General features: G+C 47.7%; 11 protein-coding genes and 1 long non-coding RNA gene across 40 annotated transcripts; 5 read left to right on the top strand and 7 right to left on the bottom strand.

The window, feature by feature from the left end:
• Nucleotides 1-1745: 1745 nt before the first annotated feature.
• On the bottom strand, nt 1746-23252 carry CCDC47 (coiled-coil domain containing 47). Its single transcript, XM_025436570.3, has 13 exons — nt 22596-23252; nt 15231-15499; nt 14682-14789; nt 14005-14179; nt 11744-11865; nt 11451-11516; nt 8749-8850; nt 8245-8355; nt 7449-7534; nt 6085-6143; nt 5644-5753; nt 5242-5409; nt 1746-3455 (listed from the first exon to the last, which is right to left on the bottom strand). The coding sequence occupies exons 2-13, from the start codon at nt 15492-15494 to the stop codon at nt 3375-3377; spliced, it is 1452 nt and encodes a 483-aa protein (XP_025292355.1). The 5' UTR covers nt 15495-15499; nt 22596-23252; the 3' UTR covers nt 1746-3374.
• LOC112652917 (uncharacterized) lies at nt 8850-9444 on the top strand. The gene is made up of 2 exons (XR_003131817.3): nt 8850-8971; nt 9190-9444. It is a non-coding gene; the product is annotated as an uncharacterized LOC112652917 (long non-coding RNA).
• Nucleotides 23253-23411: 159 nt separating the features above from the next.
• DDX42 (DEAD-box helicase 42) lies at nt 23412-60555 on the top strand. Of its 4 annotated transcripts, none has more exons than XM_049114598.1 (18): nt 23412-23553; nt 34886-35118; nt 36747-36897; nt 41231-41292; nt 42640-42676; nt 43521-43670; nt 46773-46877; nt 49104-49223; nt 50025-50201; nt 50928-51056; nt 51670-51769; nt 52394-52441; nt 52956-53053; nt 53918-54194; nt 55074-55300; nt 56946-57056; nt 58237-58338; nt 58973-60555. In XM_049114598.1, the coding sequence occupies exons 1-18, from the start codon at nt 23422-23424 to the stop codon at nt 59660-59662; spliced, it is 2949 nt and encodes a 982-aa protein (XP_048970555.1). In that variant the 5' UTR covers nt 23412-23421; the 3' UTR covers nt 59663-60555. The 4 variants fall into 4 exon arrangements, with proteins under 4 accessions (XP_048970555.1, XP_025292342.1, XP_025292343.1 ...); XM_025436557.3 differs by having other exon boundaries at nt 23418-23621; XM_025436558.3 differs by having other exon boundaries at nt 23433-23610.
• Nucleotides 60556-60664: 109 nt separating this feature from the next.
• On the bottom strand, nt 60665-69178 carry FTSJ3 (FtsJ RNA 2'-O-methyltransferase 3). The gene is made up of 20 exons (XM_025436560.3): nt 68974-69178; nt 68698-68803; nt 68395-68441; nt 68190-68269; nt 67651-67750; nt 67363-67557; nt 67176-67291; nt 66953-67057; nt 66765-66865; nt 66460-66540; nt 66227-66376; nt 65955-66090; nt 62892-63070; nt 62649-62766; nt 62303-62568; nt 61960-62045; nt 61775-61874; nt 61505-61688; nt 61330-61424; nt 60665-61247 (listed from the first exon to the last, which is right to left on the bottom strand). Exons 1-20 carry the CDS (start codon nt 69038-69040, stop codon nt 61055-61057), a joined length of 2505 nt encoding a protein of 834 aa, XP_025292345.1. The 5' UTR covers nt 69041-69178; the 3' UTR covers nt 60665-61054.
• A 290-nt stretch (nt 69179-69468) lies between these two features.
• On the top strand, nt 69469-73660 carry PSMC5 (proteasome 26S subunit, ATPase 5). The gene is made up of 12 exons (XM_025436571.3): nt 69469-69582; nt 70033-70104; nt 71145-71214; nt 71538-71635; nt 71806-71862; nt 71939-72169; nt 72482-72608; nt 72707-72897; nt 72985-73083; nt 73163-73273; nt 73366-73452; nt 73552-73660. The coding sequence occupies exons 1-12, from the start codon at nt 69559-69561 to the stop codon at nt 73603-73605; spliced, it is 1221 nt and encodes a 406-aa protein (XP_025292356.1). The 5' UTR covers nt 69469-69558; the 3' UTR covers nt 73606-73660.
• Nucleotides 73661-73705: 45 nt separating this feature from the next.
• Nucleotides 73706-110165, bottom strand: SMARCD2 (SWI/SNF related, matrix associated, actin dependent regulator of chromatin, subfamily d, member 2). Of its 4 annotated transcripts, none has more exons than XM_025436568.3 (13): nt 110018-110165; nt 78848-79032; nt 78608-78650; nt 78343-78465; nt 77023-77178; nt 76509-76604; nt 76289-76390; nt 76000-76161; nt 75760-75857; nt 75261-75396; nt 74959-75081; nt 74721-74822; nt 73706-74646 (listed from the first exon to the last, which is right to left on the bottom strand). In XM_025436568.3, the coding sequence occupies exons 2-13, from the start codon at nt 79021-79023 to the stop codon at nt 74593-74595; spliced, it is 1371 nt and encodes a 456-aa protein (XP_025292353.1). In that variant the 5' UTR covers nt 79024-79032; nt 110018-110165; the 3' UTR covers nt 73706-74592. The 4 variants fall into 4 exon arrangements, with proteins under 4 accessions (XP_025292353.1, XP_025292352.1, XP_025292350.1 ...); XM_025436567.3 differs by lacking the exon at nt 110018-110165 and adding an exon at nt 94195-94394; XM_025436565.3 differs by lacking the exon at nt 110018-110165 and adding an exon at nt 83553-84071.
• Nucleotides 94738-106829, top strand: LOC112652912 (intercellular adhesion molecule 5). Of its 5 annotated transcripts, none has more exons than XM_025436562.3 (8): nt 94738-94881; nt 99632-99707; nt 101666-101932; nt 102791-103111; nt 103364-103642; nt 104172-104441; nt 105135-105377; nt 105566-106829. In XM_025436562.3, exons 2-8 carry the CDS (start codon nt 99653-99655, stop codon nt 105772-105774), a joined length of 1644 nt encoding a protein of 547 aa, XP_025292347.1. In that variant the 5' UTR covers nt 94738-94881; nt 99632-99652; the 3' UTR covers nt 105775-106829. The 5 variants fall into 5 exon arrangements, with proteins under 5 accessions (XP_025292347.1, XP_048970557.1, XP_025292349.1 ...); XM_049114600.1 differs by having other exon boundaries at nt 94843-94881; nt 99608-99707; XM_025436563.3 differs by lacking the exon at nt 94738-94881 and adding an exon at nt 94889-95040.
• An 8337-nt stretch (nt 110166-118502) lies between the features above and the next one.
• LOC112652976 (somatotropin) lies at nt 118503-124318 on the bottom strand. Of its 3 annotated transcripts, XM_035720694.2 has the most exons (6): nt 124120-124318; nt 120304-123680; nt 119921-120081; nt 119590-119706; nt 119244-119419; nt 118622-118806 (listed from the first exon to the last, which is right to left on the bottom strand). In XM_035720694.2, the coding sequence occupies exons 2-6, from the start codon at nt 120311-120313 to the stop codon at nt 118767-118769; spliced, it is 504 nt and encodes a 167-aa protein (XP_035576587.1). In that variant the 5' UTR covers nt 120314-123680; nt 124120-124318; the 3' UTR covers nt 118622-118766. The 3 variants fall into 3 exon arrangements, with proteins under 3 accessions (XP_025292478.1, XP_035576586.1, XP_035576587.1); XM_025436693.3 differs by lacking the exon at nt 124120-124318 and having other exon boundaries at nt 118503-118806; nt 119258-119419; nt 120304-120450; XM_035720693.2 differs by lacking the exons at nt 119590-119706; nt 124120-124318 and having other exon boundaries at nt 118503-118806; nt 119258-119419; nt 120304-120450.
• Nucleotides 124319-127865: 3547 nt separating this feature from the next.
• On the bottom strand, nt 127866-131376 carry CD79B (CD79b molecule). Of its 2 annotated transcripts, none has more exons than XM_035720690.2 (6): nt 130997-131376; nt 130288-130332; nt 129258-129560; nt 128978-129096; nt 128644-128685; nt 127866-128532 (listed from the first exon to the last, which is right to left on the bottom strand). In XM_035720690.2, exons 1-6 carry the CDS (start codon nt 131061-131063, stop codon nt 128434-128436), a joined length of 675 nt encoding a protein of 224 aa, XP_035576583.1. In that variant the 5' UTR covers nt 131064-131376; the 3' UTR covers nt 127866-128433. The 2 variants fall into 2 exon arrangements, with proteins under 2 accessions (XP_035576583.1, XP_025292475.1); XM_025436690.3 differs by having other exon boundaries at nt 130288-130335; nt 130997-131186.
• Nucleotides 131377-135540: 4164 nt separating this feature from the next.
• SCN4A (sodium voltage-gated channel alpha subunit 4) lies at nt 135541-179744 on the bottom strand. Of its 8 annotated transcripts, none has more exons than XM_049113972.1 (27): nt 179649-179738; nt 175911-176092; nt 169125-169234; nt 163665-164332; nt 163458-163575; nt 163228-163318; nt 162829-162957; nt 162249-162340; nt 160318-160632; nt 159435-159498; nt 159059-159200; nt 158092-158301; nt 157354-157507; nt 155466-155704; nt 153516-153689; nt 152199-152555; nt 147689-148186; nt 145659-145791; nt 144869-145023; nt 144178-144351; nt 143932-144054; nt 142100-142378; nt 141787-141840; nt 141165-141302; nt 140578-140682; nt 139598-139868; nt 135541-138827 (listed from the first exon to the last, which is right to left on the bottom strand). In XM_049113972.1, the coding sequence occupies exons 4-27, from the start codon at nt 163935-163937 to the stop codon at nt 137602-137604; spliced, it is 5514 nt and encodes a 1837-aa protein (XP_048969929.1). In that variant the 5' UTR covers nt 163938-164332; nt 169125-169234; nt 175911-176092; nt 179649-179738; the 3' UTR covers nt 135541-137601. The 8 variants fall into 8 exon arrangements, with proteins under 8 accessions (XP_048969929.1, XP_048969933.1, XP_048969931.1 ...); XM_049113976.1 differs by lacking the exon at nt 175911-176092 and adding an exon at nt 173227-173284 and having other exon boundaries at nt 179649-179708; XM_049113974.1 differs by lacking the exon at nt 175911-176092 and having other exon boundaries at nt 179649-179743.
• Nucleotides 179745-186348: 6604 nt separating this feature from the next.
• Nucleotides 186349-191270, top strand: PRR29 (proline rich 29). 2 transcript variants are annotated; one of them, XM_025436607.3, is made up of 6 exons: nt 186349-186477; nt 186675-186750; nt 186935-187041; nt 187983-188197; nt 188355-188425; nt 188602-191270. In XM_025436607.3, exons 1-6 carry the CDS (start codon nt 186418-186420, stop codon nt 188628-188630), a joined length of 558 nt encoding a protein of 185 aa, XP_025292392.1. In that variant the 5' UTR covers nt 186349-186417; the 3' UTR covers nt 188631-191270. The 2 variants fall into 2 exon arrangements, with proteins under 2 accessions (XP_025292392.1, XP_048969928.1); XM_049113971.1 differs by lacking the exon at nt 188355-188425 and having other exon boundaries at nt 190465-191270.
• ICAM2 (intercellular adhesion molecule 2) lies at nt 189495-204270 on the bottom strand. Of its 8 annotated transcripts, none has more exons than XM_025436604.3 (6): nt 204100-204250; nt 202580-202625; nt 194447-194551; nt 192415-192714; nt 190518-190838; nt 189495-189829 (listed from the first exon to the last, which is right to left on the bottom strand). In XM_025436604.3, the coding sequence occupies exons 3-6, from the start codon at nt 194505-194507 to the stop codon at nt 189681-189683; spliced, it is 831 nt and encodes a 276-aa protein (XP_025292389.1). In that variant the 5' UTR covers nt 194508-194551; nt 202580-202625; nt 204100-204250; the 3' UTR covers nt 189495-189680. The 8 variants fall into 8 exon arrangements, with proteins under 8 accessions (XP_025292389.1, XP_035576578.1, XP_025292391.1 ...); XM_035720685.2 differs by having other exon boundaries at nt 192415-192678; nt 204100-204247; XM_025436606.3 differs by lacking the exon at nt 202580-202625 and having other exon boundaries at nt 192415-192678; nt 204100-204270.
• Between the last annotated feature and the right edge of the window lie 281 nt (nt 204271-204551).

Below are 204551 nucleotides of genomic sequence, written 5' to 3'. Positions count from 1 at the left end.
GTAAGGTAACACTAATTGCCTAAGATACTCAAGTGAGAGAAATGCTTATGACTTTTGGTTTAGTGAATTGAACAGGGTTATTTAATTTATAGAACATCTTTTATCTCAAAAGCACATTACACATGCTGTCTTATATCCTCTGAACAGCCATTTCAGAAGGGGGAAAAGTGGAGAATGCCCACTCATGGAGGAGGAAACAGACTTGTTCAAGCACTAGGACGGCACCAGCATCCCTGTTACAAACCCAGGGCTCTTTTCTGAAGCAGAAAGCTGGCTTCTAGCTTTGCTACAAATGTTCTGATAGTTACATAGAAGAAAAAGATGCAGAAGAAAGAAATTTAAGCATTTAAGCTCAAAATGTGATAAGAACTAATCATTTAAAAAGGCCTAGGTGTCTTAAATAAATAAAAGTCCCACTATTTGGATAAAACCAGATGGGTGAAATTTTAAAAGGCAGTTAATTTTATTTATTTGACAGTTAATTTTAAAAGATGAAAATAAAAACAAAATCCATTAAAAGTGGCATAGTAGATGCAAGTTTCTGCTTTTCAGGGGGAAAAAGTCCGTTTTCTTCTGAAATTGGTTATTTTCAGTTAATGGAGCCAAGATGGCATTCAACTTGTTGTCAACGGATTAAAACCCTATACTTTCTTCCAAATGGAAATAAATCTTTCGCTAATCACCAACCTCCAGAAACTAATACTTTCCACTAATTGTTTTAGCAGTCTGTAGTAGAAGCCACTCTTTTGGGTATAACTGCTTCCTCCCTTTTACATCCTTTCAAATCACTTAAAATGAGTAGGAACAGGAACATAGAAAAGAGAATCTGGGATGATAAAATACAGTATTTTACCCATCCCACCAAAACCAATAGATTCTTTGTATAACACTGCTCTAAATAACTTTCATGTGTCTATTCCTATTGGATGGGTGGAATGAGAATACCAATCAGTGATTCTTTGGTCTAAGTCTCATTTAAAGAGTTTCAACTTTTAATCCATGATAGGAAAAGGTTCTATTACTAAGGAAACAGAAAGGTATTATTCCCCAACCTCCATTCCAAAATACCCTGTCATATTTTATAGATAAAGTTAGAGAACTCTGAAAGGATCTGCTTGGTTTCCATTGGGAGGAAGGAAAACAAAAGGGAGTAAAGCAAAAATGCACCACTTAGAGAAAAGTCCTAGGTGATACCTCACATTTTTAAAGTGCTTTATGTGAGAACTTTACACATATTATCTTTTGGTGTTGACCTACTTGTGGGATAGGGAAGAAAACAGTTACTATCCTTACTTTGTACGAAGAAGAACAGAACAGAGACTCAAAGAAGTTAATGACTTGCCCAAAGTCAAGGGCTTAGTATTGATTTTGCTGGCACTACAGTCAGGTCTTTATCTTCCAGTCCAGTGCCTGTTTTGCAAGTGGCCAGGCAATGCAGAAAAGGAGGGCTCAGTGGTGTTCAAACGTGTGGCAGTCAACAATATTCTCCTCTCATTCATAGGAGAGATAATGGTGTCTTAACTGAAGAGGTGGACTTTGGGGAGGAGCCCATTAATAATATATAGAGCTCTAAAAATAGAAAACATTCTAAAAATAACTGGTAACAAACTAAAGGATTATTATCAAGGCCAACTCTTTGGAAGGTAAAGCATTTCAGTGCTGACATCTGTTGAACAGAAAGAGCATTCCTATGGGTTTATACTCTTGTAGGGCAACCCCAGAAAAGTAAAGGCGGCACTCTGAGATTTTTGTCAATTAGTTTAATATATGTCCATAGGTAGTTCATATGAATGCTTGAATTACAAAATTAGCTGCCATGGTCCAAATGTGTGGGACTTTAAGAAAGCTCTTATTAATCAAAAGATAGCTAAGCATATCAACTTTGATTTCTAAAATGTATTTTAAACTTTGTAAAACAAGGCTAATTCTAGAATTATATAGCATTAAAGTAATTAAATCTTATGTTATTTTGTTATTTTAATAACTTAATTTCATGAACTGTTAAAAAAAATATTACATTTGCATCTCCCAGTTTACACATTTCTGCATTAATTTAGAGAAAAATCCATGTGAAAAGTTTTCATGCAGTTACAAAGGCAGCAGCACATACTGCTTTCACAGCAACTTGTTATTGCCTCAGAACACACCTGCACATAAAGCATCAACAAAAAAATATCCACCCACCCCTCTCCCACCAAAAAAACCCAACCTTTTCCCATCCCCAGCAAAAATTACCTGGTACAAGCAGTGACTTAAAAAATGCTTTCTTAGTAGGAAGCATTTATAAAATGCAGAAATCTGAACAAGCTAAATGCTCGTGCAGATAGATGGGCCTCTCCCCCAAGAGTTCCTTCCCCAAGAGGCAGAAAGAACTCTCAATGGTTTAGGAAAGCTCATTTTTAAAAGTATATTTATGCATATTCATGGCTATTTCTTTAAAAGAATATACCCAGCCTCAATTGTGGAAGAAATAAAAGCAGAAGGAAAAGCAAAGGGACACAGCCATAACACAGAGAATAGAGCTTCTCCATGAACATCCAATAGTTTGCAACAACCAAGAAGGAAAAACATGTAACTTCACATAGACCACTGATCTGATCTAGGTGAAGCAGTGAATTTTTCATGCATTTGTTACTCAAGGAAAACGTACAACCACTTAAATACAGCATTCACATTGTCATTAGCTTGTGGTATCAGGTAAGGAAAAAACTGTGCTCCTGTGCTACCTATCCTTAGAATTTTCCATGTACATGTGAGTATCCTAAGTCTTAGAGATATAACACTGTCATCAGCACCTCCCACCTACAAAACATACACTGAACTACATTATGTTTTGAGTCCCTGAAATTTCAATACCACATATAGTGTTCTAAATTTAATTTTTTTACAAGGTTAATGTACACACAGAAGAAAACATCAAGCAATGTTTATTGTGCAATTCCAATAGTTATTTGTGGAATCTTGGCTTAGAGTCAGTCTTCATAGCCTTTGCAACTACCCAGTTTAAACAAAAAGCAACAATCTAATTATGTATCTATAAATTTCATGATATTTCTTCAAACATCAAAGCACTAAAAGCACTGATGATTCATGTTATAATTTTAAAAATATTTTAAAACTACACATATATATCATTCCTTTTATAAAGTAATCAAAATAATTTGGTTATCTGGAAGAGAAATACTGAAACAGAGTCCTTCCATTGCATCTATAACCTCTGTAAAATTCCATATCAAAAACAGAACAGATGATGAAATAAGGATTTCTTAGTCACTTGAGAGTGTTTGAATTTTAAGATGAGAAATTGGTATTTTTTGTTTCCTGTGAATTCAGAGCTTACAGGTGGCATCAGGACTCCGATCTCTGGGATGACTTTACATGGCTTTCACTTTGATTTGTTTCATTTTCATTTGCTTCTTCTCTAATTTCTTTTGCTCACGCCTCAAGGCAGCTTCCTAGAGAAAGGAAATCCAAACTAAGCTCTAAGTACACATAAAAAATCAAAACTAGAAAAAAAAAAATCAAAACTAGAATACTGCCTATATTATTATTCAAAAACCCAGGCTTGTACCATAAATAACTTTCTAAAAGACAGTTATAAAAATTGCTAATATCTATGTTGGTTAATGAAAATCAGCTTAAAATGAAGTAGCAGAAAAAAATGAAGTAGCAGTAACTAATCTCAAATTAGAAAGAAATTAAACGCTATATTTAAGCAGCTTTGTTATTCTGATTTTTACTATACTCAAGAAACACTAATCCAGCTTTCATCATAACATCTATGTGTATCTGCCAAGGATTTGTACTTCAATTCAGAAAAGCTTAAGATCTCCTTTTTCAGGCTGTTAATTGGGCATCTCTTCTTATAAGCATAGATATTAAACCTGAGCACAATACTTTAATGCATAATGTTAAACTGGGAGTTTTTATCATATTTTTATTTATGAATTAGGTTATATTGAAAGAGAAAAAGGAGCTCCAAACACATTATTTTAGTGGCAAAAGTCACTGGTTATTGTTATCTGTACTAAGGGAAGCCTTAGAGACCAAGTCAAAGTATGACTTCACTGGTTGGTTACTAGCCATCACATCTGATTAAAGATTATTTCAGTGGCAATCTCAAACTTAATTTTTTTTAGAAGTTTGAGGTAGAAATATCCTGAGAAACATACTCCTCCACTAGAGGACTGAGAAGATACAGAATAGGAAAAACAGAAGCATGTAGCACATACGGTTATTGATAGTATTACAAATTATGTCTCAAAGGGTCATTTGTAAATTGGTTTGAGAAGTATTGATTGTGTTAGGTTTCAACACTAGCTCAGAAAAAACTACCTCTACAGCATGGAAGCCTGAATGTTTATCCATCCATAGCTGTGCTCTTAAGTACCCCTGAAGAACTGAACCATTATTGTTAACACCACTTTTATGGGAAAACGAACAAAATCAAATGACAAATGGTGAGGAGGCCTGAGTATCCCGGGCAACTTTCCTCAACACATTAGTGACACTCCATGGGAGTGACACTCCCATGGCGCTACATAGCCGCCTCACTGTTTCTTGCCAGGAGGTCTCCTGATTTTCTTCCATTCTCAAAATTATTCTTGTTAGAACTCACATCTCCCAGAACTTTGTTCTCTTCTTTTTTTTGACTAGCATTTACAAGGTTTAAAACTGTAGAGCTAGACTATTGCATCTTACTTCACAAAAATGTGAGAACATGCTGATGTTTCAAACATAACATACTACAGCCTAAAAAGCTCTTGAGTTTGAGATCCCAGTTGTGTACAAAATAGAAAACAAAAATACAAACAAAAAATATTCAGATTCTCTAATTCTATAAGCAAATTAAACATTTTATAAAATGAGATACATTTGGACCATAGGGCATATGTTCTGTCTTCTATTAAAATTCCTAATTTCTTTCTACTTCAGTTAAGTACTTGGCTTGTACTTAACTTGGCTTGTACTGGTGGAACTTTCAAAATGGGATTGTGCTGGGGAAGGCTAATTTATATCATTCTCTAAGATCACAGACTCAATCTAACCTGGTTTGAAAGGGACAGATTATTTATTTTTCTTAATAGTGCTATCACAACTAATAATGTCCCAAGTGCAGAGAAATGCTCAACTTTTAGGCCTGTGTACACTCCTACACAGAATTTACCTTCACGGTCAAATGGCATAATAGGCATCCTTCTAAATCCTAGTTTTACCAAGCATAAGAAAAGTCTGTCTTACCTCCAGCCTGCGCTGTTTCTCAGGATCTTCCTCATTCATGATTCGCTCCTTCTCTGCTCTTTTCTTCTCCTCACGACGAGACTGCGCGGCTTCCTGTCTTTGCACGTGTGTCAGCTTCAAGAAGTTTTCTTCTACCCGAGCTCGGTTTTTATCTGCTTTCTGTTTGCCCTTCTCCCCAAGAAACAAAGCGTTCATAAGAAATCCATTTCAATCCAACAGAACCACGTCCCATTTAGTATTATTTTTTTATAGGAATACTTTTATAAGACTATTCCCATTTAGCACTTTAGGTCAACTAGCAAACTAGCAAAGATACAATCGCTAAAATCATTGCTCTCTGACTCCCCTGGGGGGGAAACAAAATAAAAGATGCCAACTTATAATAAAAGCTGTGGGTCTTACTTCTCTGTTGAGTCGGAACTTTTTGGCTTTATCAATAGAATAAATCACCATGTTCATCAGGGGTAGCAAAGCCTCCATATCCTTTGGGTAAGTGTTACCTGAGCCAGGCACTGGAAAACAAAGACATTTTCCTATTGAGTTAATGGCAACATTAATACTTCTGGGCCCACCCAACTTTTTTTTTTTTTTTTTCTTCCCACCCCACCCCCCACTTTTTTTGTATTAATAGACTTCTTTCTCCAAGTGTCATAGACAGCTAAAATGCAGCAGAAAATAGAAATTAAAATAAATAAAAGGATCTCTTATTGAAGAAATCCCAAAACCAATAAGCAGGCAAGCTTAATGCAGTTTTTTATGGCTATCCTTTAGGAGGGAACAATATTCTCCTTAAGATAATCATCTCACAGAAAATGAACCCAGGCAAGACCACAGAGCACTTACCATTAAATGTAAACAATAGTGTCCTCTTAGTGTCAGGCAGCTTTAAAGGCTGACCTTCCCTGTTATAAAAGAAAGGCTATTTAGAAAGAACACAAGAAAGATACTTTCCATTCACATAAATCACCCAACTCACTTAGATGAATAGATATGTGCAGATAATCAGTACAGTATTTGGCTTGGAATCCCCAAGTTAAATATAATCTCAGAAGCTGAAGGAGCTTTACAGGTCCCTTGGTCCACTTGTCTTATCTGATGGATGCATTCCCAAGTGATCTTTATCCTATACTTGAACACCTCCAGTGAAGCTTCCCAGGCATCAGGATATAGTCCTCTCACCTGGGGAGCCAGAAATGAGCCTATGTTTAAGTATGAGGCCCACATTTTAAATAATATTTTTGCTTATTTTGATGGATTTTTATGTTTTACTTCCAACTCCTCTTTCTATAATGAAGCATCTTATTTTTGAGTTAGGCTCAGAATATATTTAGAAATGATTTACTATAGCATATATAATTTAGTTCTGACTCACCAAAGATTTCCTTTTGTAATCTCTATCAACCCTCCTCTCCTCCCCTCATACAAAAAAGGCTCCATGAATGTCACGTGCCCACAGTGTTGTTACTGAGTTGAGCAAGGCAAGGATGATGCAACACTATCTATCCATAGGCATAAAGACCCGAATAATTCTGACACAGAACTAAAATCCAGATTGGCTTTTAACTGTTCTTAACTCCACAGCTTATGAAAGGAAAGCCCTTAACCAAAAATTTAGGTCAGAGCCAATTCTACATCAAGGGTAAACTTAAATAAGTATCCACTCCTGAGAAAGGATCTGATTACAAATAACAAATTTAAGCTCTGAATATGAACATTCAAACAATGTTACTCTAAAGCCAGGAACGCTATGCACATTGAGAGCATCTGATAATATACTAGGAAAAAAATATAACAAATGAAACCAGAAAAGGTCATGAAATAAAATGCAGATATCTCTAATCAGACATAAGTCAAAATCACAGATTCATATCATAAATTTAAAAAGGAAAAATAAACTACTACAACGGATAAAGAAATTAGCAGTTACATTTTCTTAGTATTTGCCATTCTGTAAGAGTTTCATCCATCCCACTGAGTGGCTGGTGCATAATGTGATGACATATTGCAATCTGGGAGGCTTATCTGTTTGTCTCCCATAGGTTTTCAATTACTTTCATGACACATGCAAAGCAAAGGAAAACTTAGAATGCCTGTCATCAACTTTCCTCACTCATTTGGTAAGAAAAATTGGAGAAGCACCTTGCAGGTGTTTCAACAAAGAAAGCTAGTAGGGACAATTAACTTCAATATTTTTATCTCATACGTACTCTTGCATAATTTTTGGACCAGAGAACTGGTCTGAAAAATGAACGGATTCAATCTTGTCAGCATAGTGTGTAAGAAAGTGAACCATCTGAAAAAAAGAAAAAAAAATTTTAAAGTAGGATTTGATGCATTTCCCTTTTTTCATAAAGATATTCACTCCTTAATCCTCCTTGCTTTTTCACAACAGCATTAAGGCTAAAGCTTTTTAAAAATAAAGTTTAAATAAGAGAAGGGATCTCTCTACAAAGAAACTAGTACCTTTCTTTAGTCACACCAATGATCAAATTTCTTCTATGAGCAGCTGAACATATGTCTCAAAATAATGTTCTAAAACAAGAACAAATGCATGAAGATAAAATCTAAAATAATTTCAGGGGATCGTCATAAACACATCACCTTGAATTTACATTAGAACCGTCTTTGAGCTACTCTATATTTTTATGATGCTAAGATGTACTCCTACCATTCCACAACCAATAGAAAAAAAAGATTCCCTATGCATCTACACTAATGGACTAAATGACATGGTGATGAGGATTAATCCTGTAGTCCTTCTACAAAAACTTGAAAACCATTAGCAATCCTAGGAATAATTTTCTCTTGATTCAGAGAGAAATTACTTGACTAGTCAAACTCGTTTTTTGTAAGTTAATCTACTGCTAAAGAAGGTATTTTAATGTTTGTGTGGGAAAGGAATACAGCATTGCCATAAAATGAAGAACTAGCACAGTGTGACTTTTAGGGGGAGTGCCTTGTAAACGCTAAGGTCTGCAAATGTATGTCTTCTATTGCATTTACCTTTGTATCCATCATTCCCTCTGTGACTTCTCCCATCTCTGACAGGATGGCCAAGGAGTCTGGCAGTCCATACTTTGCTCCAGACTTAGGTTTGTCACTACAAAACTCACTCTAGAAGAAAAAGCAATTGAAGGTAAGACAAATTTTATTATGCACAAACTTTTTTTTTCCCCTCAAGAGAGTATGTTCTGACCTATTTCAAAGTTGTGCTTAACAATTCAAGTGATAGGAACACCTGGGTGGCTCAGTGTTGACCGTCTGCCTTCGGCTTGGGGTGTGATCCTGGAGTCCCAGGATCAAGTCCCATATCGGGCTCCTTGCAAGGAGCCTGCTTCTCCTATCTCTGACTCTCTCTGTGTCTCTCATGAATAAGTAAAATCTTAAAAAAAAAACAAAAACAAAAACAATTCAAGTGATATAATTACCCTATGTTTTGAAGTTGACTGCCTATGTAATAAAGAGGAACAATTCTCCATGTATTTGAGTTGGAAAAATGAGACATACCAGATCTTGCATCTCTTTCTGGAGTCGCACCAAGGCTTTCCGAGTGCCAACAGCAAATACATAGGTATCCATGTCTTCATCATTCATGGTTACTTTTATTTGCTTAAAGACAACAACAACAGAATTCACCTGTTAGATTCTGTGATATGCAGAGTTCTATGATGGCCCCTGAGAGTCCCACCCCCTGAGGTCTACATTCTTCCCTTGAATGTGAGAGGAACCTGTGAGTATGATGGCTATCACTCCCATGATTATGTTGTGTCAGAAGCCTGCTGATCAGATGACACTGAGTTAGTCAAAAGGGACTTTATCTTGGAATGACCAATCAAGTGAGCCTTTAAAAGGAACTAGGCCCAATAAAGTCTTGAAGTAGGAAAGGGCTTGGGTGGGGGGCTATGGCAAAGACCTCAGAATGGCTTCTAGGAACTGAATGGTTTCCAGTTGGCAACAGTAAGAAAATGGAGACTTACAACCATGGGGACCGGACTTCTGCCAACAACGTAAATGACCTTGAAAAGAGGAACTCAAGCTCTAGAAATTCAAGTTGCTGAACAACTGGACTTATTGGGAGGATAGAGTACCCAGAAAGGGCCTGGGAGCCCTCTGTATACCATCCCCATGCCCATATCTTGCCTCTCTTCCATTGGACTATTCCTGAATTGTATCCTTTATAATAAACCAGTAAATATAACTAAAGCTTTCCTGAGTTCTATGAGCCATTCTAGCAAATTACTGAACCCGAAAGGAGGGCCATGGGAACTTTTGATTTATAGCCAGCTAGTCTCAGAAGTATGAGAGCCTGGGACTTGCAAGTGGCATCTGAAGTATGAGCAGTCTTGTGGGACTGAGACCTTTATTTTATTTTATTTTAAATATTTTATTTATTTATTCATGAGAGAATAAAGGAGACAGAGGCAGAGACATAGGCAGAGGGAGAAGCAGGCTCCATGCAGAAACCTGACGTGGGACTCAATCCCGGGACTCCAGGATCACGCTCTGGGCCGAAGGCAGGTGCTAAACTGATGAGCCAACCAGAGATCCCCCAGGACTGAGACCTTTAACTTGTAGAATCTGGCACTAACTCCAGTGTACAATGTCAGAAATGAACTGAATTGTTGGACCCACAGCTGGTATCTGGACAACCAGAGAATTGGCTGTTCATGTTCGTAAACACCACAGATAAACAATTTTTAATAACTGCATTGGACCAGGAAGATAAAGTTATAAACCTCAAGAGCCTGGTATGTTAAAACATGGCACTATTTGTCATATTAACTATATCTTAAGATGTCTGGGTCAAAAATTATCAGTACGTAGAGGGAAGTGTTAAAGTAGAGAAATACAGGAAAGACCTGGCAAGATGGCAGCTCTAAAAGGATAGGTTTTCTGTTCTTTCATCATTGAGCAGACATTACACAAAACAACACCTTAAATAAAACCCAGAAAAGGGGCTAAAAAATACAGAGACTTGTGTTTATTGAGGCTGTCTTTACAGAAAAAATAAGAGATAAAACAATGGCTGATTCAGAGAAAAAGACATTAAATCTACCTCAAGAAAGAATTGGAGAAAAAAAATTGAAAATGATTACAACATCTGAAGAATAATTTAGGATAGCTGAAGATGCAGCAAAATTTCCTCCTTTCTACCTAGTAAGATGGTATCTAGTAGGAGAAAGAATGATAGGACTCTTAACCATAAATGATAGAACTCTTAAGTAACGAGGCTTTAAAAATTAGTAGATTAAACCACCAGTGGCCATATAAGACAAAATGAAGTGAATAAAAGATACAGATTTGCAACTAAAAATGAAACCTTTAAAATAGTAACCTTGGGGACACCTGGGTAGCTCAGTGGTTGAGCATCTGCCTTCAGCTCAGGTTGTGATCTGGGGTCCTGTGCTCCCCATGGGGATCCTGCTTCTCCCTCTGCCTATGTCTCTGCCTCTCTTGTGTCTCTCATGGATAAATAAATAAAATCTTAAAAAAATAATAAAATAAAATAATAACAATGAGTTTCAATCCAATGACATTCCGAAGTACATAATCATATTACTAATACAGCACTTGTTTACCAAATACTCCTTTGTATTTTGACATATATGCACACATCTCTTGTTCTACTAGTTCATATAAAAGAGACTGTATATTTTGGTTTCCTGTAGCAGAAGGAGCCAGTACAATTACTTATTAAATGAATGAAGGGAAGGGCTGGAATGTTGTATTTCTGACAAAGGATACAATTTGCAGATTAGCATGTTGACTTAAACAAAGGGAAGAAGGTATACCAAACAATAAGGTCCCTAGATCATGATTTGAACTCATTCAGCCCAAAATGTTATTTGAAGTAAAATTATTTAAGAAATCCACCTTATTATCAAAGATAAAAGCATTAGCAAGGCACAGAGTAAGATGAGAGTGCAAACTAACTGTGACAACTGTTTCCTCTCCATTATCCAGATGGATTCAGCCAATCTACCTATTGATAGAGTAGTATCTCCTTCCCTACAGAAAGCACATGTTCCCCACTCCCCATAGTTGGTACACTAAGTAGAAAATAATCCATCGACATAGAAAAGGGTCCACTTTTGGCAAGGAACACAAGTTGCCTGAAATTCAGACAGAATCCAGGCAAGGAATGGTGTAAGTTCTAAGAAGTTAAGAATTTAATCTGTACAGAGAAAACCAGTAGGAAGAATACATACCACTTGATCACTCACTGGTCTCATCATTCGGGCCAGGACATTCAGTAAGTCTTGTCTCTTGAGGAACTGAAAAACCAAGAGAATAGTTGCAACTTTTATTACTATAAAGACCTTGAAGGGGGAAATCGAATGTTTCAAGAAATATACTCTACATTTGCCAATTAGTGGAAAGAGGATTTTTACATCTAATTTTTAGCTAAAAGAAAAAGAATAAGACAGTAAATTTGGATTTGGAACCACACTGGAAAACAATTAAAGGAAGATATACGTTATACCACTAATTCTGAACTTACCCTCAGCTGGATGAGCATCCCTTCACAGCACACTCGACCAGAACACCACAAATTGTAGATATGCTCATTCTCTTGGTTCAGCTTTCCTGTGCTTGTTGCTTCTTTGTTAGTTCCATCATCCCCTAGGGGTAAAACCATTTAATGTGATTCACCGAAAATGTTGGGGCCTAATCATCACACTTCCTCCACTCTGACCCCCAAATAATCATAGCTTTAGGGAAGCAATACTTTGCTATCTTACAGAACTCTCCTTCAGACATACATTACAACAGATGGTCATCATTCCTTTAAATACTCTTTGTCTCCATCGAAAAATTATGGAGGGGCACCTGGCTAGTTTAGTCAGTAGAGGATATGACTCTTGATCTCGGGGTTGTGAGTTCAAGCCCCACAGTGGGTGTAGAGATTACTTAAAAATATAATCATGGACTCTAGTGTTACCTGTTAATGATGATTAGCTCAAAATATAAATTTCTCAAAAGTAGATACAAAATGGATGGAGCAAAGTCAGTTAAAATGCCTGTCAAAGGTTAAAACAAACAAACAAAATTCCTAAGCAGTGAATAAAAAATACCATTAATACAAACTATTCAACACTCTTGCCTATGTCTCCTGTGGATTAACTTTAACCAAATTTGCTTTTCCAACAGCAACATGGTAACAGTTGGTATTAAGAGTTGTATTTTAGATCTAGAAAGGGCTCAAATTCCAATCATTTCCTTCTTTCATGTAATTCATGCAGTGTAGTATCTGTTCACTGAATGAATACAAAAGAAATTGTTCGACCTCACAAGGGAAAGCACAGTGACACACCAAATGAAAATACATGAGGGGAAGTGGAAGGCATTAAACGCTGTTTTTTGTTTTTTGTTTTTTTTTTCCTGATTTCCAAGTAAAAAAGTACTCTGAAATGCTATGGTACAGTGGAGAGAGTGAGAGAGAGCATGGACTTTTTTTTTTTTTTTTAAGATTTTATTTATTTATTCATAGAGACAGAGAGAGAGAGAGAGAGAGAGAGGCAGAGACACAGGCAGAGAGGGAGAAGCAGGCATCATAACAGAGAGCCTGACGTGGGACTCGATCCAGAGCCTCCAGAATCACGCCCTGGGCTGCAGGCGGCGCTAAACCGCTGCACCACGCGGGCTGCCTGAGAGCATGGACTTTGAAAGTAAGTAGACTAGCTTCTCATATCATGGTTGCAATTTAATAGCTTAACATTTCTAGACTTTAGTGCCTCCTTAAGAAAAGAAACTATATCCAACTGACAGTGTTATTACAAGGATTACATAAGAGGGTGCATGGGTGGCTCAATAGGTTAAACTCTGCTCGGGTCATGGTCCCAGGATTGAGCCCCATGTTGGGCTCCCTGCTCAGTGTGAAGCCTGCTCCTCCTTCCCCCCACTGCTGTGCTCTCTCACACACACATTCTCTCCCTCTCAAATAAATAAAATCTTTAAAAAACAAACAAACAAAAACAAAGACTACATAAGAAACAATGTATGCAAAGTACCTAGCGTAACATATAAACAGTAGGCTAAAGAGCTGAGCAGATGGATACTTGCTTACTAAAAAGAAACAAACTGAGATGAAGGTGGGGTGAGTCCACCTTACTCCCTCACTACACAAGCATGGGGCTTCCTCGAAGGTACTTCAGTGTATACCTTTTCAATGGATTTGAACTAAAGTTCCCAGAACCTGAGGAAATTCTGAGGGATTTCTAATTTCTAAAAGATGAAATGAAAGCATCAAGCTACCTAAAATGTCAAAATTCCTTGTTTTCAGCCAGACTTCTATCAACTTGTTTTGATAGCACTGTGAATCTTATTCTAATCAGAAGCTGTTTAGCAATTATTGATTAATGAAAAACTAGAAAATTACTTTTTAAATGCAATTAATTCAGTACATAAAACCTAATAAAAATGGGATCCGGGCAGCCCAGGTGGCTCAGCGGTTTAGCGCTGCCTTTAGCCCTGGGCCTGATCCTAGAGACCCGGAATCGAGTCCCACGTCAGGCTCCCTGCATGGAGCCTGCTTTTCTCCCTCTGCCTGTGTCTCTGCCTCTCTCTCTCTGTGTCTCTTATGAATAAATAAATAAAATCTTCAAAAAAAATAAAAAATGAGATCCTTCTTCAGAGGAAAAAAAAAAAAGCATCCTCTTCAGCAGTCCATGAAAGAAGTTAGATGCTTATACTGAAGGGAATAAACAGTTCTTACAAGGTGGTATTCAAGCATGCAGCTGGACTTGTATTAGCCTAACTTACCTACTAAGGTAAAGTTGCTCTCCAAAAGCTCTCTGTGAGTGTTAAACCAGGCTTGAGCAAGGCGGCTATTTTTATTCTTCCCAATGATATAATTCATGATGTAAGCGAGCAGACCAGTTACCATCAAAATTTCTAGGTAATAACTCTCCCAACTGTTCTGGAGGTGTGCAGGAACCTAAAGATGAACAATCATTCCATTTAATGTTGGCTGAGGCTGAAGGATGGAGTCTAACTCATGGGATAAAGGAGAATGAGAAAAGTGGATAATTTAGATAATTGACGCTGAATATGGTTATACTTTGAAAAATATGCTCATTTTAGTTTTCTAGGTTAGCTTTGAAAAGATTCTTTAAGGAAATGTGAGGACAATCAAATGGAATGAAAAGCTGGAAAGCCCTCTGTATTAAACTTGATTCTGAGTCTTACCCCCAAAGAAACCCAGTTTCCAGTCTCTTCATCATTCCTTGATAAATACAACTAGGAGGGCTAGAATAAAAACATAGGGGTTGCTTCTCTAAGTGTGGAGTTTTATCAGAAGAATTGATGTCAAGTTCTTTAACAGCTCCCCACTATTACGTCAACACCATCTATATTTAATGATATTTTTAATTATATTTCTGGAATTAGTAACAGCTATTTTGTTGGTTAGTTTGGAATTCAGAATCCTATATACCTACATCAACAATTGTTATTGGGTCTTTATTTTTGCTAGAAGAAGTATCTGGTTTGTCTTCATAACCTTCAAATTCTTCATCATCATATGGCTCACTCTCCGTATCTCCCTCCTACAAAAACGAGGAACAATCTGTTTTCCCCCACAAATGTGGCCAGTAATTGCATCTCATTTTTGTAGGCAATATTTGTAGAGGAAAACAGAATATGTAAGCAGCAGCACAGAACACAGAGATATTCCAAGTTTATAACAAATGATAACTCTCCATGCATTTGAACTTTGATATAATTCCCACCTATACACAGTTCTATTCTCCAACCATTCCAGGTAGGCTTTCCATAGAGAAGAAAAATATAATTCATTCTTCCATCAGTGTAAAAGGTGGAACATATCACAAAACATTTAGAAGAGCTCTGCCTACTGAACAAAAATGAAGATAGCTGAGAGTAAAGGTCTCCTTAGATCTGGGTATTACTTTTAATGTCTGGGAAAGGGCCAGTTACAAATCTTCTAATCTTTCCACTTTCCCAAGAATCAAGAAAAAGAACCTCACCTGGGTATCTGCATCTTCAAAATCTCCTTCTTGGTTTTCATCCTGCCCTTCCAACTCCACAGTGGTCTCGTCTTCATCATCTTCAGTAGTTATCACCCGTTGAGGAGATTCAGTAACAGAATCTTCTGTGACATCCTCAAATTCAGCAAAGTCATTATCATCATATTCTACTATGTCTTCCTCATCCTCAAAATCATCAAACTTGGCTTCAGAGACACTCCCGAACACCAAAAGGACAACACAGAAAGCAAGGGAGGCTTTCATTGCACCTTAAAAATGAGTTAAAAATAATAATAAATCAAAATTCTAAATGGACTACTATATATATAGATATATAGATATATATCTATATATATCAAATTTTATAGTTAAAAAAATCAATCTGTGACTCTCTCCTGCTTTTTAAAATTTTAATACTATTCACTTCATTTTTGTTTAAAGATTTTATTTATTTATTCATGAGAGACACAGGGAGGCAGAGACACAGGCAGAGGGAGAGGCAGGCTCCATGCAGGGAGCCTGACGTGGGACTCGATCCCAGGTCTCCAGGATCACACCCTGGGCTGAAGGCGGCGCTAAACCACTGAGCCACCCAGGCTGCCCACAACTATCTTTTTTTTAAAAAAAAGATTTATTTATTTATTCATTGGGGGGAGGGGGCAGAGACACAGGCAGAGGGAGACGCAGGCTCTTCGCAGGAGCCGCACGTGGGACTCGATCCCGGATCCCAGGATCATGACCTGAAGGCAGCCACCCAACCACTGAGCCACCCAGGTGTCCCAAAATGCAACTACCTGTTAGCAGTAATATGTAAATAGTAAAACCATTTGTCCTCAGATCAACTTTGTGTGTGTATATGTGAACATCATCATCATGAAAGCTAATGTTTAAGATATAAAAGTTCTAGGGATGCCTGGGTGGCTCAGTGGTTGAATGTCTGCATTCAGCTCAGGGCATGATCCTGGAGTCCTGGGATCCAGTCCCACGTCAGGCTCCCTGCATGGAGCCTGCTTCTCCCTCTGCCTATGTCTCTGCCTCTCTCTCTCTGTGTGTGTCTCTCATGAATAAATAAATAAAATCTTTGTTAAAAAAGAGAGAGAGAGAGAGAGAGATAAAAGTTCTAGGCCCTGTCCTAAAGGCTTTACAGTAAAAAAGCAACAAATTTAATCCTCATAAAAACCCTTTGAGAAAAGTAGCATTAACATCTCCATTTCACAGATAAATAGAAATGAGGTGCAGGGACACTAAGTAATACAAATACCAAGTGGCACAGAGCTATGATTTTGATCCCAGTTATGCTTCCAAAATCCCTACTATGAACTGCTTCTCAAGATGATTTTCAAATGTAAGCCAGTGGCTGTGATTTTAATCATTTACTTAAAAGTAGTAATTTTTTTTTTTTTGGGTGGGCAGCAAAGCAAGGTTTATTGAGTGAAAGTAAAATTTATTGAATGATAGAGTACAAAGATCCCAAAGAGGACACGAGAGAGTTGCCCAAAATAGTAATTTTTTGTCAACAAAATTGTTCCTAGTATACATAATGGGATTAAATACATCAGCATTTCATAGCTTTCTGAAGAGAATACTAGGTATTCCACCATCTAAACAAGTTCTGAACCAATAAATACAATGAAATCAGATCTATGACAAAAATGTGCCAAATGATATGAAAACATCTTACCAAACAGGTAAGGCTTTACCAAAAAGGGAGAACATTTGATCCACAGTTTGAAGCATAGTTAGATTTAAAACATCAAGTCTATTTAGGTTGTATTTCTAGTTCTTCTTTCTCATCTGAACACAAGCCCTATAGCACCAATTGTGTAACAGACATGTCCATTTTTATGCCCTACTCACTTTTTCTATATAGGGTCAAATAATAAATATATAGGCTTTGTGGATAGCATACTGTCTCCATTACATATTCTTCTTTTTAAAAACAATCCTTTAAAAATGTAAAAACCAGGGGATCCCTGGGTGGCTCAGCAGTTTAGCGCCGCCTTCGGCTCGGGGCATGATCCTGGAGACCCAGGATCAAGTCCCGCATCAGGCTCTCTGCATGGAGCCTGCTTCTCCCTCTGCCTGTGTCTCTGCCTCTCTCTCTCTCTTTCTCTCTCTCTCTGTGTCTATCATGAATAAATAAATAAAATCTTTAAAAAAATAAGAATGTAAAAACCATTCTTAGTTCATAAGCTATACAAAGACAGTCTAGTCTGTCTCTCAGGCTGTAGCCTGCTGAGCACTGCCCTACAATCACCTTAAAACCAGCAGGTACCTGAATTTCTCTATCTCTATAATATCAATCCCATTTTCCAGTCTTGTTGAAAAGAAAGATATCTAATTTTTCACTTTCTTTTTCCTTTGATACCTAAACAGACATCAAATCCTGATGTTTCCTTCGTTGGTTCCCAAAGCCACCATGATAATCCAAGTTATCACCTGCTAAAGAATCACAGTGATATTCTAAATGATCTCCCCATCTAAACTCTCTCCCTACCCCCTTCTTCTCTTCCTAAAAGACATCATCTTCCTAAAACACAACTTTTATTCCATAAGAATTTAATAACCATCAAAAGCTAACCAATTCCTATAGAATATTATAAACCCTTCTGGCTTTCACTGCCTTTCATAAGATAATCCTACCATATCTAATCAAATGTACCCTCACTGAACACATCACCACATCAAATACTATGCCAAGAGAAGTAAAACATCATAAATTTGCATGATACTTTAGCTGCAAGGGATTGTATTATAGTATTAGTTATGATAGTAAAAAATTTGAAAAGTTGGGTTAAACTGTGGGTACATACAAAAAACAAATTCAAGTTTTTTGTCCATTAAAAATTGTTACAGGGCAGCCCAGGGCCTGATCCTGGAGACCTGGAATCAAGTCCCACATCAGGCACCCTGCATGGAGCCTGCTTCCCCGTCTGCCTGTGTCTGCCTCTCTCTCTCTCTCTGTCTCTCATGAATAAATAAAATCTTTTAAAAAAAATTGTTACAAATGAAGTAAGAAGCTCTGTTTTTGTTTTTGTTAAAGATTGTATTTATTCATGAGAGACACAAAGAGAGAGGCAGAGACAGAGGCAGAGGGAGAAGTAGGCTCCCTGCAGGGAGCCCAATGCGGGACTCAATCCCAGGACCCCGGGATCAAGACCAGAGCCGGGATCAAGACCAGAGCCAAAGGCAGATGCTCAACCACTGAGCTACCTAGGCATCCTGAAGCTCTGTTGCTTTAAAAACAAATACACATAAACAAAAAGGTTTTGACATATATCTCTAAGTAGTTACTTTATATGGTAAGATAATGCACATTTTGCCTTTGTAATTTTCCTATGATGTGCTTTTGTATTAAAAAGTTCTTGGGACCCCTGGGTGGCTCAGTGGTTGAGTGTGTGCCTTCAGCCCAGGGCGTGATCCTGGAGTCCGGGGATGGAGTCCCCACATCAAGCTCCTCGCATGGAGCCTGCTTCTCCCTCTGCCTATGTCTCTGTCTCTGTCTCTCATGAATAAATAAATAAAATCTTTAAATAAATAAATAATAAAAAGTTCTTTAAAAAAATAAAACATGGTTCCTGTACTCAAGAAGTGCTACAGACTATAGGATAGCTATAGCAGGGGCCTGAAATGACATATTTTAGAAGTTTGGTACAATGAAACATTGGGTTTGTAGACCTAAGTTAGTTAGGGTAATTAGGCTAGAAAGACCAGCAGGAGCCAAATCATGATGATCCTCATTTAAATACCACACTAAGGGCAGCCCCAGTGGCACAGCGGTTTAGCACCGCCTGCAGCCCAGGGCGTGATCCTGGAGACCCGGGATCCAGTCCCACATTGGGCTCCCTGCATGGAGCCCGCTTCTCCCTCTGCCTGTGTCTCTGCCTGTCTCTCTCTCTCTCTGAATGAATAAATAAATAAATCTTAATAAATAAATAAATAAATAAATAAATAAATAAATAAATAATAAATACCACACTAAGGAGTTTGGATAATTAGAATCAACTAAAGGACTTAGGTAGGAGAGTGGCACCATCAGATTTGCAATTTAATCCTGATAGCTTATACCTAGGGTGAACTGGAATAGGGCACATGAGGCAGGAAAAATAGAAGTGGCTGAGACAGATAAGAGATAAAACAGGATTGAACTGGCAGTGCTGTTGGGAACAAACAGGAAAAGAGATCTGACAGATACTAAGAATTATACTTGTCAGCATGAAGTGACTGGATATAGGGAATGTGAGAAAGTTAGATTTGGGTGATTCCAAGTTTTGTCTTGAACAAAGTCATCCTTGAGATAAAGAATAAAGGAGAAAAATTGGGGGAGGAGGCAATAAATTTAGTACCTGTTGAAAAGTTTGGAGTATAAAAAAAGTTTGGAGTATTTTCAGGTAGTATGTTGGATGATTAACATTTATCTCTTAATGTTCACAAAATCCCTATAAAAAGGAATTATAACCTATTTTACAGATGGAGAAAAAGACGTAGTTTGAAATATAAGTCTGGAGTTCAGGATAGAAGCCTAAGATGGAAACAGAGATGGTGCCAGAATGGATGAGATCCCCAGGGAGTATTAAGAGTTAGGAGAATAAAAAAAACAACACTACCCAAAACTCTAGAAACGAATCATAACAGCTTAAGAGTTAGGCATAATAGGAAGAACTGTAATGGGAAACTAAGAAGGAATGGTTAGAAAAGAAAAAGAGACTCTGGTCAAAGTGGTATCATAGAAGTCAAAGGAGAAGCATATTTCTAAGGAAACAGACCTCAGTTTCAATTGCTGCAGAAAGTTCAAGTAAGAAACAGAGCAGAAATTTCCAAATACTAACAAAATCATTATTGGCAACTGCAAGGAGGTGATCAAGACAGAAGCCAGAATGGAGGGAGTTGAGTACTAACGGAAGTGAATGGGTGGCAAAAAGGAGTATACAGTACTCTTTCCGGGTACTCTAGGATAGTGAATATTCTATATCTCATATTTACAGTGCTGTAAATTCGTAAAGGAATTAGTTGAATATCAAAGGTTATTGCCCAATACCTTGTAATCCATGGCTACTCAAGAAACATACTTAAGGGACGCCCAAGTGGCTGAGTGGTTGAGCATCTGCCTTTGGCTCAGGGCATGATCCTGCTCCAGGGATCTAGTCCTGAGTCAGGCTTCCTGTGAGGAGCCTGCTTCTCTCTCTCTGCCTATATCTCTGCCTCTTTCTCTGTATCTCTCATGACTAAATAAATAAAATCTTAAAAAAGAAAAATACTTAAGATTCAACAAAATTCATAAAATCTGAAAGGCACAAATGATTTGATAAATGCCATAAAGGACAGGCCAATAGCATATCCTTTCCAATATCTGATCTTTGAAGTCAGCACCAGGGGACATTTTATGGAAAAAACATAGCTGCTTTCTCTCTCTTTTTTAATTTATTTGACAGAGACAGAGAGAACACGTAGGGGGAGCTGGGAGAAGGAGGAGAGGGAGGGAGAGGGAGAAGCAAGGCTTCCCACCCAGCAGGGAGTCCAATGCAGGGCTGGATCCCAGGATCCTGGCTGGGACCATGACCTGAGCCACCCAGGCGCCTCCACAGCTGCCTTCTCAACACCAATTTTTTTTTTTTAAGATTTTATTTATTTATTCATGAGAGACACAGAGAGAGAGAAGCAGAGACACAGGCAGAGGGAGAAGCAGGCTCCATCCAGGGAGCCTGACTCAGGGCTGGATCTCGGGACTCCAGGATCACAATCTGGGCCGAAGGCAGGCGCCAAACCGCTGAGCCACCCAGGGATCCCCCTCAACACCAATCTTAAAGAGGTTTGTGATATGTCTTCAAACATCTGTAGCTTACTTTAATAATTTTTTATTATAGTCAAAAGTGGAAGAAATACGAAAAAGAGCACATACTTTGGTGGAGTTACATTGTTAGAAAAACATCAGCTCTACCATTTACAAGCCATATGATCTTAGACTAATTACCTAAAATTCACCGTTCCCCACATACAAAAAAAGGGATACCCATTCACTATTGGCCTCACTTATAAGGCTATAGTTGGTATTACAGGAGATATGTGCCTGGCACATACAAGGCATTCAATAAATACTAGTTCTCATTCCTTCCTTCTCCTGTGCCTTATGAACACACTTTAATATTTAAAATATTAAATATTTTAGTGCTTCCCTTTCCAGATTTGTTTTATACTTTTTCAAAGAGAAGCAAATAAAGATTAATATTGGCACAGGCCACTTGATTAACCGCCAGAAAGTCTCATTATTTCAAATTGAACTTCCACCTAGAATGTTCACACCACAGAAAACATTTCTAAGATAACTTAGCACTGTAACAGGCTTCTTCAAGGTTATTTAGGTTAAAATTATCCAAGTCACTTATATCTTGGCCTTCCCTCTGAGAAGTTTCTCTGCTGCACCTGTCATCTCATTTCTCAAAGGCACAACTCCTTGCCAGGACACCCGTTCCTGAGAGTCCTGGGCAGGAAACACAAGCACTAACAAGTCTGGGGTCTGATTATCTCCTGCTAGCTCACTCCGTAGTCTCCCGGTAACTGGGTCTGGACTTAAAAAACCTGAAGAGCAATAAATGAGGAAATCATTCCTTGTCATTTTATTTTAATTTATTTTTTTAAATTTTTATTTATTTATGATAATCACAGAGAGAGAGAGAGAGAGAGAGAGAGAGAGAGAGAGAGGCAGAGGGAGAAGCAGGCTCCATGCACCGGGAGCCTGACGTGGGATTCGATCCCGGGTCTCCAGGATCGCGCCCTGGGCTAAAGGCAGGCGCCAAACCGCTGCGCCACCCAGGGATCCCATTCCTTGTCATTTTAGATTAGGCCTTTCTGACAAGTGCCAGACTACCAGACTTCTGCAAATCATGTAGACATTTCCTTGTCTCCTTACACCCGTTGGATAAAAACCGCCTTATGTCAGAAACCTTCAGAGAAGACTGACCACAGAGACTGTTGCTTCTGTTAAGCCACCAGGGTCTAGTTTTTTTCAACCATGGAGAATCATTTCATCCTAACAGTTATACTCCACTCTTCCTGCTGCACACTGTAAGCTTCCTGTAACTTTGCCCTTCTAGTTGGCATCTGCCCATACCTCTGCGGGGAAGTTCTCAAAAACCGTTAAAATCACCCCAACCCCGAAGACCAAGAGAAAATGGGCCTTGGGGTGGACGACGTTTGTTTTCTGTTTTTAAGAAGGTCAGGAGAGGTGAGAAGGCGTGATCCATGTCACCCGGGGCCTGACTTGGAGGGGCTGGGTGGTAAAGGGACTCGGCTAGGCCACGCAACTTAAAGTCACCGCTCGGCCTGGCCCGGCTGCACCGACTAAACACGTCATGGCCCGTTTCCTACCTGTACCGGCGGCAAGAACTCGGCCCGACACTCCTGCGGCCGCGGCTTCTCGGCCTGGCCGCCACTTGCGCGGTCGCCGCGGTTTTACTGTCCCTCGATCCCTCTAGGACACAGCCGGACCAGGTAGCTCAGTCACGCTGAGCCACTCTTTACGTAGTCTCCGCCATCCGTTACGTAGAATGCGTGCGGACTGTCCGCGCCTGCGCGCGGCGAGGGGCGGGGGGCGAGGGAGCGGCCTGCGGCCTCAGGAACCGCGCGAGACCTCCTCCTCCCCGCCCAGCAGAGGCAAGGTGGGGCCGCTGGGAAGATTACATAATCTCGGCTCGCGGGCCGGAACTGCCTGCGCCGATCCCAGCCCTCTCCGCTAGGGCTCAGTCGAATTGTCATCACTCTGAACTGGTGCTCCGGAAGCTAAAGGTGGCCATGGTCTATGGGACCACGTGGCCAGAGATATGCGGAAAATGTTGCCTAGGTCGTATTTGCAAAGGACCAGAGTTTAGGGAGTCCACAATTTTATGTATATGTGGTTTCCGCCCAATTCCTTTTCTTGGGATTTCTAGACAGCTGTCATTGCTACGCTTTCTTCACCCCTAGGCCGCCTCCCGGGCTACGAGCGCTCCTCCAGCAGTAGCAGCAGCAGCAGCAGCAGCAGCAGCAGCAGCAGCAGCAGCAGCAGCAGCAGCAGCAGCAGCAGCAGCAGCAGCAGCGTCGGGCGGAGTGAGAAGTCTGGAAGGTGTTCTGGAGCTTTAAGGTCCCGAGCCCGCGGCGCCTTCCGGGAGCCGTAGCCCCAGGCCCCGCCCTTCGGCCCGCGCTCTCTGCACTGCGCATGTCAGCTTTGCGTTCCCCTCCCCCCGGTCAGCAACGGGCCGAGAAGCGGCGGCGGTGGCGGCGGCGGCGAAGAAGGGGGCGGAGAGGAAGGAGCGCGGCGGACGCGGCCTGGACCGCGCGTACTCTGGCGGTAGGGTTCTCTCCGCGTCGGCGGTAGTGTCAGCTGCCGCTGCAGCCACAGCAGCAGGTCTGTGCGAGGTGGGTCTGAGTCGGGGTCGCTACCCCTTGGGGCGACTTGAGGCAACTGCGGGGCCTAGTGAAGGCCAGGGAACCGCGGCCTCGTTTAACAAAGAGTCTGTGAAGCTTCGGGGCAGCAGAGGCCCAGGGGGCCTGGAGGGGTGGGAGTGCGAGGCGGAGGCCTCCAGAGGTCCTTCCCGACCTCGTCGCTTCCACAGCTCCCGCTTCTCCCGTAACTCTCATTGTGGCCCAGTTGGCGGCTTTCCGGAGGCGGCGCCCGCCCGCCCTACTGAAAAAGGGATTTGCTGGGTGCGGGGCTCCTGGTAGGGATAGCCACAAAGAGGGTTCTGACCAAAGTCGGCAGCAGTTGGCGGATGCCAGCCTCCGAATCGGGGGGACGCGATGGGTAAAAGTTGCCCAATCGGAAGCCAGTAAAAATATAGTCAGTGATCTTCGTGCAGCCTTGAGTACATCCCTCTTGTCGCACAAAGTTTTTTGTGGCCTATTTAAGAGCCTATCTGATGCAAGTAAATAATTTATGTGGAGTTGCAAGCACACGCACCAATAGCATAAGAAGGAACTATCGTGCTAGTTGAGAGTTTTGGGGAATCAGCTTTCCTTATCACCCTAGTGAAGCATTCCCCTTTGCTCCTCACTCCTTGAGGCGGTCGTTCAATTTCCTTAGGTTGTGTATTGTGTTTTGTAAATGATGTTTTTATGTCTATTCTCCATATGCATGCCCTCGAGCTCCCAGAGGGCAGAAGTTATGTCTTAATTCACTCTATTTCCAGAGCCAAGCCCAATTCTGGCACATAGGAGGTGAGCAATATGTAGTTCATACAGAAATTAGATTTTTAGCGGCGGGAAAAAAAAAAAGCATGTTGCATTTTCCTTTACCTAGAAGGGACATTATATGGTTTGATCTGCAGTGCATTCAAAGAATATTTTTATTGATGTCTGCTGTGTGCCTTTTAGGTAGCACTGTTCTGTCTGTGACCCCTGCCCTCCTGAGACTTACTTTCTAGTGGGGGAAGGAGAGATAAAACATAAATACAGAGGTTATACTGTATGTTAGAAGATGATTACTGACTTAGGTTTAAAAAAAAAAAAAAAGCTTAGAGGGATGGGGAGGTGTACTGCATTTTGAAGTAGGGTGGGCAGGGAGTATTTACAGACCAGCTGATATTTAAGCAGAGTAGAAGGAGATGAAGGAGTGAGCCTAGCAAGTATTAGGGTGAAGGAACTTTCCAGGCAGAGGGAAAAGCAAGTGTAAAGACCTTGAAGAGGACAATGCTGTTTTTTTTTTTTTTAAAAGAGGAATAATTAGAAGACCAGTGTGCTTTGGAGCTTTGTGAGCAAAGGAGGAGTAGTAGGAGATAAGGTCAGGAAGACCTGGGGGAGGCAGCACCAAAACAACCAAGGAACTTTTAGTTAGGCCATTATGAGGATTTCACATTATCTCTGGAATCATCTGAGGCTTTTGAGCAGAGGAATGGTAAGATCTGACTTAACGTAATTTAGTGTAATTCATGAAGGAATGCATTTCTTTTTATTTTAGTTTTACCAAATTCATATTTATGTAGTCCTCTTTCTCTAAGCTAAGAGAGGAAAGAGACACTTCCAAAATAGGCGTAACCAAAACTTACTTGAATTTGGCCTTAGAAGAAAATGAAGACATTCCTGGGTTTTGTACAGATTCTCATTAAAGAACTACCCAGTTTATAGTGTGTGAGCTGTTCTAAAGGCAGATTATTAGATAGAGTAGATGCTAATCAACTTTCACTAGAACTTTCTCCTTTTCCAGAAACGTAAGTTTTAAAGTAACATGGTTTTATAATCTGTTGTTTGGTAGTGCACTATTTTTAAAGGCATTAAGATCATATCTTATTTTCCACCTTTGCCCAAAACATAAACTCTAGACCAATTTTCATCCTGATATTCTACGCTTATTCTACCTTTGCTATTCTTCCTAGCTTTCTTCCTTAGAATGTCTTCTTCCTTCGTACTCCTCTAGTCAGCTTGCATCTTCTCTGCCTAGCCGGGTACCAGCTCTCTTATGAAGCCATCCCCACTTGTCAGCTCTTTGTGGTCTGAAGTGTCATGGGGCACTTATGTATGGGATTCCTGAGTTGAAAGAGATCAGAGTAAAGCTTGACATTCTCCATTTATCAGTGGAGAAATTGATTTCTGGAGAGATAATGATAAATATGGCAGCTGGTACATATTGTGCACTTACTATATACCAGCCTTTGCTCTAAGTGTAATTTTGTGTATGAACTCAATATTTTACACCAGCCCTGTTAAGTAGGTGATATTCTCACTATCTTACAGGCCCAGAAAAGCCAAATAACTTCCTTGAGGTTCACATCAAGTTAGTGCCAAAGCTAGAGTTTGAACATAGCCTGGCTCTATAGTCTGTGCTACTTTACTATGCTGTTACGATTTTCTACTAAACCATAGATAGCGTTTTAGAACCATAACATTTAGAACCATTCCAAGTGGGACTTTATGTTATTTGTGATTTTTCTCCTTGGCCATGTTATAAATTTTGGGATTCTTGCATATTGAATAAACATGCATAAAGAGTACATACTGTGGAAAACAAGAGAGAAAAAATGAGTGCTTCTTCACCTGTGAAACCTATAACTTAGAGTTGGAGAGAGAAAATTAGAATACAAATAGTTATGATTAAATGTTGGGTGTTTTAAGACTGGAAAGGGAGTTTGAGGAGTGAGCTGCCACTTCTCTTGGGAAGTCTTTTTTTTTTTTTTTTTTTTTTAAGATTTTATTTATTTATTCATGAGAGATGCACAGAGAGAGGCAGAGACATAGACAGAGGGAGAAGCAGGCTCCACGTGGGGAGCCCAACGTGAGACTCAATCCTGGGACTCCAGGATCACGTCCTGGGCCAAAGGCAGGCGCTAAACCGCTCTGCCACCCTAGGATCCCCAGGAAGTCATATTCATATCATAGTTCTAGGAGTTGGACTTCGAAGGATAGGACTTTGGTAGATAGGATTAGAGAGATTTGGTGGGGAATGAATCCAGGTTAAGGGAAGAGCAAGAACCAAAGTGCTTGTTTTTCTTGGAACACCAGTGCATGTGGGGAAACCATGCGAGTTATGAATGTGAATTGTGTAGTTTGTTGCCACCATGGAGAGTGTCATTCCATCTTGACTAACCGGAGAACTATTTAATTAAAGGGAATGACAGAATGAGAAATATGGGGCAGCAAAGTCTGTGGCCAGGATCTGAAAGAACCTGGAAGAAGGTTTTTCTGAGTACCTGAATGCTCATCGCCCTTGGGTGTGGCTTTCCCTAGTTCCACAATATTAAACCAAAGGAGGTAGAAATTCATTTCCTCTTTTGCTACTTGTTTCTGGCTCACCATTATTTTATACTTTACCACATACTCACTTTTCATAGATGATGGAATATTTATTGGTTGTAGATGCAGCCTGAAGTTGTACATCATCATGAGTTTTCCCATAAAACACATTTTCAGGGGTGCCTGGGTGGCTCAGTCATTTAAGCATCTGCCTTCTGCTCACATCATGATCTCAGGGGTCTTGGAATCAGGGAATCTGCTCCTTCCCACTGTGAGCCCAACACGTGCTCTCCTCTATCTCTCTGAAATGAATCAATAACATCTTAAAAGGGAGGGGGAGCATTCTTAGAACAGCAGAGTTGAAGGGATACAGGGTTACTTGTCTAATGTCAAACAAATATTAGTCACTTCAGAGAGGCCTTACCTGATTTCTTTCTGTTAATAGCTTACTTTTTCTTACTTGCCTTTATCTGTTTTGTTTTGTTTTTTTTTAATTTTTATTTATTTATGATAGTCACAGAGAGAGAGAGAGAGAGAGAGAGAGAGGCAGAGACACAGGCAGAGGGAGAAGCAGGCTCCATGCACCGGGAGCCCGATGTGGGACTCGATCCCGGGTCTCCAGGATCGCGCCCTGGGCCAAAGGCAGGCGCCAAACCGCTGCGCCACCCAGGGATCCCTGTTTTGTTTTGTTTTGATAGCACTTTTACTACCTGAAATTATGATTTGTTTTATCTTTCTACTGGACCAGAGTGAACTCCGTGAGAGCTGCGGTGTGTCAGATTGCATAACTATATCCAAAGCACCTAGAACAGTGCTTGGCAAAATAGGCAGGCACTCAATACATTTTTGAATTATTGGTTACTCTGGTAATGGTCTAGTGGCTGGATAACAGGAACTTTACAGGAAACTATTGCTATCAGAGAGATGGAAGTGGGAAGGAGAGGTGTCCTTCATAGTATTGACACATAACAAAGTAGTTAGTGGTCAATATAGAACAATGTTAGTTATTACTAAGACCAGACTTAGGTTATTCTCTTTAAAGGAGATGCTCATGAAATTTTGTTTATGCTTCTATTACACAGCTAATTCTTTTCAAATTAAAAATTTTTTAATTCAGTGTTTTGTAAAGAAAAAATGTCGGATTTTCACAAATATATTTGCATCTCAGAGATTGAAGTCTAAACTGCATCATTCCTTCTTCATAAACTGGATAAAATAGCAACCTAAACACGTGCAAATGGAATTCTAATTCTTTTATTTTGTTGTTTTTAAAATACACATTAAAAATCTTAGCCCTTTTAAGTACATAGTTAAGTGGCATTGATTATGTCTACATTGTTGTCCTCCCATCATCCCTATAGTATTTGCAGAACTCTTTATCTTGTAAAACTGAAGCTCTGTATTGTTATTAAACAGTAACTCTCCATTCCTCCACACCCCCAGGCCTTGGCCACCCATTCTACTTTCAGCTCTTCACTGTTCTACTTCGTGTAAGTGGAATCATACTCTATTTGTCCTTTTTATTTTTATTTTTTATTTTTTTTTTAAGATTTATATGTTTGTGAGAGAATGCATACACACACAAACAGGGAGAAGCAGACTCCCCACTAAGCAGGAACACACCAATGTGGGGCTCCATCCCAGGGTCCTGGGATCGTGTGACCTGAGCCAAAGGTAGATGCTTAACTGGCTGAGTCACCCGGACACCTCTCTTGTTTGTCCTTTTTGATTGACATATTTCCTTAATGTGATGCCTTCAAGTTTCATTCGTGTAGCACATACCAGAATTTCATTCCTTTTTAAGGCTGAATGAATGATGTTGATACATGTATGAATGTGTGTGTGTGTTTGTATATCATATTTAGTTTATTTGCTCATCCATCAATGGACTCTTAGGTGGCTTCCATCTTTTGGCAATTGTGAATAGTACTGCTGAGATCGTGGGTTGTATATCCCCGGTTTCAATTTTTCGGGGTATATACCCAGATGTGGAATTGCTGGATCATATGGTAGTTCTGTAATTTATTTTTTGAAGAACCACCATACTGTTTTCCACAGTAGCTGAACCATTGTATGTTCCCATGAGCATTATACAGGGTTCCAGATTCTCCACATCCTTGCAACACTTACTTTCTGTTGTGTTTTTTGTTTTGTTTTGGGTTTTTTTTTTAGGAGTCATCCTAGTGAGTGAGGAGATGTGGTTTTCAATTGTATTTCCCTAATGATTAGTGCTATTGAGCATCTTTTCATATGCTTATTGGCCATTTATATATCTTTGGAGAATGTCTATTAAGGTAGTTTGCTTGGGGCACCTGGGTTGCTCAGTGGTTGAGCATCTGCCTTGGGCCCAGGGCGTGATCCCGGGGTCCTGGAATCCTGGGGTCCTGGAATCGAGTCCCACTTCGGGCTCCCTGCATGAAGCCTGCTTCTCCCTCTGCCTGTGTCTCTGCCTCCTCTCTGTGTGTCTCTCATGAATGAATAAATAAATTAAAAAAAAAATAAGGTAGTTTGCCTGTTTTTAAATTGGATTGTTTGAGGTTGTTTTTAAGGTCAGTGAACTTTACCTGAATGTGGAAGGCCTGCAGTGATATGACGTACACTGAAACTAGTGAGTGTTTTCACCTTTTCTTGTCAGTGTGAGAGGTGTTTATGGAGGCAGAGGTGAAGTTTCAGAGCTGTCTGATAAGGAGTTTGTCAGCTTGGTAGGAGAGTGTTCCAGGCATATTATTATTATCTAAGAGAAGGCTTAGAAGCGTGTGTGCATGTGTGTGTGTGTGTGTGTGTGTGTGTGTGTGTGTTAAGACTGAATAAAGGGAGCTTAGAGAAGACCCACAAATAGCAGGAATGTAGTTAATTCTTTCATATTCTAAGTTTATTTCTTGATTAACTGTTTACTAGGTGTCTCCAAACAATATTTGCTTAAAGAATGCAAATAAATTTTAAGAGCCTAAATGGGGGGGGGGGGGAGGGAGTCGTCCTTTTTTTTTTTTAACATATAACCATAGAGATTAATTAGGTTGATGTTATATCAGCTGTAATCCCTCAAACCTTATGATGGTTAAGGATCTGTAGCCATACACCTATGTCATATAGCCTACATAGTCTAATAGAAAGGATTATTGTCAAGAGTAAGGAATTAATTGGTACATTGGAAGGCTGGATCATAAGGTTTGTAATAGTGGAAAATAATGGGTTTCACAAATACTGGGGTGAATTTTGGAGAGCCTGAATGCATGATATTTACTCATCCAACAAAAAATTTTTGAGTACTACACACCCGTTAGGCTCTAAGGATACAGTGCTGGACAGAACAAGCAAAGTCCCTGCCTTCATGGAGGTAACATTCTAGTCAGTGCAGTATTGGCCTTACTTAAGAAGCAGTAAATTAGGGAAAATGGGCATTGTGTTCTAGATTAATTAGTGAAAGGCTTGGACTGAGGTGTTCAATCTTTTGGTTGACCCACATCTCAGAATTTAAAAACAAAACAAAACAAACAAAGAGATGATACTGCACAGTTTGCATCCTGTGTCTTAAAGCCGTTAAGTGACTCTTACCCGCTTAAAATCACACTACCTGCCTATTTGTAGCAGAAGTCAGATTTCTTTTTTTTTTTTAAAGAGTTTATTTTTTTATTCATGAGAGACACTGAGAAAGAGAGAGGCACAGACACAGACAGAGGGAGAAGCAGGCTCCATGCAGGGAGCCTGACGTGGGACTCGATTCGGGTCTCCAGGATCATACCCTGGGCTGAAGGCGGCGCTAAACCACTGAGCCACCTGGGCTGCCCAGAAGTCAGATTTTTAACACTAAATATATGATGTGTTGCTTTTGTAATTTAACCCTTTGATTTCAATAGGACTGATGTGTGTCTGTGCCCATCTTTTTCTCCTATCCGATATCTTGTGTCTTCAGGTCTCCTCCTCAGGAGCGCATTCTTAGGATTTTCCTGTCTTCTTACATCTTTAGTTTTTTTTTTGTTTTGTTTTTGTTTTTTAATTTTTATTTATTTATGATAGTCACACAGAGAGAGAGAGAGAGAGAGGCAGAGACATAGGCAGAGGGAGAAGCAGGCTCCGTGCACCGGGAGCCCGACATGGGATTCGATCCCGGGTCTCCAGGATCGCGCCCTGGGCCAAAGGCAGGGGCTAAACCGCTGCGCCACCCAGGGTTCCCGCATCTTTAGTTTTTATATCTCTGTTGGCTTTTCCCCTTTAGCATACAAACATGCTTATGTTTCTTTCTTAACAAACAAAAACCCTTCTAGTTAGCACTTCACTCTTTCCTTCTTATATAAAGCTTAGGAAGTAATCTGTACCCCTCTTGACCTAGTCTTAACTGTCTACCACTTACCAGTCACTCCTCAACCCTGCCCTTGCTGTTCCATTGAAACCCTTGCCCTGTTGACTCCTGGTTGTATATCCAACAGAGGCCTTTTATGTTCTGTTCTTCTGGCTTCTCTTTAGTTTTTAACATTGGACTTTACTTTCCACGTGTAAAACATCTCTCACCTGTGCCACTATTCTCCATGTCCTCTCTCCTTCCTCTCCTCAGGTTGCCATGTGAACTTCTCTTCCCCTGCGGGTTCCTAACTATTGACCCAACATTTGTCTGCCCCTTTTCTCACTCTCTGCTAGCTTATCTAGCCCAGTAACTTCAAATGCAAATGTGTTACATCAAATCATAACTCCATCACAGACTGTTCCTGCACTTACAGACCCAACTTGGCACTTTACTTAGCTCTTCATTCCATGTTCTAACCTGTTCATCTGCACCCTGCCTGTCTTTCTGAACATGTGTCCTACAACTTTCCTAGATGTCCTACTGAACTCTAGCTCCACTCTAGCTGCACTATTTGCAGTTCTCTGTGGTGGTACTTATAGTTTCCTCAGTCTTAAATGACCTCCCCTCACACTTCTACCTTGTTTCAGATTTTTAAATCAAACACCAGTGTTGTCTCCAGAAAAACTGTCTTCTCCCTCACTCATCCTGGGTTGGGTACCCCTTTCCTGAGCCACCAATGAATGCATTTCGTGCAGGACCTCTGCTACAGCATATCACGTTGGTTTTTTTCAGTTGGTTAAAACCATACCATGAACCCCATTAGAATGAGACTGTGTTTTTCATATATAAATGCCCAGCACCTAATACACTTTCTGACATTAAACAAGCTTTCAGCAAATGATTGAAAGTTTTCCTGCTAGGAGATTGTTCATGTGATTCTTAAGATCTACCCAAACCTAAAGGGTGTTTTTCCCTTTTCCCTCGCTCCTTTGACTACCTTCTGATTTCTATGGCGCATTTATTTTATATACACTAGGAAAAAAATGAGGTTAAAATTCAGATCCACCATTTTTGTTGTTTAGGAATAGCGCTTGTAAAGCCAGGTTCACATGTTGGTTAAATAATATTATCAAATGCTAAAATTTTTGTGCTTGTAAACATTCTTCCTAAATCTCATCTCATTAGAATCATGTGGATTCTCCTTAAGGGATTTTTGAAGAGATGGTCTAAATTAAATTCAAGCAAAGTAGTACTTATTAAGTACTTACTTCAGTCACATGTAACTTGTATGGAAGGTCCATAATAACAGTTCAAACAAAATTTATAAGGTATGTATGGGGAGAGGCATAGAACCAGAAAAGTAGAGCATGTTGTTCGTGGTCTTTTCAACAATGTCATAGTAGAAGCAGCTTTAGAAACTCTTTCCCATATTGGCTTCAGAGTCCATTATAAAGATCTTAATTTTTCTTATTAATGATAAACCTTAATACAAGGAAGAAAGTAAAAATGAAATAGCTGCTATTAACATTTTGGTAAACAGCCCTCCAGCTTTCTCTATATATGTAACCATGCTTTTATATTGAATTATGATAAATAAGTTAATCATACTACCCACCTTATTTTACTCTGTGTGTATTGGACACTTTTCCTAATTTTAAATAGTAGTTAAAAATTTATATTGCTTTTGGTTAAGCAATCGGATTTTGAAAATTAATCCTAAAGAAATAATTACAGGTATGCATGATGATACAGCTATGTGGTATGTTTCACAACATTATAAAACAGTAGCGGAGAGGGGTGGCTGAGTGGCTTAGTCAATTGAGCGCCTGACTCTTGATTTCTGCTCAGGTCATGATCTCAGGGTCCCCCATGTTAGGCTCTGGGTTCAGTGTGGAGTTCTGCTTGAGATTTTCTCTCCCTCTGCCCCTTCCCCCACTCTCTCTAGTGCTCTAGAATTAAAAAGAAAAAAAAAAAAAACAGTAAGGACACCTGGGTGGCTCAGTGGTTGAGTGTCTGCCTTCCGCTCAGGGAGTGATCCTGGAGTCCCGGGATCAAGTCCCACATCAGGCTCCCTGCATGGGGCCTGTTTCTCTCTCTGCCTATGTCTCTGCCTCTCTCTGTGTCTCTCATGAATAAATAAAATCTTAAAAAAAAAAAAAAACAGTAGTGGAGAAATGTATTCATTGACATTGAAAGATATTCATAGTGTGTATCATTAAATGAAGAAATAGATAACTAGGGGATCCCTGGGTGGCTCAGCAGTTTAGCGCCTGCCTTTGGCTCAGGGCGTGATCCTGGAGACCTGGGATCGAGTCCTGCGTTGGGCTCCCTGCGTGGAGCCTGCTTCTCCCTCTGCTTCTCTCTCCCTCTGTGTATCTCATGAATGAATAAATAAAATCTTTAAAAAGAAATAGATAACTAAAACAAAAAATATTGTGTGTGTATGTATATACATAGTGTAGGAAAATAGCGAAAGATATCAAAATTATATATAGGAGAGGAATTTCAAATAGTTTTAAATCTTTTTCCTTTTTGCTCTCTTATCTTTCTCCTTTCCTATAAAACTTAGGTAGCTTGTATCATCATTAAAAAAAGGTTTTTTGGAGCCAAGACTACTAAGATAATATAGTATTGTTTTTAAACTGATTTGATCAATGTTCAGGAAATTTCTTTGTAATTCTTAACCATAAGCTGAGTACTTCAGGCAACGGTGAATCCTTTTTTCTTCCTGGCTTGTGTTCTAGTGGGCATTGCCCAGTAAATGCATGGTTCCTGGGTACCCTTCAGAGATAATTACATAGATACTTTCTACAAATAACTGATTTTTCAAGTTTTGATTCTTTCATTCTTCCAAATATCATTACCAAAGGATAATCTTTCATTTTGGCTGTTTCGCTGGTAGCACCTCGGTCTCTGACAGCAAACACCACATTATATTGTTATTGTGAGTTGTTTCTGTTTTTTTGTTTTTTGAGGATTTTTTTTTTTGTCATCTATTTTCTTGGTAAACTATAATATAAACTTCTTGAGGATAAATATTAAGAGATTAAGTCTTTTCATCTTGGTATTTTTTAGTTGTCTAATAACAAGCCAGCACATATCAGATCCTGAAAATATTTGTTGTCTTGTGAGTATTTTTGGCAGCTTGAAGATGTTAAATTGGTGGTCAAATCCTTTTGAAGGAGGCAATATTAAAATACTACGCTCCTGTTTAGATTATGATCCAAAAAATAAATAACACTTTCTTTAGTGTTTTTAGAAAATGTGATTTTTTTGGGGAGGATTGGCATATCACAAAGCTGAAGTACAAAGTTAAGTAGCTTTTGGTTTTTCGTTTTTAAGGGTTTTATTTTTAAGATTTATTTATTTATTTTAGAGAGCGAGTACATGTGAGCATGGGGAGGGCAGAGGAAGAAGGAGAGAAAAATCCTCAAGCATACTACACTGAGTGCAGAAGCCCAAAGCAGGCTCAATCCCAGGACCTTGAGATTTTGCATGACCTGAAGTGAAACCAAGAATCAGGTGCTCGACCTACTAAGGTGCCCCCAAAGTTAAATAGTTTTAATTGACAGGAAAATATTTAAAATGAAGTGTAGGTAGAAGTTGGAAGAGACATAAAAATCAGTAGGCTATTTATAAAGTTAAATTTATTATTAGTGTATTTTGTTCCTAACAGATCATTGACATCATGAACTGGAATAAAGGTGGCCCTGGCACCAAGAGGGGATTTGGCTTTGGAGGTTTTGCCATTAGTGCTGGAAAGAAGGAGGAACCCAAGCTCCCACAACAGTCCCACAGTGCCTTTGGGGCAACCAGCTCTTCGTCCGGTTTTGGAAAGTCAGCTCCACCACAGCTCCCTTCTTTCTACAAAATTGGATCTAAACGGGCCAACTTTGATGAAGAAAATGCGTAAGTCGTAATCTTGGTAGTTTAGCAAAGGTTGGGCTTTGAGATAGTCATGGTCTCAACAATAATTGAGGTAAAGAAACCATTTGTTTCCCAAATAATAATGACTTCTTTAATGGCTTATCTCACTGAATTGCATTGTTCCTAATAAGTTAAATTGTTGAGTTTACTTATTTGTAAGGAGCATAATGCTTGTGTGCTTACTTACATCTTTCTTGTTCCATAAAGACTTGAGGCTGTTGAAACCTAAACATGGCTGAAGAGTTTTAAATAATTCATGTGGGTTTTGATGGCCTTTCTGGAAGTCTTTTATTAACCCCATGTAGCTGTTTTGTGACTCAGGCAGTTGTCAAACTGGTAGAGACACTATTTGTCTCAACACCCAAGTTTTAAAACTATTATGTTGTCAAATCTTACGTGTGAGAAAAATCTACTCAGATTTTTGCCCAGAGTTCTCAGGAAGCCTGTTTACCAATTACCTTTTTAAACTTGATTTTCTGATAAGAGTTGTTATAGAAAGCTAGGGTTTGAGGTTTGAGCTCTTAATTCCAATAGATGGTAATGTCTTTCTTTGCTGAGTATGAAGAAATCTCTTCTATTTCCAACTTGGTTGTGACAAATTGAGTTGGGTTGTTGTAAAGAACTCAAGATGGGGCACACAGTGGCATTTTTAAAGGCTTGTGTGTTGCAGGGATTAAATACAGAGGTAGATGTTTAAGGTTTGGCAAGGTCAAGGATCATTACCAATTCAGGGATACTTTTTCATTAGTTAAATGAAACCTATATAAATGAGTATGTATGTGTATGTAGCATCTAAAAGTTGTTAGAGCTTTTAAAATAATTCCTGTGAAGACCTAAAATGTTTTAAAATTTTAAGCTGTGGTTGTTACTTATTTAATATTTAGTTGTATTACTATTTTATTTAATTTTGATGTAAGGTCTAAACAGTTTTTTGTTTTGTTTTAGTTTATAAAGAGCTATACAGAATGATACTTTTTCCAGACTTTGAGGTTGTCTTTTCTGAATACTTGAGTACGGAGAATGATTTTAGATAGAGCATTTATTGTAATTCTTTTCTGTCAGTTCTCAGCAAGTAGCCCAGAACTTCTGAAGAAAGCTTCTAGCCTTCTGAATATATTGCTTAAATTTGTTTAAGGATTATAAAGAAAAAACTAGATTTTTACTATTTGTACATATATACAAAAGTAATTTTTCCATAGCATATACTCTTTAATGTTTATTATATCTGTTCAACAGTGATATACTAAATTTTTACTGAAAACTCATCCCTTTTAATAGAACTGGAAATATGATTTGAATAAACAGTATTGAAATGAGAGAATCTACTGTGCCTGTTTTTTTTTTTTCAATATTAGAATATTACATGTATTAAACAATAATAGGTCATTTGTCAAAGCCTGGAGATCTCTAATTTAACATGTTTAGTTCAGATCCCTTAATAGTAATGTATATATACCATAATAAAAATTTCTGTTAAATGAAGGATTCACTGACCCCAATTAAACATTCACTTTACCAGTCACACGTCTTAATTTTCAAAGACGTGTGTGTGTGTGTATGTGAATATATATATTGTGTATATATATATATATACATGTTTTAATTTCTAGCTATTTTGAAGATGAGGAAGAAGACTCTAGCAATGTTGATTTGCCTTATATTCCTGCTGAAAACTCACCTACCCGCCAACAGTTCCATTCCAAGCCAGCAGATTCTGATAGCGATGACGATCCCTTGGAGGCATTCATGGCTGAAGTGGAGGCAAGTATTAAGGCTGTTTTGTTAAATTTCAGCAATTAGAAATAGATCAAATTAACCTAGCTTCGGTCATTCAGAATTTGTTTCTTGGCCCTCTTTTGGAGAGTTTTGCTCTCATACTCTACAGTTTCTTAGATCTACATCCACACACCGTATGGCATTTTCAGAGCTGATCAATGCCTAGAAGTTTGAACTCTGTCCCTTGAACAAGGGTGGCTCCAGATTTGTGTGTGTGTGTTGTTTTAGTATTTCTTTGTCTAAAATAGAATAAGTATTATCTCTTTCATTCTAGCTTTAAAGGCAAGTAAACTTCTAAGAAACCTGCTAAAATGATGCATTCTGTACTTTTAGTGTTTATTATTATCAACATTATCAGCATCCACGACCTGCCTGTAGAAATGGAAACTTGCAACCATTTTGTTCTTAAAACTCTTCTTGCTAGGTTTTTGCGATTTTGCGTTTTGTCCTTTCCCCCCATCTCTCTGACTTTTGTATTTATTTACCTTTTACTATGAAAAATTTCAGTCAAACACACATGGAGAATAATAAAATGGCTCCCACGTACTCTTCACCTTGCTTTATCAATTAACAATTTTTGCCTAATCTTGTGTTTTCTGGCCTTTCTTCCTTCTCTTAAATTATTTTTAAGTAAATCTCAGGCATATCATTTCATCCATTAGTATGTCTGTATCTCTATAAGGTAATATTTAGAAAACATAACTACCGTATCATTGTACCAAAAAAATTCATTACATATCTCTCTGGACTGTTTCTCTTACTCCTATGATCCTCTTCCAATTTCTCAGGTTGATTCTTACAGTTCTCTATATTGATTTGCTATTTTCACTCTATACATTCTTAACCACCGCATCCATTTCTGAAACTTCTATGTGAATAAACTCATGCATTTAGTCCAACAACCTCTCTTTGGTTTCAGCTCTTCTTTTTTTTTTTTTTTTTTTTCAGCTCTTCTTTTCTAATTCACATTGGCCATTTTTACATGGACAGTGTATCACTGGCATCTTTTCTTCTTCAACTAGGTCTGTTTTTGTCTGACATAGTCCTCTTAATGCCAGATGATCAAACATGTTCATGACTTACTTCATTTAGTCTTAGGATAACAATGGGGGATTGGGAGGAAAAAAATACATGGAAATACAATTTTTTAACTAATAAGAAAACTGAACCCTATGGGAATTCAAATCTCTTGCATCAAATCCCATTGGTACCATGTGTCACAGCTGGGACCCTGATTCTTCTGTCATGGTAGTCCTGAGAACCTAGCTCTTTGTAGTACATCAGGCTACATTTCCTCTTATTTTGCAAGCTCTGCCAGTCTTTTTTTTTTTTTTAAGATTTTAATTATTTGAGAGAGAGAGAGCACAGAGGGTAAGTGAGAGAAGCATACTTCCTGCTGAGCAGAGAGCCCAACACGGGACTCCATCCCAGGACACCGAGATCATGACCTGAGCTAAAGGCAGATGCTTAACTGACTGACCCACCCAGGCACCCTAGTCAATCTTTATAGCATTTTTTTGCATCTGTTTCTTCGTTTCTGTTTCCGCTATAGTCAGCCTGCTTTACACTTAAATTAACTCTTGCCTAGTATAAATTTTCTCCCTGCCTTAGACTCTGTACTCTCCTATTTATGTGGTATACAGAAACAGTAATTAGGCTAAAGCATGTTGTTTATGTCATTCCTCTTGCTCAAAAACTGTCATTTTATTGCTTATGAAGTAAAGGCCTTCCAGATTTCTCAGTAACTTGTAACCTAAAGTCTTCAGCCACATCTCATCTCAAAGGAGGAAAAGAAAGAATCCAATATAGATGTTTTTGTTTGGCCCAAATACTGGTTTTTAAACATGTGAGCCAGAATTTTTAAGATGAGGTTTTGTCTAAAAGTTCAGAGTCTTGAAAAGTGGACACTTAGGCAAGACTAAGCATGTATTCTTAAAAGACGAAAACAGGTTTGTGCTTAGCAAATGGCTGGCTGCTTTAGGAGATAGGGCTTGGTTTTTCTAGTTCACCTTGGTTCATGAAGTCTGTTCCTCTCATTGAGGCTACCTGTTAGAACCATTTATCATCACTCATGTTTAGTTTTCTTACAGTGGAGAAATATTTTTCTGAGCTTAGGTGTCTTATAAAATACCAGAAAATAAAAGACTCAGGGCCACGTGATATAGGAAAAATTAAGCATTCCTTCTTATTAAAGTGCAAGCAAAGCACGTGTCTATATATCAAAAGAAAACAATTTTCTTCTCCTGGTTTACTTCCTTAATTGTCAGGTTGGCACCCATTACTCTGTTTCCCATCTATGATTTAGAATAACTCAGACTGTTTGCCTCTTAAAGCATATGCACTTTATAGGTAGCAAAGCGAGAATTCAGCTCCAAATCCCATATTCTTTCTGCTGTGTCATTCCATATCTGAGTTCTTGTAGCACTGTATTTTTGGGATAACACCAGGACTATTCAGAACTTTCATGTGCTTTGTGACGTGGTAGTGATTTAAGGATGTTAAGTGATTCTGCAAGTAAATGCAATAAATGTTTTGTCATGTTTGAAGTGTCTTATATATATCTTTTTTCCCTTCTTCTTGAGATATAGACATTTCCCAAAGGGCTGTTTCTCTTTATATCATGCAGTCCCTAGGGATGAATACGAAAAAAATCATTTCTTGATGTTCTCGGTTTAAATTCAGATTTAATTTTTAGTAATGCAACTTGGTGTCACCCTTTTTGAGTGGGAGTAGCTAAGAATGGCCCAGATTCTCCTGCTTGGCATTTCAAGTACTTGAAACTGTAGGAGGGTAAATCTTTTTGATACAGTGTTATTCTTCAGGGTGTTTTTTTTGATATAGTATCCAAAGGAGTTTTGCGGATTTTAGGACAGAGAGAATGGATATTGTCTGATCTTGGAGAGAGTGTTATTGCCACAATACTGTATTAATCCTGGATCTCAGGTATATTCTTTACTAAAAAAAAGTGTTTTTCTCTAGTGTTTGAACTCAAGATGAAGACCTATTTTTAGCTAGTGTTTCAAAAGAAGATTTATTTATGTAGGCTTAAAAAATAGGTGCTATGTTTCTGACCCATTCCTTGTTACACTGCTTATGTCATCTTTACTTTAGTTGTAGTCTTGAGTATATCATATATCTGGCTCAATTTCTTGAAAAGTAAGTTTGCTTATAATACTTGATTTTAAAATAACTCAGGAACATTGGATTAGGTAGAAGACCGGACCATGCCAGATTATAGTTAGTGACATTTTTTTTAAATAAAAGAAATTAGAAAGCTCATGTTGCTTTATAACAAGACCATGCAGGATATGTTTAACCTTGGAAAAATTACTTAATTCTTCTAACCGTGATTTTCACATGGATAAAACAAAGAGATTAATGATTTTTAACTTGCTATGTATAGCAATTACCTTTGGAAAATACATCCATTTAACTCCACCCCCAAGAATCTTGACTTAGTAGATTTTTTTTTTTTAATTTTTTATTTATGATAGTCACAGAGAGAGAGAGAGGGAGGCAGAGACATAGGCAGAGGGAGAAGCAGTCTCCATGCACCGGGAGCCCGATGTGGGATTCGATCCTGGGTCTCCAGGATCGCATCCTGGGCCAAAGGCAGGTGCTAAACCGCTGCACCACCCAGGGTTCCCTTGACTTAGTAGATTTAAAACAATGTTTTTCAACCTCAGGAGTTTTGACATTTGGGGTTTCATAAATGTGGGAGCTGTCCTGTGCATTGTAGGATGTTTAGCAGCATCTGTGGCTTTTACACACTAGATACTGGTATCAAGCCCCTCCTGCCCCTCCGAAGCAATCAGAAACATCTCCAGACATTGCCAAATGTCCACTGGGGACAATTTCACCCCTGGTTGAGAGCAGTCTCCAAAGTCAGATCCAGAAATTTGCAGGTGTTTTTTTTTTTTTTTTAACTAGCCCCGTTGATAGTTTGATGTTAATGGTCTTAAGCTATGCTTTGAGAAAGGCTAGTTTGCCAGAGTGTAAGACAGCCCTTTACAGCCATAATTAATTTTTTAAAAGTGACCAGTTAAAGCTTTTTTTTTTTTTTAATTTTCCATGTATGGCAAATATTGTAGCTAAAAATCATGCAATCCCCATATAGACAAGTTTTTAGAACATTTAGGCATTTCTCTTTGAAAAAATAAGTGTCAAAATACAATTTGATTACGTCAAGATACAATTGTCAAAATGCATACCTAAAGCTGTGATGGTAATTGTTCGAATCTAAGAATTCTTTATAAAGAAATTACCCTTTTAATGTGTTTAGTGGATATGATTCCATATGGCCTTTTGTTTTCATTAGGATCAGGCAGCTAGAGACATGAAGAGGCTTGAAGAAAAGGACAAGGAAAGAAAAAACGTAAAGTAAGTTGTTTTCTTCTCCCTCACAAAGGTTACACGAAAAATGCTAAAATATTACAAAGCTTATTCCCCCCAAGTTTATAGAGAAAAAATACACAAATGTCTTGACTTGAAGTTACCCTGTATCTTATAAGAGAGATGGCAAAAGTTGTTGCATTTGTAATACTTATAAAACCTTCTTTTTAGTAGAGTAGTATTTAGTATTTCATTATAAATAGTTTTTTAGTAGACAGAGGAATGAGTTACAGTGGGAGTTAAGAGAGCATAATTATTTAAATTTGGGCTCCTTGTTCTGAGTTTGTCCCATAATTAATGCAAAATAAGTTAATGACTATAGATTATGAGGAATAATGATGATTTATCATTAAAAAAGTATGCTATTAAAAAATATGTTATTGATAAATAATGTAACCTGGTTTATTTAAGGAGTGATACGCTTTAGCAGCTAATCAGAACTTGAAATACTTTATTTTCTGAGAAAGAGAAGAATTCTATTTCCCTTGCTGAATACACTCCTCTTAAGTCTTCGGTACCAGGCACAGTAGGCATGGTTGGACTTCTACTCTGCTTGTCAATCAGTGCCTCAGGCCCTCTCTAGGTTCCTGTGCCATAAGAAGGTTCAGCCCTCTCTTTGGCGTTTACTGTTGTATCCTCTTCCAGCTTTCCTGCACTGGGGATGTTGCTTGCCTTGAGAACAGCAAGTGCTCTAGATTAGGCAGAAAGTCTGTTTAGAAACAGATGGTTGTGGGAAGTAAACAACCATACTTTCTGTAGCTCCTGAGAGATGCTGCAAGTGGCGATGGCCCCCTTCTCCACATGAACTGCTTAGGAGTTTTAGTCCCAAATTTACAAGAGTTGAGGTAGTTTTCCTTTGTCCCCAAGGATTTTGGCTGAATCCAGTTACTCCAGGGCTAGAAACTCTGGGGGATGTCAAGAAAATTGTGACATTCTTTTTAGTATATACCAAAAGAGGGCTTTTTTTTTTTTTTTTCTTAATATAAAATGCCGTTTTCTTTTTAAAACATGTTTCACAGCCACATGGCATTTATCTTATGGGGTTGACAAGGTTAGGATCCTTGGGTATCTTCAAAGGTTTTACTCCTTATATCCTCGTTAGTAATTGATGTTTCTAGGGGAAACATCATCCCATTCAAAAGAGCAAAGTGCAGCTTAGAGTGAAGCCACACCTGTATGATGGATGGATAGTTTACAGTGTGCTTATTGCTGCTTTGTATTGTTAGTGTTGAGAGTTCCTGTGCTGTACGGAATTCAACACTAATCTGCTATAAGTATGGAGCTGGGTATGTGGAACATTTGCAGGGAAGTTTGTTTCTCCGCTTGTTTTTCCAGGGGTATTCGAGATGACATTGAAGAGGAAGATGACCAAGTGAGTTCCTATGCAGTATTTCTATCTTTTATTTTTACCCCACAAAGTCTATACTGGGGACAAGCTAGAGCTTGCCTTCACTGAAATGGCCATTCCTGACATTCAGCTGGGAATGTCATTTGACTTGCTCCTTTTCTACGTATATGACCAATTGGTAATAGAAAAATTCACATAGCTTTCCCCCATGTTGAAGATGGAACTTTTGATCAACTATGACATCAAAAACAAATATGAGCTCTATTCAGTTGATTTTTTTTTTTTTCAAATTAATGTTTATGCTGCTAAATCAAGAAGTAGTGTGGGATCTCCTGGTGGCCTCTAGCAACATCTAACCTCTACCTCTTTCTAAGGGTTCTGTTTGTGATTCTTGTATTTCAAGATGGAACCTTAATTTAATGATTGTCCTTTTAGTATTTTTTTCCCCATTGTTCAGTTGTGGGATGGTGAGAAGGGAACCAGAATGAGCAGTAGCCCTTTCCAGTTTGTGACCCATCTAATCAGTGTCAACTTCCAAACTTGGATTGGTAAATCCACAGCACGTGTTCACAGCTCTGGGCAGGGTAGGTAGACACCCCACCCCAGGAAGGCTGTGGGACAGACAGATATGTAAGTCTTCTTGTTAAAGAAGTTAAATCATTGTGTAGTACTAACTGCCTCATTCATCTCTTTGATTGTCCCTCTGAATACTGCTATTGTTAAAGGTATCATTGCTAGTAAAAATCTTGCCTTACTTGGTAGGTACTTAAACTCTGCAATCATCTGGTACACTGTGTACACTAATTACAGGAGCAGAAATGTTCTTAGTTGTATTTGGGTATGATTATGTTCTTGTGCTTTCCTGCAGGAAGCTTATTTTCGATACATGGCAGAGAACCCAACTGCTGGTGTGGTTCAGGAGGAAGAAGAAGATAATTTGGAATATGATAGTGATGGAAATCCAATTGCACCTTCCAAAAAAATCATTGATCCTCTTCCTCCAATTGATCATTCAGAGGTATGGTGTTTCTTGCTGAATTTGATTCTTATTTGAAAAGCTGATGATTCTCTTCAGCTTTAATATTTGGGTTTTCTCAATATCTGAGTTATCCTGATTCATACTCCTAATGTCATGAAAATATTTGTTCTTTGATATCTTCTCATCTCTGCTAAGTGGTTGAGTCAGGAAGTGAGGCTTTATAGCTTATGTTGTTGTTAAAGGCACAGTTAAATCGCTTGCTCCCATTTGATTTTAGGCTAAGAATTTTTTCCAAGCATTTGTACTTGTTTTTCAGACTGTCCTTTACCTTTCAAAATGGGCCCTTGGGCCTGCATTTGTTTTTTAATTGCTGTAAATCTTTATTGTTTCTCTCAGATCTGGGACAGATGAGAGGCTGTTCCTTCAATGTGGAGCCAGGAATTACAGTTTCCTTAAGTCAGGAAAAGAGAATGAGGATATCAGTATTCCCACTTGGAAAAAAAAATTGGTGTTTCATCCAGGTTAAATGTCAGACTAGATCTTGCAGGCCTTCGTAAATATAGATCTAGGACAGTGGTTCTCTCAAAGTGTGATCCCATGGACTCCTACAAGGATCTTTTCAGGGAGAATGCAAAGTCAAAAGAATTTTCATTATGATGCCAGCATCATTTGTCTTTCCCAACACATCAGCATTTGCATCGATGACTGAAAAAGTACTGGTAGGTAGCACTTCTGAGACCTTAGCACGAAGAATCAAGGTAGTGTTACCAGCTCTTCTAGTAGTTGTTATATTCTTCTCTGCCACACACCATCATAGTTAGAAAGAAAAAAAAAAAAAAAAGCCAGCTTCATTTAAGAATATCCTTGATGGAACAGTAAAAATTGTGATTTATTAAATCTTGTGTTAAATTTTTTTTATTCCATATGACAAAATGAGAACAAGTGAAGCATTTTTGTTGCATGCCAAAATAGGATAGGTGTCTCTAGGAAAAATATGTAAACATTTGAGTTATAAGCTGAACTAGCTGCTTTGCGTGTGTGTGTGTAACCATTTTCATTTGAGAAAATGAATGACTTGTCAAGGGACACAATTGTGAAAGTGTTTATTGCCAATGATAGAAATTCAAGCTTTCAAACAAAAATTAGAATTTGGGAAACTTCTATTTGCCACATGGAATTTAACAGCTTTCCAGTACCTGAAGTCTGTTATAATGAAATTGATGGCAGTAAACAAGTATTATTTCTCTTTGATTGTATGATCAAATGTTATGCCTGGTGAACGATCTGCATACTACCTCAGTGAACCAATATTTTCAAGTAGCCAATGCATGATTTTACAAAATCGTGCATGAGTAAAGGCTTCATGCAAAGTACATGTTAGACCCATGGATTATAATATAACTGTGTGAAAAGATCATTGATATGGTGTCAGATGATACAAGGAAAATACCTTTTAAGAAGTGACCACTTGTCAAGTCTCAGTGTACTATCAAAGGAGTAAAAATCCACAGGAATTTGAAAAGGCTACTAAAAATAAATACTCTCTTCCCTAGTCTAATGACATACCTTTGTGAGGCCAGATGTTCTTCTTAGGCTTCAGTCAAAGCAATATATCAAAACAATTTGAATATAATAGGGACCAATTTCTTGAGATTTGTAAAAATGTAAAACAAAGCTATGACTTTTTTTTTTTTTTTACTTCTTTTTAAATTAAAGCTTTTATGTTAAAGTATAATGGTGTGTTATTTTTAAGTGAATAAATTTTAAAGAATTTTCTCAATTTTAGTTTGGTAAATATCAATGGATAAAACCCACACAAGTAAAAACCTTGTGTTTTTATTAAGTGCAAAAGGCACCTGAGACTGAAAGTTTGAGATCTACTGGTCTAGACTAGAGTATGGATTATGTTCAATTTTTTAAATGTTTCCTTTTGCACAGATGCTACCAAATAATGCCTTGGTATTTTACATGTGGCAAATGAAACTAAATATGTGAAACTGATGTGGGAGGAAGCATCCATGATAAAGGATGAAAATCTAATAAGGAAAAACACATAAGTACTTGAAATAATCATATAATAAGATGTTCGAGATAACTTGACGAAGCTCTCAAACATCATCATGCTGGGGTATCCCACAGTTGTCCTCATGTTAGTGTGGGCAATCTGCCAGGAGAGACCCGAAGTAAGGAAAGGATAACCCTTCTGCCTCTGAGTAGCTTTCTTCACATTCATTTCATGTATTCATATATTCATTATTTTATTCATTTCATACATATATACAAAAATTATATATTTGTACAATTTGTGAACAAAGACAATTCTGCCCTCATGGAGCTTCCATTCTGAAAAAGAAGAAAACTGAGGAAAATTCTGTTACACTTTAAAAAAAAAAATTCTGTTACACTTTAGTGCAGTGTGGTGGGGAACATCAAAAAGTTTCTGCCTATTAGTAGTGCTAAACTTCTAAAACTTTCTTACTTTTTTGTTTATAATACCATAGATAATTTTAGGCTGTAGACCTGTTATGTGGTTAAAGAGAATCATATAACCAAATTCATAAGTAGTGATATGCTTATTATAGTCTCAGTATAGTAAATTATAAAAAGAGTAGCAGGAATGACTTCTTCCTTCTTTGGAATTGGAAGTGCTTAGCCACACATTTTTTAAAAGTTATGTAGAGAGTTTGATGTTTTTAAAAAGAATAGAAATCCCTCTAAAGGCAGAGCTCCCCTCAAAGGAATTATTAGACATGTTTTTAAATGCTAGAGCTAGGTGTGAGCAGCTTATTCCTAATAAGCATATTTCAGTGTCTATAGGTGGAAAGTCTTTTAAAATACTTGTCCTCTGAGGCCTTTAGCTTTGTAAGAGATTCCTTAGTCTGCATCAAGGTGATTCAAATCTGAGATATCCTTCAGGAGTCTCTTTAGGAAGTAGATTGGTGTTTATATTGAAAATGGAAATAAGAAAGATGTTATCTGTACAAATGGGAGGTGTGTCATGAATAAGTGAATTCCTTTGTCCTTTCTAGCCGGTTAAGGCTTTACTTATATAATATGTATAAAAGGTTATTTTGCATTAAAATCAAACTTACAGGATTGACTCTTGAATTCTAGACTAACTTTGAATAATTGGACCTGCAGATTGACTATCCACCATTTGAAAAAAATTTTTACAATGAGCATGAAGAGATAACCAACCTCACCCCTCAGCAGCTAATAGATCTCCGTCATAAGCTTAATCTTCGGGTAAGTCAACCATTAAGCCAAATGTTCTTTTTTTTTTTTTTTTTTAAGCCAAATGTTCTTATATTAATGTTAATCAGTCCTGGGTTAGTATTGCTTATCCAAACTAAAATAACCTTCTTTTCTAATGGTCCTTGGACTGCCTTTTATTGAATAATAACGATATCCTTTTGAGCTTCTATGTCTTGATTTTATTGTTTTAGTCTTCAGCTATTTCAGGATAGGATTGTTTTTTTTCTTTAATGCAACACACATGAATGCTATATGTTTTCAGTTGATTTTGTATCTTGTGTTGGAATAAGAAGTTACTGTGACCTTAAAATAAATCAAGTATTTCTGCAGCGAGTACAGTGTGCTAGGAACTGTGTTGGGTGTGCTAGGGATGAAGGATGAGAGTCCCCATCACCAGGAAGAGACAGAATTAATAGATGAAAACAATGTGTGTAGTCTTAGAATATTTTAAAACTAAGACCTACTTCTCAAATTATATGTAGCATAATTTTTTTTAATTAGAAAAAGTTAATACCTTCTTAAAATATGCACTGATTTCAGAATAATAGTTTTTAACTGTCTGCCAAAAAAATCTGGGTTTCCCATTGGCCACATTGTTTAAGTGTACTACTAGGTATTAGTTAAGTGAAACACAGAGATAATATGATAATATCTACTCTAGTGGGAACAGCTTTCTGACCTATGTCTGTCTTGCCAATTTCTGCGTGATGTTTGAACTTATTTTCTGAGAGAGGATATGTGCATGTGCATGCGTTGTCTATTTTCCAAGGATAATTCCCCCGTCCCCCCAAGAAAACCCCTTTTAAGTGAAATCTTTTGATTAGATATAATCAGTGTTAGAAGCATTGCCGAGTTATTACTGTTGGAGTCAACATGGAGGTTATAAGCCCCATTCTTCACCTGGGTACAGTTTGAACAATGTTCAACAGTGGCTGGACCATCATTAAGTGAGACACTAACTCTTCAGGCAGACAGTAGATTGTAACCAGTGTATAGACACATCTTGTTTGGAGTTCCTTTGTACATCTCATTTTATTTCAAGAGTACATTGTATTTTTTTCTATCATCTGGTTAATAGGCAAATGGCAAAACAAAGTTTTCATGACTTTTTCCAATTCATTGAGCAATATTTGAATTTCTTAAAAGAAAATTAATTCTGGGGGCACCTGGATGGCTCAGTGGTTGAGCATCTTCCCAATTTGGCTCAAGTCATGATCCCAGGGTCCTAGGATCAAGTCTCGCATCAGGCTCCCCATAGGGAGCCTGCTTCTTCCTCTTCCTGTATGTCTCTGCCTCTCTGTGTCTCTCATGAATAAATAAATAAAATCTTAAAAAAAAATAGAAAATTCTAATTTAAGAGATTTCTAGACTGTTAATCATTTTAAGTCATATGACAGTTATCTCTGGAATATTTCTCATGGGAGGTTTTTTGGTAAAGCTTTATTTTTTATTATTATTTTTTAAAGATTTTATTTATTTATTCATGAGAGACATACAGAAAGAGAGAGAGAGGCAGAGATACAGGCAGAGGGAGAAGCAGGCTCCATGCAGAGAGTCCGACGTAGGACTCGATCCGAGGTCTCCAGGATCAGGCCCTGGGCTGAAGATGGTGCTAAACCACTGAGCCCCCTGTGCTGCCCTTGGTAAAGCTTTAGATCCATTTTTGAGTTCTACCTGTTTTTTGTTTTTTATAATTTTTTTCCAAGATTTTATTTATTCATAAGAGACACAGAGAGGCAGAGACATACAGGCAGAGGGAGAAGTAGGCTCCCTACTGGGAACCCAATGTGGGACTCTGTCCCAGGACCCCAGGATTATGACCTGAGCCAAAGGCAGACACTCAACCACTGAGCCACCCAGGTGCCCCAAGTTCTACCTTTTCAAATAGTGTATACTTTTGACCACAGACTTTTATTTTCCCTTCTGTATACTCAAGCTAAGTACAAGATATAGGTAAATACTGTTGAACTTCTACACTGCTTTTTTTTTTTTTTTTTTTTTTTTTTTAAGATTTTATTTATTCATGAGAGACAGAAAGAGAGGCAGGCAGAGGGAGAAGCAGGTTCCATGCAGGGAGCCTGATGTGGGACTCAGTCCGGGGACCATGGGATCATGCCCTGACCCGAAGGCAGATGCCCAACCGCTGAGCCACCCAGGTGTCCCTACACTGCTCATTTTGAAGCGCAAGTCACTCCTGGGAGTTGTCTTTATTTCTAGGTCTCTGGTGCCGCACCTCCTAGACCAGGAAGTAGTTTTGCTCATTTTGGGTTTGATGAACAACTTATGCACCAGATTCGGAAATCTGAGTACACACAGCCCACTCCAATACAGTGCCAGGTAAGTAAAACATAAGGAAAAGATGATATTCAGTGACTGTACTTATTTTCACATAGGTAGAGGGTGTCTAAATAGTTCCTCTGTGGCTTAATCTTCAACTTTTGCTTTAACTCAGGGGAAAAGAGACTATAGGTGAAATCCAAGAATATTTTTGAAACCTTTAAAGATTAAAATTAGACCCCATAAAAAGCAAGTGAATTACTGACCATTTTAAGATGTTGCTAAAAGGGCTGGGAAGTATTCTTTTGTATCTGCTAAATATCTTGAAAATATGGCCTAAATTAAACAGTTCATTAGGCCTAAACTTAAAAAAGATTTGCGTGTGGACAAAAAAAGCACTATTAGTGACTAGGATTCCTTTGTCTGTAACCTGAAAATTCTCACTTATAATTGAAAGTAGTAACTTCTGTTTTCTGTGTATACATGGGATTTATTCATTCCTATACAGAATATGAGAATTTTCTGTATGTGGATGAGTAAGCTGGTCTATACCTTCTCGAGGAGAAAAGTTTTTGGTTTTTAGCAGCTTCCTTATAAATTGCAATTTTTCCTTTCTGTATCTCAAGCAAAATGAGTCATTCATATTTTGTAAATGGCCCACATGAAAAGAATGATAGTGTTTCCTATAAATCAAGATTTATTTTATATCAAGTATGCATAACCCATTAGGATATTGTTGCTTCATTGGAAATGAATGTCATTAATTTCCCCGGGATTTCCTTAAGTACATCTTTAAAATTGAAAGTACATCTTTCAATTGAAATTGAAAATTGAGTAAAATTTTTTTATTTTTTTCTCTAGGGTGTGCCTGTGGCATTAAGTGGTAGAGACATGATTGGTATTGCCAAAACAGGCAGTGGAAAAACTGCAGCCTTTATCTGGCCCATGTTGATTCATATAATGGACCAGAAGGAATTGGAACCAGGTGATGGACCAATTGCAGTGATTGTATGTCCTACTAGGGAACTTTGCCAGCAGGTATGTAGTTTGTGTAGAATGCCTCCTTTTGTGTGAACTAGCAAGTCACTAGCCAGTCAAGTGGGTAGAATTAACTGGGAAACTGTACATAAAATTTATTATTTTAATCATTTTTTAAGTATAAGCATTAAGTACATTCATGTTGTGCTACCAGGAAACTTATGGGAAAATATTATATGTTTTCTATGTAACCAAATACATACTTTTCCCTAAAAACCAGTTTTGTTTTGTGTGTGTATGTGTGTTTTTAATATTTTATTTATTTACTCATGAGAGACAGAGACATAGACGTAGGCAGAGGGAGATGCAGGCTCCCTGCAGGAAGCCCAATGTGGGACTTGATTCCAGGACTCCGGGATCACGCTCTGAGCCAAAGGCAGAAGCCACCCAGGCGTCCCGAAATCACTGTTTTAAGAGAAAAATTATACGGGAATAATTTGTATTTTAAGTTCTCGGTGTTTTCCTGGGTTAATTTATTTGGGTTGGAAAGAAAAGCAATGACAAGGTCAGGAAGAAAAGTTAAAAGAATAATGAAGACAAGGTTGTAGATTGCCTGTTGGATGTGACATTGGTACTCTATTCATATATGAATAAGAATGTGGCTTTAAAGCATTTTCTAGCTTTTTATTTTCTCTGACATCACATTCTCTGGGTTTTTCAGAACTCCCTTTTGGGTATTGGTCAGTGTCCTGGTTTATTCATGTCATTTTGTCAACAACTTTGCAGATCCATGCAGAATGTAAGCGGTTTGGGAAAGCATATAATCTTCGATCAGTTGCTGTGTATGGAGGAGGGAGCATGTGGGAACAGGCCAAGGCCCTTCAGGAGGGAGCAGAAATTGTTGTGTGTACCCCAGTAAGTATGTCTTGGGTTCAAATGGCTTCTCAGCCATTCCTGGTATGGAAAAAGGGTAGTTATTGAATGGAATGCCCCCTAAAATGTGGTAAAGCAGGGTCCAGAATACCGTGATAAATCACAGCCTGTGGCTTTGGTTTAATTTTGATTGCTTGTTTAGAATAGCAGTTCATTAAGATTCTCTGACATGTATGTTACTAGTTACAAATTCCCCTCTCTTTCAATCTGTTTTTAATGCTCTCTTAGAAAATGGATCTGTGGTTACTGAGAGCATCAAGAATCAGAAGGAGGACAGTCTTTGGACCATACAATTTGGAATATGGTCACAATTGCCCAGAAGAGTATAGCCTAAACATTAAGACCCATCAATAAGGTTTTAAATTAGGTCATTTTAGAATGCCCTACAAAATAGTTCTGGCCATTTTCCCACAATAAAGTTTTCAAATTTTCTGTTCTTTTATGCTCTATAATGCATAAAGTCCAAGTCTGTCAGACCCAGTGTCTGTTTCAGTCTACAACTGGAGAGTTAGCACTTTTACCAGGAGCACAAGTCTAGAAAGTTCCTTATAAATACCTTTAATTATACTTACTATTTATTTTCTGGATCTCACAGGGTCGACTAATTGATCATGTGAAGAAGAAAGCTACCAATCTTCAAAGAGTCTCTTACCTTGTGTTTGATGAAGCAGATCGCATGTTTGACATGGGATTTGGTATGCCTTTAATTAATACCAGTTTCTTCTGCCCCCATCCTCATGATACTTGCTTTAGCTTTGTCTTTCTAGACTTAGCTTTTTTTTCTTTTTCTTTTTTTTCTGTATGCGAGATGCTAATAATATTCCTGTATAGGATTAAACCGTAGAGATCTAGCTAAGCCATTAACTATTTTTAGGCGTTCTCTCAGTAAGTATGTTAGGCTTGACTGGGTTATAGACATTTGAAAGTGCCTTTGTATATACGGGGAATGCTTTCTCTGTGCTTTATTTTTATTCATCTGCCTTTGGTTGTGGAGGTCAAGGTCTGTGTTCATATTAGGTTGTGCAGGTCCTATCATTCAAGGCCCTTTGCTTTCCTGTCCTCCCCAACTTAGCCAGCTGTGTGAAAATTCTGAATAATTCATTTTTATTGATTGGAACACCACTGGGCCCAGCCTAGTTGAGGGGAGGAAGAGGATTTCTGGGTTCTATACTGAAATAAAAACTCCCAGGCCTGGGAGTTTCAAATTTTCCTTAATAGTTATAACTTTCATGTGAAGATTTCTACTAAAACGACTTTTTCCCAGGCATCCCAAACCACAGTATGGAGTTACAATGTTAATTTTACTTTTCTTCTTTCAGAATACCAGGTGCGATCCATAGCAAGTCATGTCCGTCCTGACAGACAGAGTATGTATAAAGCAGTTTTATTAAGTCACGTTTTTACTTAGAATAAAACACCTCTGTATTTTTTAAGTACTCAGAGTATGGCAGCAAAAATGACCCATGTGTGTGCTGGTGAGAACCAGTAGAGGAGGGCATAAAATGTTTGTCTGAGCTGGACAGAACCTTAGAGAATAATATATGACTCTCGTTTTTGTAGATGATAAACCAAGCCTGAGAATTAAGTGACTTGTCCCAAGTTTCACAGTTTTATCAGTACAGGAGTTAAAGCACAGGGCAGATCTGCTGATTGGAAGTCAAGAGCCTTTTTGAACCATGCTGACAGTCCTTGTCTTAACTGAAAGTATATTAGAATAGGAAAAGGAAAATGCTTTTTTCCTTAGTGAATCAATTTTGAAACTAAAGTTCAGATGGGTTTATTTTATAAAACTGAATAATTCTGAACATCAGTAGGAAGTATAGTGGGTATTCAAAAATGAAGTCACACTGTTTCTTTAACAGGATTTACTTTACCTTTTAGCTCTTTTATTCAGTGCAACTTTTCGGAAAAAGATTGAAAAACTAGCCAGAGACATCTTGATCGACCCTATTCGTGTGGTGCAGGGAGACATTGGAGAGGTAACCATTAAGCAGGGCTCAATGGGACTCCACTAGATTATTTTTCGTATTATGGAGATGTGGAATTGCTCACTAATGAGAGAAAAAACATGTTACTATGTTACATATTTAGAGATGAGGCAACATAATTCAGATTTGTTTTAAAAAACAAGGCAGGAGGATAGTTGAATGAGACAATAGATTCTCAAAATATGGATTATTGTTGAAGCTGGGTGATGGGTACATAGGTGATTATGTTCATTTCATTTTTTTATTTAAAATTTTATGTAATAAAAATAAACAAAACCCCCAATCTTTTAGGGGAAAAACAAGGCTCTCAGGATGGAACGCATATGTTAAATGATTGTAGAAGGAGTGGGGTGACTTGAAAGACCTGGTGAAATTTAGTTCATGGTATTTTTCTTACCTTTGCATATGTCCAATGTGGAAAATTTGGCTGCCTTGAGAATTCCTGAAGTTGCTTGCCATGTTTGTTACTAAAGTTCTGTGGTGTTAGTATTTTGACATTGTCTACTATCCATTTTTGAGTGCCTTCTGTGTGCATGTATGACTTGTACTAGGAGCAGTGAATGGGAAGGACAGAAAAGGAGCTTAATTTATTAGGAGTAATCTGAATAGGCCTATAACAACAGATTGCAAAATATTGGGGCTTACAAATAGGTATATGTACAAATTGGGGAAGATGGTGAGTGCAGTAATTTGAGAAGGGATGTAGGTTTTGAGCTGCACTTGACTTACTGAAGGAAAGCCCAAGGAGGAGGACTGTTGAAGGTCCTTCTTATGTTGATGGAAAGTGTGATGTCTGGTCCTTGTTCAGGTGCCTTTTGGCACAAACATCATAGTCATCTGTTTCTTACTTTTCAGGCAAATGAAGATGTAACACAGATTGTGGAAATTCTCCATTCTGGGCCTAGTAAATGGAACTGGCTCACTCGGCGTCTGGTGGAATTTACCTCTTCAGGAAGTGTCCTCCTGTTTGTTACTAAAAAAGCCAATGCTGAGGAGCTAGCCAATAACCTTAAGCAGGAGGGTCATAATCTTGGGCTGCTTCATGGGGATATGGATCAGAGCGAAAGAAACAAGGTCATTTCAGATTTTAAGAAAAAGGACATCCCAGTCCTGGTGGCCACAGATGTTGCAGGTAGAGTACGACCTTCCCTGGTGATCTTCTATTCCTGTTGCTGTAAGGGTGCTCTGTCTTGAGTACATGAGCAGGCTGATTGAAGGCCCTCTAACTGGCCTGTTTGGGCACACTAAATGGAGCAAGCAGTTTAGACCATAAGTGATCACAACCTGGAGCTCTGGGTACCATCTTCACTGTATGTTTCTCTTTGAAAAAAGAATCCCTGCAGTTGAAAGATACTCAGGGAAAAATATTGTTGAGCCAGTTACATCATAGGCTATGCCTTTATGATGTGTCTAAACATAGTACCTACCTGACATTGATTGCGCGTACTTCACTCAAAGTTGAAAAGTTTTTTGAAGTATGATTTTTGGTTTTGTTTTGATAGCTACCCTTAAAAATTGGTATTTTCTCTCAATAAGGGAGATAATTTCTCGACTTCAAAGCAGTTTGATGCTTTATTTTACATATTCCTGGTGTAAGAGAGAGGCCATGGTATATTATTAATGGCAGAAGCCATGTGTCCCCTATGCTAAACAGCCTAGCATCGTAGAATTGATGATAGTGGCATTTGCTTTAGGGTAACTTTAAAGTTTGTTTGTTTGTTTTAAGATTTTATTTATTCATGAGAGAGAGGGAGGGAGGAAGAAGCAGGCTCCCCAGAGGGAGCCTAGTGCGGGATTGGATCCCAGGACCCTGGGATCACGACCCAAGCTGAAGGCAGATGCTCAGCCACTGAGTCACCAGGAGCCTAAATGCTTGTATCTTACTAGATCACCAAACCATGTACTTTGTCTATATAAGAGGAATGTGGGCTCTTGGCTAGCATTTTGGGTTAGTCCGGGTTTTTTTTACTCCTACTAAAGAATAAAAAAAAGTTGGTGGTTTTTATTTCAGCCCGTGGTCTGGACATTCCTTCAATTAAGACTGTCATTAACTATGATGTGGCACGAGATATTGATACTCATACTCATAGGATTGGCCGCACGGGACGAGCGGGTGAGAAAGGTGTGGCCTATACCTTACTGACCCCCAAGGACAGCAATTTTGCTGGTGACCTTGTCCGGAACTTGGAAGGAGCCAATCAGCATGTTTCCAAGGAACTCCTAGATCTGGCAATGCAGGTGAGGGGCTGAGTACACTTGAGATTGCTCCAGGTTATAAAACTAAGTGAAAAAAATTCAGCAAGCCTGGGGGAATAACATAGACACAGGACTGGAAAGTTGCAGCCATGGGTGGGGGGCACTGCTTATGAGGTACAGATTAGTATTTTAGAACATTAAAATTCATCTGGTCTTTCATTCTATCCTCTTCTTTCAGCAACATCTATTTGAAAAGCTTATTCCTAAAATCTGTCCCTCTGAAATTTCTGCCTGCTTGCCCCATAGCAATCTCAAAGATGGCTACTTTTCCCCTTACTGTCCTTTCTCCATTCTTCTCATTTGGAGGCTAAAAACATGTAATGTCTTAAGAAAACGATGTATTTAATAGACTATTTCTCATAGACCTAGGTCCCAGATCTTTGACCACATTCATTACTAACCTAAAACTAAGCTAGACATTCTACCGAATTAAATCCTGGGTCATTGTAATAGATGTCATCTCCAGATTACAAATGGGTTCAATATACACCTTCTGATAGTAGAGACTTAGGTGTTTTTAAGACTTATAAGTCAGTGTACAGGACAGTTAACCTGTACTGCACTTACAGTATGGTACTGTTGCCTGTGCTCTGGGTTCTGAGAGTAAAGGACCTGAATTGCAGGAAGGAGTAGAATGAGGTATCCTTCCCTCTCCTGGGTTCAGTGAGCCAATTGTAAACTACATTTTTTTTTTTAATTTTTATTTATTTATGATAGGCACACAGTGAGAGAGAGAGAGGCAGAGACACAGGCAGAGGGAGGAGCAGGCTCCATGCACCAGGAGCCTGACGTGGGATTCGATCCCGGATCTCCAGGATCGCGCCCTGGGCCAAAGGCAGGCGCTAAACCGCTGCGCCACCCAGGGATCCCGTAAACTACATTTTTTAACAGAATTATCTTGTCTTTGGATTTTTTCCTACATCTCTTTTTGTGCTTTAGGCTTTCTGTGCCCTCAGACTGTGATCAGCTTCCCTGGTCAATGCTTTTCTGAAGACAGCCCTACCTCTCCAGTACTTCGCTTAGGTTGTAACATGTGATTATCAGATAAAGGGCTACCTCTCCCGTTGATATTTGTATTCTGAAAAGAACTAAATAAATCTTACAGTATGCTGGCAGTGGTCAGATTCAAGGAACACTATAGGCCATGGGTAAATAAAACTTTCAGTTATTGGCTAGCAGTCCTAAACGTCTGCTCCTAGAGCCAGTTCTGATGAACCTCGCTTCACATAGCCTTTCTTTCACTTCCAAGCCCTCTTATAAGCTCAATGTGTGTATGTCCAGTGGTATGTCTACATTGAGAAACAGAAAATCAGTTCCTTTTCCTCAAGAAAGTTAGAAATGGTCAGAGTAAGTGCTCTGTATCTGAGGCTTACCTACTCATTTCTCTTCCTGGAGGCCCTGAGAAACAGTAATAACGGAAGCCTCAGATAAGGAGCTAGGCCTCCTGACAAATTTGGTAGACTAAACTCCCAAAAGAAGCTCATCTGTGGTTCCTGTGAACGGTTGCCGTAAATATACTGGCTAAAGATGAAGCAGTTTATTTCTTCCACTTTCTGATAATGTCCTCCTCCTCTGGCTGCCTCTTCCTCCTGTGATCTAACCTTGAATTATGTTGAATTGTGTGCAGAATGCCTGGTTTCGGAAATCCCGCTTTAAAGGAGGAAAAGGCAAAAAGCTGAACATTGGTGGAGGTGGCCTAGGCTATAGGGAGCGCCCTGGCCTAGGCTCGGAGAACACGGTGAGTCCAGACTGTTGTAGTGCCCTTCAGGCTGCTCCCGAGTCCTGGAGGATGCTATGATTGTCCTCCTCTGCTTGACAAAGCCTTCATGAATTCAGAACCCTGTCTAGAAGGGAATGTTTTAACTTCCTCTTGAAACACCTCTGCGTACTTGGTGACTAGACATACTCAGGAAATCAGTCTAGATTAGCAGCAGTTTACATATTGAGGTCCCTGGGCCATCAGTAAATGCAATTTCGTGTTCCACCCTAGACCTGGTGAATAAGAAACTTAAGCCCCCCAGCACTGGCTAAGAGCCTGCTGCTAGGAAAACCTTGCCATAGGGTTACTTTGTGAACTCTGTTTTCTTACTAAACTCAGGAATGCTTTCTACACTCTATGGGAAATTGCATCAGGGAGATGAGAGCTAAGCTTTTCTCACAAAACAGGTAACAAAAGCACCTCCTCACTGGCTTCTTTAACTGCCTATTTCCTGTCACTTTGATTCCTAAACCGAAGAAAGCTGCCAGTTTATGTATTTCTGGAGCAATATCATTAGCTTGGTGTTTTTGATAACGAATCGCTCCCATGTCTCAGTAACAATGATGCACATGACACATGATAACTATAGCTAATGTTGAGCACTTAATGTGTGCCAGGGCCAGCCACTGCAAGCAGTCATGCCTGTTAACTCAATCTTCACAACCACCCAGTGAGCACAGTGTACAAGTCATGAAACTGAGGCACCCCAGGTTGCACTCTGATAAATGTTGAAACTGAGACTTGGACTTTTTTAAAAGAGTGGATTCAGAGCCTGAGCCCTGTATAGGCTATATGCATATGCTATATATTGCCTCATGGCCTCTTCATTCTGAGCATAAAACTACACAGAATTACATAAACACTATGTTTGGGTTTGAATAATATCGTATGATCAGCTTTGGGGATTTTTTTATTTGACTTTAGGGTTAATTCCTAAAAACAATTACTGGGTTGAAAGACATAAGCAAAAAAAAAAAAAAAAAAAAGAAAGAAAGACATAAGCATTTTAAAATAATTATTACTGTACCTATTCCCACAAAATAAAGTGTCCTGTTCCCATTGTAGTGCCCACTTATTTCTAGTATATGAGACCTATTCTGGCATTGTGCTCATTCTGTCCTCACAGGTGTGTTTTGTTTTTGTTTTTGTTTTTTTAAAGGACCGAGGAAATAACAACAATGTGATGAGTAATTATGAGGCCTATAAGCCTTCCACAGGAGCCATGGGAGATCGGCTGACGGCAATGAAAGCAGCTTTCCAGGTCTGAAATTTTAGAAAGTTTTCACCAGCAACTCTCGGGACTGTGATGAGGGGCCTAGTATTTCAGAGATGGTAGCTGGAATTGAAGGCTTGAGGCTAGATTTAGGACCCTCTCACAGCTTTTGGCTTTGAGTATCAACTTTGTGGTCACTTACCTAGAGCTGTAGGTGTAGAAGGTAGAAAATCTACTGATTACAGCCTTCCATCCTCCCAGAACCTGGGACTGTTATACTGCTACAGGACTGATGTTCCTTCCCTGCCTCAATAGCCAACAGTGTTGTCTACCCAAGGCTCTTGTAATCTGGTTGAGATTGCCATTTCTTAACTAAAACAAGTTTGATTCTATAGCTCTTGTGAACTCTGAACCCATCTGTACTTACCCCTCCAGTTAGCTAGCTAACCAGCTTGAGCCTTAATTTATATATTTTATCTGCCTTCAGACTGATGTTTCAGTTAGGTCCCTAGATTTATTATTAGTAGAGAAACATAGAAACCACAGGGTGGTGGGGCCATCAAGGATGCTAAAGTCCTAGTGCCAGGATAGCGTAGAATGTCTCTGTATCTTTTCAGTGCCAAGCCTAACACATCCAGGCTTCTGGAACCTACTATCTTATTTCTTGTTGTCTTTGTTTTAGTCACAGTACAAGAGTCACTTTGTTGCAGCCAGCTTAAGCAACCAGAAGGCTGGAAGCTCTGCTGCTGGGGCAAGTGGATGGACGAGTGCAGGGAGCTTGAATTCCGTTCCAACTAATTCAGCCCAACAGGGCCATAGCAGTCCAGACAGCCCTATTGCTAGTGCCGCCAAAGGCATCCCAGGCTTTGGCAATACTGCGAGCCTCAGCAGTGCTCCAGTGACCTACCCTTCTGCTGGAGCCCAGGGAGTCAACAATACAGCTTCAGGGAATAACAACCGCGAAGGCCCTGGGGGAGGCAATGGGAAGAGAGAGCGATATACTGAGAACCGGGGTGGCAGCCGTCATGGTCATGGAGAGAGTGGCAATCGGCATGGCGACAGTCCACGCCACGGAGATGGTGGTCGCCATGGAGATGGATACCGCTACCCGGAAAGTAGCAGCCGTCATGCTGATGGTCACCGTCATGGAGAGAATAGGCATGGAGGAGGTGGAAGCCGACATGCAGAGAGCCGAGGTGCAAACGATGGTCGGAATGGTGAAAGCAGGAAAGAGAGTTGTAATCGTGAGAGCAAGGTGGACCCCAAGGTGGACAGCAAGATGGACAAGATGGACAGCAAGACAGATAAGACAGCTGATGGTTTTGCTGTCCCTGAGCCACCCAAGCGCAAGAAAAGTCGATGGGACAGTTAGAGGGTATGTGCTAAAGTGTGAAATAAATGGTCTTTAATTTTATTTTTAGAAAGATTTTTGGTAACTAGGTGTCTCAGGGCTGGGTTGGGGCCCAAGGTGTAAGGACCCCCTGCCCTTAGTGGATAGCTGGAGCTGGAGACATTACCCCTTCATCTGGATCAATTTTCAGATGTCTTGTTGGGAAGCCACTTTGGTCCTTGGAAGCAGTCAAGAGCTGGGAACCTTCTTTTGGGCTCTGGGTGAGTTGTCATGAAGGTCAGTTTGAGGATACCTTGGGAGAATGGGCCTTCTAGGGCACAAAACTCACTCTAGTTTATATTATATGTAGCGTATATTTTTTACTAAATTGTCACCTTACAAACATCTACAAGTAAAATTTCTTTTCTTAGCTGTGTGGCCAGGCAGTCTGCTTTTTACGAGTTGGCTTTTTGCAAATCCAACCCACTGAAGTGTTTGTTAGCGATTTGGGGAAGCATTTTGGTGCTTCTAGACTTTGCAGGGAAGGGAAGTGTCTTAAGTGGGAGTCCATGCTCAGGTTCCCAGCCAGGTTTGTATCCAGTCCTGAGACAGGAAGCAGCAGCCTGCAGACCCAGAGAGCCTCTCTCCTGAAGAGGAAGATGATCCTGGAAACAAGACTGTTCCAGGTCTGAAGTGTTGCTGAATTTAAAAACAAAAACTCGACAGCTTTTAAAGTGTCTTCTATTTCACTGTATTTTTTTTTAACTTGCCACAATGGTAGAAAAATCTTTTGCTGAAATGATTTTGATGATTTTTGTTCTCTATCTTGTTTATAAAAGGAAAATATACATACTTCGAATTTTGTGACTTTGTGAAGGTTTCTTTAAGATGTGCATTCCTTTCTGCTTGCTCTAGTAAATGTTTTACTACTGGGACCTGTGGATTGTTTGTCATTTCTGCTTCACAGTAAGTACATACTAAATATACAGTGCAGCACATGGTGTGAACGCCCAAATGTCTCAGCACTCAGTGGGAACTAAAATGTCAGAAAAGACATTACCCTGGTTTTATTCAGATAACAGAAGAGGCTGCAGGGAAGACTCAAGAGGCCCACTTGCCCAGTAGTAGAGTGAATGCCACTCCAACACTGACCTTCCCCTTAGGACTTACAAAAAGGTTGGACTGTTTTAGTACTCCACAATCCTAATGGAAGAGCTTGGGGGGTCCGTTACAGCACCAACAGGAGATGTCCGAGGCCTTGCTTCAGGTGGGAGAACATCTTCCCTTACCACTCAGGACCTCTGGGAGCGTTCTAAGCGTTGCACCTGTCTTTCCAGCGGACTGATGCCAGCGAGTCTATAGCTGGTAGTGGGAAGCCAGAATCGCACCTCCGTGTCCTCACATGGTCTCCTCAGAGGCCCTTGGTGGCTCTGCTCACTTCCGTCTGTGTTTTTTCTTCTGTTCTTTCCTTTGCTGTGCTCTTTGGTCCTTCTTCATCCTTGAGTCTACCACCTTGAAATGACCTCTGACCCCAGCTGGCCTGCGCACTTTGCGACCCACGCCTTTTTTGGCTACTACATAGGTGACCTGGCGTTTCTCCTTGCCAAGCCCAGCCTTCTTATAGAGACTGTAAAAGGAAGGAACAGATTAGAGGCTTTGGCCACCCTCTTTAAGTCCACATACCTTTGTGGGTGAGCCCTCTACATTACCTCCGAAGCTGAGCCACCTTCTCACGTTCAGAGATGTCCACGGTATTCACCACAGCCTCTGCCTTCTTCTTGGTTTGCTCCAGCTTCTTCAGCATCTGCCAGGGGACCTCAGTCAAGCAGGCCTCTTCCCCACTCCCACCCCTGCACCCAGACATCAGGCAGCCCCACTCTTTACCCTCCGTTTCTTTCTGGCCTTTGCCTCCGCTACTTTCTTGATGGGACGCGCATTTATCTCCCTCCACCGTCGGCGGTAGTGTTCGATGTCCTTCTTGTCAATAGGCAGTTGCCGAATCCTGTGCTGCTTTTCCTCCTGCACAAACCACTCAGGAAGCTCCCCTTCCTCCTCGTTAAATGTATACCTAGCCAGAGAAGAAAACAACCCTGAAAGGACTCCCTTACCCACTCTCCTCCAGGGCCACTCGTCATGATTTCCCAGCTCCCTTACCTGCTGAAGGAGTCATCTATGAGGTCTCTCTTAGCCTTTTTGGAAGAGGCAATGATAGCACCTAGGGCAAGGCCTTCAGGGTCTAGTATCTGATGTTTCACTAGAGAAAAAAGGGCAAGTCAAAGCTCCATTCCCAACACCGAAACTTCCCATCGCCTCCCCTTTTACAAAGGTGCAGGGCTCACCTGGGTCTCCAATAGGCACAATCTCAAACCCGTCATCATCGGACTTAAGCCCATGGCTTCGCTTCTTCCCGTGCTTTGGTTCCCAACTGCAGGTGGGACAGTTGACCATGTCACTGTTCCACTATTCCCTAGACCCACTCCTGCCTCACCTCAACCCCACTTCTTACTGAAAACCTAAACTTCCCAAAAGGCCCCCCCCCCAAGCTGTACTGTAGACCCCTTACGTCAAAATAATCCATATTTTTTTAAACTCGCTCTCTACAAAGTGGAAACCCGCAAAAGTGGAGAAATGGTCAGAATGGCAGCTTCTTCATTCCTTCTCCCATCAGCTGCAGCCACTCACCGCTCTCCATCACTGCTGCTGCTATCATCACTGTCTGAGCTGTCATCTCTTTCCCTGCCAGTCCTAGGGACAGTCTTGGCCTCTACTGGAGCCTCTGCCCCCTTAGGGTCCTCATCCTGGCACTGGGAGGTTTTCTTCTCACTCTTCAAACTGGAAGATGGTGGTGGCAGCTGCTGTTGCCCCTTCCGACGGCTCTCATACAAAAGCTGGGCCTGACTGATCTCCAGGGCCTCATCAGCATCATCCTCAATCCCACTAAAGCCATCCTGTCAGAGGAGGAACATTCAGCTACCCTTCTCCCAGGGCATACTAAGTCCCTGTGTCTGGGCCCCCAACCTTCTCTTACCTTAGAGAACCACAGACTGGCTTGTTCTTCTTGCAGTACTGTCTTTTCCTCCAGTGGCACCAGCAGTGGATTCTCTTCCTCTTCCTCCTCTTTATCATCATCTTCACCAAATCGTACACTGCAAATCCAAGGAAAATGGGTGGAAGCTTGAGGTACTTGTTCTCTGACTCCCTCTGGTGACCCCTGGGTACCCACATTGAGTGTCAACACTCCCTCCTGCACAAACCGCCCCTCCCCCCTTACCGCTTTTGATCCTTTAGATGCCGTGATCCTCCAACTCCTGCCAGCTCCTCTGGATCCAGGTCGCTATCCAAAGATGTGTCATCATCTTCAACGTCGGATACATAGATGTCATCTCTTGGCAGATCCGACAAAAATGTGTCGGCAGCACTCATATCCCCTTGCGTTACCTCCTCTAATAACTAGAGTTTGACAAAGAAAGAGATCAAGGGTATTTATGAGGAACATGCTGCTTTTCTCCTGTTATCTTAGCAACACTTGAGAATACACTGGCAAATACAGGAAGTGAAGGGGCTAAGTGGTTTTTTTTGTTTGTTTGTTTGTTTTTAATTTATTCATGATAGAGAGAGGCAGAGACACAGGAGGGAGAAGCAGGCTCCATGCCGGGAGCCTGACGCAGGACTTGATCCCGGGACTCCAGGATCGTGCCCTGGGCCAAAGGCAGGCGCTAAACCGCTGAGCCACCCAGGGATCCCCAGCTAAGTGTTTAAAACATCCCATTCTAGGGGCACTGGGGTGGCTCAGTTGGCTGGCCAACCGACTCTTGGTTTTGACTCAAGTCATGATCCCAGGGGGTAAGATTGGGCTCCATGTTCAGAAGGGAGTCGGCTTTAAGATTTTCTCCCTCCACCCAAGGGCATAAGTGCTCTGGCTTTCTAAAATAATAATTATATCTTTTAAAAGATTTTTATTTGAGAGAGAAAGAAAATGAGGGGGTGGGGAGGAGACTCCCCTGCCAAACAGGAAGCCTGATGTGAGGCTAAATCCCAGAACTCTGGGATCATGACCTGAGCTGAAGACAGACATTTAACAGAGTCAGATGCCCCAAAATAAAAAATCTTTGGGGGAGGGGAAAAAAAGGCAACACATCTCATTCTTAGCCCAGGTCACTGATCTATCCCACTTGGCTGTCTCTTCTTCAATGGTAGCAGAAATAGGTTTACAGAAAAGCACCCAAGGCCTATATACCATCACTTTTTAAATACTCTAATAGACACATTTTTCTTAAAAAAAAAAAAAAAAAAAAAAAAAAAATTAGGACAGCCTGGGTAGCTCAGCAGTTTAGTACCACCTTCGGTTCCAAGTTGGGCTCCCTTCATGGAGCCTGCCTATGTGTGTGTCTCTCGTGAATAAATAAATAAGATCTTAAAAATTTATTTAACAAGCACATCACCAAAAAAAACAAAAAAGTCACCTTCTGAGAATAATCTACAAACTTTGTTTCCACTGAATAAAGGAACCCAGGCAACACACATCTAACAATAATTACTTCACTTACAAACTGTCAACCTTTAAGTTTATTTTTTTTTAAAGATTTTTTTTTAATTTATTTATTCATGATAGTCACACACAGAGAGAGAAGAGAGAGAGAGGCAGAGACACAGGCAGAGGGAGAAGCAGGCTCCATGCAGGGAGCCCGACGTGGGATTCGATCCGGGGTCTCCAGGATCGCGCCCTGGGCCAAAGGCAAGCGCCAAACCGCTGCGCCACCCAGGGATCCCAACCTTTAAGTTTATTAAGACTATTTATTTGGGGCACCTGGATAGCTCAGTGGCTGAGCATCTGCTTTTGGCTCAGGTTGTGGTCCTGTGGTCCTGCGGTCCTGGGATCAAATCCCACATCAGGCTCTCCAAAGGGAGCCTGCTTCTCCCTCTGCCTGTTTGTCTCATGAATAAATAAAATCTTTAAAAAATTTTATTTGAAAGAGAAAACACAAGCAGACAAGGGAGCAGAGGGAGTGACAGACTCCCTGCTGAGCAGGGATCCAGATGTGGGGCTCAATCCCAGGACCCCGAGGATCATGACCTGAGCCAAAGGCACTTAACTGATTGTGCCACCCAAGCACTCCCCCCAATTTTTTTTTTAAAGATTATTTATTTATTTATTCATGAGAGACAGGGAGAGAGAGAGGCAGGCTCCATGTAGGGAGCCCGACGTGGGACTCAATCCTGGGTCTCCAGGATCAGGAGCTGAAGGTGGTGCTAAACAACTGAGCCACCCGGGCTGCCCTAATATTTATTTTTCTAATGGCAAAGCTAGCAATTAGTTCTTGAGAATTCACTACATTACCAAGGATTACACCTATACCCTCTTTTCTTTTTTCATTCCTACAAAAGCCCTAGTAGATTGGTAGGGTTTTTTGTTTTTGTTTTGTTTAAGATTTTATTTATTCATGAGAGAGAGAGGCAGAGACATAGGCAGAAGGAGAAGCAGGCTCCATGCAGGGAGCCCGATGTGGGACTTGATCCTGGGACTCCAGGATCACGCCCTGGGCCGAAGGCAGATGCTCAACCACTGAGCCACCCAGGGATCCCTAGTAGGTAGGTTCTATTTTTTTTTTTTTTTTTTTTTTTTACAGAGAAGAAAACTAAGTCAAGGGGCACGTGGGTGGCTCAGTGTTTTGAGCATCTGCCTTTGGCGAAAGTCATGATGCGGGGGGGTGGTCCTGGGATCAAGTCCTGTATCAGGCTCCCTGTGAGGAGCCTGCTTCTCCCTATGTCCTATGTCTCTGCCTGTGTGTCTCTGATGAATAAATAAATAAGATCTAAAAAAAGAAAAAATTAAGGCAAAACATAAGTGGTAGTCTTCTGTAGAACCACTGTGCTCTCTCTCCTATACTTCTAACAAAAAGGACCTGGTTTTCCATTCCCACAGAAGCCACAAAAATTCATTTTCCTTGTTAATGCTGCTTTAATCAAGAAAAGCAGCCTATGGCAGCCTGGTGCTAACTTGGTCTCTGTAACCTGAAGATCTCTCTAAAGGAAACCCTGCATCACACATCCCGGCCCCTCTGGCTGCATCTACTAGAATATCAGCTTCTTGCAGAGTGCTCCTTGGTTCTACTATTCTAGGTTCTGCAACAAAACTTCAAAGCACGCTAGTCGTCCTGGCCTCTCAGGCACAAAGTCCACTCTCCTCTCAAGGAGTCACCTCTCCTCTTATGCGCGAACACAGCAACTGTGAGCCAGATCCATTCAGTGCACTTCAGCGCCATCCAACGCAATGCCTGCCATGTCCAAATCTCCAAGCAGGTGGTCCCGTCTCCATCTGCCCTAATCCCCTCACCTGGTGACCCCGGATGGTACGCAGAGAGAACATGCCGGTCTCCCCCTCATCTGCTATAGACACCCCAGGAAGATCCATCTTCAGCTCCACACGTTCCCGCTGTTTCCTCTGCTCACGCAGCAGCTTCTTTTTCTTCCTGCGTGGACAATGTGAGGGATTCAACCGGGCCCAGCTCTAAAGATTCCCCATCCATGCCTTCCCCCTCTTCCCCATATTCATACAGCAAGGGCCTCTGCGGTGAGGTTCCCCAAGCTCCTCCCCACTCCTCTCACCTCTTTAATTCTGCTACCTCCTGGGCCTTCATCTCTGCCAGGGTCCGGTTTAATTGTTCTTCCTCCTCCTCCTCTTTAGAGGGCTGCCTCCCAGTCCCGGCCTCAGACTCTTCACCCTCCTCCTCCTCCTCTTCCTCTCCTGAACTGAGGCTGACAAAACAGTACAAGCACCTTGGTTATTTCCTCACACAATCCCCCAGCCCCCACCTACCCTAGTTCCATTCCTTCCTTACCTGATGTCCAGTGCCTTTGCTTGCTCTTTCAGCTTCTTGGCCACATATCGCCGGAGCTTTGTTCTCCAGTTCAGTAGGGACCTGTCCCAGAAATATAATGACTAATCTTACCATTTCCTTCTTTGTCCTTGTCCCCTTTTTAGGCCCCCACCTCAAATCTCTAGCACAGTAGCATGTGTGTCCCAAGATCCAACACTATATGAATTCCTCAAATTGTCCCCTCAAGAAAAAAAAAGCTGCTGCATCTTCAAAGGCCTTTCCCTGCCCTCGGGGCTCCTAGCTCTGTGCCCATCCCAACTGCATACCTAAGCTCCTTGCGCCCTAGCACTTTGATATCCTGACAGCATGCCCAGATATCCTCAGTGGTAGCTGGATGCTGTGCCAACTCTTCATCATCCAGGGAGATCTGTTTGGGAGGAAGGAAACAAGTCAGGGAAATTTTTATGGACATGTTTCTGGCGCTTCCCTATACCCCTCAGATCTGACGACTCACTTCGCTGGCTTTGGAGAGGAAATCAACGGGGTTGGCAGCTCGGAGGAAGTCAGTGACTGAAGCACGGTGATAGAGCGTGAGATCACCCTCAGCATAGCCTTCAGCCTTACAGAGAAAAAGAATGAAGGTTGAAAATTCCCTTCTAAAATGTCTATAGGACCCACCAGACCCAACTTCCCCCCAGACTCCAGGACTGGAGAGTGGCCCCATTCCCCAAACCCACCTTTGGCTTTTTCTTAGTCACCAATTCAGTAACAGTCTTGGCCTGAACTTCAATCTCCTTGAAGGCAAATTTGGGATCAAAGAACTTACTGTCAACCTTGTCAGGAGCCAGGAATCCTAAAGCGATAGGATATGTAAGAAAGCGTACTTTGGTAAAAGCTGCTAAGAAACAAAAAAATGATGCCCACCCTGGCAAACTACAAAGATCTCCGCAGATTCATGGCGAGAGGCTTGGGGCTTAGTGGCCTGGACACGGTGAAAGAGCTGCTGGAAGATCCACAGTAGGGGCTGATAGTCACGGGAACGAAAAACCTTTGTGATGAAGCAGCCACCACGGGCCAGAAAATCACAAGCCAAACGTAGAGCCATCAGTGTCAAATGGGCTGTGGGAGAGAAACAATTAGCTGAGGACCTCTGCAGCCTGAGAGAGCATGCCTACCTCCACCCTCATCTCCATGTCCCCCTACTCCCAGCACCTTGTGAGTAAGCATCATGGACCCAGCTAGCCCCAACATTGGGGGCCCCATCGTTGAGCACAACATCAACTTTCCAGGTCTTCAGTTCCTTTCTCAGGGCCTTCAGACAAAACAAAACAAAACAATTATACCAACAGAAATACAAAAATGGCTATGAATGCAATTCCTCATTCAGCCATTTGTCCACCCAATCATTTACTGAATAGCCTGCATTTGGCCAAATCCTGTGCCAGGTACATAATGATTAAGCAACAACAACAAAATTGCATTTATCTTCACAGAGCTTACAGTCTACTTGCAAGCCCAAAGAAAAGATTTCAACAACATCACTGCTCTTCTTCCAAACACCTCACCCCTGACTTAAAAAAGCCTGGACTGAAGACTAAGCTGTATCATAAGCCTTGTCATATAGATCCTACAGGCACTGCTTAAGATGTGTTAAACAGAAAAGGCTTGCCTTTAGAGAACTTGGGATGGCGAGACAGACAAACTTGGGTGTCTCCAAAGAAAGGACGCAGAAAAAGAGCGATTCCTGTTACCTGCCTACAGCGTTCTGTTGTGATGTCCTCCTGGAGTGTCACCACATTGGGAAGAGGCTTGATTGGAACCAGGTCCACTCCTGCAATAAATCAGGTCAGAAAGTTACAAAGGGATGCCCTAAGCAAGGAGAAAGGAAATGCAGAACACAATTAGTATCTCATTCTCCCACCCCTTTACCACTCAGGGGGCCCATCCGTTACTCACCCACAATAAGGCTGGATACAGGCATAAACTTAGCAGCCACCTGCAGCCTAGAAAAGAGTAATGCCGACTACAATAACTCAAGACTACAATAACTCAAGACCGTTCCTCCCCCTCCCTTGGCAATAGGCTCTCTCACCGCGTGCCTTAAGAGGCGCTACCAAGTGCAGTGCCCCGACCTACGTCTAGGAAAAGCATGAGACTGGTATTGCCGTATCCCTCCCGCCCCCCAGTGCCACTCCAAGTCCTCCACGGCCGGGACCCTCAACGCAGCCACAAAGAGCCGCAGGTGCCGGGTGTACCCACCATCCCCCGGGCGCAGCACACAGGTCCAGCAAGGCTCGTGCTTTCTGCAGGAACTGAAAACGGCGATTCAACTGGATCAGCTTGAAAGCAGAGCGGGAGCGGTAACCTGGGGGCACCGACAAAATGTTAAACTCGGCGGGGGGCTTTCCCAGGGAGATTTCTGCGACTTCACAACCCACCACCCCGTCTACAGAACGGAAACTCAGTATTCGGAAAGGTGGGAGAGAATCGAAAACGTCTCTCCTTAGCTCGCAGACAGCGCGGACCCTGACTCACCGGTCTCCTTCGCCAAGTGATAGAACTTGTCCCGCCGGCTCTTCCCGACTTTGCCCTTCTTGCCCATAGTGGAACGGGAGGACTGTCACTTAACCTGGGGACAGAAAAATTGAAACGCCGCTTTCCGTCCCCCACTTGTCTCTGCAAGCACGGGGAATCTCTGCCTTTTTCACCACTCTAAGAGAGGCACGTGGGGGGCAGCACACGTACTTCCGTTTCCGCTTGCGTCGCTTGCGTCTCCGGCTCCAAGTTTCCGCCATTTTGAGCGTGGCCGAAAAGTTTTCTTTATGTCCTTAAGTATTGCAAGTTGGAAGTTGGGACCAGGTGAGCGGATTACCTGATCTAAAACTGAGTTCCTAGAGAGCAACATTTAGGAGTTCCGTGGCCTCCTCATCCCTTTCCAAGCTCCTGACCTCGCGTAGCCACCTTCTCATCATGGCCTCTGTTTTTGTAGTCGTCGCGACGCACACCCCGCCCATTGACCCGGAATTCTTCTCTGTCAGGGTCGCCGGGCCCCAAGCCCCTATTTTTGCGCCTGCGCGCCAAGGTGGCTCGGATGCCGGCGGCCGCCGTGGGTGAGAGAAGATGGCGCTTGACGGGCCGGAGCAGGTACGGCGGCTGCGGTGGCCGGGTGGGGACGGGGCCTCGATGCGAAGCAGGCGCGATCCGAGGTGGGCAGACGGCCGAGGCAAGGGGGTCGGGTGGGTTGGGTGGGTGGACCAATCCAGACTGGGCCCTGCGCGGGACCGGATCTGCTGTGTCAGCGCCGCCCGCGGCGGGTCAGAGCAGGGCCGGGAGAGAAAGACCCGGGGGAAGCGGAGCGAATGAGGGGAAGATGGCTCGGTACAAAGCGCTCTCGTGCATGTTGTCCCTTGATCCTCCTGAAAGTCTTACGAGGTAGGCGGCATTCTCCTTCTGCTTCGAGTTTAGTCGCGGGGAAGTGGAGGGTTCTAAAGAGATGACTGAGGAATTCAACCCAAATCCCATTCCTCCAAAGTCCAGGCTTTTTTCCCTTGCATTTTGGGGGTTGGGGGGCTAATAATTACCCTGTGTCTTCAGATGGAGCTGGAAGAGGGGAAGGCAGGCAGTGGACTCCGCCAATATTATCTGTCCAAGATCGAAGAACTCCAGGTGAGGATGGACTACAGAGGCAGCTAGGAGGGGATGAGGGACTGGAGTATGTTTATATAAACCCACGTAGTCCGCTGGGGGCGCAGTGGAAGAAGTAACTGGTCAAGGATAGGAGTATATGAAGTTAAGTTTCTTGTTTCTCTCACTTCCCACCCTTTGAAGGTAATCAGTATACACGGTTTATTACACATCGTTGGCTGTCAGATTTTGACGTAAGAGGTACTCTTTGCCAAGTACTATTCCTTTTAGAAGTTTGAATTGAGGGTTTCTTATAAAAGGTAACGCGGAGGCTGGGATGAGACGTAGCACACGGGCTGGGACAGGGTGAGAGCGAGAAGGGAGACCGAACCTCCCAGTTGGGATAATGCGGACCCCATGGGACTGAATAAAAGGAGTTGGGCCACCCAGTGCCCTAGCCTGAAGAGGGGGCAGGGACCGTAGCAATAAGGGAAATATACACACTGGATGAAAGAAAGTCACAAGGACGGTTTCTGAACTCCTGGCGTATTTGCAGCTTTCATATTCGGTCTATGATTTTTGAAGTGCCTTTACATGGGATTTCCTTTGTTCTTCACAATAGTCCTGAGAAGAGGCAGGGTAGGGGACGCTAGATCTACTTCCAGTTTGGTAACATCATGACTTTTTTTTTTTTTAACATCGTGACCTTTTAAATGGTTTCCCTTAGCTTTAGCTACCTGTTAGTTGGCAGCGGTGGGCTTAGAACTTAGGCTTTGGACTCAGTGATGTTCCCACTCTACCATGTTATTTTCTTGCAAGGAGTTGACTATGTGAGGCAGCTGTGACTTTTATCAGGGCTTGCTATTCCTGGTCCAGTATTAGGGCAACTAGTCTTTTTTCATGGCTGCTCTAGGCCCCAGAGGGACTCCTGGAGGAAAGGATAGTCTTTAAGATCATATCGGACAGTCTGGAACGTGCAGGTGGCCCCGTGCTCTTCTGTCACTTAGCTCGTACCAGCCTGTGAGGATCTTGGCCAAGACCATAACCTCTTGTTGTTTTCTGCTGTTTCTTGTCCTCCGTAGTTGATTGTAAACGATAAGAGCCAAAATCTCCGGAGGCTGCAGGCACAGAGGAATGAGCTTAATGCAAAAGGTGAGAAGGGAAAGATGGGAAGGCTGCATTTGGCCAGTCTGTCCAAGGTCTGTCTGAATCTGCCTAAATTGAGACTTGAGACTTCATGTTTGGTGCTTATTGTTTCTCGTATAGTCCAAGGTTACACTTTACACCGTTACGTAGTTACGGGCAGGGACCGCATGCCTCTCCCCATTGTAACCCCTTTAGAAATTAAATTCTGACTTTATTTTTGTGGTCTTCTAAAACTTCAAATTGGTGCTTAATTCATGCCTGTCAAATGGAGTCGTGAGAGAAAGGACACTGAAGAAGGTGGGTGACCCCTATGTCTGTTTCCCATCCAGTTCGCCTATTGCGGGAAGAACTACAGCTGCTGCAGGAACAGGGCTCTTATGTGGGGGAAGTAGTCCGGGCCATGGATAAGAAAAAAGTGTTGGTTAAGGTAAAAGCACGATTGACCCCCAGGGAGCAGCCCAAAGCCCAACGCATTCCCACACCTGTGTGTGTAGCATTGCCAAGACACTCTTCTATTATTTTAGGACTCCTGGGTCTTCCTGGGCGAGGTGGGTAGTTTGGTTGTTGTCAGGAAAGGTCACGAACCCGTTTCTGTAGGTGCATCCTGAAGGCAAGTTTGTCGTAGATGTGGACAAGAACATCGACATCAATGATGTGAGTGCTGCAGGTGAGGTGGGAGGTTGGGCTCAGCTCTTAGCACACTACCTCCTAAAACTCTTCTCTTACCCAGGTGACACCCAATTGCCGGGTGGCTCTAAGAAATGACAGCTACACTCTGCACAAGATCTTACCCAACAAGGTAGACCCACTGGTATCACTGATGATGGTGGAGAAGGTGCCAGATTCAACCTATGAGATGATCGGTGGATTAGACAAGCAGATAAAGGAGATCAAAGAAGTAATTGAGCTGCCTGTCAAGCATCCTGAGCTCTTTGAAGCACTGGGCATTGCACAGCCCAAGGTGAGAAGCAAGATTTCTATGGAAGGGTCATGCTGTTACTGGCACGTCCTGCCCTTGCCAAAGTGAGTACAGGGCTCAGGGGAGGTGTCTGGACCCCCACTTAATGCTGGCCCTCCCCATGGAAGAGGGGCTGGAGAATGCAGCCAGGGCACTGAGGTAGTTCAGAAAGCAGCACTAGAAAGGACCTTGACGTTCATGATTTATACCCCTGGTATCTAGCACGGGATCTAGCCCAGGGTCAACACCCAGTAAATGTTCACGGAGTGTAATGTGGGGATGGCTTCTGCCCTGAGTTCTGCTGTTTCTCTCTAGGGGGTGCTGCTGTATGGACCCCCCGGCACTGGGAAGACACTGTTGGCCCGGGCGGTGGCTCATCATACAGACTGTACCTTTATTCGGGTTTCTGGTTCCGAGTTGGTACAGAAATTCATTGGGGAAGGTAACTATGGCTAGAAACAATAAAACCAAGAAGTGACTGGGTGGAGGTGAGGGTAGGGAGCTCATTGCCTTCTTAACGCCAGCTTGGCCTCTGCACAGGGGCAAGAATGGTGAGGGAACTATTTGTCATGGCACGAGAACACGCTCCATCGATCATCTTCATGGATGAAATTGATTCCATTGGCTCCTCACGGCTGGAAGGGGGTTCTGGAGGGGATAGTGAGGTACAGCGGACAATGCTGGAGTTGCTCAACCAGTTGGATGGCTTTGAGGCCACCAAGAATATCAAGGTAATGTGGCATCTAAGGGAAGATCCTGGGTGAGGTACAGCCCGAGGCAGGGTTTGGCCGGAGCCACCACCCGCCTTTTCCATTCAGGTTATCATGGCTACTAATAGGATTGACATCCTGGACTCAGCGCTGCTTCGCCCTGGGCGCATCGACAGAAAAATTGAATTCCCACCCCCCAATGAGGAGGTTGGTGAGGGGCAGAGCAGGGAATGGCTCTGGCTGTGGGAGTAGACCACAGGGCTCAGGCTTCTCCTCTCCTTTCTAGGCCCGGCTGGACATTTTAAAGATTCATTCTCGGAAAATGAACCTGACCCGGGGGATCAACCTGCGGAAAATTGCTGAGCTCATGCCTGGAGCCTCAGGGGCTGAAGTGAAGGTAATCAGGGAGCCCAAGGAAAAGGGGGCAGAGGTGGAAAGCTGTGGGGTCAAGGGCACAGCCACAGTGCCTGACTTCCTTTCTCTGCTCAGGGTGTGTGCACCGAAGCCGGCATGTATGCCCTGCGGGAGCGGCGAGTCCATGTCACCCAGGAGGACTTTGAGATGGCCGTAGCCAAGGTAGAGGCCTCCACCTTTCTGCTTTGCTGACGGCATCTCGAGCAGGGGGGACAGAGGGTGTGTTCATTCTGTTGGTAACTTCATGCTTTCTCTCTCCAGGTCATGCAGAAGGATAGTGAGAAAAATATGTCTATCAAGAAGCTATGGAAGTAAGGTGCTTGTCTTTTGTGTGGATCCCTCAAATAAAGCTCTGCAGGACAAGCCTTAAGGACTTCAGTCTGTTAATGAGTGGCCATACTATTCAATGACCAGGTCCAGGTACCACCAATAAACAAGGATTTATTTGGAAATTTCCAACCTGCCAGAAGTGGCACTTGCCAAGCCCTGGGGTCCACCCTCCTACCAAGCTCCAAAGGGCAACAATAGTCCTCCCCACCTCCCCCCTCACACCCCCTGCCCTCCACCGTGTGGAGCACACACCCGTGTACCTCAGGCCGTGCCAGAGAACTGGAGTCCCCTCCGAGGAGGCTCCACCACCTTGGGCTCAAGAGCTAGGGTGACAGCCCTCTGGCATCCGAGGAGATGATGGCGGCCAGAGCCGCTTGCATAGATTGAGGAAAAAAAATACGGAAGGAGGCACCAAACAGGATTCCCTGAAAACCCCAACTTACCCCTGTACAAAAAAGTGGCTCCCGCATAGAAAAACCTGCTTCCCACATAGTGCAAATACCCAAAGGAAAGGAAAAAACCAGCAGCAAGGCTGGGCTGGTAGGAATGGCGAAGAACTTTGGTTTAGAAAGGCCAGGAAGAGTGTGAGCTGTGCTCCTCTTCCTCACCCAGCTCCCCAGAGCCAGCTCGCACACTGGCCCCAAGGGGGTCTGTAAACAAGCAAAGCCAGCAGGCCTGGTTCTGAAATGTCTCCATGACAATGTCAAAGTACAGCCTCCAGCAGACCTACTTGGGCCTGCCTGCCTGCAGGGAGCAGAGGAGGCATCTCTTGTGAACCCATTTAAAGCCAAAGTATGAAGTAAGTATAAGGCTTTGGGGACCAAGCAACAAAGAATCCTATCACTACATTTATGAAACTATAGCTGGGGAGCACAGGGTAACAGGACACAGCCCTCACCCCATCCTTAGCCTATGTGTCTGTGGCCCCAGAGAGTGGTCCCCTTCCAGGCAGAGGAGGGGTTCCCTGAGCGGTTAGGTCAAGCGGATTCCCAGCACCTGTTCCAGTTCTTGCCTTCGCTGCTGCACCTGGAGAGGAGAGACAAGTGGTTCAGGCCGCTGCTGCTCACAAGCTCAAGAGGGTGCACAGGGCAGAGCCTCACCTTGGCAAAGATGTGCCTCCCAACTGCTTCCTGGGCCCAGGGCTGGTGGTAGAAAGCAGCTCGTCTCTCCTCCTCAGGATTCCCAATCACATCAGTGATGATCTGCAGAGAGCCAGAAAGAGAGTTGTCTATATGCAGTTTCCACCCCTGTGCAAGTCTGCCCCTGGAAGCGGTAGTAGTGAGGCGGGTAAACCTCCCCTAGGGCTGCATGGAATCCACCTCAGGAAGAGGAGCGCACCTTGAGGTCTCGGCGCTGAGAACGGAGCCATTCCTGGATGAAGTCCTGAGGGTCCGTGCTAAAGCTGAGCATGAAATCCCTCTGGGTCTTCAGCTGGTTGATGGACTCAATGGTCTCATGGATCTGGAGAAAGGAGTACACATGTCAGACTGGCCCCCACTCTCAAGGAGTCCTGTTTCCAGGCCTCACCCCTAAGGACTCAGAGATCCTATCCCAAGGTGCTATGTGTACAGAAATGCCCAGCAGAGCCTGTCCACTCCCATCTTGGGTCCCATAGAAGGCTGGAGAGGCAGAGGGCCCACCTTGACATCGAGGGAGGCAATCTCCTGCTGATTGGTGGTAGAGGCCAGAAAATTGCTCATCTGGGCCTTGAGTGGGTCGTCTACCTCCACATCAATGTCGTAACATGCTGTCTTCTTCTGGTCGTTAGGGTCTACGCTGCAGGCAGGACACCAGCGGGAAGGGTAAGCACACGGCTATATCCATCCCACCCGCCTGGGCCAAACCTGCATACGCTTAAGGAGCAAGAAGCCAAACTTGCTGCTTCTCTTTGGCTTTTAGATCAAGCCAAAAGTAAATGGCTCTTAAAAGAGTCTTCCCATCCCCATTTCTTTTTTTTTTTTTTAATTTTTTTTTATTTATTTATGATAGTCACAGAGAGAAAGAGAGAGAGGCAGGCTCCATGCATCGGGAGCCCGATGTGAGATTCGATCCCGGGTCTCCAGGATCACGCCCTGGGTCAAAGGCAGGCGCCAAACCGCTGCGCCACCCAGGGATCCCCCCATCCCCATTTCTATTTACCTAATGACATGGTTGATGACAATGGGGTCTGGATGCTGCAGCAACCCAGCCAGCTTCATGGGAATCTCAGAGAAACGAAGTCGGCCACAACTGAAGATCTAGAGAGTACAGAGGTTTGGTGATGCCTCTGAGGGCACAGGAAGTGTGGAGAATGTGGCCAAAAACCAGCCTCGTGGGGCTTTGGTGCAGTGGGCAAAGCAGGGGCCTTGAGAATCGCAAGGAGGATGGCGGCCAGCTCACCTGGCGGAAGTAACGGTTGCAATTGATGTACTCGCGCTCGTGCCCATCCTGCAGTTGGTTGTGTTTGATATAAAGCCAAAGAGCCTGCATGATGGCCGCCCTTGTCTGTGTGTGCACCCCCAGCAGCCTTGCCAGTCGGGGGTCCAACTTGTACTGGGGAGGCTGGAAATGAACAGAGGAGAGTCAGGGGTGGGGCTGAGTTCTTATGAGAAACCAAAGTGGAAGGATTCACAATAGGAACCTGCCGCCCTCCCCCAGAGGACTCCCTGTGGCCCCAGACATTTGTCACCTGATGATCTAGCATGAGCAGGAGGGTGCACTTGACGTTGAGGTCTCCAGGCCGTTTGACCTGGAAGCCATCAGTCTCCTGGGTGGTGGGCATCCGGTGCCACTGGCAGGGAGGAGGGGAGCAGACCTCATCACTAAGGGAGTGGGCATGAGCATCCACGCTTGGCCCTCCAAGAGACCAAGGCCCACCCATGCTCCCCATGCCCCAGGGCCACTCTCACCTCCACCAGGTGGTTGTCAGGCCCATATAACTCTTTGTCCAGCTCAATGACGAGACTCTTAAAGAATGAAGAAAACTTCCTCTTCTGTTTGCTAGGCTGGGGAACGGTAACGGGCATGAGCTGGGGCTGCTAGGCTCTCAAACCTAAGCTAAGCTAAGCCCCCCGCAAAGAGTACCACTTCACCCCTGACACTCAGGGGTACTGAAGACTTGGACCCTGGAGAAAGTGATGAGACGAGGCAGAGTGAGGGCCTGGAGGCCTGGAAGGGCTCTGCGCACAGCAGCCCACAGGGACTGAGAGACGGGTACCCCTCCCTCCAGACACCTCACTGCCGGCAGGGTAACTACTGTCACAGCCGTGCACGTCAGCCTCCAACCTCTGACGGCCCAGAGCTGACCCCTGCAGCAGAGCCCTCTCCCTCAGGCAGGACCTCTCCAAAGTGCCCAAGTGTCTGGCCCCAGTCTTAAGCCCCCACAGGCCACCTCTCCTCCAGACGCCACATTTCCCAACTCACATCATCCAGCAGTTTTCCCTCCACTCGGAGTTCCCAGGAAGCCACCTTGTCCCCTGCAGGGGTTCCCCCAGGGGGCCCCGCGGTGCCCGCAGTATCGCCTTCTGCCTTGCTGGGGCTGAACGTATTGGAAATATAGATGCGCAGCTTTCGTTTTTGCTAGAGCGAGAAAGACAGCCAGCTAGCAGTGGGCCAACATGCTGGGACACAGTGCTACCCGATGTTTCTGTCTGGACTCATTCAGCATGGATACTGCCTGTGGATGAGGGGCCAGGCATCTTGCTAGGCACTGGAAACCAGGAGTCAGAAATCCCAGGCCCAGACTTTAAGGAACTCACAGTCCTGGGGGAGGCAGATGGGACTTCCGAATTCCAGCACAGTGGGATCGGTGGGGTGACAGGGACATACAGGGTTTTATCGGGCAAATCAGAAGCTTCCAGCTCACACTTTAAACACAACTCAGTCATCAGGCCCCAAAGTAACCTTGTCTCTGGAAAGCTTTCATTACTCAGGGGACTGTTTTAGAGTATTATTTTTTAAAAGGAGTGGGGAGGTGTGGGAGGAGACTGGAATTACCCTTATCTACCCTCTAGTCTTGCCCTGCAAACTTCTGACCACAATCCATAAGAATCACGCTTTCAATCATGATCAAGGATCCACATACATACACAAATATCTGAAACAAAATGTTATGAAATGATATTTTCTGAGACGCTTGGGTGGCTCAGCGGTTGAGCATCTGCCTTTGGCTCAGAGCATGATCCCCGAGTTCTGGGATTGAGTCCCACGTCAGACTTCCTGCATGGAGCCTGCTTATCCCTCTGCCTATGTCTCTGCCTCTCTTTCTGTCTCTCGTGAATAAATAAATAAAATCTTAAAAAAAAAAATGACATTTTCACCACTATGGTAAGTACTATACTACTGTGAAGTATTAGAACTTCTACTTTTTTAAGATTTTATTTATTTGTTCACGGGAGAGAGAGAGAGAAAGAGAGAGAGAGCGAGGCAGAGACACAGGCAGAGGAAGAAGCAGGCTCCATGCAGGGAGCCGGATGCAGGACTCGATCCCGGGTCTCCATGATCACGCCCTGGGGCTAAAGGCGGTGCTAAACTGCTGAGCCACCCAAGCTGCCCTAGAACTTCTATTTTGTATTTTGTTAAAAACATGCTGGTCCCACCACATGAAATTGAGTTCATGCTTCACTAATGGGCTGCATCCGGCAGTGCAAGAAATCACAGCCCCATGCTTGGCCTCTGGCAATCAAGGCCAAGGAGAGGCAGAGAAGTCTGAGGGCCAAGGACTGGCCAGGGCTGCACACGCACCGTCAGAGGCTTTTTGATGGCCTCTTGGATCTCCATCCGCTTTCGGGCAATGGTCTGGTCCAGCTTCCGCTCAAAAGCCAAGAGATCCATGTACGCCTGAGACTCTGGGACAAGCTCCCGAATCTGGAGGAAGGAAGGAATTTGGCTTGTTTAAGCAGCAGCTCTGGCTCCCTGCTCGCCCATCCCAGGATTGGGGGAGCTTGATAGCACCCACAGTCTGCCAGCCACTGGGCAGGCCTCGTCGGCCCCCGCCCAACATACTCACTCGCTGAGGTAGAACCTTATCTGCCATCTTCCTCCTCTTTAGCCTAGGGAGGACAAAAACTCGTTTAAGACCTCATTGGTCCAAACACACCTCCCCCCACCCACCCTTCCAGCCCCTGGGTTCCTCCCCAGGAAGAGCCAGGAGTCTTCCTCAGTTATCAGAGCTCTTAGGGCAGAAGGAACTGCTCTGCTACCACTAGAGCTGAGCTGGGTAGAGAGAGGAGAAACAGGATGGTCTTACCCCCGGCGCTGGGCGGGCATTGGGGGCTGGGCCTGGGGCACCAGCAGGCGTTTTCGGAATGGGTCCATCATGGTGGGTGGCATGCCAGGTCGAAGTGGAGCAGCTGTGCCAAATGGGGAGCCGGCGGGGGGTCCCACCTGCAAGCCAGCCATGGGCATCCGGCTCCCCGGTGACATACCAGGCCGCTGGGGGAAGCAAACCAAAGGGGGCGCATAGGTCAGCGGCAGGGCACCCCGGGGCCCACAGCCCATTCTCTCCATCCTTCTCTTGGGCCCGGGGCTGGCCCACAGCAGCACACTGTGGAGCTCAAGTGGGAGGGCTGGGAACAAAGGAGAGCAGGTGCTGGAGGGCAGAAATGTAAACCACACCTGCCCTGCCCCCGCCCCCCCACCCGGGCATCGCTGGCAGCCAATGAGGCCTGCCCGCACCCAGGGGTGGGAGGAGAGTCCTGCCGAGAGGGAAGGGCCTGTCACCACCCTCCAGCCCCCTGGGGCCGTACCCTGCTCCCGGGACCAGCCGGCAGTGGCAGTGAGGCTCTACAGCCAGTCCCCACGCCCTCAGACGGCACCGCAGGCCTTTTCCTTCCCAGTTTGAGAGAAAAGCATGGCGTGGGGCAGTGTCCCAGCCAGGTGGAGGCTGTGGTGTGACATGAACAGGCACAACCCCAGCCTCCATCCCCTGGCACCAGCGCAGTGGTGTGACCACGGGGAGGACAGCCGTCCACAGGGCTGGCAAGCCTACCCCAGGTGAGCAAGCTCCAGCAGGAAGGCTTGGAGCACGTCCCAGCTGGAGGGGGTGGCCTCAGGCGGAGCACAGAGACCATCTGGTCACCATATGGCCCCTACTTAGAGCCCAGAACCGGACCCTTCTCTCTAGCTCTGGGCTGCCCTGCTCCCTACCCCAACACGGAAGACCCCAAGAGGAGAGCTGGGGCTCCGGGGTGGCCTGTGGGAGAGCAGCTGGCCCCTGGACCCTGTGGTCTACGCACCACCTGGCAGCTGAGGCTGCTGGGCTTTAACCCAGCCCCACAACCTCAAACTGGAGAATGGAGAGATTATCCTGGGATAAGAGATCACTCATTGGGCCACCAGGAATCTGGGTGACAAAAACGGCTTCTGTAGAAGCCCGCAGAAGGATTTCCCATCCAAACCCAGCTCCCCAACATTTCTGGGAGTAACCCCGGCCCTCAGCCCCCCTCTCCACAGCTGCTGCCGGCAAGGCCTGTTTGGCAGCTCTGCCTTGCACACACTGTCCCTGGCAGTTTCACAGGGCTGGCCCCAGGGCCCAGATTATGCAACCGGCACAACTACCCAACCAAGCCAGGCTGGGTGTGGAATTGCACCAAATCAGAGGACCCCCCCTGTATCACACACCCTCCCACCCAGTATCATGGAGATGAGATTCTTCCCCCACTTTCTCATCTAGCACTGAACTCATGTTCTCGGCACAGAGGGTCAGACTCTTGACCAGAGGCAGAGATGGAGAAAAATAACCAGAGATGGAGGGAAGGGCAAAGAAGAGCAGGTGGGAGGAGGAGTTAAACATGGGGGGGGGGGGGGCTCGGGAGTCCTGCCACAACTTCTCCTCATCACGAAAAGATTCATCTGAGCTGTTCAAAGGTGAAAGCCTGTTTCTCAGCCTTAATGAGCCATGGCCAGAGATTACAGAAAAAACCTCTAGTGTGGCCACAGTTGTAAGCCCAGGCTCCAGACATCCTAGACACATTTTCCCCACCCCAAGCCAGAGGAGGAGCAACAGAAGCAGTGGGGTCTGCAGAGAGGAAGCCAGGGCCCTGTGGTCCCTGGGAAGCCATGCACTGGGGTGTACACAAAACCTCCCGGCACTACCCGTCCCTCCCAGGCAGGTGCTCCGGCAGCAGGAAGCCCCAAGTCAAGGCGGCAGGGGGTGGAAAAGGCTCCTCCCAGACATCTGCTCTAGACTTCCCAGGCACACAGCCCCCCCTAGGCTTGCCAGGGCCCCAGGCTTCTCCCAAGAGAGAAAAGGGGCCCGGGGGTGGGGGGGTACTTACAGCTCATGAAGTCGTAGCTTGGTCTTGCCAAGCTCCACACCTGCTCTTTGGAGCACCAGTTAACTCCTCTTCAAGATTAAAAAAAGGAAAAAACAAAACACCCCAAAACAAATCCCAGTCAGGCCACTCAAGGCTCTGTAAGTCCCTGCCTGCAGTAAAGCTCAAGCTAGGAAGTGTGTGACAATGTCCTCTCCCTTGCCCGGCAGCAGCCCATGTCCTAAGTGTGACTCTACCTCCACTGCCCAGGACAGCAGGGCACGTGGCTGGGCCTAATGCTGCACCTCCAGAGAGCACGCAGCACCCTGCCTCAAAGCCTGTGGCCCTGGCGCCCCTGGTGGCCCAGGCCTAAGAGAAGGGAACATACCCCTCCATAAGCAGAAAATATTTTGAACTCTGGAGTGAACCCAACAATCTGGGTTTCTTTGGGTTTTGTTTTGTCTTTCTTTTTTTTTTTTTTTTTTTTTAAGATTTTATTTATTTATTCATGAGAGGCAGAGACACAGGCAGAGGGAGAAGCAGGCTCCTTGCCGGGAGCCCGACATGGGACTTGATCTTGGGTCCCCAGGATCAGGCACTGGGCTGAAGGCGGCACTAAACCACTGAGCCACCCAAACTGCCCCATTTCTTGTTTTCCTTAAGCTCTTCTGTCGAGTATGATCCACAGCTAGATCCACTGTGTGGAGGGAGGTGGGTCATCACTTCCCCTCTTTCCATAGGTTCCCTAACTTACCCCACTTGGCCTGGAAAGCCTTGCTCTTCTAGCTCACTTCATGTACCCTAACAGACAGGACTCCCTTTGCTCCTCTGAAGTCCCATCTCCTGGAAGTCACACAACTGGACTTGGAAAGAGGCCAAGCAGAATCTTACTCGAACTTAGCCAGGGTGAACTGGGTCTTCCCTCTCCCCTTGGATCCTCTACTGTCCCTTCCTGGAGGAGGAGGAAGAGGTTATGAAAAGCTGGTGGGACAGGAAGCTTGCAGAAGCAGAAGCTCAGTGCCTACCCTTTGGTCCCCAACCCTAGCAGCCTGGGGCTCCCCAGCCAGTCAGCTGGACCTTGCCACTGGCCCAAGGCCACTCCCTACATAGGGCTGTGGAACCCATTCTCCAGGGGCTTTCCCCAGGCCACACTGCTCACAGCTTTTGAACAAAGGCAACTGGAGAGGCTCCTATCTCTTCTCAGACCAAAGGCCCAGAGAGACTCCAAGGCCTGTGCTCAGCTAGCCGGCCCAGGGGCTGTAATGACTCATGTCGAGACCCCTCAGCATCAGCTTGGACCCATGAATCCCCAAGTGGGAAAGCAAGATGGGAAAGATGGGAGTCACTGGCATTATCTCTGTCAGTACCCAGATATTTTGTTTTCTTTACAGAGAGGAGGGGGGATGAAGAGTAAGTGGGAAAAATCAGGGTCCCCAGTTAGGCGTCTCTTTAGAAAGTAAGGGCCCAGGGCTCTGAGGGGGGCGGCGAGGGAGATAAGCATATCCTATCCTATGAGGATCCATTTGTGGAGCCTCTACCTGGAGACCAGAGAGTCAACCCCAGCTTCCTTGGGAGATTAGCAAAGAAGCCAGTGCCAAACGCTGGGGCACACGGGTTGGTTGGGATATGACATTGCTAGAACCTAAAGGCTAAATAAGAGTGCAGAGAGAGTGCAAAAAAGGATGGGCACAATTCCCAAGCATTCTGGGGCAACCAGAAACAATGGACTGGAGAGGGGGGTACTGATGAGCCCCACCAGCAGGGTCAGGCCCTAAGGATGGAGTCTCTACCTCTCCTCGGCCTTTGAAGCTGCAACCTGAGACGCGCTCTCTTGGAAGCCAAACTCCAAAGGGGTCAGGACAGAACTCTTTGAAGCAACTCTCACAGACAGGCTCCTCCAGCCCCAGACCAGCAGGGCTCAGTGGAGCCTCTCTGCTCCTGCACACTAACCAACTCCTGGACACTAGGACACCAGGCAGAAAGCCAAAAGGAGAGTCGGCCCAGAACGGGCTGGGCTTTCCGCCTGCCTCAGGCCTGGCCACCACCAGCTCTGGTCGAACCCGGAGCCACCCCACGGGAGGGCTCCTGGGCCTGACCTGGAGCAGACCCTGCCCGGCACAGGCTGGGGTCCCCTTGCTCCGTTCTCCACCTCCCGGGCCGCGGGGAGCCAGGCCCTTCTTCCTCCCCATCAGCAGCTGGGAGCCATCTCAGACACGCTAGAACTCTGCCAGTTCCCAACTAGAAGAAAAAAAAAAAAAAAAAGCCCAGCGCAGACTTGGAGTGGGACCAAGGCCAAGGCAGGGTAACCCTGGTTTCTCCGTGAGGGCCCTTTTGCAAAACTTTCCCAGCACTTCCCCGAGCCCCCTTCCCTAGGACCTACACTAGACTTCTCGGTCCGCTCGCCCACAGCTCCCGGGCTCCGGTTCCTCCACCTCTCACTCAGAATCCCCGTTCCAAGAAAACCTCCAGACCCTCCCAACCGCCCCCAACCCTCCAGCCCAGGCTCGCTCTGACCCTCTCCCCGAGCTGCCCCGCCGCCCGGCCTTGCCCTGCACCCCGTCCCGCGCACTCCGCACGCCGGGCCCCCGTGCCCCGCCCGGAGGCTGCCCCGCGGCCCCCACTCCAGCCCCCATCGCCCCATCGCCCCATCGCCCCGGGCGACCTCGCGGCGCCACCCGCCCGCCCGGCCGCGCTGCTCACCTGGTACTGCGCCGCGGGGCCCGCGGGGCCCATGGGGCGGAAGGCGGCGGCCCCGGGGCCCCCCACGCCGCCAGCCGGCCCTGGCCCCCTGAGCGCCGGTCCCGGCAGCATGCCGGGTCCCGCGGGCGGAGGCGGCGCTCCCAGGGCCGCGGCAACGGCGCCGCCACCAGGACTCAGCGGAGGCAGCGGGAACCCGCCCGCGCCACGGCCCGACATCGCTCCGTCCCGTCCGGCGGTGTCGCGATCCGGGCTCCGGGCTCCGTGTCGAGTCCGCTCCGCGATCCGTGCTCCGGGACTTCCCGATCTAAATTCCGGGTTCTGGGGCTTGTTGATCCGGGTTCCGGGATTTCCCAATCCAAGTTCTCAAGTTCCTCCTCGCAGACCCGGTTTGGGGCAGGGCCGATCCTGATTCCGGTCCTGCCCGGGCAATTCCGGATCCGGGATCTGCTGCACGCCCGCCTGACGCTCGCGGCCTCCGGAGGTTTGGCCGCCGGAGTCCAGTTACCCGGAGGCGGCAACTAACTCCCAGCCCCGCCCAAACAAGCCCGGCGCTAGGCCCCGCCTAGAACCTGCAGTCCAATGCCACGGTGCCGCTCAAATCCCGCCCCTCGCGAGACCCGCCCCCAGCAAGCACCGCCCCTAACCGCCAGCCGCCCCCCCCAGCCACGCCCCCACGCCTCAGGCCCGCCCTTGACCGGAGGGGCGGAGGCGGAAAGCTGCGCAGGAAGCGCTGTGCAAGGCGCGGGGTCAGAGGTTGAAGGTCACCTAAGGGCTTCAACAGAGAATGCGTGGGGAGTTGCTGATCTCTGCCCCGTGGAGCCCGCCCCCCGAGGTTCCCAGTTACACTCCCTGAAAATAGTTGACTTAAGTCGCTTTTCTATGTTTTAGGCAGTAAAAATTCAGCTTAGAGCTGTTTCCTGAGGCAGAAGAGCCACCAGCTTCACTTTAATAGCCCATCCTGCTGGCTCAGAGCTGCCAAGGGACGTCAGCTGCCCCAGACCCAGTCCAGCTGTGTGACGGGCTGACTTGGCCCTGCGCCGAGCTCTTATCGCATATTTTTAACGTGGCTCTGCCTCACTTTAAAGAAGCCTAGTACTTTACTCCACAGGAAATGTTTCTAGGGGGAGGAATTTTGCCTTGTGAGAAAACTCCCTGCAGTTAAATAAGGTCTTTCTCCAGGATTTATAGTACTTAATTGGAAAAAAAATTCAATACCTTTTCAGAAACCACTATCCTGTGTCATAAGGTATTCAAAATAAAGCCCTTCAGCTGTGTTAGCCTACATGCTGGTCATCTGGGGTTTCCTCCCCCTGATACAGGCCAGTGCTTCTTAAACTTTAATAAGCACAAGAAACATCTGGGGCTTTTGGGCAGCCCGGGTGGCTCAGTGGTTTAGCGCTGCCTTCAGCCCAGGGCATGATCCTGGAGTTCTGGGATCGAGTCCCATTCGGGCTCCCTGCATGGAGCCTGCTTCTCCCTCTGCCTGTGTCTCTGTCTCTTTCTCTCTCTCATGAATAAATAAAATCTTAAAAAAAAAAAAAAAAGAAAGAAACATCTGGGGCTTTGGTTTAAAATGCAGATTATGATTCAGTATGCCTGGGGTTTGGGGTAAGGCTCAAGCTTCTGCATTTCTTTTATTTATTTATTTAAATTAAAGTTAGTTAACATATAGTGTATTATTAGGTTCAAGGTAGAGTTTAGTGATTCATCAATTGCACATAACATCCAGTGCTCATTACATCAAGTGCCCTCCTTAATGCCCATCACCCAGTCACCCCGTCCAAGCACCTCCCCTCCAGCAACTCTGTTCTCTAGAGCCAAGAATCTCTTATGGTTTGCCTATTTTCATCTTATTTTTCCTTCTCTCCTCCTGTGTTCATCTGTTTTGTTCCTTAAATTCCACATGAATGAAATACGATTTTTGTCTTTCTCTTACTTCGCTCAGCATAATACACTCTAGTTCCATCCACATCATTGCAAATGGCAAGAGTTCATTCTTGATGGTTGAGTAATATTCTATTTGAGATACACAGATATACAGATAAAATCTTCTTTATCCATTCATCCCTCGATGGACATCTGGCTCTTTCCATATTTTGGTAATTGTGGACTCTGTTGCTATAAACATTGGGGTGCATGTGCCCCTTCAAATCACATTTTTGTGTGTACTTTGGATAAATATCTAGTAGTGCAACTGCTTCTGCATTTCTAACAAGCTCCAAAGCAATGCTGTTGCTTCTCAAGACAACAATTTTGAGTAGCCAAGATAGATTTTCACTATGTAATTTCTCGTTGCTTTCATCTCTAACCAAGTCTTGCACTGCAGCACCCCAGATCCTGTTTATAGTACAGTCCTCCAATCCTTTTAGAAATCAGGTCTGCTCACCTGTACTTCCCGGTATCTTTCCTCCAGAGATGAACTCTGCTCTGCTGCTGCTTTGCTGCTCCTTGATCTTGTCTTCTCAGAGATCACTCTCTCTTTCTGCCTAAAAGTGGGTTGCCTGCCAGTCTGAGAACAGGCCACTGGAATTATTACAGTCACTAAGCCAGGGCCCCTTCCCACCCCTGTAAAGTAGGTAAAGAATTAATGATAATGCAATTAATGACCATTTCAAGACGTTCAGAGAGCAAGTCTTTTTTTTTTTTTAATTTATGATAGTCACAGAGAGAGAGAGAGAGAGGGCAGAGACACAGGCAGAGGGAGAAGCAGGCTCCATGCACCGGGACCCCGACGTGGGATTCGATCCCGGGTCTCCAGGATCGCGCCCTGGTCCAAAGGCAGGCGCCAAACCGCTGCGCCACCCAGGGATCCCATTTCAAGACGTTCAAGTTCCTAGAGCAACTCTAGTTCTAGAGGAAGCAGTCGGGGCAAATCCCCTGGGGAGCTATTCCAAAATATCCCTGCCAGCCACCCCTATACAACGCGCGCGCGCACACACACACACTAAAATGGGTTCCAATGTTATATTTTAAGAATAAGCCTCCTAGTATTGTACACCTGAAACTAATATAACACCATATGTTAATTATACTACAATTAAAATGTTTTAAAAATAACAGAATAAGCCTCCCAGGTAATTCTGATACAACCTACCTTATAGAAAACCTTTACTCTAGAAAATAGACACGCTAATACGTACATTTTAAGGAAAGATAAAACAGTTAAATGTAACTCAGGTCCTCTTTATCCCTTGCTTAAATCCCTCTCCAGCTTCCCATTGTTCTTAGATTGAATGTCATACTCCCTTTTCATGACATGTAAGTTTTTGCAGGAACTGGCTCCTGCTTCTCTCCTTGGGCTCATTTTAAAATCACTGCGTTTGGTTCTCTAAGAGTCAGTCCAGAGGTCCTCCTGGCAATTTCTCAAACTGCTAAGCCCCTTCCAACCTCAGAGCTTCTCTACTTCCAGCTCTTTCTTAGCTTTTCCACCCCCTACTCTTACTTTATTTCCCACCAAGTGATTATTACAATTATGTAATTGCTTGTTTATATGTGAATTGTTTACTGTCTGATCTGGCTCCTTCACTAAAATACAAGTTCTATGAAGGCAAGAACTCTTTCTCTTTTTATTTTTTTCTATTTAGGTGAGATATATATAATGTAAAACCATCTTAAAGCAATCAATTCATTGGCATTTAGTACATTCACAGTGTTGTACAGCCACCACCTCTACCTGGTTCTAAAACATTTTCATCATCCCAAAAGAAAATTCCATACCTGTTAGGCAGTTGCTTCTCATTCACCCCTTCTCCTATTCCCTGGTACCCACCAATCTGCATTCTGTCTCTACAAGTTTACCTATTCTGAGTATTTCATATAAATGGAATCATATAACATGTGACTTTTGTGTCTGGATTTGTTCATTTAGCATAATGTTTTCAAGGTTTATGCATGTTGTAGTGTGGAACAGTATTTCATTTCTTTTTATGGCTGAATAATATATCATTGTATGGATATGCTACAATTTGCTTACCTATTTATCTGTTGATAAACATTTAGGTTGTTTTCATCTCTTATTGTGAGTAGTGCTGCCATGAATGTGTGTGTACATATGTTTGTTTAAATACCTGTGTTCAATTATTTGGGGTATATTGTGTTGTTCTTAATCACTGTCATAACCTACTTGATAAATGTGTTTGAATAAGTGAACGATCTTTAAGTGTAGAGAGAATGATAAATAATATAAGCAATGAGTTAATTGCTATGATAAAATATCCTCAAGGTATTAGGGGGGAATAGAGATATCTAGGGATAAAGATTTCCTATATAGTAGGCAAGTGAACAGGTAACACTTTAAGCATTTACACATGTGTAACCTCTTGATCCCTCACAATGCATATGAGGTAAATACTAATTTTTACCTCTATTTTAGAAATCAAGGCAGAGAGATTCACTTACTCTCACTGTGATAGTGCTAGGATTCAAACCTGGTTCTGATCTGGCTCTGGAATCCACAATCCAGGCACTTAACCACTATATAAGCCTTCTTGTTTATTGCTATTATTTCTCTATTACCTCTGGTCTGTTATTACTTACAAAAAAAGTTTTCAAACTAAAAATCAAGTTCTGTGGGGACTCAGAGAAAAGGAGGTTAACTGGTAGAACCCGATTAATTAGAAAGGTTTCCTAGAGGGGTGCATGGGTGGCTCAGTTAGTTGAGTGTCGGACTCTTGATTTCAGCTCAGGTCATGATCTCGGTATGGAGATGGAGCCCCAGGTCAGGCTCCAAGCTCAGCAGGGAGTCTGCTTGAGATTTTCTCTCTCACTCTGCCTCTGCCACTCCCCTCATGCTCTCTCCCTCTCTCTCAAAAATAAAATAAATAAAATCTTTTTAAAAAAAGGTTTCCTGCACCATTTCAATTTGAAGGAGATACCACTGGTGGTCACCCAATAGGCAAATGGGATTTGATATATCACTAGGGGCAATTCAAGACCTTGTAAAAGAGAACACTGAGTTAATGCTCAAAAATCAAAAGAGATGGGGGAGGGGAAGCCATTCTCACTGCCACCCTCACAGGACCCAACAGTGTAGCTAATTACAGGACCTGAAGTCACGGAGGGAACATTCCCACGCCTTTATTCCCTTGACTTGGAATGCATTTTTCTCTTCCTCTTTTTGTCCCTTGATATTTATTCTGCTTACTGACCATTTTTCACAATTTTATTCTGAAACATTCTATGGTCTCAAAAGAAGGAGTTTCCTATAACCTCTGACCCTGTTGCATCTACAGACACTCTGAGACTTAATGGTACTAAAGTATTTATCAAAGTATTTAAAAAGTACTTAATAAACCTGAGCCAAAGGGACAATCCCCAGTGTGAGCTCTATGCTTCCTCATCCAGCTGTTTGGTGGGCAAAGTAGCTCCTAAAGAATTCCTAGAAGAAAGGCCCTTGGAACAAGATGACCCAGTACTTCCCCTAGAGCAGGCCAGGAAAGGATCACTGCTCAGTATGATGGCCCTCAGTAGGCTGGAATTTCCGAAGAAGCAATGTGGACTGTCAGATTATGGTGGGAAACATTTACCACAATGGTGGCACTGCCGGGGCTGTACCAGGAGCCTGTCCTAGGTGGAACCCCAAGCAGCTGACACATCCATCTTCCACACAGATTTGGTGGTGAGACAGGCCTGGGGCACTGCCCAGTCAGAGCAGCAGAAGGCCCAGATGGCAAAGCAGCAGATGCTGTATTCACCATTTGAGAAGCACTTATTGAGCAGCTTCTATGTGCCTGTTCCTGACATCTTCTAGTAAAGATAAATGCAGAAATAGATCATTTCTCCATGTGACAATTGCTAAGATGAAGGTATTCATAAGGTACCATGGGGAAACAGAGGAGGGGTCTTTAACGTAGGAAAGTTATTAGTGAAGGCTTCTTTGGAGGATGTTATGCAAAAAAATGCTACAAATGGATGAGGCAAAGAAACAGAGTTAAGACTCAAAGGCATGAAACAGTACAGGGTGAACAGAATCAGAATCAATTTTGCTGGATCATCAAGAGTACAAAACTACTTCTCTATGTATACAACAAAGTCAGTTCTCAATACACATATTTTAATAGTCAACACAGTCTGGCAGGTAAAACTCAAGAAGAGTAGTGTCTTCCAGTAGTGGGAGTAAATACCAGGATTCAAGAAGTGAACTTCAGGTCTACAGCCCACGTGACACTCCTGAAGTCGCCAGAGTCAAGTTTTAGGGCATGATTCTATCAATTGTTCCCTCCTCATGCAAGGCAGAAGGTCACAGCATATTCAGAGACCTGGGTGAAACTGTGGTCTGAGTCTTCTTCCTAGCCACTTCCCAGACCCTTTCAGAGGCGACCTCCTGGCTCTTGAATTTGGCCTCAGAGTTACCACCATAACTGAAAACAGACCACTAAGACAGAGGAAAGATAAGGCAAGAGTCTCCACTGGGTCCCTAAATGTGCCTATCCCTGGGGTTCTATCTATAGCTCTTTTCTGTATACATGACCTACCCAGACATACTCATCTACCCCCGTCCCATCAATTACTGTCTACTTTTCTGATGAGCCTAAATCTCTAACTCCAATCACCACCTCTCTCCAAGGTTCAGATCCATATTTCCAATTTACTGCTAGATGCCCCATAGGTCATTTAAAATCATCTGTCCAAAATCAACGTCTCATTGTCCTCCCTCCCAGTCTCCTCTCCTATCTGTATCTATCCTGACTTAGGGCATGAGGACATGGTGAAGGGCCAACCCTGCCTTGCTGATATTTCAAACTGGTCTTGTAGGCAGATGAAAGCCAAAGATGGAGTGACCCAACCAGATGCCCAGGACACCTGCAGTCAAATGCAAAGAGGTAAATAGAAAAGAGAAAGCCAGGATCCCTGGGTGGTGCAGTGGTTTAGCGCCTGTCTTTGGCCCAGGGCGCAATCCTGGAGACCCGGGATCGAATTCCACGTCGAGCTCCCGGTGCATGGAGCCTGCTTCTCCCTCTGCCTATGTCTTTGCGCCTCTCTCTCTCTCTGTGTGTGACTATCATAAATAAATAAAAATTAAAAAAAAAAAAAAAGAAAAGAGAAAGCCTTAAAGACTTCCATTCCATGGTCTTGATACCATCTTTTACTCCTCTGGCTCTTGCTCTCTTTCAGTCTTAGTCTTCAAGTTCTGGTGGTTTTACCTCCTAAATCTGTTTTGGATCTATCCTATGTACAATAGGTCATAGTTGTCAGCATCTCTGACCTGTAAGTCAGGTTGTCAGCATCTCTACCATAACCTACCCAACTAGTTTCTCTGCTAATAAGCCATCCTACCCCATCCCTCCTGACAATTTTATCCCAAGACAGCAAATCTGATCACATCTCTCAATTTTCCTATATTTGTGTGCCCACCATTAATTACATTCAGCAGTGGGCCTTAAACCCACCGTGGTACTTCACGTTTCTCAGAACTGTTGTTGACGACCCAAGAGAAGAGAGGGCAGCACTGGGAGATCCTCTCCTCCACCCTCACCTTTCATCCCTGCTTCAACAAGGAGTTCTGCTTTTATTGTTTTATATATTGAGTTACCTTGCAAGATTCTTTGGTGGGAAGGTTTCCACAGCTCTAAAGCATTGAAAAAGCAAGGGCTTGCAGTCTGTATCTAAATTTTTCAACATGGCATAATTGGCTCTTACTTTGTCCTACCTCTCTAGCTTTATTTTCCACTAATGTCCCAATGGAACTTGTCCTTCCCGAAACACACCATGCTGTGATTTCATGCTGTGATTCTTCTGCCAATGACATCACTAGAAAGTAAGCTCCTCCAAGGCTGGGACTTGCTGCTGTATCCCCACTACCTAGGACAATATCTAGCACAAAGTTAAGTACTCAGTTCATTTTGATTAAAAGAATAAGTGTTCCTCCCCAGTTCTCTCCCATGCAAGTGTCTGTTTATTCTTCAAGGCCAACTCAAATGTCACCACCTCTGGAATCTTACAGGACTTTCTATCTCCACCTTCCAACTGCCATCAACAATTTGTTGTTTTCTGTTTTCCATAATACTCAGTCTAAATTTCTGTAAGAGTAATCATCATATTGTGCTGTAGCTTTTGTTTAGGGCTCTCTCTATCCACACACCCCTCTAGTGTGAACTCTAGGAGGACAAGGACAGCGCACAAACAATGCCTGCTCAGGAAATAGCTCTAATAAAAGTTACCTCCGCTTCCCCACCCGGGAACTCCCAAGTCAGTCCTGATTAGGAGCTAAGACATCAGGGCAGAAGGTTAAAATCAGCTTAGCTGTAACAGCTAACTTTGGCACCCAAATGTTTCTCAAGCTTTATGCTCTTGCTTTCTTAAACTTTATCAATTTGTGACTTTCCACCTAGATTCTTGGATTTTTCTTTGTTTGCTCCTTAGCCCAGATCTTATCCTCACCTTGACTCTGATGGGCCAGCCAAGGTTGATTCACTTAATACTAACTCCTGATTTTAACCATTAATTTATCTGTTCTTCTAATTCTGATGAAGACTGTACTGACTCTATATAGCTTCTATAAGTGATGTGCCTATGAGCTGGGCACTGATGGCCCCCAGGAATAAAAAACAGGTAAGGAGAAAAAGAGTCTTGGGGGATCAGGGAAGTAGCAGATTTGGGGAGCCCAGAAACCAAGTAAAGCAGTCAAAAGGGAGATGCTACTTCAGAAGAGGACATCCCTCTAGCTGTGGTTTCTCCTGCTTTTGTTAGGTTCAAATCTATGGTTTATTATTTTTTTTAAAGATTTAATTTATTTACTCATGAGAGACACACACAGAGAGAGAGAGAGAGGCAGAGACACAGGCAGAGGAAGAAGCAGGCTCCATGCAGGGAGCCCGACGTGGGACTCGATCCCTGTACTCCAGGATCATGCCCTGGGCTGAAGGCGGGCGCTAAACCACTGAGCCACCCGGGCTGCCCCAAATCTACGGTTTCTATAACCCACTCTCACAACCATGACTACTCAGGCCAAAGCAATTATCCATTTGAAGGAATGATTTCTCTACTTCCCTAGGAAAGCACCATTCACATAAAGAAATGGGTCAACTGAAGCAAGCCCCCTTGCCAAAATTCAATTTACCAGGGACCAATTTCTAAAAGTACTGTAATTAAAAAAAAAAAAAAAAAAAAAAAACATTTTTAGGGCAGCCTGGGTGGTTCAGTGGTTTAGCGCTGCCTTCAGCCTAGGGCCTGATCTTGGAGACCTGGGATCGAGTCCCACATGGGGCTCCCTGCATGGAGCCTGCTTCTCCCTCTGCCTGTGTCTCTGCCTCTCTCTCTCTCTCTCTCTCTCTGTGTGTGTGTGTGTGTGTGTGTGTGTGTCTCATGAATAAATAAATAAAGCTTAAAAAAACATTTTTATATAATATAGCTACTTTTAGTAGATGGGATCACACAACAGCCTTAAAACGTTAACATTTAAGATTTTAATTGAAGAAACTAAAGTTAAGGTTGATATGCCATTGAGGAATTGGGAAAAGGACAAGAGTATACGTGTGTGACAAAATAGAAAATGACATTTAAAAAAATGACATTCAAAAGTACCTCATAAAAATAAGCAGCTGGAAAATAAAAATCCTGTGGTTTCCAGCAAGGGGTGATTATGATGTTGATTGGGTAACATTTTGCAGAAATATATTTTTTAAGATTTTATTTATTCATGAGAGACACAGAAAGAGAGGCAGAGACATAGGCAGAGGGAGAAGCAGGCTTCCAATGGGGAACCTGATGTGGGACTCAATCCCAGGACCTGAGGATCATCACCTGAGCCTAAGGCAGACACTCAACCACTGAGCCACCCAGGCGCCCCTGCAGAAATATTCAACATGAATGAGCAAAACCCATTCAAAACCATAAAAGAGAAATGAGAGTAGCTTGAAGGGGTGGCTATGATAGGTGTCACCAACTAGGCTCGAATAAACCCTGGCAGTTTTAGGGGGAGTAGTCAGGAAAGGCCTTTCTGTGATTGCAAAAGGAAAACAGACGACCCTTTATTGAACACCTATTTAGTGTCAAAAACAATTGAAAGCACTTTCATATACATAAATGTCGTTCCTTTTGACGGAAGAGGAACTAGAAATTATGTAACTTGCCCACAGTCCCAAAGCTAGTAAGAATGGAAGAGGAATTTACAGACACGTCCGTCTGGCCCCAAACCTTCTATTCCACGTGACATTCTCCCTCAAACTGTCAGAACGAAAGGATGCAAAGCATCAGTGCAATGAGGGTACAAGAGACGCTTCTCAAACAAGAGGCCGCTCACTCATTACCTCGAAGAAATAAGCCTTTATCCATAAAATGGAGTTAACAGTCGTGCCTTCCTCAAAAGAGTCACAGTGAACGAGATGGGGAATGCACGTAATAACTGGTGCCCGGAAAACAAACTCCCAAATCCCCAAAGTTCACTGCGCCAAAAACTCAGCCCAGGGCCCACGGTCAGACGAGGACCGAGGGAGAGCCAAGCACACAGCACGACGCCCCTGAGAACGGCCCAGTCTGGGCACAGGAGCGTGTTCCTGAGAAACGAGCCTCGGAAGACGTTCAGCATGACCGGAGGACAGGGGTCTCGGGTGGGGGGCGCAACAGAGGATTTTACTCACCCCCATTCTTACGGCTTATGGGTAGCCCGTGGGCGGGGGAGCAAGAGCGCAGGCACGTTCCTTACCAAGTGAGGAAGGGAATCCTCCTTCACTCTAGCGTGTTACTTGTATGCGGAGAAACGGGGGCGGAGGGCACAAAAGGGTCTTTTCGGATATTGGCAAACGGTTCCGAGGTACTCATTTCCCTGGACACCCAGGAAAAGTCCTCCGTGACCCCAACGGGATTTCTGAGCGAGGCAGGTAACAAGCCCCAACGTCAAAGAAGCTGCGTGCGCAGCGGCTTCCCGCGCGCGGGCCCGCACCTGTTCAGGTCGTACCACCTGACCAATAGGCACAGGGGCGCACGACGCTTTGCTTTTCTTATAGTGCCATTATTTGCCATAAAGACCCTTTCTCTTTTGTTTTCACTTTGTTTCATTTAGTGGCTATTATCCTTGGTCAAATATGCGCTCTCTGCCAAGCAAGATACGGGCTTCTCTACCCGTATCTTCCCCGCAAACCCCTCCTGTGGTTTTAGCTTCCTGGGCCGCCCCACTTGTCTCCGGCCAACCCTTGCTAAGCTTCTGCGTCGACGTCACGAGTTTCTAGGCAGATCAGGAAATCCTCGGGCCAGGAGCTCTCGCGCGCGCCCCCTTTTGGCGGTGCGTTCCAAACGGTCGGAGCGCGTGGCGGGTTTGCCGGCAAGTCAGCGGACCCCGGCGAGGCGGTCGAGGCAGCGGAGGAGCCACGGGAGCAGCGAGGAGCGGCCCTGAGTGAGGATTTAGGTCTAGGATTTAGGACTTGTGTGCCGCCGCTCGTGCCTGGGCCTCCTCCCGGCTTTCCCGTCAAGTCTGCGGAGGTCTGACCCGGTGTGGCGGGCTTCGCCTTCTCACGCGGCAGCGGGCCGGAAACCCTGAGGAGCCTTCACCGATGTATTATTTTCCCCCTCACGTCTTTAATGTTTTAAATACTTTCAGCCCTTAAAGGCTTCCGCGCCCATCCGGCCGAGAGCGTGGGAGCCACGGTGTGTGCGCAGGTGCGCGCGAGATCCGAGGCGCCTTCCGAGCGGGACCGGGCCTCGAGCGCCACGTCCCTCAGTGTCTATAACTACTGTAGCAGCCAGAACAGTCGGGGGTGGGGGGGGCAGTAGCCGAGCAGGCCCGAGGAGGAGTGAGAGCGGCGGCAGCTGGGGCGCGGGCTGCGGCCTGGGCATGGCGGAAGGCAGGCTGGTGGTGCTGGGCGCCTGGAGGAAGGTATCCTGAACCCGGGGGCGGGGCAGGTGGAGGGCACTGTCCCCAGAGCAGGAAACGAATTCAAGGGAATTCGAGGGAAAAGACAGTGTAGAGGGTGGGGTGTGACTACCGCCTGGCTAGGAAACTGCGAGAAACCCGGGGGGGGGGGGGGGGGGCGGGGCGGGCAGACCTGAACCGGAAATCCAGGCGGGCTAACCCTGCCAGAGCAATCGCGGCGGCAGATCCGTGTTTGTGGCTCCCCTCAACTGCCTGCGCTCTTCCTGCAGCCCCCACCCCTTTTTAAGATTATTTATTTATTTATTAGAGATACAGAGAGAGAGAGAGAGAGAAGCAGGCTCCACGCTGGGAGCCTGACGTGGGACTCGATCCCAGGTCCCCAGGATCACACCCTGGGCTGAAGGCGGCGCTAAACCTCTAAGCCACCGGGGCTGCCCCTCTGCAGCCCTTTTTGGGGCTGGATTGTAGGTCTAAGATTTCAGACCCTTTAACTCTTGAGTTTGGGATCTCAGCTACAGAGCAAGTAAGCCAAAGGAATTTTAAAAAGATTTAAAAATCATTTCCCCTCAGAGATGCTGCTTGGTTTCTTCTTAGGAAAATGAATGAACGTCAAATTGTACGTTCCCAGTACCTGATCATAACCTGCCACGTGAAAACAAGGGTGAAATGTTAGAGCTGTGGGGATAGTTGAGGGGGAAGGAGCACGTGAAACAACACAGAACAAAGTATGGTCAGTGCAGGAGTCTGAGAACAAAAGAATCCCACCCCCCGCCCCTCCCCATTCCCCACCCTCCTCACCACCACCACCCCCCCGCCCCGCCCGCCGCATTTTCTTGTATCTATGTGGCATATAGTAGTGGCAACCAAAGGGAAAACCCAACTAACATGACTTGTAGGGATCAAAGACGAGAAATGGTGGTTTTTTTTTTTGTTTTTTGTTTGTTTGTTTTTTTTTTTTTAGCTAAGGCTCTAGGAGCAGAATATAATCCATAAGATTCACTCATAGCAAGATGAGGTTTGCAGAGAGAGGTAACAATCAAGTTGAGGAGAGATACATGAAATAGAAGGAGCTCTTGGGTTAACCTCGATGCAGAATGGTTTGTGGCACTGTGGTCCCATCAAAGCACAGATCATCTAGATTCACTGACTATTTTAAAAAGTAGAGCAATGGTAAGCACTGCACTGTAGTCAGCATGCCTGCATTTGAATCCTGACTTCACCTGTTAATTAGGTGTGTGATTTGGGGTAAGTTACTTTACCTCTCTAAGGCAAACTCCTAACCCCATCTCTTCATCTATAAAAGTGGCAATAATCATAGACTTGCTATGAGATAACTAAAGGAAGTCACTCAGCATGGTGCCTGAAACACAGTATATGGTTACTAAATGTTAAAAGCTATTAGACAAGGTGTGATTAAGAAGGAGTCATTGAAGTGAGATATAGATCAATAGTGAGTGCCTACCTTGGAGTCGATGTTAGGAGGAGAGCACTTTACCTCAAGAAATTAAAAAGTAAATGGGAATTTACGTCCCAAAAGCGTCCAAGTTAATGTGACTGGTATTTTTTTTTAATTATATAGCTAAATGAATGTTATACGTGCCTGTCAAACAGTGGGAATGCCATTTTCCTCTGCCCTTTCTATGCTACTTTCAAAATATTAGATATGAATAATTGATATTTCTAAGTATGTAAATGTGAAAAAAATTTAGAACGCTGCTATTTTTATTGATCTGTAACAAACTTTAAGTAAGACCAGTATGTTTATGATGCAAACACAACCTTTAGCTTCTATTTCCAACTGGAACTGAGCTCCCCTGAACATCTTCTGTATAGAAATTTTGCAACTGCTACTGCCTTCAGGCCCTTGGATTACTGCAGTAGCCTTCTAACAGATCTCATGGCCATTAATCTTCTCTTCATCTTTCTTTTTTCCACACACTGCTAGTGTTGTCATCTTGAAAAATAAAGCTGATCATCTCTCCCCCATGCTTTAAAAGCTCTGTAAATTCCTAGTTGCCTACTCAATTATATCTGTACTTCTCTAACTTTATCCCACAATTCTTTTCCCTGTAAGCTACCCTCTACCCATATTGAACTTCTTGAATTTTCTCAAGTAAGTCTGGCCTGACCTTTTCTCCATATCACTTTATCCCCTAATAAACTTCCAATCATAATAGAAAACCCAGTTCAAAGGAGTTCTCTCTGATAAACCTTCTCAACTCCTCAGAGAGAAGTAATGATTTCCTCCTCAATGCTCCTTGATCAATTATCATTATTGGCAGCATCAGCAACAGTGACACAATCAGCATCATCACCAACTTCTTGAATCTTAGCCAGGAATTGGGCTAAACAATTGGTTTGACTTAAGTCATTTAATTCTCATTTTACTCACCGCCCCCCAAATTTTTAGAACACTTGACATAATATTGTTATTTTGATTTGTATTTGTCTTTCCCAGTAACTTCTAGGAATTCCTATTGTAATTGGACAAATCTTGGTAACTTCAGTACCTCACTAAGAGCATGGAATACTGTAAATGCTCGATAATTATTTGCTGAAATAATGTTTGACTATAAGCAATTCTACTAAGAGCTCTTATACTTTTTCAGAGTTGTTATCACTTAAAACTCATTTTGAAATTTCCTTCAGAGTCTAGGGTAACTTTAGAATGTCTTCAATGATAGGAGATCTTCCTTGGGAAGAGACTCAGAGCTAAGTCTAGTGAATAAAGTGTCAGAGTCATATCATTTTTGCTCAAAAAATAATAGTTTAATAGCGACTGATTTTTTTTGTGTAGCCAGTTCTAAATCACTTCCAAAAAAGATGAATAATTGTGTCACTACTGGAATAAATGTATGGCTTTCCCAGAGTATTTTTTTTTAATTTTATTTATTCATGACAGAGAGAGAGAGAGAGAGAGAGAGAGGCAGAGACACAGGCAGAGGGAGAAGCAGGCTCCACACAAAGAGCCCGATGTGGGACTCGATCCTGGGACTCCGGGATCACCCCCAAGCCGAAGGCAGATACTCAACCGCTGAACCACCCAGGCGTCCCTTTCCCAGAGTATTTGAAGAGTAACATTTACTAGGGAGTATAAATTTTGATATGCCTATTATCTAATGCATGTATATAAAAGAACCCCCCCCCCCCCCGGAAAACAACATCTTTCAGACCAGCATATAAGTAAAGATACCTGTGTAAAACCCAGTACCCTCAAAAAATTAGAGGGTAATTGTTCATTTAATGGAATACCCATAGTATGCTAGGTACTACACCAAGTGCTGGAAATGTAAGATAAGTAAATTATATAGCCTCTTGTCCTCAGAGAATTCCTAGCATAGTAATAATTTCATTAAAAATAATTCACTAACATGAATTGCATTTTAACATACATAGCTTCAGAAATCATGGTTGGCATAGAGTGAGGTATAGCCATGTATAGAAAGTGACGGATTGTGAAGTGGTACAGGGTTGGTCAAGAAACTTAGAAGAGGGGAGCCCTGGGTGCCTCAGCAGTTAAGCATCTGCCTTCAGCCCAGGGCGTGATCCTGGAGTCCCGGGATCGAGTCCCACATCGGGCTCCCTGCATGGAGCCTGCTTCTCCCTCTGCCGGTGTCTCTGCCTCTATCTCTCATGAATATATAAATAAAACCTTAAAAAAAAAAGAAATTAGCTTGAGTGGGATTTTGAAAGAATAAAAATTGATGTAGATTGGTGGAGAAAAGAGAATTAGACATTTTAGTCTTAGCCAGAGTAATAATCTAAAGGTTGATTGGTGAACATGGAAACAGATCAGGAAGAGATGGATTATTTTGAGGGATATTTCATAGAGGTCATGAGGAGACAGCCCTGATGAAACATTTCTCCCTTACATCAGAGAATGGGACTCTAAGTGACCATGTTTCTAGATTCAGGGTCACTTTCTATTGGACAGTGCTAGATAAACAGTGTCATTTCTCTAAACTTCATTTTTTTATGTTTTCATGCTAACAGCCTATTGACTCAAATAGATGGAGGCATATATGTAAACAGATAAGTGCAATACAGGCTTATACAGGACTCTCACTTAATCTGATAGCTAATAATTATTTTCCTATGTCCTTTTGGTACACCCACACCACATCACTGTTACTCTTGTTGCTACAATTTCTCCAGATTATGCACGGTTTCGGGAAAGGGGATGACCTTTGATAATATCAAAGAAATAATTTTCTATATCCTTTTTCTTTTCTTTGGTCACTTTCTCCAGCATTATTTTCTCCTTTCTCTCCAGCTTTTGGGCCTTCTCACAAGGATGGAATTGCTAGTCTTTTGTGTCTGGGCCCTGCTGGCCTTGATCCCTTTCCCAGGTGAGGCTCTTTGGACAGTTTCTTTCTTTTTTTTTTTTTTTTTAAGATTTTATTTATTTACTCATGAGAGATACAGAGAAAGAGAGGCAGAGACACAGGCAGAGAGAGAAGCAGAGAGAAGCAGGCTCCATGTGGAGAGCCCGACACGGGACTCGATCCCGGGTCTCCAGGATCACACCCTGGGCCGAAGGCAGGCGCCAAACCGCTGAGCCACCCAGGCGTCCCCGGGATAGTTTCTTTAGCCAATATGTGCCAGGGTGCAGGTGGCTGGCTAATGAGAAAGAGAATAAGAAGTAGTGAGGTGAAGGGGATCCCTGGGTGGCGCAGCGGTTTGGCGCCTGCCTTTGGCCCAAGGCGCGATCCTGGAGACCTGGGATCGAATCCCACATCGGGCTCCCGGTGCATGGAGCCTGCTTCTCCTTCTGCCTGTGTCTCTGCCTCTCTCTCTCTCTCTCTCTCTGTGACTATCATAAATAAATAAAAATTAAAAAAAAAAAGAAGTAGTGAGGTGAAAATTCAGTATTTACTTGTCTGGACCCTTGGGGGAGATTCCTATTTTGGGATCAATTAGGACACAGAATCTGTAGGTATCTCTGGCTTGTAATTGAGGAAACCAAATACAGAGACAGGATAATAGACCATCAGAGAGAACTCTGCCTTAAGAAATATGCCTTCTTTCCCTGACTTCCTGCTGCCTGAGGATTGTCCTATTTTTCCTATTTTGAGAATATTTTTACTTTTTTTGCCACCTTTTTAAGATTTTTATTTATTTATTCATGAGAGACACAGCGACAGAGAGAGAGAGAGAGAGAGAGAGAGGCAGAAACACAGCCAGAGGGAGAAGGAGACTCCCTGCGGAGAGCCCGATGTGGGACTCGATCCCAGATCCTGGGATCATGCCGTGGGCCAAAGGCAGATGCCCAGCGGCTGAGCCACCCAGGCGTGCCTCTTTTTGCCACCTTTGGTGTCATGAAAAGCTACAATAGGGTCTTGATAGGAGAGGGCCCATAGCTCAGTTGTGAGGAGCGAGTTCTTTGGAAGGGAACTGGAGCCTTAGCGAGTAACACTGCTACATGAGCTGTATATTCCTAGAAGGGTCTGGTATTTGGGAGATGAAACAGATGGTGGACATGGAGTAGCTAATGGGACCTGTAGGAAAGCCTTCAGGAGACTGCCTTTCTCACCTATGTCAGGCATTTAAAATTTGCCTGATGTCTCTCTCCTTGTACCTGAGATTTCCCTAACAAACTAAGCTCTTAAGCACCCAAAAACATCTGTTGCCTTGGTAGCAAAGCAAAAAGGAATAGTCTCATTTTGAGGAGAGGTGAAAAGTTCCATGAGAAGGTAATGACCCTAGGAGTCACCTTTAGCCCAGTGATTCTCCTAATTTGGTGTGCATAAGGGTCATCAGGAACGCTTGTTCTGTTAACGTGCATTATTTCCAGGTCCCCTTTTCACAAATTCTTAATCATTCAGTCTGAGGTGGAACTAGAATCTGCAGTTTTACAAGCACCCCAGGTGATTCTGGTGAAGGCAACCTTTAGACCATAATTTCAAATAAACATTTCTTTGAGGTATAAGTAACAAAGCTCTTTTCTCCAGGCCTAATAACCCCTTGAGAGCCCTCAGCAGCCAATTCTGGGAGCTTCCAAGACACTGGAAGCTCAGAAAGAGAATGGTTTCCTAGGCATGAGTTTTAAGAACTCCATAGTTTCCAAGGTGACACTAATAGAGAACTCCAGATCCTAGAAAGATGATGAGTGGAGAGAATGGTGGTGGAATCAGGGTGCTAACTTGTTCATTAAGGGTTTTTTTTTTTTTTTTTTGTCTGGTTCCTTGTAATTTTTTCTTCAGGGTAGCTTTCTTATTTCTAACCATCAAATAGAATAGGCTTTGTATTTTATTTGGGTCTTGTGGTCATCACCAAAGTCTTTGGCATATGTGCTTGATCATTTCAGGGGCGACAGAAGAGATATTTGAGGTTTCTGTTTGGCCAGATCAGGCCCTGGTAAAGTTTGGACAGTCCCTAATGGTCAACTGCAGCACTACCTGTCCAGACCCTGGACCCAGTGGGATTGAGACTTTCTTAAAGAAAACCCAGGTGGACAAAGGACCACAGTGGAAGGAGTTTCTCCTGGAGGATGTCACAGAGAATTCTATTCTGCAGTGCTTCTTCTCTTGTGCAGGGATCCAAAAGGACACAAGCCTTGGCATCACTGTGTATCGTGAGTAAGGCTGAGGAAGAAGGGAAGAATGGGGGAATAAGACTATGTCTTATCTAGGGAAAAATTAGAGATTTCTTTTAGGGGAGAGAATTAGGGACCTTAATAGAGATTTCTGTTATACTGTAGGAATTTTAGAGCCAATTACTTGTATTTCCCTTTGGTGTAGGATTTTAAATTAGGAGCAGACCATAGAGGATATCCAGACATTGTGTTTGAGCATATGTTCAAGTATAGGAGGCATATACTAATAGTGCTAGTTTATAGTATATGATTAGTGCTAAATTATTTGACACAAATTCTTAAATAGGGATTGGAGAAAGGAGGGTCTTTTGGGGCTAGGGTAGTTGGAGAAAGTCTTCATCGAAAAGGGACTCTTGAGCTTCACTCCTGCATAATAGTAAGGATTTGAAGTGATGAGAATGGGTGAGGAAGGTCTTTCAGGTGGGCAAATAGCACTGGCAAAGATATGGCTGTAAAAATAAGTGATTTCTGTGGGATAAAAGCTTGGTAAACTAGTTTGTATGATGCTAAGGAGCTCCTCAGAAGCTGCTCATACCTGTGAAGCACCTCTGGTAAGAGATAAAAGTTCTCCAGAAAGGCAGCAACAATCAATGCAAGGGACTTCCCCTTCAACGGTCATATTTTCTTGACTATGATTTTAGCCACCTTTCATGGGCAGAAGAAGAGCCAGAAGACTGACTTGTTCCATGTAGGGCAGGGTTGGCAGAAAGCTGACACTGTTGACCAGGTGGTTTAAGGGTCACAGTCACCTTGTTTCACAGGCCTTCTGTCCTATATCATTTCTTTCTGAAGAGGTGAATATCCTTCTCTCATCAAGCCCCCCCTTTTGTCTTAAAGAGCCGCCAGAGCAGGTGATCCTGGACCTGCAGCCTGCATGGGTAGCCGTGAATGAAGCGTGTACAGTGAAGTGCCAAGTACCCAGTGTAGCACCTCTGGAGAACCTCACCCTTACCCTTCTCCAGGGTAACCAAGAACTACATAGAAAGAACTTTATGAACTTGGATGTGGCCTCCCAAAGAGCTGAGGTCACCATTAATGTCAAAGCCCAAAGGGAGGATGACAGGTGTAATTTCTCATGCCGTGCAGAACTGGACTTGAGTTCACATGGTGGAGGGCTCTTTCACAGTAGTTCAGCCATCAAGGTACTCCGGATCTTTGGTGAGTCAGAGCCTAGGTTGTGGAAGGAGCCTGAGGCTCGTTTCCTTGTCTTACTTTGGCCTTTAGGACTAAGTTCCCACAGAGTTTAAGATGAGGATATGAGGGTAATTGAGTTCTATCTCTACTTGGGCCTTAAACTTACCCTGGGGGACAGAGAGCCTTTAGCCACACTCCCTTCCTATATTGTGGAGATCCTATATAGCACATGATTTATCATGGCTTTTCTCCTTTCTTTCCTTCATTTCTTGGCAGAATTCTCTCAGAGCCCCCAAATCTGGGTCTCCCCACTTCTGGAGATTGGTATGGCCGAGGCTGTGAGCTGTGAGTTGACTAGGGTGTTCCCAGCCGGAGAGGTCATGTTCTACATGTTCCTGGGAGACCAGGAGCTGAGCCCTTTTGTCTCCTGGAAAGGAGACATGGCATGGGCCAATGCCACCATTCGGGCCATGGAGACTGGTGATCAGGAGCTGTCTTGCCTTGTATCTCTGGGTCCAATGGAACAGAAAACAAGAGAGCCAGTGCATGTCTATAGTAAGTGACCTGCCTCTTTTCCTTCCTCAGAGGGTAAAGGTGGGGGGTTTCTCTGCCCCTGAAAACTTCCATAGTAAAGTCTTGGTGATTCAACAGCAAATATCCCTACTAACCTTTCCTAGGTACACTCTCAAGTGAGCTTTGTCCGATGAGTGCAGGCAGGTTGGAGACATGCATTGAGACAATAGTTCAGCCTTCACTTGGTTTCTCTAGGCCATCCTATTTACAGAGTGATTTTGGGTCCTTCAGCTTGTTTCTAGAACACCTTTTTGAGGTAAAGAGGAAATCTCTAAGATGAAAAGCCATCTTGCTGTCCTTGCCACAGAGGCATAGCCAAATGTAGCACACTGCATTTGTTGTAAGAAGAGCTATGAAATTCCCAAATCTCACTGCTCCTGCCGTTCAGCACAGAAGCAGTAGGGTATCCAAAATCTTTCCCATCTTGTCTGCCTAGATACCACACCATCCGCAGCAAGAATAGCTGTGAGTTTTGAGAAATATGTTTGGTTCTCTTTTCCTTTTCTTACAGGCTTCCCTCCACCAGTCTTAGAGATAGAAGAATTATACCCATCGGCAGGGACGGACATTAATGTGACCTGTTCAGGGCATGTATTAACATCACCCAGTCCTACTCTTCGGCTGAAGGGAGCCCCAGACCTCCCTGCGCCTGGGGAGCCTGCCTGGCTTTTACTTACCGCCAGGGAGGAAGATAATGGCCGAAATTTCTCCTGTGAGGCCTCTTTGGAGGTTCAGGGTCAACGGTTAATCAAAACTACTACAATGCAGCTCCATGTCTTATGTGAGTAGAGGCCTGAGCTTTCTTGTCAAAAAGGGGTATAATAGTCTCTCATTTCCAGAAGTCCTGGCCAGCAACTTCATTATTAGAGTTGCTACAATTTTCTCATTAAAATAAAATAATCAAAGGAGGAAATAAAATTAAAGTTCCCCAAGCTTATCTTAGCCCCAGGAAAGTAAGCTGGGAGAAACATGAGGGGGAACTGGGAACAGAAAAGAGACTGCAAAAAAATAAGTAAATAAAAATAAAAAAAGAAAAGAGACTGCAAGGTGATCAGGTGGTATTAGTTGAGGGTTGATGGCCGAGAACACAGGAAGTGATAGTTGAGAGTTTATGCTGAGAAGGGAAATTTCCACATAAGAATTTGTATTTTGAAAAGTAGAAAATCCCTCGTCTGTGGGGTCACCCTTGCCCATCTCCTCCCTCACTGAGAAGCAAAGATGGGAAGCAGGGAAGCCACCATTGACAGGACAGTCCATATCATTTAGTCTGAATCCATTAAAATGCCTTTGCTGCATCTCAGACTCTTTTGCTGCTGGGAAAGGAAAGACAACAGTGGTCCTTCCCTTAGAAAGGAAAGCTGTTGGGTAGAAGGGACACAGCATTTGAATTAGGGGAGGAGAGAGAACATCACATCTTGGTGAGGAAGGAATGTGGCACACTGAGCTCAGCCCCTTGGGGGACTGTCATTTCCAGACCAGCCTCGGTTAGAGGAATCTGATTGCCCTGGCAACCAGACGTGGGTGAAAGGGACAGAGCAGATGCTTGCCTGCATCCCAAAGGGAAACCCAACTCCAACCTTGGTATGTACCTGGAATGGAGTGATCTTCAACCTTGACGAGCCACAGAAGGCAACCCAGAACCACACGGGGATCTACTGCTGCACAGCCACTAACCAGCTGGGCTCTGTCAGCAAAGACATTGCTGTCCTTGTTCAAGGTGACTGTGGCTCCCCGGGGGGTGGGGGTGGGGGCCTGGGGGTGTTGGGATTCTTATCCAAACCTGGGAAGAAGTAAAATTCCAGTGGGCGGGGGAGGGTGAGACTGAGAGGTGAATGTGGCAGGCTCAGGGAGGGGGGACTCTCTTGCCCTGTAACCTTCTGAGCTCTCTCTTCTGTGCTTGGGCAGGACTGGATGAAGGAATCAGCTCCACCATCTTTGTCATCATTATCGTTGCCCTTGGAGTGGGTATTATCACCATAGCACTGTATCTGAACTACAAGCCTTGCAAAATAGAGAGGCGGAAATTGCCCTATAGGCAGAAAGAGAAGAACAAAGAGGAGGAAAGCCAGTTTGCTGTTCAGCAAGCAGAAAAGTGCAATGCACATAATTGTTAAATGGAAACAGCTCTTTGGTTGAAGGCAACCTATACTACTGGGGTTTCCTAAGGGAGGAAAGGTGGGGAGGAGAAAGGAAGAGACATTACCTTTGTGTTCTACAGTCCCACAAAACAAGTGTTTCAGACCCCCATGTCCCTTGTATCCCATCCATCCACAAGCTCAGCTTCTCCAAGTTCACTCTAATCACTAGGAATTTCAGTCTCAGTGTCCAGCTAATGAGAGGGCCTCTTGCTCCTTGCTGTGCACTTAATCAGTTCACTCACTTAGTCCCCAAAAGAGGATCCTGTCCTTTGCTCCCAAACATCAGACTGTAGAGATAGTTGGAAATATCTCAGAAATGCAACTCATTTCTCATGACTGAGAACCAGTTTTTTAGTCCACAGACAGGACTTCAAAGGGACTGTGTACCAAAGAGATAGGAATCAGAAATTTATTCCTGCCTACACATTCCTCTGCTCCTCTAACCTGGGGTTCTGGAGTGCCGGCTCCCAGAGCTGAGTCTCATAACACCATTAAGGGTCAGTGGCTGGTTAGGCTTCAACTCATTAACCATCCATTATGTGCCTTGGAGGAGTATAAAAGTCATAAATTCCACATTGGGTCAGATAAGCCACTTACCTAACACCATGTTCTGTCCCTGAAGTGGAAACGAGAGTTCTTCCATTAAATTGGCCTCATAGGTTAAGGGCTCCGAACATTTTTGAATTCCTCTTCATAATCCACTATAAAGTAATCATCTGTGAATTTGACATACTGATTTTTTAATCTTACAGGCCCTTAGGATAGAGTTCCAATGTTTATCCTCCCTTTCCATAAAGAAGTACATATTTTCATTTGTCTGCAAACTATTCCCTTTAAGCTTCAGAACAACTCCTGAGACAATGTTTACCATATGATCTTATGATTCAGCTTTCTTCTCTGTTCTGTGATTCCTCTCTACAGAAGACCAGAGGAGTCCTAAAACCACATTTTTTTCTCCCAAGTCAGTCATATATGGGTCACTAAGATGTTGGGTACAGTAAAAAATAAAAGTGATTTTACAATATCTGAAAGTATTTCTCTTCTGTGTCATTTTTGAAATTTTTTATTAAGCCACATGGTTGCATTTTGAGTAAAGTTTCTAAGAAAAGAATGCTAAGTGGGTAGCAAAAACAACTGGCCCAGGGCAGGTGGTACATCAGCTCAGGGCAACAGCTTGTTTGACTTGCCCTTAATACTAAAGTTCTGTCCTCCAGATAGAGGTCTGCAGCCTTCCAAATTGTAGATACTAGCAAGAAAGAAGATAGCATCAGGCATCAAAGTGAAAAAAAAAATCATTCTTTTCAGAACTTCCCTGAGTCTGGGTTATGAATTAGGTATAAAAATAACCCTTTGATTTCAACACATACAAGGCAGTGTGGATACAATTGTGAACAAAATAGTGTTCCTGCCTTCTACAAGCTTATAGTCAATGAGGGAAGCCAGAGCAAGTCAACAAGAAATCACAATTGCACCTTAACTCCCATAACTGGGAAAGCACAGGTCTTTATGAAAACACCTGACTCAGGATCAAGGACGGCTTCCTTGGAGGAGATTGGAAATACCTTGTTTGATTTTGTAAAACAGCACTCCCTCCACCCCCCCATCAAATGACCTCATCCTCAATTTTTCCACTAAATGCAGTAGCCATGGCTCTCTCCTCAGGTGAGAAAATTACTCTTCTGAATTGAGCACTTAGGGAAATAAGGCAGTGGGTTTAAAAGAAAAGAGTATAGAGCAGCCTAATCAGGAATCTCCAGCCATTTCAGTGTCGGGATCTGCTGCATCAGGTCTGTAGTTAGCTCACAGAGAGAACCCGCTTCAAGGGCCCCATGCCCTGAGGCACTTTGGGGGCACCTGGAAGAGCCTAGTGGCTTCTGCCTTTGCTTCTCACTGCCACTTGGTGTCACTGTTGACAGGCAGTCCTACAGGGTCCATAAAACCTCGTACTTTCCAGGTCCACTGCCACAGATCTTTCAGGGAGGACAATTCACTTCCTCAGGGCTTGATCCAGCTAGGGATGATTCCTTGCATGAATTTCCAGGGTTACAAATCTCACTACTTTAGATTCTCCATCCAGTAAGGCTCTTCAGATTTCAGTAGGCCCTTCCCTATGTAGTCTTGGAAACTTTGGTCCCTCCCTTTCCTTCTCCAGGGATCCACACCACCAGGGGGCAGGCACCCCCTCCTAGTCAATTCTTAAAGTACAAAAGATTGCTTTAACTCTCTTTTCCAGAATAATAAAGCTGGTCTCTGCCCACTCTTCTAAGGGAGACTGCCTTTTCTTCAAGGGCCCCACCCCTAAAAGGTTTGCATATACTCTTTTTCTGAACAATGGGCTCACACTTAAGCGCAGTTACCCTGATTATCTTCAGAGGAAGAGAGCTAACTTTAATACTTCAAAAATTTATCCTCTTAAGAAAGTCAAGGTGACTTTCTGGTGTCTTTATAGATCCGAGAAAAACAAGTTAAATCTTCAGTGGGACCTTCTTACTATAGGGATAATAATACTATTTACCTATTATAGTATAGTTGAAAAGCAATGAAATAGTATTTATTTAAAAAAACACTAGCACGGTGTTGTACACGTATTCACAATATCAAATTTTATTACACTAATGATGCTGGTGGTTGTCGTATCCATAATCATAATAAACTCAAAGCAAGAATCAGAAGACCATAGTACCTATGGAGGGCCACCAAAAATCACATACACCACAGACATCTCTTTTCTCATTTCCATCATGCTCTCTCTTCCTATTCCTTTCCCTCTTTCTTTCTCTACTTTCCCCCTTTTTTGTTCCCTATGATGTAGGACTACTAGTAGGATGACTAGTTGTACCAATTTGCATTGAGCTAAGGGGTTCTGAGAAACTAAAATTAGTCTCATGCAGATCCGGACAATTAATGACCCTTACACTGATATCACAAAGTACTCCTCATGTTTGCTGGGGCCTCCTGAATTAAAGCTGCGAGGCAAAGTATCACGTTTGTTTGACCCAGAAGACTCAGGTCCTGTCATTCTGAGGAGGACTTGTGAAGAAAGGGAAGAGTGGCATTTATGCTCTCAAATGCATATAAAGGATCGAAACACAGTATGTGTGCTTCAGCAATGCTGATGTAAGTGCTAGCCTTAAAAATAAAACTGCCCGTTGTTTTGCCAGAAAAAAAAAAAAAAAAGGTTATTGGAGAATAGCAGAGAATTCCAATCCAGGACAAGTAAGCTGTAGCAAAACCCTAGGCAAGTCTGCAGAACAGAAAAGAGGACCCGCTCCTTTATACAGAGGAAAAGTGAAAGTTGGGAAGGCTATCATAAACAAAAAGTCCATTGGAGTAAAGTGGGAGTTGGAAGTATGGTGGCTTCTCATTGGCTGGGCTGTTGCTGGGGGAAGATGAAAGCCTTTCCTCCTCCTGAGCACTTGATAAAAGAAACATCCAGAGACAAGGTCTGTCTCCTGCTGGGTCTGCAATTGCCAAGTGATAGGGTGTGAGAGGCTGCCAGCCTCCAGGATTCCCTTTTTTTTTTTTAAGATTTTATTTATTTATTCATGAGAGACACACACACACAGAGAGGCAGAGACACAGGCAGAGGGAGAAGCAGGCTCCCTGCAGGGAGCTGGACGTGGGACTCGATCCCAAGTCTCCAGGATCACGCCCCTGGCCGAAGGCAGGTGCTAAACTGCTGAGCCACCCGGGCTGCTTTTGTAAAATTTAAATTCAATTAGCCAACATTTCGTACTCAATTCCTTTCTAAACAAGATTTCCTTTTATTAGTTTTCACATTTCTCCTTTTTGATCAAGATATTTCTTTGAAAGCATCACTGATCAAGAGTAGGGTCCTCCACATGTAGTGGTTTTGTCCCTCAGTACCAGGAAGGACCTTTCCCAGTCATCATGTCCTAAGTTGGGGGAAAGGACCTAGCAGTTGGAAACCACTTAAGCCACATTTGAGTAATAAGGAAGGTTAGGAAGGAGAGCTCTCAGGTACTGCCCATCTGTAGTCTGTATCAAGACTGTAAGTGCTGGAGATCATCTCAAAGCATTCAGTCAGCATCACCTTATTGAGTACATCATTTTTAAAAGTCTGATAGGCAACGAAATAACAAAACTCAAAATAATTACACAAAACAGAAAAAGTAACATAACAATTGGGCATTGTATGATGTTTTTAAACCAGGACTAGGTCTGAAAATAGCGAATTGAAAAATTTATATGCACTTACTCAGACTTAGGGGAGAAGGGTTCTCCTTGTGAAGGCAAACCGGGAGTCATGCATGCCTCCTGGAAGTCTCTGCTTTAAAGTGACCATGAAAGCAGAATAGTGGATACTGCAAGAGTACACTGAGAGAAAGAACCTGGTGCATTTGGGAAGATACAGTGTAGGAATAAACATGAAGCAATAGCTGATGAACTTTTTGCAAAACAGCCAACTTTCAAAGCAGTATTGTTTTCTCAAAAGAACTGTTTGAACCAAATGTGATATTGACAATACAGCCTCAAAGGTTGCAAAGACCATGAAGTTCAGAGACCATAAATTTGGATAAGAGTCTAATTCAGATAATAGTTCAGATGAAAGAAACCTTTTGTGAATTCCGAACCTTCTAATCCTTCAGAAAAAGCAAGTGTAAGATGAATTTGTCCTGGGATCATGATGAGGCTGTTCCCAAAAGCCCATAATCAAAAGAGATTTCTCCCTTTCGGATGGGCTTAGGATATGCAGACAGGGCATTATCTTTCCACAAAAAAGAAGCAATAGTGAGAAAAATGTATACAGGCCTGTCCAGACATCTCAGGAAAGTGGTCTCATCAGATGTCATCTGCTTCAATTCTAGGAAACCTTTACTGTCAGGTCACCAGAGTGCATATAGGTCCGGTCAGGGTTTGGTGCTTTCTTTAGATGTGTCATGTGAATCCAAGGGTCTATTCTCTGGAGTCTGGTGGCATAAGGGTTGGTTAGAAGTTCCTGATAAAGTTCTTTCCAGCAAAGTTGAAGAGAGCCTTTCCGGAGGTGTCTTTTTTCAACAGATGAAACTCTAGGTTGCAAGGTGTGAGGCTTAAGATTGTCATCTCCCTGGAGCATACTGTGAAAAGACTGTAGCGAAGTAGTTAGGCCTTTGCAAAATAAGTGTATCTCCTTTTGTCAACTGGGGGTCAGAGGGGGCAGAGGCCAAGTGTATCGGACATCCTGTGACTACCTCAAAGGGTGAGAGTCTGCGAGTTCCAGAGATGGTAGATCTGAGATTTAGGACTAATGGCAATGCTTTTGGCCAACACATTTGAAGGATTTCTCCAAATTTTGCCAACTGACTCCTAATAGTGCCATTAATCCATTCAACTAACTCCGAGGACTGAGGATGGTACACATAGTGAAAAGTGCTGTTCCAGCCAACAGCACAGACTTAATGAAGCACCTGACTAGCAAAATGGGTTCTCCAATCACTATGCAGTTTGAGAGGGGTTCCTCAGGTAGGGATAATTTTTTTTTCTTTTTTTTTTGGGGGGGGGTAATTTTTTCTAACAGAATTTTAGCCACAGAAGCAGCACTGGCCTGTCCCAGTGAGAAACGTACAAACCATGACTAAAACATTTATATCCATGAGAAAGGGAAGCCGAATGGAATCCATTGGAACAATCTGGTTTCCCTGGATTATACTTTACACAGGTGGGACAAGAGAGGTAGGTACTTTTTGTGACCTTGTTAATACTTCCCCATCAATATCAGTTCATGAATGCTATTATTTTGTCAGTAGACCAATGTTTTTGTTTTTTTTTTTTGTTTTTTTTTTTTAGTAGACCAATGTTTTAATGCATGTACAGTGCTACATAATGTAGTAGGAAATTTAGAATTTCTGATAGGGCCAGATTGTTATATGGTCCAAACCAGACGTCTCTCTTTATTGAGGCCACAACTACTAGATTTCCAATATTGTTTCTCCCTCTCTGGGGCCAATTATTGGGTATCTCTGGTCCATTTTTCCAAATTATCATTTGGGAGAACATCACTTTGGAACATGACAGAGGTGTAGCTTTTGGTCTCCTCGGGAGCACTGTTTTTGGCGGAAGTATAAGTGGGTGGTTTATTTTGGCCTCCAGGGAATTGAGGCTTGAATGCCCAGGACTCTTAATAATAGTCAGAGCAGCCAGCAAAGTATGGCATCTAATAAATTTTGGACATAGAAGCCATTTTTAATCTTATTCCCATTGGAGGTAAAGACTGTTTCCATAATATTCCAAAGTCATGAGCAACTCTCAAAGCATACCAACTTTCAGTTTAAATACTAATGGTTTTATCCTCAGCTAAGTTACAAGCTGGAGTAAGACTGTATCATTGAGCCTGTTGGGCTGAATTAGCCAAAGCTAAAGCTGCAGTCTCAATGATTTTAAAAGGAGTTGCTTTAGCATGCCCAGCACAATATTTACCATCCTTTAAATAAGAACCATCAGTAAGGGGCGCCTGGGTAGTGCAGTTGGTTAAGTGTCTGACTCATGATTTCAGCCTGGGTTGTGATCAGGGTCATGGGAAGGAGATTTGTGTCAGGCTCCATGCTCAGCATGAATGGAGTTGGCCTGGGACTTTCTCTCCCTCACTACTCCCTCCCCTACTTTCACTTGAGGGCTCTCTCTTTCTCTAAAATAAATAAATAAATATAATAATAATAATAATAATAATAATAATAATAATAATAATAAAGTAAGAACTATCAGTAAATCATGAAAAAAACCTTCATTAGTTAGAGGAGTTTCCTGTATATTTCCATGGGGGAGAAGTTGTCAAAAAGTAATCTGTCATGGGACACCTGGGTGGCTCAGCAGTTGGGTGCCTGCCTTTGGCTCAAGTCCTGATCCCAGGATCCGGGATTGAGTCCCACACCAGGCTCCTTGAAGGAAGCCTGCTTCTCTCTCTGCCTAAGTCTCTGCCTCTCTCTCAGTCTGTGTCTTTCATGAATAAATAAATAAATCTTAAAAAAAAAAAAAAAAAAGGAATCTGTCAGAATTAAGCTGTTGTGAGCAGTTTTGTCTGGGTCTAGATGTAGTTATTGTTTTGAGATTAGGTGCCCTAAGTATAAAAACTGAGTTTGAGCAAACAGCTTTTTTTTTTTTTTTTTTTGAGACCTCATGTCCCTTTAAGGCCAAAAGTTTTAACAGGTGGATGCTGTCTCCTGTGAAGAGGTTTGAGAAAGGGAGCAGAGAAGTAAATCATATACAAATTGCAACAAAGTAGAGCCTGCAGAAAACTTTCTATCACCCAAATCAGCTTTTAAGGTGGTGAAAAGTAAAAAGGACTCTGTGTATAACTCCATGACTTACTGCCCAGGTGCGCTTCCATTCTTCTCAAGTGAAAGCAAAAAGGTATTGGCTGTCCTTCTTCTTCTTCTTCTTCTTCTTTTTTTTTTTTTTAATTATTTATTCATGAGAGACACACAGAGAGAGGCCCCGAGATAGGCAGAGGGAGAAGCAGGCTTCCCATGGGGAGCCCAATGTGAGACTCGATCCCGGGACCATGACCTGAGCCAAAGGCAGCAGCTTAACCACTGAGGTACCCAGGTCCCCCAGTATTGGCCATCCTTATCAATGGAATGGTAGAAATGCAATGGTAGATCGATTACAGTGAAAAATCTGCCTTCGGGATCCCTGGGTGGCGCAGCGGTTTAGCGCCTGCCTTTGGCCCAGGGTGCGATCCTGGAGACCTGGAATCGAGTCCCACGTCGGGCTCCCGGTGCATGGAGCCTGCTTCTCCCTCTGCCTGTGTCTCTGCCTCTCTCTCTCTCTCTTTGTGTGTGACTATCATTAAAAAAAAAAAAAAAAAAAAAAATCTGCCTGCGGTGGGAATGGATGTCAGTAGCATAGGGGGCTTAGGAACAACAGGTGCCAAGCGATAACAAGGTTATTTATTGCTCAGAGGCCCATCTTCAGCTACTGGGCTTTCTCACAAGTAAAATAGTGGCATTATAGGGACTAGTGCAGGGGATAATGAGGCTCCGAGCCTCGTAATCTTCTATTATAGCCTTGATGCCTTGGAGGGCTTCTTTATGCAGTATTGATTCATTCTGAGAAGAGATTTTGGGGGATCTATTTGAATCCTGATGGGAGGTGCACTGTGGATTCTGTCAGTATCACCTGAAGATGTTGCTCATCAAGAGGATGATAGCTGGGCGCCTGGGCGGCTCAGGGTGTGATCCTGGAGTCCTGGGATCAAGTCCCACATCCGGGTCCCTGCATGGAGCCTGCTTCTCCCTCTGCCTGTGTCTCTGCCTCTCTCTATGTGTATCTAATAAATAAATAAATAGATAAATAATAAATAAATAAATAAATAAATAAATAAATAAATAAATAAATCTAAAGAGAGAGAGAGAATGGTACCTGATCCAAGAGGAACAAATGATATGGCCCCCCCAGACTTTGCTAAAACGAGATCTTAAAACAGATCCTGAATAAAGCCTGGAGAGCTCAAACACAAAGAGAACAGAGCTCAAAATCCAGCAGAAAACTTATGCTGGAACTCCAGGGTCCTAGAGAAAAAGCAGTGAGCCGGATTGGCTCCATGGCTACGAGCATCTGTTTGCTCTCCAGCCTCAAACTGTTTGAAGATCTTCTCTGGAGCCCACCCATGATCACTAATATTAACCTTAAAAATAAAACACCAGTTATTGTACCAGCAAAAATTGGTTTATATGGGAATTACAAAGAACCACAATCCAGCAAAAGGGCTCTAGAGCAGAATCATAGGAAGCTCTGCAGGACAAAGCAGAGGTCTGCCCTTTTATAGAGGGGGAAGTTGGGCAGGCTATTGTAAACAAAAAGTCCATTGGAGTAAAATGGGAGCTGGATGTATGGTGGCTTCTCATTGGCTGAGTTGTGAGTGTCTCTCATTGGCTGGGCTGTTGCTGGGGTAGGAGGAAAGCCTTCCCTCTGGCTGCGTGATAGTAAAGTGGTATGTATCTGCAAGGTTCGCCTCTTCCTATTGGGTCTGCAATTGCCTAGTGGAAGGGCATGAGAGCTCCTCCTACTGGCCTCCCAAGTCCATTCTAAACTAGGTTTCCTTTTATTAATTTTCACAGAAGAAATTCAAGTTAGAGTAAATTTAGATTATTTGAGGTTCTACTCAATTTAAAAGATCATATGGAGTCAGAAAAACATTATTCGCGGGGGGGGGGGTTTGTTTCAAGATTACTTGAGCTCTGTCTATTAAAATCTCTTTGACAAATCTCACTGACCTTACTTTTTAGGAAGATGTTTTTATTAGAAATTTTAAAAAATTTTTAACTCGTGGTAAAATATACATAAAATTTACCAACTTAACTATTTTTTTAAAGGCATTTTTATATAAACTCTACACCTAATGTGGGGCTCAGTGCTGTACCAACGGAGTTAGCCAGGCACCCCCCCCCCCACCATCTTAACCATTTTAAGTGTACAGTTCAGTAGGGTCAAGTACATTCACACTGTGCAGCCAGTCTCCAGAACTCTAATTGCAAAACTGATATTCCACCAATTAAACAACTCCTCATTCCCTCTTTCCTCAGCCCTGGTAACCACCATTCTACATTCTTGTCTTTTTTAATTTAACTATGCTAAGTACCTCATAGAGGGAATTCATACAGTACTTGTCTTTTTTGTTACTGGCTTATTAGAACATTTTTAGATGACTGTTTAGAATTAGAAACAGAGAGAGGGCAGCCCGGGTGGCTCAGTGATTTAGCGCCGCCTTCAGCTCAGGGTGTGATCCTGGAGACCCGGAATCGAGTCCCATATCAGCTCCCTTCATGGAGCCTGCTTCTCCCTCTGCCTGTGTCTCTGTCTCTCTTTCTCTGTATGTCTCTCATGAATAAATAAATAAAAAATCTTTAAAAAGAAAAAAAAAATAGAGCCACAACTGACCCAGGTCTTCATCCCTGGTGGACCCAGATATCTCATCTTTGTGGTCTCTAACTCAGTGGTTCTCAACTTTGTTTGCACATTTGACTCACCTGGGGAGTTTTTAAAACCACTCCTTCCTGGATCCCTTCCAGACCAATTAAATCAGAATTGCAGGGAGTGGCGGCTAAGGCAAGAATTGTTTAGAAAACATTTCGGGTGTTTCTAATTTGTGACGGAGGGTGGCATCCACTGCTTAATTGAAAAGCTGAAAAAAAAAAAAAAAGAAAGAAAAAAAAAAAAGAAAAGCTGAAAGGCAGAATAGCATTTGCCAAATCAAAAAATTTAGGGGAGGTGGTCTTTAAGGTCTTTTTAAATTCTGAAATTTTGCAAGATCAACTAGCTTCTTTGAATTTCTTTTTTTTTTTTTTTTTTGCTTCTTTGAATTTCTCAACAAGTGGTGGCCGGGTTGAGTCTGCTAAACCCAGGAGAGGAGCAGAGGCTCACTGGACTGTGGCTCCCCCTGCAGTCTACTGCTGTCATGACAACGCCACTCCAGAACCGTCCCACTGGCAGCTGTAACACGCCCCTGTAGGCACCGTTCTCCTGCCACATTCATTCAACAAACCTGATTTTTAAAGATGGCTCACATTTCCTTCTAAAACATTTATCCAAGCTAAGAGATTATTATATTTGTGCTCATTACATCAACTTCTGAAGAATATGAGATTTCCAAATAATTCTAAGATCAAATGAGGGATAGTACAGGAATCTTCAGCTTAATATAAGAAATACTTCTCTAAAACCAGGGCAGTTTACTAGAGCAAGTTGCCTTGCAAAATAGTGACTCCTGTGACACTTGTACACAGTGAGTACGGTAAGGGATGCTATGGAGTAAGATTCCTAAATGAGAAAGAATTAGGATGACCTGTGAGGCCCTTCTAACCCCTAAAGTCCACGATTTTAAGTCAGACAATAAAAGAATTATCTATGGCAGATTAATGGTTTCTGAGCCAAGAAATGGAGCTCTGGGTTCTGATTATTCCAGCTTTCAACCACTCCCCAAGGACTTACTAAATGTAAAATATCCAAAATAAATACAGGTGGGTTTTGTTTTAAAGAAAATTCAACACCATATATGAAAACCTGAACTTTTCAGGAAGATTAATTGGGACATCTTAACTGACTTAACATGACTTTTGTATTATACAAGAATTATTGGTTTTGTAAAATCATGTTTGGATAATAGAGTCACTCTGATTATCTAAGTATTGATTTATATAGGTCACTCCCTAGCTAAGGTGCTTGGGTGACCGAAGACTTAATTCTAAAGTGTTAACTTTAGATTAGTTAATTCAGTGCAAAACAGCTGCAATTTCTTGAGTGCTATAATGTGTCAAACACCTCAGAACCACCATTTTATCGAATACTGACATTAGCTTTGGGAGGCAATTTATTACCATCTCATTTTATAGGTGAGGAAACTGGGTCCCAGACAGGTTAAGTAATCTCATGAAGCTAAATTGAAGTCCAAATATTTCTGATTCTTTCCCTTACAAGTTATCTCAATCTGCTGCCCTTAGAACAAATTGCTCACTGACAGCTTGAAGAGCAAATGTGTTTGGGTTAATTTTTGCCCTTAAAAATGTTTTCTATATGGGGGTGCCTGGGTGGCTGATTCAATTAAGTGTCTGGCTCTTGGTTTCAGCTCAAATTGTGATTTCGGGGTCGTGAGATGGAGCCCCAAGTCAGGCAACATGCTCAGTGTCCAGTCCGCTTGAGATTCTTCCCCCTCCCTACCTCTCCCTCTACCCCCACCCTCTCTCTAAAATAAATAAATAAGTAAAATCTTAGGGGAAAAATGTTTTCTTTTTCTTTTTATTTATTTATGATAGTCACAGAGAGAGAGAGAGAGAGAGAGAGAGGCAGAGACACAGGCAGAGGGAGAAGCAGGCTCCATGCACCGGGAGCCTGACATGGGATTTGATCCCGGGTCTCCAGGATCGCGCCCTGGGCCAAAGGCAGGCGCTCAACCGCTGCGCCACCCAGGGATCCCGAAAAAATGTTTTCAATGTGAATTAGTCACTAATGTTTAGAAATTAGATTTCACGTGAAAGCCTGGATATCCTGTGTGTCTTGAAAAATCCAAAGGTCTGGCAGCCCAGCCCCAAGGTCCTGAATCAGGACAAGGCCAGATAGGCCCCACCTTAGCAGGGGACTGAGTTCTCCAGGTTGCTGGGGTCCCCGAGCTCTGGGTTGTATGCCCATGAGGAAGCTGAGCATCAGTTATGATTGATCCCTTTACATTCAGCCCTCCCTACATTTGTAATTATCTACCTGGCACCTGCTGGTGCTGTATTTGCAATACTAATTTGGTGTCTTTCTTCCGCTTCCCTTGCCACCATTCAGATCCCAAATATTCTGTGTCTGTTTGTCCCAAAGCCAATTTGTGTTGTTCCCATTTTCCAAGAGTAGGGGTGTCTAATGTGTATTCATCTTAAACTTTCTGCACAAAAGTAATTCTGATTTCTCTGTTTTCTCCCATGTTGGGGTGTTTTGCTTCTGTACTTAATAGCTTGTCTTGCTTTCTATTTCTTCCCACTCTTGGGTGCTCCATCTGGTGGTGTGGTGTGGTGGGGAGAGGAATGCCTCCAGGTACTTTATGGGGGTGGAAGTGCCCAGAGACCTGGGACCTAGGGCCTGGTCCGTGGACTTGACATGTGACAGGGAGGAGTGACTGTGACAGCTTCTTTCCAGCCTGGGAAGAATCGGGTCAGTCATGGTTCCCAGGAGGCCCCAGTTGTCTTCCCAGCCCTTTGCCCCATGTAATAGCATGACACCTCCTCAGGTGGTATGATGCAACTTAACTTTATTAGGAAAGCACAGTGGACCCTGGAGCGGCACTCCCCAGGGTTGGGGAGGCTCTGGGGAGGGGGTGACAGAGATGCCCAGCAACTAGAAGGCACAGCTGCTTTCCACGAAGCGGCGACACTTCATGACCCGCAGGTACGTCTCGGCCTTATGCAGGTCTTTCTTGAAGCAGGAGAGCAGCCCGTAGTTCTTAAGCAGCGCATCGTCACTGCGCAGGTTCGTGTCAAACTTGTCGTAGGTCTGCTTCAGGATCTGCCCGGCCCGGGGACTGCCATCTTCCAGCTCCTGCCGAAGAGAGGAGGGAAGGGACGCCAGGGTGGCTCAGTGGTTGAGCATCTGCCTTTGGACTCAGGGCGTGACCCTGGAGCCCCAGGATCGAGTCCCATATCGGGCTCCGTGCGGAGAGCCTGCTTCTCCCTCTGCCTCTGTCTCTGCCTCTCTGGGTCTCTCATGAATAAGTGGATATCCTTAGAGAGAGCGAGAGAGATGGGGCAGAGAGGCCCTGTCCTTGGCCGCTGCTCCTTCCCTGTCCCTCCCCACCAGGCTCAGAGAAGGGCAGGCAGGATCCACCCCTGGGGAACCAACGAGGAGGAAGCTCTCTCAGGGGTCCAGGCTGGAGGGCTCACTCCAAAGCACCCCCGGGGCGCTGATTCCCAGCCCACACCATCCCCCACCGGTCGTCTAAGCCAGCGAGGCCACCAGGCCCGGGGCAGGGGACCCACGTGGCCATCCCCACCCGCATCAGGGCTTGGATGCCTTCCTCCAGGTCCTTGAGCTTCTCGTAGACTCGGTCTGAGGTGCCGAACACCAGGCTGTTGGTGAAGACCCTGCTGAGAAACTGCACGGGCCCGAGCCACGACTGGATGAGCAGCAGGGAGAAGCGGAGCAGCTCCACGTCCTGCGGGAGGAGCGGGCGGTGGGCGCCCCAGCCTCGGCCGGGGGGGGGGGGGCTCCCGCTGCCACCCTGCCACCCTGCCACCTGCCCCCCGGGGCGAGGCTGCCCAGGGCCTGATGCCTGTGGCGAGGCGGAAGGGGGGAGGCCCCCGGGCGGCCGCCCGGCCTACTCACGGATCGCTGCTGGGCCTCGTCCTTGCCCGTGGGGGCCGGGATGGTCTCCGAGAAGCAGAAGGCGGCCTGCGCGTTCTGGATGGAGTACCTCTGTCCCTCGGGGATGTACGCCCGCTCCTGGGGACAGGCACCCACCCGGCCCTCATCGCTGCTTCATTCGGAAGCCCCCTCGGTTTGCGCTCCGCCCACAGCCTCTTCCCTCGGGGGGAACCACCCTGAACTCCTCAGTTACCCCCCATGTTCCCCCCACCCACCATTCGAGGGGCAGAAATTCACCCTTTCCTGCCACCCTCACCCCCACCCAGCAAGCACCCCTGCCTGGGGAGCTTACAAACTCTTTGTAGGTGTCGGCAGCCAGTTGGTGCAGGTGCTGGGCCCGGAGCACGGCGTTGGCAAACAGGCTGGACAAGGGCATGGCCGGGAAGGCGCCCACCTCCTGAGGCCAGGGCAGGCAGAGCAAGGCGAAGGCCAGGAGCACAGAGTTCCGAGGGCCTACACACGGAGGGGCACGGACGGCGGGCAAGAGGCCTGGTTCCTGCCAGCCCTGCCCCAACCCCGCAGGGACCCAGAACCTCTAGCACTGGGCCACACGTCCGGGCGTAGCTGTCTATGCTCACACTCAGCAGCCCCAGAGCCCGGGGGTGGCACCCCCAGCCATCTGCAGGCCCCCCTCCACCTCGCCCCTCGGTCCACACCGAGCCCAGGGGGACTTACTTGCAGCCATCGCAGCCGGGGTGAGCCGTCCACAGGACCCTGAGCGCTTTGGGGAGCTGGCTGCTGGGATCCTGGAATCGGTTCCTTGCGGGCCCTCTTTATACCCTGGTCCCTTCCCTCTCTCCCTCTCTCCCTCCGCCCCCACCTCTTCTCTCTATACATTTATTCATCGGGCCACTGGCCGCTCTGTGCTGATGGATTATGTAGAGCCTCCTCCCTCTTGTCCTGTTCCCGCTCTTCTTGGGGTCGTGTCCCCCAGGCCTTCCCTCCCTTCTTGCCCCCTCCCCACTGTCACTAGCCCTGAAGGCTGTGCACATGGGGATCTCAGCTTGAGACATCACCCAATGTATCCTCATTTCCAGGGGGAGCTGGCAGCAAGGAGGAGCCTGAGTCCAGGCTCTGGTGGGATATCACCATAGGGTTGTCTGCCCAGGTGAGAAGGACCCAACCCGGCCCCCAAAAGATGGGGGGGCATGTCAGGCTGGGTGTGCTGCAAGAGCTGTGCTACCTTTCCTCACCCTCCCATTTCTCTTCCCAGCACGGCTCCCCTCTGTCCACCAGAGAGAATGTGTGTTTGGGGAAAGGGAGCCCAGAACAGCCATGGATTCTGGGGTTTCTGGGCACAGTTCAGTCCCAGATTCCACCTTGGCCACTGTCACCATCCCCCTGACACTTTACCACCATCCGACCACTTTGGCCTGAGGCAGCTGGTGCTGGACACTCACCTCCAGAGGAACCCAGCCCCACTCTGCCCCCCCATTTCCTTGACATGGGGGCACACCCAGGTGGCTGGGGCAGAAGACCAAAGCTGGAGGTGTCCCCCTAGCCCTGCTCCTTGAACCCGCTGCAGACCCGGCCACAAGGGCTTCCCCAGCCCAGTCACCACCAGAGGATCTCAAGATTGGAAGATCCCTTGAGGGCTTGGGTCTCGTCCCCAGCAGTGCAACTCCAGGTACAGCACCCCCAAAAGATGCTCTCTCCAGCCACCCTAGTCTCCTCCCCAGCTTTCTTCTTTTAATATTCATATAGAGCTCATCATTTGAGACAGCATGCCTGTGCATTGTCACATTTGACCCTCACGACCATCTCGTGAAGGCGATATCATTACCACCCCATTTTACAGAGCAGCTGACCGAGGAGGCTCAGAGAGCCTTGCTTGTGAGAGCTTCAGCCTCAGCCGACCTCCAGAATCTTGCTCTTCCCATGTTGATCATCCCAAACCCTTTCTCCCGAGCAGACTTGGGCGGACCACTCAGTTATTTTATCTTCTAAATGCCTCTCTCAACACAGGGATCCTGCCCCTAATCACTAGGGTCCCTTCGTCTCGTTTCATCCTCCCCTAAGAGGCAGATTGTTGTTCTTCATTTCCTAGGTGAGACTGGCCCAGAGACACGGGGTGCGTGTCGGGGGCCAAGTAGCTGTGCAAGGTGAGGGCCGAGAAGGCTGGGTTAGGACTGCTGCCCTCCAGCCCCCCAGAGCCCAGGCTTGAGGACACTGCAGCACCTGCAGGTCACCAGCATCAGATCACCCCCAGGGCTAAGAACAGAAAAGAACACATTCTCTTCCATTTAAACCTCCCACCCCTTGAGTCTAGGAACATTTAGCACTTGCCCTGTGGGGAAATAAACAAATGAACAAGCAAACTCTTCTAGAGGTGGTTGGTTATGGTGTTGGCAACCAATGTTGAAAAGGCACATCCTCGGGGTCCAGGATGCAAGGGCTTATCTTGCCACCTCCCACTTTTAGGATACAGCTTCCTCTTCTCCCATCATTCTAGAGTCATTGCCCAACGGTGCCCTGATTCCTTCTCTGCTGGGGAAGGCCCTGGGACGCACAGAGCTCTTCTCCGGGCTGAGGGAGGGCCAGAGTGGGCTGTCATCAAAGATGTAGGTGTGAGGAAGAGGTTGGGTATCAGGAAGGCTTTCCTGTCTTCCTTGCAGCTCTACCACAGAGGAGGGGCCAGCGGGGAAATAGAGGAAACTCTCCGAGCCCCACATTGCCTTCTGCCTCCCCCACCCCTCTCTTTCCACCCTGTGGAGGACTGATGTGGAACCCGTCATGACCAGTTTCTAGCTAATGGTGGGGGGACTTGTATGTGTACTGTGGACCAGGTTGAAACCTCAGGCCTCCCCTGAGTGAGGGTACAGGAGCTCAAGTTGGGGACTGCTCAAGAACCACATTAGGTAGGCACAAGTGAGGTGTGGCTGAGGTTCCCCACAGGCGGGGTACTGCCAAGAGCAGATGGAACCAGCCAGATCAGGGGAGTCTCTCTTCTCACCAAACCCACTTCTGTTGGCCGCAGAACTCAACTGGCTCACAGGACTCTGGAGGTCTGAGGAGACACCTTTACAAAAGGTTACCATGGTGGCAGCAAGAACCGAAGGGTGCAGAGGTAGATGAGATTTGCCCTCCCATGCTGGGGAGTCACCCATCCTTTCTTGGGGCACCAAAGGGCCAAACCCCAGGTTTCTCCATGTTCAGAGACTGCCCAACCATGGCTTCCGTATGGTGCCCGATAGGAAGAGGCTGTGATTAACATCTCTCAGGTCAGCCTCAAAAGGCTCAAGATGAATTGCCCATTGTCTTGGAATCCATGCAATTCAATGTTTGAAAGCCTTTCATATTTCCAGATTTGAAATCTAGGGTTTTCTGTACCTCTTGTGAAAGCTCACAGATCTGCTCTTGATCTGAAAGTGGCCTCTGTCAGACTTTAGGATCCTCTCTGAGGTTCAATCTGTGGGGTGGGGCCAATTTATTTTGGAGTCACACTTACCATGGCCTTAGGGATAGCTTCAGAAGGATTGGTGGCGGTTCTTTCCACTCCTTCCACCGTGGTCACTTGAGGCCCACGTTTCCACCACTAGCTCTGTGCTGCCTTCCTTGAGGCCAGAAGCTGGGATTGCCCCTGGGATGTAACTCTGCCTCCTCTTTGCTTCCAGCAGGCGTCTGAGCACTGCGTCAATCATGCAGCATTGGGTCAAGGTTTCTAGAGACTATTATGTGGGGATTCCCAAAGGCTTTGTCGGGGAGGTGGAAAAGTGCCCATTTCTGAGTACCAGGCTCTGTCCTGGGTGAGAGGGTTGGGAGGCCCATTTCATACGAGAGCACTCAGAGTTAAAGAAATACAGTAGTTTGTACATAGTCTCTTGGCTTCCAAATGATAGCTGCCCAAGGCCCCCATCTTCCCACCACACGGAGCTCTTGAGAACCCTCATCTGGGAAAGACGGTGGCGCTGCTGGACACAGACAGAACTTTCCTCAGCACAAAGCCAGCAGAGAAGGGTCAAATCCCTGCTCAGAAGATATTCACTGAAGCTGGAGGACATTGAGCGGAAGGAGCTTCACCCTAGAATGAGGTCCACGGACACCAAGAAAAGCTGCAGAAAAAAACAGCCCAATGTAACCCAATTTAATGAACCAGATCTCATCATCCTTCACATGTGAACTGCACGTTTCAGCGTACATCATGTTTTCACTTCCTTTATCTCATTGGACCCTTGGGTTTGCCAGAGGGCTCAAGCATGGAGGAAGGGCTGTGGAGGGCTTGTGGGGGTGGGGACAGGATAGGGGTAGGCACTCTTGGGGGTTGACAAGGGTGTTTACCCTGGCTGGGGATCTCAGAACCATCAAGAAGTGCATCACAGCCTACATAACTGGACCTCTTCAGTAATTTCCACCTTGGGGATTATTCCCCAGGGAGACAGTCCCATTGAAAAAGAAGTAGTGAGTACCCAGGTGTGTCCAGCAGCTGTGGGAAGTCTGGGGTGCTTTCCTGATTGGTGCCCTTCACTGGAAATCACCTCTGACTTCTTTTACCTTATTCTGTGCTTGTTTGTGGACATCTCATGCCCCTTGTGGGAATGTAAACGCTTTGAGGCTGGGTTCATGCCGTTCATGTATTCATTCATTCACTCATTCTCTTCTTCACGCATTAACTGGTTCTAAGAAGTAGTCATTGCTCTTTCTAGATGCCGGATATTGTACCAGGCAGATGGCATGCCCAGATGAACAAAAGACAGGATCCTTTTTCTGTTGGAGCTTATAGTCTATGGGGAAGAGACACAATAGCAAACAAATAAATACATAATGGCAAAATACATCAGGAAATTTCACACTGTGAAAATTGCCATGAAAGAAACAGTGAAGATATAGAGGTGAGAGAAAAGCCTGGGAAGAGGTGGGAATGGCCAGAGGGCACAGTCCTAGAGCCAGGCACTCAACCAGCACGTGCTAGGTGGACGGAGCGGACGCAAGGACAATGCCAAGGAAAGAACTCGAATACCCACGCACCCAGAAATGGTAAGGTAGGCCACTTTGTGTCTCAATGTCCTTATCATAGAATGAATTTGAAATAAGAAGTACCAAAAAAAAATCATAAAAAGTACAAGATCTTGCAATGCACGGCACTACATGCATGAAAACACTTAAATGAAAAAAATAGATGAGGCGGTATGCAGATGCTGATCACAAGGACACACAAATATTCTACACAGACTCTCGACTTGCAGAACCTGAGCCCTAAGGGGACCTCGTGAGGTGTCTAGCACCGCCCCCCACCCCCCTGCTTTCCTCATGTGAGAAAGTGGTGTTCGGTCAGAGAGAAAGAGGTCTTTATTATTTTTTTTCATTGAGAAAAATGCACTGGATCCATCTAAACGTGTTTTAACAAACTGCACATCAGGATTTAATGCTAGTTGATTTTTGTTCTCTGCGAGTCATCAAAGTTTCCAGGTAAAGGCTTTGGAGTTGGAGGGGCAGCTGAGGTATCCCAGTAGATGGTTTGTTGTCGCTTTGTTTTGGTTTGCAACTGAGTCACCGGCAGATTCTGAGGGTGCCTAACCAGCAGCACCGTGGGAAGCCGGACTCACCTGGGAACTTTGCCGACGTGGGCCCTGAATCCAGCCACTGGGGTCGGCTAAAGAGCAGAATAATCGAGACAGAATCTGGAACTTCCAAACCCCGTGTTCCAAGATGGCCTTTGGGGCCCTTCACAGAAGACCCCACAACTGCTAAGGGACAAACGCTATCTACCAGTGACACCCACACAGTGGCAGCTTTTCACATTTTGTTTTGTTTTTCTCTCACCTCTGATTCTGCTGGAAAAACACCCAAACCCTCAGGTCAGACACCCCAGGCCTGCCAGCACCTGCATCGAAAGGGCCGGAAGTCAAGCTAGAACGAAGAAGGAACCAGCCTATGCTTACACCATGGCCCCGCGGGACTAGGTTGGATTCCCCCAGTGGGCAGTGGGGCATGTGCCCAGCAAGGCACCTCAGGGCTGTGTTCTGGGGAGGGGAAGGCCTGGGGGAGCTGGCCAGAGCCGGACGCCTCGAAGGATGGCCCCGTGGCAGGAGCCCCAGCCCAGCTGGGTCCTGTGTCCCTGTGTGTTGGGACTTGTAAACAATGGGAAATGTTTGAAGATGGCCAAAGTTGTCGCAGGATTCTCTCCTCCCTCGTTTTCCTCCTTTTTTCTCCCTTCTCAATATCTCAGGGCCACAAAGTCCTTCAAGAGAGACAGTTGTGATGTACTGGGAAGAATCCTGGGTTTGGCGTCAGAAGGCGTCCCATACCCCAGAATATATGGTTTTGGTCCATTGCTATCTCCCTGAGCCTTGATTTGCTCATTCATCAAATGGGGATGATGCCGCCCCCCTCCAGGATTATGCTGGGGCTTATGCAAGATGATGTATGTGAATCTGGAGCTGTTCCATACAATATTATAGGCATTTATGTAAATATGTAAATATTTTGGGGAGCCCAATAAAAGATTTCAGTTCATGTTTTATCCTAATTGTGGTGGTGGTGGGGTGATATAAATCTGCACATGTGCTAAAATTCATCAGCCTGTATACTGAAAGAAAACAAATTCAATTTTACTATATGACAATTGAAAAAAAACAACAACACAGCATCTGGTTCAGCTCCCTTCCCTCAGACAAGGTTTTATGATTCCCATTCTACAGATTAAGCAACCGAGGCCTAAGGCTTTCATCATCCCCACCAGCATCACACAGCTTCATCTGCCCTGCTTCAGTCAGTTCTGGGGGCCGGGGACCCTTAAGACAGACATGATGATACCCATAGCATAAGCCCCTAAAACAGAAAAACAGAAACAAAAGCAAAACCAAACCAAAAAAAAAAAAAAAAAGACAAACAGACCAGGGAGGACTTCTACATCATAACCATGAGGGCAAATACCTTTTAGGGGTGTCTGGGGACAGAGACAGGGGTTCAGTTCAAATAATTCTCTGCCAACAGCACTGTAAAGCGTTGGAAAAACTCAGTGATTCAAAAGTATTAATCTTTTGGTAAAGTCAGGGCCTTCCTAGACTCAGGGCAGCCCCAGGCCGGGGGAGACCCTACTGGGGGGTGGGGTGGGGGGGGAGTAGTGAAGACACCCTCCCGCCCCCAGCCCTGCTAGCTAGGGTCCCTGGTGGAGACAGGAGGACAGAATTAGCGTCACTATGCAAAGCAGGAGAGGAAAGGCTCCAGCTCAGTGGAGGCAGATGCCTAAACAAACCAGTTTCCTCAGGCAGCCCAGCCCGGAGGCCACGGAGGGAGCAGACCCTGCCTGGCCTGCCCAGCATGGCTCCGAGCGAGCACCCCTGAACGATGCACAAATTGACTGTTTGAAACTCCAGGCGCTGGGACCTTAGCCACCCACCCCACCCCACCTGGAGCTCTGGGGGAAAGCTGGTAAAAACTGGTGACCACTCTTACTGGTTCCCGCATGCCAGGCTTGGCTCTCCCTGGAGGCAGGGATTTCTCTGGCCTGAATCCAGAGCATGAGTGGCAAAGAGGTTTGCAGTGTCCTCCCCAAGGTCAACAGGAAGCGGAGCAAGGCCTGGTCTTGCACATAGAGGTTAGTTGCACTTAAGCTCCTAGCTGGGAACTGTTTCCAGTCACTTCTGCAGCTGGCAGGTCAGGGCTTGAATTTGTAGGACCCTAGGGATCATTTTGTGGGGACTTGGGACCCTAGGAGGACCTCTGATGTGATTCTGGAAAATGTTGAAGGAATCACCTCAGGACCCCCAAACTTCACCACTGCAAAGCCTCCCTCTTTGGGAATCTCTTGCATGGCTCTGGGTCGTCGGACTTAAAAACAAAATTTCCAGGCTTGGTGGGGAGTAGTTTAACTGGAGAATGAGGCCAGCATGGGCAACAAGGCAGTCATGGGGCTTGGGCAGGCCTGGGGATATTTGGAAGGGCTTCTCGCAGGTGGACTGCCATCAAGGACAGTAGGATTGGCTGAGACCCTCGCCCTACAGAGCAGGACCCAGGTGCTCATGTGGGCCAAAGGGGATGCAGGATGAAGGCATCCTTGCCAAGAAGGGCTATCAGCCTTTCTCCAGTCTGGGCCAAGCTAGGTGAGGTGCCCACCCAGGAGGGTGTAACTGCAGATCCCAGCCAGGCTTTCAGACAGAGCCCTAGTGAGCACAGGCGAGGTCTGTGAGACCCATAGCAGTCATCCTCTCCCACACACTACGGGCCCAGAGAACCAAACGGTTGTGCCCAGAGAGATAGTCTAACCCACCCCATGCCATAGATGTCACAAGCCTGTGTGTGGTTTCTCGACACACTGTTTATTCCATGAGAGGAAAGGATCAAGGCTAGGAGCCCCCCGGGGGTGGGAGAGTGTCGGACAGGATCGGAGATGGTGGGAGAGGGTCGGAGAAGGTAGGAGAGAGTAGGAGAGGGTGGGAGAGAGTGGGAGAGGCATGTGGCCCTCCGCAGCCCATCTATGGCCAAGTGGGACGGACCACGGCTTCCCATGGGCTCTGCAGGAAGCCAGTCTGCTCTGAGTCCATTTGCAGTTTCCAGAAAAGCCTCTGCCTTCCCCGTCCAGAACGTGGGCTGGATCCCCACATAGCACCCCCAGAAGACTGGGTCCAGTCTATCCCCAGAGAACTCCCCACTCCAAATCACTGCCCTGCCCTGCGGCCCTTCCACTTTAGTCTCTTTGGCAAGAGCTGGGACCAGGGGCCGGAGGGGCAGGCAGATCTGGTGGGCCAGCTTCAGAGGCTGACCGAGGTCCAGGGAAGAGGGGATGAGCTGGAAGGCGGAGGCGGCTCTCACACAGTCAATGAGGGCCCAGCTGGCTGGGTCAAGGGGCATGGGGAAGCCAGCCCCTCACTCTTGACCTGGGTGCTCCCCCACTGACCACTTCACTTCTCCTGTCCGCAGAGTCACTATGTCCTCGTAGGTGGCCGTTTGGTCAATGTTCAGGCCCTGGAGACACGGAATGGGGCTTAGGCCTTGGGCACTCTCTGACCACACCAGGGGAGGGTGCCGCCAGCCACCCCACGGCCCTCAGCGCTGTGGGGTCCTGCTCTTCCTTACCTCATAGGTGTGATCTTCATCCATCCCAGCCTTGCTGTCATCCTGGTGGGGCAGGGGATGGAGAGCAGAGTGTTAGCTTCCCCCACCCCATCCACTGCTGGGCCAGGCTGGGGAGGTCCACGCAGCCTGAGGGGTTGGGAGCGAGGGGTCAGGGGTCAGGGGTCAGGGGTCAAGGAGTGAGGTGTACTCTGGTGCGCTCTGCCAGAACAACTGGATGGATGAAGGAGAGATCATGGGTGAGTCAATGGGCAAGCTCTGGGGCTGGGGGGACAAAGGCCTTGCCCGTGTCTGGCCCGCCCCGTGGCCGCCTCCCTGGCCCCCCCCAGTCAGTCACCTTGTCCAACAGCAGGAAGATGGGCACGATGATGAAAAGGATGATGAGCAGGGTCTGGATCATGATGATGCCATCTTTTAGTGTGTTCCTCCGCTTCAGCTGGGCCAAGGTGCTGAACCCTGTGGGGAGGCAGGGGGGTGTGAGGCCCGGGGCCCCTGTTGGGGCCTGGCCCCCTCAGGACCTCCTCAGCGGCTCTCCTGGGTGTTCTATGGCCACGGCCACCCTCACGATGTGGTCCACCCTACTGGCGGCAGGCTGGGCTGCCAGGCCCCAAACACACCCATGACTCGCAGCTCGGTGCCACAGCCTTTGCTGAAGGACCCCTTGGAGCACTTCTGCTGGCAGAAGTAGATGCCGTTGTCCGAGAACTGGATGCCCTGGATGGTGAGGGTGGCGACCGACTCGTTCTGGCTCTGGAGGAGGCGGTCCTCTCTCGGCAGGGGCTTGGGCTCCAAGTCCATCTCCCGCTTCCACAACCAGCTCACGGCTCCCACGTCCTTCGTGTGGCACCTGATTTCCACCACGGCGCCCCTCTTCCGGGCTATGAAGCGCGGGCTCTGCCAGATTCCAGAACAAGTGCTTCCTGCGGGCGCCAAGGCCGGGATCAGCAGCCCGCGGCGCCTTCCCGCCCCACCCGCCGACCCTCGTGGCGCTGCCCCGGCTCAGCCCCTCGCCTCTGCCTGCTCTTGGGCGTGGGACAGTCGTGTGTGGGGCTGAGCCACAGGAGTGGCCACAGGCCGACCACTGCGCCCCGCCCCTTCCTGACGGCCCCACCCCAACATCTGATTTTCCTTCAGGAGGGCTCTGGAACCTTCCTATGCCTTTCCATGCCCATAAACAGCCTGATCTCGGCCACACCCACCGGGACCCAGAAGTCCCCCTCCTGCGCCATTCCCAGTGAGGGGCCCCTAGGAATCTTTGAGGCCCTGTGGCCTGTCAGAGCCCCTAAGGTTACAGGCCCCTTCCTGGGCTGAGCCCGACTCCCCAGCTGGACAGACCCAGCCTGAGTCCTCAACGGAATCCCATCGGGCTTCCCCCTCCCTCTCTGGGTTTAGCCACATGCCTTAATCGTGGGGCCTGGAGCACTTAGATCTCATGAGGGTGACAGCTGGCAGGAGGGGTGCCGGGGACCCCCCCCAGAGCCAGGCCTCTGAGATGGAAACCCTAAGATGACCTGGAAATGGGTGCCCTGGCTGGGGAGATCCAGGGGCACCAGGGCACAGGGACAGCCATGGGACAGCCCCTGGAACCGTGACTAGCCCTGGACACACGCACACTTGCCCCCAGAAGGGGCAGAGGAAGTCGCTGACCTTTGGGATCCTGGTGCCTGTCTTCTGTTTTGGCTGCTGGCACACCTGCTGGGTGGGAGGAAGTGGGCGGGCCTGGGTCAGGGCTCTCCGCTGGAAACTGGCTGCCCCACCCCTGCAGCCCCCTGCATTCCTAGACCTACTTCCTCCTCCCCGGACAGCAGCTTCAGGAGGCCTCAGCCCTCCCTGGCACCGCTCTGGAGAGACGGGAGAGGGCAAGGGTCGCCAGAAGTGCACCTCCCAGCCCCCCCTTCTGCCTTGGCCTGTTCGGATGGCCTTGAGCAGGCTCCTGGTTGAGACAGGGGGAAAGTCACAGCGGGAGGGCTGTCCTGTCTTCCAGACCAGGGGACCATTTCTGGAACGTGCCGCATCCCAGAGTCCGGTTGCGGGCAGCCTCTCTCCTGTGTCCCCTCCCCCCCAACAATGCCCTCAGGGGGCCCAGGGTAAATCCTACTCCTCTCCTCCTCCCGTGTCATAGGCACGACCCCTCACACCCAGCTCAGTCTGGCACGCTCCAGGCCACAGACCCCTGAGCCCATCAGCCTGGGTGATACCCACAGACCCAGGCCCCAGGGGTGTCAAGGGAGACAGGAGGCAGAAAGCATGAGACAGAAGGGGGAGGTGGAGAGAGCAGGACACAGAGTGGCGGAAACAGCCAAACAGCCCATGACAGAGAGTGAAACCAGGAGGCCTCATTTTGGGGGTGCTGTACCTGAAAGCAACAGAAGCAACACCACCAGCCAGTTGTGGGGCACGGGAGACAGCACCAGCCCGGCCATGGTCACCTCTCCGCTCCGTCTCGGACCCAGGCTGGTGATGAGGACCGAGGCTCCAGGGGGGAAACGTGTAACTGCCTGGGCTGCAGCCTGTCCCCTCCCTGCCTCTTCCCCACCAGGCCCCTTCCTGCCATGCAAATTGGGACCCAGGGGAGGCACCAGCTCTCCCGGGACCCTGGGGGAGGGCGGGCTCTCTTGTCAGCTGTGCTGCTAAAGCATCGCAGCTGGGGTCTCTAGTGGATGACCCCGGGAGGCAAGGGCCGCTGAGTCTTCTGAGGGCAGTTGTGTCCCTCCCTGTGGCCTCACCCCACCGGTGGTCGTGTCCCGGGGTCCCCCAGCCTTCCATTGCACAGTCTGCATTCCCCGGCACTTAGCTGGATACACACAGGTCCCATGGGTGACTGTGAGCACAGCTCCTGGGCGCTACAGAAGAGAGGCACCAAGGAAGGATGGTGCGAGGGGGCCGGGGTAGCAATGGGCCGAGGCCGGGACCCGGAGGGGACCAGCGTGCAGCCTCTGGGCTGGAGTGCAGGCAGCCATGTCGGGGCACAGGAAGACCTGACCCTGTGGAGGAAGGGAGCCACAGAGGTTCTTGAGCAAGAGCCTGGTATGGTAGCCGCTTGGGAGAAGACATGGTCCAGACCCAGGCAGGAGGCCTCCCTCCCTCACTTGGTGAGAGAATCTGCTAGAAGCTGTCAAAGGGGGTGGTCTTATGTAGAGATAGCTTAGAAAAAAAACCCACCACTCAGCAATCAGGGGACTCCCAGGGAGTTGTCCCTAGCTCCCAGTTCTTGGGGGGGCGGCAGGAGGCTAGTGTGGGGGAATCTCCAGGTTCCGACACTCAAAGGCTCTCTGGCTTTATCTTGCCCATCAGTAGAGTTGGATGGAACCGTAGTGTTCAGACGTTTGTCTGAGTTTCTGTCTTTGTGCCCTTGTCCCTGGGTCAGACCAAATTTTGCACCTCGGGGGCTGGGACTGCCCTTGTGCAGTGCACAACCTGCACGGCCACACATGGCAGGTTTGTATACCTCAGCCCTGCAGCTGAGCCCACTCTGAGTTTTATGTCTCTCCCTTTTTCTCACTTGTCCCCTTGATCCCTCTCTTCTTCCAACTCCCAGGAGGGGAAGAAAGATGCTGAATCCTATATACGTCTCCTGCCTACATCTCCTTCTCCTCACCACCTTCCACTTTTCAAACAGCCTGTGTTACCAGTGGGACTGTGGGTTTAGAGAGATGTGGACCTGCTCCATGCCAGGATTGGCAATGAGAAAGGGAGGGGTCTGGGTAGACCCCCTCAGTCCTGGTGGACATGTGCCTCATCTGGTTAGGTTGGGGCCACCGCCAAGGAGTGTGGGCCAGGACCAGAGCTATAAAAAACAGGAACGGAAGGGTTAAGGTTTCATCCAAGGAACAGCTCATTCCTGGCAGTCCCAGATGTTCTTGCTGTTTCCAGATGTTCCAAACGGAAAAAAAAAAAAAAACAACATTTCTCTGAAAAGGTGTCAGATGTTCAGTTCACAGAACAAACAGCCCAGGAATATAAACATCACCTGAGGTCAGCCTGGGGACCATAGGCCTCCCGTGCTGGTGAGGGTGGTCGGAGACTCCCCAGAGGAATGGGGGCGGGGGGGAATCCAGGGGTTTCTTCCTTTAGCAAAGTACCTCCTCACAATGGAGGCCTTGGTTAGCTTTGGAGTTAGTGACCCCCCAAAGTTGGGAAGATAAATGGGGAAGGCTTGGGGCACACACACGCATGTGTGTGTTTGTGTGCACGCGTGTGTATGCTCACATGGGTGTGTTGCCTGGGCTGTGGGGTGTAGGCCCTGCTCAGGAGCTTGTCCTGTGGCCCAGGGGGCGTGGGGGTTGGGGGGCAGATGGCATCTTCTGAACACATCCACGCATCCACATACCCTGGGGGCAGGGATGCAGATGTGTCCTTTGGACTTCATTCCCATTCATGCCTGGCAGGGATCCATTTTCAGGAGTGGGTGGAAGCAGTGGGGCCCTACCGCCTGCAGGGTTATTTGTCACAGTTGGGGCTGTGCTGTTCCCTCTCCAGTGACAACAGTACAGAGCTCTGTCTGAGGTTATGACGCCTTTACTTTCCTGGAACAGGAGGCCCCGTGAGCCCACTCCTGCCTCTGCCCCGGCTGCCCTGGGCAGTACACCCCGACATTTGGCAGCCCCCGCCTCACCTTTCCAGGAAGGCAGCATGGAGACAAGGGGTAGGGGTGTAGGGAGAGGGGCAAGGGGCTGAGGAGTTTGAGGAAGCAAGAGGTCAGGGACCCCCCCGCAACCCCGGGAGGGGTAGGAAAGGGCAGGGCCTCAGTCTGGAAGGAGGGGCTCGGACGTCCCCCCCGCCCCCATCAGCTCTTCTGGCTCCACGGGGCCTGCTGTCCTGGGGCAGAGGCCCACTGGCTAAGAAGGACGGAGGCTTGCTTCCGGGCCCTGCCGTGTGCCAGCCAGAAAGCCGCCCCAAGCTAGCGGGGCGGGGAGTGGTCCCACCCCGGGAGCATCTGAAAAGCCACCGGGGTCATTTCAATGGTCACAGTGGCCAACGGGCACCACTGACCTTCCTGGACCAGGGGTGCTGAATCCCCGGCAGCGAGAAGGACAGCATCTCACAGAGCAGGGTCCCCGCTCCATACGCCAACAGCACCCCAGTGAAGCAACACCCGTTTTTAACTTCTAGAGATCAAGTTCCTCATTTATGTAAAATAGAAATAATCATAATAATCCGTTCTTCACAGGGCAGTCCCAGGCATGGGAGGGGATCCGGTATCTCAGTGTTAGGTGAGGAGTCTGGGAGCATAGCTCACCCTCAGGAAGGTGGGGAGTAGTGCTGATAGTGAGCAGGGGGGATGATTTTGAAAGGTTGGCTTATGTTTTTCATCTAGTATTTTGCCTCTTTTCCTCTACTATTCAAGGCTCAGGGGAAGGGCGGGCCAGGGCATCTTGCAAGCCCTCCCGTCCTTGGAGCCTGAGAGAGCCCCAGGTGTGGTCTGTAAGAAATCTTTCTTACAGTAAGAAGGAGCCCCCCCACCCCAGGGAGGGAGGTCAGCATCCCATTGGGGGGCTCAGAACCCTGCAGGGATGCTGCTGGACCCCTCTCTGCACATATAGAGAACAGCAAGGAGCCAAGGGGCCTGTCAGGGTGGCCTCTGGTGCCCCACCCCCTGCACAGGTGTCATGTAACTTCATGACCCAGGAAAAAAGAGGGTATAGAAATCTTGTAAAGGACTGTTTACTAGTTTGGACAAACACAGCCCTTGAGAAGTCAAGTTGGGAAAACAAAATTATATACAAAAATTATATTTCAGGGGCACCTGGGTGGCTTAGTTGTTAAGCATCTGCCTTTGGCTCAGGTCATGATCCTGCTATCGAGTCCCACATCAAGCCTGCTGTGGAGATCCTGCTTCTCCCTCTGCCTATGTCTCTGCCTCTCTGAGTCTCTCGTGAATAAATAAAATCTTTTTTAAAAAATTGTATTTCACCCACCAGGATTGTGGACTTAGCTCACTACATCATGTTACTCATTGTCCCATGGACCCTGGACTTTCTGAGGTCAGAGGTCAGAGGTAGGGTCCTGGGGGGGAGGGGCGGACAATATCTGTGAGGAGACGGAGGGGCCACACCATGTGTCTCTCAGGCACCTCAGGGTCCCTGGGGGGTGCAGAGAAGTGAGGGGGGCTTCCAGAGATGAGAGGCTGGGGCCATTGGGTCACAAAACCATTTCCTGGGCAACAACACGGGTGAGGGGAGAGAGTGTAGTGCTGCCTCTTAGGGGACCGGGCCACGACCCCTGACCTGATCTGGCCTCTTGGATTCTAGCTAAGAGGCTGGAGTTGTAACCTTAAAAATAAAACTGCCAGTTATCTTACTGGCAAAAGATGGGATTATGCAGGAGGAGCAGAGAATTGCAGCGCCAAACAAGCAAGCTAGGCAAAACTACACCACAAAGGCAAGTCTCTGCTCCTTTATAGAGGAAAGGGGGATGTGGGAAGGCTGTTGTAAACAAAAAACCCATTGGAATAAAGTGGGAGCTGGATGTATGGTGGCTTCTCATCGGCTCAGTTGTGAGGGTCTCTCATTGGCTGGGCTGTTGCCAGGGCAGGAGAAAAGCCTTTCCCCTCCCAGCCAGATAGTAAAGCCACCCACACGGGCAAGGTCCATCTCCTCCCATTGGGTTGGGCAATTGCTGAGGAGTGGTGGTGCCTGAGAGCTCCCGTTGCTGAACCTCCTGACTCCAATTTAATGAAGTTTGCCTTTATTAATTTTCAAAGCCCAAGCCTCTGGAGGAGAGAGCCGGACTGGGCCAGAGAGGGAGCTGGGGCTCGCCTTGTCTTGCCCTCTATCCACCCTGAGGCTCCCCAAGTCTTCTCCATCTGGCTCCAATCCCCACCAGCCCTTCTTGCTTCTTGCAGCCTTCAGGCCCTGTCAGCATCCACACGCAGAGGTGTGGAAGGAAGAAGCCCGCCAGTGAGAGGGACCAGGGAGAGATTTATTATAAGAACTGTACAAAGGAGCCTGCCTGCCAGACTGGTTTGGGTCTGTTCCCACCCAGACAGAGTGGGAGTGGGAGTGGGTGTGGGTGTGCAGGGGAGGGGGCCACAGGCTGGGGAGGCTCTACAGGCTGTATGCAGTCCAGTGGTGAGTATCCAGTCCAACAGATGCTGAGGCTCTTGGGGCCACCCCAGTCTAGGGCCCCAGTTTGAGGGGAGGGCAGTGGACAGGGTGCTGGACAGGGAGGAGGCTGCCCTCTCTGGGACGCATCTTCTGATGGAAGACAGAACAGTTGCAGGAAGGTAGAAGGAGTGAGGCCTCCTTCCATAGAGGCCACAGGCAAGAGACAGGGGGCAGGGCTGGGGCAGTAGGTGTGATGAAGAGAATGGGAGCAAGGAGAATGGGTGGCCAGGAGGCCAGAGAGCAGGTCAGACAGAAAGGAAGGCTCTGGCCTGTGGGCACATGCACACATACACCCCCACACGCACCCACACCCACATTGTTTTGGAGGTTTTGCTGCTTCCTGAGTTTTAATCAAACTATTCACAAGAAACAAGAAGAAAGAGAAGAGGAACTAAAGTCCACAGCGACTCAACGTCAAACCTTACTACGCATGTTCACACTCATCCACACACAGCACAGACACACACATAGGAGGCACACACACACACACACACCAGTCAGACTCTACAGGGGCACACTGACACAACACACACACGCAGAGGCAGGACACAGTGCTTTGTGTACTGGAACACACACACAGCTGCACACAGAGGCATGAGGCAGACATAAGGCACACACACACATGAATAAATCCAGCGATGCCTGAGCAGTTGTCTCACTCCCTCCTCTGAGCTTGGCCTCCGTGTGTTCTCTGGGAACCAGAAGAGGCCTGGCACTGCCATGCCCGGACCGGTGATGCCAACAAAAATGCTTCCCAGCTTTCCAGTTGGGAAAGTTGGAAGTTGGAAGGTTGGGCCTGAACCAGGTAGCTGTGCATGTCCCAGTGTCGAAATCTCTAACATGGGCTCAATAACACTCTTAGGATCACTTTGAGGAGGGGGAGAAAAGGATGAAGAGGGAGGAAGAGAAGGGTGTGGTGGGGGGTAACAGGGGTCTCAAGGCTCAGTGAGGCTACAGAGAGCCCCCGATGGTGCTAATGGAGGAGTGAGGAAGGGAGGGAGGGAACAGAAATCTACTTCCTGAGCTCCAGGGTCCCTGCCCCCACCCCAGGTCTGGGTGCTCAGGCCAAGGAAGCCCCCAGTGCAGTGACACAGCTGGCGTGACCCCACCTATCCCAACCTGCCATGCTTCCTAGAGAAAGAGGATTCTCAAGTGGAATCCTTCCCCCTGCTCTTCCCCCAGGGGCCAGCCAGGGGAGTCAGGCGCTGCACAATGGACAAAGCAGGAAATGGGTTCGGGGTCACAACCCCAACTGGATGCATCAGGATCCAGTGACCAGTCACGCTTGGGGAGCCACTTCAGGACCAGTGATGTTTCTCTTCTCCAGGGAATTTGTGAGCTGGCAGGATGAAGCTGGATCCCAGTCAGGGGAGGGCTGGTAGGCCCTGAGGTCAGGTGTCCGCTCTCACTGAGGTTAAGACATCTTTATCTGGGAGGGGCCTGGGGGGGCCTGAGCCACTTCCTGGGGAGAGGCCTAGAGCCCTTAAGACTCTGGTGGCAGGAGGGCACTAATCCCTCCATTGTAGGCTGGCTCCTCACTCACAAGGGGGGCAGAGATTTCTGATGTTCTGACCTCCCCGAAGAGGAGAGGCAGCAGGGCCCACAAGGAGGTGAGAGCAGCTTGAAATGAGAAACCATGGAAGCGGTGGGTGATGGGGACCTCTGGCCCAATGTGGAGCCTCCGAGTGCAATTCCCATTTTCCATGGCCTGGCTGTCAGCCCCAGCATGGCCAGATCCTGTCCGCGACAGGGAGCCGATCAGTTGCAGACTCAAAGCCCTGCTCCCTCAGCAGGCAGGCACCATGAGGGAGATTGGGGACTGTGCCAGGCTCAGCTGGCCACCTCACTGCTGCTACTAGACAAGAGACTCTTTGACCCCCGGGCGCACTGTCTGCCCTGGGGGTGGGGAGGGAGGGAGGACAGCCTCTGAGGGGCTGATGGGCGTGAGCCCTATGGCAGGTCCCGAGTCTCCTGTTGAGCCCCTTTCCTCACCCGTGCTCTGCACACTGCTGTTCCCATTCTCGTGGCCATACATCTTGCTCATGGTGTTGGCTATCAGGCCCTCCTTCTCTGGGCCCCCATCCCCACTGCCGTCCTGGCTGTGGCGGTACATGTAGGATGCCTGCTTCACGGTCCTCTGGAGCAGGTGCCGGCGGTAGGCCCTCTGGATCTTGATGGCACACACCTCCTCGTGCTTCCTCTTGAGGGTGGTGGTGATGGGCTCATAGGAGACCTTGGATGGGTTGGCAGCCATGAACTTCTCCTCCATGGTCTCCTTGAGAGCATCCATTTCCCCAGAGTCACCCAGGACCTCTTTGGTGAGGGCAAAGAGGATGTCCAGGCAGTGGATTTTGTCTCCTGGGACCATGGGCAGGTCCAGCGTGATGAGCTTGATCTTGTTGGGCTTGGCAATCCTCAGCGGCTCCTGCAGAGTGTCCACAAAGTCTGAGAGGCGGCTGTAGGCAATGAACTGCGTGGCGTCAGGGTCAAACTTCTCCCACGTCTCATAGAACATCTCGAAGTCATCCTCACCAAGGGGCTCACTGCTCTCCTCGGTGGCCACGTTGAAGTTCTCGAGGATGATAGCAATGTACATGTTGACCACGATGAGGAAGGAGATGATGATGTAACTGCAGAAGAAGCAGATGCCGATGGAGGGGTTGCCACAGTCACCCTTGATACTGGTGCCTGGGTTCTCGAGTGTAGGGTCACAGTCAGGGGGCCCGCTGTTGAGGATTGGGTTGAGGAGCCCGTCCCAGCCAGCTGACGTGGTGATCTCGAAGAGGCAGATGATGCTATTGCCAAAGGTTTCAAAGTTGAACATGTCATCGATGCCCGATTCTTTCTTGACATAGGCAAAGTTGGACATGCCAAAGATGGAGTAGATAAACATGACCAAGAAGAGCAGGAGGCCAATGTTGAAGAGGGCAGGCAGGGACATCATGAGGGCAAAGAGCAGAGTCCGGATGCCCTTGGCCCCTCGGATCAGCCGCAGAACACGCCCGATCCGAGCCAGGCGGATCACTCGGAACAGTGTGGGTGACACGAAGTATTTCTGGATCAAATCGGAGAGCGCGAGGCCTGCAGGGAACAAGTGGTGAGGAGCACTGTCCTTGGGGTGGGAGGTTAGATCAGGGAGTGGGGGCAAGGGAGACTCAAGGGGACCTGGCTTGGTGTGCTCTTCCTTGGAAAGGAAGCAACAGAAGCACAGTCTAAATGACCTGGCCCGTGAGGCTGGGCTCTCCTAGGGTCCTGGGGCTAGGGTTACACTGTAGCTGGAAGGAGGTGAGATACACCCAAGTTGATAGAGAGAGGGTAAGGCTGACTCCTAAGGCTGTTTGCAGATGCCACAGATGAGACAGAGAGGGAAGACAGCTCTGTGTGTGACTCTGAGCATGACATTTAACTTGTTTATAATTCAGTTTCCTCCTCTGTAAGGCAGAGGTGGTAACAGTCCCTGCCTCCTGGGATGGCACAGTGTCAGGCAAATAGTAAATGATCAATAAGTGGTAGTTAGTTGCTATCATAATTACACATGTGTCTATGCACTTCTGTGTGTATGGATGATACTAGAACCATCTTATGTCTTCCACTAGGCACATGGACCTGAGTGTGCATCTACTGGTAGGTAAATGTTTCTAGAAGCATATTCACGTGTATGCAGGTGACAGATTGCCTATGAGCCCATCCTATGTATCTTTGTGCCTTAAGTGTGAATGCCAGGTGCATATTGCACATGCGTATGTGTAAATGTATGTGTGAGCTTTCCAGGTGTGAGAGCAGGTGTGTGTACATAAGGATGGGAGCAACGGGCCTTCCAGAATGACTCAGCCCAGCCTGGCCCTGCTCACCCACAATGGACAGGATGACAACCACAAAGTCGAAGATGTTCCAGCCGACGGTGAAGTAGTACTGGCGCAGGGCAAGCATCTTGAGCACACACTCCCCAGTGAAGATGATGATGAAGATCATGTTGATATTGTACAGGATGTCCACTTTGAGTTGGCTCTGGTCGTCTGTTTCCACCATCATGGTGACCATGTTGAGGCAGATAAGGATCATGATCGTGATGTCAAACACCTGCTTAGTCACGCAGTCGTACACCATGCCCTGGATCTTGTTCTGCAGCATGGTTAGGAGTGCAGGGGTGCAGGTGGGTAGATGTGGGGGGCAGTGGTCAGGACCCACACAGGATGTGGACAGGCAGGAGACACAAGATGACACAACAGCATGACACAGAGAGAGAGAGAGACAGACAGACAGAGACAGAGACAGAGAAAGAGAGAGTGGGGTGTGTGTGTCAGGGCTTGTGGCCATGAGAGAGGAGGGGATAGAGGGGGTAGAGTTGGCCATGGCAAGGAGGGGATACCCATCAGAACAGGCCATTCTTTGGGGTCCATGGGTATCTTCCTTACTCTAGGACCCTTCCTCTCATCAAGGCCCCCAGCAACCTCTCATTCTTCTTCCACAGTCATCACTCACTGGGGAAGGTGTCTGGACATCCTCTTCCTCCTACTTCTAGGGGCCCTTGCCCCAGAGGTCATCAGTTGAAGGAGTGGGTAGACACTGGGAGGCTGTGCAGGGCCGGGTGAGGGGCAAACCAGTGACTGGGGTCGATCAGGCAGCTGCTGCTCCCACACATGGTGCCTCTGAGCAGTTATAAAGAGGCACATTCCCCTGGCAGGGAACCCAGCTTCCTTGCAGGTGGACTCAGCCTCACGCCAGGGATATGGGCTGGTGGGCAGAACTTAGCTTGCATTTTACCCCCATGGGCCCCCTTGGGCAGGAGGTTCATACAGGTTGGAGGAGGAGGGGCTCAGAGGGCTGGTACCTGGGGCCGGGGAATTGGCTTCTGAGGCTTCTTGGAGCCAAGCTTCTTCATGGCATTATAGTATTTCTTCTGTTCCTCCGTCATGAAGATGTCTTTCCCTCCAAAGTATAGTGGGATGGTGCCTATAAGTTTGGAGGCCTCTCTTCTCTGCCTCTGGGACCCCCTACCTCAGGCACCACCCTTAAGGCAGCCCCCCTACCAGCAGGGGGACCTGGAGGGCCCAGAGATAGGGGCTGAGGGAGGGAGGGAGGGGAAGGGGGACTCTGTCCAGACAAGGAACAGAGGGGAGGTGGAGGGAAGGGGACAAGCACTGGCTCGTAGCCTGTTTGGGGCCGGATGCTTTTCAGCAATATCTTGCTGCCTCCTCTGAATGATGACCCAGCCAGGTAGGTAGCACCAACCTCATTTCTTAATAAGGTAACCAGAGTTCACAGAGGCCAAGTGACTGTTCAAAGTCACCAGGGAGAACCTGAACCCAGGCCGGCTGCCCCAGTCCCGCTGCCAGTGGCAGCACAGTGGGTGCTGAGGTGGCAGGTGGGAATATATGAAGGGACCAGTGAGTGCAGGGAGGGTGGGTGGATACTCATCTTCTTCTTCTGCTGGTTGAAGTTGTCGATGATGACGCCGATAAAGAGGTTGAGGGTGAAGAAGGACCCGAAGATGATGAAGATGACAAAATAGAGGTACATGTAGATGTTCACCTCATACTGTGGCTGTTCTTCCTTCTGCAGAGGACACAGGGCAGGATGGGATGGGGCTCCAAGATGGGATGGGGATGGGATGTGATGGGATGCGATGGGATGGGATGGGATGGGGATGGGGATGGGGATGGGACAGGATGGAACAAGATAGAATGAGGATGGGATGGGATGGGGCTGGGATGGGATGAGATAGGAGGGGAAGGGATGGGACAGGATGGGATGGGATGGGAGAGGATGGGATGGGATAGGATGGGGATGGAACAGGATGGGATGGGACAGGATAGGGAGGTTGGGGGGAGTATGTTGGCTGCTCCCGGCTCCCCATCTCACTGTGGGCAGGAGGAGTCTGGGACCCAGAGGTGGATCCTTCCACCCCCAGGTTGCTGATTTTGGGGGCTCCTGAGGAGGTGGAATGGGGGTGGGGTTGGGCAGAACTGTCATTGTGCCTCTGATCTGCGTCCTCTCCCCTGGCTCACTTGCCAGCCACATCTCAGTGAGCCCCACTCACCTCCCGGGAGTCCACGGCTGCATACATGATGTCCATCCAGCCCTTGAAGGTGGCCTGGGGAGTGTGGTTGGGTGTGAGGAGAGGGGCTGCTTCTCATTTCCACCATCCGTGAGTCTCCCTCCTCACCCCAGCCTGATCCTCCCCAGAGCACGACATAGAGACCACGGAGGTCTAGATACTACCTCTCGTGTCCCACAGCACTGGAAGCAGGGTGAGTGGCCTCCTAACAAGGAGTAGCAGTGGGCTCAGGTACATTGAGAATCTGGGAGCACCTCCATCCCAGTTTTGTGCAAGGGCAGCAGGCTACACTCACCACCTGCAGGAGGGAGAGGTAGCCTAGACCCACGTTGTCATAGTTGACCTTGACGTTGAGCCAGCGGACCTGGCCCGTGTGCATCAGGCTTTCACACTCGGACTTGTTGTTGACCTCAGAGATGTCGAACCTCTCAGAGGTGGTAGTGTTGATGCAGTAGTAGAACTTGCCAGCAAACAGGTTGACACCCATGATGCTGAAGATGAGCCAGAAGATGAGGCAGACAAGCAGCACATTCATGATGGAGGGGATGGCTCCCAAAAGGGCATTCACCACCACCTGCGGGGGCCGGGGGAGGGGTCACTGTCAGATCTTTACCAAGGCTCCTTTGGGACTGGGCTCCCTACCTACACTTACAAGGGGACCCATCGGGGCTGGGCACTGTTATTCAGGGAAGGCTTTCCGGAGGACGGTCAATCTGAGCTAGGCCTGGGGGAGAAGTCTGCTGGGCTCTAGTCTGGGGGGTGGGGTGGGGAAGTGAGGAGTAGGGTTAGGGGTGCTGCTGGCCTAGTGGTTGAAGAGGGCTCTCTGCTTGGCTGGAGCCATCAGCCCAGAGTCGGGGCACTAGGCTTCTCTGGAAGCAGCCTGGCCACGGGTCACTAGGCAGGAGACAAACACTCCTTCCTCGGCCCCCATAGGAAACTCAGCCCCCGTGACCCAGCCCCCTGCTCGTCTGCTCACAGCATTAGAGACGCGGACACAGAAATGAAGCCACGGGGGTCTTTAAAGCAGCAGGTCCCTGAGGCTGGAGCCCTGGGCCCTACTCCCCAGCCCTGGCCACATAAGCCAACTTCACTACGTCAGGCTGGACTAAATCTGAGAATTGTCTTTTTTCTTTTTTTTTTTTTTAAGATTTTATTTATTTATTCATGAGAGACACACACAGAGAGGCAGAGACATAGGCAGAGAAGCAGGCTCCCTGTGGGGAGCCCAATATGGGACTCAATCCCAGGACCCCGGGATCATGACCTGAGCCAAAGGCACTCAACCACTGAGCCACCCAGGTGCTCGAGATTTGTCTTTTTTCTTTTTTTTTTTTTTTTTTTTGAGATTTGTCTTTTTTCAAGGAGAAGCTGTTTCATGACCTCCAGACAGAGTGGGTGGCACAAACCTGGTGATGCCTCGGGTAGCTCTATTCTTGGCTGGGACACCAACCAGCTGCGTGGCCATGGGGGCAGGTCATTTCCCCTCAGTGAGGAGGGGTCCCTGGTTCTGATGGTGGGAGGGCCTAGCACGAACAGGAGGGAGCCACTTGGGCTGAGTGCACTGCTGGCCTGCAACCAGCTGCTCACAGAAGTTTATCCCTCTGTGTGGGTCTTGTTCCCAAAAGACTTCTCTTGCCTGGGGAAAATCCCATTTGTCTTGGCCAAACTCTATATTTACTGTCACTGTTCTTTAGGGCCTGAGGGAAGGGTGGGCAGGCTCAGAGCCTGGGAGCAGGCACCTGCCAGCTCATCCAGTTCTCAGAGTCCTGGTGGGCCCCAGTCTGAGCCTGGGAGGGACACCTATTCACCCACAGACCTGCTTTCCTTCTTCCTCCCTCCCTGCTACAGTACCCTCGTGGCCCCTCCTGGGAGCTGATGCAACCTCTGCTGCCCCCCAGCGGTGGCAGAGATGAGCTAAGGAGGGGCTGAGGCCAGGGTGGGCACTTGGGTGGGGTGGGAGGATATGGGGTGAGGGGCTCAAATCTGGACTTTAGCAGGACCCAGAGACCGAGGCCTCTCCTCCCCCAGTGGTGGCTGGAGTACAGACCTGTGCACCTTCCACCTTGCCCTGTTGTGGCTTCTCCCCCCAACTCCCTGGCCCTATTCAGAGCCTCTCTCGGCACCCACCCTCATGCCCTCAAATCGGGACAGAGCCCTCAGGGGACGCAGGGCCCGCAGCGTCCGCAGGGATTTGATGGGTCCTAGCTCCGAGTAGCCCAGCCAGTTGGCCACCAGACTGATGATGGAGACCTGCAGAGGGAGAGTGGGGTGGTCAGGGTGTGTGGGGCCTCAGGGCCAGGGCTTCCTAAGGTCCTGGGCCACAGGGACACCTCTGGGTCTGGCCTTGGGGCTGGGCGCTGGGGGAAGACTCACGTCCACAATGAGGAAGTCAAGCCAGCACCAGGCATTGGTGAAGTACACCTTGAAGCCATAGGCTACCCACTTGAGCAGCATCTCCACGATGAAGATGTAAGTGAAAACCTTGTCCGCGTACTCCAGGATGCTGCGGATGACTCGCCGCTGCTCAATATAGATATCCTCGAAGGCCTGGGGACACCAGCACGGCCAGGGGTGGCCAGGGCCCCAGATCCTGGGGCAGTGGCCACATCCCCCACCCCACCTAGGTGGCTGCTTCCTGGGGTCAGGCTATTGGCTTCTCCCAGAATCCCCGGGGCCCACCATGGGGGCGAGCCAGTGAGTTGGCCCACAGGGAGAACCCCCTCAGCAGCTCTTCCTCTAGGGGTGACAGTCATCTGCTTGGGGGCCTTCACAGTGACACATCTTCAACCCTGACTCAACATGCCCAGGGCCTTCCCACCTCTGTTCTCGCTGGCACCTATTGCTGGGGGTACCCACAGAGGTGGACCCCACCTGTCGCTTTAAGAAAATTAACACTTTCTACATCGCATCCTGCAACCACAAATGAGTCCCTTTAGGATTCTCTGGGATCAAGACTGTCCAGGCCTCGCCTGTCTAGTGGTGTGCAAAGGAGGGAGCCCCAGGAGGGCCTCCTTTGGGCCTGGCACCCGCCCCTCCCCAGCCTATCTCTCAGGGCAGTGCCTACCAAGGCTCCACTGCTAAGCAGGATCATGAAGACGATGAAGGTCTCGAACCAGTTGTGCTCGACAATCTTGAAGCAGGCCCTGCGGAGGGTCCACCACATCTTCCCACGGCCCTGGGAGATGTCCACGTAGAGGAAAGGGCAGCGTTGCACGCAGGCTGGGGGAGGCAAGGGGCAAGCACACCACATCACAGGACTGGGGGCTGCCTCCGGACATGGACACGCAGCCTGCCTGTTCCCACCACCTTCCCGGCTCAGCTGGTCCCATCCTCCCCACCTCCCCCAGGCACCCTTCCCGCGCCCTGGCCCTGTGGGCGGCAGTGTGTCTGAAGGGCTGGCTTGGTCTTTCTCTGCAGAGGGAGCCGAGGAGGGTCATTGTCTTAGAACAGCCCTTCCCAAGCACTTGCTATGTGCCAGGTCACACCCAGGGCCCCGTGGGATTCTGCACAACAGTCCTCCCAGGACGGTGCTATACCCACGGCCAAGCTCGAGGCTCAGCATGTCAGGGGCTGGGAGGCATCCCGAGCTCTGATGCCCCTTCCCGGGGCTGTGTTCCCCCCCAGGGTGTGTCAGCACCCAGGACCCAGGAGCATCTGGTGGGGGAGGGGGAGGGAGGCTCTGCATGCTTTTGGTGATGCACATCCTCAGATGTCCTTGAGGAGGCAGTTGTCTGGCGCTGGGCCAGGGCTGTTGCCCCCCACAGGGCTTGGCATGGTCTGTGCCTTCCAGGGGCTGCTGGGCTGGGGGAGGCACCAGGCAAGGTGGGGGTGCACGCACGCAGGCTTGCCCTCACCCTCCGTGAAGCACTCCTCAGGCTGCTCCCCTTCGGGGTTCTCTTCAGCCTGCTCCTCGGGGTCTTCCTCAGGGGGCTTATAGTCCGCGGTGCTGCAGACGGAGGAGTTCCCATCGAGGGGCTGCGGTGGCTTCTGCAGGGACCACAGGGTCACGTGACCCTTGGGTCCTCCCACCAGGTAAACGGAGGAGGTCAGGATGGGAGGCCAGCAGGGAGAGACCAGAAGGGAGAGACCAGAAGGGAGAGGAGAAAGAGGCGGTGGAGCTGACCTACTCAGTCATTCATTCACTGAATCCTGGCTCATGGAGCCAGCACTGTGGCCTTTGCAGAAGAGCCATAGTGCCCAAGGCAGCTGTGGTCCTGCCCCGCGGCACTTAGACTTGGAGCGGGGCAGGGCCGAGGCCTGGGAAGAGATCATGAGGACACAAGGAGGCAGGTGAGGGCATCAGGTAAGGGAGGAGGCTGGAGACAAGGGGGTGGTGGTGTGGAGTGGCTGATCTGGGCTGGGGGGTCCTGGGAAGAATGGGGTGGGGACAGCAGTGGAGCAGCGGAGTAAGAGGCCTGAGTGGACTTTTGAGGGAGCACAAGGGGTCAGAACGGAGCCGGGGCTGCCCTGACCCACAGGTGATGGCATGCAGTGTCCTTGAGCTCTGAGCCTTCCCATTCCCAGGGTCCACGGGGCTGAGGAATCCAGAAAGAATGGAAAACTTTCCCCAGCAGAAGCTCCAGCCTGGGGCCAAAGGAACCTGATGGGAGTGGGGCAGGGTGGGGGAGGCTGTTGTTCTGGCCCGGCCAGGCCTCCTGCACCTCTTGCTGGTGCTGTCTGGGGCCAGTGTTCCTGGACCTAGCTTCCCTCCTCCAGGGGACCCCTTCGTGGCTGGAGTGGAGGACCCTGAAGGGAAAGATGGAGAGGGCGGCTTGGGAGGGGGTAACTCTGGATCCAAAAGGGTAACCAGAAAGTCACACAGGTTTCCTTGTGCCCAGTTGAAAGAAAGGGAAACTGAGGCAAGCATTATTAGGTCAGCCAAGGCACCCACTATGCCACTTGCCCTGCCTGTGTGTCCCAACTCCCACAGTCACCCTTGGAGTCCTGTTTGCCCCCTTGAGAGCCCCAGAGTCCTGGCCCTGGGTGCTGTCCAGTCCTCCCCCACACCCGCTCATCATACCGAGGTTGGTGCCACATTTCCCTGGGTATTTATAGCTTGGCAGGCACTCAGCCCCCTGTAAGTCAGCGTGACACATATCTGGGGGGAATAAGGAGTCAAGAGCTTTCAGGGCAAAGTTCTTTCGGACTCCAGTGCCCAGCCAGGCCCAGGGCTGATGAGGTGCAGGGGGACGGGGTGGGGGGGCGGCTGTGCTGGTCCCTCCCTTGCCAGAGCTGGAGGATGGGCTTTGGGGCTTACAGTCAGTTCCCCTGGGGAGCTCCTGGGGTGACTACCAGCCCCTCTGTCACTCTTGCAGGGAAGGGGCAGGAGGAGGGGGGCATCTTCTGGGTGAGTAGGTCATGGCTACTACTGAGACTGCCCAGCTCTCTGCTCTCCTTGTACCCAATCCAATTGGCCCCCCAGCCCTCTCCACCCCTTGGGATCCTCAGCCCAGACCCAGCACTTTGGCCTGCACTGGGAGGTGTGGACCAGCCCAGTGGGATAATGGGAGGGACTTCAAGCCCAGAGGGGGATTGGAGAGGACTCTTGGGTCCCAACCCTGGAGCTAAGGTACCACAGGTAGGAACAACCTGTCCAAGAGCACCACCTGCTGGTGTCCACGTTGGAGGTGCAGAGCCAAAGTGAGGGGACACTAGGGAAGGACAGGCTGGGCCCATGGGAATAATGGACAGTCACATGCACAGCACTGCAGGTGCTTATGCACAGCCTCTCACATAATGTTCCTTGCTATGCCCTGAGGTAGGTGCCATTGCCCCATTTTACAGATGGAGACACTGAGGCTCAGGATTTGTGACTTGTCTAGGGTCATGCAAAGATTTGAAGCCAGGTCTATCTGACCCCCCTCCCCAGCCCCCTCAAGCTCACCTTGCCATCCTCGGGCTCTGAGAAAGTGTCAGTCTCCTCCTCTGTGGGTATCTCCAGGTCGGACTCCTCGGAGGCAATGGGCACGTGAATGGTCAGGTAGGGGTTGTTGATAAAGTTGAGGTGGTCCAGCTCGATGCTAGGGGGAGAGCCATCAACCAGGCCCACGTGGTTCAGGATGTCATTATCCTTCTTCAGGTCCTTGTCGTCCTCCTCGGGCGGTGGCTCCTTCTTCTCGTCCCCTGGGGTACTCTCCCCGGCCTCCCCGGCCTCCCGGGCCTCCTTGGCCTCCCCGGGCCCCCCGAGGGTGAGCATGATTTCCTTGGGGCTCAGGATCTTGCCATGCAGCAGTCCCAGGAGAAAGGCTTTGGCAAAGCCAATGCCCCACTTGATGCGCCCGATGGCGATCTGCAGGTTGTTCATCTCGCCGTCCTCGTCCGAGGCGGCCAGGCTGTCGGCGCTGAAGGAGCTCAACAGCAGTGCCAGGAAGAGGTTCAGGACCTGGGCAGCAGGGGTCGGGAGGAAACTCAGCCCAGCCTCGGGACACCCCCCCACCCCCACCCAGGGTGCCACCTTCTGCCAGCACAAGGGGCCTCAGGCCTCTAAGCAGACCTGCTGCATGTGCGGCACGGAAGAGGAAATCACTTAATGGGATCCTCACAACTGCCTGGGGAGGCGAGGAATGTTACCATCACCCCTGCTTTGCAGAAAAGGAAACTGAGGCTTAGGCGCACGATAGGACTCTGCAAGACCTTAGGGCTGCCCACTGGGAGACAGGGATTCCTTCCAGGACTCTGTCCCCCACCTCCACTGCTGGGGAAGGCAGAACAAAGAACAGGGCTCACGTCTCTGAGTTTCCAGAACTTACTGGGACCTTGAATCTGCTGAGCCTTCTTTTCCTGTCCATTAATGGAGCCTGTGCTCCCCGGTGCTCAGATGCATGTGCCCTATTGCTCTGGGAAGGGCATTTGGCCTCCTGCTGTTCACCACTTTTCTCTCCTTGGGATTCCCTGCTCCACTTCATTTTCTTCCCATTTTCCTACTGAAAGCCTCAAGAGGCTACTGGTCCACCCCTCTAGTCTCCAGCTTTATTTTCCAGGGACAGACATTTACTGAGCCTCTCCCGCTGTGGTGTAAGGGAGCTCCAACCTAGTAGAGACATTTGATCAAACAGATACAATGCAGTGGGTTTGCATGGCAATGGAGACTGGGGTGCACAGGCTTTGGAACCATGCTGCTCGGCCTTGAAGCCCAGTTTACTAGCAACGTGTCCTGAGGCAAATCCTATCACTGCTCTGTGCCTCAGTTTCCTTGTGTGTATAATGGGGAGGATTCCAGTACCCACCTCCTCGTATTGTTGTGAGGATTAAAAAATCAATATGAGCAGAGCACACGGTAGGCACTCAAAACATGTTGGCTGTTATGTGTGCAATGACAGAAGGTACAAGGTACAGGGAAAAGTATGATTAACTCTGAGGCCAGCTTGGCATTTTATTAATAAGGAAACTGAGTCTCAGAGAGGTGGAATGATGTCCTCTATGACATACAGAATGATCAGGACTAGAATCCAGGTTTCCAGTCATGGTACAACTTTAGAGGACATCATTCATTTAGACTACAGTGTGAATGGCAGCCCCAGAGGTTGTGCAATGTGATGGCTCTACCTTCCACAGTCTATCCCCCCCTCCCCCAGGGAATGAGGAGGAAGGTGAAGCAGAGCTAGAGCAGTGGGGGGCGCAGTCCTGGCTCCTGTCAGCCAGAGGCAGGGCCGGGTCTTACTCTAGGGGCCTTGGGACAGGGCTAGGTGTATGAGTGGACATGAAGGAGTAGGGGCGCCTGTGGAATGTCCACCCTGGACCAACTTCTCCATGTGCCTCTCACTGCCTGGCTTTCACCAGGGTCCTCCAAGGTCTTTTTATCATTGCCTTAACTATCATGTTAGCACAGTGTCTTCAAAGTGAGTGTATATATATATGTATATATATATATATATACACACACACACACACGGGGAGAAGGTGCTGGGCCAATTCCTCCCCATCTCTATACCCCCCAGCTACTTTTCCGCCTTTGCCCCCAACCAAAGCTATCGGTCTTTCTTTCCCTTTGTCGGGGGGAGGCATCCAGTTGCCAGAAACACATCTGAGATGGGAATTAGCTGCTCTCTGGGTCAGCCGGGTTTGCACACGGCTCCTGCCTGGGACAGAAATAGCTGCCCCAGGCAAGGCGTGGGGAGGAGGGCTGCAGGGAAGGGGGATGAACATCATGTTCCCCCAGGGGCTCTGAAGGGTGGGTTACCTAGGACCTCATCATTTCCTCTTCTTCACAGTAGGCCAGAGGAAGTCCTCCCGTGCCAGGATGCGAGGGACATGGGGCCCCCCACTCCCTGGCAGGTTGCCTCTGTGCCTTCTGGCAGAGGCCTGAGCTGGGGTGGGGACAGTGCCGAAGGAGCTGACAGTGTCACCTCCCCGGGCTGCTCCAGTCCCTCTGAGCAAAGTGAGAGAGGGCAGAGCTAGGCTGGGAAAGAGTATCGGTGGTGTGTGTGTATGTGTGCTCATTAGTGTGTGTGTGTGTGTGTGTGTGTGTGTGTGTGTGACATGCACTCAGAGGCAGTGTAAGTGCAGGGGGTTCCAGACCCTGGGGCCAGACTGCTTGGGTTCAAATCCTGTGCAGGTTACTAGCTTCTCTCCCTGAGCCTTTGCTTCCTCATCTACAAAACAGAGATGGAACAGCACGTCCCCACGGGGCGGCGGTGAGCATTAAGAGATAAATACACAGAAAGTGCTCTGAATGCTGGACAAATGCACATAGAGGTCAGCTGTCACCATCGTTACTGCCCATGTTGACACTGTCATTCTTACCACGGCTGCTATTACTGATGCCGTTACTGGCATGACACAGCGCCAGGTTCTAGTCTAGGCTCAGTCTCACGCTAGCTGTGTGGTTCCGGGCAGTGGCTCCCGGGAGCACGGTGCCAATGTTCCCTACCTCCCAGGGTTGTGGAGAGCATTGGGGATAATGCATGTAAAGCTCTTTGCACAGGGACCGGCATATGGCAGGATCCCAGTCCTGGGGTGTGGGGTGGGGGGTGACATCAATGGCAGGTACCTGAACCACCACTCCCCCAACCCTACGCCCCAGGCCTTGTAGACCAAGTGCTTTGCTGAGCGTTCAGACCACAAGGGGAAGTGGGTCACCACCATTATCATCCCCATTTCCCGTATGGGAAGAATTGAGGCCAGAAACAGGTTAAATAACTTCTCAAGTTTTCCCGGTCAGTAAGTAGCAAAGCGAGGGCTTGCAGTGTTTTGAGTCTACACACATACAGACAGATAAGCCACCACAGACCCTTTGAGTCATGCTGGGCCCTTAAACTTAGCTTTACAAACTTCTACTCAGAGCCAGCTACCCACCCTGATGCCACCCCAAAGTTCTGCTGGGGCATCTTCTCGTTCTCCCCCTACTCCCCAAGCCCTCTCCCAAGGACAGTTGGCCGGGGGTCTCCTGCCTAGCTGTCCCTGGGGACTCAGGACCTCATCCCACGGTCCCTTCCTCAGTGGAGGTGACACCCCTCCCCGCCGGTCGGCTCCTGCCCCCAGCCGGAGCTCAGCGATATCTGAGAAGCGCTGACCCAGCAGCCCAAGGATTCCACCGGCCTTTGCAGAACGTGGCGACGTGTGGCGTCTGTCCCCCCTCCTTGTGGCTCAGGGCTGCGTAGGCCACTACAAGGGGCATCTGGGCACAGCACTCCTGGCAGGGGTGCTGCCCACCCTAATCAGGGGAGGAGTTGTGGGCATCAGGATGTGGAGACACGCCACCCTGGGCCAACCACAGAAATGCTAGTCAGCGCGACCACGGCCTGAGTGCCTCTGCTCCTCATTGGTCCCCCTGCAGCTCCTGGACACTAATTCCAGGATCTGAGGAGGGGGGCAGGGGGACAGGAGGCCCAGGAGTTCTGGTGCCACCCTGCGTGGCACCTTTCAGCACAGTCCCAGGCAAGCCTCTCAGCAGCCCTGTGAGGTGCCCACCGTTTTTCTTCTGCGTGAAGTTAGAGAACCCGGCTGACCAGAGAACAGTAACTTGTTCAAGGGTACACAGATGACAACAGAGCTGGGCCTGGAGTGTGGGCCTGTCCGGCTCTAGTTAGCACATTACTTTGCCCCAAACACTAGGTTTCAACAGTACTATACTCAGTGTCAGCTCTGGGCCAGAGACAGCAGTGCCTATTAAAAATGCATATTCCCAGGCCCTGGCCCCAAGCTGCTGAATCAGACTCTGTGGGTGTGGGGCTGGGAATGTCAGAGTTGATTCTGAAGCTGGTTACAATTGGAGAGTCACTGGGTTAAACCATATAAAATTGCCTTATTAGTGATTTCATACAGTTCACCCACACGGTAAAGGCCCCTGAAGCCCAGTTGAAAGGAAATAATTGAGGGGGACATGTTGCATATGCTTGGGTTTCCTGGGTCGGGAGGGGGAGGGAGCGAGGAGCCAGCCATCCAACCCAACTCACCACTAGGTTGCCGATGACCATGACCATGAGGAAGACAGTGAGGCACATGGCCTGGCCGGCCACCTCCATGCAGTCCCACATGGTCTCGATCCACTCCCCGCACAGGATGCGGAAGACGATGAGGAAGGAGTGGAAGAAGTCGTTCATGTGCCAGCGGGGCAGGCTGCAGTCGGCCGCGATCTTGCACACACACTCCTTGTAGCTCTTGCCGAACAGCTGCATGCCCACGACGGCGAAGATGAACACAATGATGGCCAGCACCAGCGTCAGGTTGCCCAGAGCGCCCACTGAGTTGCCGATGATCTTGATGAGCATGTTCAGCGTCGGCCAAGACTTTGCTAACTTGAAGACCCGCAGCTGCCGGGCAGGGGGAGGGCAGGGGGGGATGAGGCCCAGGTTGCCACCTCCCCACACCTAGGCCCAACCTGGGGAAGACTCATCCTTAGGAGAAAGACTTCTCTAGAACAATTCAAATCCCTGCCTCACGAGTGATCTGAGCCAAAGTCTGCCTCTCTGTTAAATGGGAAAACTCCTATCCGACCACCTCATCCACTTTATGTGTTCAAAACAAAGAGTCTTCTCTTAAAGATTCGTACTGAAGTGTTTATAAGTGACATAATGTCAGGATTTACTTTGATGTATTCCCCACCCCCCATAAAAAGTGGGGGACAGGGACCGCCTGGGTGGCTCAGCAGTTGAGGACGTGATCCTGGAGTCCCAGGATTGAGTCCCACATCAGGCTCCCCACAGGGAGCCTGGTTCTCCCTCTGCCTGTGTCTCTGCCTCTCTGTTTGTCTCTCATGAATAAATACATAAAATCTTAAAAACTAAATAAATAAATAAATAAAAAGTGGGGGACAGATAGAATAAGGACTATAGAATGTTGATGGCCATCAGAGTGGGTGAAAGGTACACAAAAGTTCATTATACTTTATAGGTTTGTGGATGAATGACAGGTCCCATAATAAAGTTAAAAATATATAAAAGTGCTCCCATGGGATGGTGGAAAGGATACTAAATCAGATTCCCAATTCCACCTCTAATGAGTCCCAGCCTTCAGGTCTGCAATATGGTCTCTGTCACCCAAGGTCACCAAGGAGTCAAGCCCAAATGTCAGCTCCCCGGGTTTTCATTTTGGTCCCTGGCAACCCTATGTGATAAGGGGAGGGGTGGGCTCTCTTTCTCCCCATTTCCAGTAAGAAAGGTTCTGAGAGGCAGGGTGGCACACACAAGTGGCTTCTTGGGGCTCACTCTTCCCATCTTCCTGCGTCCCCCCCACTCCTCCCAGCCTCAGCGTGGTCCTGGGGTCTCACGCACCAGTCGGAAGGAGCGGAGCACGGACAGCCCTTGCACGTTGGCCAGGCCCAGTTCCACCAGGCTAAGGGTGACAATGATACTGTCGAAGATGTTCCAGCCCTGCTGGAAGTACTCGTAGGGGTCCATGGCGATGAGCTTCAGTACCATCTCTGCCGTGAAGATGCCAGTGAAGACCTGCGGGATGGGGTGCGGTCCACGTCACAGAGCCTCAGGGAGCACAGGGCCTTGGGAGTCTCCCCACTGACTCCCACCTTCTGGCAGAGCCAGCAGGGCCTGAGGGGAGGGGTCTGGAGGCCTGAGTGGGGACAGGCAGTGGTCCCCACAGCCCACACGTGTGCGTGTGTGAGTGAAGAGTGGAACGGCTAAGCCACAGGGCAGAGTGGGTACCACCCTGAGAGAGACCTGAACCCATCTGCTTCTGGGCTTGTGATCATGAGCCAGTCACTTCAGTTCTTGGGGCCTCACCCCAATCATAATATTTAGCACTCATGCACCACTTGGTAGTTCACATTCAGACCTCACTGGGACGCCAATTTTTATGGAGTTGCAAGTGATTGTCACTTGCCCCAGACATGAGGACACTGAGACTCAGGGAGCTAAGCGGCAAGTGCTGTCTCACGCCACCCATGTGGGAATGAGTCAGGCTTCAACTCCAGGTCTTGGGGTGCTTAATTCAGTCTTTCTGTCTCTATGCCCTACCTGCTCTACCCTGATTAGCAAGAGTCCCAGAACTCAGCAAATCTTGATGGACTCAGAAGTCTAGGGTAGGAGCCAAAAGGGGGCAAGGTCAGGGATCCATGAGAAGACCCGAGCTGCCCTCCATGAACCTGGTGCAGGGGTGTAAGGGCTGCCTAGCCTCTGAAAGCTCCCTGGGCACAGCCCCCCTCCTGCCGGGCACCAGCTGCCCTGGTCCACAGCCTGCCTGGGCACATGCTGAACCCCGCCCAGGAGCTGTCCCTGGCCATAGCAGGTGGCCAGACAGTAGTATAGTGCGGGCAAGGGGTGGGCAGGGGGTGGGCAGGTGGCAGGCTGGGCCCATCACGCACACCCCAGCAGCTGCACTGTGAGTCCAGAGCACACCCTTGCCCCCTCTAGCCTGGTCTGGCATGGCTGCTTCAGACATCTCCATGGGATAGAAGTGCCTGCCTCACAGGCTGGGAGTCCAGGCTCTGATGCCCATGTCACCCACAAAGTCCTCACACTGCTGCAGGCCCCCAAATCTTATTTTCCTTGGGCTCTCCTCATCCTCAGGGTGAGGGGAACACCTTGCCCATTGGCCATCTGGAAAAAGTTCTAAGGGACTTGGAAAGGGCGGTGTAGGGCTGGAGGTTAAGGCGGCTTTTTCCCTTTGTCAGCCTCCACGGGCGCTGGGAATGAGGTGATAATGCTCCTAATGGGCAGGGATAAGCAGGCGGATCAGTGTGTGTCAACAATAGCCAGGCAGGAAAGGCCCGAGGGGAGCTGGCCTGGCCATGCTGGAGAAATGGTAGTGGGCAGGGGGCTGGGTTGGGGGACCATGCCCCAGGGGGGCCTCTTGGGCCTGGGGGCCCAAAGCTGTATGCCCCCATTTTCAGGTCCTTCCATCCCTCTTAGGCCCATAACAACCTTTGAAAGGGGATACCTATCACCCGACTCCCCCACTTCTGCCTCCAGGGCATGGCCTGGACCCCAGACCATAGGGCCTGATCTTAAAATGTCCAGCACCTTATCCCTACTCTCTCTGCCTCCAAATACCCTAAAACTTCAATTCCACATCTCATGGATCACCCCATGTACCTCCCTTGTATCTTAACTCATGCCCCCCGTATGTGGGGAGAATAAGCCCAGCTTGTCCCCATATGCCCCCCAAGAATGCCCTATATAGCCACACAGTCCAGATGGCCCCATGGGGCCCTGTGGCCCCTCTCCTGTCCTGCCTGGGAATGACACCTTTCCATGTCCCCTCCCTACCAGGTTGCCCACGGTCAGCACGTTATCAAAGTGCTCTGTCATGGGGTAGTGCTCCATGGCCATGAAGAGGGTGTTGAGCACAATGCAGATGGTGATGCCCAGGTCCACAAAGGGGTCCATGACAATCAAGTGGATGATGTTCTTGAACTTCATCCAGGGGGTGCAGCAGTTCCATATGAGCACTTTGTGGGCGCATTTGTACCACCACGGTGGGCACTTCTGGTGGGCCTCTTCCAGCTCTGGGAGTAGGGTAGAAACACACCTGATGAGGACCCTCACCCCCAGGGTCCTCCTTCCCTTCCCCACCTTCCAGGCCTGGCCCTTGAACTCCACATCTCAAACCTATCCCCTCAGCCAGGCTGACTTCAAGGTCCCCTCTCCCTGGGACACCCTGAAGACCTGTCCCCGGAAGCCCCGCCCACATGGCCCAAACCCTGCCCACTCATGCTCCCTTCCTTAAACCCCCAGCCCTACCTGAAGCCCCTTCTAATGTTCCACCTCAGGCTGGGCCTTCTTGGCATACCTTACAGAACCCACCCCTCAGTGACTCCCACCCCCTGCCCATGGTCTAGGGCTGTGATCCTGGCTGGCTGGGGAGACATCTGATCTCTGAGGGTTCCCAGGGAGAGGTGGGAGGCCACTGCAGAAGGTTGAGTCCCATTCCACTTCTGCTGGCCAGTGCTACTCAGAGCAGACTGAGGATCCCCCTGAGGGCTCTCCCTTCCATTGGAAATTTATAAGAAATATTAATAATGCCCCCATGACATAGATGAGGAAAGAGTCGGGGAAGTCACATGGAGACCTGGGTTTGAGTGCATGATTGGGACACCCCAGCAAATGAGCTAATTGGATCTCTCAAAGGCTTCAGATTCTAGTCTGATACTAACAGCTCCATCCTCAAGCTGCTGACCCCCAAATCACTGCAGGTGTTGGAAACAGTGTCTGATACCCAAAACTCGCAATGGTCCTGGCTAGGGCAGTGTTGAGTGACCTCCTCAGCCAGTAACACTGAACACCCTCTGGGGCATTCTTTGGCAGGGCACAGACACCTGGATGCCTGTCCTACAAGTTTGGGTGAGAAGGTGCCCTCCAGAGATCTGCAAAGTCCTCTAGGTTCTCCAAGTCCTTCCTGGCACCAGGAAGGGGAGGGGGACCTGGGAAGGGGACCAGATCTCTTCCATGTCAGATTTCCTTTATTCCTCCTTCCCCTCCTTTCTCCCTCCTCCTTTTTCCCTCCCCTCTTTCCTCCCCTCCATCCATACACCATGTCTCTTCCATTCATTAATCTTTCAGCCCATCCATACATCTATTCATTCATCCACCCATCTACCCATCCATCCATCCATCTATCCATCCATCCATCCATCCATCCACCCACCCACTCATCCATCCATCCATCCATCCATCCATCCATCCATCCATCCATCCATCCTTGTTTGTGTCTATCCACCCTGTCCTTGTTACCTTATCCTGTTCTCCCTGACATGGTAGAGCAATATGCAGATTTGGGGGAATCTGTGACTACCTGGGCAGAGTTTGACCTTTGACCTTTAACTTCTGCCCAGAAGACATTTGAGGAGCAGGATTTCCAGTTTCCAAAACAATGAGCTTTCTTGGTTAATATTATCCTGTCCTTCCCCATTACCTTGGTAGCCTCTGAAGCCCTTCCAGAAGCCCCCAGTTCCCACAGCAGCCTGGCCTTGTATCCAGAACTGGGCCAGGCTACACCAGGACTATATTTATCATGGACATTTCTTCGATACCTATATTAAGTTACTGTCCTTCCAATGCTGGGCCCAGCCAGCCCCACCCCCACCCCCAGGAGCCCAAGTGGCCCGACTGTCAGGACACGTAGGATGGCATGCCTATAGGGCTGTCAAGCACTTACCTTCCATAGCATCTGAGATACCACTGTCTGCACTGCAGCTCTGTCTTGGAGGCCCCTTCTCACCCAGCGATGTGTCTAGGCTGCCATTGCAATCTTTGCCGTGGGCTGGGTCCCCATCTGCCTCCCCGCCTTCCAGAGCCTGGGCGGCCTTGGCCTGTGGGTCAGCATGGGTGGTAGGCACAGAGTCCATCTCAGAGCCCAGTGGATGGACTAACAGGGGTCTCTCTTTATGAGGGGGCCCCTCTTCTTGTCCTGTGCTGAGCTCGGTGCAGGTTGTGGGGGTGACTTTGGTGGTGATGAGATTGACCAGGGTAGGGACCAAAGTTGGAGACCATCCCTGAAGACCTCCCATTCTTGGAAGCCTTGACTGACCCTCTATTCAGGTGGTGAGGAAATGGGCAGCTGCACCCTGGGGGCCTCAACAGGATTCACTTCTCCCTAGGCCCATATCCTGCCCAGAAAGAATCCCAAGACCATAGATATTTGAGCTGGAAGGTTACTTCAGATTTAACTACCCCAGATTCTTTATTGTTTATAGGGAAATTGAGGCACAGAGCTGCAGAATGTTCTTTCTATTGCTTCCCATCCCACCAAAACCTCCAGCCTGGGGCCTTAAGCTCACCCTGCCTTGCAGCCCCTAGCCCATGCCTCTCCTTCACCCTCAGCCTGTGCAGGAGAGGCCAGGCTGAGGGCCAGGGAGATTCCTGGATCCTCAACCTCCTCTCCCTGAGTCCACACCTTCTCCAGCTCCTCCTGCTGCTTTTTGAATTTCTCCAGCATCTGCTGAAACTCTTCTTCTTTCTCCTGATCCTCAGCCAGTGTGGCCTCATTCTGCTCTGCATACGCCATGGCCACCACCGCCAGGATCAGGTTAATGAGGTAGAAGGAGCCCAGGAAAATGATGACCACAAAGAAGATCATGTAGGTCTTGCCAGCTGCTCGAAGGGTCTGAGAGTAGGGGGAGAAAGAGAGGGAGCATCACAGGGCACCCTGCCTGCTCTCACCCACCATCCCTCTCCACATACCCATTGCCCAGATAGGTAAACAGGGAGGGTCGCTCACAGAGCCTGGTGATTTGAGGACCTTGAGGCAGGGTATGGCCATCCTTGGCAGGCTAAGCCACATTCAGAATATGCACCTGGGGCCCAGACTTTCCTGGTCTCCTGGCTCAGAGAGCCCTGAGGACCTGAGACAGACATCTTAAGATCAGAGAGCCAGGATTTAAAAAAAAAAAAATTGGTGAACAGGGCTTTGGGGTCAACATGAATCCTACAGCTGCTACAGTGCCTGGAATCTAATAAGAGCTCAACAAATAATAGTGGCCATTATTATTATTCTCATGAGTATCTTCAGTGTTAGAAACATTACCAGGGACCAGAAGGCACTGCTGCTCCAGACTCAACCTGCCTACCATGCAAATAGTAGAAGCTAAATAATTGTGTAGGGGCAGAGTTGAATTTCTAAGCTACCCTACTGGTTACTGTGAGGCCTGGGGGTCTGTGCCAGGCCCAGATCTCAGTGCTTATGGCAAAGGGGGTGAAGGAAGAGAGGCTGTGGCTCAGATGTGGGCAGGTCCCCAGTGTCAGAGGGCTCCAAAAAGCCATCTACAGGGAAGAAGTGGCCTTGGTCCTGCCATGCCCTGAGGAGGCTGTGGGCTGGAGGGAGGTAGTTGTGGGGCTGTGAAGCAGAGTGGGGGCAGTAGTACCAGCTGAAAGAGGTTCTCCCAGTAGTCCTGGGTCATGAGGCGGAAGAGAGCCAGGAAGGCCCAGCTGAATGTATCATAGCTGGTATAGCCATAGTTGGGGTTCCGTCCAGCCTTGATACACTCATAACCCTCGGGGCAGTGCCTGGGGATAAAATGGGGTGCTGGTGTTAGTGAGGGAAGAGAACTCCAGCCGAGGGACAGATGGGGGATCCCGAGGAAAAATCCTATAGTCCTGTCTGTGTCCCCCAAACAGGGAAATGTTCCATTCACATGGGTGTTCCTTACATTCCCACTGGCCCCCACTTTCTTGTCCCTAATCCACTCCCATCTTCTGAAACCTCTGGGCCACCTTTTCCCACTCCCTTGTATCACTCACCCAGCATCGCTGCTGTTCCCACAAAGCAGGGCGTCATTGGCACCCTCCAGGAAATAGAAGTTCCCTTTGGGAGTCAGAGGCCACAAAGGAAACATATCACTCACGTGGAGACACTGTGGACACATGCACCCATCGCACGCCCATGGGCACGTCTGTGTGGACCACATGCACCAGATGGAGGCTCTCTGGCTGCCCTTGCCCCTCCATTAAGTCTCTGGGTAGATACACTACAGGGAGCTCAGCGGCAAGTCGTGTCAGCTCAGTGCCCCCCATGTGTGGATGGGCCATCAGGATGCAGCAGGGGCACAGATGGTCGGATAGTGCGTGTGTGCATGCATATGGCCACCACACACCTGCGCAGGGCCCCCTGACTTGGGGAGGGGGGACTGGAATCCAGGGGCCAGGCTGAAGGAGTACCTTTTTCTAATTTGCCAGAAGGCCTTGTGTGGACTAACCGTGGCTGTGTGAGCATGTGCGGCTTGTGCGTGTGACCCTGGGAAGGATGGCATGTGAATAGGTGAGTGTGTGGGTTCAGGGGTGGTGGCCCTGCCAGGGTGCCAGCATGCCGTGTTATGGAGGAAAATAGGGAGTGTGAAGGTTAGGGGAATGGGCACTATGGGCTGCTGCTTTTCATAGCAAAAGCTGGAGGGTTTTCAGAACCACGGGGCAGTCACTGTCACACTCACCCTTTGCGGAAGGCATTGTTGCCTCAGTTTTAGAGGTGAGGGTTCTGAGGGTTAGGGAGACCAAGTGACTTGTCAGAGGTTCCCCAAGCTGGCAAGGGATGGATTTAAGCTTAAGTGCCCCCCTGCTACTTATCTCACAAGGGGCTGTCCTTGGGGCTGGGACAGATCCCACCGGCCTCCCCAGCCTGTGTTCTTACCTTCGTCATTGATGTAGGCGTCCCAGTCAAAGGTGTAGTTGCTGGCCCAGCTCTCATGGCTGTTCCATGTGTCGTTGCCGTACCACGTGTCGTTGCTGTACCACGTGTCGTTGCCATACCATGTGTCATTGCCGTACCACGTGGTGTTGGTGTCATTGAAGGGTGGGGGCCAGCGCACGCATTTCTGCCGGAGGTTTCCCATGAAGAGCTGCAGGCCCACCAAGGCAAAGACACTCAGGCAGAAGACGGTGAGGATCATCACGTCTGACAGCTTTTTCACCGACTGGATCAGTGCCCCCACAATCGTCTTCAACCCTGACCGGCAGGAAGGTAAGAGTAGTCACTCTCCAATCCCCTCAAGCCTTTGCCTACTGCATCTCCTTCAAGGCTTGACTTGACCACTTCCCTGAAGGCTTCCCAAATGAGTTCCACCTTTCTCTGATCGCATCCTTGATGTGGAGCCTTTAAATGGCCACAGTCTCAGCCACTAGAAGAATGTACTATAAAGCCTTTCCTGGCTGTTGCCTCACTCATAGAGCAATGCAAAGACACATGGTGGAGTTGAAGAAATGTCACCAGGTCAACACTCCCAAACTATGTCCTATACAACACTGATCTCCCAAGCTGTGTCTTTAAGGGAGGGGTTCAATAAATGTTTGGGAAAGACTCAGTTCTAGATTCTGCTCTCAGAGCAAGACTGTGGATTATCCTACCAAAGTCCTGCAGAAACAAGCAAAATTTTCATACCATGTTGCCTTAACTTACTTGACGACAGACCCCTTTTTCTTATAATGCCTGTAACACCCAAGGAACAGCAGCTTTAGACTGAGGAGGAGATAGTATTGCAACCGCCCCTTTGGACAGACAAAGGCATAGACAATCTTACAGACTTCCAGGGATGGATTCCCATCATTTATGGAAGAGCCATAACTTCTTTGGGCCTAATCAGAGTGACACACACTTCCATATCAGTTCATTTCTTTTTCTTAACTTGATGTGGAAAACAGCCACCTTATTAAAACCCTCCGAGCTCTGAGGATGCTGGAAGCATAGTGTTACGGAATACTGTGGCCTTCACTCACTTGGCCAGTGTACAGTGTGGCCTTTGGGAAGCACTTCCCCTCTCAAGACCTTCCTTAGCCACAGTTTGAGGGCATTAGGGGAAAACTATGGGACTTTCTAGCATTCAGATCTAATCACTCCTTCCAGGGTCTGTTCTCCATCCCTTTTCAGACTATCTTTCTGTCCATTTGGGAACTGTGTCTGGTTTCTCCATGTGCTTTTTTGAGGGTCTGGGTGACCTGGCTTCTATGTATTTCATGCTTCTTGATGCACTACTTTGGAATTGCCCTGGCCTGGTTGCTCAGTGGGTTTGTGGCGTGTTCTGTATTTGGCACTTGGAGGCTGGGCCTTTCCATCACTCATTGCCTTTCTCTCTCTCGGTGGGAGGTCTCTGCTCTCCCCAGTCTGTTCATCTTATTTAACATGCTCTCCATGCACACTTCATCCTCATAACACCCCAATGAGCAGTACTATTATTACACACATTTTATTTTTTTTTTTTTTTTTTTTTTTTTTTACACACATTTTATAGATAAGAAAACTGCATCATAGACAAGTTGAACCACTTGCCTAAGGTCAAAGTTAGGAAGTGGTGGAGATGAGACTTGAACTCAGGTAGTCTGGCTCAGAGTCTGTGCTCTAACTACTTTGTTATGCGGCCTCTCGAATGCCTATCCTCCAGCCTCCAGCCCCTGCTCCTCCCTGGCCATGCCCTCCCCCCCACCGTGTCCAGGTTGTGGTGTGAGAGTGTTGTGACCCTGGGTCAGGCTCTTGGAGGACCTGAGTGTCAGGTTCCAGGCCTGGACGTGGGGTGGGGTGCGGGGGAGGCCTGCTGGCCTAGGCAGAGGGTCTCTGCTCCTTTCCAGTACCTGGGATGACTGTGATGGTTTTCAGGGCCCGCAGCACTCGGAAGGTTCTCAGGGCTGATATGTTGCCCAAGTCCACAAATTCCGTCAGGTACCTGGGCAGGGGGGTTGGAGTAAAGGCTGTATCAGAGTCGGAAATGGATGTTAGGGCAGAAATCACAGCTTCTCTAGGCCCAGAATGAGGATTCCTCTGGAATTCCTTGTGGTTGGGGTTACCACAGGGGTTGGGGGAAGGCCAAATCAGACCCCAAGGTTCCTATTGAGACCTGAGAGCTGGGGAAGACAGTGCAGGAGCTTTGCTGAGAGCAGGGAGTGGCAAGGGCAGCCCAGCTCTCCCGTATGTGAGGGCCTGTGGGATTGGGGCCCTGGGCTGCCACGTGTGGTTGCACATGCCATGTGGAGTTGCCTTCAAGCCAGACCCCAGGAATGGCAGCCCATAGAATTGGGCAGCTCATTGCACACCTGCCCATCACCCCCACTAGCAGTCCACCTCCCAGTGGGTCGGCCCACTCAGCTACCCTTCTTGAGACTGCTCCCCTCTTCACCCTCCTCAACCTCAGGATGCCCTCCAGGCCCTGCTCACGCCATTGTGATGACGCTGAAGTCTAGCCAGTTCCAGGGGTCCCGGAGGAATGTGAAGTCATCAATGCAGAAGCCTCGGGCCAGCATCTTGATGAGGGACTCAAAGGTATAGATCCCTGTGAATGTGTACCTGGTGGGGAGAGGGTGGCCAGGGCCAGGTGTGGCAATGATGGACCTCTCAGGAGGGAGGTCACAAAAATGAACTATGGTGTTGATATCGGTGAGAGTGATAGTGTGCACCACCCCGGGGGCTTACAGTGTTGATGGGGTTGACAGTTACAGTGGGTGTCTTCCTGGAAGGCAAGAGCAGTGCCACTCAAGGCATGCTTAGAATACAGACCCATGGAGTGGGCTGTGTCCCAGACCTGGGGAGGGGCGTTCCGAGGAGGGGGGTACTCACTCCACATGCTTGGACCAGGAAGGCGGGTTGCTCATGGTCATGAACACACAGTTGGTCAGGATGGTGATCATGATGAACATACTGAACAGCGTCAGGGGGAGAGTCAAGGAAAGTAAGGGAGCAGGTGGGGAGGAATGGGGGGATGGAGGGCCTCCTCGCCTACAGCACCTGGCTTTCCCCATCCCCAACCCCTTCCTTCACCTGCACTCGCCCCACTTGGGCAGGATATGAGTGGATGAGTACTTTGATGGCACCACGTCTGATGATGCTGAAGGGGCTCAGCATGTAGAGAGCGGGTGTGGCAGAGAAGCGGAAGATGGCCTTGCCCTTGTTAAGGACAATGAAGGTCTGCGGCAGAGAGAGCGCCGTGAGGTCTAGGGACAGGCAGACAGATGGATGATGGACAAGCAGGGAGAGGAAACTCTACCCGGCCAGACCTTCTTGTTGCTGTAGTAGGGGTCCAGGTCTTCCAGGGGGATACCGATGACCTCTGGTGGAGGGTCTCCGTAGATGAGAGGCAGGTTCTTGCCAGCCTCTAGGTCACTGCGTGGCTTTCTTTCAGGGTCCTCAATCTCCATCTGCTTGTTCCGCTGCTGTCGGGCCTCCTCCTCCACTATCCGCCGTTCTATGGCCGCCAGGGACTCCCGGGTGAAGGGGCGCAGGCTCTCAGGGCCCAGAGGCACCAGAGTGGGCATAGATGAGCTGGCCATCCTCGCATCCTGGGCTCAGTGGCCAGGAGGGTGGTGGGGAGTTGGGGCAGCTGCAGTGTGCAGCCCCCCAGGGGCTGGGCGGCTATCCTGCCCCGGGCCTGCTGTCCGCTACTCACCTCCTCCCTGCCTTGGTGCCAGGCTGGGGAAGTCAGTGTGCAAGCCCTATCGGGACTGGGAGATGTGCCTATAAGGCCTGGGTGCCGCTGCTGCACAGGTGCTGGACATAAGAGCATCACCCCCCAACCGGCACCATACTCTCCCCAGCAGGGGGTTGGCTGCCCTCAGGATGACAGCAAACCAACTGGATCCTCTTCGGTGTGGAGACTTGGGGGGGCAATGCCCCAGTGCCCTCAGTCACCTCCTGGGCCCAAGCTCTGGAACTGTGTGGCCTCGGCCTATGGGGACAGAGAGAACCACAGCTGGCTATGCTCAAGTGGCCTCTATCCTGCAGTGAGGTGGAAAGGAGTCAGATATGAATGTGCAGGTGGGTCTGAGGACCGCGTATGGGGCTAGATGAAGGGACTGGTGGGAGAAGCCTAAAGCAGGAATGGCAAATGGATTCCATCTTCAGAGGTGACTTGGACCTGCTGCTATGAGCTGCCTAGAGATGTAGGCAGCAACCATCGAGGCTGCAGCCAGACTTGGTGCAAAAGGATGGCTGTGATTGATTAGTGACGTCTGCCAAGACATGAGAAAGGAGAATATAGTGCATCTGCCTGTATTTGCCCCCACTGGCCTGGAGGGAAGGGGAAAGAAAGATGTGTGGTGTGGGCTACCCTGTCCCGAGCTGTGGGGAAGCATGATGTTGGGCTAGGAGAGGGAAGAAGGAAGGGACCCAGGCTCTGCAGAGTTCCACCCACGACCTCCCGTGGAATCTGTGGGATCCAACCTGTGGGCAAGTGAGCGGCTGGAGGACGAGGATGCAAGCTATGTCAGGAGAGCCTGCAGATGCTAATGTGGAAGAGGAGGACACAAGGGATAAAGACATGGACAGTTTCAATGGTGGGGGCAGGGCTAGAGCTCCCAGGGACTGTTTTTGGCTGGTGGTCCCTGTGTGGATGGGGCAGATAAAGAGGCACCCACCGGAGTTTTGGAGGCCTGTGGTAACTGTGTGGACTGTCCCTTGGCCTCTCCTGACAACCCCACTCTGGCCCAGCCCTCCTGAGCCCATTCCCTGTGGAAGGGTGGTGGTGGCTCACTTCTCCAAAAGGCCCTGGGGAGTGGCCCACATCAGCAGGCAGGCACAGGGGACCACTGTAGCCCAGTCACATGAACCATGGCAAGGCATGCCTGGTTAGACACCCCAGAGCCACCCCTCTACACAGGGGCTCAGACAGACCGCGCCAGAGGCACGTGGAGCTACACTGGAGGGTGATGTGGGAAACAAAGGCAAAAGAGAAATTATTAAATTTCCTTACTATCTAGAGCCCATTGGCAAGTCCTTGAAACAGGCAGAGTGACATTCCTCTAGCAACTCAACTGCCTCGATGTTAATACTTTGCTAAAGGCAAAAAGCAAGCTTAGCCCGACCCCCAGGATCCTGTAAGTCTACTTTAACACATAAAAATTCCTTTAGGGGCACCTGGGTAGCTCAGTGGTGGAGCATCTGCCCTCGGCTCAGGACTCAGAGCGTGATCCTGGGTCCCAGGTCCCAGGATTGAGCTCCACATGGGGCTCCCTGCATGGAGCCTGCTTCTCCCTCTGCCTATGTCTCTGCCTCTCTCTCTCTCTGTCTTTCATGAATAAATAAATAAAATCTCTAAAAAAAAATTCCGTCAGAAATTTCTTTTATCTCTACCCCCCAAGATACATGTTGGCAATCATCCCCCAAGTGTGTGACCCACTAATATACATCTGAAGAGTTTCATGACTCAGGTTTTATTAGACGGTAATAAATGACCCTTTCCCAACAATAGCTAGCCCCTCAAGGTCCTGGAAAACTTGCTTCCAAAATTCCTTAGAGACGCTCTCCCTAACTCCCTCTCAACTTGAAGTCTATAAAGGGCCACCCCTCATGACCCGGATACAGCTCTTTCTGCCCACAGGTCCTGTCCCCGTGCTTTAATAAAATCATCTTTTTGCATCAAAGGCGTCTCAAGAATTCTTTCGTGGCCGTCGGCTTGGAAACCTAACGTCTTTTCCTACATCAGAGGGCAGCCTGTCTCATCGGGCGCAGATGCCTGGTGGTGCCCCTGCCCCAGCCAGCACAGCACTTCCCTGCGGCTTGGTCAACAGGTGGGGAGGGCGGCCCAGGGAGAGGCCAGAGCCATTGGGCAGAGCCGGCCACGCCCCCGAGCCTGGCCGCCCAGCTGCTCCCTACCATCACCCAGGGAGTCGTGTTTCCACGGGGATGACTCTGCTCATCCCTGCTGACCCTCAGCTGCTCCTCGGCCCCATCGTGTGGGTGGGAGTGCAAGCGTGCGAGCACACACATGTACACACGCGCACACACCCATCGGTTGTACCCTGTCACTGGCCACACGCCTTCCCGCCTTCATCCCATCACCGGCCCCGCGGTCACACCCACACAGAAGACACTGACCTGCCACATGGCCTGGGAGAGACCCCATGGCAGCTGGGCACCCTCCCAGTTCACAGGCCTCGCCTGGCAACAATCCTCTGGCCTGACGCTGCCCACTCTGCCCTTCATGGGGGCCCAAGTGGGACGACAGAGAACCAGAGACTGTCTGGCTCCACCCAGTGCTCGTGGAAGCTACACTCACTGGAGTCCCTAGAGGCCCCCCAGCACCCACACCCAGCGGTTTCTTTCCAGCTGGCCCTCCTGCCCCCCCCTCAGGACCTCATACTGCCACTGCCTTGCTGCTGCTGCTGCTTTTTCTTTTAGAGAAAGAGAAAAAGAGAGAGCAGGGGGAGGAGAAGAGGGAGAGAGAGATAATCTTTTTTTAAGCATTGTTTTTTTGTTTTAAATAAAAGTCCCACTTCCTCAAAGGCCCCCCCGACCAGGGAAGTCACAGCTCCCTTTGTGCAGCAGAGCCTTCAAAGCTCTAAGGTCAACGGTAATTCATGCCCTGCCTGTGTGATTGTAGTATCCGTCTCCCCAACCAGCCTCCTCACAGCCTGGGGTTTGAGGTCACCAAATCTGGTGCCTGGCACACTGGCATAGGTCTGTTTAAAGACTGCTGCCTGATCCCTGTCTCTCTTCTCTCCCCTGGGCTCTCCCCTGGGCTTTGGACCCATAGACAGCACAGCCAGCCTGGTGATCCTCAGCCCCAGGCAGACTCCTCATCGATCCCTTCAAAATCCGCACTTGATGCACTTGATTGTCAATTCATCTGTTGCCCTCTTCAGAGGAATGTGTGAAGCCCTGAAGCCACTTCACATCTGGATGTCTTATTATATGAGGGGGAAATGCCCTCCCTGGCAAGGCAGGTTGAGGCATGGTTTTGGTTGGTGATTTACCTGGTCCATTCCCAGGTCTGGCACCCACAAGGCTCTCCATACTCCTTCATCACCCCTCTCGTACTTTGTCCAGATGCCCCCCATCTGCTTCCCTCCTTCCCACTGGGCTCCCCTGTAATCCACCATCCACATTTCTAAAATCACAAATCTCAGCAAACCTGCCTATACCTTCAGTGGCTTCTTACTGTTTCATGTCCACACCCCTCCTCCCTAGCTCTCCAGGTTCACCACCATCCAGTCGCTATCTTGCCACCCTCCCCTGCCCCACATGCACCCATCCTCTGGCTACTACCTCCATCCTCACAAATGGGCCAACCTGTTTTACAAACACCTCCAGGCCTTTGCTTATGGAGCCCCTCCTTTTTGTCACCCCAGAGAACTTTAATTTGTCTTTCTAGACTCAACCTACACAAGAACCAGTGCCTCTAGGAAGCCCTCCTTGGGCACCCTGGCTGAGTGGATTTCTCCTTTGTACCACCAAGTTGCCTGATGCTGAACAAAAGATTTTTTTTTTTTAAAGATTTTAAGTAATCTTGAACTCACAACTCTAAGATCAAAAGTTGCACGCTCTACTGACTGAGCCAGCCATGTGCTCCATAAAACGTTATTGAATGAATGAATGAATTAGAGAAATGCTCTACCTTTGCCCCTTTCTCCTGTTGCACACTCTGAATCTAAATCATGACCAGATATTGCCTCACCTCTGATATTTGCCCCCCACTTCCTACTTCTCAGGTCATAGTCAAGTGCTTGTTGCTGTGATCCTTGGGATTCTCCTGGCCTTAACCCCTTTCCCTGCATTTTTTCCTCTCCAACAGAACCTTCTGACTTGCCTAGCTCAACTATAACAACCATCATCAATCATAATCCCTCCTCGAAAATACTCTCAACTCTGGCCTTCTCTCTCCTTCCATCCCCTTCATCTGGGGAAACCCCTGCCCACCTGTCCCAGCTCTGCTGTTCCTGGGTCAGCCCATACATGGCCAGGTGTTACAGGGGCAAAAGCTGGGCCTGGCTGGGTTCACAGTTGATTTCTTGGTTACAAATGGTATGTTTGCCCTCACTTCTGCCCTGGGAGAGCAGGTTTCTCTGGAGGCCTCACTTTTCCACTTTGAGAAAACCATCCCACAACCTCCCCACATTCCTCCCCTTGATGCTCCCAGCTGGTGACTTTGCCTCGGCCTTCAATGAGAACATAGCATCGCACACCATTTAACTGACAGAAACATCTTTGCTGCCCTCTGCCTCCATCATCTTGCTAAAACAGAAGAGGAATCGCCAAAGGCCAGGCCGTCCACATGGGCTCAGCCCTGACCCCTCTTGCCTTCCCAAGGACCTCACTCTCTAGTTATCTTCTCTCTACCACCATCAACTTCCTGTCTATGACCAGGCTCTCCCATCTTAAAAATAATGGCAGTGATGACAGAAACCACCCTCCTGGCCTCATACCTCCCTTCATCTATTGCCTTATTTTTCTGTTTCCCTTCATGGAGAAACTTCTTAGAAAGTGTCTACACCAGCTGTCTTTACTTCCTTACCTTTTGTTCACTCCAGCCCATTCCAACCTGGCTTCCATTCCCCCCACTCAACCTAAATGGCTTTTGTCAAATCACTAGCACCCCTCTGCTGCCAAGTCTGCTGACCACGTTTCTGTCTTCACCTCCCTCAACCTCTGAGAAGCATTCAACCCAGTTGGCTGCAGCCCCCTTCTGGAAAGGCTCTTTTTGCTTAGCCTTCGTGAGAGTACATCCATGGTTTTCCTCCTACCTCTTTGGCTGCTTTCTTCTTCTCAATCTCTTTGCTTGTTCCTCTTTCTCTCCCCAGTCTCTAAAGTTTCTCAGGGCTCAATCTGGATCTGGATGGCATCATTCCTAGGACTGTAAAGAGTTTTGCAAGAATATTGTAACATCTCCTTTGAACTCCAGGCTGATCCATTCCATGTGGATGATTAAGAAGTATGCCAAGCTATAGTATTTTGGATGAAGCATTTGCTCTCTTCAATTGCCCTAATCCACAGTCTTCCTCAACCCAGAAAATATCCATCCATTCATCTGTGTGCTTTAGTCAGATATTGGGGTGCCCCTTTGAATGCTCATTTTCCCCTCATCTACATCCAGCCCATCCAAAGTTCCATTAATACCATATCCAAAATATATGCGACCTCTACCTTTTCCCCCTGGACCATATTACAATAATCTCTTGTAATAGCCTATTTCCTGCTAACTGCTTTTGCCCCTGCCTCCTGCAAATCAGTTCCATACAGCAGCCAGTGATCTTTTAAAAACAAGAAATTGATCATATTATTTCACCTGCTTAAATTTCTCTAGCAGTTTCCTGTTGTGCTTAGAACAAAACCTAAATACCTCATGGTGACCTACAAGGCCCAAGTGATCTACTCCCTCTCCACCCTTGTCTCCTGATTCCTCCCTGCTCCCTCTGCCCCAGTCCCACTGGCCTCTTTCCAGCTGCTGGACCACTGGGCTCATGCCTGCCTTTGGCCTTCACCTAGCTCTATGCTCCCCTCCCTCTTCACATGGCTTTACCATCTCACCCCCCTGTCTAGGCTCAAATGTCTCTTCTCTCTCTTTTTTTTTTTAAGATTTTATTTATTTATTTATGTATGTATGTATGTATTTATTTATTTATTTATTTGAGACACACACAGAGAGAGAGGCAGAGACACAGGCAGAGGGAGAAGCAGGCTCCATGCAAGGAACCCGATGTGGGACTTGATCCTGGGTCTCCAGGATCAGGCCCTGGGCTGAAGGCGGCGCTAAACCCCTGAGCCACCCGGGCTGCCCTCAAATGCCTCTTCTCCAAGTGACTTTCTCCTTCTCTACTCTTCACAGTCCCCTGTGTTTTCCTAGACATCATGTGTCATAGTTGGTGATTACTTAAGCGAGTAATTTGCCTAATTTGTTTGTCTGTCTCCTCCACTAGACTGAAATGCCAAAAGGGCAGAGCTGGTCACCATAGCCAGTCCCAGGACTGGGCACACAGTAGGCACTCAATACATGTTTGCTGAAAGAATGAAAGGATGAAAATTTGGGTACAGATCTTTCCAAAAATAAAATGGATTCTGATACATTTCATTCATCCAACCAACCATCCATCCATCCGTCCATCCATCCATCCACATCCATTCATCCATCCTGTTCATAAGCCAGAAGCTGAGCTAGCTCTGAATAGGACACAATGATGCACCAATTGGGCATCCTACTCTCTGAGAGCTGGTAATTGGGGGAAGGTGGCTATGGGCACACATAACTATGACATGAGGAGAAAGTGATGCTTGCCCTAAGGAGGGGAGCTCATTGTGCTATGGGAGTTCAGATGGATGATGGCTACTTCCAGGTCAGGGAAGGAAAGATGTGGCTTTTCCGTTGGGCCTCAAAGGATGCTTAAGTTATAAACACAGAGAAATGGGTGGGAAGAACACTCCAGGGAGGGGCAGTGGCCAGAGCAAAGACAGAGGCAGGACATAGGGAGCTACATTTGTGTCAGTCTTTGTGGAGACAGAGTCTATTCAGGGATTTGGGGAGGGTGGGGTGGGCAGCTGGCCATAGCCTGGACTGGCAGGCCTGGGAGTCTGGACTTCACCCTGCAGCCTTGGAGAGCCCCTCACAGGGGCAGGGGTTAGCTGGCATGTTTCTGTCTTCTGTCCATCCTCTCAATGTGTCTAGAATAGACAGGACAGCTATACTGTTTGCAGTGGACACCTATGGAGGAATGAAAAGTTATCTGGGATGTGTGCACCGTGGCTTCCTGGCAGGGAAAGCACAACAATGCTCTGTGTCATGGGTTAGGTGTCATGCTGGCACATCTCCATGTGGCTCTTCCAGCTACAGCCTGGAGTAAAGGGGGCCAGTGTGACAGTTTGAACCTTCCTTCCACCAGCCAGAGATCAGACTGGCCTCCACCCCAGTCTGTTCTAGAGATGTGGCAGCTGAGGGCCTGCAGGGGGCTCTAGGCAATCTCTTCCCACTGAATTTAAGAATGTTGGAGTTGCAAGAACTCAAGAGATCAAAGGAGTCCATCTCTGTCATTTCACAGATGCAAAACCTGAAGCCCAGAGAGGAGCAGCAACAGCTCCCAGATCATACATTTATTCATTCAACAAACATTTCTTGAGCACCTGCTCTATGCCGGACTCTGCTCTAGGAGCCACGATACAGCAGTGGCAACTCCCTGTCCTCACTGAGCTTGCATTCCAGAGGGAGGAGGCAGATAAAAAATAGGGAAGCAAATAAGATAATTTTAGAGAGTGATAAATGAGAGGGCACGCCAAGAATAAAACCCAGCTCCCTGAGCTCCAGGGCCAGAGCCCATTTAGTAAGTGAGAAGCCCCAGCGGAACCTGCATTGAAACGGAAGTTTTGGCGGAAGTGGTGAGTAAAGTCAGGCCATCTTGGGGGCCTGGAGGTAGTGAGTAGACAGGGATGAGTGTGGGGGAAGAAGGGCCAGGAGTTGGGGAGCCAAGCTGGGGCCAGCTGTCCATAGGCAGGGAGCCGAGAATAAGGACGCTGGAGGGCGAGGCGGCTTCTCTCTGGAGCAGGTCCAGCCCAGCATTGTCTTTCTCAGTGGAGCTGCCAGATTGGAACACCCAATTCCAGACGTAGTCTGACCACAGAGAGAGGCCTTTTCTCCCTCGCCTAGACACCCTTTGTAGTCATTCATCCCAAGATGGCACACACTTTTTCAGCAGCCTACTCATAATGTGAAATTTGCAATCACTCTTGGATCTTTCCCTCATGAGCTAAGGTCAAATTAGATCTTCCCCATCATATATATTGTGCAATTGATTTTACTCTTCTAAATCCAGGTGGATCCCAAACAAAATATTAGAAAATCAAATTTAACAGTGTATAAAAAGAAAGTGGGATTTATCCCAAGTGTGGAAGACAGGTTCAACATTAGAAAATCAGGTAATGTAATCCATCAGGGGCATTTGGGTGGCTCAGTGGTTGAGCATCTGCCTCTGGCTAAGGTCGTGATCCTGGGGTCCTGGAATTGAGTCCCGCATCAGGCTCCCCACAAGGAGTCTGTTTCTCCTTCTGCCTATGTCTCTGCCTCTTTCTCTGTGTCTCTCATGAATAAATAAGTAAAATCTTAAAAGAAAAAAAAAAGAAAATCAGTTAATGTAATCCATCACATCAATAGGTTAAAGAAGAAAAATCATATAATCATATCGAGAGTTGCAGGAAAGGAATTTGACAAAACCCAATACCCATTCACGGTAAAACAACAACAGCTCAGTAAACTAGGAATAGTAGAGCGTCTCTTCAGCCTGAAAAGAACATTTACAAAAAACCTACAGCTAACATAATACTTAATGATGAGAAACTAGAAGCTTTCCACTAAGATCAGAAACACGGCAAGGATGTTGCCACTTACCACTCCTTTCCAAAATCATATTGGAAGTCCTGGCTAATGCAATAAGACAAGAAAAGGAAATAAAAGGCATACTGACTTGAAAGGAAGAAATAAAACTGTCTTTGTTCACAGATGACATGATTGTCTATGTGCAAAATCCAAAAGAATTGACAAAACCCCCTGAAACTAATAATGGTTTCAGAATGCAAGGTTAGTATAAATCTAGGTATAGGACTTTATGTTTTACAAGTTCCTCTTGTTCGTTGGACCTCTTCACTTCTAGTCTTTGTGAAAGCCTAGATCTTGATTTTTTTCCTCTCAGTTCAGCACCCTCACAGCTGGGTGTCTGTGAGTCTGACTGTCCCAAATTATTGGCCAAACATGGCTCAGGATAGACATCACCACCACCATCCCTCTACCACCATATGCTTCTAGAATTTTCTCTCCTAAGAAACTTACACTTTCAAATACAATCCTTCAAACAACCAGAAACCCACCTAATGGTACTGCATTGGCCTGAAATCCTCCAAGAAGTATCAGCCATGCTGTAGCAGCCTGAGATATAAAAGCTACTGTGAGAAACTCTTCTGGAAGAGAATGGATGTGACTTGCCCCTCACAGCCTTCCCTGTTCACTCTAGGGCACATTCCTTTGGTCACAGGGATGGCAGGTAGCTTACTGGCCTTGCTCAGGCCCCAATCATCATGTCTCTTGCCAACCAAGCATGCCGTCTATCTACAGCAGAGCTGCATTCCAGGGTCAGGCTGCTTTGTTTCTCCGTGGATTGGAAGCAAGATTATTTCAGAGCCCCATGTGGCCAGGGGAGAAGCTTTAAGCAGAGGGGGCTCAGACTCAGAACTTTCTAGGACACTGAAAGAGATCAAACTTTTTCTATCCTGGCCAAAGACAGCACTGGGCATCCGGGTGGCCTACTTCCCAAATTCCTGCATTTCCATCGTGGCCCAGTTCCAAGAATGCAAAATGAATCCCCGTGCCCCCTGGTTATAAATCTTAAGTCATGGCTTTTTCTCAGGTGGAGAAGTTTGGGGATAGGGATGGGAAAGGGGGTAGCTGTGTTGTTTCTCTGCCAGCACTTAGGGCTGCAGTGTTGGCAGGCCAGAGCCTTGGAGGAAGTCACCCCAGATGCCCTCCCCTCCTGATCTAACACTCTGCAGAGGAAATCTGCTCCAAGAGGTCTTGGAGGGAGGCCTGGAGCTGGGAGTGAAAACCTCCGGACACTCAGGAGCCCCAAGAGTTCCGGAAACAATCAGGGTCACATGAGGGGTGCTCCTGGGCAAGGGGTGGGCTAATGGTGATGGCACTTTCCATGTGGGGCTCACTGGGCCAAAATATGCTTCCCCCTTTTTCAGGCACCTGATTCAACCAACCTAATAAGGTATCCTCTGCCCGGGGTAAGAATGATAGTGGTGACCACATTTATTTTGTACTTACTGTATGCCAAGTTTGTTTTCTTGTTCAGGATATGTCAGCAGCCCCTCCCCCCACAATCTGATCCATTCTCTGCCAATTCCCGGTGGCTCTCAAAAAACATCATTTAGTTTTCCCTAAGCTGCCTCCTCTTCTCAAACCTGACTCTTTTCCTTAATCCAGAGTGTTTCGGTTTGGCTTGGGGCCCAATGAAATAAAAAACCCACAAATGAGAAATAAATCCTCAAATGGGCTGTGTTTGGGTTTTGCGAATTGTGCCCCCTTCTTCCTAAGCCCGCCCAGCTCATCTGTTGGCGGCCCTGGAAGCCTTTTCTCCCTTGAAGCAAAGACCCAGGAGCAGCTTTCCCCTTCCAAGACTGAGCCTCAAATCAAAAGAATTCTTCTTAAGATGTAGAATTCCAACCCCCATCAGGATGGAGAAGAGTCTATTAGGAGTGGGGGAGGCTGGTTCCTCTGACCCCCAAATCTCAGCACCTTCACCCAGAGCGCTGATATGCACAGGCCCTCAAGGTGAAGGCTTAAGAATTATTTCTGGAAGAAAAGCAGTCGTGGATATGTTCATTTGGTGCTTACTGAGTGCCTGGCGCTGTCCCAGGCTCAGTTTCCCAGTTGACAAGTGGCAGAGGCAGTATTTGAACACAGTTCTCTAACACAAATCCTCGTGTCTGCTATTTCAAACACTGCCTCCCCCAGCCCTCTGGGGGACTGGGCAGCCTGACTCTCACTGCCCTCTTCAAAGGGCAGACCAGGTCCTTGGACAAAGCTCCTAAAATGCACCAGCTGAGGTGGGCGTCTGGCAGGCCTTGGTGGGACTAGACTCAGGCCTCCTGGGGCTGTGTGTTGAGAATCATGGGATTGAAGACTACAAATCAACAGCTTGGTAAAGAGACTTTCTAGTGATATGAGTTTCTTTTATACAAGGTCGACCCTCATGTACCCCCTAATGCCCTCTGCAGCCCACTTGTACACACACACACACACACACATTGCTTCTATGAGTCATTTCCCAGCTGCTCCAAAGGGTGGGGAGGCTAATTAGTTCCACCCAGGCCTGGGGCTTCCTGCCCTCTGCTAGCTCAGCTTTTTCTAAGGAGCCCCCAAGCAATACCACTGGGGTTCTACGGATGTCTTCACTCAAACTTGTGCATGCACACCCTCTCCCGTACACATCTGGGCCCACCTCACCCACCTTTGGGCAGATCCACCCCCTGCACACAGGGCTGCTTCCCCTGCCCTGCCTGTTCCTATCCACAGTATACTCCAGGAGATGCCTGCCTTTGTTCTCCTGTCTCTGCCCCACAGCCTCACCTTTCCCAGACCATGGCAGACAGGCTTTTTTCCTGCCATGAGTCCACCAAGAGGGCAACAGAAAGACTGTTCAAAACTGATCAGAGTCAACCTGGTTCGCCGTTCCCTCCATCAGACCCCAACCATCCAGGTAAGGTGAGCTTTGAGCCCTCCCCACTTGGGCCCCACACCCCTGCCAGGTCCGGGGAGTTGGGGATCATGGTTACCAGTGCCAGGGAGAGTGGCCCTCTTGCTGCTGGTGGAGCCCCAGCCTATTACGGGAAACCCACAAGGAAGGCTGGTGGACTGTTTCTGCCCCTTCAGCCAGCTTGGCCCTGCCACTACCTCTGAGAACTTCGCTCTACTCCAGAAACTGCTCCAGGCCACCAACTACCCTGGTAAAAGATCCTTCTCCCAAATTAAGGCCAATCAAGAACTTACAAACCTCAAAAAAGACCAGAGTTGGGACACCTGGGTGGCTCAGTGGTTAAGTGTCTGCCTTTGGCTCAGGTTGTGATCCCGAGGTCCTCGGATTGACCAGCGTCAGTCTCCCGGCAGGGAGCCTGCTTCTCCCTCTGCTTGTGTCTCTGCCTCTCTCTGTGTGTCTCATGAATAAATATATAACATCTTTAAAAAAAAAAGGGGGGGGGGGACCAGAGTCGGGAGCAGATCTTACTGAAATGGAAGCCAGAAGGATTCTAGGATTCTGCTTTGCTTTTGGTGTCACTGTCCTCACAGCAAAATTCATAAACTGCAGACCCTCACAGAAGGGAGTCTGTTATCCATCTTATAAAAGGATCCCCCTCACCTGAAGGAGACCAGATAGGAAAAAAATACATATACCCCCGCCCCCCCCGCCCAGCTATGCAGGGTGCCCAGAGCTGGATAAGGTCGTCCTGCTTCCTGCCAGGGGGACCCAATGTTTGTAGCTCCTTTCTTTCCTATTGCCTCCTCTTCCCCCACAAGAGGAGACACTGATTTCAGAGTCACAGCCTGGTGAAAGCCACGATAATTAACTACTAGTTAACACTTATGTAGAGCTGACTACTTGCCAAGCATTGTTCTGGGCACCTCAAATTCATGAGCTCTTTAAATCCTCACCATGATCCTACTATTATCACTTCATTTGACAGAGAAGGAAACTGAGGAACAGAGAGGGCAAGTCACTTGCCAGAGGTGGTTTATGTAGCAGACTGGGGCTGGGTACCGGGCCGTTGGGGCTCTCAAAAGAGCCCCTGGCACTTAAGCACTAAGCTTTATCACCACCCAAGTCTAAATGAACCACGTCCTTCTAGCACCTATCTGTTGGCGTGGTGGGGTCAGAGGGGGGCGCTTGCAGGGGCACCTGGCTTCACAAACCCCCCAAGCAGAGTGGGGTCTGGTGACCACTGTGGTTTTATATTTTCCATTTATGCTAGGGTTCCTGGCAGAGGGCAGCAGGGCCTGAGGGGTGGCTTGCCCTTCGAGGGGCACAACTCCCTGCCTCCACCCCCCACCCTGGTCTGTTCCTTGAACCTCGCTGGCTCCTCCTGCTGCCCCATCCCCCCAACGATGGCTGTTGACTGAAAACCTCAGGGAATAAAAATAGCTGTTGCTGATGAGGCAGAAAAGGGGCCAGAGCACATGAAAGGCCTGGGGTAGGGGTGGTGGGGGTAGAGGGAACCCTGGCTTCCCCCAGCTCCTGGAGCACCTCTTGAAGGAGCCCCTGGGAACCATGACCTGTCTCTGCCACTGCCGAGCTGGGGACCCCTGCAGGAGGCCTGGCACCTGCAGCCAGCCCTAGGGCTGCCTGCTGGAACCCCCACCCCCCCTCCAAGTCTCAGGGACGAGCTCTGCCCCCCATGCAGCCCCGTACCAGCATCAGTGCCCCTCACCAGCTGTGTGCCGCGGGCAAGTGGCAGGACCCTCAGAGCCTGAGCCCTCCCTTAAGGGGAGTCGAGGAACGGAAGGCTTGTAAAACCTGCACCCTGCTTGTTGACGTCCACCCTCCTTTGTCCCCTCCTCTCCCTACCTGCTCTTTGGGAACTCGGTCTCAGATTTTTCATCTCCCTTCAATGCATCTCTGTCCTATCACCTGGAGAGAGAGAGCGAGCCTTTCCACTTCTCTCTGCAAGGTCCACTCCCTTGTCTCCTCTCTGGCTACGCCTGGCCCTGGAGACTTCTCTCAACTCCATCCCCAGCTGGACTACCCCCGCCCCATCCTTGTCACTCTCTATACTTTTCTCTGTTCTGGTGGCCAGAGTTGCCTCTGGAGGCAGGGACCCTGTCAGGACCACTGCCCATCGTCTGGCAGGAGTTTTGTGCTTTCAGTATTGAACTCAGGGCTTCCCATGACCTGGCCTGGGGGTGGGACCCAGAAGGCCTGGTGAGGGAAAACAGTAGGCACGCCTTGGCACTCAGGCCAGCCTAGAGCTGGGAAGGTGATTCCAAGTCCTGAGCCCCACCTCAGGCAGGTTCCCAACCAGAAATGACAAGCAGAACCAGGCTAGGACAGGGTCACCTAGGAAGGACCCTTAATTATCTTCCCAAAACCTGACTAAAAAAATAAAAATCTCAGCCAGTCCCCTGAGAGTTGCCTGGGATGGAAACGGGAGAGGGCCTTTTGGGTTATGTCTGGGACCCTGCTTCGCCCACACAGGTCATGTGGCTCCAAATACTAGTGTGGTAACCACAACTGTCCACAACACTACCACATAGAAGGAGGCCACTAGCTGTGGGCAGGGGACTGGGGATGACCCTAGAAGAATCTGGAGGGTCCTGGGAGGACCAGTCTTCCACCTGTGTCCCCATCCCGCTGCCACCCCTGGGGGCTCCTTATCTCCGCTTAGGGCTCTGGGGGACAGTCACAGCCTTTGTCATAGACCAAGGACAACAATGCCCACCATTGGCTCTTCCCTGCCTCTCTGTCAACCCCTTCCCCTCTCCAGAATAGCCAGACCGGCGCCAAACTGTCTCCAGCTAGTCTCCTCAAGATGGCTCATCATAGAGGCTAACCTCAAAGGCCTTCAAGGCTTGTTTGGGCTCTGACCTTCCCAGGCTCCGGGGTGATTTGTTTCCACGCAGGGCCCCGCTGCAGGTGGTATGGGTGGGAGGGGGACATGTTTAGGATCCCCCTGGAGGGCCCCCTCCCCACCCTGGGGCATTGGGAGCCCTCATGGTGCCCAGGCCCTGTGCCCGAGCAGGGGGAGGGGCCGCCAGACATAGTCCTTAACCGTGTGGAGCGGGAAGGCGCTCAGGCCCGCTGTGCCATCCAGTGCCTCCTTGGAAAGCCTCAAAGCCCCCATCCCACCCTCAGGGCCCTCTACATGGGGATCCCCAATCTTTGAACAAATGCCCCCCTCTGGGAAGCAACACCACACTCCTCCCAAACCCCTCGTCCTACCTCTGCTCAGGCCTCTCGGCTTCTTCCACTAGCGGCTGCCCGCCCCCGCCGCCCGGTGGTGGTGGTGTTGGGGTGCCTGGCTCTCCCGGCGCTCTGCCCCGGGCCCCACTCCTGGCCCTGAGGCTCCTCCTGAATCCCCCCGAAGCCCCCTCAGTGCTGCGGCCCCATCTTCTTCCCCTCGGGCCAGGCTTTCTGCCTTCCCCACTTGCCCAGGAAAGGAGCCCAGCCTCGCCCCAGGCCTGCGGGAGCGGCAGGGGCGGTGGGCAGAGCCTGGGCGGTGCGGCCTGAGATGTGTCCTCCGCTGGCATCTGGAAGATTCCTGTTTCAGCAGAGCAAAGGAGCCGCCACCACCCCCCGCCCGGCCTCCCGCCGCTCTCCTCCCCCCACAGCCCTGCCTTCGGAGCCACCGTGAACAGCCTGAGCTGCCCGTGGGGACAGGCTGGGGACAGGCGTTTGGCTCCTGTGCTCTCCTCCCCTGAAGAAACTCAGCCCCGTCCGTCCCCGGGGTCACCGTGCCCGCCTGGAGCCGAGCGCAGCCGCCGCCGAGGGAGGGGGCCCGACCGGCCGAGGGCGGAGAGCGGCCCACCGAGGGCGGCCCAGGCCAGGCTCGGACCGCAGGGTCGGGGCGCGGGGAGCCGGGCGCGGGCCGTGGCAGAGCAGGGCCCGGGGCGGCCGGGAGGACGGCGGCACCCGGAGCCAAGCGGTGGCCTCCCTGAAGCCAGGCTGGGCCCGGGGCCAGGGCGCCCTGCTCCTCGGGGTGGCCTGCCCTCGGGGTGCGGCCGGGCGGGGTGCGGTACTCACTGCCGGCGGGAGCCGAGGGCTTGCGGCCGAGCCTGGAGCGCCGTGGCCCACCTCGGGCTGGGGCTGGGACTCCGGGGGACTTGGCCGGGGGGCGGGCGGCGGGGACAGCTGCTGCTGATGTCACAGGGTCATGAGTGAAACCTGAGGACCGGGCCAATCTTCAGGTGGGAGCCTGGGCCGCGCTGCCCGGCCGGGTGCGCCTGGGCTCAGCCGGGGACCGCCGGGGCTGGGGGCCCCTGGCACCCGCTGGCCCGCCTGCACGCGCACGCACACGCGCGCACACGCACACACGCGGGGGCACATGGACGAGCCCATCCCACCAGGTCCTCTCGCACCCTTGGGGAGCTCACACGGGCTCGTTCTACACGCCAGTCCCCTTTCACACTCATTCCCCAGAGCCCCCCGGGGCACACGCCAGCTCGCACACTCACACTCACACTCACACTTGCTCCGGTACACACTCATGGATGTGTCTCCCCACAAATGCCACACTCACACGTTCTCAGCTATACACATAAACCACCCTTCGTATGTTCACACAGACCTTCCAAGGTGCGTCACACCCGTTCCCACGCATGCTTATTGCTCACGCAAGCACGCTCCCACACTCACATCGGGCTCGTGCGGATACTTGTATTATTATACATGTATAGTCATATCTATTCTCCTGCCCAAGTGAACACAAATGCCACGTATCCCGGACGCTAGATTTCATCGCGTGTATGCCTGCGTGTACACACACCCATACCCACGGTCATGCTCACACATTCACGCATGTCCATTCATGTTACTTATGTCCATACCGTTGTCTGAGTCTCTGACCACGCCCCTGTTCACACGTACACAGGGCCACCTGTGTGTACCTGTGATCACTAGATTCTCATTAAGTGTGTGCCTATCTGTATACACACACACATAAACACACACCACCTACACACCCACACAACCATCAGCGGGACAGCACAGAAGTCTCAAACCTAATTTTTCTACCACCAGTCCCCTCGCCACCATCCCACTGGCTAGACATCTGTCTCTCTGAGCTCGGGGAAGGGAGGGTGGGTGGAGGGCCCGAAGAGGTTGGTTTAGCCCTCTGCGCCCCCCCACCCGCGGCCAGTCTGGGGCTGCGATGACCCCTGGTGGAGCTGTTGTGAAATGACCCACCTCCCAGCTGGCCCACTATGCTTTCCCCAGGCAGACAAGAGAACCCTCCCACTGAATCCGGAGTCTCTGCTCCCCAAAGCTCCCTACATTTCCCTCCCCAGTCTCCCATGTCCATCCCTGACACTGTCTTTTACTGGTAAGCCAGAGCTCCAGCTGAGCTGAGCCCAGGACAGAGTGGCCTTTGTTAAGGGACAGCGGGAGGCCTGGAGAGTGGTCACCCTCAGTCCTGCAGGTGGGATGGCATCTCTGCTCCCAGTGACTCTCTGTGGAGACAGCCTCAGTCTTGTCGAGCCCTTCCTTGGGGGCCAGGCCTGGCTGTGGTTTGAGAAGTTCCTGCTACCTGCACTGCCCACATCTCACTCCAGGTGACTCACATCACACCCTCAGAGGTGTGTCTTCCTAACCTACAGGTGTGAGCATTGGCATTCTCTGTGCCTGGTTCTTGTCCTGCTTTGCTCATTGACCTTTCTGACACACAATTTCCATGTAGTTTTATTGATGATGTGATCCAGGTGTCCGCGTGCCCCAGACTCTTCTTTGCAAGGATCCTCTTTATTTTTTTAAAGATTCTATTTATTTATTCACCAGAGACACACACAGAGAGGCAGACACATAGGCAGAGGGAGAAGCAGGCTCCCCATGGGGAGCCAGATGCGGAACTTGATCTCAGGACCCCAGGATCATGACCTGAGCCAAAGGCAGATGCTCAACCACTGAGCCCCCCAGGTACCCCAAGGATCCTCTTTTTTTAGTACTTAGAGGAAAAGCAAATGTTTTTTCTCTTCCTTCTTAATTTGTTTCCCCATAGCTGTTCCCTGGGCCCCCTGTCATCACTCATGGCCCTGCTGTGGCTCTAGTTTGCTTTGATGCTGGCTACTATCCCTTTGATACACACTACCCCCTGTCTGTGGGCACAGGAGGAGGGGTAGTAGGTAGGCAGCTGTCATTCCCATTTATGGCTCCAACCTTTTGGTCTCTACCTGCTGCCTAGACTTCTATGGGGTAAGAATTTCTTTAATGAGGGATTGAAGTAAGTGAAGGGAACTGTAACCTATGAGATGAGAGAGGGCCACTCAGTTGTCTAGGTTGTACACTGCGCAATTCTGGGCACTGTAATTTGTAATCACATTTGTAATCATTATAGATCCATGTGTTTAAGATGATAATTGTCTTTTTTTTTTAAGATGATAATTGTCTAACAGAAGGTAGCAAACTGTCTAGAGGACAGGGCTAATTTTTCTAATTTGCACAAGGTGTCATTTGGACTAGGAATAAGGCTGATTGGAAAACAGAAGCTGTATGTGAAATATGATTTTTTCCCACAGCCCAAGAGGAAGAGAATGCCTCCCTCTCTTGATGACAATATTTCTCCTTCCTTTGGGGAACTGCTCCAAATATGTCATTCTGGTGTGGCTGCTGATTACAACCCCCACCCCGGCCATAGAGATGGCCATGTCACCCGGGTCTGGCCAATCCTCCTGGCCACAGTGGTTGGTTCAGAAGCTGGCTATGTGGCACAAGTGGTGTCAATCATAGTCCTTCCTGGGCATATTTGTGTATCAATACAAAAGAAAGATAATCTCTCGGGATTCTCTAGGTTTGTCTAGAGTAACGGAAATAAGGCTGCAGGTGACTGAGGTGTGTTTCCCACGGAGTGGAAGAGCCTGTCTGTAGGATGAGGGAAGGAGAACACCACACACAGGTGGGGGAGATGAGAGAGGGACCTGAAGACACTGCTTGACCCCTGAGGCAGCAAACTGCATAGCGGCTCCATCACTGCACTTCCCTATCACATGAGCCCCAAAGCATCTGTTTTCCTTAGGCTAGTTTAGGGTGAGTTTCAGTTGCCCACAAAAGAATTCTGCAGAATAGAACCACCTTTCAGAAAATCCCACCTTGACTCACAGGAACTGGCCTGTTGTACTCTGTCCTGGCCTCTACCCCGCACCCCTCACCCCTACCTTGTACTATCAGTTTTTTTCTCTGAGCCATTCCATCAGGGAGACTTCCTGGGAGCTTCAGCAGGTGCTCCCCCATAGTTGGTGGTGCCCTGATTCCAGGGAGTCGAGGAGGGGAGGGGCTCTGGACTCTACCCCACAGCTCTACGGCAGCAGGCTGGGACCTTGAAACCGACTCCCACCACAGTGCACCCCACTGGTGCCATCTATGTTTTCTAGGTCCTCAAAGTATCACCAGGGAGCTGTCAGACCAAACCGCACACACATATACCAGCCTCACAAGGATAGCCATATTTGGAGAAAAAGCAGAGTCAGAGCCTCTGAACAGAAAAATGGAATTTCTCTACTATGGTATTGTCAAGGCCTTCCCCACATAACCAGTTAGTCATGCCACTAGAGCCTTCAGTTAGGGCCTCATTAGGGCCTGGGCCCAAGAAAAGGGCCTGTTGTAGGATCACCTGTGTCTACTCAGCACTTCCTCATCTGTACCAAAAAGAAACACTGAAATTCCCACCTGAGTTCTTAAAAAGACCCTCTTCTCCACGGTTCCATCTGAGACTGAGAGGAAGGAGCTCATTTTTCATGTTTTTTTAATGACTGCACAGTCTTCCTTTGAGTGAATTGCCTTCATTTACACAGCCATTCCTTTGTTAGAGGACACTGGGTGTGTTCAACTTTCAACCCTTAAAAACAGCACTGTGACGAACACATTTGAGTAGAAATCTCTTTCCATTTATTTATTCCCCGAACCAGATTTACCGAGGCAACAGGGAGGACTTTTGGTACATGTCGCTGTGGGATGCTAAGAAACAAACCAACCAACAAACAAAACCCATAAAACAACAACAACAACAAAAAAAACAAGATGCAAACAAGAGTCCTCATGGAGACAAAATGAAAGGAAATATGTGGAATGTCAACACCTCAAAGAAACTAATAGTGGGCCAGCCAAGTAGCCAGAAAGTCACCTCTTCCACCTCTTCCACTGCTGGACTGATGTTAGATCTTTTATAAGCAAAGGGGCTCTGGTAGATAAGCACATGCGGTTTTTCCATTCTCTTCAAATGGCAAAAGTTTCATTTCCTTTGACAAAGAACTCTACTTGCAGAAGCCAGATAGTTTCTACCTCAGCCCGGCCTTCCAAACTACATGTGGGGTTATCATGTGATCTTATATCTGAGGTGCTGAAGTAATCACAAATTCCTGTCTGTTTTCCACAGTGACCTCCAACGTGCTTCTTTTAGAGGGATGAGGGTGGTGGCCTCCCACTGGCCTCCCTGCCTCCAGCTTTGCCTCAGTTTAATCCATTGACCGTTATTTTCTCAGATGAATTTTCTTTTTCTTTTTAAAATTTATTTATTAATGAGAGACACACAGAGAGAGGCAGAGACATAGGCAGAGGAAGAAGCAGGCTCTCCGCAGGGAGCCTGATGCAGGACTTGATCCCAGAACCCCCAGATCATGACCTGAGCCAAAGGCAGAGACACTCAACCACTGAGCCACCAGGTGCCCTCCAGAGGAATTTACTTCAGTGTCTATTTTGGTATTTTACTTCACTGAATACAAATTTCTCATAGAGCTACTAGAATTGTTTTTTCCAGGAGTTTTCAGCAGTGTGGAGGCAGACACAGAAAAAATGGGAGGCCAGTCTTAGTTTGGATTCCCCCAAAAGCAGAGCCTGAGGCAAGGATCAGAGAGCAAATAGTTTATTTGGAAGGAGATCCCAGGAAGCCCTGTGAAGGAGTAGAGAAAAGACAGAGAAAGGAAAAACCCAGGAAATTGTGTATTCAATTGGTGAGTAGGTCATTACTGGGACAACTGGGACACACATGGGACTGTTGAGAGACTTTGGGGAGGGTTCTCCCAGAGTTGGCCCACTGAGGCCAGCAGGCTCTACCATCAACGGCTGTCCTGTAATGCGTCAGGGTTGCTTCTGGGATGACTTCTGGCCTGCCTTACCTGTGGCCAGAAGATGTCCCCAGATGGAGACACTGTGAGCGCAGGAACCAACTGTATACCATGGGGAGGATACATCCCCATCACACTAATTCTGGTTGACATGCACAAAGATGTGAGCAACAAGATGAATCTTCCTAAAAGATGGCTGTGCACCCATCACCCCTCTATTTCTCTCCTGCTCAGGACTTACCCAGAGCTCTCCATCACCCACATGGCACAACCTAAATTCCATGACCTGGGTCGGCCTGGGCTGCTGGAACTTCTCTCCGCCCAGATCCTCCACTACAATCAGACGGTGTGACCACTGGATCATTAGGGCACGATCCGTTCCTGCACCTGTGCCTTTGCTCAGGCTGGGGCACAGCCTGGGCTGCCCTCTCTCTCTCTCTCTCTCACACACTGCTTTGGCCCCATTCCCAAGGTCCTCCGCTTCAGAACTATCCCTCAGTGATCAATTCCTCTCTTTTTATGACCCCTTCTTCTAGGCCTCACCCACAGGGGACTTTGCACTGCCTTGTATTTTTGCTCTTTTCCCATGGTACTTTTTCACTTCCCAACAGTGCTGGGACCAGCAAGAATACACCTCTGTGTCTCCAGTGTTCAGGTTGCCTTGTGCACACAGGCACCTCCTTGGTCAAAGTTTTGCTGATGGGAAACACAAAGTTTGGCTTCTCCCTTCTCACTGCAATGAAGGTGCAGCTGGAAAAGGGGACCTCTGTGCCCTTTGGTCTTTGTAGTTCTAGACAGCAGGACTGCCAGGAAGAGGAGTTGAACAGAAGTAGAGGGTGGGGGAAGGGCAACTCCTGGGGTGCTAATCCCAGCTTCCTGTCTGGATTTTCCTTGACTGCTGCTCAGGGCCTATCTTAGGATGGTCACAGCTGCCGAAATAGATCTCTCCCCTCACCTGTTCTGAAGCAAAGAAGACCTTGATAACTTCCTGTCAAAAGAATGCTGGCTTTGGTAATTTTTCCAGGACGTGAGACAATACTAGGGGCACTGGTGGTGAACTCCCCAGGCTTCTCCACCTCTGCAAGGCTGCAGCCAGGAATGAGGGAACAAACAGCCAGGAGGGTGGGGGAGCGGGGCGTGGAGTTGAGGGGCCAGCTACCCCTTTCTATCCAGGGCGGAGCCTTTTCTGTGAACCTGGTTAGTGCTTCTGTCCTTGGTCTGCTCAGAAACCACTCCTGGCCCAAAGGACACCCCTCTGATTCAGAGTGACACAGAACATACCCTCCGCCCTCCTCATTTACCTGCCCTTCCCGGCCAGTCCTGCTCTCACAGAATTTTCTATTCCTGCTTATCTAATCATCCTAGCCAATTCTGGGACCTGGAAACCAAGTGTTTGCATTGGGGCGGGTCTCCCCAGCCCCTCACTCATTCACTCAACAAACATGAGCCCCCTCGCCCCAAGCTGGGTACTGGAGGTGCGCCAGGGTGGGAGGTAAGGGAGGGGCAGGGAGCCGGCGGCGCGGGGGGCCTGGAGGTGGGCTTCCCGCACAGGGACCGGCCCCTGGGGAGGGAGTCGCCTGGGACCCCCCCCCCCCCCCCGTGTCCGCGGGGGTGGGGAGAGCAGAGCAAGCCCGGAGCACCCGCGCCGGGAGGGACCTGCGCATGCGTGGGAGATTTTTTTTTCTTTTTTTTTTTTGGCGTCGCTCTCGTCGCCTAGGTAACCCGGACCGGCGGGAGCCCGCATGGCCTCGGACCCCGGAGGGTGCTGGGGTCAGCCCCCACCGCAGGGTGCAGCCGGGACGGTAGGGACCCCCCGGGTCCCCGGAGGAAGTGGGGTGGTTGCGGAGAGCGACCCCAAACGTAGGGGAGGGGAGGAGACTCAGGGGACCCGGGGGCGTGGGGGGCGGGAAGGAGAAGGCGGCCCCAGCGGGGGGCGGGAGCTGGGGAGGGTGGGTCCCGATCCTGGCCGCCCCCCGGCCGAGTCTCCCGCCCTCCCCAGCCCCGGGTGACCGTCCTGCAGCCCGTCGCCTGGGCCGCCCCACCCCCGCGCCCGCAGCCGGGCAGAGTGAAGGAAGGTGAGACTCCGGGCTCGGGCGCCTTGCACCCCAGTCTGCTTCGCACATTCTCTGGGCATCCTCGCGCCATCCCTGACTGGGGCTTGGGGGGGGGGGTGCGAGGGTCGGGAGGGCCCTGGGATCTGGGCGGTGGGCGGTGGGCAGTGGGAGGCCGGGCGTGGGCCTGCTGACTCCCCCGCCCTAGACCTGCTGGAACTGATGCTGCTGCAGAACGCACAGATGCACCAGCTGCTGCTGAGTAGCCTGGTGGCAGCAGCCTTCAACCCAGGGCCAGCCTCTTCCCACCAGCAGGTGCGTAGGCTTGGGTGCGGTGGAGCTGTGCCACCAGGGCCACCCACCTGCAGGTGCCAGGGTGGGGATCCATCTGAGGTGGATCCTGGAGAAAAAGAACCAGGCAACAGTGCCACAGGCCTGGCTGGGTCCCTTTGGCATCTCTTATGTGCCAGGCTTCCAAGCCAGCAGCCTCAGTGGGGGTGGGAGTCCCCAAATCCAGACCACTCAGGTCTTGTTTTCAAGGAGGTTTCCCTGCAGTGCATCCCATACTAGACTGCAGGCCCAGGACGACGGGCACCATGGTTCCCTGAGTCTGTAGGGTGCTGGATACTTACTAGGGGCTCAAGTCATATTTGTTGAACAAGTGAAAAAATAAATGAATGACTATGAATACAAGGCAACTTTGGCCTGACTGGCACAGGGACAGGTACATGGCATGAGTGCACATTCATTGGGGAATGAAGAGCAGGTCCTTGGAGGAGCAGGTGACCTTAGAACCAGCCCTCAAAAGCCAGGTGGGTTTTTGAGGCTTGGAGGAGGCCAGGTAGTGTCCACCATCCAGGCTGGCAGGAGCTGCTGCCACTCCTCATGCCCTGGCCCTTAGGGGACCCCTGGGGTGAGCACTACACCTCCCTGATGGGGCACAGATGGATCCAGGGGCCTGTCACTGGACTCCTGATCCAGCTCTGGAGTCATACCTGGATACTTTTAGTTCCTGCTCAGCCACTTATTAGCAGGGTGACCTTAGACAAGTTGCTCCATCTTTTTAAGCCTCAGTTTTTCCCTCCTGTAAAATAAGGAATAAATGTCTTCAAAGTACCTGGCTTGCAGGTAGTGATTGCTCAACAAAGGGAAGCCATTTCTCAATGCCGATCTGGAGAAATTAGGGGAGCAGAGAAGTGGGGGTAAGGATCCTGGGACCTGTATCATCTCTCCTCCCCCTTTCCCACAATCTTCAGGTCTACCTGGAGGGTCAACAGGAGGAGGAGGAGATGCAAGCCCAGGAGGAAGGGCCTTTGGTGTTCCACCACCACTACCTGCCCTGCCCGATGCCCACGCTGGGCCCCCTGCTGCCCTGGCCGGTCCCTTTCCTTTCCTTCCCCCCACAGCAGCCCCACTTGCAGGATGAGTCCAGGATTCAGCACTGCCCTCCTGCCTCTGGGACAAGGGGTCTGTAAGTGAGGCTGGGGAATCCGGGCATTGCCAGGGCCCTGCTCTGGGGCTGGGCTGGAAGAGCTCACCAGGAGCTGGGGGTGGGGTAGAGATACTTGTGGGTGAGACCCCAGAGACTTTCTGATGGGGAGATCTTTCTTCTCTTTTCTCCATGTCAGGAGAACCGTGCCCCCGCCCCCACCCCCCAGTGCCACAGGCACTGTGGGTGCGGATGTACCCCCGGCTTCAGGTAGGCACAGGGTAGGTGAGCAGTGGGGTCCAAGCCCAGGTCAGGGTTGGGTCAGGAGGCCAGATGGGCCATGTTGGAGACGAGGGAGCTCCTCTCATCACTGGTCCCTTCCCCTTTCCTCCTTGGGGGCCGGTGATGCAGGAGGGAGTCAAGATCAGGATGCTTTCTTTCCCCAGACTACTATGGTGCCGAGAGCCTACCATGAGGACAGACACCAGCCCTGGACCCTACCAGCATCACTGCAGAGCTAGAATGAGCCCTGGAGCCCCCCAAGTGCCTCCCTATTGCCTGCAACCCCACAGCCATGGCCGGCAGCCCTCCCCCCAACCCCCAACCACAGCCAGGCCCTCTCCTGGGTGAATCAAAACCCTCTTCACCACATTGAGACCTTGAACTGGCCTGATCTCTGCCCTGGAGTAAAAGCCCCTCTAAGCATCACCCAGGGCTGGGAAGCTACCACTGGTGTGTGTTGGGGGGTCAGTTTGGGGATCTGGGAATCAGAGCCCTTCCTGGACCTCCTCCACTCACCCCTGTCTGGGATGGCCAGGGCTGTGGGGTCTTGGTGACCTAATGATGGAGCAGGAGGTGAGGGGAGGACTGCTTTTGTTGTCCAAGGCTCTTTGAAGGCCTAGGATGATGAGGGAGAGGCCTGGCTCAGAGGGTCCCAGAACTGAGCCAGTTCCCTTGGGCCCCACTGTCATCCCAGGAAGTTGGCTCTTTTGGCAGAAAGAAGTCAGAGCCATTTCCTGCTCCGAACATGAGTGGCCTGAGGTCCCAGAGGCCAAGTAGGAACAGAAAGTCTCTCTGCCCTATTGTGCCAGAGCTTGTGTCCTCCACCATCCCTCAGGAGAAATTAGTCCCTCGGGGTCCCACAAGGATGGGTGTCTGGTGCCTGGGCTGGTCAGCATGGGCTCGCCCCAGGGCCTGGGCTGGCTGGGGCTCTGGACGGCTCTTGTGAAGGAGGGGGTAGAGGGAGTCTTTGCAGACATTGGGGAGAGAAGTCCAGGTCTGGTGAGGTGCCCTTCCTGGCCAGAGCTTAAGCCCAGGAGAAGACATTTGAGGCACAGGGTTAAGTCCAGGTGTTTATATTCAGACTAGAAAAGGAAATGACCCCAAAGTCCTCTGCTGCTCATTTCAGTCCTACAGCCAGGGCTGGGTCACAATCCTGAGGAGTCACACTGAGTTCCAGTGGCTGCTGTGGTGGTGGCCATGCCACTCATGTAGACTGTGCCCAGTAGGTCCGACTTAGGCCCCCTTAAGCACCTTGTACCCCGTAGGTGCCCATCCGCCTCTGGCGCCAGTGCTGGCCCAAGACAAAGCACAGGAGGATGGATGTCACAAACAAGAACAGCAGCACCGATACCACTGAGATGATGACGACCATCTGGTTGTCTGGCCTCGGCTCTGGGGAGGGAGGAGGGGGCAGTGGTCTTAGAAGTCCCCTGGTCCTAGATGCTAGGACCCAAGGGGGAGTAGAGGCCCACCTGTCCCCCACCCGCCCCCCGTCCATCTTGCAGCCGCCCATGTTGCAGAGTTCAATGGCTAATGGTGCGGTGTCTGAAGGAAAGGTAGGCTGGGGTCCAGGCCACCAGCCAGCCCTCTGTGAGACTGTGACGGTCTCAGTCCCCTGCCACCGGCCCCTGGCACCAGCATATGGTTGCCGGACACCATGGCCTAGGTGTGGCATGGTCTGAGCCCCACCCCGCCCTGGGCGATGCTGAGTGAGCTCCTACCAAACTCTCTGGACAGGGACCACATTGGCCATCAAGAGTCACAGAACAGCAGAGCTCCTGGGGGACCTGAGGGCCAAACCTCTTCATGTAGAGAGGGGCCATGGCCAGCGAGAGGAGGCTGACTTGGTCAAGGTCACGCAGTTCACTAATTGCAAAGCAACTAGTTAGGTTCCAAACCGGGCACTTGGAGAGAACTTCCGGGATGAAGGAGAGCAAGAGGGAACCCTCAGGATTAAGTGTGGGGTCCCTGGGCGCCTGCACCCTGAGATGGCAGAGGGTGTGCTGAAGGCTTTTTCTTCCCCCAAGGAACTGAAAGTGGACACCCTCTCCCACCCCCTCCATCCGGGGGGCCCCCTCACCGTAAACCTTGAGCATCTGAGGCTCTGAAACTCTGTGAATGATGTTCCCGCCGAGAGACCGCAGATCCAGGATGGCCTGGCAGGAGAAGTTGTGGAGGCCGTCTTCCCTGTGAGCCGTGCTGTTGTGCGTGGCTGTGGCTCCCTGGGTACCATCCGCCGTCCCCCAAAACGTCTGGTTGTGCAGCACCTCCTGGCCGCGGAGCAGCATGAGAGTGAGGCTCTCAAGGGGTTTCACGGCTGGCACGTGGCACTTGATGGTGAAGGGTCTCCCCACAGCCACCCAAGTGGGCTGCAGCTTCAGCAGCACTTGCGTTGGAGGGTCTGCGGGGAAGGAAGAGGGAGGTGAGGTCAGGAGCTGGGGTATAGTCCCTGCAGGCCCCACCTGGCCTGGCCCATCCCTTGGCACAGCAGTGTTCTCAAGTCCTTGGCTGGATTTGGGGAGGACGCGGTCTGGGGCCTGGTCTGCCCGCGAGTATACAGAGAGCAGTGAGGAAACAGTTCAGGGTATAGTATGTATTGACTGGTGGTGCTTTTACCAACACGATGTTTTCTGGAATGGACAAGCAGGGGGTGCCTGGTTAAACACCTGCCTTCTGCTCAGGTCATGATCCCAGGGTCCTGGGATGGAGCTCCCCATAGGGCTCCCTGCTCAGCAGGGAGTCGCTTCTCCCTCTCCCTCTGCCCCTCCCTCTGGCTCATGGTCTCTCTCTCTCTCAAATAAATAGGTAAATCTTAAGAAAAAAAAAAAAAGAATGGAGGTGGTCAGTTGTCTACAAAGAAAAGGTCCAGAAATTGTACAGCCAACTAGAAACAAAAATTTGAATCTGTCTCCTCCAGAAATCAGACATAAATTTCCATATTAAACAGGTGGATAACTTAGAAGGGAGTGTTCACTGGAGTTCCGCCAAGAGTTGTGAGGTCTTCACTTAAGAGGTAGGGGCTGGAGTCAGACCTGCCTTGCTTCTCCAGGGTCAGGTTCATAGCCACCTCCATCGCTTATCTATTACACAAGGACCTCAGTGGCAGCCTGGATTCCCTCCTGAATTAGAATACCTTGCCCCCATCACCCCAAGGTAATATGTTGGATTTAGGACATTTTTCTATTCACTTGATCCATGGATGTTGGTCATCGGGAGGACCTAAGCCATATCCCTGGTGCCACGATGTTGAGAGAATCCTGCCCTATGGGAAGGTCTCCATGGCCCATGTGCAAGTGTGTGTGTGTGTGTGTGTGTGTGTGTGTGTGTGATGTTCGCACATTTGCCAGGGATATAAAAGCAGGGGCACCTGGGTGGCTCAGTGGGTTAAGCATCCAACTCTTAATTTTGGCTCAGGTTATGCTTTCAGGCCTGTGAAATTGAGCCCTGTGTCTGGCTCTGCGCTCGGCACTGAGTCTGCTTGGGTTCTCTCTCCCTCTCTCTGCTCGCTGCCCCTTCTCAGATAAATAAACACACCCTCCCTTTTTTTTAAAGGAACATTAAAGCACTAGGTGATGCCTTATCCTTCTCTCTGTGAGGCAGAGGGGCAACTGGAGAGCAAGCCAACCCTTCTGTTGGCACCTTGCTCTTTGTTGTGGGTTGGGGAGTGTCTGGTGATGGGGCTGCCACCGAGCGGGGAGGAGACTCTGAGCAGTGCCTGGGAAATGACTTTGAAGTCTGTGCAAACCTTGCTCGGATTGTCCTCTGAGCAAGCCTCAGAGCTGGGGTCACCGGCAGGCCAATGAAGGGTGTGAGCAGATTCTGAGCCCACGACCGGGGTCCTGCTCCTCGTCACCCCAGGAGCCCAGGGAGGTGGGAGCCATAGCGAGTGCCCAGGGGCAGTAACAGAGGAGCTCGGCACACAGTCAGTAGCTACAGGCTCTGCCCTGGGGAAGAGGGCCCTGCAGTGTGGCACTCACAGAACACACTGACGTTGAGACTCGTCAGCCTCTGCTCCCCGAAGCAGGTGAAGTAGCAGTAGATGATTGTGTCTTGCGAGATGTTGGAGACCATGTACTCCTTCCACTGAGCTCCGGACGTCATCAGAGTCTTGGCTAGGATGGTCTCCAGACCCCCGGCCTCAGGCCGGGAACAGCTGGTACTGCAGTTGATGAACTGAGACTCTCCGGGCTTCACCGCCAGCTGCTCTGGATACGTGTGTACCTCGAACACCTCACCAGACCCTGGAAGACCAGAAGACTGGGCAGCAAATGTCTCTGCTGCCCTATCCAGTTTACCGGCCCACCACTGGCAGTGGGATCAAGGGGCAGGTACCCAAGAAGAAAGGCCAGAGGTGGCCTCTCTGCTACTCTCCCCTTGTTCAGGCTTTATTTATTGCCTCGTGTCTAGACTGAGGAGGCTACCCCACAACTGTCTCCCTGCCTTCTTCCAGCCCCTCACCTTCAGATTAGTCTTCTCCATGCACATCTTCCATCTCCGTGGAGAGGGATCCTATTCGACCTTCAAAGCCCAGCCCAAACGTCCCCTCCTCCATGAAGGCCTCTCCAAGGTGGAGGTGGACTGTGTCCTCTGGGCCCCTGTGGCCCTGGTCTCAACCCTTTCCTCTCTCCTTTCTTTTTTTTTGCAAATACTTTTTGAACACCTGCTGCATGCCAGGCACTAGGCTAGGCTCTGGTGACACAGTAGTGACCAACGCAGACCGAGCCCTGTCCTTACAGAGCTCACGTTAACATGAAGGAGATAGACAATAATCACCAAGTGAAATAGCCAGCCTGTCAGCTGGTGATCAGCACCTGGGGAAGGAACGAGGAATGGGGTGGAGTTGCCATTTTAACAGGGTGGTCAGCATGGGCCTCACCAAGACTTGGACATTTGAGCAAAGCCATGGAGAAGGTAGGCATGAGCCCTGCAAATATCTGGGGAGAGGGGAGTCTTCCTGGCATTAAGACCCTGGGGTCAAGAGCATGCTTGGTGTGCTCGGGGAACAGCAAGATCGGCATGGCTAGAGCTCAGGGAGGAGGAAGGCAGGGGGAGAGGAGTGCAAGAAGGTAACGGGACCACCTTGCAAATGATTTATATTCATGCCGACTCTCCCTTCGATGTTTTACAGCTTCTAGAAGGCAGGGCCCAGGTTTTACAGGTTTTGCTTAGTGTGACAGACATTCAGAAGTGTTTGGTGCATAAAGATGGAGTCCTCAGAGCCCACCGCCAACTCAGTGGTGGCCGGAAAGTCCTTGATGCCAACCAGCTGGGCCTGTCCTGTGCTCCCTCCACGCCGGCATGTCCCCCCTTGGCCCCCAGCTAGTGGCATATAACGAAGTGGCAAGAAAGGGGCTTTGCAGGTAGAGCTGGATTTGCATTTGCCACGTACCAGCTGTGTGACGCTGGGCCAGGTGCTTTCTCTCTCTGAACCTGTTTCTTCGTCTGTCAAATGGGCTAGGAATCCCTTTCCTGCAGGGTTGTGGTGAGCTAGCGCTTGGAAAGCACCGGCAGGTTGTCCAAAACAGAGTGCTCAGGGCGTGGTAGCATTTTTCTTCACAGTCCCCTGACCCACTGGAAGAGGATTTGGTTTCCCTTTGACGGCAGTCAAAAGGCAATGTCCTCTGCGGGCCTCTGCCGTCCCTGGGCCGCATCTGGAGAACAGGGGCACAGTCTCTCCTCTTCCCTTGAACCCCGGCATCCCCTTCTGCCTCAGGCCCCCACGCAGCCCACCATTCAGCCTCCACAACCTGCCACTTCCTACGCCACGAAGCCGTGGGGCCTGTTCAACCTGTGGTCCAAAAGGCCAGCTTCCCGTCCCCCACCCCCTCCTCCACCCGTCCAGGATCACGAGGAAGCCAGGCTGGCACAGCACCCTGTACCCAGGCTGCCACTGCATTCCAAACCTCAGTGACTTCAGGACCAGCACCCCCCACGCCCGAAGCCGGGGGGCAGGCGGCCCATCCTCTGGGCTGGCACGTGCCAAGTCGGGAACCGCAGGCACCAGCTCACCTGGGCAGCAGAACAGGGCAAGGAGGGCGGCGGGCAGGCCCCAGCAACCAAAAGGGGACATCTTGAGTGGTGTCCACGGGCTCACTGGGAACAGCCGAGGGCCTCCTGGAGAGAGATGGTGGACCCAGGTCAGGGAGTGGTGGCCTGGAGCTGCAGCCCGGAACCCCAACCTTCTATGAGCTGATGACCACATTTCCTCTCATTATCTGGGAAGTCTTCTGGAAGCCACGTGGAATGCCAGCTCCCAGAGCTCCAGGCCTGCAGGAACGCAGACAGAGGAAGCTGGGAAGCAGCCGATAAGCCGGGATATAACCTGGCCTCCTGCCATGCTGCCGTGCAGGGGGCAGGGCGAGTGACGGCCACGCATGGGTGTGAAGGATGTGCGTGCACGTGGGGTTCGGTGTTCTGTGTGTGCACGGAGGACAGCATTGCCTACAAGCCCCAGACCTGAGAACCCCAAATCCTACAGGACCCATTATCAAGTTCCCTTCTGGTAAGAAAGATTCCAAAGTCCAGGATGTGCAGTCTCTGTAGCAAAGCAGGCAGGGAACTGGGTTTCTCAAAGGAGACCCTGGGCAACTTAAAGCTCAGCACCCACCCAGCTTGCAACCTCGACCTGCCCTGACTCAGCCAATGGGGACAACTCGAGGGAAGTGCTCTCACGACAGTCCCCAGCAGCCCAGGCACAGACAGAGGTAGAGGGGGTCAGTTTGGCAGTAGCCCAAATCCCAGGGCCTGGCTATGGTGCCTCACCCCCACCTCCACCCCTCTGGGCGGCAAGCCTTGGTCTGAGGAGGGGGACTCAGGGCCTGAGGCATTGCAGTGTGTTTCTAGGGAGGCTTTGTCACTTCTTGAGGGAATCCCCAGAAACAGGAGTTTCCAGGAGAGGCAGGAGAGAGTGGGGACTCCTTGCTTTATCAAGGGGCGCCCTAGCATTTTCAGGGCTCAGGCCAAACTCTGTTTCTGGGCTGCAGGGGTGGAGTGAAGTTGTGCGCTTCTCTTTGGCTATTACCACCATGTGTGGTAGGTCAGTGCCACTGGTCAGCCTGGATCCGGGGATGTCCCTGGACAGTGCTGCTTCGGAGTGATGCAGAGAGAAGATGAAGGAGAGAGCAAGCCGTAACCCCAGTCCGGGATCTGGTCCATGTGGCACTGCAGGAAACACTGTCATAAGGGTTCTACTTCTGTGAGGTCGGTACTGTTACTGTCCCCATCTTACCAATGGGGAAACTGAGGCACAGAGTGATTGACTTGCCCAAGGTCACATCCCTAGGAGAGAGTGAAGTCTTTATGAGTGAGGGGAAGCCCACAGGGCAGGGACAAGAGAAGGATTCTTAGAAGCTACCTCCCCAGGAGACTCCCCAGGAGAGAGAGAAATGCAAGGCAGCAGAAGGCCAGAGGAAATTGCCAAGGCCATCCCTGCCATGAGGGGCTGGAGGGGGGAGGTGTGTGTGTGTGTGTGTGTGTATGTGTGTGTGTGTGTGTAGCTCATGCCCAGGAAGCTCCAAACAGCTTCTAGAAGGGTCTGTGCCTGTGACTCCCAACCGCACACACAGCTGGGCCAGCCTGACTGCATCCCTACCAGGGCAAGTGAAGCTTCTGGGGCCTACAGATCCTGCTTTAAGCTGATCAGCCCCTGTTCCCACCCACCACTTCCTCTTTGATCTCGCTTTCATCCAGCTGGGCAGGCCTTCCTTGCCTGGGGCACACCAGGCATAGGGACTTGGCTTTGTTAGACTTGAATACTGCATCTGGTAGGTGACACATCAACTTCCCCTCCCTCCCCACTGGCCTGTCCACCCAAGAGGGCAGAAGCTGACTCGGATAATGCTGTTCTGCAGCAGATATGGTGCTAACTTGGCAAACAGTGATGCTGAATAATTGTTCAGTAAGAGGATGAGCGGGTGGACAGATGTGTAAACGAATGGAAGAAATGGTTTGTCTTGGTGTACAACCCAGAGAAGACTGAATGGGGGTCTTTCTTTTGGGTCTGCCCAGTGAATCTTTTACCTGCAGATGTCTCTTTTGACCCCCAGGCCATGGAGCTGGGCTGGACACATCACAAGGCCAACCAGGGCCCCTCACTCCCCAGAGATGAGCACTCAGAATTAAGCCCGGACACCGTTTTACCTGGGACTCTCTGAGCTGGGGCTGGTAGGACCAAGCCCTTCCCTTTCTGATCCTAATAGCAGGCACCCATGAGCCAGCAGCTGTCCTCACTTATTGTCCTGGGCAAGTGAAGAAGCTGAGAGAGAGGAACTTGATGCAGCAGTGGAGGGAATGGTGGTGACTCAGAATTGTCCCAGGTCACATGCTGGCTGTGGGGTGGATTCTGGTGGGAGGTGGGCTGGACTGAGGGGCTGGTGATGTTCTGTGAGGCAGAAATGAAAAAGCTTTCCAGGCTAGAAGGTTCTGGCCCTTCAAACCTGCTCATGGGAGTCAGGGCTAGCTATAGGTCCTTGTGTACTGCAGGTTATTTCGAGCCCTGTTCTGCCTCCCAGAAATTTGGGGGCAGAATGGGAAGGCAGGGAGGGGGCGGAAGTGCTCTACTTGCATCAGGCTGGGAAGCCCTTAGGGAAAGAGAATGAAGTGGACTTGGGGGCCTGATGATCAGACCCTAGAAGGCCAGGATGGATGCTTCCTGACACCAAGAAGTTGCCCAGGGATGAGAAGAAACTGACCATCATGTAGACGAGAAAAGAAATTCAGATGTTCCTTCTTGGAGCGCTATTCCACCACCAAATATTCCCTGGCTTATTCTTTAGGTCTCTGAGTTCTCCAATGAAAGGTACAATAAAGCTGGGAGAGTTAAGATGCTCTGGGAGATACAAGAGGATTTGCAGGAAGAGGAGATTGGCGTGTTGGTTTGGGAAGTGAACTCATCTCTTCACGGGGCTTGGGAAGGGTTTTGTCGTGACTGGGTCTGAATCTAGTGACGTTTCTTGTGTCCCAGCAAAACTATCTTTCAAGAACCAAGGTGAGAGAAAGACATAGATAAACAGAGACCCAGAGAGTTACCCCCCAAGATATCTCCACTAAAGAAACTTTTAAAGGTGGTGCATCCAGAAGCAAAAAAAAAAAAAAAAAAAAAAAAAAAAAAAAAAAATATATATATATATATATATATATATATATATATATTGCAGGATAGTTTTCAATGCAAGAAGGAAGCATAAGGAAACAAAATGGCAAACGGATCTGGAAAATAAATATGTAATATTTATAGTATTTAATTTGAGAAGTCTTAAAAAGTTCCAAATCAAAATACTGGGCAATAATATTTAAGAGAGGATTACAGTTAAAGCTTTCTCAACTCTACATTGTTCAGGAGGGCGGATATACTTTAAGTTATAAGGAGCATGGTAAAATTTCAAGAAAAACCAGCAGAGATACAATGGTTAAGTTCTAAACTACTAGAGGAGGTTAAAATGGCATGAAAACAAACAACCTTCAATCAAATAAAGGAGAAAGGCATGGAAGAAGAGGGACAAATGTAAATTTTTAAGAAAATGGTATTTGAAAGTCCAAATCTATAATAATCACAATAAAGATGAAAATTTTAACTATGGTTAAAAGAAAGAGATTTTCAGGTAGATTTAAAAAAGGATCCTTGCCCTGTGAGGGTGCCTGGCTGGCTCAGTCAGTGGAACATGCAACTCTTGATCTCCGGGTCATGAGTTCAAGCCCTATGTTAGGTGTAGAGATTACTTAAAAATAGAATCTTAAAAGAAAAAAAAAAATCCTTGCCCTGTTGTTCATCTATTCCTGCCTGGTGTCTGTCTGGATTTAATGCAAGGACAATGCCTTGTATTCATAAATCTGTCACAGCAGGACAGCCAGGAAGAGGAATGGTGCATGGGCCTGCAACCTTTATAAAGCCTCAGACTTTTAATGTGATTCAGGGTGATTCCCTTGGAAATGACAAGATTTGATGTGACTTGCTAAAGGGGAAGGCCTGGATCACGATTCCCCCTGGTGCCCTGGCGACACACTCTTCCTGCACATGCAGTTCAGTTCTGAGTCACTTTGGCTCCTGGACAGCTTCAAGACACAGTGCGCCTGTGCATTTGTCAGATGTAGGTCAGAGGTGGCGGACTGAGAAGACGGGTGACATATTATGCATGGCAACCCTCCTGACAGGAAGCAGAAAGGGAGAGACTTCTCAAATTGGAGAGAGAACTTGGGAGGCAGTAACCTCTCCTGTCCTCTGCTTAGATTTTCTGGCGATACACGCTGTCACAGGGGCACTTCCTTCTGCCTTTTCGCAGCAAAACTTGATTTCCAATTACTAAGAAGAGGGAAGGAATGGGAAACTAACATTTACTAGATGTGTATTCTCTGCTAGGGACTGAACCAAGGTTTTAATACATTGTTTTATTTAATTGTCATACAAAAATAAAGAACCATTCTGCATTCTGATTATGCATTTGAGGAAGCGGGCGTCCGGGTGAATCAGTAATGTGCCCAGGTCATGGAGCTGTTGAGTGACAGAGTGACAGGAGAACTTAGGAAAGATCAGCAGTTGTCAGGGGTTGGGGAAGAGGGACAGGTGAGTAGGTGCACAACAGAGGATTTTTAGAGCATTGGAACTACTCTTTGTGCGTGATCCTATGATGATGGACACATGTCATGATACATTTGTCTACACCCGTAGAGTGTACAACACCAAAAGTGAATGCTACTATAGCTATGGACTTTGGGTGCTAATGATGTGCCCGTGTAGGTTCACTGAATGTTACAGATGTACCACTCTGTTGGGGAATGTTGACAACGGGGGAGGCTGTGCACATGTGGGGGCTGTTTAATGTTTTGCTGTGAAGATAAAACTCTTCTAAAAAAATAAAATCTATTTTTAAAAATAGTTCAAACACAAAACTCTCTTTTGAGTTTCTCTCAGAAGAGAAACTTCTGGATTAGAGTTCTGGCCAGCTTGTTGAAAATGTAGGTTTTTAGGGGCACCTGGGTGGCTCAGTGGTTGAGCCTCTGCCTTCAGCTCAGGTCATGATCCGGGGTCCTGGGATCAAGTCCTGCATCAGGCTCCCTGTGGGGAGTGTGCTTCTCCCTCTACCTATCTCTCTGCTTCTCTCTCTGTGTCTCTCATGAATAAATATATAAAATCTTAAAAAAAAAAAAAGAAAGAAAGAAAATGCAGGTTTTTCAACTCAACTCTTACTCAGTAGGGTTTAGTGGAAGTTGTGGACTTGGTCATTCCTAAATTCTCATCTCAGATTAGACTTTTAAAACATGACAGCACAGGGCAGCCCTGGTGGCGCAGTGGTTTAGCGCCGCCTACAGCCCAGGGCATGATCCTGGAGTCCCGGGATCGAGTCCCGTCGGGCTCCCTGCATGGAGCCTGCTTCTCCCTCTACCTGTGTCTCTGCCTCTCTCTCTCTCTCTGTGTCTCTATGAAGGAATAAATAAAATCTTTAAAAACAAAACAAAACAAAAACATGACAGCACAAAAGCCAGTTTTCTGTTGTTTGTGAGATACACCTAAGGCATAGATATGGAATAGCTGAAAATCAAAGAATGGGAAAGAATATACCTGGCAAACACTAACCAAAAGAAAGCTGAGAAAGCTCTGTTCATATCAGAGAAAGAGAACTTCTAAGACAAAAATATTTATTAGGGATAGCATAGATGCTTGACTAAAGGGACGGATCACCAGAAAGTTATAGTACTTCTAAATTTGTGAGCATCCGGCTTGAAAGAACCACAAAGAGATAAAATCATCATTATGGCAAAGAATTATAATACATGTAGGAACAATGAAGCAGACAAAAAAGTCAGTAAATAAATTGAAGAGCTAAAACACATAATTTAAAAGCTCGATCTACCCCTCTAAATTAGAGAACATAAACTCTACAAAAAGATAGGCTTTACAGCTCCCTGTATTTTTTTTAAGATTTTATTTATTTATTCATGAGACACACAGATAGAGAGAGAGAGAGAGAGAGAGAGGCAAGACACAGGCAGAGGGAGAAGCAGGCTCCATGCAGGGAGCCTGACCTGGGACTGGATCCTGGGACTCCAGGATCACACCCTGGGCTGAAGGCAGGTGCTAAACCACTGAGCCACCCAGGCAGCCCAGCCTCCTGTATTCAGGAACATGAAAACGTACTCTGACCCACGGGTCACAGAAGAAATTGTAATGACATGTGAAAAAAATCTTCGCATTGAGTGATGCTGAAAATATCATATATAAGAAATATTTGGGATACATCAAAAGTGGTACGTCAAGGGAAATTTATAGCCTTGAATGCTTGTATTGGAAAAAATGTTGGAAATAAGTATTCCATCTGAGTAAGTAGTCAAGAAGTTAGAAAACAAATAGGAAAGGAAACCCAAAAGTAACTCAAAAGGGAATAAATATCAGAGCATAAATCAAAACAAACAAAACAACAAAGTAAACTCAAAAGGGAATAATAAGAGCAAAACCCAACAAAATAGAAAACAAAGATATGGTAGACAGGATTAATAAAACCAAAGTGTCTTGGTTGGAAAAACTAATAGTATTGGGAAATGTCTGGTGAAATCTACTTATAAACGAAAGAAGGCACAAGTCATCATTATTAAGAATGAAAATGGGAACATAGCTACAGATTAAAATGAAGACAGGAAAAAAAATAAAATAAAATGAAGACAGGGATGCCTGGGTGGCTTAGTGGTTGAGCATCAGCCTTCGGCTCAAGCATGATCCCATGTTGGGGAATCAAGTTCCACATGGGGTTCCCTGCAAGGAGTCTGCTTCTCCCTCTGCCTATGTCTCTGCCTCTTTTTCTATGTCTCTCATGAATAAATTTTTAAAATCTTTCAAAGAACCGAAAAACAAAAAACAAGGAAGACAACACAGATCTACAGAAACAGAAGGTAGAGGTGGTTGTCAGTGATTGGGGGAGGGAAGTGAGTTGTTTCATTGGCAGTTTCAGTTTTGCAAGATAAAAACACTCCAGGGATTGGCTGCCAAACAACGTGAATGTATTTAACCCAAACGTTCTACACTTAAAGATGGTTAAGATGGTAAGCTTTATGTCATGTGTATTTTAAAAGACTGTGACTTTTAAAAGACAATTAAAAATGTTTTAAATTAAAAATTAATTTAAAAAAAATTTAAAGACTTTGACTTGTGCCAAAAAATATGAGACAGATCAAATCTTAGAAAAATATAACTTACCAAACCTGATCTGAGAAGAAAGAAAAAGTCTGAATGGTTCTCTGTGAAAGAAACTGAATCCATAATTTAAAATCTTCCCACAAAGAAAATACCTGGTCCAGATAGTGTTAAACAAGTTTACGCCGAGATAATTCTAATTTTATAAAAACTCTTCCTGAGAATGAAAATAGCATTAAACAAGTTTACGCCGAGATAATTCTAATTTTATAAAAACTCTTCCTGAGAATGAAAAAAGCAGGAACACGAACTCTTTCTATGAGGCCAGGGTAACCTTAACCTTAACATCAAAATAACACTAGTACAGAATGAGAAAGAAAAATTAGAGGCCAATCTCACTCATGAATATAGATGCAGTAATTAGATGAGAAATGCTAGTCAACCAAATCTAATCCTGTATATATATATATCACATCCAAATTGAGCTTATCTCAAGTATGCAAAAGTGGTTTCACAACAGAAGAAACCCTACAGATATCATTTATTATGTTGGTAATGGAAGACTTTGGTGCTCTGTGTCACATCACTTCTGTCCTCCTCTGATATCAGCCGTCCTTAACGGGGATAACTTCATGCAAGCTTAGACTCCCCTTACCTTGCGGTGTCCCACCTCTAGTTTGTCCCACCTCTAGTTTTGCTTCTTGCCTCAGAGTCTTCTTCAATGCTTTAAGAGCCGTTTATTAGCCTGCCAAGTGTTTCCCAAGAGTGGCAGAGAAGTTCCCTAACACGCAGCCCTCACCCAGTGAAGGACAGGAGCTGGTGGGTGTGAGCTCCTGCCTCTTCCTTCTCCTTGGGCAATTCTAGGAGGCACCTAGTAGGCTTCTCCGAGGTCCCAGGACATCAGGCTCCCTCTGCCTGCAGCCAGGACGTCAAATACCTTTAACTGGCATTTCTTCCTTCCTTTCTCTGTCACCCTGTTCTTTCATTCCCAGATTCCTAGAATCACCTCTTAAACAACCTACCTGAACCCAAGTCCTCCTTGTTCCAGGCTCTGCTTTAAAAGGTGCTCTAAAAATGTACATGAACAGATTTAAGAAGAAAAACATATCATCCAGGAAAAAAAAAAGACAACATTCAATATCCTTTCAGGAAAGGATAAGGATCTTACCTTTCCTATCCTTTCAGATCTTAGCAGATTAGAATGAAATCTTTTTTTTTTTTTAAAGATTTTATTTTTACATAATCTGTATACCCAATGTGGGGCTTGAGCTCACAACCCTGAAATCAAGAGTCAGGCGCTTTACCCACTGAGCCCGCCAGGCACCCCTAGAAGGAAATTTCTTTCACCTGATAGAGAACTTACAAAAAGCCTATGCATATATTATGTTTATCAAATAAATCTTGGAAGCATTTTCTATAAAAGCAGGAGCCAGACGAGGATGGCCACTATCTCTGTTATTTTCTTTTTATTTTTTTATTTTATTATTTTTTTAAGATTTTATTTATTCATTTATGAGAGACCCAGAGAGAGAGAGAGAGAGAGAGAGGCAGAGACACAGGCAGAGGGAGAAGCAGGCTCCATGCAGGGAGCCATACGTGGGACTTGATCCTGGGTCTCCAGGATCATGGCCTGAGCCAAAGGCAGACGCTCAACCACTCAGCCACCCAGGCATCCCCTCTGTTATTTTCAACATTGCTCTGGAGGTCCTAGACAGTGCAATAAGACAAAAAGAAAGAAGGAAAGAAAGAAAGAGAGAAAGAAAAGAGAAAGAAGAAAGAAAGAAAGAAAGAAAGAAAGAAAGAAAGAAAGAAAGAAAGAAAGAAAGAAAGAAAGAAAGAAAAAAGAAAAGAAATCAAAGCCCTAAGAATGAAAAAGGAGCAAAACTATCAGTGTTTTCTCATGATATGATTGTCTGGGTAGAAAATGCAACAGAATGATCAGATTCTAAATAACAAGGGATTTTATCAAGGCAACTAGCTATCAGATCAATATCCAAAAATAAGTTGCTTTTATGTATATAGGCAACATACGATAATATAATTTAAAAAAACACAGCCTCTATAGCAGCAGTAAAAGAGAAATAGACTAGCAAGACATGTATATGACCTGTATAGTAAGAAAGTTATGGAAGAGATTCATCATGAACCCCAGATGCAATCCCAGGAGGAAGGGGACCATCCCTTTCTCGATGCATCGGGCCTGAGCACAGCTCACATGGCCCGGGCCGTCCCCACGTGGGCCCCTGGACAAGAGCCTCGTGTTTCTAAATCCGCCACCTGAGACAGAGCAGGAGAGGAACCAGGAGACAAAAACAGGAAACCACCACCAGAGCAAGGTGGGTGGGCTGGTGACCTCAGATGGCAGGGGAGCTGCACCCAGGAGGGAGCGTGTGCCCCGAAGGAGCTCGGGGCTCCCTGCCTGCTTTCTCCTCAGTTCTCGGGGAGACAGGCCAGCGAGGGGAAGGCACTAGAAGCCAGGCCTTGACAGTCCACCAGAAACCCCTTCCAGCTGCCAAGAGGGAAGGCAGCGGCGTGATCTTACCAGTCGTCTGCTGAGTGTGCTGATCCTGCTGACAGGCCGAGGGGTGCAGGAGGGCGGCCTGGGGTCCAGCACCCTGGAGTCCTGAAAGTGCCCAGAGGCTCCGGGTTCTGCGGTTGTGTGGTTCTGTGTGTGTGTAAATCCAGACCCCTCCCTCCCCCTCCGTCCCCCTCCCTCCCCACGCAGGAGTCACGTGCTTCCTGTGGCAGGCTCCCACCTCAGACTGAACCTCATGGTCAGATCACTCCTTCTTTTAAAACTGTGGCAACAGACAACGCGGGTTTTAACCACCTTGGTGTTCCCGCCTTGCCCTGCACTGCATTGACCCGGTCACCAGCACCACCTGCTGCCTCCAGAACTTTCCCACCTTCCCAAACCAAAACTCGGTCCCATGAAACACTAATCTGTACAAATCTGATGACTCTAGGCACTGTGTATGAGTAGGATCGTCCAGT

Source organism: Canis lupus, chromosome 9, assembly GCF_003254725.2.
Source record: "Canis lupus dingo isolate Sandy chromosome 9, ASM325472v2, whole genome shotgun sequence".
NCBI lineage: Eukaryota > Metazoa > Chordata > Mammalia > Carnivora > Canidae > Canis > Canis lupus.
This window is presented reverse-complemented; position numbering and strand designations above follow the sequence as displayed.

Coding starts and splice junctions, on each gene's coding strand:
- DDX42 (XM_049114598.1), top strand. CDS start 23,422: ATGTCAGCTTTGCGTTCCCCTCCCCCCGGTCAGCAACGGGCCGAGAAG. Junction 46,878..49,103: donor GTCATAAGCTTAATCTTCGG/GTAAGTCAACCA, acceptor CTTTATTTCTAG/GTCTCTGGTGCCGCACCTCC. Junction 52,442..52,955: donor TGTCCGTCCTGACAGACAGA/GTATGTATAAAG, acceptor TTTACCTTTTAG/CTCTTTTATTCAGTGCAACT.
- PRR29 (XM_025436607.3), top strand. CDS start 186,418: ATGGCCTCGGACCCCGGAGGGTGCTGGGGTCAGCCCCCACCGCAGGGT. Junction 188,198..188,354: donor GCCTCTGGGACAAGGGGTCT/GTAAGTGAGGCT, acceptor TCTCCATGTCAG/GAGAACCGTGCCCCCGCCCC. Junction 188,426..188,601: donor GGATGTACCCCCGGCTTCAG/GTAGGCACAGGG, acceptor TTCTTTCCCCAG/ACTACTATGGTGCCGAGAGC.
- LOC112652912 (XM_025436561.2), top strand. CDS start 95,320: ATGGCGGAAGGCAGGCTGGTGGTGCTGGGCGCCTGGAGGAAG. Junction 95,362..99,631: donor TGCTGGGCGCCTGGAGGAAG/GTATCCTGAACC, acceptor CTTTCTCTCCAG/CTTTTGGGCCTTCTCACAAG. Junction 101,933..102,790: donor CCTTGGCATCACTGTGTATC/GTGAGTAAGGCT, acceptor TTTGTCTTAAAG/AGCCGCCAGAGCAGGTGATC.
- PSMC5 (XM_025436571.3), top strand. CDS start 69,559: ATGGCGCTTGACGGGCCGGAGCAG. Junction 70,105..71,144: donor CCAAGATCGAAGAACTCCAG/GTGAGGATGGAC, acceptor TGTCCTCCGTAG/TTGATTGTAAACGATAAGAG. Junction 71,863..71,938: donor AGAACATCGACATCAATGAT/GTGAGTGCTGCA, acceptor TCTCTTACCCAG/GTGACACCCAATTGCCGGGT.
- FTSJ3 (XM_025436560.3), bottom strand. CDS start 69,040: ATGGGCAAGAAGGGCAAAGTCGGGAAGAGCCGGCGGGACAAGTTCTAT. Junction 62,569..62,648: donor CCAGTCTGTGGTTCTCTAAG/GTAAGAGAAGGT, acceptor CTCCTCTGACAG/GATGGCTTTAGTGGGATTGA. Junction 61,689..61,774: donor ATAGATGACTCCTTCAGCAG/GTAAGGGAGCTG, acceptor TTCTCTGGCTAG/GTATACATTTAACGAGGAGG.
- CCDC47 (XM_025436570.3), bottom strand. CDS start 15,494: ATGAAAGCCTCCCTTGCTTTCTGTGTTGTCCTTTTGGTGTTCGGGAGT. Junction 11,517..11,743: donor GGATGCTCATCCAGCTGAGG/GTAAGTTCAGAA, acceptor TTGGTTTTTCAG/TTCCTCAAGAGACAAGACTT. Junction 6,144..7,448: donor GGTCCAAAAATTATGCAAGA/GTACGTATGAGA, acceptor CTTTTATAACAG/GGAAGGTCAGCCTTTAAAGC.
- ICAM2 (XM_049113969.1), bottom strand. CDS start 194,088: ATGCGGCCCAGGGACGGCAGAGGCCCGCAGAGGACATTGCCTTTTGAC. Junction 192,715..193,826: donor GGCCCAGCGTCACACAGCTG/GTACGTGGCAAA, acceptor TGGATAGGGCAG/CAGAGACATTTGCTGCCCAG. Junction 190,839..192,414: donor TCTCAACGTCAGTGTGTTCT/GTGAGTGCCACA, acceptor CCTTCCCCGCAG/ACCCTCCAACGCAAGTGCTG.
- LOC112652976 (XM_025436693.3), bottom strand. Junction 119,707..119,920: donor CCGACACCTACAAAGAGTTT/GTAAGCTCCCCA, acceptor GCCTGTCCCCAG/GAGCGGGCGTACATCCCCGA. Junction 119,420..119,589: donor ACGAGGCCCAGCAGCGATCC/GTGAGTAGGCCG, acceptor CTCCTCCCGCAG/GACGTGGAGCTGCTCCGCTT.
- CD79B (XM_025436690.3), bottom strand. CDS start 131,063: ATGGCCGGGCTGGTGCTGTCTCCCGTGCCCCACAACTGGCTGGTGGTG. Junction 129,097..129,257: donor CACCGAGCTGCGAGTCATGG/GTGTGTTTGGGG, acceptor GCCTCCCCACAG/GGTTCAGCACCTTGGCCCAG. Junction 128,686..128,977: donor TCTTCCTGCTGTTGGACAAG/GTGACTGACTGG, acceptor CTGCCCCACCAG/GATGACAGCAAGGCTGGGAT.
- SMARCD2 (XM_025436565.3), bottom strand. CDS start 83,768: ATGTCGGGCCGTGGCGCGGGCGGGTTCCCGCTGCCTCCGCTGAGTCCT. Junction 79,033..83,552: donor GCCCCGCGGCGCAGTACCAG/GTGAGCAGCGCG, acceptor TGCTTCCCCCAG/CGGCCTGGTATGTCACCGGG. Junction 75,858..75,999: donor GCAACCGTTACTTCCGCCAG/GTGAGCTGGCCG, acceptor TGTACTCTCTAG/ATCTTCAGTTGTGGCCGACT.
- SCN4A (XM_049113973.1), bottom strand. CDS start 163,937: ATGGCCAGCTCATCTATGCCCACTCTGGTGCCTCTGGGCCCTGAGAGC. Junction 162,958..163,227: donor TCCTGGTCCAAGCATGTGGA/GTGAGTACCCCC, acceptor TCTCCCCACCAG/GTACACATTCACAGGGATCT. Junction 138,828..139,597: donor TGTCATCCTGTCCATTGTGG/GTGAGCAGGGCC, acceptor TGTTCCCTGCAG/GCCTCGCGCTCTCCGATTTG.